This window comes from Cervus elaphus, chromosome 7 (assembly GCF_910594005.1).
Source record: "Cervus elaphus chromosome 7, mCerEla1.1, whole genome shotgun sequence".
Classification (NCBI taxonomy): Eukaryota; Metazoa; Chordata; class Mammalia; order Artiodactyla; family Cervidae; genus Cervus; species Cervus elaphus.
In genome coordinates, this window is record NC_057821.1 from 50,195,492 (window position 1) to 50,455,000 (window position 259,509).

At 54.2% G+C, this 259,509-nt stretch overlaps 5 protein-coding genes and 2 long non-coding RNA genes across 9 annotated transcripts; 3 read left to right on the forward strand and 4 right to left on the reverse strand.

The window, feature by feature from the left end:
• Positions 1 to 36,563: 36,563 nt before the first annotated feature.
• On the reverse strand, positions 36,564 to 39,046 carry LOC122697856. Its single transcript, XR_006342190.1, has 3 exons — positions 38,973 to 39,046; positions 38,147 to 38,238; positions 36,564 to 37,034 (listed from the first exon to the last, which is right to left on the reverse strand). It is a non-coding gene; the product is annotated as an uncharacterized LOC122697856 (long non-coding RNA).
• Positions 39,047 to 61,896: 22,850 nt separating this feature from the next.
• Positions 61,897 to 64,195, reverse strand: LOC122697857. Its single transcript, XR_006342191.1, has 3 exons — positions 63,941 to 64,195; positions 63,687 to 63,795; positions 61,897 to 62,650 (listed from the first exon to the last, which is right to left on the reverse strand). It is a non-coding gene; the product is annotated as an uncharacterized LOC122697857 (long non-coding RNA).
• A 17,094-nt stretch (positions 64,196 to 81,289) lies between these two features.
• Positions 81,290 to 209,714, forward strand: SLC22A23 (solute carrier family 22 member 23). 3 transcript variants are annotated; one of them, XM_043908638.1, is made up of 11 exons: positions 81,299 to 82,037; positions 118,139 to 118,242; positions 123,188 to 123,342; positions 178,536 to 178,704; positions 193,947 to 194,074; positions 198,673 to 198,775; positions 198,980 to 199,212; positions 200,789 to 200,821; positions 200,940 to 200,963; positions 201,856 to 201,979; positions 208,901 to 209,714. In XM_043908638.1, the coding sequence occupies exons 1-11, from the start codon at positions 81,405 to 81,407 to the stop codon at positions 209,256 to 209,258; spliced, it is 2,064 nt and encodes a 687-aa protein (XP_043764573.1). In that variant the 5' UTR covers positions 81,299 to 81,404; the 3' UTR covers positions 209,259 to 209,714. The 3 variants fall into 3 exon arrangements, with proteins under 3 accessions (XP_043764575.1, XP_043764573.1, XP_043764574.1); XM_043908639.1 differs by lacking the exon at positions 200,940 to 200,963 and having other exon boundaries at positions 81,301 to 82,037; XM_043908640.1 differs by lacking the exons at positions 118,139 to 118,242; positions 123,188 to 123,342; positions 193,947 to 194,074; ... (4 more) ...; positions 201,856 to 201,979; positions 208,901 to 209,714 and having other exon boundaries at positions 81,290 to 82,037; positions 178,536 to 178,661.
• LOC122697656 lies at positions 183,099 to 185,100 on the reverse strand. Its single transcript, XM_043908642.1, has 2 exons — positions 184,756 to 185,100; positions 183,099 to 184,719 (listed from the first exon to the last, which is right to left on the reverse strand). Exons 1-2 carry the CDS (start codon positions 184,879 to 184,881, stop codon positions 184,129 to 184,131), a joined length of 717 nt encoding a protein of 238 aa, XP_043764577.1. The 5' UTR covers positions 184,882 to 185,100; the 3' UTR covers positions 183,099 to 184,128.
• A 3,607-nt stretch (positions 209,715 to 213,321) lies between the features above and the next one.
• Positions 213,322 to 217,644, reverse strand: PSMG4 (proteasome assembly chaperone 4). Its single transcript, XM_043908643.1, has 3 exons — positions 217,382 to 217,644; positions 216,145 to 216,220; positions 213,322 to 213,500 (listed from the first exon to the last, which is right to left on the reverse strand). The coding sequence occupies exons 1-3, from the start codon at positions 217,553 to 217,555 to the stop codon at positions 213,379 to 213,381; spliced, it is 372 nt and encodes a 123-aa protein (XP_043764578.1). The 5' UTR covers positions 217,556 to 217,644; the 3' UTR covers positions 213,322 to 213,378.
• Positions 217,645 to 228,996: 11,352 nt separating this feature from the next.
• Positions 228,997 to 230,983, forward strand: LOC122697658 (leydig cell tumor 10 kDa protein homolog). The gene has a single exon (XM_043908645.1). The coding sequence runs from the start codon at positions 230,025 to 230,027 to the stop codon at positions 230,346 to 230,348; it is 324 nt and encodes a 107-aa protein (XP_043764580.1). The 5' UTR covers positions 228,997 to 230,024; the 3' UTR covers positions 230,349 to 230,983.
• A 9,270-nt stretch (positions 230,984 to 240,253) lies between these two features.
• LOC122697655 (tubulin beta-2B chain) lies at positions 240,254 to 243,354 on the forward strand. The gene is made up of 4 exons (XM_043908641.1): positions 240,254 to 240,496; positions 241,224 to 241,332; positions 241,617 to 241,727; positions 242,043 to 243,354. The coding sequence occupies exons 1-4, from the start codon at positions 240,440 to 240,442 to the stop codon at positions 243,101 to 243,103; spliced, it is 1,338 nt and encodes a 445-aa protein (XP_043764576.1). The 5' UTR covers positions 240,254 to 240,439; the 3' UTR covers positions 243,104 to 243,354.
• Positions 243,355 to 259,509: the final 16,155 nt, after the last annotated feature.

The window sequence follows — 259,509 nt, forward strand, 5'->3', positions numbered from 1 at the left end:
TTGACCCAAAAGATCATATGCCTTTCAGAGCTCTGCAAGATCTGCACGTGTTCTATTACTGGAGAGGGAAAGCGTTTTTAGATCTCTCACGGGAGTGGGCGCCCTCCGGGTCTCCTGCCCTACAGACAGGGCGGCCTTCATGGGGGAGGGAGAGGTGCCCCCGGAGGCCGGCGGGCTCTTCCTTCCTCCAAGGAGTTCTCCGGGCCCACCTCCTTCCCCGCAGCCTTGGACTCAAGACCCGGCAAGGGCGCCTCAGCCAGAAGCGCCCTGGGAAGCCTGCCTGCACGTGTGCTGATGAGAAAAGTAAAGACCAGAAAATACGGGGACGGAGACACTCACCCACCCGGCCCCACATGAGATGAGCTTTCCCCAGCAAGCACTGAACTGATTTTCTCTGCCAAGGGATAAGATCAACACGCCTCATGTTTTGCGACCGTTTCTTGGCAAGTCTTACAGGGCTGACCGCAGTCACAGACGGTGTGCGCTGATAAGGAAGAAATCTTCTGTGCGCACACCCTGGGCTCCGGCCAGGGATGCCAGGGTGCCAGGGTGCTTGGGGGGGGCAGTCCATGGAGTGACCTGCCCTGCGTGCAGACTCCGCAGCTGGCGTGTGAGGCATTAAAGCTAACCTCAGCGTGCCGTGCTGAAAAGCTAAAGTCACGTCTCCCCTTCTGCCAGACCGACAGTTTGCTGTGAATTCAGACGAGGCAGAGGAGGCACCCCAGGGAAGGGGTGAGGGGCCCTGTGCCCACCACGCAGTCCTCCTCGCCCCCTGCCCCCAGCCCAGCCGCCCACTCCTAACAACCAACGTTAGTGAAGTGTTTTACCAGCACATTCCTTCATTCTCACTCGAGTTCTGTGGCCACCCCATGTCACCGGGAGGAAAACGGGGCCCGGAGAAGTGGATGGTTTCCCTGCTGGGGGCCACTGCCTGAAGGTCTTGAGCTAGGTGCCCAGTCATGAGCTTTGCAACCTCAGTGGTTTCTTGGCACAGAGAGCCATTTCCTATAAGATGGAAATAGGAAGACTCTAGAGGTACAAACTTACTAGAAGGAATAACAAAAGTATTGAATCTCATATCTGCTTGCCTTTAAGAATCTTTAAGACTCCACCTGCGGATGCAGGAGACACAGGAGATGCCGGTTCTATCCCTGGGTTGGGAAGATCCCCTGGAGAAGGGAATGGCAGCCCACCTCAGTACTTTTCCCTGGGAAACCCCATGGACAGAGGAGCTTGGCAGGCTACAGTCCATGGGGTCGCAAAGAGACAGACACTGCTGAGCATCTGAGGACAGCACAGGGATAGAGTATTAAGGACCCTTGAATTCAGTGGTTGTCTGACTTGAAAGCATCCACCTCTATTTTTGGAACATGATCCAGGGGCAAGGTTCCTTCCACATGTCACTGACATGACGAAATATACAGGGGTTTGTTTTTTTTTTTTTTAAGAAATTTTTTATTTGGACCATTTTCAAAATCTTTGTTGGATTTGTCACAATATTGCTTCTGGTTTCTGTTTTGGTATTTTGGCCTAGAGGCATGTGGGATCTTAGCTTCCTGACCAGGATTCGAACCTGTACCCCTGCATTGGAAGCATAGAGTCTTAACCACTGGACTGCAGGGAAGTCCCTATATGTGGTTTTAAACTCCCATCTTCTCCTAGCTTCAGGCTCCCAAGAGTGCATATTTTACTAATGGGAAATCGATACACACCTAACAGAGTGCAGCAGGTGATGGGTTTTGAGATGTGAAATGTGTGCTTGGCCAACCCATTTAATTAACTGCTTAGTAGAAAAGCAAAGTCCAGGCGCCGTGGTGGCCTGGGGTGTGAGGAAGGAGGAGATGAAACCCCTGCCTGTGGCAAGGATGCCCTCGGAGACCCTGGGCATCTTCTCCAGCGCCCACCTGCAGATCCCCACGCTCACGGGGCTGCAAGCCCCCAGCCACCCCTGTGGGGGGAGTGCCCTGCGACCCTGGGCTTCGCTTGGAGCTGCGAGCATTTCAGACTTTACTCCCCGAGTGACTGGCCAGGGGTCCCCCAAGCTCAGGGAGCGAGGCTCTGCTTTGCTGCCCTCTTAACGTCATGTCTCAGAAGGACCTGGGCCAGAGCCATCAATAGACAAGGTCGGGCCAGGAGAAGACCGCAAGGCACATGGTCCCCCTTACCCTCGGTCACCGCTCAGCGTGGCAGTGACTCAGAAGAGGCTCAAATGCCTCTCTAAGAAGGCTCGATGGAGCTCTGATGGAGCAAACGCATAGTGAAGGGGCACACGGACTCAAGACAGGCCTGGGGGTGCGCTCGTGTGAAATCTGCCCGGGAGGCGACTGGCCCCCTCCATGGCTCATGGAGGCCCGAGGCACATTCGGTCCCTGCCCTCAGCCTCATGCTTACGATGCTCCCCATCTTAACCCTGAAAGAAGGTCGATAAAGCTGACTCCTGGGACGCGGGGCAAATAATCTGGGGTAAAACTGAGAACTAGTCATAGGAATGATGACAATGAACTGTCATGGGCTTCCCCAGTGGCTCAGATGATAAAGAATCTGCCTGCCCATGCAGGAGACCTGGGTTCGATCCCTGGAATGGGAAGATCCCCTGGAGAAGGGAATGGCAGCCCACTCCAGTATTCTTGCCTAGACAATTCCACGGACTGAGGAGCCTGGCAGGCTACAGTCCACGGGCTCTCAAAGAGTCAGATACAGTGAGCAGCTAACACTTTCACTTTCGTATTTGCCAAAACACATTCACAGCCCACGACTCGTCTGACCTTTGCTGGACTGTGAGATGGGGCGGTATCGCCCGGTTACCCTGGTGGGAAGATGGAGCTTAGGGAGGCTCTCGGACCTGAGTTTACAGGCTGTGTTGGGGTGAGCGGGGGTGGGCCGGGGTGTCTGAGGGCGAACCCAGGGCCCCCCGCCCGGAGTGCAGCCGTGTCCCCCGCCCTCCCCTCAGTTATGCATCTCCTTTCTTCCAACTTTGAATCTGCTAACCTCCCCTAAGACACCAACCCATAATTAATACCTCACGGAAGCCGCGCTGGGAGCTGGAAAATTCCAGGTGGTTGAAAACGAGCCACCATATCTCCTTTCCCCCGAGAGACAGTGAATAATTGACCATCTGCCTGCCCCCGGAGCCCCGCTCTGCACCACAGAACCAGCATGTGGCTGCCAAGCATCCCTCTCGGGTATCGGAGGTTCTAACTCAGCGGAAAGGAGGGTCTGTCTTCTGGGGCCGTCCCCGGCCCTGGCATGCCGCCTGGCCGCGCTGCACAGAGCGGCCCTCTGAGGCCCGTGGCGCCTCGTCCTGCCGCCCTGGATGCACGGGGCGGGAGCAGGGAGGGCCCCTCGCCCAGGGCAGCCTGTCGCCCACCTTAGCTGTCTGGGCCCTGGGCCTGGCGACTGGGGCAGACGGTCGTGCCCCTTCCTGGAGGTGTTCGGCAGCCAGCGAGTGTGTTCTGGTTGGTTTGCACATGACAGGATCACTGGCAGGTGGGTTGTTTACTGTCTCAAGGCACCGCTGACCCTGGGAGGGGTGGTCCCTGCAGGGTTATCAGGGTCTCAGAAACCAAAGCATCAATCACATAGGGGATTAAAAGACATGATTAATAAGAGACAGCTGCTGCTTTGTCTGCCCAGGGCTTTCTTCCTTCGAGGAGGGTCTTCCCTTCTCTGTCTTATTACGTGTCTTCTCAGATGATTGTCCCCATGGTTTCAGTCATTGGCTAAGGGGCCTGACCTTAGGTGGGCAAGCTCCGTTTTCAGGATCTTCTAGCAGAGCCGGGGATCCGCTCTTAGGGGGCAGTAGGACAGCATGGGTCTGCAGGTGGAGAGATCGGAGATGTGCAGAGAAGCAGCGAGGGATGGGAAGGACAGAGCCTGGGGCCTGTGAACCCTGAACCATCCATCCCTGAAGCCGACCCCATCTCTGTCCTCCGTTGCAAGAGCCAGTCACTTGCTCTTTCACCCAAATTAGTTTGAATTGTATTCTCTTCATTTGCATTTTGTATTTTTAAAAGAGAAAATATATAGGTTTTCATTTATTCTTGGAACGTTTCTTGCTTCGTTCCTAGTGATGCTTATACCCCCAAGCAGTTCCTCTCATATAAGGTGGCCTTTCAGTGACCTAATAACTAATAGGTTATGTTTTTTTCTGAGGCACCCAGACAGAAATGAAGAGTAAACGTTCAAGGCAAATGATAAAATGGGCAGATTTCGTTGGTTGCAATCATCCCTATTTTAAGAGTTTTTTTAACATAGCATGGGGACTCGTCAGGTATGAATACACACTTGCCAGACGTTGGTGAGACAGGGCACGTTTGCTGAGGTCCTCAGCCATGAAAATAGGTTTCAAGAAAGTGACATAACCAGCAATTAGGCAGATCATCCTCCGCCAAATGCCACTGCCGGGAGCCCTTGGAGGGAGATGGTGTGACAGGAGTCAGTGTGTGCTGTCTGCTGAGGAGGCTGGGAATCGAGACGCGGTGGGGGCCTGGGTGGGGCACGAGGACTCTGCCTGCACTTGAACAGGACAGGCTGGCTCGGCTCGGAGGTTTCCAGTTCAAAGTCCGAGGCTGCAGGCCGGCCCTCCCCAAGCGGCCAGGCCCCACCTTCCCACCGCTTTCGTTTATCTCTCTTCTCATCTCGCTTGCTTAACTTTTGATGCCTCCTCCGCAACTTGACACGTTCAAGATTTTTTAAAAATATGCACACGGAAGGCACTATTGGCCCATGGGCCTCTTTCACAAAGGAACTTAAGCTCTAGATAAAAGGCAGAAGACTGCCCAGCGCCCTGGCCTCTTTGCAAAGAGGAGAACCTCCCCTGCTTCCCTGTGATTCTAACCTGGAGGGAGGGGAGGGTGGGTACCGTCACTCAGCACAAACCGAGCTCTGGGTTCACTATTGACTTTAAAAGCACCAAGCTGAAAATCCTTCTCCAAATATTTCTGGGCTGAAAGAACAGCAGCATCACCAAACCAAGCCTCGTTCTTTTCCTTGTTCTTTTCCTTCTTCGGAATGCCTGGCATTTTCCTGTGGCTTTTTTTCTAACCTCTGACCAAACCCGTCCTCGGAACACAGGTGTGGCCTTGTTCCTATTTACCCTTCTCAACCCACTTCCTGGAGCCCTTCTGGGGAAAAGACAAATATTTAGAAAACTGCCAAGCAAATAAGGATCTCCTTTGATTTCCACATGCGTGTGTCCAACTTGTGCCCCAAACTCTGCCCCTGGGCAGCGGTAGCCGTTTTTATTAACTATCTATTCGTTCCTCCGCTCAGCCACTCTTTCAATGAACGTGTATCAAGCGCCAGTTACCCGTGAGCAGGGCACTGTCCGTGCATTCCTGAGGCTCTTGTCTGTGTCCCCCCGACACGTGAGTTCTAATTGCGGAGACGGCTGTGAGCACGTAGAGTGGGGCCCTGGTGTGCTGACTGTGTCCGGTCACCTCTGCTCATGTGAGGCTGTGAGAACGTCCTCTGCAGGAGGAGCAGACCTCAGGAGCCCCCCTGGTGACAGGCGGTTCACACCCCCCAGCTCGTGGGGTCTCTCAACAAGCTTCTGCGGTGGTGGGGGCTGGCAGGTCCTGACTTCCTCACGAGGACACTGGGCTGATGGGGGCTAAGTCTCCATGCAGGACTGCCTGGGCGGGGCCCAGACCCCTCGTCTACACACACCTTCTCACAGCATCTCCACCCTCTCTAGGTTTGGCAACGTGACCCCACCTTCTCTGGTGTTTTCCTCTGGTTCCTTCCTGGCCCGGAAGGCTGCTCCAAGCCCCTCGGGGGCGTGCCCTTGGGCTGCATCTCAGTTTGTATGTTCTACTGGGTGAAAGACTATAATGCACGTGCTCCAAGAGCGCAAGGCGGAAAGATGGGCTTATTCCCCCTTAATGTTTCTAAATTTGCCTAATGTGTAAACAAGGGCATCATTGTGTCTTACAGAATTTCCAGGCAGAATAGAATCCAACCCACGCTCTAGGCTCCAGACAGCACAAACACAGGGGTAGAGCATTAGCACACGTCGGAAACGCCCACGTTCCGAGAAAAAGGACATCGGCTTTTGCAACGAAAGGCCTAAGTGAATGTTACGCCAGGGGAGAAGAGTCTTTGGCCAGGCCGGGGGTCGGCACAGCCAGCGGGGGACACAACCGTCACAGGCCCACGTCCGAGGTCGCGGAGGGCTCCCCGCACCTCCAGCAAAGGGTCGTTGTGTTATGGTCCACGTACTATTTGGGGCTTAGCTACGTAAGTGTTTGGTCTCCCCTCCTTCAGGGAAGGGACTGGGTTTTTGTTTTGTAACATATTTCTATAAACTCTGCAGTAGCCAGAATCATGTTGTGTATTTTATTTTATTTGTTTTTTTGTGTTGTGTATTTTAAATGACTTGTCTGACCACCCACTCATCTCTTTTGCAAAATATCCCCTAGATCCTCACCTGCCACCCCTTCAGGCAATTTGCGGGGTTTCTCCAATAGCAGGGCGCCCAGGATCCCGCAGGTCAGCCCTGAGATGGAGGTGGCATCTCACGTCGGACGGTAGGAAGCGCCCCAGTTCCCTGACAACCGGCCCCAGACAGCCTGGATCGGGTGCACTGGGTGCGTTCTGGTGTTTCTCCCTGATGACTGGCCCTGGGGACCCCTCAGCTCCCAGGACTTCCCTCCAGCCCCCGAGGGACCCTTCTTCACTTAGGCCAACACAGCAATGAGCTGGCTGAAAGACAGGCATTCTTCACGAGAAACCCCCTTCTCCCCTGCTGAGCTGGCAGCTACCTTTCCGAGGTGGCAGGGGGCCACTCCCTCTCCAGGGCTAGGTACGGGGGGACTTTGTACCAGACTAGAGGGACAGGCAGAAAGTGTCGACCTTCCGGTGTCCCCAGGGTGACCACGGTTCCCAGGGCTCCATTTCTGCCCATTTTTATGGAAGACTGCAGGGTAGGGATGTGAGGGAGCATGGAGGCTGGCCCCAGTTGTGGGTCTGCAGGTAAAATACAGGATGCCCAGGTCGTTCTGAATTTTAGATAAACAGCAAATGCATTTTAGCGTGAGTGTGTCCCCAGGACCGCCTGCGTCCTTGTTGGCTAAGCCCGGCGGCCCTATGTGAGCACCCTGAGCTTCCTGCACCTCTCATCAAGGGGACCACTCCCCTCGCACAGCTTCCCGCAGGGACCCCGCCCCTCTCTAGAGCCTGGGGGCCTGCAGTCAGCCTGGCTCAGCTCCCTCTGCACCTTAAACAAATCTGAGAGCCGCCCAGCCTCTCTCGTTTTCCCCGGGGGGGATTTCGGAGCTGTTTCACTGGCATGGGGTTGTGAAAGTCCTGCGGGTTCCACTGGGAAACCATTTAAATCAGTGCTGCTTGAGTGTGAATCGTATGTGAATCACCTGGGGGCCTGGGCAAAGCCCAGATGCTGAGTCAGTGGTCTCTAGTGGGGCCTGAGGGTCTGCGTCTCTGACAGGCTCCCAGGGGACATCCGCCAGCCGCTTAGAAATGGAGATAAGATGCGGTCAGACCTGGTCTTAGGGGATGGCCGGACTCCGTTTTATCTTGTGGTCCCGGGAGTCTGGAGTCGCTTCAGACTGTGGGTTGTGACCCATCAGTGACTCACGAAATCCGGTTCATAGGTTGTGAGCAGTTTAAATTCCTGGACACTGTTCTTTTAATAACAATCCAGCATTTATTTAGAAGCAGCGGCAATTTTTACAAATAAATACCATATGTTAATAACTTTTATGGCCAAAATAAGGGATTTGTTACATGCACTCATTAGATGTCATTTTCCAAGCCACATGATTTATTGGCACTCATAAGTAAGTTAAACTGCCTAAAATGTGGACAATAAAATAAATCACGTGTTTCAATAAAAAGAAAGAGGCTGTGCTGCCCTTGTCATTTTCATAATTCTCGCTGACTCTTGACTGTTGGCTCACGTGCCTGTTGACTGCCTGATCTCAGAGTCAGGGGCTGGCTGTGCACTCTGGTTTCACCCTAATTACTCAGCAGAGAGAGACTCGGGGGAACCACACCTTGGGAAGGGAGAGGGGCCCGAGGGTCAGCCTGGGGAATGCCCAGAATCCCTGCCTGGCCTTGAGAAGAGCCGGGAGCCCCCGGGGAAGCAAGGACAGTGTCTTGCTCTGTGGGCAACTCTCTCCCACGCACTCGCTTCCGAAGCAATGTGGGTGCCTCCGTGGATGCCAAAGGCCCAGGGGGCCCTGGCCTCTGGCCAAGCCAGCCTGTTCTCCCATCCTGGAGGCTGTCAGAGGGTGGGGAGGTGTGTACTTGCCTGGATTGTGGGTGAATCTCCGTGGATCGTGGCTGCCTCGGCAGCAATGGGCCCAGCATCCATAGCACAGGAGTCCTTGGGGAAAGTGGCGGCTGACGCATGACCCTGTGTCTCCCAGGAAGGCCTTGGCCATCCTGGTGCCTGGAAGCTCCTGGATGGACGGCCCTTGGTTCTGAGTCTGAAGCCATCACAGCAAGGCCTTAGGGTCTCCCCAGAGTGGCCCCTTGAAGATGTCCTTCCCAGGGCCCCCCCACACTGGCCTTGCTCCTTCCTCCTCCAGACGTGATGGGCCGCAGGGAGACCTCGGGGTCCCCGGTGTCAGCAGACATCCAGGCCGGCATCTCTCTCCCCAGCTCGCTCAAAGCTTTCGAACAGTGACCCGAGGCTGAGACCCTACCTCTGTGGTGACGGGTTTGGCGAGAGCAACCCTCTGCGTGTGATAATGAGAGAGCCGTCAGGCTAGAGGCGGTTCTGACAACGAAGGAGGGCTCCCATCTGCTCTTCCATTGGGTTGTTTAAGGGCAAGAAGCCTAAAACTCCGTCTTCTTGTTAAAGCAGACGAGAAGCAGCAGCTTCTCTTTCTTCTTCCTGGACAAGCAGGGACTGAGGGGGAACTTGTGAACTCGCCTCCCTCGAGACCTGCTCGCGTGTGAGAGCAGCGTGCAGACGGTGCACTTCTGCTCGTCGCCACCTGCGTGGTGATCACACACTCGGCGCGCTTGCGGGCCCGCTCTGCAGAGGCTCGGCTTTGTTTTCAGACTTTTTAATTGGAGTGGAGTTGATTTACACCATTGCGTTAGTTTCTGCTGCGCGGCAAAGTGAGTCAGCCATGCACAGACGAACACCCACTCCCTTCTAGACTGCTCCCATGCAGGTCCTGACAGAGCACCAGGGTTCCCCACACTCTGCGGCGTCCCCTCCGACCCTGACTCGTGGGAGGGCAAAACCCGAGAAAAGTAATGCTGAAGGAGCAAGTGTGTGGGAAACGCTTGGGTGAGCAGCGGTGCTGTGCATGGCGTCACCCGCTCCTATCCACAGCTCCCTGTGAATGGCGCCCTCTGAACATCCCTGCCTTCTCAGCGTCCACGTCACAGCAGGACCACGCTGTCCCTGTGTCAGTGACCACTGGACCGAAGCCCCCTCCAGCTGGTAGCCCGGGCTCAGCCCCTTTCCTGGGCCCAGGTCCAGAACCTTCCTCCAGGTGCTCTGAGGCTGGTCGAGCTGGTTTCTCTCTCCAGCTCCTCACAGCCCCGTCTTTTGCTGTAGGGCAGTTTCGCCCACGTATGGTTAATCCGGGTATTTGGGGGAATAGTTCCTGAAGCCAGGCAGTGCTGCGGCTTCACCCCCGTCTACACACCTTGGAATAAGCCTAAAGGCCCTTCCGGTCCTTCGCTTTCTCTCCCTCCTGTCCTCATTGCTGAGCTCCTGCTGTTGCCAGTACTGCATTGGGTGCCGGAGAATCACAGACAAGACAGCTCTGCCCTCAGAGGACCCCCCGGTACCGGGAATGCCATGGACCGGGCCCCCCGCCAGGGCCCTTGGCCCAGCATGAGCTCGCGCCCCACCCTTTAGCCGAGCTCACGCGGGCGGGGCCTCGCAGGGGAGGGCTCCCCTGGGCTTAGTCCGCAGGTGCCCCAGCGGTGGCCGGCTGCACTGGGAGGGACGCTGCTGGCTGGAAGCTGAGGGGTTAACCCGCTCATCCCAGGAGAGCAGCCTGGAGCCTGGGCACCAGGGATTCAGGGTGCCCCCGAGGAAAGGCCGGGGGGCCTGGGAACGCGCCCCTTCTGCGTCTGCCCCCAAGGCCCCGTGGCCACACTGCTGCCGGGCTGGGGGCCAGGGAACCTAGGGAGCTGCCCGGAGGCGCCCCGGGGAGGGACCTGGGGTCCAGGGCCAGGGCTCCGTGGACAGGCCCGCTGAGGGTGTCAAGAATGTTCAGGGAGCTTCCGGCTTTGCCTTCTTTCTCCTCTCTCTTATTTCCCTTTAACATCTCTCCACCCTCATTTTAATCTTATATCAAACTAATTCTCCCCCCCAAAAAATCCACTTTCAGAAAATATTATATGCATATTTTTTCCAAAATATTTTTCCCGCATGTAAATCTTCTTTCCTTTCCCTTTTGCAGCTTCCAGCAAGTTTTTTTTCCTCCCCTCCAGTTCTCCCACAAGAACAAGACAGGGCCTCAACCCTCTTCCCCTAAAACCTGGGACCCTCCCCCCTGCACTTTCCTCACCCAGGAAATGGCAGGCCCCCAGGGCTCGCTGCCCTCCTCCGCAGAGGCTAGGCATCCCCTTCGATGTCCGCTTCCTCTCCGGCCCCAGGGATGGAGCCGAGCCCGGAGCACCTCGGGTGAGGCGGTGGCCCCACAGGTGGACGGGTCTGCCTGGTCCTGGAGAACCAGGCGCGGCAGCCCAGTGGCTCTCAGCTCTTGGAGGCCCTCCCCACCCTCCTCATCTCCCAAGCTTTGGCCGGGCTAAACTGGACACCACGGGCATCATTCACGAAGAAAAGCCGAGAGCTGCGGCGGGAGGGGCTGCCGTCTCCCTGCCTAGAAGGAAGAGGGTGTCAGGGCCAGCTCTTGGTGGGGCTGACTGTGGTCTCTTTGAAGTTCTTTCCTCAAGTGCCCCCCTCAGTCTGGCCCGTGCCTGCCTCCCCACCCCCGCAGCACGTCCTGGGGTGTGGAGACTAAGGACGGGTTTCCCGCATTTCCGGAGCTCCAGGGGTGACCCTAAGTGAGCATCAGAAAGCTCCAAGCCGGAGGGGTTGCAGTACTTTTTAGAAGTGTGTCTGTCATGACTTAAAGCCAGAGGACGCGGGGTGGTGGGGGAACAGATGAAAGTGGAAGGAGGCGCGGGCAGCAGCCCGGAGGGAAGACGTCTGGGCTGGGCGCTCGCTGACCACGCGTGTGCTCACGTGGTGAGTAAGCGCCTGGTTTATGAGAGGCTGCCCAACGGAGCGCGTCTCTGGCTGGAAGTGGTTGAATAAGCGCCCTGATGCACTGGATTGCAGTGTCTCTGCTTTCATCCTGAGGTGATTCACTGACAGTTTACTGCCCGAGCGCTGGCCTGTCCTCTCCTGGAGGTCAGGCCCCAGGGGAGTGACTGTGTAGACACCACCGAGATGGGACCTGCCGATGAGCGGAAGAGCCGGCCTCCCAGCTCAGGGCCCAGTGCGGCCCCCGCAGCCCCCTCCCCTTCCCACGGCCACTCCTGCTGCCACAGCCCGTCTGGGCCCGGGTTCCGACCTGGCCCCCTTCCAGGGCGCTGACTCCAGCCCTGCTCTGAACCGAGCCCCCCCCGGGGCTCAGTGACCCTGCCGGGGGTTCCCCCTGCCCGCTGCCTCTGTCAGCTCCCTCTGTTGCTCCTGCTGGCTCAAGGCCCGGCTTCCTTCCGCCACCGTGGGCCACGCTCCTGGCGGGTGTGAAAGTCAGGTGTCGGCACTCGGCCTCCCCGAGGCTCCCCAAGGACGGGGCAGAAGGCAGGACCAGCACGCCACTCCTCTCGCTCGGAACAGAGGCCAGACCCTGCTGTCCTCGGACTCTGAAGACCCCTCGCTCCAGGCTCAACCTTCCAGGGACAAGAGCGTCTACTAATGACCAGACTGTGGTGTGGTCTCTGGTTCTCTCTGAAAACCAGATACATGTCCCTGATCAAGGAAGATATTGAACCCATGAATGTCAAGTGCTTCTGAAATGGAGTTTTGCAGATTGTTGCCTCTTATTACAAAAGAAGTTCTATGTACGTTATAGAAACATCAGAAAATATAGATGAGCAAATGAACCATATCCAACAGCTATAATTTAAATTATCTAGAAATGATTGCTGGTAACCTCTTGGAGAGTTCATTCTACATCTGTCCACAGACACCCAAACATACACGTACACGGGGTCTCTGGTATGCGTACAAAGATTCGGATGCATGGTACATGCTTCCCTGTGCCTGCAGACATGCACATTCTCTGTGTCTTCCACATGTGTGCAAACGTGTATGTACCTCTGATGGTTCTTTCATATGCTTGCAGGTACACACGTACATTATACATGTCTTTCCCACGTACACAAACACACATGTGCATCACATGTGACTTTTACAAACACTGGCATATAATGTGTTTCTAAAATTTGTGTGCAAGCATATGTGAACAGACTTGCCATCATGTGCACCTTTACGTGTGTGTCTGTTATTTTTCAAAAGCAGACGACGCGTAACTGGCCTCCTGTGACTGACGCTTTCACTCCTTTGTTTCTCACTCTTGGAGGGCTGCACGTCTTTCCACGCCGATAGGTCCCCTTCTGCTGCGGCGGCATCCACAACAGCGGTCTCGTTTAATACTGGGCTGTGCGGGTGATTAGCGGTTTATCTAATTGCTCCCAGAGCCGGACATTCAGGTCGCTCTCTGCACTGTTTCCATGCAGCGCCCTCGGGTTTGCCGTGGTCTCCGTACAGAATTAATTGCTCCCTGTACCAGCCGCTCACGGGAGATTCAGCTGTCATTTCTGTGGCACATTTTGGCCCCAGAGTCTCTTGTGAGCCGTTCTGTCTGCCTTCCCATCTCTGCAGGGACGGGGGTTGCACTCGGGGGGCCGGATATCTGGGCCCCCCTGCCTCCCCTGCCCCACCAGCAGCTCAGACCCTTCAGTTTAACCAGTTTTACTGGGCTTTGTCCCACAGTTTGCACACCGTCAGTTCTCAAGTAAAGTATCGAGTGGAAAGGCTTTTCTACAGATGGAGCCTGGGAGAGAAGCTGGTGGCTACCACCCCCGTATCTGTGTTAGAGGCACCGCAGATGCGGGGTCAAGACACACAAGACTTAAGACCTTGTAACTTAGCTCCTCAGGCCTTTGCCCCCTTGGATGGAGCTTAGGATGGCATCTAATAAAGCATGAAGAAGATTAACCACAAGCCCTTTCCGAGGGGTTGTGAAGACCATCAACCACCGTCAAAGGCCCGGGGCCAGTGCGCCCTCAGCGTCAGCTGTCATTAGTCTTACGGGCTATGGTTTCCTGAATAAAATAAATGAAGGTTTTAATTAAGTGCTAAGCTCTTAGGGGGTACCAAGTTGACTTGAATTAAGCAATTTCTCAGTTAGTATAACACAGAGATAAGCTCCAGTACTTTCACCACCTGATGCGAAGAATTGATTCATTGGAAAAGACCCTGATGCTGGGAAAGATTGAAGGCGGGAGGAGAAGGGGACGACAGAGGATGAGATGGTTGGATGGCATCACCGACTCGATGGACATGAGTTTGAGCAAGATCCAGGAGCTGGTGATGGACAGGGAGGCCTGGCGTGCTGCAGTCCATGGGGTTGCAAAGAGTCAGACATGCCTGAGCAATGGAACTGAACTGAACTGAAGAGAGAGAAAAGAAGAACAAGAATTTCTTACTAATACAGTTTCCTGAGCCTCCTCAGGGCTGGTCCGTCCAAGATCATGGGCCTGGGAGTCTGGTGAGTGAGCCTAAGAAACCTTCCCAGGGCCCGGGCTGTGATGGTGACCCAGGCCTCGCTGACCACACGGTGTGCTGTGTCTGAGGGGCTCGGACTGGGACTGTGTGGCTTGTGAGTGTGACTCTGATTTCCAGACGGAGAAATTGCACCATGTGGAACTGTTAAAAAGCGCTGACTGGGTATTATAGGAGGGACTGTACCCAGCCAGGAGCCAGCCCAGGTCACTCTGGAAAACTAAGGAGGATCCCGCCGGGTCTGCTCAAAGCCACGATCCTTCTCCTCTGGCTGCTGCTACGCCTCCCTGTCCATGCCTGAGCAAGAATGTCTTCTACCTTGGGGCTCCATGCTCCAGAAGCACCTCGGGAGATGTTTAAATGCGTGTTCCCCGGCCCCCCTGACTCCCAGACAGACCTGAGGCACTGCGAACCAGGGATCAGAAGTCTCCCGCTGCCCGGGGGCTTCTGACTTAGCTTTTCACGGAGCACACATTGAGAAGGCATTTCCGTGGGAGCCACACAGGTTCTCCGCGTGAGAGGAGATGCCTCCTGTTCCTTGATTCCAGTCTTTAATCACTGAGATACACCCTCTCTTTAAACTCCACTAATTACATGACTTGAGGACACATCCGAGCTGGGGAAGCCCACGTTTCAATAAAACCGCCCGTCCTGGCTCTAAAAAAGCAACCACTGGCTTCCCTCACTCCCTTTGTTCATCTCAGAGATTTCAGAGCTCTGAAAGATATGCAATTATTTTATTTAAGGCTTCACACTACTCTTGCTGCCAAAATGTTTTGAAAATCGCAAATTGCTGTCTGAGCTCTCAGTGGTGTTGTTGTACTGGATTTCCTGACAATAAAAATAAGGCTTTTCATTTTCATCATTTATAGTAAGTGCAGCTAATATTAAGCATAATAAAAAGGCACTTCATTTCCTCAGAAAGAAAAGTTACTCAAGACCTGCTCAGGGAAGGTGTTGAAAAATAAAAGAACAATGGTTCTCATCATTTGTGTTTGCTATCAATTGCATTTTTCAGCCTGTGACACATTGCTAGTTCTAAGTTCATTTTATTTCCCATGGCTTATCTTGAGCAATTTTTATCAGTTACTTCTAATTAGCGTAGTGAAACTGATTGCCTGTTTTGAATTATTCACCTCATTGAATGAAATGGCTTGTAATCACCTCTCTGCCTTGTGTCAAAGGGTCACAAGGACACCAGGTGCTCCGGGGGCTACGCCTCACTTGCACACAAGTTCTAACACCCGTGCGGACGTGTGTACACACGCGCTCAGGCTCAGAACAAACCAGTGCTGACCCGAACCTTCCAGGATGACCCTTCAGCGCAAGGCCCAGAGCTCTGGGCGTCAGGTCAACGCTGAGCAGAGGACAGAGGGCAGTGGGCTGGAGACTGTCCCAAGGGGAGCAATGAGGCCTGGGGCCCACAGGGTCTCAGAGCAGGCTCAGGGTACCCGGCCGTCCCCCGCCGCCACCCGCAGGACCCAGCTCGCCTGGATCAAGGGTGCAGCTGACTTTATAAGCCAAGGATGTCAAAGAAATGCATGAATAAAAATCCAATATCCTCACAACTTTCCAGGACTGTGTCTCCAGGCAGTGATTAAACTTGGAATTGAAAATCAAAAGAGAAGGCACTTCCATTACTGTCAAACCTGCGTTCTGAATCTCTTTGATGTGAACGCTTGCATTTCCTGTCTCATTCATCACCGTGATGTTTCCTAAGAACTCTGCATGCCACGCAGCCGAAGACAAGATTCTAACGGGACGTGAGGCACCCTCTGGCCTTTTCCCATCAACCGCAGGAATTTCTTAAAGCACATCTTTCAAGTCAGGCACAGTGAAGAGCCAAGCTCTGAGCATCTGTTTCCCCACCTGTGATGATCGGAGCTTGACGGAACAGTGCCTGGTGTCCAAGCCCATGGGTAGGTGCAACCCCAGGCCACAGGCGTGTGAAGTCACCCTCCTTTGTGTGACCACACGGGCGTCTGTGGGCCCGGCCAAGAGGCGTGAGTAAGGCAGGACGTGGAAAGGGCTGCAGCCTCCAGCTACACGGGAAAGACAGCTCCATGAACCTTGGTGCCCACCCCCGTGTCCCCCCCGCCCCGGGTCACGGCGGTGCCGGGCAGCTGTCCCCGAGGCTGACTTCCTGCGGGCGGAGCCCCACCCGCCTGACCCAGCAGGATGCGGCCCGCAGCGTCTGTGTGTTTCAACATCGAGCTTACAGATGACCTCTCTCATGAAAACAGACACTGCCTATTGCGTCTCCGTCTTCAGGACAGATCAGATCCCAGGACCCGACTCTGCCGCACTGAGGTTCCAGGTGATTGGGCGGCCAGGGCGTCTTCCCCCAGGCGTGTCTGCTGGCTTTTCCTGCTTCTCGCTGGTCCTCCTCCACCTCTGTCTCTGCAGATCGGGGCCCGGTCCCCAGTTCCACCACTGTGAGGTGTGGCTGGGGAGGCTGCCCTGGCAGAAACAGCCACCGAGCCTGCAGCAGCCTCTCCTGCCCCCGCTCTGACCTCAGGGAGAGCAGTGCCATCCCCATCACCCCGGCAGCATGGTCATCCGTCCCGGGAGGGCGTGGGTCACCTCAGGAAGGCCGTGTTTCTAAACCCATCACGTGTTAGCAGCTGATGTCAGCAGAGCCGCCAAGAAGGAGAACTTGCAGATGTTTTGCTGAGCAAGAAGCCTCAGCCCAGCGCTGCTGCTGGAGCTGTTCCCTGTGAGTCAGAGGGGAATCCCCTTGGGGACGTCTACTCCCCCCACCCCACTTCAGAAGATCCCACTGGGTCCCTCCTTCAGGTCTGTGTTCAGCACTCTCCACGGAGGGAGGCTGGCCAGACCCCGCAGCCCAGCCTCGTCACACACTCACTGGCCGCCCAGCCCCTCCTCTGCTTCCTCCTTTAGCGCGTTTTTCACCTTAGAAATGTCCTTATTCAACAAAGGCCGATGCTCACCGGCCACCTGGCTCCTGCTGCGGTGGAGTCTGTTTATCCCCTGATGGGTCTGAAGACCCACAGCCACGCCTGCCCCCTGGGAGACGGCCGTGGGCACTGCACGACATTCTCAGACAGACAGAAAGGGAAATGTGATGGATTTTCTTTTCCCCCCAGATTTTTAAAAGATAAAATACCCAAACAGCAGCACAAGTCACATCCCATTTCATCCTCTTTTAATGAACTGTTTACTTATTCAGACTCCATATCATGCAGACGCTATTCTGGACACAAGGGAAAAAAGAGAGGAATGGTGTATATGTGTGTGTGTGGGCGGAGGGGGGGGGAGTGATGAAAGTGAAAAAAGTGAAAGTGTTAGTCTCTCAGTCGTGTCTGACTCTTTGCGGCCCCGCCAGGCTCCTCTGTCCATGGGATTTTCCAGGCAAGAACACTGGAATGGGTTGCCATTCCCTTCTCCAAGGGATCTTCCCCACCCAGGGATTGAACCTGCGTCTCCTGCACTGGCTGGCAGATTCTTTACCAGCTGAGCCCCCAGGGAAGCCCTTGTGGGCAAATCCGGAAGGCAGACCCGTTCCTATGACCCGTGAGTCCAAGGCGGCTCTGTTGGGGTCAGTCCTATCTGTGCTGAGTTGAGGCCCCTTCCCCGTCTACCGACACCCTGAAAGCCCTCCATGGGGTTCTGGAATAGCCCCCGAGCCAGAGTCACCATGTACCACACATTATTTGGTCCATAAAAATAAACTCTCTAGGAGCAGGACACACAGCATGTTTTTCGTCATCTCCGCCTTACAGAAGGTGTCATCATGCCCCGTGTGAGGGGACTCAAGTGAAGTTACAGGTCACAGTGAGAACACGGGAGGGGAGTTTCTCCCTGGCGATACCTTCCTTTCTCATTTTATGAAAGATAAAAAATTTCATCTTATGAAAAAAAGGCCTGTGTGAAGAAATTAAATTATTTTAATGTGCAGTACCTCTTTGGTATATTAAATATCATTTATTTGAATGCTTTTAATTCAAGAAATGTTAAAATGAAATGTGGGACCCCTTGCAAATAAAATTCAGGTGATTAATTCTGACGTTAGCGGAGAAGAACTGCCAGGGAGACGGTGTCATGTAACGCTTTTATCGCAAGAAGGGCAGCAGCTGCAAGGGGAGGCAGGGGGGCTGAGAGAAGGTGGAAGACGGTCGGTGGAGGGGGTGGTCTCTGGGCAGAGAGAAAGCAGGCGGGCAGACCAGAGTGAGGGATACGCTCTGAAGTCCCGCTGGCATCTGAGTGACCCATGGATGAGTCCTGGGCGTGGGAGGCTGCAGGGGACGAGGCTGGATGAGCGGCGAACTGGAGGCTGAGCCGGTCTCCTCTTCCACGGTGCTGCCCCCAAACCCCCCTCCACGCCCAGCCAGACCATCCCGCAAACCCGAATCACATCCCTATGTCCCTCCTCACGTCACGTGGTGGGTGACATCCTCACGAGCTGAACAGCCACTGACATGCTCCAGGCCTCTCTCAGCTCCATCCCCACCCACTGGCTCCTCGGACTGCAGCCGCGCTGGGTTCTCTAAGGACCACGACCGCCACGGGCCCCCTGCCCACAGCCTCCCTGCTCCCCGGTGCCCCCTGCTTCCTGTCTGTCCTCATCCTCCTCCTCCTGCGATTTCAGCTCTGACTCTGCTCCTCCAGACATAACTCCTTCGAGCGGGTCAGCCCCCTGCCCTTGAACCTCAGTCATCATGTCTAGGGGGTGAGGTCCATCTCTGGATCAATGGTGAGCCCCCGAGGGGAGGCACATGCCGTCCGCCAGCTCCCCATCACCCCCGGCATCCAGGCAGAACCTGGGGCCCAGCAGGTTCCCAGGCTGCATTGAAGGAAGGCGGGGAGGGGCAGAGGAAGCCCCCAGGTCCAGCCCCCGTCCCGCGCCCTCCCAGGCCACACCTGCCCGGGACTGCAGCCCCACCTTGAGAGGCAGGTGTCGCCTCCATGATGGACTTGGCTTCTGGCGTCAGAAGCCCCAGATTCAGATATTCTGGTTCCACCTGCTACCAGGTGACCTTGGTCTAGGAACAGAAATCCTTCCAAATTCATCTCACCGTCTGTGAAATGGGATCCCAGCGCCTCCCTCACCCGGGACTCTGTGAAAAGCACTTGGCCACATGGACAAGCAACATGGATGTTTATTGAGAATGCGTTATGTGCCAGGAACAATTGTCGATTTTCTAACGTATCGGCCCATTCAACTCTCACCACAACAACCCCAGTAAGTACCTGTTAAAGGAGCAAGCAGTCAGTCCGAAGCTGCCCAGGTAGCCATTTTTAACCCCGTGGAAGCAATGGGACTGGACGGGGCGCCCGCCCGCCCCTGCCCGAGGACAAGACCTGCATGCGGGTGCCTTTCCTGCTTTTCTTTGCTGGTCCTTCTCCACAGAGTTTACTTGCGATGCATCTTGCCTGACCCAGCGTCATTTGTTAGCCAGATTCTGTGACAGCTGGTCTTACCGGCTTAGTTTATTATGATATTTCAACTCACCAGCCTCAGGCTTATCAAGAGGAGAGTAGGATTTTCTTAAATAAGAATCTGTGTGGCTTAGACCTATCTTTTAAGCTTGTTCTGGGAGGTAAACACATTTCAATTAGAAGAGAGGCCAGCGTGCGGTCATCTTTCCTAAAACATTAAATGGTAAGACTCCATTTACCAAAAGCAATCCTTGAGTACGTAACTGTCAGTCATTTCTCATATCAGGTTTTATTAAGCTCTGTAATTCAGTGCCATTTTCTCCTGAAGGAAGACCTACATTTTGTAGACTGTGATGGATAAGGCAGTGGTTAAGAGACCCAAGCCTCGCACGGTATATTTACAACCTCAGGCAAATTACTTCACCTCCCTTACTCTTGGGTCTGCATCACCATGAAATATGGAATAAAAAAGTGCGTCCACGTCCCAGCACCGTGTCAGGCATGTGAGAAACACACAATAAATGGTACTTGTCATTATTTTAACGTCAGCTTTATTTTTCCATAAATTGGAAAACAGTGGGGAAAATGATGGGGAATTTTTTATATTAGCCTGACCGTGAAAATACTTTGGGTTGTTTTCGTTTCTGGTCTCAGGAATTAAGAACTCACAGAGAACAAAGAAGTTAGGAGAGGAGATAACATTTTCCTTCAAATCTATAAATAAACAAATTCCCAGTAGATGGCTGTTGAAGTTAAGCTTACCATTCTCCCCAAGAAGTTCAGCTTCTGGTTTCTGAGAATGCAAAAGGCAAGGGTTCTGTGTTAATCCACACGGAATGGTATGGGCTGTAACCATGAGGGCGGTCGTTCTCCGATGGGGCCCCGTCCTTCTGCGGGGTTTTGAACAGAATCCGTGTCTGTTATGGTCCTCAGGCAGGAAACAGTCAACTAGAACCCGTCCAGATCCTCCTCAGACACTTAATTCTATTCTATTTGGGCTCAAGCCTAACTTCATTAATACAAACGAAAACAACTGAAAATCAGGGGGAAAAAATTCTGCAGTATTTATTATGCTCATTAGGAAATATTTCTGCTTATGCCTTATCCTCAGGAGTATTTTGATTCCAGCTTCTGTTGCGTGCCCAGCATCTCTTTACCATCCACAGAGCTCTGTGGGTACCTCCCACCCTGCCTAATACGGCCGTGGAAAGACATGCATGACTCGGCCCCTCCGAGGAGGGTTTTGGCTGCCAGCCTCCGAGGAGGCGACCCTCCCTGAGGCCGCTCCAGGTGTCTGCACGCCTGGGTGGTCCTTCCCACTCCAGGCCGGGGCTGGTCTGTGTGACCAAAGGCACAGAAGTGGTGGTGAGTCAGAGGCGGGGCGACTAAAGGCATCGGCTCTGTCTCATGGCTCTCACTTATGGAAGGGGCTGCAGGGTGCCCCGTGGAGACCTCCACATCATCAGGAACGGGGAGGATCTGAGGTCATTGTGTCTCCCGTCACATCCCAGGCACTGCCCTGGGGAGCAGCTTCTCCAGCCCCCGGGGAGCTTTCAGATGATACTGTCTTGCTGACGGCTTGACGGCAACCTCGAGAGAGACCGTGAGCCAGACTCTTTTCAGAGAGAGAGAATGTTGAGTACTAATAATTCTCTTTCCCCAGGGCTGACCCATGGGTTTCTTTTTGCAAATACGTTTTGAGGCATCCTTTTTCTGGCCCTGCCTTCATGACACATAGGGTTACACCATGATTTTAAACAAAAACTATTTACAAACGCATGCTCAAAAGCAGAACGACGTCTGTCCCTCTGCCTGTCCTCACCGGGGAACGAGAGTGGACGCACGGTCACAATAGCAGTTATGGAAACTTTGCTCTTTTACGAAGAGAAAGATGAACTATGGAAAAGAAAATGGAGAACAAATTGCAAATCATCCCAAATTATTAAAGCTATTAACTCTGAGAAATTGAGATTTCTCTTAATTAAAAAGAAAAAAAACCTGCTCAAGGAGGACAATGATGAGCTGCCTTCTCAAGAAATCCAGCCCAAGGCCTAATACTGATCTTCTCCATGTGTGTGTGGTGGCTCAGTCGCTGAATCATGTCCGACTCTTTGCGACCCTTTGAACTGGAATCTGCCAGGCTCCTCTGTCCATGGAACTTTCCAGACAGGAATACTGGAGTGGGTTGCCATTTTCTCCTGTAGGGGATCTTCCTGACCCAGGGATCGAACTCATGTCTCCGGTGTCCCCCGCATTGCAGGCAGATTCCTTACCAGCTGAACCATCAGGGAAGCTCTGACATCCCCAGAGGCCCCTCTAAACAGCAGAGAATGGTAGGTTTTCATGAGCCAACTGTAGCTTGGATGGAGATGGGTGCTGAGTCTACGAGTGTTTCATGGTCCCCGCAGTGGCAAAAGAGCTCTTCCATTGAGAGGCGGGGGTGTTGTAAGGACACCTTCTCGGCCTGCTTGGTGGCGTCACCCCTGCCCCCCATGACTGACAGCTCCTAACCTGTCACGGGAAACGGAAGGACCACGTTTGTAACCAAAATGAGGGCAGGCAGGCTCTGGGTGAGGCCCTCCACTTGTACCGTCAGCCCTCAGAATCCGACGGGATTCCCACTTGTGCTGCCGCGGCCTTGACAACGCCCTTCAGGCAGATGGGCCGTGTGTGTGCAGAGCAGCCGGCCCCCGGGTCCCCAGTCTCCTCTGCCCTGGTGACCCGTCCTCCCCCCACCTGCCCGTCCACCTGCCGTCCGATGCCTGGGGAGGTGACGCTAGGGCTTCAGCCACAGAAGTCTGTTGACATCCTGGCGTCAGCAGTAAGAGCTGGTGAGACTGAAGCCTGCCTCGGCATCACACTTTTGCTTTAAAAAAGCAAAAGTTCACATTCATTCATTTGGCAACTACCTGATGATCCCCCACTGTGTGCAAATCCTTGAAAAGCAGAGATGAAATAAACGTGGAGCCCTTCCCAGGACAATGACGATGGGAACTTAGATACTAGAAGTGAAAACACACGGAGAAGCAGCCAGGGACCCTCCCCGTCACTCGGCCTCGCCCCCACCCCGCGCCGTGGTCTTGGGCCACTCACCCCGACGTGGTGTCTGTGTGTCCAGGGGGCCTCGGTCTCCCCCAAACCCCGCTGCAGGGCTGTGGGCTGGGGAAAGGCACCCCACCCGACTGTCATTCTTTAAGGAACAGGAGTGTCCACTGGCTTCTTTTTCGGACTTCAGGTTTTGTTTTATAAAACACACACGTACGTACACACGCTCGCCACTTCTCTGAATAGCAGCTGAATCTGTTAACCTGCTCCATTTGGGGAAAAAGAGAAAAAAAGCCAGGTTCACTGGAGTCTGCAGGTCACAGAGCCGGGCTAACGGGGCTGCTTTCACCACTAGAGCAAAAATCGAAGGGTCACCAGGGCAGTCCCCGCAGAGGAGGCCTTTAGCTTTCCAGGAGCGCGTGGAGCCCCGCAGCCTCCAGCTTCCTTCAAGGCTGGGAAACATCTCTGAATACAATCACCTGTACTCTGCTGAGCAGTGAAAGGTCACAGACCGCCGGACTGTGAATTCAACATCATCCTTTTAATGATGAGGATAAAGCAGACCATACCGCAGGGAACAGGAGAAGCCTGCAAATTTCAGCGTCGTGGATACTGTTGCTGTTATTCTGTCGCTAAGTTGTGTCCGACTCTGTGTGACCCCATGGACTGCAGCCCACCAGGCTCCTCTGTCCCCTGGATTCTCGAGGCAAGAAAACTGGAGTGGGTTGCCATTTCCTCCTTCAGGGGGTCTTCCTGACACAAGGATCAAATCCACGTCTTCTGCGTTGGCAGGCGGATTCTTTACCACTGAGGCACCAGGAGAGCCCACATGGATATTAGATCCCACAAAAATATAGCAGCTAGAGCATAGTAAGAGGAGATGAGCTTTCTCAAGACCCAAGAAGAGGAGATGGGTTTTGGAATTTGCATGCGTCTTCTTCTCTAGGCCAGTTAACACGATGGAGGGGTTTGTGCAGGAGAACAGGCTCTGGACGCACCAGTGGCGATGGAGATGCAGACTCTGGAGTCTTGCTGACAGGGTGGGGATCCTGACTCCACTCCTTACCAACTGGGTGACATTTAATGTTATGCACTTTGTCCGTGACTCACATTCCCCTGTACAGTGGGCATAACCAGTCATGTTATACAATGGTAGTGTCAGGAGAAGTAAATGATGCCGTTTCTGGCAAGGACAGTGCTCAGTTTTGTCAGCTATGATGGAAGCAGAGTCCTCCCCATTCTCCCAGGCCCTTCCCCTCACCTGGGTTGTATTTCCGAAGACAGCTACACCACATGTCCCCTTCTAAATGCTCTTTTACACTCTAACTACATCGCTAATTATTCCAGAGAACCAAATCATCCTTTCGAAGCATTGTTTAGAAAAGCTATTCTCACTCCAACTTGGGATGCCAGGAATACACTGGCATTATACATCCCAGTGCAGCCTCAGCAATAAATCCAGCACTCCCCACACCTGCTGTTCTCCAGGAACCCAGAGTGGGGGGTGAGGGGGGAGGGGGGTGACCAGGTGTCATAGGAGTTGCAGAGAGGGGAGCGGATTTGCATGCCTTGGACAGCTGTTCCCAGGCGGTAAGAATTTGTCCCAAGTGCCTCCAGAGGATCTGGGGAAGTCAGCTGGTAAACATGGTAACAAAACATAGGGTAGAAAAGCCACAGCAGGAACAATTCTGATGCACGTACCTTAGAGATGGTGTCTGACAGTCCAGGAGGACCATGTCCCGAGTGACACAGCTTATTTCCAACAGTGTCCACGGTGTATCCCAGGAAATGATGATTGCAGGTGTGAAAAGTGAAACCACCTTACTGTGTATTAGTAATGCCAGCCTTGCCCTGGGTGCTCCCTAGACAAGCCAGTGCCTTGACTTGATCACCCTGCCTGCCTGCCTGGGCACGACCCCACCTTGACTGTCCCAAGCTCCACCTGAGATGCAGATGAACCGCTGAGCTGGCTCTGCTTGGAATGATCGCGCCTGTTGCCTAATTAGAAACACATTCAGGTAAACGCTAGCTTCTGAAGGCCATGTGTTACCAGCAGAATCTGCACTGAGATTTTCAGTGGCCATTCCTAACTCAAGAGCCATGGATTGGAAGAGTTATGTAGATGCAGTTGCCAGGTGCAAACAGGTGAGGCTGGGAGAGGAGCCGGCTGCAACTCTCCACCGGCCACAGAGACCGGCTCAGAATTAAGTGCTTTAGAAGAAACTGCAGGCGGGGCTTCGCTGGTGGTGCAGTGGTTAAGAATCTGCCTACCGATGCAGGAGACCTGGGTTTGATCTCTGGTCCAGGAAGATCCCACGTGCTGTGGAGCAACTAAGCCCATGGGCCACAACTACTGAGCCCGAGATCTGGAGCCCGAGAGCCTAAGGACGGAGCCCGGAGCCACAGCTGCTGAAGGCCGTGCGCCCTAGAGCCCCTGCTCCGCAACATGAGACGCCACCACAGTGAGAAGCTCGTCCTCCACGGCTAGAGAGTAGCCCCTGCTCCCCACACCTAGAGAAAAACCCTCGCAGCAAGGAAGACCCGGCACAGCCAAAAATAAGTAAGTAAATAAAAATTAAAAAAAGAATGATTAGATACTGCGTTTATAAAAAGCAGCTGCAGAGACAGAAAAAATGCACAGTGAGCAAGACAGCTATTCAGAAATATAGGAGGATTGACAGTAAAGACTTTTATTTCCTGCTGAGTCGTCCGCACCCAACCCCGAACACGATGCCCCGTGCTCACCAGCCAGAGAGGAGGATCTGGATTACTCATGGGACTTTTCTTCTAATCACCTGGGCTTTCCATCCAGAAGAAGCGTGCCGGGACCGCTCTGATCCGAACACCAGCTCTGTGCCAGGCCCGCCCACTCCTTCCTCGTGAGATGGAGAGAAAACCAGCCCTTGCATGAACCCAGGCTGTAGGCCAGCCCGAGTGCTGAGCAAGCCGCCTGGAGGAGGAAGTCCCCATCCCCCGAGACAAAGAGTGCTCCACCACAGTCCACCACGGGCCGGTCTTCATCGGATGAACAAGTACCTACTGAACGGAACAAAACCCTTATCATCAGTTCGAAGCAGCTGCACTTGGTTTAGCTTCCCCTAATGAGTAGATGCTTTTCTTACACGGCTAAGCACAGCCTCAGTCTCTCAGTCATGTCTGTCCGTGGGATTTCCCGGCAAGAATACTGGAGCGGGTTGCCATTTCCTCCTCCAGGGAATCTTCCCAACCTCGGAATCAAACCCAAGTCTCCTGTGTCTCTTGCATTTCAGGCGGACGTTTTACCCGCTGGGCCATCGGGGAAACCAACATGGCTAGGGGGTTCACTAAAACATACTTTCTGGATAAAGAGCGGCACACACTCCAAAATCCTTTTCTTCCCAATCATAAAACACTGAAACAAATGTAACTGCCCCTCTTCACCATTACATGTAATCTTCACAATTAATGAGTCTTAAACTATTTTTAAAGGAATGAATAAGAGGAGAAATTTGAGGAAAATCCGAGTACTTAACAATAACCAGGTAATAAGAAGGGGGAGAGGGAAGTGAATGCATATCCAAATTCTTGGCGAAGTGAAGGCTGGCAGTTGCGAACAATGTCCAATTCTTCACTTTGATAGAAGAGTGCAGGATAAAATATGTTCGTAATAATTTCAGGGTAACCACTATTGGGATAACATTTAGATGTAATTTTTCATACTCCTGGAGGAGAAAAGAAGACATAAAATGATCAAACAACGAAGAAGCAGGAAAGGTGAAAGGAAGTGGCAAGAAATCACAATGAACATAATGCATAAAATAAGGCAGCAGGAGAAAGACCGAACACACCATTAATCACAGTGTCGAATGTGCACGGATGAAGTGATTCTCCTTGCTATGTCTCACATTTGAGAGGAAAAGAACAGATTAAGTGAAGGAGCAAAAAATCAGCCAGATGCTACTTTTAAGGTACATTCCTGCAACTAATGATAGAGGGAAAAGGTAGAAATACATACTCGAGCCGGAGGAGCTGCCCTGGCGTCCAGTGGTTAAGACTTGGCCTTCCAGGGCAGGGGGTGCAGGTCTGATCCTGGTCGGGGAGCCAAGATCCCACCTGCTTCTCCACCAACAAAGAAACAAACAGGATGAGGGAGAGTCTACCAGGAAAATGCCAACCACGACAGACGGCCAAAGGCCTTTAAAGTCAAGATTTCAAGTAAGGCTCAGAGGAATTTTACTGGAGAAAGATACCATCACTAAACAAATTGCAGCAATCATCAACATTTCCACACAGACTACATTGTGTGGAAATACTTGAAGGAACAACAACAAAAATCTAGGAATTCAAGGTCATTTTCACAAGTTCACAATGAGCCCTAAAAATTTATATTTTTAAATTTAACAAATCCAGTAGAAAAAGAATATGACTACAGTATTCAAATTACACAATAGGCTTTATTTAACACATATACTATTTTTGTATAAAACAAAATCTTTAAAAAATGTCCATGGACTGTTTGTAGAAATTGCTTAATGAATCCGCTGGTGACCTACTGGTCAGGATTCCAGGCTGTCACTGTGGTGGCCCAGGTTCAGTCGCTGGTTGGGGCGCTGAGGGTGACGTGGCCAAGAAAAGAAAAGAGATTATAGACTGTGCCATAAAGCGAATCCTGGCAAACTCACATTCTGTCCCCTTTTCCAAAACCCACACTGACGTCCGAGCACTCAGGACCTCAGAATGTCACTGTGATGGGACACAGAACCTTTAAGAGTTCAAGTTCAAGTTCAAGTCAGGGCGGTTTTTAACCTGTTCTGACTGGTGTCCTTAGAGGAGGACGAGGTTCTGACACCAGAAGGGACTCCAGAGGGACGGGTGTCTGAGGACGGAGAGGCCTCGGATAAACCAGCCCTGTGACACCTCGACCTTGAACGTCCGGCGCCACAGCAGAGTCTTGGGTGGCGTGAGCCTCTCCCCGAACCCGCGGGGCTGATGGAAGGTGCGTGTGGTTCACACAGCTCTGCCCCCACAGAGAGCCAGCCCTCCCCAGCACCCAGGCGGAAGCCCGGACGTGAGACCCGACAACAGAGGATGCGGTGTGTGTGGAGCTCACAGAGCCGGTGCTCTGCTCACGGCGCTCACGGGCCATCTCAGGGGCTTCCCACAGATGGTTTCTCTACATGCGCTTTCAGCCCAACCGGCTGCTTCAGAGCCTCATCTCCAGCTCAGCCGCCACTCGACAGGCGGCCAGGGCGTCAAGCTCAGAGCGGACAGAGAGATGCACCAAAGGTCCCCCAGAAACAGCAATACACGTCAACGTGTGTGCACGCGCGTGCATGGTCGGCGCTCCCAGCCCCCAGCTCGGCCCTCCTACCCGGAGGTTCCTCCCCTCCTCCACCCCCAAATTTACAGCCAACAGCTGAAGAAGCAACCAAGAACTGCCATCACTAACGGAGCAAGAGGGGCTTGGTCCTCCTGCTGGGCAGCCCTCCCGCAGAGCCCACTGCACGGCGTCCACCTCGGCGATGCACAGCGCTGACCCCTGAGGGCCACCTGTGAGCTGTCGCCCCCTCCCCAGGATGCTCACCGACTGTCAGAGTGGAGACAGGGAGCAGAGGGGAGAGGACCGGAGCCCAGGAGGGAAGCGACGGCGGTGCTGGACCTGCAGAGCCCGCCTACAGGGCAGGACGGCTCAGCCAGGGCCTGGCCTGCAAGAGGCTCTTCCGAGGGTTCTCTGCCGCCCTGGGTTCTCTCACTGGTACAGAAGAAGCACCTCTGCTCCCCCATCCACGAGGGCCGTGCCCTGAACTCAGTGGTGAGATGGGTCTGACGTAGGAGAGGAGGGGGAGAGGCGGAGAGGGGACCCCAGGGGTCAGAAGGGCAGGTCTGAGTTTATTTCTCCATCTTGGCTTCGGCCTAGAGAGGAAGGCAGGCCTCGGGTCCAGGCAGGAGCCCAGAGCATGGTGGGCTTTTGCTCCTGCTGCTCTCTCGAACTCTGGAAAGCGCTTAGGGCCTAGCTGCACTGCCAACCTTGGGGAGGCCACATCCGCCCATGGGGCAGCCGGGCACGGCAGAGGTGGCCCTGGGTGGCCCAGTGTCAAAGGGCCACGGACACTGTAAGGCCAGACCCCCCAGGCCAGCCGCAGGCTGGTCACAGCTGCGTGCAGTGACCCGGCCGCAGAGCCCAGCTGAGCTGCTGAGAGCCCCGGGTGCAGAGAGCTCTGGGTCTGCGGACCTGGGGGCAGGCGAGCCTCCTCTGCCAGGCAGACACCAGCGGGAGACCAGACGAGCCTGACCCCATGACAGTGTCCCCTGAGGGCAGCCACAGGCGGGGCGTGGGACAGCCCCTGGCAGATGACACGGTCCGGAAGTGCAAGGTCAACGCCAGCGTCACTGGTGCCCCCACTTTCCACCCGTTAGACAAGAGGAGACGCAGGAAGGAGGAGAGGAGGCAGCCAGTGTCTGGGTGTGTTTGCCCAGAAAAAGAGAATTCTCCCAAGAAATTGTTTACATTTTCAGGTCAAAATCTGAACCACAGTGGACATGAATTTACACTTTTTAATTAAAAATATAGCATAATTAAAAATGCTTCCCCTGATAACCAGTGGGCAGGGCTCAGAAGGAAGACTGAATTAGATGTAGATAAAGCCAAGAACCTAATTTTCTCAGCTCCGCTGAGTTGCAGTACAGCCCCAAGTCCAGTAAGACGCCCAGGCCTTTCCCTCCGGTAAGCAGGCCAGGTCCCAGGGAACAAAGGCCATGTGGGCTGAGGGCTGTTTTCCTTCCTACTTTGAATACCTTATGCTCTTTTTTAAAAAACAATTTATTTTACATGGAAGATAGATGGTTAGACAGCATCACCAACTTAATGCACGTGAATTTGAGCAAACTCCTAGGAGACGGTTACGGACAGAGGAGCCCGGCGTGCTGTAGTCCATGGGGTCACAGAGTCGGACACAACTTAGGGACTAAATGACAACATATCCGATGAACAACACCGAGATGGTTCCAGGTGAACAGGGAAAGAACTCGGCCACACACACACATATATCCAGTCTCCTCCATGCTCCCCTCCCATCCAGGCTGCCACATAGCATTGAGCAGAGTTCCGTGCGCTGTACATGGTCACTCGTTGTGAACATAGCCATCGTACACCATACACTCTTAAAGTAACTGTTCAGATCCGGAGGGCCGTAAGAAGAACCCCTGATGGAGGTTTGGATAGGCAGTCCCACACGTCTCCCGCGTTCCACACTTCCACCAGGTCTCACCAGCGTGTGCCCTTCCACCGGCCTGTGATTACCAACCAACGTCCAGTTCCCAGCTTTTTCTCATTGATCAGTTAGACAAGAGACTGAAATTTTCGTTTTCCTTTCTTTATTTATAAACTTGAATGTCTCCTTACTTTGAAAGTTTAAAAGTTTCTTTGAAAGTTCCTTTTGCACAAGAAACTTCAGTTTTCCACGGCATTTCCTGAGGTCTATCTGCCGTCTTCACTGGCAGCTGGTGACCAAAGGAAAAGCAGGGGAGTATTCCTGGCGGGAGGAGAAGCAGACGACAGAGGATGAGATGGTTGGATGGCATCACCGACTCGATGGACATGGGTTTGGGTGGACTCCGGGAGTTGGTGATGGACAGGGAGGCCTGGCATGCTGTGGTTCATGGGGTCGCAAAGAGTCGGACACGACTGAGCAATTGAACTGAACTGAACTGAACTTATTCCTGTGTTGGCTCCACCTATTTTTCGCCCCTGGCAATTGTTTATGGGGGAGAAAGCTTATTTAAAAGATATTTGGGGTAAAGGACGAAAATGCACAAGCGGGCCTCCCAGGCTCCCTGCCGCCCCACCTCCTGTCCTGGGTTTGGGCTATGAGCCTGTGTCCTGCCCACTCTGGGGCTCCCCGGCAATCATGCAAGTCCGCGTGAGGAGGCTTCACCCCCCACCCTGGCCTTGGGCTCCTGAGGCCACTTGCTGAGAGGAAGGGAGACCAGCTCTTGCGGGACCTCGCCTTCTGTGCCCTGGCAGTCCTGAGTGCCCACGCCCCGCCAGTGCCAGGCTTGCCACATCCTCGGGGCTGCCCCAGGGCTGGGGCCCTTGGTGCGCCCTCAGGTGGGGTCCTGGGGACCCTCTGGAATGTGGGGCTCCCCACTCTTTTCTGGAACCTCATGGACACCCCTGAGGACCATGGCATCCCCTGGCCGTTTCAGGTGGGGCTTTGGGATGATTCCACCTGCGTCTGAATGCCTCACTGATTCATTCATTCATTCACCTAGCATTCTGAACCCTTTATTCATTCAGCACAGATTTATGGAATCCCCAGGACTTCCCTGATGGCTTAGTGGGTAAAGAATCTGCCTGCCAGTGTAGGAAATGAGGGTTCAATCCTTGGGTTGGGAAGATCCTCTGGATGAGGAAGAGCAACCCACCCCAGTATTCTTGCCTGGGAAATCCCATGGACAGAGGAGCCTGGCAGGCAACAGTCCATGGGGTCACAAAGAGTCGGACATGACTGAGCGCACACGCACACACGCACATCACACACCAAGGAGCCCCTCTGGGTATTGTGCTCTGCTCTCCGTACTATTCCAACTCCAAGGGTTAGACGTTAGGAAGATGATGGGACATAGAAAAATATCAAACAACACATTTCCTTGAAGAGGCCAGAGAAGGCTTGTACTGTAAAAATCTGTACTTACCCTGTAGTGAGAATGAGGAGTATTCTTCCTGCTCCTGCCTTTGAAATAAGGACCGCGAAGGAGTGAAGACCAAGACTCCCAGTTAGGACGAGGTTGTCCAGGCCAGCCCCGTGGTCCAGGTGGTGAAGAGCAAGCTCCCCCATGGCCAGGGAGGACATGGGCACTCTGGAGCCCTGGGGCACCCAAAGTGGGCGTCTCCAGCACAGCCCCAGGTCTGACGAGTGTCAGCCTCCGTGGTGACAGGGGGCGCTCAGGAGGCTGCTTTTTACAACAGCTGTAAAAACCTAACTTTGAAAATAAAGAAGGTGATTATCACCACCCTGAGCTCTAGTCGGGATCAGGTGCTGATACCGAAACCAGCTCCCCAGACGCTAGCGTGCTCCCTGTGCCGGGGAGGGGGGGCGGTAACAGCAGCTAACTGTGTGGGATCCGGCCGTGTGCTAGCCCCAGCTTTCCGAGCTGGGAGCCGCTGCTGTCCCCGTGTTAGCCAGGAGGAGCCTGAGGTACAGAGAGGTGCGTTATCTCCCTACGGTCCCACAGCAGGGCCGGGATTCTAACCCACACGGACTGTGTGCCTCCAAGGAAGAAAAAGGAGTGCTCAGTTGCCAGCATTAGGCCCCTCTAAGGTGCTCATGGGCCCCAGTGACCTGTGAGGTTGGGTTAATGGAAGAATAACGGGGCTATTCTGCAAGCCTGAGCAAAGAATTCAGAGTAGTTCTTGAGCGCACCTCCCAGATTTGCACGGAGGGGCCGGTTGGGTTGCAGCCCTGGTAACTCTGGAGGCCTCTAGTAAGACGCGAACCTTAGGAAGGCGGGACAGGGCACAGTGAGTGTTAACGCGCCTCCCATCAGCCAGCTGCCTCCACAAGTCCTCCTGCAACGAGGAGGGTTCAGAGCAGTTGGTACAAAGCCTGGTTACTCCGAACTGAAACAAAATGAAGACTGTAAATTTTGGGTCACCAAGTGTGCTGACTGCTGGTAGAACTGGGACCGCCGGGACAGAAGGTCATAAATCCACCAAGTTCACGGCCATGGAGAGGAACGCAGGGCCGAGAGGGCTGTCCGTGGGCCTCTGCCAGCCTGCTGTCCCTGCAAACATTGCAGATGAAATGAGTTGACTCTGGATGCTCCAAGCCTGTGGCCTCTCCAGAGCCAGGCTGACGTTCAGGTCGTGCCGTGGGAAGAACTGATTCCCAGGCTTCAGAGTCTAACCTTTCTCAACCAAAGCCCCAGAAGACAGAGGCCCTCAGCTGGGTCGCCTCCAGGAACTGCCCACCGCTAAAGAAAGCAGCCTTGACTGAGGTCACACCACGTCCTGGGGCAGCTGTGTGCCACGGCTGGTCTCACCAACAGCTCCCGAGGGCCGTGGGCTCCGGAGTCCCCATGGGGGCTAAGCGTCCTGCAGTAACAGACACTCCTCACCACACCCCGCCAGACTCCTCAGACTGTAGCTCTCTTTGTGACCCCGTGGACTGTAGCCCTCCGGGCTCCTCTGTCCATGGGATTTCCCAGGCAAGAATAACGGGGTGGGTTGCCTTCCCCTTCTCCAGGGTATCATCCTTACCCAGGCGTCAAACCCGGGTTTCCTGCTTTGCAGGCAGATTCTTTACCGTCTGCGCCACCAGGGATGCTTGTCAAGTCTAGCACTTTTCATAGCGACATAATACAGTTTTGGCAGAAGTCAGAACCTCCATCATCCCCGTGTAACTCAGCAGGTGGCCTTCCATCAGGGACAACCTGTGGACAGCCAGTGACAGAAGCAGCCCAGACAGAGGCGTCCTTGGAGGACGGCTACCCTGGGACTCAGATATGCTTGTAAGACAAACCACCGTGGTGTTAAGACTTTTACCACAGCCATCCTTCAATGAATTTCCCTGGCAAAAAAAAAAAAAAGAAAATCTCCGTTTATAATTGCCTTTGAAATTTCCTTGGAACATTGGCAGTGCTATGAAACCATCATTTTTTGAATACGAATTAATTCACTGATCCAGGTCAGTTCTGCAAGTATGGACTGCACACCTCGCATGTTTGGGAACGGCGGGGCCGGAGAGACACCGCTGCGGCAGCTACACCCGGTAGGCCAGTGGGGAAACGACCAGTGGCTGTGGCCAGTGGGTGTGGCTGGCGGGGCGGGGCCAGGAAGAGGGTGTGGCCAGGGAGAGAGGGCGTGGCAGGGAGAGAGGGCGTGGCCAGGGAGAGAGGGCGTGGCCAGGGAGAGAGGGAGGAGAGGGTTGGAGTTTGAAGCCACAAAGCTATTTCCTTAGAAAACGTCATATTAAAATGAGAGACATTCAAACCACATTGTTAAACAGCCTATTCCCTGCCTGAGGGGTCCTGCTCCCCTGGCTTTGGGTGGGTGCCCACCATCTTCCGTGGGTCGGGAAGCTCCCCTGGAGGAGGAAATGGTAACCCACTCCAGTATCCTTGCCTGGGGAGCCTCATGGCCAGAGGAGCCTGGAGGGCTACAGTCCACGGGGTCACAGAGAGTCAGACAGGACTCAGCGCCCACCTGAGCACGGACCACCACCAGGCAGGCCGTGCAGCCCACAGGGGTACGCGATGTCTTGAGACCCTTCCCGTCCCAGGAGGGCCGTCTGCCGCTGAGCTGGTGGAACACGCAATCGTTGGGTGGACGTTGGCCAAGTTCGTGCCTCGGTTTCCCCACGGACGACCCAAAGAGGAGGATAACCCACTTTCTGCTGTGTCATCGGGCCACGTAAGGGTACGGAGGGATGTCAGGTGAGGGCTCTGGGCTCAGAGGTTTGCTGTGATGAATACATCATGGCGAGTGTCGACGCCCTGACGGACGATGGCTGAGCTCGCAGAACTCACCGAACCGCTTTTAAAAAAATATTTCTCCCAGCGAAGGTCACGTTTATTTATTTATTTAAGTTAATCTGTTTGTTTTAAGTTTTTTAAAATATTGCTGCTAGAAGATTTGAAAGTACATTTATAGCTGATTATTTTTATTGGACAGTGCTGGCCTAGATGGTTCCAGTTTTTTTTTTAAACTTTATTTCGTGTTGGGATATAACAGAACCGGACATGACTGAGCACGCATGCGTTGCCCGCATAGCCGATTAACAATGTTGTGATAGTTTCAGGGAAACAGTGAAGGGACTCAGCCACACGTACACACGTGTCCGTTTCCCCCAAACTCCCTCTCAGACAGGCTGCCATGAAATACTGAACAGAGTTCCCTGTGCTGTCCTGTACCGTAGGTCACAGGTCATATTTAGCGTGAGGGAAAGATAAAACTCATAGCGGAATGGGGACACGTGAAGACTACTTCATTAGCATAAACAGAACAGTTTACACAAGCAGGATAACCCAGTGACCTCAGAGCCTGCTGTGGAGGCGGCCCACGGCAGCATGGCAGCCCCTGCTGACCAGGGTCGCTCGGGGAGACCGAGGGAGCGGACTGGCCCGGCTCTCTGCCTCACAGAGGCCCCTGCACCTGGCGAGATCCATAGTCTCATACCTCGGTTCTGGACGCTGTAACCCCGCCCTCTCCCTGGAGGCAGGCAGGCTGAGACCTTCTGAGCTCCAGTCTCCTTGTTCCACGCAATATTTACATAAGAAGGGAGCAGACCGACTCTGAGTTAACTTCCAGCTTAAGCATTCTAAAACGCCAGTCTGAAAGCTCATAGCTCTCACTCGTAATTACCTTCCAGCCTCACGGCCGGCCCGGGCGTTATTCTCTTTTCGTTCCATCTTACAGATGAGGAAACTAAGGCGCAGAGAGGTCAGGGGAGCCCAGAGAAGACCACACAGCGTGTAAAGAGCAGAAACCTTCAAACCTGTGTCTGGTTGCCTCCAGGATCTAAACTCTTGGCTGTTACGCTGAACACTGGCTGTGATGGTTCATCTGATCTGTCAACTGGACTGGGTCACAGGTCGCCCCTGTATCTGGTGAAATGTTACTCTGGGTGTTTCTGTGAAAGTGTTTTCAGGAGAGGCTGGCATTTCAATCCATAAACTGAGTAGAGAAGGCACTCCTCCCACCGTGGTTGGGCTCCATCCAAACCCTGGGAGACCGAAGAGAAAAAAGGGAGAGGGAGGAGGAGGAAGGGGTCTTCTCTCTCTCTCTCTCTGCCTGACTGTTGAGCTGGGACGTGCCTCGTCTCCTGTCCTGGGGCTTGGAATGGGACTCACAGCACTTATTTCTCGCATTCTTAGGTCTTTGAGTTTATAGCACTTTTCCTTCTCCGTCATCAGATGAGCTATTTTTTCATAATAAATCACTCTATAGACGATAGAACAAAAGAAGGAAGGAAAGAGAAAGGAAGGAAGAAAAGAAAGAGGGAAGGAGGGAGGGAGAGAAAGAAAGGTATAGAGAAAGTAGATACAGGTGTAGATTGTATAAAGATATGGACAGAGATACAGATGTTGAACCTGAAACTCTAATAATTTGGCCACCTGATGTGAAGAGCTGACTCATTGGAAAAGACCCTGATGCTGGGATAGATTGAGGGCAGGAGGAGAAGGGGACAACAGAGGATGAGATCATTGGATGGCATCACCGACTCAACTGACAAGAGTTTAAGCAAACTCCGGGTGATGATGAAGGACAAGGAGGCCTAGCGTGCGACAGTCCATGGGGTCGCAAGGAGTTGGACACGACTGAGCAAGTGAACAACGTAGACATAGACAAATAGATATATAGACCCTGTTGGTTCTGTTTCTCCAGAGAGTCCTACGATTCTGCCTCTGAAGCAAAAATCATCCCTGGTGGCCCTTTTCCTCTTTGCCACGTCCCTAGAATAAGGATGATGGGATTGGAAGTCTGAGTAACAGTATCTTCATCCACGTACCCCGCCAACATCTTTACTATTATTATTATATTGCTGCTATTGTATCAAACATCGGTTTAACATAAGTTCACTATTTAAATGAGATGGCCTTCCAGAATTTCCCTTCCCAATTTTCAATAAAAATAAGTGGAAAAAATTTTAACTGGCAAAAAAAAAAAAAAATAGGATTTCCCGACAGCCAGCAAGGAGGAAAAGAATATAACCCAAAAAGATGCATTTAAAAACCAGAAGCCAAAGGCAGGGGGAAGATTCCAGGGCAGAGTCCAGGGCATGGCCAGTCTTTGAGGCCCGGAAGCCACAAGGGAGGGTCCCCCCAGCTGAGATGGGCTGTCTCTCCGCCTGCCTGAGCCTGAGCAAGTGGAATCAGTCCTGAGAAAGGACAGTGGGCGAGGGCTACAGTCAGCCTGCCGGAGGGGAAGGCCCTGAATCCCGGGGTGTTTCCTGCAGGAGCCGGGCACACCTGCCACGAGGCGGGGCAGGTCTTGGTTCATGAAACAAAGTCCAGATGGCGCGACACAAACCCGATCAGGTCAAGCCTTTCCCTCCGCTGGGGCCGTACGCACCAGGAAAACAGACTTGAAGCTGCTTGCAGAGAAAAACAACCCGGTCTCAAGGACGGAAGGCATCATGTCAAGTTACCTCTTTAATTCAGAGCAGAGGGTTTGGAAGGAGCTCCTTAAGCAGGTGTCAGATGTAAAGAAAGGAGTCAGCAGCTAAGCAAGCATCCAGCAGAGTGGGGGTGGGGGAGAGCGAGCCGGTGGGAGGGGGATGGGAAGGGAGCTGGGAGGGGGCTGGACAGGGGAAGGGGGAGGGCAGGGAGGGGGAAGGGGGAGGGGGAGGGAGAGGGGGAAGGGAGGGGGACGGGGAAGTGGGGGCAGGGGAGGAGAGGAGGGGGCGGGGGGCAGGGAGGGGGAGGGCAGGGAGGAGAGGAGGAGGACAGCACCGAGAGTCCGAAGATGAGACGAAATAACCTCTGAGAAAGGAGCGTGTGTGACTAAGGGCACGGGTGGTGAAGAGTGAGTCTGTTTAAAGGTAAAGCGCAGGTCGCACATCAAGAGGAACTGTTGTTGCCCAGGAGACTGTGATTAATGCAAACCTGGACAGCGCACCAGTGACTGCAAGTTCGGCCGGGGCTGCTGTAACAAAGCGCCCCAAACTGGGGACGGCAGAGATTTCTCCTCTTCCAGATCTGGAGGCTGAAGCCCGCAGTCAAGGAGATGGCAGGGTGGGCTCCTTCCGGGGGTTCGCAGGGGGACCTGCTCCAGGCCCTCTCGCAGCTCCGGGGGTCGCCAGCAGCCCAGGGTGTTCCAAGGCTTGTAATGACCATCCCACCCCAGTCTCAGTCTGTGGTCTGTGTCAGACCGTCCGTCGCCCTGTAAGGACAACAATCCCAGTCACCAGTATGGCCTCATTCTAACCTGATTACACCTGCAAAGACCCGGTCTCAGAGGCCCACGGTCACAGGGACCACGGTAGGAACAATCCTTGGGGGAGCTCCATTCAGCCAGCAGTAGTTCAACAACAAAGTGAAGAGGAAGCTGGCAGGAAATGGAAGCAGCCCGAGAACTCCGATATCCCCGTCTTCACTCAGAAGAGACAGTTGATCTGTTCTCAAGTGGAGACAGGCAATATAGACGTGTGTGTGTGTGTGTGTATGTGACTGTAAAATCCCAGCCCACTCATTTTTCTGTAGGGCTTCCCAGGTGGCCCAGTGGTAAAGAATCGTCTGCCAATGCAGGAGACTCATGTTCAATGTCTAGGTGGGGAAGATGCCCTGGAGGAGGGCATGGCAACCCACTCCAGTATTCTTGCCTGGAGAATCCCATGGATGGAGGAGCCTGGCAGGCTACAGTCCATGGGGTCACAAAAAGTCAGACACGACTGAGAGACTAAATAACAATAACTCATTTTTCTGTAATCTCTTACACTAAGAGGAATAATCTCTTTTGTGGTAAAGAGACACTTGTCTCAAGAGTATAAAGTATAAAAATAGAGACACTTTATTTTTATCCTTCTATAAAATAAGTAAATGTTCAATGTAAAGATTCCTGTTCTTTTAAAGACCCTAGTGACAGCTTACAAGGTTGTTCCTTAAGCAGTTCTGATACTAACTTCCTCCCCAACAACCACCAGAACAATCACAAGTGTATGAATAAACCAGCGACCTGGTTATATTGAAAGTCCTGGCAGCCAGCAGCATGCTCACTTCATAGCTGCTGCTTAATGTCAGCGAAATTGGATTATTTTGTTTCTAATTGCGCAGGGTTGTACCAGATAACATACAACCAAGCCGGAGCTGATAAGCCCTCTGGAATCCTGAGCCAAAGGAGGTACATGGTGTCCAGTTTTCAAGGACTGCATCTTTCGTTTCTCTTTCACACCCAGCAGCCTAACTCTGGGAGGTTATTTCCAGACAAAGCTGAGGGGAGGAGGGCACAGCGGTCTGCAGTTGGGCTGACCGTGTAGAGAATGGGAAGATGAGTACCTTCTTTTTCTCTGGAGTGTATTTCATGCCCCTTGATCTAAAGTCACGTTGTCCGGCTACACAGAGATCCCATCCTTGGACCTCAGGATCTGCTGGTGAAAAGCCTTGGGGTTACGACGCCAGCTCTTGGAGCCCAGCCCCTTTCCTGCACACGAGTTGTTACTCCTGGGGCCCGGCTCCTTCCCTGCACACGCGTCTCAGCGGTGAGCGGATGCTGGCTCAGAAAGATGCCGCGGGGCGTGTGGAACATCCACACTCCATCACCCACCGAGAGTCCGCCATCCCCCACCTCCCGCACGACCCCCTCCAGCCTGCTGGGAGGCCACACAGAGGACTTGGGTTTAGCCCAGACCTGGCCTCTGCCATCACTGACAGGCCCTTGGGGAGGCAGCGGGGGCTGCATCCATCCATCCGGGTGGTGGCTCCCTCCCTCCCTCCCTCCGTGCGGTCGGCATTCCGCTCAGTCACAGACCCGGGGTCTCGCAGGGGTGTCCGCTGTCCAGGCCTGTCCTGACCCATCGTGGAGCCAGTCAGGGGCAGAAGCCACCCGCTGGGCCGGCCGGCTCTGGGACCTTGGGCCCCGGCTGCCCAGCTGGGCTGCTCTCAATCTGGGCTGCCAAGAGCTGGGGACAATGGCCTCATGGAACTCGGGTCTAGTCCTCGTACCAGCAGGAACCCAGATGGGCCCCATTCCCCACTGCCGTGGTCTCTGTCAGACATACACAGACACACACACATACTCACACACGGCACAGATGCACACACACACTCCAGTTGCCTTCCAAGCACAGCACCGGAGCAGTCAGCAACGCTGGACCCCACTTACCAGGACTCTGGCCCAGATGGGGGCCCCCTCGCCTCCCACACTCGGTCCCCACGCCCTTGTGCACGTGGCCTCCCCCCCCATGCTGTTCCTTCCAGCTCCGGCCTCTTAGTGCCGCTGGGACCGACTGAGGAAGAGCATCCGTTTCCCGAGCCCCGTTTCCCTCTGTCCCTGACCCGAGCCTTCCTCTGCACCCACAGGATGTATTTCTGCATCCTTCCCAGAGCAGTGATGTCTGTGTACAAACTCCCCCGAACCCCTGGCGGGGTTCTGGAGGCTGCGTTCTCGGCCACTGAAGACAGCTCCCTGGAGGCCTGGTCTGCACTCTGTAAGGCCAGAAGTTATCCAGTCCCCGAGACTGCTGCTGTTTCTGCCAGTTTTACTGTGGCCAGAGGCTGGTGGCCGGCTGGCACCTCACCAGCCCCACGCAAGCAGCACCGGTGTTGCGAGGATGCTGTGGGGAGGAGCCTGAGGACCACGTTCCAGAAGCCGCACCAGCATCGAGTTGTAAGAACAGTACCAAGAACTCCTACCTGTTCTGTACCCAGTTCTCCATTGTTAACAATGACCACATTTACTTTATCACTATTAATAAGTGCATAGGTTTAATGTAATCTCCCCAAATGACCTAAAGAGCTTCCTTCCTTCACAAACAGACAAGCAAATTCACTGAAAATAAGCAAGTAAGCACAGTCCAGCAAGACTCTAAAGCAGAAGAGAAAAAAAAAAGAGAGAGAAAAATAAAGCAGAAGAGAGAAACAAGGAGAGATTGGTCTCCCCGGTTCTTAAAACCCTCACAAGGCCTTGGTGATTAATACAGAATATGAATAGACACACAGCCCACTGGAACAGCAGAGAAAGTCCAGAAATAGCCCTGAGTGCCCATGGGACATTAATATATGACAAATGGGGGCAAAAGAGGATTTTCTGGTAAACATCGTAGGGACCAGTGGCTGGTTGTTGGGGGAAGGGAAGCGGGGACCACCCAGAGTCCATCCAGAGAGACTCCATGGCAAAGTTGTCAATGGGAAAGTAAGCCCCTGCAAGTGTTGCCAGAGGGGTCTGTAAGCGGGCCTGATCTATGCCCCCCGCGTCCACCACACAGAGTTCAGACCCCTTGCTCCCTCATTCTGGGCCCTGGACTGCTGTCCACGGGGACACCACCCACAGCAGGCTTCTCCCAGCGTGGAGCTACGGCCAGACAGGGAGGCGCGAGGAACGTGAGGGTGGGGTGCTCGCTCCTGGTCCCCCCAGACGGGGGCCCCTCTCTAGGCGGCCTGCTCTACACGCTCCCTCCCTGCAGGCTTCATGACTCCTCCATCCCGGGGGGCCCAGGGTGATGGCCTCTCTTGCTGCAGGGCCCCCATTCTCGCCTCTGGGCCCCCCAACACTTGCCCAGGCCCTTGTCATTAGTCGCTTTGTATGCAATCCCCACTTGGGTCACCAGACTTTGAGTGTGCCCTGTAATTCCTGTTGGGACTCTAAATAGAATAACCTTGGAGTTGACAGACATATGGAACTAGGTCTCAAAATCCAGCAGCCAAAACACAGAGGTGAACAGCTGCAAGCATAGAGACTTCCCAGGTGGTCCAGTGGTTAAGACTTCGCCTTCTAATGCTGAAGGTGCCGGCTCGACCCCCAGTCGGGGAGCTGAGACCCCAGGGTGCCTCTCAGCCAAAGAGCCAGGACACAGAAAGAAGCAATGTTGTAACAGATTCAAGAGGGACTTTGAAAATGGCCCCCAGTTTCAAAAAACTGCAAATGTGAGCAGCAGCCACTTCCATACAGAAAACCAAACCAAACCGCAATCCAGAAGGGAAAGCGAAAAGGGCAGAACCTGGGAAACTGACTGCACCTCCCGACACAGAGAAGTGTTTTTCTCCAAAATACATGAAGCGCTCTCAGAGGTGAAAGCAGAGAAGACCACAAGACCAACAGAAAAACAGGCCGAGGTCACAGGCGGTTCACAGAACAAGAAATACACGTGGTTCAAAACACGTGCAAGCCTGACAGTCAGAGACGCCTGCGGTCAGTGCAGCAGGATGCAGGTCTCATCGGCCAGCTGGGAAGGCGGTGGGAGTCTGACCAAGCACTCTGGTGTCGGGGGGCGAGGGTGCCCAGGTGCCCACGCTGTTGTCCTTTCTCAGTAGATGTGCCCGCCTGTCTGTGAGGGGCACGGCCAGCAAGACGTCCAGCGGCCTTTCCCCGACTCCGTGACCTGCTCCTGGGGCTACCCCTGACGCGGGGACACTGACCTCTGACCAGGTGGCTCCCTGTAGGATTGTTTGTGATTCTAAAACACGTGCAACCAGCAAGTGGCCAAACCCGAGCACCTGGCTAGGTAACCCGATGACTTACCAGGGCCTGTCTCTGTGAGGAGAAAGAGGGAGAAAGAGGACACTCCCTTGGAGCTAAAAGCAAAATGTTCCCTGGGCACTTGGCTAGGTGAAAACAGAGTAAGTGCAAAAAGCATGGTGCATTTGGCATGCCAACTCTGGGATAAGAAGGTAGGAAATAAGAACATGCATGTCTTTGGTCTTGAGTTTGCACAGAGAAGGGAGGCCGAAGGTATAAGGAAATTGGGGAGGACGCAGATGCGGGGTGGGGGCCAGGTCGGGTGGGAAGGAGGAGTCTCAGCGCCGACCTTCCTTACTGCTTCAGTCCATGAACGGGTGCTTATGCCCAAGGATGGAGAGTAAAGGAGTCAAGGATGCAGGGGAGATGGAGATATCGACCACGCTGCAGAGTTTGAGAGAACGGTGGCCATCCTCCGTGAGGGTGGCAGGGCCACAGTCTCTGAGGTCAGAGGTGAAGAGTGTGGCACTTGGGATAGAAGGGACCTCAGCTTGGACCTTGCTGTTTCTGCCTTCCTGCTGGACGCTGACCTGATCCCTCTGAGCTCAGAGTGCACGACTGGGCAATGGGCCTCTCAGCCCTGATGTCACAGGGTCCTGAGGATGTCATCGACGTCCTGGCAAAGCGCTGGCTCATAGGAAATACAAGACACTATTGTTTCCATAGCTTTTAGCAGATGTGTTGAAAGGTTAGAGTTTAATTGCCCATGTGAACTCTTTTTACCAAAAATTCTCCCTGGAAAATGAAATTGTTGTCTTCCAAATATACACTGAGGCTTCTGTTTTGAGAAGCGTGGCTGAGGGCTCTTTGCTCACTGTGACTCCAACATTTAACAAGTGCATCCAGCATGGAAGCATATACATGACCACGTGTAAAACAGACAGCCAGTGGGAAGCTGCAGTGTAACACTGGGAGCTCAGGTAAGTGTGGGCTTCCTGATAGCTCAATTGGTAAAGGATCCACCTGCAATGCAGGAGACCCTGGTTTGATTCCTGGGTCGGGAAAATCCACTGGAGACGGGATAGGCTACCCACTCCAGTATTCTTGGGTTTCCCTTGTGGCCTGGCTGGTAAAAGAATCCGCCCACAATACAGGAGACCTGGGTTCGATCCCTGGGTTGGGAAGATCCCCTGGAGAAGGGAAAGGTTACCCACTCCAGTATTCTGGCCTAAAGAATTCCATGGACTCTATAGTCTATGGGGTCACCAAAAGTTGGATACAACTGAGTGACTTTCACGGTTGATTCACATTGTTGCATGGCAGAAATCAACACAACATTGTAAAGCAGTTATCCTCCAATTGAAAATAAAATAATTATTTAAAAAAAACACAAGCATGTCCAGGAGGCAGGAGGGTGCAGGTGGTGCAGGGCTCCCCTCCCCCCACCCCACTCACCCTCCAGGGTCCCCTCTTCGCTTCATCCTTTCCCGTTTCTCCTGTTCCTCCTCCCTCCCTCCTCCCTCCTCCCTCCCCCCTCCCCCGCCACCCCGGCCTCTGCAGCCACAAATGACCTGGCTCATGAGGCCTTCTGGTTGCCCGAGAGGTAGATTTGATTATCTCTGTTTCGCTAATGAGAACTTTTAAGTAACTTCCCTAAGGCTTCCCTGGTGGCTCAGATGGTAACGAATCTGCCTGCAATGAGGGAAGACCTGGGTTTGATCCCTGGGTTGGGAAGATCCCCTGGAGAAGGAAATGACAACCACTCCAGTGTTCTTGCCTGGAGAATCCCATGGACGGAGGAGCCTGGCAGGCTACAGTCAGTGGGGCCACAAAGAGTCAGACGCAACTGAGGACTAGCACCAAGCCCCTGTAACTCTGACTTGAAGCCACTAAGGAGCCATGCCTGACCACAAGGCTACCCTCCTTCTTCATGAGGCTCGAGGGCTTCCCTGGGGACTTACCCCGCGGCAGGGAGGCAAGAAGGAAGAACAGATGGCCAGCTGTTCCCTGGAGACCTCTGTGTGCCTCCGGCAAACCAGGTCTCCAGACTGTCTGCTTTTTATTTTCTCTTTCTCTTCCTTAGGGAGAAGGTGAGTCCTTCGGCTAGATGCAAATAAAAATCCAAGTTTCCTGAGGCCAGAGAACAGCATTTGAAGATCGTTTGGTTCCTCGGTGGAACCCAGTAAAGATGAGTGAGGTGCAGAATGCATCCAGAAGGGGCTGTGAGGGACTTCCTTCTCCCCACGCGGTTCCGAGGTTGTATTTCAACCGCCCCGGGCACATGCTCACAGCCTCAGGGGCAGAGGGTACCCTGCCGGCCCCTTTTCTTTTGAAAAACAGGTTTCTTTCTCTCTCTCTCTCTTTGTTAAATCCTTCAAGTATAGCTGATTTACAGTGCCATGCCAGATTCTGCTCTTCAGCAAAGTGACTCTGTTACACACATACACGCATTCTTTTTTTATATTCTTTTCTATTATGGTTTATCACAGGATGCTGAGTCTCCAATGCAACACAGTTGCACCTAGAGGTCGATCCATTCTGTATGTAACAGTCTGCATCTGTCAACCCCAAACTCCCTGTCTCTCTCTCAATCCGCAACCCCCCGCCCCCCCCCCCCCCCCCCCCCCCACCGTCATCTACCAGTCTGTTCTCTGTGCTGATCGGTCTGTTTCAAAGACAGATTTCTGTGGAAGGTGACCGGGGCTTCCTTCATAGCAACCGAGGTGTAAGAAACAGTCAGCTGGGGCCCTGGGGGTTTTCCCTTCAGACTGGGAATCCTTCCAGTGGACCCCAGCTCACCTGCCCGTTTCTTTCCCAATTCGGCGGTGTGAGGGTGAACAAAGCTTTCCTGTTTCTGCGGTGACGCTAGGCTTCGGTGAAGAGGTCTGCTCACGGCTGGAACAGAATCCTGCAGAGACAGAGGTAAATATTTCCCTGACAGAGACAGTCTTCAGTGGGATTCTCTTTCTGCCATGATGTTTTCTAGCTTAGTGTCCCGGTTTTGCAACATAGTGATTAATATATTAAACCAATCAAGCTCTGAGTAACTGCTCACACTTGTTTGCATATGTATTTTAGAAGCAAACACACAGAATTAGTCTGAACCAAAGGTGTAATTTATTTGTCTGAAATCTGAGTCACTAACTTCCCTCAGGGTATCTTTGAACTTGTTCTATCTCCATGGAGTACTTTTTTTCTTCTTCCAAACAGGTGGTTTCTTGAGACATTGAAAACAAATTCATGGTTACCAAAGGGAAAGGAGGGGAGGGATGAATTAGGAGTTAGGGATGAACAGATTCGCACTCCTATACATAAAATAAATAACACAGTGCTACTGCGTAGTGCAGGGAACTGCATTCAATATCTTGTAATAATCTATCAAGGGGAAGAATCTGTGTGTGTGAGTCACTTAGTCATGTCTGACTCTTTGCAACTCCATGGACTGTAGCCCACCAGGCTCCTCTGTCCATGAAACTGTCCAGGCAAGAAAACTGGAGTGGTTGCCATTTCCTTCTCCAGGGGATCTTCTGAACCCAGGGATTGAACCCAGGTCTCCTGCATTGCAGGCAGATTCTTTACCGTCTGAGCCACCAGGGAAGCCCATATATACAAATATGTGTGTGTGTGTGTGTGTGTTTGTATGTTTTTATAACTGAGTCACTTTGTGGTATACCTGAAATGCTGTAAATTAAATATATTTCAATAAAAAATAAATACATAAATAATTAAAAGATTAAAAAAAACAAACCCCATGTGATTTGTTTAGAAACAGCCTCCCCAGCCCAGAACCCAACCTGTTCTATGTTCTCTGTTTCAGAATTTGCTCACATTACTTAAGAAATACTCAAACCACATGCTCTGTGCCTTTTTGGCTCTGAATCCATGTGCAATGGTGAATATTGTTACCGTGGCTGTTTATCGCAGAAATTGGAAACAACTACCCTCCCTAGACACGGCCTGTCAGTATTGGAGAGTTAGAGCAAGGAGATAAGCATCGTTGGTGGTTCAGATAGTAAAGAATATTCCTGCAATGCAGAGACCCAGGTTCGATCCCTGGGTCAGGAAGATCCCCTGGAGAAGGAAATGGCAACCCACTCCAGTATTCTTGCCTGGAGAATCCCACGGACAGAGGAACCTGGAGGGCTACAGTCCAGGGGGTTGCAGAGAGTCAGAAAAGATGGAGTGACTATTATCTATCTATCTATCTATCTAGAACAAGGCGACATCAGAGACTGTTTCCACACACCTTTCAAATCTCTTCAGCTCTATGTCACTTTCAGCACTGCACGATGTTTTACCTACAACTCAAAAGAAATTTTCCTCCTAAACATTTTACATAGCGTTTAGCCTTGAGCTGAAAGATTTTCAGAGATCTATACAATTATTAGAACCCAGGTACAAGAGTACAATTTTTTTCAGGCCAACGACCCTTCTAGAATATTCGTGAAGGTCTGCGGCATGTGGTCAAGAAGACCACAGAGCCCAAGCTGCAAGTCGGCTGTGTCAACCCCGGGACTGGGGTGAGCTGCCCTCCCTGGGCCTCGGCTTCCGCAGGCGCGACGCGGGGAAGCACCTGGTCGGCCTCAGGAACTCTGTGTTTGCTTTCAGATGATGTCACGCCCCTGGAAGCCCTTTGTGGTGAGTGTGCGAGGCAGCCCTCCCACAGCGCCTCCATCACAGCCCTCGCCTGGTCTCCACGGAGAAGTCTGCGAAGGGACCCGTGGTGGGGCGGGAAGGAAACGAGAGCCCTGGGAGACTTACTCCCCAGCTTTCGTCCCGTTTCTCCTCTGGGTGCATTTGGGGGTGGGGGGCTGTGTGTCTGAGGGGACCCCGGCCGGCGCTGTCCCAGTCACCTTCCGGCGTGACTTCCGTGCCTGGCAGAGGCTGGAAGCCTCCGAACCTGCGCTTCCCAGGTCCCTGGGGCTCGGCTCCCAATGGAGACGCTGTGTATTGATCGCGTTCAAGCTGCTGCCGGCTGGGAGCTGCCATGTCCATCCTGACGCAGGGACCTGGGACGTGCCCGTCACCCCCACCCTCCTCCGTCACCCCCACCCTCCTCCGTCACTCCCACCCCTCCTCTGTCACCCCCTCCCACCGCTGCCAGGGAAACTTCCCACGAGTAGCCAGGCCGCCAGCTGGGGGGACAGCCCCGGATCCCGGGAGAGCAGCCCCTTCGTTGTGCAAAGGGGTCCAGTGAGGAGAGAGGACCAAAGGGCAGTTTGGGACAAGTGATTTTTCATAAAGCCCCTGCACCCACCACCGGACATGGTCATTACTTCTCAAGTCACAGTCCCGCTGAATATTCTGTCACCGGAAGACAGAACGGGAAGGTTGGTCTGTGTGTGAGATAACAGTGGAAAGAGAAGGGAAACGCTCATGTCCGTGTGCATGCAGAACGACACACACATCGGAGCAGGGAGGAGACAGGCCAGGTCCTCAGCCTCCTATGAGTGGCCGGGCGGAGACTTCCTTCCACCCACCACCCACTCCAGGCTCCCGAGCCCCCAATCAGAACGTCCACTGTTATCTGGGTCCTGACCTGGTGAAACTACCCAAACCTTCATGTGCCCAGTGGTCTGAATCCTGAATCATCCGGCCTTTTCCTGTTTTTTTGGTTGCTGTAGTTTTCCATTGACCTTCCTATGAGGCAGGGAATACTCCGACTTACCCTAGGAGCCCCCCAGGTTCCAGACACAGTCCTTGCTGCCCGATTCACAGTCTCCCCTGGGTTACCGGGGTTTGTCACTCCAGCCAGTGGCCTGACCCCTTTTTGTGCCCAGTGGTTCTGAGGCGTCAAGAGCCCAAGAGAGCCAGGTGGCAGGGGCATCTTCCAACTCCATGAGGCCATTGTTTTGCCCGGGGTGGGGAAGGTTGTCCTTGCTAAGATCTCCGGACCAGCGAGTTCGGAGCTGCTGGGACTGAGCGGCAGCTCTGCAAGGGGTTGCTGCTGCTGATGGAGTGGACCCTGCCTGCTGCCACCCCCGGCCTCCCAGATCCGGGGTCCTGGCACAGGAAGGCAGGGGGGAGGCAGGGAGGAGGGAGGAGGCAGGGAGGAGGGAGAGAAGGAGGGAGGAGGGATGGATGGAGAGACGGTGGGAAGGAGGAAAGGATGGAGGGAGGAAGGAAGGAAGGAGGAAAGAAGGAAGGAAGGAAGGAAGGAAAAGGAAACGAAGGAGAGAGAAGAGAAAAAGGAGACAGAAGCCCCTGGCACTAGAGCCCGCCGGGTTTCCAGAGCTGCGCCGCCTCGCCGCCCAGAGCCCCTCCTCTCCCACAAACACAGCCTCCATCCAGGAAGCCTTTCCCAGCAGAGATCTATTGCTCTCAGGCTCACTTTATGTAGAAGCAAGTAATTTAGGGGCACCATAAAAGCTTATTGATTACCAGTGGTCGGCTCTGTGGTAGGTACTTGGCAAGGGGGAAAAGGAAAGATAGAAATAAGCCTCGAGCTTCCTTCTGCAGAAAGAAATAGACCAAACACCAGCATGGCATCCTCCCAGCCCAGGCCATTTCTTGCACTCATTAAAATTCAACATCAGTGACCTGATGTGTCCTGGAGGAGTCGTCCCAGCCTCCCCGGGACCTCTCATACGCCTCTCCACCTCCAGCAAAGGCCTCCGCGGGACGAAGGGACAGGAAGGCGGTGGTTCTCAGGCCTGGGCACCAGAACCCACTGGAGGGGTCCACCCAGAGGGTCTGGGCCAGCTCCCTGCTGGGCCAGGGCCCACTTGCTGAGAACCAGTGGTTTTGAGGTGGTAAAGCAGAGAGGTGAAGAACACAGACTCTGAAAGTCAGACCGCCTGGGTCCAAATGCTGCTGCACCTTCACTGTGGGACCCTGGACGATCACCTACGGGTGCCATCTCTAGAATGGGCATCACAGCACTAGGTGCCCCACAGGGTCATCAGGAGAACTGAGTTAACAAAACAAAGCATTGAGCCCAGCACTCGTCTCAGGCCAAGTATGAGCCGACCCCAGCTGCTAGTTACACGCTTTCTGTCTGGTGACCCGAGCCACGCCCCGAGTGTCCCATCCGTGAGCCCCCCACCGCCGACACCCCTGCTCACAAGTGTCTCCGTTTCCTATCCCATGAGACAGGAGGACTGGCTAGTTGACATTCAAGATTCCTTTTCATAGAAGGACGAAGTGACCTCTGCAGCTCGCAGGAAGCCCTCTGAGTCTCTTCAGGCTGTGACCACTCCCGGCACGTCTTCTGTTTTAATTTTACAGGGTAGCAAGCGTGTGAGCCCCAGCAGCTTGCTGAGTCAGAGCTGACGGTGTGACCTTGCCCTTGTGCGTTTCTTCTGTTTTTGGGCAGCGTTGCCCCCTTCCCCGCTCCGTCAGGGCCAGGCCAGGGGCTGCCCCCTGCTCACTGTGGTCCTCGGGGCGGCCCTGGAGGGCTGTGGGCTTGTCCCAATTTCCAGGCGAGGGAACCAAGCCCAGGGCAGGGATGAAACCTGCCCAAGGTGAGCTACCTGGTGGGAGATGACCCTGGGACCTGAGCCCCGCGCGGAGGCTGCTGTGAGGTGCTGGGGACCGAGGTTGGGGCACGAATAGACAGACCCAGACCAGGGACCCCCAGCCGGAGGGGTCCGAGGAAGCAGAGGGGCTTCTCCAAGTGAAGGGGCTGCCAAGCCGGGACCCAGTCTGCCAGACAGAAGCCCCAGGATCCCCCATCCTGGCTAGGAATGGCAGCCTGTCTCCACCCAAAGCTGCCCGGGAGGGCAGGGTGGCCTGCTGCCCCTCCAAGCTCCTTCACCCGGCCCTGGGCCTGCGGGAGAGCCTGCTCACCGGCCGAGGCCCAGCCCGCACCGCTGCAGGGCTCCTGGGACTCCTGCCCATCCTGCAGTGACCGCCACCCCAGGCCAACAGGTTTCTACCACGGCCTCTGGGGCATGAACGCATCCCTTCACCCCACGACCTGACCCCCTGTTGCAGGCTGAACTATGTCCCCCACACCTGTAGATTCCCATCTTGAAGGGCCAACCCAGGAGGTTAAATGAGGTCATTGGGGTGGGACCTAGTTCAACATGATAGGTATCTTTACTTTTTTATTTTTAAATTTATGAAAGTATAATAATACATGTATGAGACTTGTAAAATACAGAACAAGGTTACATATAGTTCCACTATATATTACAATTATTTTTTAAGTAGATAAATTAAGATTTTTAGTTGGAGTTTCAATACCAAACTCTTAAAAATAGAACAAATAGACAGAAAAGTAGAAGGATACAGTAGACCTGAAAAGCACCATGAACCAAGTCAACATAAAGTTAGTCGCTCAGTCGTGTCCAACTCTTTGCGATCCTATGGGCTGTAGCCCGCCAGACTCCCCTGTCCATGAGATTTTTCAGGTAAGAATACCGGAGTGGGTTGTCATTTCCTCCTCCAGGGGATCTTCCCGACCCAGGGATCAAATCTGTGTCTTCCGCATTGACAGGCAGATTCTTTATTTAGTGCCCCGGCTCAGCACTGAAAAATGCCTTAAAGAGCCCCTCCTGCCATGGGAGGTTGGACACCAGCCCCCAGCGTCACGGTAAGATGAGTCAGAGCAAGACGACTGAGAAAAGGCTTGGCAGTTGGCAAAGGGGAGAGGAGTTAGCAGGTTCCAGTCGGCTGCCTCTGTGGGGGCAACGCAAGCCTCTCCTCCATCCCCAACAGAAGCTTCAGTTTCTCTGTGTCATTCGCGGAGCTCTCCAAGTTGGGTCTGGGTTTGCGGCGGAACAGCCGGGTCTCTGGGTAACTGGCTGGAGAGGCTGGGCTGTGACAGACCCTCCGGAGAGGCGGGCAACCCCACGGGGGTTCCCTGACCATCTCGGGGGGCTCAAGGCAGCGGTTCTCCACCCACCCAGCCGTTAAAACTCCCCAGGGTGCTCGAGAAAGGTCCTCGGGGCCCAGGTGAGCGTCTCCACTTCCGCCATCGGGAATCCTTAGGGTTCTGGAGCCGCATTCCAACAGGTGTAAGAAGCGGCTCAACTGGGAGAATCTCAGCCATCAGTTTCCATGGTGAGAAAGTATTTGTGAACAGAGACGTCTTTCATTCTCTAAATAACAACAGAATGAGGTCGCTTGGGGGCTTTGTAAGATCTTACCAGGAAATGTGTGTGTGGGGCCATGGGCCGGGAGGTCCCTTACGGAGGACAGAGGAATGCTCCAGGTGAACCCCGTCCCACCCCGTGACCCCTGGAGCCCTCAGGGGGCTCGTCAACGGGGCTTCCGCTGAACAGGCCTGTCTGGAGCCGTCCTTCCGCCCCAGTCCTCTGGGTCCACACCCAGCAGGACGTTCCCAAGAGCAAGTGCTTGAGAATCCTCAGGTTCCTCCAGGAGGGAAGCGATCTGCCAGCTCGCGTGTGAGCCCCGAGGGCAAGACGCCTGGGGCCTGCAAAACCGGAAACCGGCCTTCCCACGATTCTACAAAGAGCGCTGCTTTTAAATCATAAAGAACTGGAAAAAGCCCTGTGCCCCCATTAAAGAGGTTCTCTTTCCTCTGCTGAGGTGTAACAGGTGAGCCCCAGGTCCTCAGTACCTTGCTATCCGGGAAGCGCATCGCACACCTTGAGAGTTGTCCTTGCCTACTGACCGCGGTCCCCTCCCCCCACGTGAGCCCCTCCCCCACGTGAGCCCCTCTCCCACGTGAGCCCCTCCCCCACGTGAGCTCTCCCCCCACGTGAGCTCTCCCCCCACGCGGGGCCCCCCCCCAACGCGGGGCCCTCCCCCACGTGAGCCCCTCCCCCCACGTGAGCCCCTCCCCCACGTGAGCCCCTCCCCCACGTGAGCTCTCCCCCCACGCGGGCCCCCCCCAATGCGGGGCCCTCCCCCACGTGAGCCCCTCCCCCCACGTGAGCCCTCCCCCACGTGAGCCCCCCCCCCACGTGAGCTCTCCCCCCACGCGAGGCCCCCCCCCAACGCGGGGCCCTCCCCCACGTGAGCCCCCCCACGCAGGCCCCTCCCCCACGCGGGGCCCTCCCCCACGTGAGCCCTCCCCCACGTGAGCCCCTCCCCCACGTGAGCTCTCCCCCCACGTGAGCCCCTCCCCCACGTGGGCCCTCCCCTGTGCATCAGGGCCCGTCGGGGTCTAGACCAGGCCCCACACACTGCGACATCACGGGTGAGAGACGGCATCAGCCCTGGGAGGGCTGGGAGCCTGGTCCTAGGATTCGCTCTCCGCCAGCACTTGGCACAGAGGGGCTTAAGCACCGGTGATGCAAGAGCTTCAGGGCGGGTGAGGATGGGCAAGTGAGGGGCCCCCCACCAAAGGACAAGCCCATGCCTTTTCGGACTTCCATCCCCCACGACGGGTGCAGCTTTAGTAGGACGGCATGGGGAGGGTGAGGGGAATGAGCAGGGGTGGGAGGGTGGAGAGGCGGGGGCCATGGGAGGCCGGGGCATCTTTGACCTTGACCTTCCCTCCACCCTGGAGACAGGCCGGCCCTGGCAACTCCTGCACCGCCGAGGTCTGAGAGCGGGATTCAAGCTGCCCCCAAGCAGAGGCCGCGTCTCAGAGGTGGCAGGCCTCTCCGCGCGGCACCTCTCCGTCTCACGCCTTTCAGTTCCTTCCCACGCGGTTCCCAGGGGCCCCCAGCTGTGCCCTCAGGTGACCCGGGAGCCTCCTCCTCCCAAACCAGGAGGCCTCGCTCCTCTCTGCCACTGGCAGACACCGCGGGCCAGGACTGCACATCCTAAATAGCTTTAAAATAGCACGGCTGACATCTTGGAGACTGATTAGCAACCTGATGTTTGCTCAGCTCAGCTGCCTGAGTTGAAATCTATTTGGATCGATCGATTGGCGGCGGTGGAACACCTGCTGGGAGCCGATGGCAAAAGCAGCACAGAGCGGTCCTCGCGGGGCGCGGCTTCCTGCCTCCGGGAGTCTCCGGCGATGCTGAGCGCGGCCGCTGGGCCTCTAGGTGTGAGGGGTGCCGAAGGTGCCCCAGCGGGGCGGGAGGATGCCGGGGGCAGCTGTGGGCGGAGGCGGAGGGGCACCGAGCGTGGGGTGACTGGCAGCAGAAGCTGCAGCGGCTGAGGGCCCAGGCAGGGGCCGTGGGCCGGGACCACCGACAGACAGCCACCCAGCGCGGGCCGCGGAGGGAGGCAGGTGATGCAGGGCTCAGCCTATCGCAGGCAGAACAGAACCCAGAGCAGAGGCCGCAGCAACGCCGACCGAGAGGAGTGGGCTGGCCTGGGCGCGCAGGATGCAGTTGGGAGAGGAAGGACAATCCTGGGGAAGACGGGCAGGAGGCGGGGACAGGCGGGAAGCAGAGGGTGAAGAACCGGCCTTTCAGGCCCAGGAGGTGAGAGATATAAAAGGTTCAGGGCACGGGATTCACTGGAGAGCTTTCTTCTTTCTTTTTTTTTTTTTAAAGATATTTTTATTATTAAAAAACAATGTGAAATGTACACAATGAAATGTACCGTTTTGTTGTTTTTTTGTTTGTTTGTTGGAAGATTTTTATTTTTAATTTTTATTTTTTTATTTAATTAATTTTTTTATTAAGTTGGAGGCTTATTACTTTACAATATTGCAGTGGTTTTTGCCATACATTGACATGAATCAGCCATGGATTTACATGTGTTCCCCATCCCGATCCCCCCTCCCGCCTCCCTCCTCACCCCATCCCTCTGGGTCTTCCCAGTGCACCAGCCCTGAGCACCTGTTTCATGCATCCAACCTGGGCTGGTGATCTGTTTCACCCTTGATAATATACATGTTTCGATGCTGTTCTCTCAGAACATCCCACCCTCGCCTTCCCCCACAGAGTCCAAAAGTCTGTTCTGTACATCTGTGTCTCTTTTTCTGTTTTGCATATAGGGTTATCGTTACCATCTTTCTAAATTCCATATATGTGCGTTAGTATACTGTATTGGTCTTTATCTTTCTGGCTTACTTCACTCTGTATAATGGGCTCCAGTTTCATCCATCTCATTAGAACTGATTCAAATGAATTCTTTTTAATGGCTGAGTAATATTCCATGGTGTATATGTACCACAGCTTCCTTATCCATTCGTCTGCTGATGGGCATCTAGGTCACTTCCATGTCCTGGTTATTATAAACAGTGCTGCGATGAACATTGGGGTGCACGTGTCTCTTTCAGATCTGGTTTCCCCGGTGTGTGTGCCCAGGAGTGGGATTGCTGGGTCATATGGCAGTTCTGTTTCCATTTTTTAAAGTTATCTCCACACTGTTCTCCATAGTGGCTGTACTAGTTTGCATTCCCAACAACAGTGTTAAGAGGGTTCCCTTTTCTCCACACCCTCTCCAGCATTTATTGCTTGTAGACTTTTGGATAGCAGCCATCCTGACTGGCATGTAATGGTACCTCATTGTGGTTTTTGATTTGCATTTCTCTGATAATGAGTGATGTTGAGCATCTTTTCATGTGTTTGTTAGCCATCTGTATGTCTTCTTTGGACAAATGCCTTTTTAGTTCTTTGGCCCATTTTTTGATTGGGTCATTTATTTTTCTGGAATTGAGCTGCAGGAGTTGCTTGTATATTTTTGAGATTAATCCTTTGTCTGTTGCTTCATTTGCTATTATTTTCTCTCAATCTGAGGGCTGTCTTTTCACCTTGCTTATAGTTTCCTTTGTTGTGCAAAAGCTTTTAAGTTTCATAAGGTCCCATTTGTTTATTTTTGCTTTTATTTCCAATATTCTGGGAGGTGGGTCATAGAGGATCCTGCTGTGATTTATGTCAGAGAGTGTTTTGCCTATGTTCTCCTCTAGGAGTTTTATAGTTTCTGGTCTTACATTTAGATCTTTAATCCATTTTGAGTTTATTTTTGTGTATGGTGTTAGAAAGTGTTCTAGTTTCATTCTCTTACAAGTGGTTGACCAGTTTTCCCAACACCACTTGTTAAAGAGGTTGTCTTTTTTCCATTGTATATCCTTACCTCCTTTGTCAAAGATAAGGTGTCCATAGGTTTGTGGATTTATCTCTGGGCTTTCTATTCTGTTCCATTGATCTATATTTCTGTCTTTGTGCCAGTACCATACTGTCTTGATGACTGTGGCTTTGTAGTAGAGTCTGAAGTCAGGCAGATTGATTCCTCCAGTTCCATTCTTCTTTCTCAAGATTGCTTTGGCTATTTGAGGTTTTTTGTATTTCCATACAAATTGTGAAATTATTTGTTCTAGTTCTGTGAAGAATACCGTTGATAGCTTGATAGGGATTGCATTGAATCTATAGATTGCTTTGGGTAGTATAGTCATTTTCACAATCTTGATTCTTCCAATCCATGAACATGGTATATTTCTCCATCTGTTTGTGTCCTCTTTGATTTCTTTCATCAGTGTTTTATAGTTTTCTATGTATAGTTCTTTTGTTTCTTTAGGTAGATATACTCCTAAGTATTTTATTCTTTTTGTTGCAATGGTGAATGATATTGTTTCCTTAATTTCTCTTTCTGTTTTCTCATTGTTCGTATATAGGAATGCAAGGAATTTCTGTGTGTTAATTTTATATCCTGCAACTTTACTATATTCATTGATTAGCTCTAGTAATTTTCTGGTAGAGTCTTTAGGGTTTTCTATGTAGAGGATCATGTCATCTGCAAACAGTAAGAGTTTCACTTCTTCTTTTCCTATCTGGATTCCTTTTATTTCTTTTTCTGCTCTGATTGCTGTGGCCAGAACTTCCAACACTATGTTGAATAGTAGTGGTGAGAGTGGGTACCCTTGTCTTGTTCCTGATTTCAGGGGAAATGCTTTCAATTTTTTCACCATTGAGGGTGATGCTTGCTGTGGGTTTGTCATATATAGCTTTTATTATGTTGAGGTATGTTCCTTCTATTCCTGCTTTTTGGAGAGTTTTAATCATAAATGAGTGTTGAATTTTGTCAAAGGCTTTTTCTCCATCTATTGAGATAATCATATGGTTTTTATCTTTCAATTTGTTAGTGTGGTGTATTACATTGATTGATTTGCGGATATTAAAGAATCCTTGCATCCCTGGGATAAAGCCCACTTGGTCATGATGTATGATCTTTTTAATATGTTGTTGGATTCTGTTTGCTAGAATTTTGTTAAGGATTTTTGCATCTATGTTCATCAGTGATATTGGCCTGTAGTTTTCTTTTTTTGTGGCATCTTTGTCTAGTTTTGGAATTAGGGTGATGGTGGCCTCATAGAATGAGTTTGGAAGCTTACCTTCATCTGCAATTTTCTGGAAGAGTTTGAGTAAGATAGGTGTTAGCTCTTCTCTAAATTTTTGGTAGAATTCAGCTGTGAAGCCATCTGGTCCTGGGCTTTTGTTTGCTGGAAGATTTTTGATTACAGTTTCGATTTCCTTGCTTGTGATGGGTCTGTTAAGATCTTCTATTTCTTCCTGGTTCAGTTTTGGAAAGTTATACTTTTCTAAGAATTTGTCCGTTTCTTCCAAGTTGTCCATTTTATTGGCATAGAGCTGCTGGTAGTACTCTCTTATGATCCTTTGTATTTCAGTGTTGTCTGTTGTGATCTCTCCATTTTCATTTCTAGTTTTGTTGATTTGGTTCTTCTCCCTTTGTTTCTTAATGAGTCTTGCTAACAGTTTGTCCATTTTGTTTATTTTTTCAAAAAACCAGCTTTTAGCTTTGTTGATTTTTGCTATGGTCTCTTTAGTTTTTTTGCATTTATTTCTGCCCTGATTTTTAAGATTTCTTTCCTTCTGCTAACCCTGGGGTTCTTCATTTCTTCCTTCTCTAGTTGCTTTAGGTGTAGGGTTAGGTTATTTATTTGACTTTTTTCTTGTTTCTTGAGGCAAGCCTGTAATGCTATGAACCTTCCCCTTAGCACTGCTTTTACAGTGTCCCATAGGTTTTGGGTTGTGTTTTCATTTTCATTCATTTCTATGCATATTTTGATTTCTTTTTTGATTTCTTCTATGATTTGTTGGTTATTCAGAAGCGTGTTATTTAGCCTCCATATGTTGGAATTTTTAATAGTTTTTTTTTCCTGTAATTGAGATCTAATCTTACTGCATTGTGGTCAGGAAAGATGACTGGAATGATTTCAATTTTTTTGAATTTCCCAAGGCTAGATTTATGGCCCAGGATGTGATCTATTCTGGAGAAGGTTCCGTGTGCACTTGAGAAAAAGGTGAAATTGATTGATTGGGGGTGAAATATCCTATGGATATCAGTTAGGTCTAGCTGGTCCATTGTGTCATCTAAAGTTTGTGTTTCCTTGTTAATTTTCTGTTTAGTTAATCTATCCATAGGTGTGAGTGGGGTATTAAAGTCTCCCACTATTATTGTGTTACTATTAATTTCCCCTTTCATACTCATTGGCATTTGCCTTTACATATTGCGGTGCTCCTGTGTTGGGTGCATATATATTTATAATTGTCATATCTTCTTCTTGGATTGATCCTTTGATCATTATGTAGTGTCCTTTTTTGCCTCTTTTCACAGCCTTTATTTTAAAGTCTATTTTATCTGATATGAGTATTGCGACTCCTGCTTTCTTTTGGTCTCCTTTTGCATGAAATATTTTTTCCCAGCCCTTCACTTTCAGTCTGTATGTGTCCCTTGTTTTGAGGTGGGTCTCTTGTAGTCAGCATATATTGGGGTCTTGTTTTTGTATCCATTCAGCCAGTCTTTGTCTTTTGGTTGGGGCATTCAACTCATTTACATTTAAGGTAATTATTGATAGGTACGGTCCCATTGCCATTTACTTTGTTGTTTTGGGTTCACATTTACACAACCTTTCTGTGTTTCCTGTCTAGAGAAGATCCTTTAGCATTTGTTGAAGAGCTGGTTTGGTGGTGCTGAATTCTCTCAGCTTTTGCTTGTCTGTAAAGTTTTTGAATTCTCCTTCATATCTGAATGAGATCCTTGCTGGGTACAGTAATCTGGGTTGTAGGTTATTCTCTTTCATTACTTTAAATATGTCCTGCCATTCCCTTCTGGCCTGAAGAGTTTCTATTGATAGATCAGCTGTTATCCTTATGGGAATCCCTTTGTGTGTTATTTGTTGTTTCTCCCTTGCTGCTTTTAATATTTGTTCTTTGTGTTTGATCTTTGTTAATTTGATTAATATGTGTCTTGGGGTGTTTCGCCTTGGGTTTATCCTGTTTGGGACTCTCTGGGTTTCTTGCCTGTGTGACTATTTCCTTCCCCATTTAGGGAAGTTTTCAGCTATTATCTCCTTGAATATTTTCTCATGGCCTTTCTTTTTGTCTTCTTCTTCTGGGACTCCTATGATTCGAATGTTGGGGCATTTCACATTGTCCCAGAGGTCCCTGAGGTTGTCCTCATTTCTTTTAATTCTTTTTTCCTTTTTCCTCTCTGCTTCATTTATTTCCACCATTTTATCTTCTACCTAACTTATCCTATCTTCTGCCTCCGTTATTCTACTTTTGGTTCCCTCCAGAGTGTTTTTGATCTCATTTATTGCATTATTCATTTTTAATTGACTCTTTTTTTTATTTCTTCTAGGTCCTTGTTAAACATTTCTTGCATCTTCTCAATCCTTGTCTCCAAGCTATTTATCTGTAACTCCATTTTTGTTTTCAAGATTTTGGATCATTTTTGTTATCATTATTCTAAATTCTTTTTCAGGTAGATTCCCTATTTCCTTCTCTTTTGTTTGGCTTGGTGGGCATTTTTCATGTTCCTTTACCTGCTGGGTATTTCTCTGCCTTTTCATCTTGTTTAGATTGCTGTGTCTGGAGTGGCCTTTCTGTATTCTGGTGGTCTGTGGTTCCTTTTTATTGTGGAGGTTTCTCCCAGTGGGTGGGGTTGGATGATTGGCTTGTCAAGGTTTCCTGGTTAGGGAAGCTTGCGTCGGTGTTCTGGTGCGTGGAACTGGATTTCTCTCTGGAGTGCAATGGAGTGTCCAGTAATGACTTTTGAGATGGGTCTATGTGTTAGGTGTGACTTTGGGCAGCCTGTATGTTGACGCTCATGGCTATGTTCCTGCGTTGTTGGAGAATTTGCGTGGTATGTCTTGCTCTGGAACTTACTGGCTCTTGGGTGGTGGTTGGTTTCAGTGTAGGTATGGAGGCTTTTGGATGGTCTCTTATTACTTAATGTTCCCTGTAGTCAGGAGTTTTCTGGTGTTCTCAGGTTTTGGGCTTAAGTCTCCTGCCTCTGGATTTCAGTCTTATTCTTCCAGTAGCCTCAAGACTTCTCCAACTATACAGCACTGATAATAAAACTTATAGGTTAATGGTGAAATGATTCTCCACCATGAGGGACACCCAGAGAGGTTCACAGAGTTACATGAAGAAGAGGAGAGGGAGGAGGCAGATGAGATGAGCAGGAGGAGAAAAGGGGGACTCAAGAGGAGAGAGACAGATCCACGCAGTACTCTGTCCCCTAAGTGTTCTTCGTAGCCCAGACACCCACAGAGATTCACAAAATTGGATTGAGAAGAGAAGGCAGAGGGAGAAAATAGAGGTGATCTGGGGGAGAAAACAGAGTCAAAAGGTGGAGAGAGTGATCATCACACTCCTGAGTAAAAATGGGTACTGAATATTGGATTCTTAAATGTCCAAAATTAATATAAAATACTGAAAAACAAAGATTAAAAATCTAGAGTAGAGGTTAGACTCTTAAAAATACAATATTAAAAACAAAAACACAAAAAATTTAAGAAATATATAAGAAATTTGCTTTAAAAATAGGGTCTTTTTTTTTTCAAGGTTATAGTGAAATGAAAATGAAAATTAAGGAGTAATAGAGGACTTTAAAGGAAAATAAGAGAAAAAAGAAAATAAGAAAAAAAATTTAATTAAAAAAATAGTAAAAATATATGAAAATGAAAGTTAAGGAGTAATAGGGAATTTTAAAAGAAAATAAAAGAGAAAAAAATGAAAAGAAAAGAAAAAAATTTTTTTTTAAATTAAAAAAAAAAAAAAGGTAAAAATATATCTAGGAGTTTCTCTGGAGCCGTTGCGGGCAATGTGGGTTCGGTTCAGTTTCAGATAGCTCCTCGTTCCAGCTTACACTTCTCGATGTCTACAGGCCCCTTCCGGTGTAGTCGGTGTTGTACAGGGATTTTAATCTGTTGCACCGGTCCCTTCTGAAGCGGTTCCCGTTGTTTCTTTGGCTTCTGTTTGCCGGTCTCTTCAGTGTCTAATTTCCGGCCTGACACAGGCGGGCGGAGGTGGTCTCTTGCTGAGGTTCGCTGGTTCAGTCCTGCTGCGGGGAGCGAGGGGCGCTGCAGGCAGATATCGCTGTGTGTGGGGAGCACCCGCAGTGTTCCGGCCACACTGGGTTTGCCCCGCTCGCGGCGTGTGCTCTCCCCGTCTACACTGCTCAGGCTCCCGGCTGCTCTATATGGAGCGGGCCCTGCGTTGCGTGCGGTTCCAGTTTTCTGGTACTCCACAAAAGCGCGGACTCGGTTGGGCCTGCGTTGTGTGCCTTCCCTGCCCGAGCAGCTCCGGCAGCCAGGAGCTTGCCGGGCGCACTCTCCCCGGGTGCGGCGCGCCTTCTCCCCTCCGCGGCCCCAGCCTCAGTTTCCGCGCACGCTGGTTGGGTGCGCCTTCTGTCTGTTCTGGGGGGCTGGTCTCTAGCCGCGACCCTCCCGGCAGATGTCAGCCATCCAGAATCTCAGGAAGTCTTTGGTTAGAAACTGAAGGCCTGTTTGCAGTTTGGTAGGGATGCCCTCTCTGGGGCCGAGTTTGCCCCTTTCCTCTCCCCGCTGCCTCCTGCCTCTGGCAGGGGATGGGCTGGCCCGCAGCCAGCTAGCTCTTCTCTGGGATCGCTCAGTTCTTCCTTTGTTCTGTGAACGGCCGGCAGTATGTTCGGGACAGTTAATTTTCTCTTTCTCTCTCTTGCTATCCCGCAGTTTAAGTTGTTATCTCCCGTTAGCTCCCTCCGATTGTCCTCAGGGCACTCAGGCCCGGTCCTTACCCTAAGCAATGCCGCCCGCTCCTCTCCATTCCGCCCCCACTTGCTGGTGGTGGATGCGGGCGTCTGGGGTACTTTTCTGCTGGGAGTTGCTTTTAGGCACGTAATCTGTGGGTTTTATTTCTTTTTCCTCCCACTTAAGTTGCCCTCTGAGATTCGAAAACTTCCCCCAGACCCGCCAGTAAGAAGGTTTCCTGGTGTTTGGAAACTTCCTCTATTATGACTCCCATCCCGGGACGGGTCTCTGTCCCCAGCTCTTTTGTCTCTCTTTTTATCTTTTATATTTTGTCCTACCCCCTTTCGATGACAATGGGCTGCTTTTCTGGGTGCCTGATGTTCTCTGCTTGCGATCAGAAGTTGTTTTGTGCAGTTTGCTCAGCGTTCAAATGTTCTTTCGATGAATTTGTGGGGGAGAAAGTGGTCTCCCCGTCCTATTCCTCCACCATCTTAGCTCCTCCTCCCCCGAAATGTACCGTTTTAACCATTCATGTCCGGTGCAGAGCGCACATTCACCAGCGCCTCCACAGGGGGGTCTGACGGTCCCCAGCACCCATCTCCCAAAACGAGGCTCCATCCCCGTTAAAGCCCAACTCTGCATTCCCGACCCTCAGCCCCGGGCACCCTCTTTCTGCTTCCTGTCTCTGCTTCGACGGCTCTGGGAACGTGGAGTCGTGCAGTATTTGTTCTTTTGTATCTGGCTTATTTCACCGGGCATCACGTCCAAGGTTCATCCACGCTGTGGCCTGTGTCAGAATTTCCTTCCTTTTGTCGGCTGGACCATACATCACTGTGTGTATGGACCACGTTTGTTTATCCACCGTCCGTCAATGGCCACTTGGGTTACTTCCACCTCTCAGCCACTGTGAAGGATGTTGCTGTGAGCACAGGTGTGCAAATCATTGTTCCGGGCCCTGCTTTTAATTTCTCTCACTCCTCTCTCAGTTTGCACTAAGCAAATCGAGCAGCTCCTTCAAACTTGGCTTAGACATCGCCTCAGCTAAATATCCAAGTTCATCCCACACAAGGCCCACCTTCCACTCAACCCTAGAACATAGTCAAGTTATTGTTTAACCAGGATTGCTTTCCTCCAGTGTCCAGTAACACACGGCTCATTTCCGCATGAGCACCCACATTTCTACCACCTTCCCGAACATACGAAGCTTGTTCCCTGATTCCATCAGCAGCGCGTCCCCCGGCCCGCTGTGTGGGCGGCTGTGATTCCTGGCATGAGAACAGGTCTCTGTCTCCCCACCCGACCCCCAACCTGGCCCTGCCTCCCGGGGAAGCCGTCCAACCACGAGGGTCTCAGTACTGTCGTGGGGGGTGGGGATGGGCACACATGACCTTTCCCCAGGCTCCTCCCAAGGGTTAAACCAGCCACCAGTGTGCAGGCCTTTCAGCACCCTCACACCTAAGGATTTCCCGGTCACAGCTTCCAGGCTCCCACGTGGTCTGACAGTCAAACCCCGAAAGCCCACGTCTGTGTTCATCTGCACTGACCTCTTGCCCGCTTGTAAGTGTGGGAGGCTGACATTCTCTTTCTGGGATGGCAGGCACTTTTAGAACAGAGACATGCGTACTCAGTCACTTGGGTTGTGTCTGACTCTTTGAAACCCCACGGACAGTAGCCCGCCAGGCTCCTCTGTCCATGGGATTCTCCAGGCAAGAATAATGGGGTGGCTTGCATTTTCTCCTCCAGGGGATCTTTCTGACCCGGGGATTGAACCCACGTCTCCTGTGTCTCTTGCATTGCAGGCAGATTCTTTACCCTCCAAGCCACAACCAATGATGGCAAATATTGGGTTCCAAAGGAGTCTCAGCTGTGTCCAGTCTCGGCCAAAGAGGGTGATGGTGTCCACCAAGGGCAGGGGGCAGGCCAGGCTTGAGCCCAGACCCCAGGGGCTCCAGAGACGGTCACCAGACTCTTGTTTTTCAGTTCTCTAGACTCTGAGTAACGCGACCTCCCTCTCCAGTATGTGGACCTGTTATCCAAAGACATGGAGCCAAGACGTCAGAAGGTGGTAAGGACCGTTTAATGGTGAAACCAAACGCCACCACACCGTCAATCCTCAGCATCTGCAGAAACGAGCAGGGACCCCACCCCCCACCCCCAGCAAGTGAGCATTTGACGCGTGAATTCCTGCCCGCATGCAGGAAGCACCTCAGACCTCAGGCCTTTAGCGTTGTGCCCCGAATTACAAAGCAAACAGCACAGGCGTTTGCCACAGCTCAGCCAAGACAAAGGCCACGATAATTAAACCTGCAACCGGTGACCAGCAGGCCTGCCTGTGTCTCCCGAGGCTCACACGCTGTGCTGTCACGGCCCGCCTTCTTCTGCACTGAGCCCTCCCCACGCCATAGTGACATTAATTCTGTCTTCTTCCCTCCCTGGACAGTGAAGTCCTCGGGGCCCAGGTGCCCCGTTAAGTCTGTGTCGCCAAAGCCTGGCGCGTCCTCTGCAGACCTGGGAGATGCGTGTGGTCGAGCCCCCCCAGGCGGAAGGTGCCAGCCGTGTTGTCCTGGTCTCATTCCTTCCTCCCACCTCTCATCACCTGCGGGGACCAAAGCAGGCCTGCTTGATTTATTTTGGTCTCTGTGTCTGCAAACGCATACATTAGCTGGCTTGTGAGAAAGAAGTGGCTCTTCCACAGGCTGGAATTAGACACTGTATTCAAGATTTGCACAGCGACTTGGGGGATTAGAAAAACGCCTTGTCCCAAACAGGAACAGTGATGCTTCCCATTTTTTTTTTTTTTATTGTAAAACATGAAGTAAACATAATTCACAGCGGTTTTCAATGTCCTGGTGCATTCCAGAGACCCATTTCAGATAAATGACTCTCCAGCGCCCAATGAGTCTGGTTTGATGGGCTATAACATGTTCAGATTGTTTTAAACCCAGGCCCTGCTTTGATATTTGTTTCTTGTTGTCACCATGGATGGAAAACAAAGACACCAGGAGCAGAAGCGGGTTCTGCTGGGGGATGAGGGAGAAGCGGGAAGGGAGGGTGTATCTTCAAAAAATCACAAGGCAGATGCGCTGACATCTGTAAAACTGAGGTGGTACCGGCTTATATTATTGCCTGTACTTTTCTGAAAGTTTAAAACATTTCAGAGCGAGAGAGAGACTCCTCCAGGTGTCTGTACCCTGCTGTGAGTCCTGGCCACCCTGAGCTACTCAAGGTGGGGTCGGCCAGCAGCTTCTCGCAAACGCAGCTTCTCAGGCCTGGTCCGCCCTGGAGAATCTGCATTTTAAAGAGCCCCAGATGATTCCCACACATGTGAAACTGGCCTCTTCCCTCCTGAGAAGCAACCCTGCGCATCACCTCCTGAACTCCTAAAGCACAGAAGCAGTTCAAGGATATTTTAAGGTTTCTTTGAGCCCCCATCTGGGTCAGAGAGTTCCCCGATGCCCTGCACATGCTTTTCCCAAAGCACTCTGCGTTATCACCAGATGCCCCCTGGACTGTGAACTCCCCATCGGGGCCTTCAGCCTCTGGGCGATTGTCCTAGCACAGTACATCATGGTACATGGTGTGAGGGTCAATGGATGTTTTAGGCTCAAACAAGAATCCACATTTTTAGATACCTGTCAGGCCACCATTCACACTGACGCTTCATCCAGGGGAGGAAGTGCCTGGTTCTGGAGCACATTAATGCGTGGGATGGCTTTCTCACCGCCTTTTACAGTTCTAGATCTAAAATAAATTAATTCACTGTAAAATTATCCACATTTTTAAAAACAGCATGTTTAAAATGTTGTAGCAAAGTGGGACTGTTAATGGCACATGTCAGTAAATTGACATTAAAAAAATATCCCCACTTCATAAAGCATCTGCCTACCAAATACAGGAGACACGGGTTCGATCCCTGCCTGGGAATACCCCACATGCCTCGGAGCAGCTAAGCCTGTGGACCACAGCTACCGAGCCTGCGCTCTAGAGCCTGGAAGCTCCGACTTCTGAGTCCACGCGCTGCAACTCCTGAAGCCTGCAGCCCTGGAGGCCGTGCTCCACAGCAAGAGAAGCCACGGCAGGGAAGAGCCGTGCCCGACAGCCAGAGCGTGGGCCCACTCACTGCAACTCGCACACAGCCACGAAGACCCAGCACAGCCAAAATAAAGAAAGAAAAAATACACTTTAAAAATGCAGGAATCTAAATTTTCGAGACAACTTGACCCCATATAAAAGCCCAAGGAGAGATGGGAACTTCTCCCCCAGAAAAAGGAACACAATTGGTGTGTAATTCCAGGGGCACAGACCCCAAGCAAAGAGCCTCCACCCTAAGTTGACAAGGCCGTGTATGCTGCCCTCACCCGGCGTTGTCCTGGAGTTTCCCATGATCGTTGGACGCGTCAGTGGACACTCTCCCCACGTGGCACTCGGGGCAGCCACCTCATCTCTCTTACTATAAAAATACCCCCAGCAACACACTGGAAATCATGACCACCTTGAAAACTCCTATCATCATTGGCTGATTAGATGATGTTTTGAAGGGTTTCAAGTTTGCAGTAGGACTTCCCTGGCGGCTCAGTGGTAAAGAATCCGCCTGCAATGCTGGAGACCTGAGTTCGATCCCTGGGTTGGGAAGATCCTCTGGAGAAGGGAATGGCAACCCACTCCAGTGTTCTTGCCTGGAGAATCCCATGGACAGAGGAGCCTGGCGGGCTACAGTCCATGGGGTCACAAAGAGTCGGACACGACTGAGCGACCAAACAAGTTTCCATTAATCCCACCAGTTCTCCTTGTAGGTCTAGGAGGCAGGAAGTGGTCACGGGAATCTACTTACTGGGCAGACGCCGCCTTGGGGACCAGACAGTATTTTATCAAGTGGATTTTTTTTCCCTTTAAGACAGAAAAGGACCTTGGAAGCAGTCAGCAAAGCAGTGGAAATATTTTCCTCTATTCATAAGCACCATCTAACCAGCACATGGTCTATGCGTTCAGAACAAGTAGCGCCTGGAGGAACCAAGATGGGAGGAGCCGTCCGCAGGAGGCCCTGGTGATGTGGGGAGCCCGGATCTCAGGGCTGCCCACTCCACATCATGTGCATTCGCTGTAAAGAAAAGCCCAATGCCCACCCCTCTTAGCAAGAGTCCCTTCAGGAGAAACACCGGCTTTTAGCAGTCATCTCCCCTGACATTCAGTCACTGCACCCGTGAGAATAGCATTAATAGTTTAGTGGGATAATAGCGAGCAATAATTCAGTGATAATTGAATGATAATAAATAAGAATGATAGCGTGCATGGAAAGACCTGGACAAACTTTTTGGCCAACCCAAAAGTAAGATGGGTATTTGCACTGCTTTTAACTTTGCAAAGCTCTTTCACTTTCCATTGGTCCAGTGATTTAATTATGTTGCCAGAAAGAAAGAGGAACTTCCTCCTCTGTTCAGACCATGGCCCCCGATGTGTCCACACACCCCCAAAAGCACCCACAGAAACCACGGAGCCTCAAGGCTGTGAGTGAGTGCTGAACCTCAGAGACTCTTCTTGCCTTATGAGTGTCTGCAATATTTGCAAAATGATTCCCCGTGGACAGAAGTCAGCTCCTCCTGGACTAAGTGCTGAGTAAGAGGTTGATTAAAAAAGACTCAGAAATTTTGAAAAAGGCTCAGAAATCTCAAGGAAGGCAGAGTTCATAAGAGAGGCTGGCCTTCCAGAAGAATCACCTTTCTTTGGGGGCCTCATTTAATTAAGCTCAGGAGATAAAGTGAAGCTTTGGGTGAGTAGCATTTTTATTTTTTATTTCAATTTATTTTAAATATTGCATTGATGTTTTTAAAAGAAGTCAACTTCTTCAAAATAATAGAGGGAAAGATGGTGAAAGTTGCTTAATGGCTGGTTAACCAAACTCATTGGCAGCATCAGAAGTGTCAAAGGGGATTTGGGAGGTGATGTTTTGCCTGGTTTTATTCATCCCTTCATCCCCATTTATTGAGCCCCTACAAGGTTCAAAAGATGAAGGCTATACAGTCATATCTTCAGCGAGCTTCACGCTTAAGAGAGCAACTCAGAAAGAACGTATCTGTTTCCAGAAAACTGAGGTTGGAGGGACGTGAGGGAAAGAGCCTTGTGGACTGTTTGCACGGCTGACCCTGGTCGTCCTCCACAGACACGGTTTCTGGGGAGCCGCACCCAGGGTGTGTTAACTGGGCTCCAGACCTGAGCTCTCGCCCTGGGCTGGCCTCTGATGGAATCTTCCATTTAGGTGGAAGGATTGGATTTCCCTCGCCCTCAGGTTCCTCTCCGAGAAAGCGAGAGGCTGTCAGACAATGAGAGGACCCGCGTAGCTTCCTCGTGTGTTACCATCAAAAACTGCATTCGCCACCCGGGAGAGGGAGAAGTTATTGATTTTTTTGTTGCCTTGGAAGAAAACCGGCCACGACGCCGGAACAAACACACTAACCAGCTCGCCCCAGACTGGCCTCCAGGCCCAGGAGAGACCATCCCTCCTTGCCGGGGGCAGGTGCGGGGGCGGTTGTTTGCAAAGCTTCCGAGAGAGGCCTTAATTAGCGAGTCTGCACTTGGGTTTAAAGCAAAACAGCTTCTCCCGGCAACAGAGAGCTTCAAACGGTGAGCCCCGCGCCAGCGTAGACGCTACGGAGCCGACATGGAGTCCAGAGCCTACGGAGCCTGGTGCCCAGAGGAGGGACCGACGCCACCTGGGCCGTCTGCCCCCCTGGCCCGGCCGGGTGAGCCTGGAGCCACCGCAGGCCTCTCTCCTGCAGACTCGGTGAAGGCGCTGCATGTGGACCTTCCCTCCCAGGCCGGCCGGGTGAGCCTGGGGCCCCTGCAGGCCTCTCTCCTGCAGACTGGATGAAGGCGCTGTGTGTGGACCCTCGCCACGGCGGGACCAGCAGGACCTCACACCCGGAGATCTGATTGGGGGGGAACCGACGGGGGCCCGGCGCATGCATTCTCCTTTGAAAGGGAGAAAACTGAAAATCAGAGAAGACAGACCCCAGAGGAGCCTTTCATCTCACCAGCTGGAAAGCGCAGCTGAGGGGAGCAGCTGAGAAGCCACCTTTCCGTGGACGATGCGGGGGGAGATGAACGTTCTTCTCAGGGCCCCCCGGGGCCTGGACACGTTTGCGCCCTCCTTAAATGGAAATGTGCGGCAAGAACGCTCAGCTGAGATCAGATGGGAGCCTGGTGCTTTCGAGCGAGCTCGGAGCAGACAGGAGCCCAGCCTGTCACTCATTGTCACGGTCGCCAGCGTGAGGCCTTCTCTCCCCACGGCCTCCTGGGCTGCAGAAGAAATTCAGGACCCTCAAAGCCACACAGGACAAGAAACCCACCTCCTTAAGTCATACGCAAGGCCGCTTCAAGTCCCAGGTCATGCTTCTCAGTCGAATCACTCAACTTGGTTTCAATGGACTTTGAGCCTCTGAAAGTCAGGAGTGTAAAAAATTTTTTTCGCAACTGAGGAAATTCAAAGAATCTGCTGCAAACTCCAAATGCAGTTTCGGGAAGCAGGCTGAAAGTTTTGAACCACAGCAGTGCCATCCTCAGGGGTCCTTTGTCCTCTGGGAAGAGGAGGGACTCCTCGGCTCATATTCCCATCACTTAAACATATCTGTTTCTCAGTGGGACGTAACTCATCAAAAGCTTTTGCGCAGCAAAGGAAGCCACAAACAAAACTAAAAGACAACCCATAGAATGGGAGAAATATTTGCTTAGGGTGTGACCTACAAGGGATTAATCTCCAAATTTTCCAAACAGCTCATGCAGCTCTATATCAAAAATAAACAATCAAAAGATGAGCAGAAGACCTAAAGAGGTATTTCTCCCAAAGAAGACATACAGATGGCCAAGAGGTGCATGAAGAGTAAGTGCTCAACATCACTAATTTTTATTTATTTATTTATTTATTTTTTTTTTTTATCACTAATTTTTAGAGAAATGCAAATCAAAACTGGAATGAGGTATCACCTCACATCAGTCAGAATGGCCATCATCAAGAAGCCCACAAACAAGAAATTCTGGAGAGGGAGTGGAGAAAAGGGAAGCCTCCTACACTCCTGGTGGGAATGGAAGCTGGTACAGCCACCGTGGAGAACAGCAGGAGGTTCCTTAAAAAACTGAAAACAGAACCGTCATATGACCCAGCAACCCCACTATTGGGCGTGTACTCGGAGAAAACCAAAATTCAAAAAGACACATGCACCCCAATATTCACAGAAGTACACTTTACAATCGGTCCATAGACAGATGAATAGATAAAATGTAGTACATATTCACAATGAATATTACTCAGCCATTAAAAAAAATGAAATTATGCTATTTGAAGCAACATGAATGGACCTGGAAATTTATCATACTGGGAAGTCAGACACAGAAAGACAAATACACATCTCACTGACACGTGGAATCTAGAAAAATTACACAAGTGAACTTAATTACCAAACAGAAACAGACTCACAGACTTAGAGCATGAACGTGTGGTTACCAGCGGGGAAGGATGGGGGTGAGGACAGATTGTGGGTTTGGGATGGACGTGTGTCCACTACTACTGCATTTAAAATAGATAACTATTAAGGACCTACTGTGGAGCACAGGGAATTCTGCTCAATATTCTGTCATAACCTAAACGGGAAAGGAATCTGAAAAAGAAGTGATGCATGTATATGCATACCTGAATCACTTTGCGGAACACTTGAAACCATCACAACATTAGCAATCAACTATACTCCAAAATAAAATAAAAACTTTTTAAATAAAATTAAAAAATCTATTTCTCTGTGTAAAAGTCTCATCTGATACAAGGCATTAAGGTTTTTTTTCTTTAATGATCTAGGCGAGAAAAAAGGTAAACATGTCAAATAGAATCCTAGACAATGGAGTCTAGATTCTTGCTCTTTGGATCTGTTCTGCAGAAAGCGCCCCCTCACACCAGGGTGATCCCCAGCCCCCATGACCACTCAGACCAGTTCAGGCTTCAGCCCAAGAGGGCCAGTCCCTCCGGGGTTGGGGAGGGACTGAAGTTCCCCTGTGCTTCTCTGTGGTCCCGTGTCCGACAGGAAGACAGAGGGCGAGACACAGAATTTTAGACTCCAGAGCCTTCCTAGTGGGAGAAGAGTCCTGAGTCCAACACAAAGGGCAGTCAAGTCGGGCAGGTTTCCAAGGAGCCTTCCCTGTCTGGGGCTTTATGTTGTTCACTGACCAAGGGATGCAGAGGTGAGTCTCCTGACTAGATAGCGGACTCTGGAGAGCATACGGGCTCAGTGGTGTCCCCGGGAGGGCAGGGGTCACAGAACTGACCTCAGGAGCTGGAGGCGGGCACCTTCCTGTGGGGAAGCCCTCGGGGGTTTCCCAAGGTCTCCAGCGTTGGGGCAGAGAGCCAGGGGCTCCAGGAGCGAGGCATTTTCGGGGTGAAGGAGGCCCCGGCACGACCTTCTGCTGGGATGACGGGGCGGTCAGAGCAGCGTTGCAGGGCAGGCTGGTGTCCTGAGGCCGGCAGGGGACCCGGCCGACGGCCGTCTGCATCCCGGGCCGGCTACCACGCAACCTCGGGCGGGCGAGTCAGCCCCGTCAAAGCTGCTGTCCTCACCTCCGCCATGGCCATCACGGGGTGCAGGCGCTTCAGGGAGTGATGCACCAGGTGGGCGTGGGGACCAGGGATGGCTCTTGAGATGGTCAGGAGCGTGGCCTGTCCCTGGTTCTGCCAAAGACGCGGAGCAATGTTTGCGGCAGGAGGGCAGTCAGAGGGCGGTGGGGTCAGTTCGGCTGTTAGCGCCTCTGGGTATAAAATCAGGGCCGGGACTGCAGGTGTAAAAGCCTGCCCGAGGCTGCTCCAGGGCGGGATTGGGTGGGGTGGACGGGACACTGGCCAGCAGGGTGTGGCAGTCTTGATGATGTGGATTCAGCTCCGTAGATAAGATAGAGGGCTGTCTGGCCTGCCCCTGGGCAAAGAGGCCACAGGGGATTCCGGTCCAAACACAGAGGTCAAGGCCAGAGTCACCGCTCCGAGGAGGTCTGACCACAGGCAGCAGAGTCCAGCTCTGCGTCTGTCGGGCCTGGCTGCGGAATCACTTAGCGGAGCTAACGGAGCGGGACGTCCTGGGATTCCAGCCTCTTTGCTCTGTTTGACTGATGTTGGAAGCCGACCCTGGGTGGTGGGGATGAGGAATGCTTTAAGCTCAGTCTGGGTCTCTCGGGGGGCTGGGGCCGGGACGACCACTCTGACCGCACCTGCACCAGCCTGGGTACTGTACAGTTGTTCACCCGCCCGAGTCCCCAGCCCCCACCATCTCGTGTTCCTCACAGCCACCCCGTGTGACAGGCGGTCGGTGCTAAGGCAGGTGTGAAGATTGTTCCCACTTTACTGATGAGGAAGGGCTCCCCTGGTGGCTCAGTGGTAAAGAATCTGCCTGCCAATGAAGGAGACGCAGGTTCGATCCCGGGGTCGGGAAGATCCCCTGGAGGAGGAAAGGCAACCCTCTCCAATCTTCTTGCCTGGAGAATCCCACGGACAGAGGAGCCTGGTGGGCTGCAGTCCATTGGGTCACAAAGAGTCGGACACGACTTGTCAACCAAACAACGATGACAACTCAAGAGGACAGTAAGGCTCACAGAGGTGAGGGGACCAGTTCAAGGTCACCCAGCCAGAAGCTGTGAGGTCCGGAGAAAGAAATCAGGAAGTCTGACTCTAGACGCTCTGCTCTCGAGATCCTGCCGAGTGTTAGGGGGCTTGAAATACTTTTCCTGGGCTTAGGCTTTGGTGCCTGGAGGCAGACCCTAGAATGAGGAAGCCGGCGAGGGGGCGGGGGCCTCCCTGTCCCAGGTGAAGGGGGCACCGAATCCCAGGGCCGCCTGCTGCCCTGTCCGTGACCTCCCGGAATCCAGCGCTCTGAGGGGACGTCTCCACTGGGGGCTGACGGGGAAAACGCCCTGTGGAGCTGGCCTCCATTCCCCAGCTCCCCGCCCTGGCCTCCCCACAGAGACAGCTGCTCGTGCCCTTCGGGGTGTGGGCAAAGCAGGCCTGCAGCCAGCACGCCTGGAAGGCCTTGCATCTTCCTCTCGGGGTGACGGCCTCATGAGCAGCCCTCCCACCCCTGCTTCGGGGAAACGTGGAGTTCAGTACCTGAGCGTCACCGCTGTTTCATGGGCAGCAAGTCCTTCTCGTGTATTTGCTGAGTTGTCCTGAAAAGTGGAGGATTCCCTCATGACAGCTTGTCACTAATGTCTCATCTGTTTTCTCTCTGAGATGAAGGGCCCTGGGTGACGTTGACATAGGACAGTTTGCACGACGTGTCTAACGAGCACAGAAATGGGCGTCACCGTTTCTGCTTCAGGAACCGCACCAGGGGGCTCTGCTACCCGCCTCCCACCCCACCAGGCTCGTGGTTCAGACCAGCCTCGGGCCCCCTCCCTGCACGTGGCCAGGCCTGGACGCGGCATCACAGCCAGGTGCCCTGGTGACAGGCTCACAAGCGCACGGGGCCCTCCTACCGTCAGAGCCGTGGAAACCGGCTGGGGACGCTGTTGGGACCTTTCGAGAAGAGCTGCTTCTTTCTGTGGGAGCTGCCAGGGTGGATGAGCAGGGGACCCACACGGGAGCCAGAGAACGAGGGCAGAGAAGAGGGCAGCTCCAGGGAGAGACGCCCCAGGCTGCAGCGTGTCCGAAGCCAGCCCACCCCCGCTCTCTTTGGTTACATAAGCTAGGGAAGTCCCTTTTTTGCATAAGTCAGTTTGCCTTAGGTCTATAGTTTCCATATGAAAAAAACACTAACATACTCTCAGTATCGGTAACTTCCTGTTGATGTCTTGCTGTGTCAGCAAGTATGAGACCCTGCTAGGCTGCCTAAAATAAGTCCACCTCCAGATACTGACGTTCCAGTCACTCACGTCAGCTCAGACCACGAACCAGCAAGTTCGGTGCCATCTCCCCACGGTCACTCATGTCCTCAAAGAACACGAGCATTGTCCACATCTCCCGAGAACGCAAGCTGTTCCCCGCCCGCTCGGACGGCGCTCCACCCGGCTGGGGCCCTTTGTTCACACAGTGGCCATTGGGACAGTTTTTTGTGGGTCGGGGACCCAAAAAGTACCGTTTTCAGATAACCCAACTGCTGCTGCCCCTAGACCTTTACCCGAGAGCAAGGAGAGTGTGTGTCTACACAGAAGACGTCTGTATCTGAGGGACCAGAGCAGCTCCATCCCAAGTGGCCCGTGAGCAGGGGGATAGATAACATGTTCACGCAACAGAACACCACTCAGCAATAGGCACAAAAGAGTGAGATGCTGACGCGTGAGAAGATGCGGGGCCTCTCACAGGCTGCTGAACGAAGGCAGACGGACATAGGATTGCAGTGCCTGGTTCCACTTGCATGCTGAGGACAGGAATGACTGACCTGCGGTGAGAGAAACGGGCCACTCGCTGTCCAGGGTGGGTTGGAGGGTGAGAACCGTCTGCAAAGAGGCGCCGCGGAACTTTTCCGGGTGGGGGTGAGGGCTTTGCAGGTGTGTACATCCTTGTTTAAATTTAAAACATGCGCGTATAAAATATACCTCAATAAAGTCACTTTACATTTATTATTGGAGTGTAAAGTCATTTTCTAAAGTGAGGATTTCCCCAGAATTCTCAAAACTCCTAATGTTCATATTTAACACAGTCTTTTGAAGAGTGCACTTTCTCCTTCCCACGTCCCTCTGCCCCTGTGTCTTTCTGACCTGCGGATGGGTCTCCTCCGCTGCTCACGGAAAACACTTCCCTTCTGGTCACCATGTGCGGAGGTCTCTCAGCCCGCGAGTCTCTGGGACACCAGCATGGTGTCCTGAAACTTAATTCAGCTCTGACACTGCTGTCCCGCAGTTACACCAAACCCCACGGATCAGGACTCGGTCGCGGCAAGACTGCCCTCCCCACCCCCTGCAGACGCTTGTTACAGACCCGGCCTCACTGGTGCTTCTGACCCAACAGCTACACAGCAGACGCTGCGATGATGGACTTGAGTGTGAGTCACTTGATAGAGCGGCTCACAGAAGTGGTGGAAATGTCTACTTACCTTTCCCTGTTTATTAAAGAGTGCATTACCAGCCCCTTGCGCCTCTCTAGAGATCTGGGGAGAGAGGGGCTGAAAATTCCGAGCTGCTCACCCTGGCTTGTATTTCGGCCACCAGCCTGCCTCCGGGAGCCACCCAGGCTCACCTGCTTAGAACAAGGGATGCTCCTAGGGCTCTCTGTCTGCTTAGCTTTAAGATTTTTTTTCTTTTTGGATGTGGATCATTTTTAAACTCTTTGTTGAATTTGTTACAATATTATGTTTTGGTGTTTGGGCTATAAAGCATGTGAGATCCCCCACCAGGGATCAAACCCTCACCCCCTGCGTTGGAAGAGATAGTCCTAACCGCTGGACCACCGGGGAAGGCCCACTCCTCATGCTCTTATCACCTGGAAATCTCAAGGGATGTAGGAGTTCTGTGTCAGGAACCAGCAACAGAGACTCACCTATATATTTTTTGTTGATGTTGTTTAGTCGCTTAGCCGTGTCCGACTCTGTGACCCCACGGACTGCAGCCCACCAGGCTCCTCTGTCCATGGGATTTCCCAGGCAAGAACACTGGAGTGGGTTGCCATTTCCTCCTCTAATATGTTTCTTATTATTTCACAACAATGTTATTCTTTACATGCCATAATTAAATCATCATATAGAAATGCCATGAGGTTCCTAAACTTCCACAAATGGTAATTCTCCTTGTACCTCGGGGCCTTCCTTCCGGCTGTTCCTTCTAGTGTTCGCTCTTCTCTTTCTGGCAAAATCCTGCCTACCGCCCCAGCCTTCATGCATTCCAAAAATATTTATTGAGTGCCAGGCAGTGTGGCTACTGAGACATATAACCAGGGCTCTGCTCTGGCCTTCAGAGACGTACACTGGAAACATGGAGTTTCCCTTGAACACCCTTAGATTTATATCCCAGCATTTTCTGGTTGATGAAAAGATTCTGTCAAAGACCATTAACCTGGAGGCTATGGCTGCTCCATCCCATCACCCAACAGCCGCTGCTTACCCCAAAAAGCACATGTGCTTGCCTCCTCCCTGCAGGGTCTGTTAACTCTATAGAAATGCGGTCTTTGAGAAGGTTACCAAAGCAGGAGGAAAAAACTGCCAAAAGGAGGGGAAAACTTGGGACAAGTGCACTTCTGGGTTGCTGATCAGAACACGGCACGAGATGGAACTATAAACAGATGAGACGGGGGAATGTGAAGACTGAGTCTGCCTGACTCTCAGGCTGCCCTGAGGCTCACGCCCCAGCCCCCAGCCTTTCGGACGGACCACAGCCTGGACCGCAGCAGGCAGATTTACTGCTGCGGGGGTCTTTAATATTTTAGAGTAGTTTAAAAAATGTTCCTGGAACAAGCTTTCATTAAAATTTACTTTTCGGGCTTCCCTGGTGGCTCAGTGGTGAAGAATCCACCCACCAATGCAGGGGACCTGGGTTTGATCCCTGGTCTGGGAGGATCCCACAGGCCATGGAGCGAATAACCCGTGCTCCACAGCTAATGAATTTGTGCTCCAGAGCCTGGGAGCCGCAACTACTGAGCTCACAGGCTGCAAGTACTGAAGCCGGTGTGTGCCCTGGTGGCCGTTCTCTGCCAGACTCCACTGCAATAAGGAGCCCTCACGACAAAGAGCAGCCCCCGCTGGCTGCAACCAGAGAGAAGTCTGTGGGGCAGCAAAGACCCAGCACAGCCAAAAGCAAATCAATGAAATTAAAATTTGTTGTCCGAGGTTTTATTTTTTTCTGCTCCCCCATCAGCTCTGAGTTCCAAAACCAAATCTTTACTTGATTAAAAATATCATCACACACTGTAAATCAACTATAGGTGCAATTAAAATTTTTAAAATATACCATTGCAGACATAGAAACTATACAGAGGAAAATCGCTCATTTGGAACTTACAATGAAATAGTGTTTGAAAAAGTGTTAAATCACCTTAAAAAATTTTTTTTTATTTTAGAATATTTTGACACATAGAAAAAATTTCCAAGGATAGTACAGTTTCCATATACCCTACACCTAACGCCGCTGTTATTAACATCTTGTTATTAGCCTGGTATATGAGTCAGAACAAATGAGCCAATATTGGTACATTTTTACTCACTAAAGTCTCTAGTTCACGCAGACGGGAAGTCCTTCTCTTTCAGGACCCCAACAGTTGTCACATCACGCTTGATCCTCACCTCTCCTTGGCTCCTCTGAGCTGTGACATCGTTCACACTTCCCTTGCTTTGGATGAGCCGAGCACTTTTCTGTTCCGGTCATGTATTTTGTAGGATCCCTCAGCCGGGATGAACCTGGTATTTCCCTCCTGGTTAGACAGGTTTGGGGTTTGGGGGAGGAAGATTCCAGAGGTAAGGGCCCTTCTCATCACACCAGGTCAAGGTTCCATGCTCTCTGGCTGACTTTGTCCTTGCTGTTGTTGAAGTGATGACCCTTCCTCTTCAGAAGGAAACGCCGTGGCCAGCCCACGCTCGATGAGTGCTGAGTTACGCTCCACCTTCTCGAGGGCCCTGTACCTACATGCATTGTCTGCAGTTCTCCCACAGGAGGGATTTATCTCTTCTCCATTTCTTTCTTGCTTTATTCAATCATTGTCTATATCACTATGGAACTGGGGATAGTTCTTTGATGTGCTCAGTACTCAGGCGTGTCTGACTCTTTTTCGACCCCACGGACTGTAGCCTGCCTGGTTCCTATGTCAGTGGGGTTTCCCAGGCAAGAATACTGGAGTGGGTTGTCATTTCCTCCTCCAGGGGATCTTCCCAACCCAGGGATGGAACCTGCGTCTCCTGAATCACCTGCCTCAGCAGGTAGATTCTTTACCACTGCGCTATCTGGAAAGCCCATAGTTCTTTTATACTCTGGGTTAGTAACCAACATGACTTTATTTTGTTGCTCAAATCAGGAGCTTGTCTCTTTGACACAGCTCTGCTGCTGTGTGTGTGACAAGGAACATTCTGACATTCCATTTATTTCTTTTAAGTTTTATTGAAGTATAGTTGATTTAAAATGTTTAATTTCTGCTGTAGAGCAAGGTGATTTGTTATACATATATATACATTCTTTTTATATATACATTCTTTTTCATATTCTTTTCCATTGTGGTTTAATCACAGGATATTGAATATAGTTCCCTGTACTATCCAGTAGGACCTTGTTCTTTGTTCATCCCACATGTGATAGTTTTCATCTGCTCATCCCAGACTCCCAATCCTCCCCTCCCCTAACCCCTCCCCACCCCCTTGGCAACCACAAGGGGGTTCTCTGGGTCTGTGAGTCTGTCTTTGTTTTGTAGATATGTTGATTCGTACCATGTATTAGTTTCTACATGTAAGTGACATCACACTTCTTAACCACAAGAAGGCAAACGCAACATCTGTGGGTTTTAGCAAACAAGAGCCAGCCCCCAATTCTAGATCAATTTGTTCTACTAATTGTTTTTAAACTCAATAAGAGTTCAAAATTAAATTTTAACCAAGCGTTTAATTGGGCCCTATCAATGAGATTTATAATTGAATTGCTTTTTGCATAGAAGTCTTATCTTCACTTTGTTACTTCTTTTCACTTCCCTTGATCAGGAACAATGAATTGGCTTGTACTCCTCCAGTTTTTCTCAAGATATTCCCTGTAGGTTTTTTAAAGGATAGATTTTGTGATATTTTGATTACTTCTTCCACAGAACAAAAGTAGTTGTTGCACTTTCATTTATGATATGTTTTGTAAATGTCAGATTCCTTGTTAGTCAAAAGTTAACATTTCAAAAGTCAAAGGATGATGTAAATAAAGTTCAAATGTACACAGTAGACTTTGAAGTAATTTCATATCACTTTCTCCCATCCTCCAAAAATCAAGATAACCTACCTTTCAAATAGCTATTTGAAAGAAAGAATCAGACTGTAGTATAAAAAAAAAAAGGACACGATGTTTTAAAATATATCTTCCTGCATTTCAGGTATAAATAAAAAGCATGAACATACAGGTTCAAAAAAAAATGAAAAGAAAACAATGTGAAGTCCATCTGCTATGATTGCTTTGTACATTTTATTAACCCTGATACCAATTCCTTGAAACTAACTCTTCCAGAATTTTGGAGGATTTAAACTTAGGCTTCTATCAACTTTAGAAGTAAGCTAAATATTTTTTTTTCCTCTTGCTATCTCCAAGGAAATAAAATTGTTCAAGTGTATTGGTGATTTGGTTGTATCTTTTATTTCTTTTCATTATTTTCTCAATTTTAATAAAATTACAAACAGACATTTTTGACATGCTTTCAAAGGAAGAGAAATGGAGATCAGTGAGTTCAGGATACCAACATAAATTTAGGGTCACAATCTCAGACGCTCTCTGGGGCCAGAGACATGCACACACATCCCAGTGTGCCCAGCAGAAACAAGAGAAGCTGAGAACTCCTGTCCATCTTTCCTGTCTTTCATGGAAAGGAGCATCACAAGGGCCAGGGCTTCTGCCATGTACTTAAAAGAATCTCCTGATTTTTAAGTTAGTAGTTATTTTTCTGGATGCATAGTGTGTGGTCTATGAGCTGCTTTTGGCCCACAAATCATGGTCTGCAAAGCCATTTGTTATTGTTTCGTTGCTAAGTCGTGTCCAACTCTTTGTGACCCCATGGGCTTCCCTGTCCTTCACTATCTCCTGAAGTTTGCTTAAACTCATGTCCATCAGGTCGGTGATGCCATCCAACCATCTCATCCTCTGTTGTCCCCTTCTCCTCCCGCCTTCAATCCTTCCCAGCATCAGGGTCTTTTCCAATGAGTCAGCTCTCCGCATCAGGTGGCCAAATTATTAGAGCTTCAGCTTCAGCATCAGTCCTTCCAATGAACATTCAGGACTGATCTCCTTTAGGATGGACTGGTTTGATCTCCTTGCAGTCCAAGGGGCTCTCAAGAGTCTTCTCCAACACCACAGTTTGAAAGCGTCGATTCTTCAGTGCTCAGCTTTCTTTATGGTCCAATTCTCACATCCCTACATGACAACTGGAAAAACCATAGCTTGGACTATACGGACCTTTCTTGGCAAAGTGATGTCTCTGCTTTTTAATACGCCATCTAGGTTTGTCATAGCTTTTCTTCCAAGGAGCAAGCGTCTTTTAGCTGCCCATAAGAACTTTACACTGGGAGCTAACCCACTTAACCACAATAACTTAGAATAAGACATAGAATTGTCAGGACCATTTGAATTCTCCTACTGGCTGATCTGAGCACTATATTTGAGAGATTCAACAAACATGAAAAGGCTGCTGGGTGACTGAAGAATCCGAGTGAACAGAGATGGAGGATCCTAACAGATGATCTCACCAAGCAATGACAACTGGACACACTCATTTATTCAACGATATATACTGTCTTGGGTGTGCCAGGTAGCAAAAACATAGCTGAGGACAGGAACCTTCTGGAGTCAGGAGGCAATAAATAAATAAGCAAACAAGAAAACTAGCCCTTAGTGATAACTACGGTGCAGGAAAGTAGAATTCAGTAATGTGATAGCAGGTGTCTGATAGGCTGCCCTGTACCGGCTAGTGATCCCGGACACTTACCCTGGCGGCCTTCAGTTTCCACTTCTTTCTCCTGACTCATTTTGTTCTAGGTCCCTCTGTGAGGTCACTTGCGATATGCCTTAATAAATTCAAGAGCACTTTGTTACCTTTCAATCTTCTTGACTAGATTTGGGGGCGGGGGGGTAATGTCGATCCAAGACGAATTTAGGAAAACCCTAATCTAATCAGTAACTCAATTACAAGGACCAGGTCAGTGTGGCGCTGGCTAATTCCAAACATCTTAGGTGACTTCCTTTTAGTTTGATTAAAACAATTTTTTAAATTTATTCTTCAATTGAATAACTGCTTTACAGAATTTTGTTGGTTTCTGCCAACCATCAACATGAATCAGCCACAGGTACATATATGTCCCCTCCCTCTTGAATCTCACACCTCTCTCCCCTCTCCTCCTTCCCTCTAGGGTGTTACAGAGCCGGGGGTTTGAGTTCCCAGAGTCATGCAGCAAATTCTCGTTGGCTCTCTATTTTACATACGGCAGTGTAAGTTTCCATGTTATTCTCTCCATAGAGCTTGAATTTTAAGGGCTACCATTTCAAGTATGTCCCCCAATTCTGGGAATGTACCACTTGAGGGTTTTTACCACCATTTGGAAACAAGAGCTAACAAACAGCTTAGCGATGAAACTCCTCCCCAAGGCCAGGGATTCTCCCACTTAAAAATCAGTTCAGTTCAGTCACTCAGCTGTGTCTGACTCTTTGCCACCCCATGCATATTGACAAATATCTTTTAAAACTCTTTCCTATGATTTTTTTTTTTTCTTGATTTTCTTTCTGTTTGCTTTGTCGAGGTTTTGTTGTTTACCCTGCCTGTTGAAATGGAGGAAACCCCAGAGTGTGAAGTCAGAAGATCTGGTTCCAAGCTAGATGTTTGGCTCTGCCTGGCCTGGTATTCACCTAACCCTGCAGCTTCATCTTGAGGACCTACCTCTTGGGGGTCCCAAGAGGAGTATCTGAAAGCCAACACTGCCAGGTTCAGTCTTTACCGAAACACTGAATACTAACGAAGTGCTTCGCGTTTAGATAGGTGCAGAGTTTGAGACCCATTTCTCCGAAGTCTGGCGTTTCCTGCGGGCCCCTTGATTATCTAATCTCCCCTTCTCAGGCTCACAGGAGACTCCAAGAGCTCCCTGCCCCCGAGGCCCCTGGAAGCCTTTGAAGAATTCTCTCTCTCTCCTGCGTGCTAGTATTTTATATAGTAAGTACGTATTGCCCATAACAAAGAGGAAACCCAGGTTAAAAAATGTAAGCAAATAATGGAAATCCAAGAGTACATTGTGTAAGCGCAGCTTCCTTTGGAAAGCAAAAGCATTTCTTCCATTCCCCTCCCCCCCAAACAAGTGTGCAAATGGACTGCTCTATTTAAGACACTCATTAATAAACTTCCCAAAATGTCAAGTCAAGGGTCTCTATCACTGGGCAGGCCGGGTGCAGGAGGAAATGTGCGAATGCGGCCGTTTGCCGCAGGGCGGTGTTCTGTGTACCGCGCTGGCGGCACGGTCGGCCCGGGAGCGCGGGAGGGGAGGGGAGGCCGGGCCGCGGGGCCCCGTGCGCTCCGCCGGGATCCGAGTGCACCTAGGGGAGGGGATGAGGGACGCCAGCACCTTCGCGATCCGGTGTTGGTATTTACATGTAACTCCAGGTTGGCAATATATCCGTCCGGCATCGTGTTTAGACAGGAGTGGGGCGAGAAATGGCGACTTGGGAGTGGGTGCTGCGGTCGGTCTCTGGGGACCTGACGCTGCGGAAGACCCACGACCTGAAATGGGCACACGCGCCCACTCGACTTGTGTCGGCACCTCGAAACAGCGCCGGGGGCGGGGGGTTGCTCCCGAACGCTGGCGACCCTTGGGCTGGGAGCCGGGCGTGGGGTGCAGGTAGCTGGTGGCGGGCACTTGGGAAACGGATAGAGGTCACCGAGAGCCGGCGCCCGCCGGAGCCGATCCCGAGGACCACCCGATCACCCGCCCGGCGCGCGCCGCCCCCTCCGAGCCCCGACCCCACGCGCCCGTGGCGGCGAGCGCCGCCCCCTCGCCCGGTCGGGCGCCGAGAGGATCCGGGCGGGGATCTTCGCACCGGCGGCCGGGCGCCGGAGTCCCCGCCCCTCCGGCGGCGGCGGCGGCGGGCCGGAGGGGGCGCTCGCGCGCAGGAGCGGGCGCAGCAGGTGCCGCGTTACCTCCACCGCGCGGGGGGAGAGGGGGCGGGCCGGGGCTCGGGAGGCGGGGGAAGCCGGGGAGCCGAGCCGGGGAGCGCGGCCGGCGCGGCAGGCTGGCACCGGGCTCGCGGCTTCCGGGAGGCGCCGGGGTCGGATAAATACATCCCGGGCGCGCGGGGATCGCCGAGCCGCCCGCATCGCGCGCCCCGCGCCCCGCAGAGCTCCGCCGGCCGGCCCCGCACCGCGCCGCTCCTCCTCCTCGAGCGCGCCGCGCGCGGAGCCGCGGAGAGCGGCTGGCTCGGCCGCCGGCGCCCGGGCCGCTGAGCAGATGAACGGCGGCGGCTGAGGGCCGCGGCCTCTGCCCGCCCTCCGCCCGGCGCCCGCCGGGGCCGCAGCCGGGGCGCGGGTGGCCGGCCATGGGGGCGCAGTGACGCGCGCGGCGGCCGATCGTCCCTGCGAGCGGCGGGCCCTGCTCGGCGGCGGCGGCGGCGGCGCCGGGCCCGCGCGCTCTGCCCGGGGCCCCGCGGGAGCCTCCGCCGCGCTCTATGCGCCTCTGCGGGCGCCGCGGGCCCGGGCCATGGCGATAGACCGGCGGCGCGAGGCTGCGGGCGGCGGGCCCGGGAGGCTGCCGCCCGCGGCCGAGGAGAACGGCGCCCTGCCGCCCGGGGACGCGGCGGCCTCGGCGCCCCTCGGGGGACGCGCGGGCCCCGGCGGCGGCGGTGACATCCAGCCGCTGCCCGCGCCGCACGCCGCTGGCGGAGCGCACCCGAGCCTCCTGTTGTTGGACTACGACGGGTCGGTGCTGCCCTTCCTCGGGGGCCTGGGCGGCGGCTACCAGAAGACCCTCGTGCTGCTCACCTGGATCCCCGCGCTGTTCATAGGCTTCAGCCAGTTCTCGGACTCCTTCCTCCTGGACCAGCCCAACTTCTGGTGCCGCGGGGCCGGCAAGGGCGCCGAGTCGGCGGGGGTCACGGCCACGGGCCGGTGGGGCGGCGGCGACCTGGCCAACGGGACCAGCCCCCCGACCACCCCCTTCCCCACCTCCGCCTGGGGGACAGCCGGCCCCCTCGGCAACGGCAGCGGGGCGGACAGCGGCGAGACGCCGCCCCTCCCGTCCCCCCCGGACAAGGGAGACAACGCCTCCAACTGCGACTGCCACGCGTGGGACTACGGCATCCGCACAGGCCTGGTGCAAAACGTGGTCAGCAAGGTAAGGCCAGCGACCGCGTCGGCCCCGCGTCCCCATCCCGAGCGCGCTGTGCCCTCCGCGGTCCCTGCGCACTTCCCCGCGCGTTCTGCAGACGGGGTCCTGCGGTGGTGCGCGCTCGCGTGTCCACGGCCTCCCGTGGGCTCGCCCTCCTTGCGTCCCCCAGAGGTGCGGGCCTGGGTGCGCGGCTGGGCTCCCGCAGCCCTTCGCGGCGGCTCTGCCTCCTGACTCCCAGGGGCACCCAAACTCGCGTCCCCGCTGGCACACACAGAAGGGGCGCCCCTCCCGCCGCGAGGGAGCGAGCTTCCCTCCCCCACCCTGGAGCTGTCACTGCGTTCGGGCAGGGGTGGCCCGCGGAGGGCGAGAGGCTGGTCTGTGAGCCGCTGGCCCTGAGGACGCGCCTCTCTCAAGGTCTGCCCGCTGGAGCCAGGCCCCGGGCTTAGCCCTTTGCTGGCCCACTGCCCCCGAGTCTCCCACAGAGAACCAGCCCCTCCAGAATCGCTCCTATACCCAGGCATTCTTCCTGGCAGACCCCAGCCATCCCCCGCTGGCACTGGAAACTGACTAAAGCTGACGGGAGAGCCCAAGTGGTGGCCAGAGTAGCAAATGGTCTTTGAAATCTCCCTTTCCCTGTCCCCAAGCTCAGTCCTTCCCAGAGGCTGGGGTGTTTATTTCCCGGTGGAGTTTGCCACCCCCAGTGTTCCTCAGAAAGTAAACACCTCTGGACTATAGGAAGGGTGCTGAGTTTGTGCTGTTCTGGGACAGCCGGGCTCTCAGACTGCAGCCCTCTGGTCCTGGCGTTGAGATCGGATCCCGGCCAGCCTCAGCTCCACATGGACTTGCTCCAGCCCAGGGGTCCCCTCTAGCCGAGGTCCTGCATCCTGGAAGACAGAACAGGAGTGTTTGCAAGAGATGCGTGGCCTGCAAAAAGACGGAGAATGGGCGCTACTAGGAAATTAACACCCAAGACACCTACATATTGTCTGGATTTCTTAACACGTAAGAGAGGTCATATGCCAGTGTGTCAAACAACTTGTGTTATTTTGCCCCTTCTGTGTTTTAAACAACTAATTTGCCTTTCAAAGTAAATGTAGACCTTTCTCCCGCTTCCATGCAGTTCTGGGCAGAGTTTGAAATGCTTTGTTTAAATGCAACACTGAAATTTGACGGTTTGTAATAGTCCATGGGCATGTATTCCCCCCTCCCCCGAAACATGTGTTGGTAAACAGTTGTGCCTCATGGATGTGTAAGATGAAACTCTTACATCATCATAACCATTGTCTTCAGCTTGTACCAGCCTGCTGAGAAATGATCTGGCCTCTGGGAACTGTTGGATTACCTGTTAATGGGGAGATCCTTCTAGCTTGTTCACCTTGAGCCCCCTGCCCCCAGTCATCCTGTCCTCTGCCAAGGCATTTCTGTGACTGTTTCCCATCCATGGAGGTCAATATCTGTCTTTTGTTTACCAGCAGGAAAAATGAAGAACATTGAGTATCTTAACACTGTTTGTATGTCTGTGAAAGTAAGGGTTTGCAACACTGTCAAATACTTTGAGCCTCTTTGTAGAGTAGGGGAGGAATAATGGAGATCAAAGCAGATGCGTGTACAGGGTGGTCTGTCCCAGGGTGACAGGGGAGGCCAACTTGGAGTTAGGAGGTGGGACAGAGAATCGTTCCCTAGTGGTGCTGTGGATGGTGGGAGGAGACAACTAGAACCATCCTTGAAAGCAGGCTCTGCGGGCACCTGGGAGAGCTGGACAGGTGTTCCAGGTGAGCGATCGAGGGGCTCACGTATGCGCAGCGTGGTTTGGGGTGGCTGCCGTGCAGCTCCGGGCCGCTGACAAGGCAGTCCAGGAGGTGCAGACTTGGGGGCAGTAGGGAGAGACACATTTTCCTGCAAGACCAAGACTAAAAAGGACATATTGATTTTCACGCACAAATAAGATCTAAATAAAGGTCTGTCCTTCCACGGTGTTCTGTTCCATAACTGATGCTCTCAAGAGCCTTTTAAGCACACTCTGGCAGAGCTGAGGCCGGCTGCCGCCTCTGCGGGCCGTGCCCCCTGGATCCTGGATCAGATGCACGGATGCGGAACGTATCCTGGGTGGGTGCCGACTCCTGGGGTCAGGGGCCTGCCAGCGTGGTTTGCCCGAGGGAGTAGAGTTGGCTGCTTCTCCTGTCAGCAGATGGAAGCGCGGGGTCTGAGGAGTGCTCTCTGGTGCCCTCCCCCCCAGCAGAGTGCCCAGGTCTTCCCCACTCAAAGAAGCCCCGTGCAAGGGTTTTGTCACACGGCTTCCTTCAGCGCGCGTGTGCCCCTCCCTGCCACAGAGGCCCTGTCCTCGCCCCGGGTGTTAGGTGGGGAGGGGGCGCCTTGTTCTTCCTTTTATTGTTGTACATAGTGATGTTGTTGTTAATTGCTTGGTCACGTCCGACTCTTTGCGACCCCGTGGACTGCAGCACCCCAGGCTTCCCTGTCCTTCACCATCTCCCGGAGCTTGCTCAAACTCAAGTCCATCGAGTCGGGTGATGCCATCCAACCATCTCATCCTCTGTCGTCCCCTTCTCCTCCTGCCTTCAATCTTTCCCAGCATCAGGGTCTATTCCAATGAATCGGCTCTTCGAATCAGGTGGCCCAAGTATTGGAGCTTCCGTCCTTTCAATGAATATGTCATGTTATATTAAATATATGTTATAGATATATACCATTTATATATATATATATATATCATATATTGTCCTGTTACAGGGGTTCCCCACCTCTGTGCCACAGACCAGTACCTCCTCTGAGATCAGTAGCAGCACTAGATTAGTAATAAAGGGCCCAATCAATGCAATGCACTTGAATCATCCCCAAACCATCCCCCTCACCCCCAGGCTGTGGAAAGTTGTCTTCTACAAAATCCCCAGTGTGAAAAAGGCTGGGGACCACTGGGTTATACAGGCTAGGATAGCCTCTACACATGTGAAACTGTCCGGCCCGTAGAGCTCCAGGCTGTTGGAGTCAGGAGGGGCTTTGGAGCTGACAGACCTCTGTCCCCTTCCGGTGGCGTCCCCAGCACGGCCGTCCCTCGCTGAGAGCCCCGCGAGCTAGCAGCCCACTTCTCAGCAGCTCTTCCAACAGAAAGATGTGCTTTTTGGCGGCGACAACAAGGATCGTCTCATGCCTGTTTGTGCAGCATTCTCCTCCGAACGATTCTTCTTCCTTCGTATCACACCTGCTCCGATATCTGAGGGTACAAGGGCTGGGTTCTTTCCTGGCTAGGAAATCTCCAGCTCCTTCAGTCCTTCCATAAGGAACAGAATTTACCCTTCTGACAGCTTCACACGGTGTGCGTGTCTCTTAAGCAGACCGCCCAGGACACGGCCAGCAGGCACACACACCCTGATCTGTTCTGATCAGAATCTTCCACTCATGAAGTTCACGGTCAGCGCGTGAAGGCTTTCAGTAGACGCATCATCTGTCTACCTTGAGGCCACAGTCCCCAAAGCTCGATGGGATCCTGTTCAGGCAGGGCTTTTTCAGCCGGTGCCCGTGTGTGGCATGCTTGCTAGTTTAGGGTTGCTAGATCTCTCCTGTTAGGATCTTTTTTTATTTCTACTTTATTTCTGTCTTTGTAAATTTCTCTTCTTTGCCTTGGTCCCTGGTGTTTCAGGATCCGCGGTGCCTTCAAAATAATGCTGATGATGCCACTTTCGTGCTGCCCCGTAAAGTCTTCAGGGCATTTTCACATGTTGGTGCCTTTGGTTAAGAATGTTGAGCCATCCAAGACCGCTCTTAACACCGTGTGGTCTTGAGCTTTAAGTCGGTTCACCAGCCTTGAGTGGATCATGAAGTTGGTCCTCAGCTTCCACGTGCTGTTGCTTGCTCTTCCTTTTATCCCCAGCCACGTAGGAAGATTGTCGCGCTTAACACAGCTCTGCTGGGTTTAAAACACTCCTCTCAATAATTTGCATAGTGAACCCTGTATTGTTCAGAGTGAACCCTTGTTGGTTTCTAATGCTCTCCACTTCCTTGAACAACCCTTAGAATTTTGCCTAAAATCAGTGTCAGTAACACTTCCTAACCTGCTCTCTTTCTGTACGTGAAATTTAAGGTGCTTGCTCATCTCCAGTGTCCTGGTGTTTTTTTCTATCTGCCAAGAACTCTCATAGATTGCTGGCTCTTCTCCTGTGTAACCTGGAAGTTGTTTAAATATCCCAGGAAATAACTTGACTTCTTTTTCTGGGGCTCAACACTAGAAGTTGTTTCAAGTGGCTCAGTACAGTTAGGATGGAGAATGATTACAATATCATCACAATAGGAATAGTTTTAGAAAGAACTTACCTGTAGGTCATCCCAGTGTGGTTTTGTTTAGTCTGCCTGCTATATACAACACAGCAGTGAACATGTCTGTGCATGTCTTTTTTTTTTTTTTAAGGAACTGACCATAATAAAAAAAAATGCACCCACATGGGACAGGACATAAAGAATAAAAGCAAGATTTCTCACCATCTCTGCGTCTAAGTCCCCTCTTCAAAAGCAACCATGGTTACAGTTTCTTATGTATCCTTCCAAAAATATTCTATTTTCATCTATCTTCTCTCCTAAACCTCAATATGCCATACGCACTGTCTCATGCTTCTTGATCACCTGTGTGGGGGAAGGGTGTGCACCAGTGCGGGCAGCCTCCTCTCTTGTTTTCTCACCTTCTAAGGGGGCCTTTTGCTTATTATATAACGTACAGTGAAATTCCAGCACACAGGAAACGTAGAAGTGGAGGCTGTATTTTTATATTGATAGATGTTGTCAAAGTGCTCTCCATAGAGATCTTATTACCAATTCACACCTCCATTGATTAGGCGGGAGGCCGGTTCCCACACTACCCCCACCCCCGCCCACCCCTGGAGCATTGTCCCAGTTCTAAATGAGAAATTGTCTGTGGTCATTGCTGTTACTTGCATTGTCTTCTGAGGAGCGAGGTTAAACATCTCTGAAAATTTTCGAGCCATTTTTCTTTCCTTTTCTGTGAACTGCATCTTCACATCCTTTGTGTGTGTATCTTTGGGGGGAGGGCATTATTTTCTTACTGATTTACAGAAGTACATCATGCATAAAGTAAATTAAGTGTTCGGGATGTTTTGTGAATGTTTTCTTCCCCACAGTGTGTTGTTTGTCTTTTGATTTTGCTTGTCGTGTTTTCATCGCGTACAGACTTTTGGTTTGGATAGTGTCAAATGAATTTTTCATGGTTTCTGGGTTTTGTGTTAGATTTAGGGCTTCTACAATCCTGGAATATTAGGGCAAAAACACTGTCTTCTAATATTTTTATGATCTCAGTACTTTTTTGATTTGGTGTTGTAGGGTCAGATTTGCTTCTTTTGAGCTATTAGGGTAAATTACTGGGAAGGAAAACAAATGTTAGGTCAGCAGGTATAGCAGCTTTTCTCAAAGGCTTTGACTTGCTCGTGACGAGCTCCTCTGTGTAGAATCCGGCCTGGTCCTCACTGATGGAGAGACGGGATGTTGCACAGTTTCTAAGCACATCTTTCGTCTTTTGGGGGATGGTGTTTGTCCCAGGTCTCACCTTTCTTTCATCTTCCCGGTTTGGATCAGCTGCACAACCTCTTGTCTTCGGCCTTTTTTACAAGCCTCAGTTCATCTTGGCCTTCAGTCCCAGGTAGTACTGAGTCAACAGTGAATGTCACTTATGGGGTGGGGAGGGGGGTGGGAGGGGGTTCAGGATGGGGGACACATGTACACCCGTGGCTGATTCATGTCAATGTATGGCAAAAACCACCACAGGATTGTAAAGTCATTAGCTTCCAATGAAAATAAATAATTTTAAAACAAAATTTGATGTCATTTAAGAACAGAGGATGAGACGGATGGATAGCATCATGGACTCAGTGGACAGGAATGTGAGCAAACTCCGAGAGGTGGTGAAGGACAGGGAAGCCTGGCGTGCGGCAGTTCATGGGGTCACAGAGTCAGACAGGACTGATTGAACAACAGCAACAGAAGCATGTTGGACACGGCCTGTCCGTCCTGGCTTGGAGCCGGCTGGACCAAATGGTCAGGATGCAGGGCTGGCGGCCGGGAGCGTTTGCCCCGGGCACGTCTGCAAACGCTGCGCACCCGGGTTTCTCGTTCTTCTTTGAAGCCGTTGTTAGGCGATCAGCAGGCCCCTGAGTGTGACCCTGGGCCATTCCTGTCTTTTCTTCCCCTCCCCCATCGCCCCCCTCCTCCCTTCCGCGGACAGGAGTGCGGATCCTGGGCCAGGCGTTGTGGTTTGTGTTGGGGATACAGCGCCAGGCGGAAATAGCGCACATCCCACTGAGCTGATAGACTAACGAGGGAGGTGCACCTTAGCTAATCATCGTGACTTTTTAATTACAAACCGAGTGCACGGAAAGAAAGGGAAATGAGAGAGAGAGAGCAGAGTGCCTGAGTCAGGCGAACCAGTGGCATTGAGACTGAGGCCTGAGATGCCGAGAGAGGGAGGTGGGGCGTGAGTGCTCGGGGGTCTTTCCCTTGGAGAGCTAGCGGCTTCTGCAAGGGCCCTGGGGCCTGCGGGAGCCCGGATCTGCAGGGCGGCCCGGAGCATGGGCCGGGGTGACTCACAGTCACAAGATGAGCTCAGCCGGCCAAGAGAGAGGGGCTGGAAAGGCAGGCGCCCAGGGAGGGCCTGTGGGGTGAGATGGGGGCTGGGGTCGACCCTGCTTGGGGCCCCACGGACAGGCGGCAGGGAGGCCGGGCCTGCTTCTCCTGCCGGAGGGAGGCTGCTGACCCCAAGCGGGGCCTGAAGGGGAGCCATGGAGAAGTCGCCTGGCCAGCAGGTCCACCACAGGCCTTGGACAAGTGGGCCTGACCGGGCCCCAGCACTGTTGATAGGAGAAGCACCGGCCTTGGAGAGTTCCAGCATTTTCTCTTGCTCTCTGGCTCCAAAGGGGAGGCTGCTAAGTAAATTTCCCCAAGGTTGAGGGCCCTGAAACAGGAAGCCTCCAGCTAGTGTGGGGTCCATTCAACCAGCTTCACCTATGCCCAGCGCCCGGCATGGGTGAAAGTCTGTCCCGGGCACGGCTGACTGTGGTGTTATCTACAAGTCCGAAGTTCAGTTCAGGGAGGGGAAGGAGGCGGGCGGTCACTGGCCTGCCCAGAGTTGGAGCTGCAGGCTTAGAATCTCTCACCTGCTCCGCCTGAGGGTGTGCCTGCCTCCGCCCTGGGGCCCCACCTGGAGGACGGGGGTGATGGGGGGTACCCTGCCCTTTATCTGCATCTTTACCAGTCAATCAGAGGTGGGGTCCTGCTGCTGCCAGAGAATGGGCGTGGCTGGGGGCTGTTACTGTGGCTTCCTGCAGTAGGCCATGCAGACCTGGCCGGCAGCTTCCCTGATCTTTGCTCCTTCTGCCTTCTGAGCCCGTTTCCTGGAACGCTTTCCTCCTCCGCCGGCCCGCCGGTCCCTGTTCATCCTTTAGATCCGCCGGGTCTGCACACAATGCCCCCAGCACTGGCTGTGTGTCTGTCCATCTCCCCACTAGACGTGTACCTTTCACCCACTGAGTCCTCACCATACACATCAGCTCGCCTGAACTCATGTCATGAAAAGACTGGTGCTCTCTGGTTTGGCAGGGAGGTTACGACCCATTCATCTATAGGGCCTTCATGGGTAGAGGGGGCTCAGGGCTGCCCCCCGCCCAGCACCGGGGGGAGCAAGAATGGGAACGAGGCCCCCACCCTCCAGGAGGCACCTGGAAATCTCAGATTCCTTTCCTCCTCATCTGTGGGGTGAGGACTGGCTGAGCGAGTCAGGTCAGAAATGCTTAGATGGGGAGGAGCTGATAGACCACACCTGGACGGGCAGTTTATCCTGCAGCCGTTCCAGGGCGTCTCACACCTTCACCCGGAAACTGATGACATGGAAAGCCAGGTGTACCTTTCAGACTGGCTGCCCCAGTCCAGGGGGCTGGAGGGGGCCGGCCAAGAGGGGCCTCCGGGGGGTTTGCCTGAAAGAGCCTTGAAGGCGCTGGGAGGTATTTGTGGTTCTCACATGAAAACAGAGCAGGTCTCTGGCCACAGGGCCCAGGGATCTGATAAAGGAGAGGAGCTTCCTGACCTCCTGGTGGGTGGAAGAGTGGGGAGGCTTCCTTGCCTCCACTGAGGTCCTGGGTCAGAAATCTGAGTCCATGCCCTTTGATGGAAGACAGTGTTCTGAGTTTGGAAGTCTGGTTGGCTGTGCTGGGTGGAAACGGATGGAGAGAAAGTGGAATTTTAAACAGGGGCAGAGGGTAACCTGAGCCCTGACCGCAAGGATCGGGGAGAGGACTTCAGGGCAGGTGCAAGCAGGTGAAAGGGCCAGGCTCCACCTCCGGCGGTGTTCCTGGTTCTGTCTGTGGGAGGCCTTGACCTGACCTTGGTGGTCCACAGACCTGGATCTCTGCTTCTCTCAGTGTTTACCCCTTGCTGGTCACTGTGTAGGAGCTGACCTCCCCCAGACAAGTGACCTGGAGATTCACAAGCCTGTGTTTCTGGGAAAGGGGCAGGCTTATGGGCTGGTTGAAGCGGGTTTCCCCTACAGCAAATCATTGCTGTCCTAGAAAACCACCAGCGGGCTCTTGGGTCCTCATTTGCCCAGATGAAGTGCTGACTGACCCTCTCGTCTCAGGACTCGTCTGGTTGCAAGTAAGGGAACAAGTTTCCAATGACATTAACAAAATAGAGAAGAAATTGGTTGGAAAAATGCAGAAATGGCTGAGGAAACCCAGGGTGGGATCTGAGGCCAGAAAGTGGGGCAGGGGGCTGTTTCAGGGACCCTGCCACCTTCAGCCTTTTGGAAGCCGTGTCAGCTTCTCCTGGAGTTGGCTCCCCTCCACCCCCCCAGACTGGGTTTTGCTCACCCGGTCTTTGGTCAGGCATTGGCCAGTGTGGGCCTCTGTCCAACGCCGGATTCCTGGGTGCAGTTCTTATGTCCACTCAGGGCCAAGGAGGCAGGTTTCAGAACACAGTTCTGAAACTGTGCAGTTACCCAGCGTGGGGGACCCCTCCAGACCTTGTGACAGAAGACAAGAGTGGCTGTTCTTTTTGGGGGTGAAAGGGACTAGACATGGCTCTTTTCGGCAATGAATGGAGAATAAATGAATATGGATGCTTTCATCATTAAATGCTTCAGACAAAGTCATCTTCTTCCCAGAGACTCAGGAGGTAACTTACCTGGCTCCTTAAGCTTGGTGTGGAATTGGCAGGACCATGCTTCCTGAGGCTTTTCTTCTGGAAATAGGTACAGATGGCCTCAGCTGTTAGCTCCAGGGCAGAGGGGGCTTGGAGCAAGCCCCTGAACGGGCACTGAAGCATGGGGCCAAGCGGTGCCCCCACCCCTGCCCTGAAGGCGGGTCTGCAAACTTTTCTTCTACTTAAGACCAGCCACGTAACTTGCAAGATGAAAACGCAGGCCCTCTTGCTCGTATGGTTCCCAAGACGAAGGTGCCAACCATGGAGCCGGAAGCCAAACGCGGCCCTCCTGGGGTGCCCCCGGGGGCCGCGCGCCCATCCCTGTTCACAGAGCCAGGGGTCAGCGCTGCAAAGCCCAGCAAGTGTCCCCCTGCCGTCCCGCCTCTCGCTTCCCAATTTCACATCCTTCTCCTTCTGCTTTTCCTTCCCCGTGTTTGTGTCTCTTTCTCGCTGTCTTGCAGCGAAAGTCTAACTCACTTTTGGGGGGCCTGGGTCTGGGGGCACGGCCCTAACCAGTTGAGCCCTGAGTGTCTCGTTAGGACGGGGCCTGCAGGGCTCCGAGGGGCATGGGAGGCTCCCGGCACTGGAAAGCCTGCTCCTCAGAGAAGTGAGCCAGTTTCCTTATCTGAGCAGCGGACCCCGCGCTGAGTCACAGGAGCCCGCGGGGAGGATGCTGGTTAAGTGTTTGTCAGCTTTTTTTTTTTAAGTGGGGAAGAGGGTCAGTCTTTGTATAACTTGATTCCTGCTGGCTGACGGTCACATTTTACTTCTTAGCATCATTTAAAGAATATGTGCAATGGCAACAGCACTGGTGTAAGCCAGCCACCAGCCTCCCAGGGGTCATATTAAACTATGGATGGTTATGCACTCAGCCCCGTAATTTGCGCTGCAGACTGTTTCCTCCCAGATTAGATTAAAAGCTGCTTTTTCTGTGTGTTTAAAAGATGCTTTACTTTGGGTAGTATAGTCATTTTCACAATAGTGACTCTTCCAGTCCAAGGACATGGTATGTTTCTCTATCTGTTTGTGTTACCTTTGATTTCTTTCATCAGTGTCTGATAGTTCTCTATGTACCGTGTTTTGTCTCTTTAGGTAGGTTTATCCCTAGGTATTTTATTCTTTTCGTTGCAGTGGTGGATGGGATTGTTTCCTTAACTCCTCTTTCTGATTTTTTATTGTTAGTATATAAGAACACAAGGGATGTCTATATGTTAATTTTTATCCTGTGACTTCGCTATATTCATTGATTAGCTCTAGTAATTTTCTGGTGGAATCTTGAGGGTTTTCTATGTATAGTATCATGTCATCTGCAAATAGTGAGAGTTTTATTTCTTCTTTTACAATCTGGATTCCTTTTATTTCTTTTTCTTCTCTGATTGCTGTGGCTAGGAAAATCCCATGGACAGAGGAGCCTGGTAGGCTGCAGTCCATGGGGTCACTAAGAGTCAGACACAACTGAGCGACTTCATTTTCACTTTCCACTTTCATGCATTGGAGAAGGAAATGGCAACCCACTGCAGTGTTCTTGCCTGGAGAATCCCAGGGACGGGAGAGCCTGGTGGGCTGCGGTCTATGGGGTCGCACAGAGTCGGACGTGACTGACGAGACTTAGCAGCAGCAACAGCAGGACTTCCAAAACTATGTTGAATGATAGTAGCAAGAGTGGGCACCCTTGTCTTGTTCCTGATCTTGTAGAAAATGCTTTCAATTTTTCACCATTGAGAATAATGTTTGCTGTGGGTTTGTTGTATAGGGTCTTTATCATATTGAGGTAGGTTCCTTCTTTGCCTGTGCTACCCAAAGCAATCTATAGATTCAATGCAAGCCCTATCAAACTACCAATGGTATTTTTCACAGAACTAAAACAAAAAACTTCACAATTTGTATGGACACACACAGGACCCTGAATAGCCAAAGCAATCTTGTAAAAGAAGAATGGACCTGGAGGAATCAACCTTCCTGACTTCTCTCTATCCTGCAAAGCTACAGTTATTAAGAAAGTATGGTACTGGCACAAAAACAGAAATATAGACCCATGGAACAAGATAGAAAGCCCAGAGATAAACCCACGCACCTATGGGCACCTTATCATTAACAAAGGAGGCAAGAATACACAATGGAGAAAAGACAGCCTCTTCAATAAGTGGCGCCGGGTAAACTGGACAGCTATGCAAAAGAATGGAACTAGAACACTTCCTAACACCACACACAAAGATAAACTCAAATTGGATTAAAGATTTAAATGTAAGGCCAAAAACTATAAAGCTCTTAGAGGAAAACATAGGCGGTACATTCTTTGACATATATCATAGCAAGATCCTCTGTGACCCACCTCCTAGAGTAATGGAAATAAAAACAAAAGTAAACACATGGGACTTAAAAGGTTTTGCACAGCAAAGGAAACAATAAACAAGATGAAAAGACAACCTTCAAAATGGGAGAAAATAACTGTAAATGAAACAACTGACAATTAATCTGCAGAACATACAAGCAGCTTAATACCAAACAAACAACCCAATCAAAAAATGGGCAGAAGACCTAAACAGACATTTCTCCAAAGAAGACAGACAGATGGCCAACAAATACATGAAAGATCCTAAGCACTGATCATTATTAGAGAAACACAAACAAAACTACAATGAGGTATTACTTCACCCTCATCAGAATGACCATCATCAAAAACTCTACAAACAGTAGTGCTGGAGAGGATGTGGAGCAAAGGGAACCCTCGTGCTGTGTTGGTGAGAATGTAACTTGATACGGCCACTATGGGGAGCAGTAGGGACCGTCCTTAAGAAGCTAGAAACAGGAGGACCATGTGACCCAACAACCCCACTGCGGGCATATGCCCTGAGAAAGCCATAATCGGAAGAGAGGCATGTGCCGCGCTGTTTGTTGCAACAGTTTTTACAATAGCTAGGACGTGGAAGCAACCTACATGTCCATCGACAGGTGACTAGATACAGAAATTATGGTCCATGTATACAATGGAACATTACTCAGCCACAAAAAAGGATGCATTTGAGTCAGTCCTAATGAGGCAGATGAACCTAGAGCCTATTATATACAGTGAATAAGTCAGATAGACAAATATTGTGTATATCAACCCATGCATATGGAAACTGGAAAGATGGTATGGATGAACCTATTTGCAGGGCAGTAGTGGAGACACAGACATAGAGAACAGACCTGTGGACACAGCGGGGGAAGGAGAGGGAGGGATGAATTGAGAGTTGCGTGGAAGCACATACATCACCATTTGTGAGGAGCCCGTGGGAATTCGCTGTATGATGCAGGGAGCTCAAGTTAGCGCTCGAGACGAGCTGGAGGGGTGGGATGGGGAGGGCCTGGGAGGCGTTTCAGGAGGAAGGGGACACATGGACACCTGTGTCTGGTTCATGTTGATTGTGGCAGAAACCAGCACAATAATGTAAAGCAATTATCCTCTAAGTGTGAAGGTTGTAAGTATGTATAGTGATCCCGATTATCGGGGTATGCATTTATCAGCAGGGAGATGAATCAAAGTGTCTGCAGAGTGACGTCTGTGTGCGGGGACCATGAATGATCATGGTTTCCCTCTTTTCACCTCTATTAAAAATTATCTGGTCAACAGGGAATATTAAGTGTAGATAATAAAGTGTGTCTGTGTGCCTAAAAAACAAAAAACAAAAAAAGGTGCTTTACAAATTGGCCACTCTTGGTGGCTTCTTCCTGAGGCATTCCACTATTCCCAAATGGACGTACATGAGCGTCTGCAGAAAACACGGAGTCCTTGTCCTACTTTAAAACTTTTTCCACAACTGTGGTGAAATCCTCACAACATAAAGTTGGCCATCTGAACCCTTGGTGAGTGCACAGTGTGACGGCGTTGAGGACAGTCGCCGTGTTGTGCGACCATCGCCTCCGTCCTCCTCCAGAATTTTCTTGTCTTCCCAAACTGGACCCCTGTCCCCATCAAACCCCAGCTCCTGTCCCGCAGCCCCTGGGCGCCACCGTCTACTTTCTGTCTCTGTGAATTGACTGCTCATCACCTCGTGTAAGTGGAAGCATTCTCTGCCCTCACGGGGGTGGGGGGTGGGGAAGCTGACTTAATTTTCAGATGCAGAGGACGTAACTGCAGGTCAGCTCAGGCCTGACTTCCCATTTCCAGGAGCTGCTGAGGACCGTGAAGGGCCATGCGATGCGTCTGAACCAGCGGCTCATCACACTGGGCTTCATCCTGGGCCCTGGGCCCCATCCTGGCTTTAAGCCAGTGTTTTCCAGACCTGCTCGCCACAGTCTTTTCTTCCAATGCAAGGTCCGTGTGGACAGAGTTGCTCTTTCTGGATCTAGGATCGGGGGCGCACCTGGGGAACTTTGGGGAGCATCTGCAGACCCCTGGCATCCGCTGTTGTAAAGGTCCTCGGGTATCTCCAGTGGTCTGTGCTTCCCCTGGGCACACGTGGCTGTCACGTCAGAGGAGGATGGGGTGCTAGAGACTCTCGGGGAGCAGGGAGCAGGGGTGCTGCTCTCTGAGGAGCAGCAAAGGGTGATCCCCCCGATGTCGAGGGTTCAGGTCCAGGCTTGTGTAGACGTCCACCGTGTGGTATAGACGCCCAGCCAACAGACGGCCAGGGGCAGCCCAGCTGAGACCACGGCTCCCCTGGAACGCGGGTCCGCGCTGCAGAGAGGCCGGGAATGGCCATCAGCCCCGTGGAGGGGCATCTGAGGGTCTGAGAGCCTTCCACCAGGGCCGGCCTGCCCTGGGAGGCACATTGTGAAACAGCATCCAGCGGAGTTTACCTGTAAACCAGAGTCACCAACAAGTCTGCCCCTCATTAAACAGGCCCTTTGAACCTCTGCTTAGAATAGTGGTTAATTACTTGTAAAGGAAACATTTATTTGCAAGTGACAGGTATTTATTTTCAAAATGGCCCTAATTCAGACCAGTTTTTTCTGCAGTAATTCCCACTGAGGTGGTTTGATAGTGTTTTCAGCGGCGGGAAAGGAGAGCTGGCCCCTGGGAGCGAGCGCTGGAGGCCAGAACAGCGCAGGAGCACCACTTACAGCATCAGAGCCGCGATCGGGGTGCCCCCCCCCAGCACAGGCCGTGAAGAGCACCGTTCACCTGTCAGAGCCGCCATCAGGGTGCCCCCCGCCCCAGCACAGGCCGTGAAGAGCACCGTTCACCTGTCAGAGCCGCCATCGGGGTGCCCCCCGCCCCAGCACAGGCCGTGAAGAGCACCGTTCACCTGTCAGAGCCGCGATCAGGGTGCCCCCCCCCAGCACAGGCCGTGAAGAGCACCGTTCACCTGTCAGAGCCGCCATCAGGGTGCCCCCCCCCAGCACAGGCCGTGAAGAGCACCGTTCACCTGTCAGAGCCGCCATCAGGGTGCCCCCCGCCCCAGCACAGGCCGTGAAGAGCACCGTTCACCTGTCAGAGCCGCCATCGGGGTGCCCCCCGCCCCAGCACAGGCCGTGAAGAGCACCGTTCACCTGTCAGAGCCGCCATCGGGGTGCCCCCCGCCCCAACAGGCCGTGAAGAGCACCGTTCACCTGTCAGAGCCGCGATCAGGGTGCCCCCCGCCCCAACAGGCCGTGAAGAGCACCGTTCACCTTGTCAGAGCCGCGATCAGGGTGCCCCCCGCCCCAGCACAGGCCGTGAAGAGCACCGTTCACCTGTCAGAGCCGCGATCAGGGTGCCCCCCGCCCCAGCACAGGCCGTGAAGAGCACCATTCACCTTGTCAGAGCCGCGATCAGGGTGCCCCCCGCCCCAGCACAGGCCGTGAAGAGCACCGTTCACCTGTCAGAGCCGCGATCAGGGTGCCCCCCGCCCCAGCACAGGCCGTGAAGAGCACCGTTCACCTTGTCAGAGCCGCGATCAGGGTGCCCCCCGCCCCAGCACAGGCCGTGAAGAGCACCGTTCACCTGTCAGAGCCGCGATCAGGGTGCCCCCCGCCCCAGCACAGGCCGTGAAGAGCACCGTTCACCTGTCAGAGCCGCGATCAGGGTGCCCCCCCCCAGCACAGGCCGTGAAGAGCACCGTTCACCTGTCAGAGCCGCGATCGGGGTGCCCCCCCCCAGCACAGGCCGTGAAGAGCACCGTTCACCTGTCAGAGCCGCCATCGGGGTGCCCCCCGCCCCAGCACAGGCCGTGAAGAGCACCGTTCACCTGTCAGAGCCGCCATCGGGGTGCCCCCCGCCCCAGCACAGGCCGTGAAGAGCACCGTTCACCTGTCAGAGCCGCCATTGGGGTGCCCCCCGCCCCAACAGGCCGTGAAGAGCACCGTTCACCTGTCAGAGCCGCCATCGGGGTGCCCCCCGCCCCAACAGGCCGTGAAGAGCACCGTTCACCTGTCAGAGCCGCGATCAGGGTGCCCCCCGCCCCAGCACAGGCCGTGAAGAGCACCGTTCACCTGTCAGAGCCGCGATCAGGGTGACCCCCGCCCCAGCACAGGCCGTGAAGAGCACCGTTCACCTTGTCAGAGCCGCGATCAGGGTGCCCCCCGCCCCAGCACAGGCCGTGAAGAGCACCGTTCACCTGTCAGAGCCGCGATCAGGGTGACCCCCGCCCCAGCACAGGCCGTGAAGAGCACCGTTCACCTGTCAGAGCCGCGATCAGGGTGACCCCCGCCCCAGCACAGGCCGTGAAGAGCACCGTTCACCTTGTCAGAGCCGCGATCAGGGTGCCCCCCGCCCCAGCACAGGCCGTGAAGAGCACCGTTCACCTTGTCAGAGCCGCGATCAGGGTGCCCCCCGCCCCAGCACAGGCCGTGAAGAGCACCGTTCACAGCGTCAGAGCCGCGATCGGGGAGCCCCCCACCCCACCCCAGCACAGGCAGCGAACCTGCTGTGGTCCAGGTGTGACGTCGCCCACGACACCTGTGCCTCTGACAGTCAGCCTTGGAGGGTCTCCAGAGCTGCTGGCCTGGGGCCCCTCCGCTGACTGGAGCCCGCTGCCCACTTCGGGGAGGCTCGTGCCCAGCTTCCCCAGCCGGTGAGATCTTTCCCTCCTTAGACGCTCACCGTGCCATCCGCCTGTCCCGCTCACTGTCCTTCTGAGGGTCTGTGCTCGGAGTCCTGATAGGAAGGGCTATCCGGGGCTGCGGACGTGGAGGCCTGGCGGAGCATTCCGGGGCTGGGTCGCGTTAGCTGGCTCTTAGAGGTAACTTTCCAGTAGGAAGCAAAGATGCCTCGGTCAGCGGTCACCCAGAGAGAGACAGTACAGAGAGACAGTGGCGCGTCTGGAAGCTTCTGGAGCGGTCGCATGGTGGATGAACTGTAACGTCTTCTAGGCTCCAGGGGAGGGTTTTTTATTATTTCATCGTGATAGAAGTTTTATTTTTAATCCTTTCTCTGGAAAGTCCTAGAAGAAGCCGCTTTTCAAAAACGGGTATCATCAAGGTTATGAGGCTGTTTTGAGGGTTTTTTGGGTTTTGTGTGTCTGCGGATTACAGGTCTGGATTGAATTGTGGTTTAGGCATAAACAGTGATTTCTCTCCTTAATGAGTCTCTCACCTGCCATCTTATTTTTCCCTGTTTGTAACTCTGGTCCTCCGTTGACTGGAGTTTTGACCAGAGTCTCAGAGAAGTGATTCCAGGGAGGCCGGTGAAGAAAGAAACCCTTGAGGCTTGGTTATGGGTCTCAGTCCAGCAGCAATCTGGGGGAAGCTGACGACCTGAGCAGGCGGGAGGGTGGGGGTGACCAGGGTTTAAAGACCATTTATGATACTGAGGGCCTCCCAGGTGGGGCTGGTGGGAAAGAACCCTTCTGCCAGTGCAGGAGACGCAAGAGACGTGGGTTTGATGCCTGGGTCGGGAAGATCCCCTGGAGGAGGACATGGCAACCCACTCCAGTATTCTTGCCTGGAGAATCCCACGGACAGAGGAGCCTTGTGGGCTACAGTCCATGGGGTCGCAAAGAGTTGGACATGATTGAAGGGACTCAGCCCGAACGCCTGATACCAAGAGTAGGTTTTCAGTCTCCAAGAGGCATTTTCCTCGCCAGGTGGGAGGTCGTGGTCCACAGCCGCCTCTCCTTGGCGACCTGGTTGAACCCGTAGGGCAGAGGCAGCAGCTGAACCCCTCAGGTTCCTGTTCACAAGGGGAGAGGACCCCGGGGGCAAAGTGCAGAGGGTGTGACGGTCCTGTTTGCTGGGCGGCTCTGTTTGCTCAGCGCCGTGCTGAGAGCCCGTGAGTCATGCCCCGCGGACGGGGCGGGCTCGGAGACGAGGAGAATGTGAACAGCGTGGGTGGGGGAGCCTGCAAGGGGCGGGGGCAGCAGGAAACAGGAGGAAGCTCTTGTTTCATCCTGGGAGAGAGACGCCCCAGAGTTGTGAAGGTCTGGGCCCTTGCGGGCCAGTAGGGATGCTGTCCGCTCGCTGCCAAGGGCAGAAAACGTCGGGTCACACTGGGTTCTGAGATGGGCAGGAAAATGTCGGGCATCTCTGGAGTCCACAGTCTTTCCTGCATCTCTTCCCCAACTTCCTCAGCAGAGGTTTGCCCTGACTCTGTAGGAAGCTGACACTGCTGGGTCTCGGAGCCCCAGGGGCTGGGGCTGAGAGAGCAGGACCGAGTCCCTCCCAGGCTCAAGGCTGGACTCGGGGTCAAAGGCTGTGCAGGGTGGGTTCTCCCGAGGCCTCTCTCCCTGACTGGTAGGTGCCGCCTCCTCCCTGGGTCCTCAGGTCTCTCCTCTGAGCATCTGTGTCCTGATTTCCTCCTCGGTAAGGACGCCGTGGGACCCCCTCTCCCCAATGACCTCCTCTTGACAGCTTAATCACCTCTTGATGGCTCAGACGGTGAAGAATCTGCCTGCCAATGCAGGAGACGTGGGTTTGACCCCTGAGTCAGGAAGATCGCCTGGAGAAGGAAATGGCAACCCGCTCCAGTATTCTCGGCTGGAGAGTCCCACGGACGGAGGGTCCGTGGGGTCACAAAGAGTCGGACACAACTCAGAGACTAACACTTCCACCTCCTGAAAGCCTCGTGTCCAGATCCCGCCACATCTGACGCGCCGGCGGGAAGGGCTTCTGCAGGTGGATTTTGAGGGGACACGGTTCCATCCTCGTGTTGGCGCAGTGACCCTCCCAACAGCGGCTTTCCCCGCGTGTCTTCACCTCCGCCTCCCTCTGTGTCTCTGTGTCCACGTGTCCCCTTTTCCCGAGGACACCACCCCCGCCACGGGGACCCACCCTGCTGACATCGCCTGACCTTGACCGTCTCTGTGAAGCCCCTTCTCCACGTACGGTCCTGTTCTGAGCCACCAGCTCATGCCCACGACAGGGTGCTCTCAGGGAGACGAGAGCAGGTTCTTACCCCTGCGCTGGGGTGGTTCTGTCCTTCACGTCCGTTTTGCAAGAAGAGAGCTTCTCCAGACGATTCTGTCTGCTGCAGAGTGACGGATCTGCAGGCAGGAGGCCGCAGTGGCGATGGGATGGGGAGGGGGCGGGAGACAGGAGAGGTGGCTGTGGACCCGAGCATCTGGGGGTGCCATTCACGGGGGGTGGGGGAATAAACAGCACCTGCGGGGGTCGCTCGCGCTGTCTTGAGCTCGTGGCCTGGAGGGGGTCTCCTTGAGCAGACGGAAAGTCCAGACTGCCGCCTTCCCTCCTCGAGGTCCGTCCAGCCTGCAGGCTCTTCCGTCGGGGCGGTCACCCCCCACCCCTCACCCCCACCCCGCGTCTCCTCCGCCCCCATCACCAGAGACCTGGGAAGGCGAGGAGAGGGAAGCCCCAGTCAGCTCGGTGTTTCTGCCTCATCTTTGGGGACCCATTTAAGACAATCCTCCCAGGTTTTAAAAAATGGGGGTAAAGCACTGCGATATTTAAAATGGATCACCAACAAGGACCTTGTGTCGCTGTTCGCTGTCTCTCCGTGTTCGCTGAACCAGGGTGGGCCAGGCGCGGGCGGGAAAGCTGGAAGAACTTGTGAGGAGCCGTGGGAACTAGTCTTGATTTGCAGCAGCGGGCCGACCTGCTTAAGTCCCTCATGGCTGACACGGCAGCATCAACGATGACAAAATGCAGCGCGACTCTCCTGGGGCTTCTCAGGCGGTGCTTGCACAGGGCCGCATCCCGGAGTGCCCCAAGTGGTCCCAGGTGCAGGATGTGCATGGAGTGGGCGAGAGAGCCTGGCCACTGCCGCCCTGGCCAACTTGCCCTTTCCCTACAGACCTGCGTATGGCGCCGGGGACTCTGCTCCATGCTGTGTGGCCGCCTGGATGGGAGGGGAGTTTGGGGGAGAAGGGATACATGTATATATACGGCTGAGTCCCTTCACTGTTCAGTTGAAGCTATCACAACATTGTTCATTGGCTGTATTCCAATACAAAATAAAAAGTTTCCAAAAAAAATGTTTAATGGAGGTACAATTAAATACAGTATAAAACAGGAAGAGTTTAAGCATATAGTTCAGTGGGTTTGGACCCATTTACATGCCTTTTAGAAAAAAATCGAAAGTGTTCAGTCACTCAGCCGTGTCTGACTCTTTGCAGCCCCATGGACTGTAGTCCGCCAGGCTCCTCTGTACATGGGATTCTCCAGGCAAGAATACTGGAGTGGGTTGCCATTGCCTTCTCCAGGGGATCTTCCCGACCCAGGGATCGAACCTGGGTTTCCTGCACTGCAGGTGGACTCTTTACCGTCTGAGCCCCCAGGGAAGCCCCCTACACCTCTGAACCTGAATTAAGCCGCAGTGCGCTCCCAGCGCCCAGCTCCGCCACCCCGCCCCGAGCAGGCGTGTCCGCCTCGGGCAGCGCAGCACTGGCCCGCGGCCTCGTGTCCACTGCTCGCCCCTGCGTCTCCCGTGAGCCTCGTCCACGTCCCGCCACGTCGACGGCCGCTCCTGCTCCCACGGCCTCTGACCCGTCTTCCATCGCTCCCCGGCCGTTATGCGCAGGCTCCATGAACGTGAAGTTCAAGAACTTAGTACGGGCTTCCTGGTCCTCCTTACCTTTCAGTTCTGAGGCTTCCACGCTGATTGACAGAATCAGAGCAGCCGGTGGGAGGCCCTGCCTTGCTTGTCATCTGGGTCAGCCTCCCTCTTTCTCTTTTCTTTCTGGGGGTCGAAAGCAGGAGTGAGGGGGTGCTGTCGGGGAGAAGCTGCAGGCTCTGGGATGCAGGAATCTACATAGAGCTTCCCGGGCAAGCGTCCTGGCCCACAGCTGCCCTGCACCCCTCGGGCGATGAGGGAGCCGGGGATGGTGCTGGGGCGGCGGGAGGAGCCCCACGGGGACCCCCTGGTCCCGTGACTGCGGGGCGGGTACCATGTGGTGCTGGGGAGGCCGAAGGAGCCCTGCGAGGACCCTCTGGTCCCCTGACCGCGGGGCAGGTACCACGTGCGGCTGTGGTCGTCCTCCCCACTCCGGGGGCGCTGGGCTGCAGGCTCTCCAGCCACAGGGGAACTGTGCTGGGGACCCCCGTCCCTCCTGGCTTAGGGAGACCTGGGTGAGCCTGCTGCAGGCAGACAGCTCTGGTGTTAAGTTTGGAGCCGGAGACCAAACAAAACAGAGGGGGCATCCGCCGGCCACCAGCCACAGCTGAAGGCAGAGCGGCAGCCCGTGTGTAGGGACGGGCCAGGGAATTCTCTTCCCATGGACGTGCTTGCAAGGTCCTGCTTGTCCCCTTCAGGGCCAGGAGGGGGTTAGAAGAGAGTTTACCAGCAGGGCTGGGGTGTGTGGGAGGCTCAGCCCTCCCGACCTCTCCCCTGCCTGCAGACCCTAAAGGAAGCCACGAAGTGCAGGCAGACACGGTTCCGGCCACATCTGAAGCTCGGGAGCCGTGGCGCTTTCCCTGGGGTTGTCCCGTTTTCAAGGCCCTGGGCCTTTGGTCGGGAAGCGTGTTTGCGTCGGTGCACACGCATCGTCCCCGGTGAACTGGACTCCTGTTGAGGCAGGTGAAGGCACGAGGGGCGCGCTTGTCCTGAGACCCTGGAGTGAGGACGCGGGCACCATGCTCTGCAGGGGGGCTGAGTTCATTCCGACGGTGATGGCGTCTCTGCGCCCGAGAGGAAAGCGTCTCTCCTGCGCTCAGGCGGTGCTCTGAACGACAGTGTGTGCAGCCGCCGGGGGCTTGGTTCCTTCAAGTTTTGTAAAATCAGCCCATGATTTGAAAGAAGACCTTGCGAAACGTGATTTTACGCGTGGCTTGTTCACAGCGTGGCCTTTGCCACACGCATGCGAGGTTGTGAGACCCAGACCTGGTCTGGCAGAGGCGCGGCTCCACGCCTGCCCAGCACCGGGCGAGGGGTGGTCCCCGGATCTTCAGCACCTTTCCGCTCAGCGCTCCGGCTCCTGGAGTTGCCGGGCAGGAAGGGGCTGCCCCATGCTTCCTGCAGCCTCTGTGTGTGAGCTAAGTAGGACGCTGATCAGGCATCTCAGGTTCATCTTTGTTAGAACTGGAACACAATTTTATTTCACTTTTTAAAATTCTGATAATATATATATTAAGTAAAACGTAACCGTGTTAACCATTTTTAGGTACATGGTTCACTAGCATTAAGTACATTCACGATGTTGTACAACCATCACCACCATCATCTGCAGAACATTTTCATCTTCCTAAACTGAGACTGTGTCCCCATTCACCACTCACTCCCCGCATCCCAGCACCCACCCTTTGACTCTCTGCCTCCGTGGATCTGACTCTTAACAACCTCGGATAAGTAGAATCAAACTCTATTTGCCCTTTTGTAACTGACTTATTTCATTGAGTGTAGTGTCCCCAAGGGTCATCCCTGGTGTAGCCTGTGGCAGAATCTCCTCCCTTTGGGGGGCTGAATAATATTCCACTGTGTGTGTGGACATTTTACATATCCATTCATGTGTTTATGGACCCTTGGGTTGCTGCTACTTTTGGGCTGTTGTGTTTTGCACAAAGTGGAACTTTTAGTCACTCGTAGTCTTGTCTCTTTGCAACTCTATGGACTGTAGCCTGACAGGTTCCTCTGTCCGTGTGATTTCCCAGGCGAAAATACTGGAGTGGGTTGCCATTCCCTTCTCTAGGGGATCTACCCGACCCAGGGATCGAACCCGGGTCTCCTTCATTGCAGCAGATTCTTTACTGTCTGAGCCACCTGGGTTGGCACAGGGACATAGAAATACCTGTTTGTGTCCCTGCATTCACTTCTGTTGTTGAGGGAGCTACTCCTTAAGGAATCCGTAAGTGCCACTGGACTTGGCTGGCCGAGCGTCCTCCCGCAAGAGGCGGTGACGTCCACTGGAGGTTCCCGTCCTTTCGAGGAGGCTGAACTGTGTGCGGTGATTGCATTTTGCCATGGTCGACCTTCTGCATGTCTTCTAAGGGTAATGAGTGTTTGTTCATCCATCACCAGTTAGCCTTTATAGTCTTTATAGAGACACAGAACAATGTTATTTTCACTTTCTCTGATCAAATGTAGAAAACATTCCTCTGCTTCCTTTGCCTGTCCTTTGACACATGTGAATGGCAGGCTCCCTCCCTCATGTAGGCGCAGGGGTGACTGAAGTGTTCCACCCCAGGCTCAAAATCCAGAACTGCCATGTTATAATTTGCATTGTGATTGTATATTAGGTCATAAGGCAAACAGAATGTACATGGCAACATCTCTTACTGTGCAGTTTGAAAAATGCCCTTTACAAAGCGTAGGGTGGAGGGTTTCCAAGGCCTTAGGTTTGGGAGGTACAGTCACAGAGACCCTCTCCTGGATCTGTGGTGTGCAGTCTATAAAGGCTCTGAGAAGTCCTGCAGGGCAGACGCCAGCTTCTCTGCGTCACCTGTGGGTGCCCTTTCAAGCACCTTCAGAAAATGCCTCCGCTGCTGACTTAGAAGTGAATGCGTCTTAAAGACGTAGCCCTGCAGGGGAGCACAGTCCAGCTGAAAGTTTCATTTATGGGCCGTTCACTTCTCTTCTGCTTCCTGCGTGCCTCAGACAGAGGGGATAGAGTGCCCAGAGGGTGGCCTTCGTGGCCCTGTGGCAAACTTTGTAAAATCTACTCTCTTGAATCAGTGGTGGATGGAGGGTTTTCATCTGGTCATCTGTGAATTGCATGCTTTTAGAGCATGTCCAAGGCTAGGATGGAATTCAGGTGCCCTGGCTTAGTTAGTTAACAAGGCCATGCCCACCAAGCCCCAACCCTGATGCAGTTAATACTGTTACAAGAAAGAGCCCAGGTTTCCCAAGGTTCCTAAGTGCTGCAATTTCAAATGCATTCCCAGCAGAAGACTCCTGTCAGGAGTCCACCATTCCCAGGCCTGTCCTCAGTAGTAAATAAAGCCCATGTGATTCTGGCCAGCCTGGCAGGGGAGGAGGTGAGCACACCCATGCAGCCTTGGGGACCTGCAAAGGAGGCCACCTGAGGCCCAGCCTGGCCACTCGCAGCCACTCGGGCCTGAGGGGTCTCTGCCCCTGCCTCCCCGCTCTGGCTGACTGCCATCTCCCTCGCCCACCTGGCTAGCCTGCCGTGGGTCCCGGAGGTCTGCCCCTCCGGTTCTCGGCAGTGGGTGGTATTCCTCGGGGAGCTGGTTCTGGGGTTGGTGTAAGTATGCTTTTGCGTTTTATTCGAGGAAGATCTTGGAGAATCGTCTGTTAACTTGGTGCCTCAGTGATCCAGAGGAAGGGGTGTCTTCCAGCCGCATGTCCTGTCTGTACAGCCAGCGCTGGAGACAACACCCCCTGGGAACAGCCGTGTCTGCCGCTGGGGGTGGGGGGTGCAGGTATCAGGCACCGTTCCCCACGGGGGTCCCCCAGCCCGGCGGGATGTGGACGGCGGGGCCCCTCCTGCATCTGTGTCTGCACGTCCTGGGCAGCAGGAGACAAACCACACTGTCACCTCGAGCTGTCACGTTGCCAGTTCAGCTCAGTGTTTTGGAGATATTAACAGTTGGCTCAAGGGGGGAAAATGTAAACACCCTTTTGGGTGTCATAGAGTTGTTAGCTTTTGAGAAGCAGCCTCCTTTTTCTCCTTGGGGTCAGAGAAGCACTGTGTTTATGCCTGTTTGTGGGATGTCTGGTTCGTGTGGCTGGGATGCCGTCCCCGTCTGTGGCTGCTGAAGTGAAGGACATTGCGTCCGAGCTCAGGGGGAGGGTGTGAGGGGCGCAGACCCCGTGGGGCCTGGCGCCCACTGCCCTGCAGACCCTGCCCAGCGGCGGACATGGCTGTGCCCCAGGGGCATCATCTCTGCCCGCCTCGCCCCATCTCTCCTGGTGCCACCGCTCCGCCGGGATCGGTTCGGGTAAGGCCCCATGAACGACCCGGACTCTCAGTACCCGGCCTTTCTGAAAGCAGCTTTATCAGCTCTCCTGCAAGTGTCCCCAGCAGACACAAGCCCTAAAGGGGCTGCGGGCGGAATTAATGAGCGGTGATCACTTGTGCCAGAGACTACACAGGCACATGCTTTATATTAGTTTTGACTCATAACAAACCCATATTACAAGTTTTATGACCTTTATGTCATAGATGTTGCAACCCCGAGAGCTGAGGGAACGCTCCCGGGTCAAGTAACTAGAGCCAAAACTCGGGGAACCTGCACCCTCTCCCGGGCGCCAGCTGCTCCCCGCCCAGCCCGCCCCGCGTCGGTCTCTGAACTCCTGGCCTCCTCCATGCTCTTGTTTATCCAACGGTGCTCTTCCTCGGAGACCCTGGTAAACTGTTGCCCAGCCCAAGTGCAGCAAAGAAAAAGGCCAGATTGGTAAAAATTCCCCAAATCGTGTTGCACTAGAACTTTTGAGAGTTCAGCAGCTGAGGGATCGGTGTAGCTTGTTTAGCAAGTTGGTGTCAGCGGTGCTCGTGGAAAAGGCGATCATCTAGATCCACAACCGCCCTGGTTTCTGATTTGAGTCAGACGAAGCAAATAGCATCCTCGTCTGAAGACGCCTCTTCACCTATCGTTCACGTTCTTTCAAGATGGTTAGACTGATGTTGAAACGGAGAAAACTGGTTTAGCTTCTCCTCTGTTCTGATTCATTTATTGTTTAAAAAATGACTATTTGACAAGAAGCCCAAAAGTTTGTCCCAATTAGAATGTTGAGTCAACTTTTGAAAATCCTTTGGACCAGAGTAAAGGTGATGCAGACAGGTGACCTTGAGGTCAGGAGTTGGACCACATGTCCTCGTCCTGCTCAGCAGTGATGGACCCGGACAGTTTGGATTAGGGTCACCTGTCAGGAAGTGATACCTTCCACGGCAGCCTGGACTGGGGTGACTGCAGTCCAGGAGTCCTGGCCCAGCCACAGGTGACTTGAATAAGTCACTTCACCTCTCTGGGTCTCAGGTTTCTCATTTTCAAAATCAGGATGTTGACCTTGACTTTTCCCAGCATTTTGGTACTAAAATTTTATGAAAAATAAGACACTGGGATATTACTTTTTAATTACTGCCCTTGAGTACATCCTTGCTATTCACAGGGACGTTACCAGCTATTTTTGTTTAGTCATCAAAACAATAAAGTAGCAACAAAACTTGTTCTGCTTCCATGGTTATGCTTTGCTTCCATGTATCTGAAGTCTTCTGAATACCTGGCAAGACAGATGCTGTAACCTATAGCAACATAATATAAGCCAGAGAATTGTTTGTGTTTGCATGAATGAGAGCCGTCTCTTTGAGTTGATGGTTGGGGAAAGAGCATGAGTTTTAATCAGACGCAGATTTATAACCTTGTGAGAAGCCATTTGACTTTGGTCTTGTTGCTTCCCCTCAGCCTCAGTTTCCTCATCTGTAAAGTGGGCTCACTGGTCATAAAGCCTGAGTTGTACGGCTGTTCCAACAGCTGAATGAGACACTTAGTCAAAGCAGCCAACAGGACACCTAGACCATGGCGGGTGCTCAACACATGTTGAGATGATGCTTAATTTACGTAACAGATTTGTTCTATTAAGCAAGAATTGTTCATTGTTTTAACTAAATTTCTCATCCCCAATATTCTATGGGTTGTTATAATAAAACTAGAATTCTCTTTCCCTTGGGGAAAATGACTAATAACAGAAAATGTGGCAGAGCACTTAACTGCCATATTGCCTCTGTGGACGTCATAAACTGTGTGTCCACTGTTTGAATCCTATTGGAAGAAATCCCTGCAGAGAGGAGGAGGGGTGAGAAGATCCCTGGCACAGTGGACACCTGCAGAAACGGACGCATCCACTTCCGGGCGGCAGCTCCAGCTGCTGTCTTGCCCCGTTGAGGACCTTGGCTTGGAGGCTGAAGACGCAGTCCCTTTCTTCCAGGAACTCACAGTCCAGTCCTGGGGTCGGCAGACTCTCCGAGTGCAGGGCTGAATACTAGATGTTCTCTGCTTGGCAGGCCGTGTGGTCTGCGTTGCCACCACACTGCTCTGCGCACACACTTGCACACGAGCAGAATCAGACATGGACCAAGGCGTGCAGCTGGACGCCCATCAGACTACGCGCAGAACAGGAGGCAGGGCCGTGCTGGGGCCATGGGCTGTGGGCTGCCAGCCCCCGAGCTGGAGAAGGAAAGATCTGTAAATCGCAGGCAAGTGAGACACGTTCTGATGAGCGGTCTGGCCATTTACCCTGAGTGCAGGTTGCCATAGGAGTACCAACTGGGGCTCGAGGAAGAGGAGATGGCTCAGTTGTCTTTATTAAATACACAGAAGTGTATTTATTGCATCTTTCTAATTTTTTACCCCTTGTAATTAACTGTGTGCTTACAAAGGTCATATGTGCCCTTTCAAAGGAAAAATGCCACCAGTACAGAAAGACTGCCTTCTACAACCCACAGGTGATGGTCCCTATTAAAGAACTGTGGCTGAAACGAGTTTTATGCTTTGAGTAGGCACTGAGGAAAGATCGGGTGTGCGTGGAGGTGAACGGACGGGTGTGGGGAGCGGGTGGAGCCGGGGCGAGGCTGGGCCCTGGCCGGGCAGGGGCAGGGGCAGCCGTGGGCACAGAGGTGAGGGTGGCTCGGCCTGGAGGCCCCTCACGGGCGGAGAGGGGTCAGGGCACAGCCCGCCGGGCATGCAGCTTCACAGGTGAAATGTTCTCTTCCTTCTGCCTCTGAGTTCTTCCGGGGTTGGTCACCGGGGTCATCACATCCTTCTCATTCCAAGGCTCCTCTGACCCTGCTGTCCAGCAGTCCCAACACTTGGCTCCTTTCCAGAATTAGGGAGGCTGTTTTAAATGACAGAATCCAGTTTTGCTCCTGCTGGGGCTTCCCTGGTGGCTCAGCTGGTAAAGAATCCGCCTGCAGTGCAGGAGACCTGTGGTTTGATCCCTGGGTTGGGAGGATCCCCTGGAGGAGGGAAAGGCTCCCCACTCCAGTGGTCTGGCCTGGAGAATTCCATGGACTGTCCATGGGGTCGCAAAGACTCGGACACGACTAGGCAACTTTCGCTTTCTTTCACTTTCACTTTTGCTCCTGCACTGTATTATACTAAGATCTCTTTTCGTGACACATGAGACAGCTTTTTAATATCTAAGAGTCTTTCAGTCACTAATATCAGTCATGTGTTAGAAGCCGGTATGTTGATTTCATTTAGGCCACGAGTAGTTCCTCGGGTTTAGTACTCTCCGTGGTGGCTTTTTTCCCTCCCTCATTTTCTGGTTTTGCAGTAGCTGTTTTGAGTATGTAGTGGGTACTGTCAATTTCGTTTCTTGGAGGTAGTAAAATATGCACTGCAGCATTTGGAGAGACTCTGAGGTTTTGGCTGATGGAAGGTCATTGCTCATCTGCCATCTCAGCTGCCTGAGGATTGTAGATTCAGCGTCCCCAGTGCCGTCCAGGGCGTGATGGCAGATTAATCAGAACATTCACTAGCATAACCTCTGCTTAGACTGTATACCCCCTTGCTTCCTTTCAGAAAAAGTAAAAGAAAATTGAGTGTTGCTGCCCAGGGATGCTCCTACATCTACTCCTCAGGGCCTGTTTAGGTAGATGATTTTCTGTTTCCTTTTTAAGTTAATTGTTTTTTTTAAGAAATTGAAGTGTAGTTGATTTACAGTGTTGTGCTAGTCTCAGGCGTATAGGAGAGTGATCCAGTCACACATTATATTTGTCGTCGTTGTTCAGTAGCTCAGTCGTGTCCGACTCTTTGTGACCCCATGGACTGTAGCACACCAGGCCTCCCTGTCCATCACCAACTCCCAGAGCTTACTCAAACTCAAGTCCATCAAGTCAGTGATGCCATCCAGCCATCTCATCCTCTGCCGCCCTCTTCTCCTCCCGCCTTCAGTCTTTCCCAGTGAGTCAGTTCTTCACATCAGGTGCCCGAAGTATTGGAGCTTCAGTTGCAGCATCAGTCCTTCCAATGAGTATTCAGGGTTGATTTCTCTTAGGATGGACTGGTTTGATCTCCTTGCTGTCCAAGGAGATCAAATACATATATACATTATATATATTATATCATTATATATTTTTTAAAATTCTTTTACATTATAGTTTATTACAAGATATTGAATATAGTTCCCTGTGCTATGAATACGAGGTTTTATTTTTCCAGACCTTTAAAAAATGGTCAAATTCAGTCAGAAGCAGGAAAGCCCCTGATGGCAACATTTGAAGCCAAAGGGCAGCAGGCTTTGGAGTCAATGGTGGGAGAAAAAAAATAACAGGGACGGATCACTGAGCAAGCGTTACAATGAATCTAAATGACTACATCGGTCCACAGCAGACCACGTGAGGCTGAAGACGTTTACCAGCGTTGGTGCTGCGGTTTTGGAATAGTGCCCCCCAACACACACACACACACACACACATGGGGAATTCAGGCTTGCTGGTCTCTTCCGTGCAGCGCCAGCAGGCTCGCAGTAGATTTTTGGTTCAGAAGTTTCCCTCAGTGTACTGTGTTTGAGTTTGGGGCACCAAGTGAGGGGGAACAGCAATGAATGAAAAACAGAGAAGCAAAACTAAAGAGAAAAAAACAAAAAACCTCCCAGAGTCGCTGGCAAGGTTGTTTGTTATGTCATTCAAGGAAGCTTCTGAGAGTGCCAGCCCTAATTGGCAGCTCTGTTGGCTACTGTCGACAGTAGCCAATCTTCTAAAATTGCAGAATGAGCTTAGAGGCAAAAAGAAGCAGAGAATAGTTTGGGGTTTTCAAAACATGCAGTTTTTCTTGAATTTTGATAGAATCTTTTAGGGAAAAATCCAAATACAGCTAGGTTAAAAAAGAAAGAAAGAAAGAAAGAACCACTGAAAAACACAGACCCGTTGAACAGTTGATCTTAGCGAAAGTGATTCATGGATCCAGTTTACATGACCAGCCTTCCAGGGTGGAGAGTGTGAGTGAGTGTGTGAGTGTGTGTGTGTGTGTGTGTGTGTGTGTGTGAGTGTGTGTGAGTGTGTCTATGTGTGTGTTTGCCATGTCTGTAGTCTCCAGCTGAGAAGCAGGGCGAAGCCTCAGAGTATGAAACGGTGGTTCACGAGGGACCAGTGAGATGCCGCTTCAGGGGAAAAAAAGGTTGCAGAAGAATGCTGACCTTGCGTTTCTCTGAATCCCTACAACTCAGTCAGGAATGCTGTTTTATTCAAGCTTTTGAAATTTTCAGCAGTGTTATCCCCTTTGTAGTCTGAGCAGAAACTCTTCCTTTCATCTCCACTGACTCCTCAGCTCTAGAGGAGTCCTCAGCTCTAGAGCACATGTGTGTGTTAAAAGCCCTTGTGGTTTCTACCGGGGATCTCCAGCTCCAAAGATGAAACTTAGGGGAAATTTTTCATTTAGTTCCCTAAAAAATGTTTTTGGCTTTAGTCAGTGAATGTTAATTAATATCACTTCACCGGTGGCTCAGTGGGAAAGAATCCGCCTACCAGTGCAGGAGACGCGGGTTCGATCCCTACACGGCTGAGCGACTAAACAACAACAACATTAACATCACAGTAATCTTCCAAGTTCCTCAGTTTGTTTCCAGTCACTTTCCTAACCAGCCTGAGTGTTTAGATTGTGTTAAAATGCATATTCCTGAAAAGGTGAAAAGTTTTTGGTTGTTTTTTATTTTTAATGATTTTGTCTCACCCTCATCACCATCATCACTTCCACCTCTGTGGGTGGGAGCTAACATTACCTATATTTGTTGTCCCATTATAAGGCTTATCGATTAATTGTAGAAACTTTGGAGAAGTCAAGAAAAGTATAAAATTGAAAATAAGGCTACAGTCCATGGAGTTGCAAGGAGTCAGACGTGACTGAGTGACTGACACACTTTCGCCCAACACGCCTGTATTCGTGGCCTTTATGCCGAGGCTTTCTCCTAGTGTTGTAGTGGGAGCATCTTTCTGGAGCATCTGCTTTCAGACGCAAACGTTCTCATGCTCTACAGTCTTGCTGGACATCAGGCAGGGTCTCATTTCTCACAGGAGACCAACACTGAGGCTCATTGTACCGGGACATCCGAGGGCTGCCCTCAAGGTCTCCTTGGGGAAAAGTTCCAAGAAAAGCAATTGGTAGGATGGAAGAGTGGTCACGATTTCAAGTCACGAGATACATGCTCCCAGACAGCCTTCCAGAAACTCAGGGCTTTGTTTACATGCCGAGCACATACTCGATCCTATGTTTCTCCTGCATCTTTGGGAAACATAAAAAAAAATCTTTAAAAAAATATTAATAAAGTATTGAGTTTTGATTTTAATTGGGCTTCCTTGGTAGTTCAGTGGTAAAGAATCTGCCTGCCAATGCAGGATACATGGGTTCGATCTCTGGGTAGGGAAGATCCCCTGGAGAAGGAAATGACAACCTACTCCAGTATTCTTGCCTGGGAAATCCCATGGACAGAGGAGCCTGGCGGGCTACAGTCCATGGGGTCCCAAAGAGTTGGACATGACTGAATTGACATAGCACACACACACACACAATTTTTTTTAGTTAATAAAGTATTGAGCTTTGATTTTCATTAGAGGAATGAGGTATTTCCCAGGTGTCCTTTAACCATTTGTTTCATGTTTTGTTAATTTTCTGGATGCTTGACCAGAAACTTAGAGCATTGGTCGATATTGTTATGGAAATACTGACTACAGATAGTAAGTGTTCGCTGCTCAATCATGTCCGACTCTTTGTGACCCCATGGACTTTAGCCCCACAGGCTCCCCTGTCCTTGGAATTCTCCAGGCGAGCGTGTTGGAGTGGATTGCCATTCCGTTCTCCAGAGGATAGTGACCCTTTGGCTATTGTAGGAGGAAATCTCTTCCTTCCATGCTCCTAGGTTCTGTGGCTGGGGCGCTGGCAGCTAGACTGAGGGAAGGCGGCCGAAAAAGAGGGAACCAGGGTTCACTGCCAAGTGCAGCCGGGCACACGGAGCCCTCAGAAGGATGAGCGCTCAGAAGGATGGGCAGGGCTTGGGCTCACGGAGCATCTTGACAAAGGACAACATGTCTGCAGAAAAGGGGGAGAAGAGTTGGGGCTTTTAGGGGCAGCAGACTTGGGAAGTAAATATATCGGAGGGGGGGACTAATGGAAGGTGAGGGTTGTTTCCGTGAGGTTTTTTGAAGTTTTTATTTTATATTGGCGCGTACTTGACTTACAGTGTTGTGTTAGTGTACTGCAAAGTGATTCAGTTACCTTTACACGTATACCTGTTCTCTTTCAAATTCTTTTCCAGTTGAGGTTATTCCAGAATATCGAGTAAAGTCCCCTGTGGTGTGTAGCAGGCCCTTGTTGCTTTACTGTTTTATACACAGTAATGTGTCCACATGTCAGTCCCAGACTCCTACTAATCTGTCAGTGAGGTTGTTTGCAGACACATCTTGGCGCCGACTTTGATTTCACGGCCTCGGGGCTTGCCCGGAGAGGGGGTTTATGGCCCTCTCCACTCCTCCGGAGTTTCTGCTTTTCGGCAGGTGGAGGGGCTCTGAGGAGGCTGCTTTCTGCATCTGCTGATCCTCCTTTGCCTCCAGATGAAGATCGCCCCTGTGCCAAAGTGGCCTTTCTAGGGGCTGGCAGACTCCTATCCCCTTCCAATATATCCTAAAATTTAAGTCTTTATAATATTGCTTATGTTATTTTTGATATGAGGAGATTTTAAATAAGTAAAATGAATAATAACTCAGGAGTAACAGATCCACTTATAAAATCCATCATCTTTTCCTTGGGTAATTTTCCCTCTTTTAGTTTTTATCCGTAGGGAGCCCCTCTTTACGTCAAAATTGGATAAGTAATCTGTTTCCATTCGTCTTTTTTTATGTTCTTGTTTGCATTTCACTTTATCAGAGTTTTCATTATTGCTGAAAATAAGATTCTTTTCCTCCCGTCCCATTTATTTTCCATCTTCTTTAGAAATTTCATTAGTTTCCTCGATGAATATTTCTCTCCTCTGGCAAGTCAAGCAATTAGATTTATTCCTTAGCAAGTAATATCAGTTTTCTTTCTTTCAGCTTATCCTTGAAATGTATAGGTAGGTTAAACAGTCTACCAGACGTTTTGTAACTGCTGCCTTAAAAAAAAAAAAGAAAAAACCATGGGCAGCTAAGATTGAGACCACATTCTGGGTCAGTTCCCTAACTGAGGACCATCCCTGGTCCTGGAACAACAGCAAAGAGAGCAAGCGTCAGACTGGAAAACGGGGCCGTGACGTCTCCACTTCCACGGCCTTGGTAGACTCGCTGCCGGAGTGACGCAGGGCTAAGCTAAAGGGCTGGTCCCGCCCTTGTTGAGGCAGCGAGTGGGTTTGAGGGGTTAATGCGTGGAGACCCCATGTGAGTTCAGGGGTGGGGACCCCAGGGAGACGGGCCGTGGAACCAGCACTCAGAATTCCCGGGCAGCTGAGGGCGGGCTCCCACATTCCCCCACTTCACTCTCTTCCTAGTTCAGTCACCCCGGAAGTCAGCTTCAGGTTACCGCGGAAGGTTATTTTGAGGGGCAGATGACCGGCTGAGCCCCAGCCACGTGGGAAAGCTTAGCAGGAGGGCAGTCCGGAAGCGGCGTTTTCCAGCCCTCCCCGCAGGCCCCCGCCGCAGAAGGGTGGCGCGTGAACCCCTGCAGGTTCCCATGAAACAGGCTGTCTGCAGAGCGGGCGGGGTGGAGCGGGTGCTGGCGCGCTGGGGGCAGGGAGCGCCCTTGGGCATTGGTGATTGATTGGTGATTGGTGTGGGGGCGTGAGAAGAGGGAGGTGGCAGCGGGTGACCTCAAGGGAGGAAACCCATGCCCCTGCGTCCTGGTTTTGCATTTTAGACTTTTTGAACATGCCTTTGCTTGGTGAAATGACTGATTGCTGTACCCTATTTTTTCTCATAATTTTGTCCGTGTTTGTATTTGTCTTTGGCCGTGTTGGGTCTGCACTGCTGCATGCGGACCCTCTCTAGCGGGGTGAGCAGTGGTCTGTCCTTGCACACCGTGGGCTCCAGGACCCGTGGGGCTTCGGTAGTTGGGGCTCATGGCTCAGCACTTGTGGTTCCTGGACTCTAGAGCCCCAGCTCAGTCATTACGGCTCTCGGGCTTAGTGGCATGTGGGGTCTTCCCAGACCAGGGATCGAACCCGTGTCCGCCGCATCGGCAGGGGAAGGCTTTATCGCTGAGGCACCAGGGGAGCCCAGCCATGTCTTATTGGGAATGGGGCAAGTTTTGGAAACTGAGTGAGCTCAAGGCTTCCTTAGACTCCTGAAATCCCTCCCGAGATTGTAGCCCATCTGAGCATACTTTATTCTCATCAGATGTGGAGGTCAGACAGGAGATCCCGGCCCCACCCGCCTGGCTTAGGGAATGTGCCTCCAGGGGGGCCTCCAGGCTTTGGGGGTATCCAGCAGACCCCAGGCGGGGGATCTTTATCTTGAGGAGCTTGCGGGGGTCTGGGGCGGTTTTCTTGTTGACTCAGAGATGCTGTCTGCCCTGGCACCTGGATGAGGGGGTCAGGGCGCCAGGTGGCTGCCTTGCCCTGGATCCCACCCCCGGGGTGCGGGCCGTGGCGTCAGCAGGCCGTGCTGACCGGCCGCCTCTCCCTCCTGGCTGCGGAAGAGGGCCTGTGTCCTCCCCGGGTCAGTTTTCTGCTCCTGCCTTGCTAGTTGACAGAGGTTGCCCTGGACATCTCTGTAGGTAGCAGCCGGATTGGGTGGTGGCTGCCCAGGGCCGGGTCGGGTTGTGGCTCGGAGGCTTGAACGCACAGCGGTGGTGGCATCCCCCCTCCCCCTTCCCGAATGCTTCTGTCCTCTGTTGCCTCTTGGCCAGCTCCTACAAGCAGGGTGTGCTGCGGGCATCACTTGACCTCAGATCAGCTCCCAGTGGGACGTCTGGGTGGAGACCGAGGGCAGAGCGGGCACCTGGTGACCCCACCCTCGCCCTCCCCCAGCAGCACCTGGGACAGGGCGTGCCTTTCCCCTGCCAAGCGTGTGCCCGGCGGAGGTGTGGGGAGCTGCCACGGCGCTGGGCTGCGACGATCACAGGGGCTGTCAGCCTCTCCTCGGCCCGCAGGGCCAGCTGGGCAGGGAGATGCAGCTCGTACCCCGTGGATCGGTTACCTTGTGGGCCACGAGGAGAGAAGGGAAAACAGCAGGAGCAGCCTCAGAAGGCAGACAGCGGGGCGGGGGGTACAGACCGTCCCGGGCTGTGACTCACAGGAGGGCAGAGAGGAGAGAAGACCAACAGCCTCCAGTCGAAACCAGGGGGGCAAAGAGTCGACGCTGCCCTGCTCCTGATGCAGTGACTCAGCAGTGCTTCAGGCTGCGTGTCCCGGGTTAGACATGCAGGGTGCGCCGTGGAAGGTGTTTGTTGTTACAAATACGTTTGCTCCTAGAAACCAGGTCACGTGAGTTTGGTTTTCCAGGCTGGCCTCCAGAAGCCCCCTTAGCTGCCCCTCCAGCCCCGCCCGGTGTGTTCCCTGGAGACTCTGACCACCCCCTGCACTCGGTGGGGGGGGGGGGTTGTTGTTTGAGCCCCAGCCTGGGAAGCTCATTCACCGAATTCGAATGGCCTCTCGGTCACCTGGACGGCTTGTTAAACCGCCTCGCCACGCTTCCTCCAAAACCTCCCATGGGGTCTGGCCTGGGCCCGAGAATGTGCATTTCTGATGCCTTCCCAGGTGACGGTGCTGCTGGGGTCCCTGGGCAGACACGGGAGGACAGCAACCCAGTAGAGAACCCTTGAATCTGAGTCATTAATGATCGACTTGTGCGGCCAGCGGTGCCCGGCCCTGGGTGTGTCCAGGGGACGGCGTCACAGGCGGCTGGTGCCTCCTCCGCAGAGGCCGGTGCAGAGGCGCGGCTCTCCCCCAAGCCCGTTGATGCAGAGACCCCGGTTGTTTGCCCCCTCAGACCCAGACATCAGCTGCCCTTGGACTGAGGGCTGGTCCCCACCTGTGCTCCACGTGGACACACGTCACTCGGAGAGAGTGGACGTGCGTTTTTCTCCCACTTCTGCCAAAGCAGGAGGGAAAGATTGGAGGGCTGTTTTCTATTTTTTTTTTAAATAATAAAGCTTATATGTAAAACTAGTCTAAAAGTTGTGTGCACCAACTGATTGGCTTTCTCTCCAAGTAGAGCAGGTGGCTTTAGCCTGGAATATGGGGAAACGTGTGGCATTGACAAGGAAAATGTAAGACTGCTTCAAGTGGCTATTTCAGCATTGACCGCTAACTGTCTTAACTGTTAGGATGACTTGTGAAGTTTGGGGGGTTTCCGGGCTGGAGACGCAGAGCTCGCACTGTTGTGACCCGCTGTGCAGAAGCCGGCAGGGGCTTCCCACCGCGGGGCGTGTGCTGGCCGTCGGTGCCTGGGGATACCTGGCCCTGCCTCCCCGCGGGATGGAGGGAGAACCCCCCCAGATGTCACGAGGGCACCAGACCCTGCAGACTTCTGTCCTCTGCCCCAGACGAAAGCATCACACCGCCTCCTGTGGCCAGGTGATAGTTCCCGTTGTTGGATTCTCCAAGCCCTGAGAAACCCCCAGTGGTGCGTGTGACGCAGCCTGTGAAGGGCGTCACGACCCCCGCCCACAGAGATGCGTGCTCTGTGATTGATGACGCTGGCTTCTGTGTGCCTTTCTCTCTGACCTGTTTTCTATTTGCCCCTCTCTAGTGGGATCTTGTGTGTGATAATGCCTGGAAGGTCCATGTCGCTAAGTTCTCCTTACTGGTTGGATTAATCTTTGGCTACCTGATAACTGGATGCATTGCTGACTGGTAAGTACCCGCATGCCTGCCACACCACAACCCCCCGGAGCCTCCCGGGGCGTGGTCGGCCTGAGCTCGCCGCGACCGAGGCTCCCCCCGCCAGCCCTGGCACTGGGCCAGAGCTGACGGGGGCAGCCGCCCCCTGCAGAGTTCAGACAGAGAGAGCTGGCCAGTGCCCAGAGCAGACCCTTTTGAAGTAAGGATTTAAATTCATTGCAATTCCCTGGCTGCTAGAATCTAGCTAAACCAGCCTGGAGCCAGCCGCCCATCTCCTGAGAGAGCGAGGTTAGAAAGAGCCTGGGAACGTGGCTTCGAGGCTTTAAGGACTGGGCCCTGGGTAGGCATAGACAGACCAGGGGCCTCAAAAGACAGGGAGAGGACAGACAGACTCCTCACACTCGAGAACTGGACAGATGCGGGCAGATCTCAGAGAGGGACCGTCCCTGTAAGTTGGCTTGGCCAGGAGATGCTTCTGCAGGTCCACGGGGAGCTGGGCTTTGAAAAGTGGACGGCCTGTGGGTGGCGGCTGGGCAGGGCAGGCAGAGGGGTGCGGACGGGAGACAAAAATAAATGTGCTTTCCTTGGGCGGGTGAGGGGCCAGGTGAGGGTTCCGGGGGGAGCGAGAGGGTGGGATGGAGACGCGGGTCGCCGTGGCAGGAGTGACGGCGTTAGCAGCCCGCCCTCACCGACGCCTGTGTGGCCAGGCTCTGTGCTGAGTGTCTCCGTGGATTAAAATAGCCCCTCCGCACAGCTCCCCTGTTTCCCAGTGGAAAACTGGCATCACCCCTATCTCCTGGGGAAAACCAGAGGCACATGCATTTAAGTAAAATCCCCGGATGCCTTTGGGTTGGAGAGCCGGCGTTTGAAACTAAGCTCCTCGCGGCCCCAGAGCCGGACTCCACGGGCATGGACTGAGTCATGGGTCTTGTGTCGGCAGTGGGGACTCGCCCGAATAGCATGGCCGTAGCCCAGTGCTGCTGGGGCTCGCGGGGAACAGGGCTGCCGAAGAGGAGAGGTGCGGGGACCCCTCCCCGCTTGACGTTCTTTCTCTTTAAGGGGCTTTATTTACGAATCAGGGCCTCTTGAATCCCAGACTTAATAAAGCCGGCAGTGATGCGGAGCAGGCTTCTCAAGGCCGAGGTGTGCCCTCTGTCCTGGTCGGCTGAGGCCGCTGGCCGGCACCGTGGGAAGTGCCCGCGGGGGGGAGCCCAGGGAGACCACTTTCAAGTTCTGGAAAGTTCTTCCCGAAAGCTGACATCTAACTGGGTGTTCCCTGCATTAACATGAAGTGCGATTGCCTATGTGTTCAGAATTTGCTGAATCATCATCTGTAAGTGCTTCTTAAGGGCATCCTCCCGGGGCAGGAAGACAGATGCTGGGAGTGACCTGTAGAAACCCACAGACATCCTCACGTGGGGTTTGGTGGTGGGTTTTTTGGGGAGAGGGGAGGGACTGGGATTGGAAAAGGATGAGGATTTCAGTTTTGTTTTTTTTTTCAAACCAAATACTTGAACTTTTAAAGGTTTTCAGAGTGAGCTATACTGACCTAAAAGACACTCCAATCCCAATGTTTTAACCACAAGGAATTTTGTTTCCCAGGAACCTACACTGAAATAGGTTGGGAAGATAAGAGTAATATAACCACCTCACTTCTTCCTAAAATCACGGACTTGACTAAGGTCTTAGCGTCCTGATTCAGTGATTTAATAGGGAAAGTAAATGCAGCTTTCACCAAGAGATCTGCAGTGGTTTTAAGCTGTTTACAGGTGGTTTTGTGGTTTCTTAAGCCTTGCCCATCAGTGGTGTTCCGCCTCCCTGATCACACACTGGCCCCGGGGACCAAGACGGGAGAGTTTGGGGTCTTCCTTGGCAAGCAGCCAGGGGCTGAGCTGAAGCCCCTTCTCCAAGGTCATGGGGGTGGGGGCAGTGGGCCAGGGGTGCCCAGAAGGTGAGGGCAGGCGGCTTGTGCTGCGGCTTTCTGAACATTCTGAGCGGGCCTCAGTTCCAGTTTGAAGGTTTGGTATTTTCCGCCCTTGACTGATTTACTGTTAGCATTTTACTCCCTGCTGGAGCCTTGCTTCAAAGGAGATAAACACATACAGAGGGAAGTCCAGGTTTCACAGCTGCTGGCACCGTTTCACGGCCGTGTCGGGAAGCTGACCAGGTTGTAGGTTATGCCAAGACCCCAGTCAGTGTCTAGTGAAGCTTCAGCTGCGTGGTTTTTTGTTTTTGTTTTTAAAGGTGACTGTTTTGCACACACGTTCAGTCTGGGCTGGACAGCATGTCCTGTCAGGCAACATGTTAGTTTAGGTGGAGGATGGGGACAAGCTCAGTCAGTGGCTGTGGCCAGATGACCTCGCTGCCTCTCTTGCTGGGTCTTTTGCTGGACTCTGCGCGTTTCTCATCCTGCCGGTCCTGGGAGGCGGTGTATAGGCTGCACCGCAGACCCCTTCCCTCTGGCTCTGGGCTGAGCTTGGTCAGTGGCAGGGAAGGAGTTTTTCCCAGCTTCTAGAGACTCTCCCACACTTCCCAGGTGGCTCAGTGGTGAAGAATCCGCCTGCCAATGCAAGAGATGCAAGAGGCGCAGGTTCGACCCCTGGGTCAGGCAGGTCCCCTGGAGGAGGGCATGGCAACCCACTCCAGGATTCTTGCCTGGAGGATCCCATGGAGAGAGGAGCCTGGCGGGCTGCAGTCCACGGGGTCGCAGAGTCGGACACGACTTGACAACTAAACAGCAGCAGAGGCCCACCCGTTCCTTGGCTCCGGCCCCACTTCTAGTTGAGCCCACCGTGGCTGGCCAGGTCCTTCTCGTGAGACCGTCTCCCTGGTTCCATGCAGCCAAGAGCCCTTCACTTTGACCCCATCTGCAGAGTCCCTTGTGCCGTGAGAGGCGGCACAGCCTCTGGGGGTTAGGACGGGGACGCCCCCAAGGCCAATATCCTGCCTGTCAGAGGTCCTGGCTGACCGACGACGCCTCTGCATCGCAGATTTGGGAGTGTGAGTTTACCTGTCATGTGGTGGGAGACCTCTGCTCTGGGGAGAGCTAGGGCCCACTTGAACCCCAGGGGCTTCTAAACTTGTGCACGCATCTACACCCGCTGGCCATTCCCGAAGAGAGCCTGAGGCTCGCGGGACCCAGTGAGTCTTGCTTGGGACCTCCGTCCCCAGGGAGCCTGGGTCGGGGCCAGGGCTCTGACTTTGAACACCATGTTTGCCCCCCATTCCTAATATGAATTTTCACTTAATGATTTTTAGCAGCCACTTGGGAGGGAAAGATTTAGAATTGTTTCTACAAGTTAAACAGAAATCCAGGATCTTCCCTAAAGTGTCAGGACAGACCAGACTGTGTCCAGTGGGCGTCGGGGAGGCCAGACATAGGAAGACCCGCGGCTGCCTGCTGCCCGGTCTGTCGTCCTATTAGTCATCTCGACACTCTGCGATGCAGGACAGATGGGGAAGCAGAGGGAAATAAAGAGGGATAAGTTTGACTTTGGTTTCCTTCATTTTAATAAGTCAGCTGAGCTGTGTTTAAGTTCATTTCTGTAGATGAGTTGGATTTGGACAGAACTTCCTATAGTCGTTCCTGGTAAGGGCTACGTGACCCCAGTACAAGTGAAGGGAAGTAATGGCCAAAATCTCGACAGGAAAATCAACTTAGGTTGCATTGAGCTCACAGCTTTGGCCCCATTTCTCTAACCCAGAGTGACAGACGGGGATGCTCAGAGGCCTAAGGGATCCTGAATGAGATGGTGTCCTGGAGTTCCCGCCCCCAGAGTATGTAGAAATAACATCTGTCTCTTGCACAGGCAAGGCCAGACGCTACCACGTATTGCTTTTCTTAAAAAACAGATTTATTGAGAGATGGTTTACACACCATGGAGCTCACGCATGTTAAGCGCACAGGTCAGTGAGTTTTGGTGTATCTGCAGAGCTAGACATACGGCCACTGGCACACGCTGCCTTTAGAACGTTCCCCTCTTCTGCCCACTCCCAATCTCTGCTGGTCTCGCCCCGACCTCAGGCAACCCCAAACCTCCCGTTTCTGTTCGCCCTGCTGGGTGTCTCCCTTCCAGGAGGATGTCCAGGCATCAGAGGTTCCAGGCCTGGCATTTGTTCCCTTGGCAGATAGAGTCCAGCCTCTCTCAGAGCTCTCCTAGTCCGCGCTGGCTGTGCCACGCTCATCCTCGTGTGGGGGGGGGGGTTGGTCTGGGAGGGGTGGCGAGGGAGGGCCGCCCCAGGCCCGAGTGCCGTCCCCCCACCCCCCGCCATGCCTGGAAGCTCACTGCCTGCTGGTGCTCCCCGAGCTCGCTTGGGCCGGCCCGGTGACCGCTCGCCCAGGGTGCGCTGGCCTTTCCCTAATGGAGAGGACGGGCCCCTGGGGACCTCCCTTCCAGGTCCACATGCATCCTTACAGCTCAGGCCACCCCCGCTCAGTCTGTGCTCCCTGCTGGTCACTCCTCATCGTGGAGCTGAAGCCAGCCGGCCGCCGGCTTGGCCCCTGGCTCACCAGGCCTCGGGTGAGGTCGAGGCTGGGCTTGTTAACAACTCAGAGAAACAGCTGGAAGCCACACACCCTATGTCTGTGTTGACTCTGGAGCCAGTTTCAAAGGTCACAGCCTCCAAGCCATTTTATGCTGGGCATGCCAAGGTTGAGGTTTGGGGAGTTACTATTGGTTCTGTTGAATTACCCCCATAAACTCAGGAGTAGACCGGCCAACAGGAATTGGTTCCCGTCTCACGTCTGTCGTGCAGCGGCTGTTGACCTGTGTTCCCTTATCTACAGGGCGAGGTGTGGGTGTGTGTCCCCTGAGGGCCCCCTCCCCCTGGGCCTCCCCACGAGGGTCCAGGAGGGATGCAGACTCCATGGGGTCCCCACCCAGCAGCTGCTGGCCCCCGGGGAGGCCCGGCCCCGGCCCGCCCGGCGGTGACTAACCGTGCCCCTGTCCGCGTGCAGGTTCGGCCGGCGGCCTGTGCTGCTCTTCTCCATCATCTTCATCCTCATCTTCGGACTGACCGTGGCGCTGTCCGTGAACGTGACCATGTTCAGCACACTCAGGTTCTTCGAGGGGTTCTGCCTGGCGGGAGTGACCCTCACGCTGTATGCGCTGCGTAAGTAGGGGCCTTCGGGGGGCCTTGAGGAGGTGAGGGAGCGTGTGGCCGCCACGTGCAAGGTGCAGGCAGGCGTCCGCGTGCTGAGACTCTGGAGCGCAGACGACGGCATCTTCCTCGGCGAGGACCCTGCTCCCGGGCTGTGCATCTCACCCGCCCTCCAGCCTGAACTCCGGCTCGGGCTCAGGATGTGTCGGAGCCTGTGGGGGGTTGCATCGCCACCTGGAGAAGTGGGGCTCTGCCTGCCTCGGGGGCCGGGGTCCTCCATGTTGACTCGCGTGCTCCTCCAAACCCAGGCGTCCCCACGCTTGGGAAACAGGGAACACAGCAAGTGGCTCATGTTTGGGGTGGGCTCTGTGTTCTGATGGATTTCTTAAGAGTTTTCTTTCTTTGTGTTTTTCACTAAGGCTATGCAGAGTCCAAATGTCCCACATTCCCGTGTGGCCTGAGTGGTCTGGACTTGAACCCCGAGCCCTGGTGCTGGGAGATTTAAGTGGCGATCTTTTCAGGGTGAAGAGACTGTCCTCTGTTGATCCGCCGTGTGGGCGTCTGTGTGGACCCCCCTCTTAGGATGGCCGTCTTGCTTCTTTGGTGTTTTCTAGTGCATGGCCACACACCCACAGGGAGAAGGAAGGTTTTAGGTGTGGATGTTTATTTATTTTCCAGTTTTATATTTTTTAACCATGGTGTGGAAAGAACCATAAGGAATAATATAAGGTTATTCGTAACATACTTTCCTTTTCTTTCCCTTGGACAACATGTTTAGGATCAGAGATTAAGTAGCAATTTCTAGAGGGGTCGATAAGGATAGCTCTGATTATCTTAAGGTGCAGCTACCTTTGTTTAGCGTATGATCCCTTTAAACGACACTGTTAAATAAACTGGATTTTGTTCCCTGTTGTAGAGGATAGAACTATGGTCCGTTACAGCATGGGTGTACAGTCACGGAGAAGAACAGGACTACAGATGTGTTCTCCGGAATCCACAGTCGGCTGTTCTGTTCTCTTCTTCTGACGTTGACTTGAGTTGTGATTTCTTAGACATCGCCGTTTTCAGGTTATTTGCATCTGTCCTGGCAGCCTCGCGCTGGGGGGTCCTTGGGACTGTGCCTGTCCTGGGTCAGCGGGTCGGTGTGACGACCCTGTGGAGGCCTTGTCTCTCTGAACAGAGGTCTTGGGGGTGCGTGTTGAGCCTGAGCGCTTCCATAGGAGCTGCCTGGGCCCTCCTCCCTCCCTGCCCCCATGGTCTGCACAGAGGAGCGGCCCCCCTTTCTGGAGGAGACCCCGGCCCTTGTCTCGGGCCCGCAGGCCCCGGGTGTGTACCAGCGTGTGGGGTCTGCTCTCCAGGGCCCCATCCCCACGGGGCTCCAGTTCTCACGGGAGGGCGCCGTGCTCTGCCCCCTGGAGGGCCCTGTTCTAGGGGCAGCTCTGCAGGCTGGCAGAATGGGACAGTGGGCTTCAGGAACTGAGCAGAGAAACAGCCTCCGTCTCAACAGCCTGGTGCCTGTCAAACTCAAGCGCAGAGGATGTTGGCAGAAAAGAGCCTTAAAACAAAGCTGACGTATCAGCTTTATCTTGCATGCCCACTGCTGCCAGAGACCGCCGGGAGGCTCGGGGGAACCCTTGGGGCTCAGCGGGAGAGGAGCCTGACCTAGTAGCCCTGCCAGCCTCTGATCAGCAGTGGGAGGACCAGCTCTGGCCATCTCTGCAGACTCCCCTGCCTTCACCAGACCTGGAGGAAAACTCCCCCCCACGGCACCCTGTCAGCCTCACTTAGAATCACCATTGGCCCTATAAACCTGTGACTGTGAAAAATGAAGCTAAGGATGTTTTTCAAGAGATTACACGTGAGCTCTTGACAGTGGAAAGTTCTGGTGTACTTCAGAACCATACCGGAAGTGTGCTTATCCCAGGAAAGCTTTGCTGTTATGTCACGGGTGCAGAACCAAGCAACCAGCTGTCTGCAGACTTTCTACAGAGCCAGGTGGTAAATGTTTCATTCCATCACAGGCACTCAGCTCTGCCATGATATCCTATCGTTGTTGCTCAGTCATTAAGTCATGTCTGACTTTTTGCAGCCCCATGGACTTCAGCATACCAGGCTGCTCTGTCCTTCACCGTCTCCCGGAGCTTGCTCAGACTCATGTCCATTGAGTTGGTGATGCCATCCAGTCATCTCGTCCTCTGTCACTGCCTGTCATCCTCCTGTCCTCAGTCTTTCCCAGAATGGGGGACTTTTCCAATGAGTCGGCTCTTCACATCAGGTGGCCAAAGTATTGGAGCTTCAGCATCAGTCCTTCCAATGAATATTCAGGTTGATTTCCTTTAGCATTGACAAACGGTTTCCTCTCCTTGCAGTCCAAGGGACTCTCAAGAGTCTTCTCCAGCACCCAGCAGTAAATGAGATGTAAATGGTTAGGCGTGGCTGTGCTCCAGGAAGACCTTACTCACAGAAGCAGGTGGCGGCTGCTTGACCAGCGGGCTGGCGTATTTCTGCCACCCAAAAGTGCTCCTCTTTCCACTGACTGCTGGGGAGCTTGGAAAACCTCGAATCTCATCTAGCATGTGTGTGGGCTCGGCAAGCTGAGCTTTAAATGCTGGCCCCATTCCTAGTTTTATTTGAAACTTTCTGCTTTCATTTTTTCCTTTGTCCCATTTTTATATTGCCATAAGTTCAGTGTTATATGACTGTATGGATTTGTGTGAGCAGTCTTAAGTTTTCTCTGAAATGACACAGGGCATAAGTAAAGAGTTACATTTTCTTAGATTGGGATTACAAATCAGACGTCACGGCAGATACCACTGTGGTGAGAATTTCCAAGTGTCCACTAGTGGCCCACTAGGTTGATGTGATATGTGATATAGCAAAATTAACATAAAGCAGAAGAGTAATTATCTGGAGTTCACTGAGATAGTATTCAAACAGCGTAAATCAGGGGATTGACTGAGAGACGGGAGGAGAACCAAGTTTGGGAAGAGAGGCTCAAAAAAGGAAAGTTCTAAGTGGACAGCATCGGGGCGGGCGTGCTGTGTGCCGGGCGGGGGCAGCCCCTCCCCCGGCGGTCTTGGAGGAAACGGAGGCTGGGGTGGGAACTGAGGATCCCAGCCCTCGGTCCACGGGGCTGGTGACGCTGAACTTCCTAACCAGTGTGCTTGCTTCGTATACCAGTCGTACCTGGGCTGAGTGAATGCTTGGCAATTTGTTTCGCTTAAAGGAATTTCTTGCTAACCCTGGTCACAGGGTTAAAATATTTCTCGACTGAAGCTCTCACTCCGGAGGCGCTGATTATTTGGGAGATAAATGTTAGACGGCCCTGACGCTCTGTCCCCGCCACTGGCAGGCTTTTATCTCACTTCGTGCATCTGCTGGAAAGGTCTGAACTTTCTCAGAAGAGACAGGATGTGCTTCTCTTTTGCGTCTTGCAGGTGCCTGGCCTTGCAAGTGGGGAGAGTCTTGGTTTTGGCAGGTCGCGTGGCTTGCGGAGCTCATTGTGAAGGTGGGCTCTGTGTCTGAGACGTGCTGCTGATGTGGGAAACTGTGCTTTTACGTGCGGAGTTGCTTAAGGCTTTTTCGGCTTTGGAATTTTTCTACGGTACATTCCAGTTAAACACTCCTTCCTTTAAACTGTAGTTTCCTTAAATTCACCAAAGGGAGACGAGGTTGCGTAATTAGGACATAAACCAGAGACCGTTGGCATCTTCCCCAGGAGCCTGTACCTGGAAGCCCGTTGGCAGGAGCCAGAGACGGAGCGATGCTGAACTGCGATTGGTGGCTGCAGGCGGGGTCCGGCCGCCTCTGAGGCTGCGCGAGACACTCAAGTAATTTAACCCGCCTGGCCGCCCTGGTGGCCTCCTTGTATCTCTTAGCTCTGACGAAGAAGAGAAAAGAGAAAATCTTGACCTAGCCAGGCCAGGGGCAGGGAAGCACAGACCAAGGAAAGAGGCGAGCATCCTGTTTCCTTATCTGTTCGTGAAAATAAAGACTTGCCAGACATGAAAGTCTTGCCCATGTGCTTCTCAACAAGGGCAGCCACGACCTGTCGCGTGAATTCTTTCCCCAGGGATGGTTCACCTCACAGACAAGGTGATGCTGCTTTTGCTGGGATGTGTCCTTGTTGAAAAGAAAAGCAGAGAGAAAACAGCTCTTGGAGCTGACTTGCTGTCCATGTGCTGAGTCCTGCGGGAGAGGAATGGTTTTCTTACGTTCTCTGAATCGGTCCTCATTGGATCTCTGTCTCTCTGTCCCCATTGGGGCAACCTCCCCCTCCCCAAGTGGAAGTGATGAAGCCTGCCTCTTGATGGCAGAGACCACACCTTAGTGACGGTGAGTGAATGAACACTCCTTGTTTTTGTTTTTAGGCCTAACAGCAACGAGCCGTTTCCTTGAAAACTTCTCTCAAAGGCTTGGCGTTCTCATTATAATAACCCTCCTCAAACCCAGACAGCTTAAATAATTGGACAAATTTTACGCATAATCAAAGGGTGACCAGAAACTTCACAGGTGACTGAGTTACTGATTACTTTGCAAAGTGTGAAGCCGAGTCTTAACTGGTAAATAATCTCGGGAGAGCCTTGAATTTGCTCTGAGCGGGGTGATGTCGCTCACGAGATGATGGTCTTGGCCTCCGGCTGAGTCATTTCCAGTGTGCTGGGTGATGTTCCTTCTTGCTATTGTGTGTCTTTCTTTTCTTGTTCAAATCTGGGACTTTGGTGCTCCAGGGTTCCTTATCTGTTTTTTTTTTTTTTAATACAGTTTCTTTCTTTTATTTATTTTTGACTGCGCCGGATCTTCATTGCTTTTGCGAAGCCTGTCTCTAGTTGGGGGGAGCAGGGACTGCTCTTGGTTGCAGCACACACCGCTCCTTTCGGTGGCTTCTCTTAGCGCGGAGCACGGGCTCCAGGCGCACAGACTCAGAAGTGTGGCTCATGGGCTATAGTTGCTCTGTGCTTCGTGGAATCTTCTCAAACCAGGGGTAGAACTGGTGTTCGCTGTTTGGACTGGCAGAGATTGGCAGGCAGATTCTCATCCACCAGGGAAGTCCTCTGTGTATTTCTGTAATTTAATGTTTTTCTGAATACTCCTTGGGGTGTATTTCAGTTGCCAGGATTGTTGAGCGTCAGAGCCGCCGTGCTTATAATAAGAAAACAGTCCACTGAACCATAGTTCCAGGTGGCGGGCTGTTGGGCTGTGGGGTCAGGTGTAGTGACTTCAGCTGGCTAGAGCGCTAATATGTGCATCGCATTTGGGTGAAGGAACAGTTTCTCGAGAACATGCTCTGGGCACCATGACCCATCGCCTGTCTTCACTCCGCACCCCCGTCTTCAGCCGCCCCTCTTCTCAGCAGCTGCCCTGGGAGCCCCAGCCCTGCACTTCTGGTGGGACCAGACCTGCCAACAGGCTTTGTCAGCCAAGGCAGTGAGTCAGAGTTTACCCAAAGCCTTTAGCAAGCATTTTTTTTTTTTTAAATTTCAGAAGAGTTTTTGTCTGATGCAGGTTCCAAATGATACAGTTGGGAAATCAGAATGGACTTAGGTTCTCATCTGGCCTTCCCTTCTCTGGACACACTCTGCTAACCCGGCAGACAGACTGTGACAAGTGAAGAGCTCATATAGAAGAGGAAGGTGGCCAGGCCTCTGTGCCCCCGCTGCCCACTCACCACCCCAGAGCCCCGGCGCCGGTGCCTCCTCGGGGTGCAGGAGAGGGCAGGGGCGCCCGGGCCCCTCCCCCGAGGGGCTGGCCTGAGGCTGGAGGGGTGAGCCGTCCGTGGGGAGCCGGGAAGTACCCCCGAGGACCGATTTTTCTCAGAGTGGTGCCGGTTCTTCAAATGAAAATGGTGACCCCTCTCTCCCCCTTCTTACCTGTTAGCCGCGGTGCGGATTTACATGGAGACTTCACTCCGAAGAAAGTGCAAACGTCTGTGTGTCTGTGTTGCACAAGAAGGTGCACTGTGTCTGTCCACATCAAAGGTGGAAAGACGAGGGCAGAGGAGGGGGTCTGCGCCTGGTGGGCTCACTGAGGCCCAGACTCCGTCTTCTGCCGGAGGTTAGGGCAGCGTGTCTGTGTGTGGGGGGGTGCTTCAGAGTGCCTGTTTCTTTGGGTGTTTCGAACTTGGTGAGAAGATAGTCTGTCTCAAAACTGGCAGAAAAGAATAGAAATATTTAGCTATCTAGCATTCTAAAATCACAGTCTCTGGATGCCTTGTCCAGCATGCATGCGTGCTTAGTCGCTCAGTCGTGTCTGACTCCCTGTGACCCCAGGGGCTGCAGCCCAGCAGGCACCTCTGCCCGTGGGATTTCCCAGAGAAGAATACTGGATTGTGTTGCCATTCCCTTCTCCACGGGATCTTCCTGGCCCAGGGATGGAAGCCTTGTCTCCTGCATTGCAGGCGGATTCTATACCTCAGAGCCTCCAGGGAAGCCCCGCCCCCACTTTTTTTTTTTAAGAATGGAGGATAATATTAATATTAACACCATGTCTGTCCTTAAGGACTAGGCGTTTCCAGACACATAGTGATTTTAGCGGTGGGATGGTAGTGGTGGCCGAGAGCTTCATTTGAAACAAGGTATTCACGCACCAAGAGGGAAGCAGGACGATCTGGAAATCTGGAGACCCAGGTGTAGTGAGAGGCTCCGTGGTGGACCCAGACCTTATCTCCCCGCCTCTGTCTCCATCTCTCTGAAGTCAGGGCACAGGTGTTCGATGTGTCCCGTGGAATCACGGAACTATGGAGTCACTTCTGGAACCATCGGTGGAGAAAATGAGTAGAAAACAAAAATGAACGGACTCCAGGTGTGGACACTGAATACCGCGGTCCAAATAAGAAAACAGCAAAACCAGGTGGAAACCCCCGCTGCCTGCCGCCTTCTCCCTTTGGAACTCTAAGCTTAACCAGGAGCTCCTCCACGTTGAGGGGGTCACCAGGAACCAGGGATGCTGGGCTCTGAGCGGCGTCCCCGTCCAGCCCAGGTGGGCAGCTGGGGTCATTGCCGTCCAGAGGCTGCCGCGCGTGGGGACTGGAGTCCAAGGTGACGACGTGGGAGGAGGTGAGCGAGCGGCCGGATTAACCTTCCCGGCTTCCCGGCCCCCGGGGGCCAGGCCCTGCCCTCCCCCCACAGCCCCGTCCCCGCACCCCGACCCTCCTGGGAGAGCCTGCCTTGCTCTCTGCACCCTCCTGTCTTGCCGCACGCTTGCCAGGTGGACCCACAGGCCTGTTCTGGGAATCCCGTAGGATGCTACCGGAGTTTCTTCTCTCATCTGGAAAGATAGGAAGAGACACAGGGCTGGAAGCCGGCTGACTGGGAGAGGGGCTGAGGAGAAGTAAGAGAGGCACTAGGCTGACTGTTTTTCATTCTTGAAACAGAAGAGAGAGGAAATGAATGTCACCTTGGGAGCAGGTGGAGACCAGGCTTCTTCAAAGACATCCAAATGGATCTGGTGGGAGGTGAAGTCATGAGTGGTTTGCCGAGACTTCTATTGCCCAAAACAAAACGAAACAAAACACAACTTTGGCAGTGAGACCAGAGAGAAATGTGACTCCCGAGATGAGGAGCCATAACGCTTGCTGTCAGCACCGGTGTGACTGCATCACGCCAGAGAAGCTGGGCTTCAGAGAGTCTCGGTTTCGCTTGGGGCAGCCTGTGAAAGCAGGATGGCTTTCTTCCTCACTCAGCAAGTGTCTGAGGGCTTCCTGGGTACCAGGGGGCCATGATGAACTTGAGTACTTGCTGTGTGCTCTTAGGGGCCAAGCATGCAAAGGCAACATGCCTTTCTGCACATCAACAGATGACTGGCTTCAGAAGACGTGGTGTGTGTGTACAACGGAACATTACTCGGCCTTAAAAAGAATGAAGCAGTGCCCTTTGCGGCAACATGGATGGACCTGCTCATAGTGAAGTCAGTCAGACCAGACAGATATCATGATGTCACTTACGTGTGGAATCTAAAAAATAATACAGAGGAGTTTATTTACGAAACAGAAACAGACTCTCAGACATAGGAAGCAAACTGTGTGTACAAGAGGGAGAAAAGAATGGGGGAGGGATAGACTAGGAGGTTGGGATCAACAGATACATACTGCTGTATATAAAATAAACAACATGCTCCTGCCATATAGCACAGAGAACTAGAGTCAGTATCTCGTAACAACCTAGAGTGGAAAAAATACTGAAAAAAAATATAACCGAATCACTTTGCTGTACGCCTGAGACGACACCAACACTGCACGTCAGCTGCGCGGTTTAAAAAGCCGTCATCTGTGTGACAGAAACCACTACAGTGTTGTAGAGTAATCAGCCTCCAACTAATACAAATAAATGGGGGGAAGAAAGCTATCATCACGTCCTCCTCAGTCTCTCCTTTCTACTCCTTAACATCAAAACACTGCTCAGCACCATGCCACACACACACACTCACACACAGACACGCACAGGCGTGTGCACACACACACACACAGACACGCATAGGCGTGTGCACACACACACACAGACACACACAGACACGCACAGGGGTGTGCACACACACAGACATGCACAGGCGTGTGCACACACACTCACACAGACATGCATAGACGTGTGCACACACACACACAGACACTCACACACAGACACGCACAGGGGTGTGCACACACATGCACAGGCGTGTGCACACACACTCACACAGACACGCATAGGCATGTGCACTCACACACACACAGACACGCACAGGTGTGTGCACACTCACACACAGACACGCACAGGGGTGTGCACACACACAGACACGCACAGGCGTGTGCACTCACACACACACAGACACGCACAGGCGTGTGCACACACACACAGACACGCACAGGGGTGTGCGCACACACAGAGACACGCACAGGTGTGTGCACACTCACACAGACACGCACAGGCATGTGCACACTCACACACAGACACACAGGCGTGTGCACACACACACTCACACAGACACGCATAGGCATGTGCACTCACACACACACAGACACGCACAGGCGTGTGCACACACACACAGACACACACAGGGGTGTGCGCACACACAGAGACACGCACAGGTGTGTGCACACTCACTCACACAGACACGCACAGGCGTGTGCACACTCACACACACACAGACACGCACAGGCATGTGCACACTCACTCACACAGACACGCACAGGTGTGTGCACACACACAGAGACACGCACAGGCATGTGCACACTCACACAGACATGCACAGGCGTGTGCACACACACAGAGACACGCACAGGCGTGTGCACACACACACACACAGACACACAGGCGTGTGCACACTCACACACACACCCTGCCTTCAGCGTGAGCAACGTCACACCCCTCGAAGGACACAGCTGCCCCCCCAGCTCTGCTGCGGTTCTGAGTTCCCAGCTGTCGAGCCAAGACAATGCGCTGTTTTAGGCGACTTCAAGGAAAAAAATCTCATTACCGTCTTGCCTTCTAACTCAGTTTTTCCTGTCCAGTGACAAGGAAAATTTACCACTGTTATTTTCTTGCGCAACAACGCAGATGCCCTTAAGCCCCTAACTTCCTCACTTAAAAATGATGGCAATGGTAAATTTTATATTATATACATTTTACCAAAATTTTTTCGAAAAGTTATTTTCTTCCTAAAATACCTGACATGAAGACAAGGTGGTATTTTTCTGGGGAACACAGGAATTAAAAGCAATGCTTGAAACAATTTAGATCACATTGGTCACTGTATGGAAGTTGCTTTTGCCCCAGTTACCTCTTACCTACTGGGCAACCATTGCTCCATCCACGGTCTGCATTTCTCAATCCTCGGCCTGCGTTACTGGCCACTCTCACTGGCCCTTTCTTCGCACCCTGGTTATCAGGCTGTCCTGACTTCCCACTGGTCTCTCAGGTTACCGCTTCCTGCCTCCCTCCACCCACTTACTTCTCCTGTCAGTCGGGTTCTCAGCACACTCAGCTCTTCGGAGCCTGTGACTGCCTCCGAACTTCTGGACAGACGACTGCCTGCTAAGTCAGCCCTCTTGGGTGCCCCTAAGGCACCATCCGCTCGTCATGTCTGAACGTGAAGCTGCCTGTCATCACCCCCAGCAACCCTGCCGGAGGAGGGAGAGGCCACTGGCTTCAAAATCTATAGGGTTTGGAATCAAAATCCTGGGCTGCCTCCCTCACTCCACCGTGTGGAGGAGAATCAGTCCAGGTGCCCCAGCTGGTCGCCCGGTCCTGCCCCCACCCCATCCGCTCTCAGTCACCTGGGACTCGTCCCGCCTCCTCAGAGCCTCTCCTTCCCCGTGGCCAAGGCCTTCACACAGGCTCTCCTTCCTCTCCCAGATGCCGCAACGGCCTGCAGCTTTCAGCGTGGCCTGAGCTCTCCACTGCCCCAGCCTGACCAGCCCCCCTGAAATGTGCATCTAAAACTCTACCTTTCTTCTTCGAAACCTACAGGAGCCTGGCCTGTCCCATGGTCACGGAAGACAGAATCTCTGTGCATTGTCCTAGCCTCCTTCCCAGGCTTCCCGCCTCATGATTCTGGTCTCTACCCAGCCCCCAGCCACTCTCATTACCCAGGATGCTCTAGGCTCCACCTGGGTCCTAACCACTCTCATTACCCAGGGTGCTCTAGGCTCCACCTGGGTCCTAACCACTCTCATTACCCAGGATGCTCTAGGCTCCAGCTGGGTCCTAACCTGTCTCATTACCCAGGATGCTCTAGGCTCCAGCTGGGTCCTAACCTGTCTCATTACCCAGGATGCTCTAGGCTCCAGCTGGGTCCTAACCTGTCTCATTACCCAGGATGCTCTAGGCTCCAGCTGGGTCCTAACCACTCTCATTACCCAGGATGCTCTAGGCTCCAGCTGGGTCCTAACCACTCTCATTACCCAGGATGCTCTAGGCTCCAACTGGGTCCTAACCACTCTCATTACCCAGGGTGCTCTAGGCTCTGGCCGGTCCCTAACCACTTTACCCAGGATGCTCTAGGCTCCCCTGACCACTCACATTACCCAGTATGCACTAGGCTCAAGCTGGTCCCTTATCACCCACAGGACCCAGAGTGCGCTGAACTCCTCTGGCCTCTGAGCATCCAGTGCAAATAGCAAATACCTACCCTTTTGACCCTACCAAACCCACAGTTCATGGTGCTCCGGTGGCCTTTCCATGGCCGGCTTCAGCCTGGTCACGTCCTGGACTGCTGTCTATATGTGTGGAGACTCTGTTCTCCTGCTACTGTGTTCAAACCATTATTTAGCCTGAATCTGTGCCGCCGGTCGGGGTGACCTTTGGTCTTTGTGAGTGTAAATTCAGACACAAACATGGGCCTGAAGTCCTAGCTCCACGCTGGGTTCCTGGCTGCTCACCCAGACAATCAGGGTGATGCTTATGTTAACGTATCAATAGATGAGTTTTCACTGACATGAGAACATAAAATGTACGAGTTTCTGCAGACTGCTTGGAATGTGTCCGCAGGTGGCCGCAGGCCTCTCCCCAACTCAGGAACCATGTTCTAAAGTCCGGAGTCCAGCCCCACCGCGGGGCCCTCTCCCTGGCCCCATTCCCACCACCCTCAGCTCCCCCTCCCCCGTACCCAGGTTGATGGCTTCTCCTGCCTCAACCCCCCTCCCTTTCCAGGGTCTGCTTCCTCTCTGGCCTCCTCCAGCTGATGACCAGGCACCTTCCCACGATGCTCCTCCCTCTCACCCAGGAGCCTGGCCAGCAGGTGTGACTCTCCAGGGAGTCTCCGTGGGGGAAGAAGAAGGTTTCCCCAGAGGACTGGGGCTCCCCGGGTCGTGGATGCCGGGTGAGGTGTCCGGGCTTCACTCTGGAGGCCGAGGACGGCCATCACCGCCTCTGTGAGAAAGCATTTGCTCCATTCTGTGTTTCGGGGAGGTGGTGCTGGGGGTCCTGTCCTCTCATCCTGTGGTGACTGTGCTGTTCTAGTTCTCCCTGGTTCTGACCGGTTTGAACCAACTGTCCTCTGTCACAGAAGGCGTCCCCGGACGTGGTTCAGTGGGGAACGAGTGATTCAGATCTCTGGTTCTCAAGGATGAAGTTTACCCCAGCCTTCCTTCTCTTGGCAGTTTTGTCACAGACAAGAGGGTCTCCTCCAGAATCACCCTTCGGCGGCTATCCTGGTGTTTGCACAGCTCTTGGAGGGCAGGGATGTTGCTGGAACCTGGGTGTCAGCCTGGAGCTTGTTGGATATCAACTTGCTCCAGGGTACTCAGATCTTATTCTTTAAGAGGGTGAGACTGAATCACTTGCTTCCCGGGTGGCTCAATGGTAAAGAATCTGCCTGCCAATGCAGGAGATGTGGGTTCAATCCCTGGGTCGGGAAGATCCCCTGGAGAAGGGCATGGCAACCCACTCCAGTATTCTTGCCTGGAGAATCCCATGAACAGAGGAGCCTGGCAGGCTACAGTCCATGGGGTCTCAAAAAAGTTGGATACGACTGAGCGACTGAACAAGTGACACAGAGGTCGCCACCCAGTGGAGGTGGGTTTGCAGGGTGCCCGGGAGGAGTGTCGCGGAGCCCAGACCTTGCTTTTCGTTTGTGATCGTTGCCCGGAAACCCTCCTGGTCTCTGACCCGCTCGTTTGTGGGGGTGTTTGTTTTCTGCTTCTTTGTGGGGTCACTGTAGGGTCTCATTTCATGTTCTCTGCAGGGATGATTGCTCTTTTGGTGCTCTTCCAGCCTCTCCTGTCTGGCAGTCTCCCCGTCCGCCTTGTGACCGTAGAAGCGAACGTTTGCACGGCTGGCTTTTCTGTCGCTTCACCGCTGCTTGGTGTCCGTGTAGGGCTGGGACGAGGGCGCAGGAGGCGTCTGCCTTCAGCTGATGCAAGAGCGTCTCTTAGGCTCCCATCCTCTCTCAGGGTTGAGAAGGCAACCCCAAGTAAAAGAACAGTTGGGACCTCAGGCTGGTTACCTTCTGAACAGTCATGCAGACCTCTGCCCTCTGTGAATATTGGGAATTGTTGTGAGCAGTGGATAGACATGAACCTGAAGCATTTGGGCAAGGGCGTGAGAACAGTGGTGGTTTGCGGTCCACTTTACAGAAGAAGAAATAAAATAAAACAAATGATTTTCTTTCCCACTCTTGCACCTCAGCTTGTGAGACAAAGCAAATCCATCGTAATAAACCGTCTCTAAAGAGGCGTAGACCAGAGCGGTCGCAGAGACCTTCGGCTGTGCTGAGAGTGGGCTGTCTACACTGCCCAGGGCTCTGACGTCACCACAGGCCGTTGAGCAGGGCAGCGTGGCTGTAACGTTAATGAAGTTTAATGAATTAAAGTCTGTGTTGGTTGGCGCTGCTGGAACCACACGCCATGTTGTTTAGTCACACAATCCTGTCTGACTGTTTTGCGACCGCATACACTGTAGCCCGCCAGGCTCCTGTGTCCATGGGATTTCCCAGGCAGGAATACTGGGGTGGGTTGCCGTTTCCTCCTCCAGAGAATCTTCCCGACCCAGGTTGCCATTGGCAGGCGGGTTCTTTACTGCTGACCCGCCTGGGAAGCCTGTGCTGCTGGAAATGTGGTGTTAAATCATCTGGGGGTGAGTTATTTCACCAGCTCTTACTTCCCTACTGAGTTCTACCCCTCCGCCCCGCGGCCCGGAGGGTATTCAGCTTGGCTGTTGGAGGCCTTTCAGGTGCCTGCTTCAGGGCTGAAGCAGAGCCCTCATCACCCCGCCAGCCTCCCGGCCTCACCCCCTCATCCTGCCAGCCTCAGTCGAGAACCACCATCCGCACCGGGGCTCCAGCTGGGCCTGAGCCACTGTCTTCTTGATCATCAAGTCCTACAGATCACTTGCCCAGCTACTGCCCCTGAAGCAAAGCCTTTCCATTTCTTGCCCGAATAACCACAACAGCTTCCTGAACCATCTTCCTGGTCGAGCCGTGCAACTGATTCTTCTCTTACAACCATGGCAATATTTATACGGCGTGAGCCAGAACTTGTACCCATCCACTTCAGACCCTCGGGGTTAGTCAGCAGCGGCTTCACTGTGACAGCAGGAAAACCCCAAACGACAGGGATCTACACAAAGTATCTGGTAATGTCTGTCCTCACTGGAGTCGTCCAGGGCTGGTACGGACAGTCTCCTGACTCTGGGGCCCGGACTCTCTCTGTCTGCTAATTCTGCACTCACGTCCGCATTCCGGCCAGCACAGAGGTGGGAGGGAGGATGCAGGGATGCTGTTCCCATGAAGGTCACCTCTCAGAGGTTGAGGGTACCACATCTTACCTCCCCTTAGTGTCCTGCCCACAGCCGGTTGCTGGGGACAGGGGGTGGGGCTGGGCAATATTGCTTCGTCTTGAACATCCACCAGCCCGCAGGAGACGGGGCAAAGGGTGTGGGGAGTGACCCGTGGTCATCGCCTCACGCTCCAGCAGCTTTCATGGTGCAGCCCCAGCTCCTCATCACGGCCTGTGAGGTCCTGCGAGGCCTGCCTCCCGCTGACCTCACTCTGTTTTCCAGCCAAACTGAACTTTCCGTCCTCTGTGTGCTGGGCTCCCCCTGCTTCCTTGGGTCATCCGTGCTGGCCTTGCCCTCTGCCTGAAACGCCACGTCCTAGGCCTCTGCAGGCTGGGCCACGTCTTGTCACTGTGATTCTGCTCACATCACGTCGGTGGTTATCACCCACATTATTCCTTTAGGACTGTCTGCCTTTTTCCCAGCATCCACCACTCCCTGGAGATTTACTGATTTACCTGCGTCTCCATCAGTACCACCCCCTGCTCTGGAGCAGGACCTCTCATCCTTCTTTCCCCCTGTATCTCTGGTACCCAGAGCTGTGCCTGGCACAGAAAGGGTGTCTAAATATGAGTTGGGTGAATGAAGGAATTCATGGCACTGTCAGAGTAGGAGTGTGTGTGTGGAGCTGGAAAGGCTGGAGTTCTCTTGGTCCATTTCTCATCTATGAAGGATGAGGGGAAGGGCTCGTGGTGGTGTCACGTAGGTGGTTATGAATGGTAGCGGTAATTAGCTGAGATTTCTCATGAAAGCCTCGTGGACTAGACAGATTCGGACCGGAAGCCAAGAGGATTGGCTGGATTTGGAACTGATCGCTCACCCCCCTGCTTCCACGACTGATCGACAATCTGGGGGCAGCGGACGAAAGATGCCCACGAGCTCGGTCTAGACGTCATCTTGCGCTCCACCTTCGGGCCCTCCTCAGAGAGTCTTCCCTGGCTGCTCACACAGAATTCGCCGGCTTATTTCTCTTACTACACGCTGATCCTCTGCGTGCACTTTTAAAGCATTGTCTAATTGTGGCATAAAGCTCTAACAGAAAGCTCCCCATCGTTTCCCTCTCTAAGTGGTTGTGCCGTGTTAAGGACATTCACTTTGTTGTGCAGTTGTCACCACCGTCCGTCTCCCACTGAAACTGTGCCCCGTGACACGCTGGCCTCCCCTCCCCCTCGCCAGCCCCCACTACCCACGTTCTACTTTCTGTCTGCATCTGAGTCCTCTGGGGACCTCACGCCAGTGGCATCACGCAGTATTTGTCCTTTTGCGCTGGTTTATTTGAGTTATAATGTCTTCAAGGCTCACCTATGTTGTAAAGCGTGGCCAGGCTTCTGTTTTAAGCCTGAGTAGTATTCCAGTGTCTGTCTAGACCGTGTGTAGTTTATCTGTCCTTCCACCCCTGGACAGAAGGTGGGTTGCGCCCACCTTCTGGCTGATGAAGGGAGCAGGGGTGAGACCTTGCTTCCAGTTCTTTGGGGTATATACCCAGAAGTGGGATTGCTGGATTATAAAGGACTCACTTTTTCCATCTGATGCAAGTGTTGGCCCTGGGCCCCGGCTGTCTCCAGCATGGCGTGGCCTGGCCGCTGGGGAGCAGGGCCCGCAGGGCGGCTGCGGCCAGAGGTGCCAGTCTCCTCCGGGCACCAAGAACAAGGCTGTCTCAGAAGAACCGGGAACCTCCCGCGGCCGCTTTATTTGGAGCCCCTCCCCCGACTTCACAAAGGAGCGGAATCGTTAAGGAGGACGGTGCCCCTCCCGAGTGCACGGCTGGGGCTGCGGCTGTGGTCTCTGTGCAGCAAGCGAGTCTCCCTCCTTCCTGTCCAGCGCTGAGGCCTGTCTGCCCCCCTGCAGGGCTCCCTTGGGGCCGTGTCCCAAGGGTCCCGTCCTGCCCCCTCTTGTCTTCCCTCGGGCCCATTTCTAAACTCCTGGGGAACTTTCTGAGCCGGGGCGGCATCACTGGTGTGTTTCTAGCTCGTGGCGACCCAGGTCGTATAATAAATGCATGTGCAGGTAATTAAAGACCTGGGAGGAGCGTGTGAAGATGCTGTTTTTAAGCCCTCTGAGACCTCCTCTTCGTGTCCAGCAGGGACTGAGGTGTTTAAATGGGGAGATGGGGAGCTGTGTTGTTTTGAGTGCAGTGCGTCTGATTTGGCAGCGTCCGGCTTGAGTTCAGAGCCGAGGCACTTGCCGAGGGATCTTAGTGCCTAAGGGGTCACTCTGTGGGTGTTCTTGGAGAGGTGAGCTGAGAAACACTCGGAGCCCGGATCTGCCCTGCCGACGTGCGGCTGATAGACTCCTCCCCGTTCTGGTGGCAGAGGCCTCTGAGGATGGTTTGTTGTGAGAACAGGGGTGGTGTTTGGGGGCCAGAAGCAGGTACTTGTGTTTGTTCCCACAGCGGGGAGGACGCAGATGTCCTTGTCTCCGGTCAGTCTTCAGAGGACATCCCTGAGGAGCCCAGAGACCTTTAAGGAACCTGGGCCATCGGGGCCGCAGGGAGGGACAAGGTGAGTCCATCTATAACAAATCACCAGTTGTGCGGCTCGATCAAGATATCTAGGTTTGGGACCTTTGTGTTTCATTGGGTAAAATATACATAACGTTAGGGGCTTCCCAGGCGGCACTAGTGGTAAGGAACCCTCCTGCCAATGCAGCAGATGTAAGAGGCCTGGGTTCCATCCCTGGAGAAGGGAATGGCCACCCACTCCAGTATCCTTTCCTGGAGAATCCTACTGACAAAGGAGCCTGTCAGGCTACAGCCCATGGGGTTGCAAAGAGTCGGACACGACTGAAGTGACTTAGCACGCACACACACATACATAACGTGAAATGATGTCAACCCTTCCTAAGTGTGCGACTCAGTGGCATTAAGTGTATTGCTGTTATTAGTGTCACCACCGTCCATCTTGGAATATTTTTCGTCTTGCAGAACTGAAACTCTGTCCCCAGTAAACCACACCTCCCCACGCCCTCCTCCCAGACCCTCACACCCACGTTCTCCCTCCCTGTCTCTATGAATCCGATGACTCTGGGACCTTGTGTAAGTGGGATCACCAAGGATTTGTCTTTCGGCTTTGTTCACTGAGCGGAATGCTGTCGGGGTTCATCCATGCCGTGACCTGGGTGAGAACCCCCTTCCTTTCTGAGGCTGAGCCGTGTTCCACGCTGTGGGTGTGGCACACCCCGGTCATCCGTCATCGGTCACCTGGGAGGATTCCTCTTCTGAACGGTTGTGAGCGGCGCTGCGTGGACAGGTGTGCACAGCGGTCCGTCCACGTCCCTGCTTCCAGCTCCTTTAGGGCACATGCTCTGAGGAGGAGTTGCTGGGTCATAGAGTTTCGAAGACTTTTGAAGTCACTGTGTTCTTTGGAGATGATTTGATCTAACTTTCTACAGCAGAATAAGAGTTAATGTTGACTTTTCTTTTTTCAAATAGAATGAAAAGGAGGCAAAAAATACAGTCATTATTTACTAATCAAATTGCAGGTTTGAACTAGGTGATGTGATGATGAAACCAGAGGCAGTGCTGTTTTTCTGTTTTGTTGTCTTTGTACCTTTTTATATAATAATAATAATTATTATTATTATATATGCATGTTTCTTCCTGCCTCTAGAGACATATCCTTTTAAACTGATTTTCCTACTGATATGATTTTAAAATGCTTACAGCATTCATACTTTTCACTTGTCTATACTTTCAAAGAACAAAGGCGCATTTAGATGGAATGCTTGTTTAAAATGGGTCTGATGGATTAAAACCTTTCATTGTAAAGTCGGTTTGTGGGAGGAGATTGTTTTAGAAAAGGAGCATCTGCTTTACAAAGATTCACAATTGGAATGTCTTTATAGGTGTAACCTCTCCCAGTGCACTGATATTTAAGTCAGTGTGCAAAAAAACATTGGTTTGCACAAACTGTTTGTGTTCCTGCTCATAAGAGTCCATAGTCAATACCCGTCAGCTGTGGGAACAAAGGGCCTTGCGGCTGTGGCCTGACACCTTGGCGGTGTTTGTGGAACTGGTGGTGCGTGTCAGGGGCCAGCATTGCTCTCAGGCCTGCAGAACCCCGAGGGGGAACGTCCGCACAGCAGAATAAGCTCACGTTGCCGCAGCAAGAAGAGTCTTTTTAGAAGATGACTGACCGTGTCTGTTTACCCAACGGCTTCAGTCTTTCAATGGCTCACGCTGCCTCTCAGGGCGGCCAGGGGACCTTCCAGCCCTCCTTTCCCACTGCCCCCTCCCCTGCCCGTTCAGGCCCTCGGAAACTTTGCCTCTGTGGCACCTGGATTCTGCACGGCGCTCTTTGCTGGAACACTCTCCCCCAACGTTTGCTCAGGTCCTCAAAGGACAGGTGTGCCGTTTTTTCCAGTGGCTTTTCTCCTGGCATCACCCACCCCCCAGCCCATCTGAGCTGGGGGCGTCCTCACTCATCACAGTGACTGCTTTCAAACTTGAGTTTGATTAGACAGTGAATAGGGACAAGAGTATAAGAAGTCAGATGTGAAGGATCCCAACAGGACACACAGGGGAGGAATCCAGCTGTTTCTTGACATCCCCATGCGTCGCCCCCACCAGCCACTGTGTCGCCCCGCCCTTCTGCCCCCTCCCCTCCTTCGGTCTCTGCGAGCCTGGCTTTTGCCTTTCCCCTTCCCTTGCTCTTCTTTACACTTTCGCTGTGTCCGCAGGATTTGCAGGATCTGTAGACGATATGTCCACTAGCTCGCATGTCTTGAACGTCGAGGTCAGGATCGCACACCTGTCCTGGTCGTGATGGTTTTCCCCCGGCGTGTGCCCCAGGTCCGTCTGTGTTGACCTTGGCAGGCAGAACGCCCTCTCTTCACTGCTGTGTGAACGGCCCGCCGCTCTTTGACCCCTGATGGATTTTTCACATCTCTCTACGCCTCTCTCCCTTCTGCCCCATCTTCATCCCAACACAGAACTTTAAGCTCCCACAGGGCGTTCATCTTGCCATCATCATGTCCCAGCTCCCAGCACGTAAGGAGGTGTTGAGTAAAGGAAGCCGTGCGCTCGATCTGCGGGTCTGTGTGTGATGGTCACTGCCCAGGACAGCATCCTTGTGAGGCCACCGCTCTGTCCCCCCGGCCCTTCCCTGCCGCAAGCCCCCGACCACGGCTCAGCACGCTTTCTGTAAGGGCCAGATGGAGAGTGTCTCCAGCTCTCTGGGCTGAAGGGTTTCTCTCGCAGCTACTCTGCCATCCTGGCATAAAGCAGCCACAGATGATCTGTCTACAGAGGAGTGCACCAATAAAACTTTATTTGCAAAACTAGCCGTTGGGCCAAATGGGCCCATCAGCTGTGTTTGCCAGCGTCTGCTCCGGAGGACTTTCCAGAGGGGAAGCCCTGACTGCACCGTGCCTCCAGACGAGGGCAGGCAGGGTGGGCCGTGGCGCCTGTGAAGCCAGAGGCAAGCTGAGTGGCTCCATCCAGGTGGGAAGGTAGCGGTTTCCAGACCAGGACCCCAGCTCACCTTCCGGCGGCCTGCTGTGCGTGCGTGTGGAGCCGTGAAGGAAGATGCCTCCGGGGCCTGAGGTGCAGCAGGGACGGGGTTTGGACGGCCACCTCGCCATCCTTCCCCCGGCCCTTGCTTCCTGATTCCCCGCCAGCCCCTGCAATGGGAGCCTGGCTGGCCGTGTGTGCAGACGACGGAGGGTCAAACACGCAGGGTGTGTTCGGGGGCTGGGGGGCAGGGGGCGGGCAGAAACATGGCCTGATATTTTAGGGAATTGGGCAGAGCAGCTTCTTTGAAGAGTTCCAGGTACGAGTGAGGGAATCGACCTTTGCAAGCTGTTTTCCTGACCCTTGTGTGTGGTTCTCACGGTAACAGGGCAAGCTCGGGAGAAGATTTCAGGAAAGAGGGAAGCCTCGGACAGTTGGAGGCGAACGCTGGATCAGTCTTAGTCTTTCTCTGGTTTAATGGGGATGCTTACCTCCCAGGATCCCAGAGGGATGCGACTTGCTCTTTGTGGAACCAAGTCATTTGAAACAAATGTGGCCAAAGAGAGGTCCAGGATGAGTGGCTCCGATGCTGTGAGGCTGGCCTGCACCCCTCACTGACGGCACAGTGCCCCGGGGGACAGGGCTGCCCCCCACACCACCGTGAGGGGAGGACCGACGCCGAGACGCAGGCCGCCTGGCTGGGAGCCGCCGCTCACGGCCACAGGACGGATTCCTTGGATTGGCTGCTCCTCTCTGCTGAGGAGCTGGGCAGTGGTCCTGAAACCTTCGGTCCGCCTGTCTGCTCTTCCACCTTCCAGGGTGCCCGACCTTTGGAGGAAGAGACATAAGCCGCACTCGTGAGAGTCACCAAGGAAGAGGAGGGTGTGAAGTTGGAGGGGCTGAGCCCGCACTGAGGTCTGGGGGCCGAAGTCCGGGTGCTGAGCTGCTTCCCGGGATGCTGTGCTGCGTGGCAGGTGGAGACGACCCCGGCGGGGCCCTGAGTCAGTCTCGGGGACAGGCCTGCGCTCTGCAGGGGGATGATGGGGCTGGGGGCCTAGAGACATCTCAGGACACAGAGCTTCCAGGAAGTCGGGGCCGCCTCTTCATGCGTGATGTGTGTTTGAAGCATTTTTGAACAATCAACTCCCTGTAACAAGGTGTGAATGCCACTCGTGCCTTTAACCAGTATTTCCCTCGACCTTGGGCAGGTCCCCGTGTCTGGCCCGGACCCATGAGCTGTGAACAGAAGTGACACGTCCCTCCTGGGCCAGAGCATTGAATTATTGGCGAGGGACCTGGGGACCTTAACACATAACCATTCTCTCCGCCTGACCCTCAAGTGGCAGTGATAATCAGAGACCCAGCCAGCCTGCATGGGGCATGTGGTGTGATCAAGAAGTGACGTTCTGGTGTTCTGAGCATCTGACATTACAGTTTTTGGTTCCTGCAGCATGACGTGGCCCCACGACTAACACACAAGCCGGTGCGGGCTTCTCTCTGTGCGGACCCTGCTTGCACCATCTTTTAATGTCAGACAAACAGGAAAGAAGGTTAGTGCTGACTTTGGATAGAGTTTTATAAAGAATAAATAAGTTGCAAAAATAGGGTCCACTGCCATAGGACTTTGGACGTGATGATGAATCTACTAAGAGTTCGGGGGTCGTGATGATGTCAGCAAGTGTTGCTTCCTGGGTCAGGCTGTTGTTAGGAGCCCAGATGGACAGAAATACCCTTCGCTGATGCAGCCAGACCGGCCGCTCCCCCGAGTCCTCTTCTCATCGGTGCTCGTGACTGTGGCTGGGACTTGTTCACCGGAAGAGCCTCCCCTCACATCTCACCCAGGATGTCGGACGTTCCAGGAGGACAAGCCGGACGGGCATCGGGTCCAACAGCGTCCTCCCCAGGCACGCACACAGATGCCCACCCACCTGACACGCTCGTCCAAGCGTCTCCAACACCTGTTTCACCCGCTGAGTCTGGGCAACTCGTTCAGCCGGCGGGCCTGTGTGCTGCGCGTGTGTTCTCCGCACGTCAGGCCCTGCTCCGGCCCTGGACGTGTTTCCTGCTGAGCGTCCTCCGTGGTCGTCATTTTGGGGTTCCTCCTCTCTCTCCTCTCCCACACCATGCCCTTCATGTCTTCTCTTGCTCACATGTAGGTGCTCCCCCCTCTCTGTCTCTCCCCCGACGCCCCAAAGATTTAAATCGATGCTGCTCTGAGATTCCTGACTCTGAGAAAATGCACCTTTTTCATCATCCCTTGTGAACAGAACTGCAGGACACCTAGGCAACCCCCCAGCCGGGCCTGAGGGGCTCGGGCAAGCAGGGCCGGGCCCTGAGCCCACCCGGCCGCAGCCTTCAGTCTGAGTCCTGTAGTTTCTGCCTTAAGCTCCAGGGGCGTCGGTTTTCAGCTTGTGTTGAGGGTGACGTGGAGCAGGGGTAGAGTTAGTGGGAGAAACCTAGCCCCGAGGGAAAGGAAAGGTGGCCGAATTCCCGGCCCACAGGTGTGCTGTTCCAGTGTCACATATGCTGAAATTCCCGGCCAAGTGGAGACGCTGTGCACCCTCGCCCCTGGGCCCTGCAGCGGCGATGCCGTGGATTTGCTCCCTCCCGTTCACAGACAGCGACCCACAGCGTGAGAAGTCTCATCTTTGACAGTGAACTTTCTCGGGGAACATTTGGTAGCTTTTAATATTTATAGTTGTGTCTGACTCTTTGTGACCCCATGGACCATAGCCTGCCAAGCTCCTCTGTCCATGGCATTTCCCAGGCAAGAATACTGGAGTGGGTTGCCATTTCCTCCTCCAGGAGATCTTCCTGACCCAGGGATTGAACCCGGGTCTTCTGCACTGCAGGCGGATTCTTCACCGTCTGAACCACTCGGGAAGCCCCAAAGTTTATGGATTATCATTAGGGTGGGCCTTTCTCTCAGGGAGCTTCCCACCATCTTGGCTGTAAGACTTTTGGACGGGGAGGGCCCATCTATTCTGAAGCCCCCACCCAGCGTTACTTCCGCCTCCTTACGGTCAGCGTCCTTCTCTCTCCTGCTGGCCCACACGGTACCTGTGTGTCCTGCTGGGTTTTGTCCGAATGGCCCCATACCGTGTGTGTGTCGGGACCTGCGTTTGCATGCTCTGAGCTGTATCCCACAGATGCTAAGATGTTAGTGATGCAAGTGAATCAATGAAGGATGGGTGTGGGTGGCTGGAAGTCACCGGAAATTCAGGAGAGAGCCGTGTGCATGTTGAAGAGACAGACCTTCCTGTGGGAGGGGGCCTGAGATGGAACGTTTCCTGCCAGGGAGTCAAGAGGGCACATTCTGTAGTGAGAGGAAGTGGCGGGGGGCGGGGGGTCCCTGCAAGGGATGGGGGCTGCACGGAGGGTGGTGGGGCCAGGAGGGGCTCTTACTGATGTTTAGTCGCTGAGTCGTGTCTGACTCTTTGCATGGACTGTGGTCCCCAGGCTCCTCTGTCCGTGGGATTTCCCAGGTAAGAATACTGGAGTGAGTGGCCATTCCCTTCTCCAGGGGATCTTCCTGACCCAGGGATGGAACCCTCGTTTCCTGCATTGGCAAGCAGGTTCTTTACCACGGAGGGGGAGGCTCTAACCTGGCCTGAAAGGTGGGCTTCAGGGGAGAGAAGAGGGAGGGCTGACTTTGCACCCTGGTTTGCTCCTGGCACAGTCGTGGTTAAGGGGCTTGCTCAAATCCGTCGGTGAAATCAGTGACGAGGGGAGGAGGGGCCAAGTCCAGCCGCTGGTCCAGCCTCTCCCGCGCAGCGCCCCTCTGAGATGCTGGCACAATGGGCGTTTGTGCCCTGAAGCCAGCATTAGCATTTACTGCTCGCACTCACTGGCACGATTGTTTAATAAAATCTGCAGGATCTTTATTACCCCAAATGCCGCATGTTTTCCAGAGAATTGTTTGTGGCCATAAAACATTCAGGGGTGGAATGTAGAGGAGGCTTCCTAGCGCCCACTAGAATGGGAACAGAAATAGACATGGCCCCAAATGAATTTATTTCTACTATTAAAATTCCTAGTGTATCAGCTACTTAAAAGGCAAGTCCGAGTGAACAGAGGAGGTGTGTGGTTTCCTCTAAGGGGAATATTTTAATGAGAAGAGAGACAGCTGCTAGACGTTTGCATCTGCATCCCTTCTATCTGCCCCACTGAGCCAGAAATTGGTCTTTGCCGGGTAGTGACCTAGTGTATATGCACGTGCTCACTCACTGAGTGAGTCTGATTCTTGTGACCCCATGGACTGTAGCCCGCCAGGCTCCTCTGTCCATGGGGTTCTCCAGGCAAACATACTGGAGTGGGTTGCCATTTCCTCCTCCAGGGGCTCTTCCTGACCCAGGGATAGAACCTGAGTCTTCTGAGTCTCCTATATTGGCAGGCTCTTTACCACTGAGCCACCTGGGAAGTCCTGTGTACGTGTACAAGGCGCGATAATTGATTAGAAGGAGCCAGCTGCAGAACTGCCTGGATACTCTATATGCACGCATGTAGCACTCACATCAGGGGATGAAGTCTCCCTCTCTGGAGAGCGGGACTGTGCATGGAGCAGGAAGCAGCCTCCGAGGCATGACTGAGCAGCTTCTGCTGAGGACTGCTCCGTCCACCCAGGGTCGTGGCCTTGGCACTTGCCGTGGGCCCACGTTGGTCCCCGGGCAGAGAGCTCGCTACGGGGTGCGGCCACCTGGGAGATGAATGGTTTCATCGGATGCCTGACTATGCTTGAAAATGGAAAAGCAGTTAGCTTCCTGAGGGTCAGTGGCTGGTCCTCCTTCAAAACACAGAATGTGCTGGGATACAATCCTGAGACTTATTCGGCTTCGACTGCAGCTGTCCAGAAATGTTCTGACAGGGGTGGTTTGTCTGAAGCTACGGAGCTGGCGAGTTAACTGGTGGGTGACCAGGCTGGAGGAAGCAGCCACCAGCGAGCCTGTCTTCTCTTGGGCTTGCTTTTCATTTTTTCCTACTTTTTTCCGTGTAGCTTATTGTTGTTGAGAGCCTCCCTTCTTGTCGCTGCTAAGGTTGTCTTTTCCTTTAAATATGTTTTTCTGTGTGACGCGATGGATGTCATTGACTTTCTGCCCTGACTCCCTTACCCCCATCAGTATCACCGTCATGGCTGCAGTTCTCCGCGCTTGCTCTTGGGGCCATCGTGAACACCCCGCCGCTGCTAGGGAGATGCTGGAGGCCGTCAGTCCTTTCTTTAGAGGTGGTTCTTAAGCCCACGGCTGCCAGCAGTTCCAGCCCAAGTATGTCAGGATCCTCAAAGGTTAGACTGGGGAAGGCTGAGACCGTCAGCACCACCGTCAGCTCAGAGAGGTGGCGCCGGCCGGCGTCTCACAGGAGTCCGGCCGTGGATCCCAGCTCGCTCTAGCCTCTGCCTGCGTGCCGCACGGGTTCACGTCATGCTGAGACTCCATCAGCATCTTCTCAGCTCCTCCCCATCCCCAGGGCTCTGGCCCACGCCTCCCTCTGCCCCCGATAACTCTTAGCAAACCATCGCTTCCTCCCTGGCCACACTGCACTGTTAGATTCAAGCTTTCCACGGAGGAGCCGTCAGTTTGACTTCTCTGCAGGTGGGCCCATGACTCCGCCGGCTGTCTCTCAGGCCTCTCCGCTTCTCACGGTCGTACCCAGGTCCACCTCTTCCCCGTGGGCTGCTCGCTTTCCCTTCTGACTCTTGGGAACTTACCTCTGAGATCCCCGCCGTGTCCACACGCTCCCCAAGACTGGATCACAGTTATAGTCTGTGCTGACCCCCCCAGTCCCGAACGGTGACCCCTTCCCATCTGTCTGCTCTGAGTGTGTGGTACAAAGCATGGTACCCGGGGGGGAGCCCAGAGTCCACACTGTCCGCACCGCTCAGAGGGTGATGCGCACATACGCGTCCTGCTGAGGCTGGCATGGAACCCGCGCTGTGTCTCCTCAAGGGAAGGGTGGCACTGGGCCTGTTGAGACAAGTGCAGATTTCTTCTGTCTGTGTCCAGAGAGGGACAGTTGGGTGCGGTGGTGAGAACTTGGAGTCTAAAGCCAAGGGATGTGTCCCCGAACCAGTGTGTGACGGCGGGCGGCTCTTAGCCGTTTTGTGATCCGCGTCCTCATCGCAAGATGGAGCCAACAACAGCGCCCGCCTGCCAGGGTGGCTGAGGGTGAGCTGATGCGGGACGTGCCCCTGGTGCACGACAGGTCCCAGAAAGCATGAGCCGTCGTCACCTCTATCGTCACCGACACCATCTCCTGCCACCATCTGTCTTCCACTCAAAGGACAGAAATCACGAGGTCACCTCTCCCAGCAGAGTGTGGACGGGGCGGCCCGCCCCCGAGCGGGACAGAGATCCTCCCCTGGCTTCTCGCGACCTCCACTCCAGGGCCAGCGCAGACAGGGCCTCCATCTAGCACCCGGCTCAGCGCCATCTCTTGAGGACGATGCCCTGAGACAAAACGGCTGAGCGTGGCTGTGTTGGAGCCCCCAGCCCACCCCGGGACTGAGGTTCTCAGGACTCAGCATGTCAGCCTCTGGTTCAGCTGTGATTTATCACAGGAAAGGAAACAGAACAAGCTCAGCGCAGGGAGAAGCCCGCAGGGGGCCAGGCCTGACTTCAGCGTCCACTCCCGGCGAGTCCCACAGAGGGGCACTTCATTCCCCAGCTACGGGCTGCAAACGCATGTGGGAGACAGTGTCGCCAGGAGCTCATCGGAGACTCACCACCCGGGGATTTGACCAGGACTGAGCACACCGGCCCCCTCTGCCCAGCTCGGACCAGACTCCAGGCTCTCAGAAGGAAGCAGGTGCCTGGCGTGAACCACCCTGACCACGCAGTGTAGGTCCCCAGGCCCGTGCTCGTTGGCCAGGGCACCAAGGGACGCATCCTGAAGTCCCGGGTCCTGGACGTCACGTCACGTCCGCTCAGCATCTCGGTCCACCTCCCTGAGCTGGACAGGATTCCCCATGCGGCCATCCGGGGGCCCTGCAGGTGAGATGCTGGTACAGCTGCTGTTTTTATCCTGCATCTGAGACTCGAGTTTCCTGTTACTTCCTTCTGCAATCACATCCTGCCCGGAAGCACCCGGGGGACACGACTGGCTGGCCTGGGTGTGTCCTCTCTGACTGAGGACAGGGCCCCTCTGTGCCCGACTCCTGGACTTTGCCATTTCCTACTCAGAGGTCCAGCTGTTTCAGCTTCCACCAGGCGTTCATGCCTGAGGGTCTGAGCTCAGACTCCTGACTCTGCTGCCCATGCTGGACCCCAGCCATCTGAGCATGCTCGGGCCGCTCCTCGGTTTCCTCTTCTGTAAAGTGGGGACAGGAGTGCCCACCTCCTAGGATGCTCGCGGACTTCAAGGAGACACCGTTTTTCGTCGGTTCTAAAGTGCAGTCCTCCCTGCCCTGTACGCGCACACGTATTTTAGCATCTGTGAAATCAGGATGAATCTAGTGATCGATGCTGTGTCAGAGGTTAACTGGCAGCTTTCTCTGTCTTGGTGATCCATTCAGTAACGTTGCGTCTTAAAATCAATGGCCTCGGAAATTAGGTAAGATGCTATAAACAGCACGCAGCGCTCAACTCCATGCTGGCAGGAGGCAAGTGTTCGGGAAGCTTAGCTGTTACTGCCGTGACCAGCGAGGCCGCCCCCCCAGGAAGACCAGCTGGCATTCATCTAGTGCCGTCTATGTTTAGGTGCCTCATCGTTCGAACCCACGAAACAATGATTCGCCTCCTCATTTTACAGATGAGGCAAGCAGGGTTCGGGACGTCCAGGCAGCTCACCCACACCCAGCGAGGAAGGGGCAGACTCAGGAGTCTGCAGGCCACGGCCCCCGGCCATGCTCGGCCAGCTGCCCATGCTGTGTGGTCACTGAGCTGTGAGTGGTTTTTATGCTCTTTTACGATTCGTGAAACATCAGAAGGAGATGAGTGTTTAGTGATGTGTGGAAACTGTAAGAAATCGGAGTTTCCGTGTCCATCAGAGCCGTTCTCTGGAGCCGGCCCTGCCCTGGCAGTTCTGTGCCGGCTGGCGGCTTCTGCGCTGAGGTGCCAGCATCGGTCGGTCCCGACAGAAAGCCCGTGGCCCGAAGCACCAGCACCTTCACCGTTTGGCTTTCGATGGGAGAAGCTGCCGACGCATAGCCTGGGTCTTGTGTCCTGTGTCCGCTGGAGGAGAATCTTGTTCATTTTTGTCTCCCAGGCTTGGCAGCCAGCCAGCCAGCGGCGGCTATTTCAAATTTCTGAAATCGCTCCTGAGTCTGAACAGCAGATCTCAAGTCCTGCTGGTAACCCGGGTGCCAGACAAACGCCAAAATAAAAACGCTCATCGAGGAGGGGACCCTAGTTGGGGAGCCTCTCCAAGGCGCTTTTCCAAATCAGTTCATATTTGTGTTACAGCCTCTCTTAAAGAGTAAATAAAATATAAAGTGGTTCCCTTAGAACGAGACCACACTCCCAGGAGCTGTGGAATTTGTTAAAAAAATAAAAAAGCCTGAGGTAGGAGCTGTTTTAAGGAAACGAACAGTTGACCCTGTGGCAGGGCTCGGCAGATAGGAGACCCTTCGGCCGGGGGGGCAGAGACGTGAGTCCCTGATGCCCTGCTTTGAAGGCCTGCAGGTTTCAAGAGGTCAGGCGAGTTATTGACACATGACCAGGATCGAGGTTCCCTCCCCATTAAATGTGTACAAGGCAGGCAGACGGAGGCACCAGCAAGGTCACGGGGAACTTGCTCAACCTGGAGTTTGAGCGGGCAGTCGGGCAGGTGGGCCCACGGCCCAGTGAGCAAGGAGCTCTGCGGCCTCAGATCCCATTGAACCAGCACCGCTGACCGGTGCCCTGGGCAGCCTGCCCACCCCGATGAGGCTTTCTCCCAAGTCAGGGTCCTGGGGAGAGTCCACTCTTCACACCTGTGCAGAGAGCGCTTCGTGGAGTCAGAATCAAGAGCGGGCCCCCTGCCCTCGGGGGTCCACACCCACCACCTCTGCCGGAGACTCCAAGTTCCTCGAGGACCCACTTGGGATTCTTCCACATGTGTTTAAGCATTTAAATCGTCTTGCTAAATAATTTCCATGTAAGTCACTTCCCAAAAAAGCTTAATTTTAAAAAGACTTCTTGCATCCCTGCATGTGGTTAACCAACCTTAGTTTTGCAAAGAAAATCAGCGGAAAAGTTTAGGGGAAAGAATTCCCAACCAAGGCATCCTTAAAAGTGGAAGCATGAAAAAAAAAAGCATGGATCCCACCCAGTGACGTTCAGTGGTGCTCACGAGTCCACACTGAAATGTCATCCTCATCAGCTGGCGCTGTTTCCTTACAGTTTGCCTCTTCATCCTAAAACAAAGCTGTGATGTTAACAAATAATAATTAGTGGTTACCATGGAGTGAGTTCTTCTTTTTCCTCTTGAATTTGGAGGTGTACCTGTATGTAACGCAAATTTTCACAAGAAAAATGTTGCACTTAAAATATATTAAAAACCACTTGTGATATCAAAGCAGTGTTGTTTCCGCACACATTTTAAATATGAAGCATTTCAGCAGTCTTTGGGTTAAAATGGTTTGTGTAGGCTGGGTCAGGGCCCCTAAAAATTGTGATCTTGAATTGAGAATCTAAACGTATGTTCATACCATTATTTCTTTTTTTTAATTGAAGTGCAGTTGAAGTTATGTTGTGCTAATCTCTCCTGTAGAACAGAGTGATTCAGTTATACATGTGTATGTTTTTTCTCATGTTCTTTTCCGTTGCGGTTTATCACGGGGTTTTGATGATAGTTCGCTGTGTTGTGCAGTGGGACCTTGAGCTTATCCATCCTTATATATAATAGTTCGCGTCTGCTAACCCCAAACGCCCCTCCCTCCCTCCCCACGCCTCTCCCCTGGGCCACCACGTCTGTTCTCTGTCTGCGAGTCTCCTTCTGTTTCATAGAAGGTTCCTTTGTTTACGCCATTATTTCTAATAAGCAATTTATGCATGAACTTTCTGGAAATGCTCATAAAATAGACCTATCACTTTGAACCCGGGGCTGCAGGAGAATTACCAGGAGGTGATGGTGATGTTCAAAGCTCTCAGACTACAGTCCTTTAGTCTTTTTGTTGTGGTGGTTCTTTTATTTTTAATTAGGGCCCCTGCAGGGTGAGAGGCAGAGATTCACATGGTTTTTCAGTCCCTTCTGCCCGGAACGTCCCCATCTGTCTTCAGAAAAAGTGCTTGAAGGAGACGGGAGGAATTGTCAGCAAGGCTAAATTATTCATGGGAATATTAAAAAGGAAAAGGTATTTTCTTACCGAAAAGCAATGTAAACCTCACCCTTTGTGACAGTCGGAATTGGGTTAAAAATAGAACATCTCAAAAAAAAAAAAAAATAGAGCATCTCTGGGAAAGACCACAGAATTTTAATCAGCGCGTCTCTCCGAGCAGTTCTGACGTGTCCGCAGGTTGTCCCGGGGGTGGTGTCGGGGGGTGGGGGGGTGGCCAGGACTTCTGCACTGCACGCACGCTTTCCAGTTGTTTAAATAAAAACAGGAACCTGTGTGCCGGCTAAGCCAGCTGCCTGTGGCAGCCACCTCAGGGCGGACAGGAGGGCCCTGCGTCCACTTGGGGCTTCCGACGGCTCTTTCTCCTTCCTGACCCTGACCCCCCCTTCCATAGCCATCACCTCACCCCCCACCCCGTTCTGTCGCAGTCCTTTCCCATATCATATCCCGTCGCAGGACCTGTTTTAATTTCCCTGAAACCTTACAGATGCAATTGCCCATCCTTGACTTCTTTCCACTTCTGATCGCTCTGACCCACTTTATGTTGAAATATGGCCAATTTGACAGAAATGAAAGAGCCTTTTAAACTGGTGCTTCCGAGTCATCTGAATCTTTTTTTGGGTCAGAGACCCCTGCAAGAATTTGACAAAAACTATGGGTTCTTCCGCTGGAAAATGCATATTTTACACCCATGCAGTCGTATGTAAAACTACAGGAAATTCATGGCTCCCCCCAGACACGCCTGTGCATCCCAGCTGATGACTCCCCGGCTGTGGGTGGGCGTGGGGGGCGGGGGTCCCGGAGCAGCCTGACTTGTGGTGTCAGCGCTGGGACTGTGTGGAAGGCGTTCAGGAGGGGAGGGGCCGGCAGGGAGTGTGTTCACTAAGGCGTGGGTCTAGCAAGCACTGCGTCAGAGAGAACCAAGGATTCAGGTTTGGGCCCAAACGCCCTGTTCCCAGAAAACATTAATGCTTTTCGTCCAAACGGGAGGAGGGTAAGGGGTTTGACTCCCTCCCCCAGGAGGCCTCCTGGTGGCACTAATGACAGTGTAATAAGTTATTTGTTGAGGCAGGAACCCTACTGGACAGCTGACACATATTAACCCGGCCCCCCACGCCGGGTTAATGGCCTGGAGTGACTCCCTCCCCTGCCATCCCTTCCCGTGTGAGCAGCACAGGCTGACCTCGAGGTGCGGCGGTGGGACCACCTCCTGACCCCTGCCTCATCTGTGCCCTACGGTGTGAGCAGGGCCGGGACGGGTGTGACCTCGCCCCGCAGGGCCTCTCCAGCTTGGTCCCGACCACTCGTAAAGAAGGGGATGAATGAGGGCCATCCCCAGCCCGGGAGCCTGGAGTCTGGTCCAGCGGTGAGCACTTTGTCAGCCACGCAGCGTATGGCCAGAATTAGCCTGTCCTGCCTTCCGCAGGCTCTGGGGTCAAGTGCAGGAAAGGAGGCTCTGAGCCGTAAACCCCGAGCAGGCAGTCAGTGGCACCGTCCGGTCACGGGAGTTCATTTCCAACGGGCCCCTCTTGTGGTTTGTGTGCGGGCTGGGCAGAGAGCCTTCTGTGTGTGCCCAGGGGACCCCTCCCAGCGGGGTTCGGGGCGGGGCCCGGGGGAGGGGGATCAGGGCGGGGCCCCGGGGGAGGGGCTGGGGAGGGGCCCCAGGGGAGCCGGGGTGTCGCGCCTGCCTCGCTGCGTGTGGGACGCCAGACATGGCCCAGGGCAGGCAGAGCCGCGCCGCCCGGCCGCTGGCGAGAGCAGGCCTGTGGCCTCGAGTCTGAGCGTGTCCTCGGGCTGTGCCTGCAGGTGGCCGCCGCCTCGTGGGGCCAGCCGTCCCCTGGCTCTGCCCCAGGCCCCTGTGTCCTCTGGGAGGTGTGAAGCTGAGGCCCCCGCGGCGCCAGGACAGGGGGGCGGGCGGTGGTGGCCCCATCTCAGCCAGGAGACCCGGGCGGCCAGCCGCACGCAGGGCAGAGCCCGCAGCCGCGACCCTGCCCCTTCCTATGCGCTCCCGCCCCCTGTCCTGTCCGTGAACCATGCACACGTGGGACGCGGGATGCTCCCGAGGCCTGGACGGAGGGTCCCCCAGCCCCCCGCGGCTCTGCTGTCCCCCTGAGCTCCCGCTGGCCTGCCCGCTGTGTCCGCCCACACCTGGCCCAGGACGCCCCCCTCCCCCGGGAAGCCTGTGGTGGACGCGCCTCGTGGGGTTGTCGGCCCCTCTGCCCGGCGTCGTCACACAGGCCTCGGCTCGCTCCTCGGGAACTGGGGCGGCATCCGAGCGTCGGTGGGGGTGGACATGGGAGTGAGTGCAAACGTGGGGATGGGCGTGCGTCCGGAGAGGCCGGGTGACCTCAGGAGCTGAGAAGGCCCTGAAGTGATCTCTCCCTGCTGCCGGGCAGGTGCCTGACGTCTGACCGTCAGGATGAAAGTCTCTATTTTAAGCCACACAGGTCCTTGCCCTGAGGATGGAACACAACACGCTCCGGGAGTCAGTTCCGTGTCATGGTGACCGAGTTTATCTGGTCCCCCGACGGGAAAGGGGACCTAAGGACCTTGGTGGGTGGGGCAGGTGGGCACAGGCAGGTCAGGGCTCCAGAGGCAATTATGCCCACTTTCCGTTGAGTTTTTGCTGTAGTAAAAGACACATGAGGCAAAATTTACCCTTCTAACTATTTTCAAGTGTGTAATTCAGCAGCATTACCTACGTTTACATTGTCGTACTGTCCATTTCCAGAACTTTTTCATCTTGCAGAACTGAAATTCTATCCCGTTAAGCACAACGTCCCATCCCCTTGTCTCCAGCCTCTGGCAACTACCCCTGTACTCTCTTTGTCTCTGAATTTGAAGCCTCCAGGGGCCTCATAGGCGTGGAATCAAACACAGCTGCCTGTTGGCTGTCTGTAGATCTTCCTTGGTTTCCGTTTTGCTTTAAACTTGCACTCATGATCCTTGTCCGAGTGGAAGTCTATGCATGGGGGCTGAGAAGACCATTTGGTGACGAGGGCCAGCCCCCGCCCGCTGGCTCACCACCATCTGTGTCTGCCGGGTGGCGGCGAGGCCTCCGGGAGGTGGGCCTTCCAGCCCGTCCCCGAGTCAGCCAGGCCTCAGGTGGCGCCTTCCCGCCTCCCCTTCCCGGCGCCCGTACTTTGCTCTGCTGAGATGATCGTGGCTCTGGGTACAGCCTGTCCGGTCGCTGACCCGTCTCTGCGGCACTGAAGGAATAAGACCTTCCCTCTCGGCGCGCCCCGTCTTCCCGTCCTGTTAAATCACCGAGACCCACAGGGGTGGGGCCCGGGGGAGCGCAGGCCTGATGTGAAAGCAGGCAGGTGGTGGAGGCCTGGTTCAGAGGCACTGGGGTGCAGAGAGCGGAGGCTGCCCAGGCCGTGGCCCGAGCGCCTGTGAACCCGTAGTGTCCCCACCCCAGCCCGCCTCCCCCCTGCAGCCCCTCCTCACCGGCCCATGGCCACTTCTGGTGCTGTCCATGGTGATGAAGCAGACCCTCCCAGGGGGCTCTGGGTCCCGGCGACCATGCCAGCTCGCGACCTCTCTTCCTGGGCGTGAGCTGAGCCCTGCCCTTAGCCCCTCCTCCCCGTCCCCCACAGGGCGGTTTCAGACACCCCTTCCTCTGCAGAGTCCTCCCCAGGGTCACCTCCCTCCTCCCACTCCCAGGGGTCTGACCTCAGAGCCCCGTGCCTCCTCCATCAGACCATCGTACCCCTGAGGCCGGCAGGCTGCTTGCTCATCCTGGTACCTGCCCCAGCAGAGCGCCTCTGCACAGTCCCTGCTGAATAAGCAGACTGGATGTGTTCATGGTGCATGATCAGCCTTCTATTTTCCACGATTCACCGTTACCCAGTGTTTCCTCTGGGTCAAAACCTAGACATGGGACTTTGAATAGAAACTCAGCCCCTAAACTCAAGGAGCTTTTAATCTGGTCACCAGAAAGGTCGAGTCTGGATTTTTATTTATGATAATGTGTGTAGATGTCTCTTTGATACTCTCTGGTGGCTCAGACAGTAAAGAATCCGCCTGCAATGCAGGAGACCCGGGTTCCGTCCCCAGGACGGGAAGATTCCCCTGGAGAAGGGAATGGCACCACACTGCAGTATTCTTGCCTGGAGAATCCCATGGACAGAGGAGCCTGGCGGGCTACAGGCCATGGGGTCGCAAAGACTCAGACACAATTAAGCGACTAACACCTCCACTTTCTTGATCCTTGGAAAGGGGTGAACAGCATGATGTGTGGGGCTCGGTTTCTGAGGCAGTTAAGCTCTGGCTAATGCAGAGCGTGGGGAGCGGGGACACACACCCCCTGTGTGGGCATCGCCTCTTCCTGCTGCTGGTAAGGGGTTGGTCCCCATGCTGTCGCCGGGCTGCCCTCCTGCCTGGCCAAAGAGAGCCATCTTGATGATTGTTAGCACAGGCTTTCCGGAGGCCAAGGCATGTTCTCCAGCCGGTTGTTTGCCCTGGGAGTTAGCCTGTGCTTTCGACCTTTGCTTTTAAGGTAAGGGAGGGTTTGTTTGGCAAAAACAATGATAAATACTCCCCTGGCCTTTGCGTGCCGCTGGACTTCTGAGACCCGGGGAGTGTGGTGTGGGCTCCACAGGAGGTGTTAACGTCTCGTACAGACCTTCCTCGTGTCTGGTTTTTATGCTGCTGTGACTGTCTCTACCAGGCTGGCTTGTCTGCTTAAAGAGGAGTCTTTGAGCTGCCTGCAGTGGGCGATCTAGAAGCCCGGGTCTCTGGTGCATCCCCGTGTCAATGAACCGGCCTTTGAAGGTGTCGTTTCTCATCTTAGAAATGGGCATGATACCTGATATCCTTATTTATAGGATTTACTGAGGCCTTACGAGGTCATGAGTCTAAAAACGCTCCGAAGGGCCCGGGTGTAACTCTGCGTCTTCCTCTGTTGACATCACAGGCCTGATTTCAACACTCGGCGGTCCAAGCCAGCAGTCCTCACTGCCCAGCGGAGGATGGAGTCATCAGTTACAGCCCCGCTCCACACTGGGGGAAAGACACCCTGTGCGGATGGGGTCCTGGCCAGCGGGTTCAGTTCTAAAATAAACACCCTTCCCCTTGGCTGAGATCTGCCCAGTGAAACGGAGACGCTGACCGAGGGCAGAGCGTGGTGGCTCAGTTTAGGGTCAGCTGTATTTTCAGCAGCAGATGAGGAAGTGAGAGGCTGCCAAGGTCACTCCTTGGAGGTGTCTCTTCCTGAGACAGCCACTGCCGTCTCCAAGACAGAGGCATGGCCCTTGACCCCTCCGCAGGTCAGCTGGATTTCGTGCCCTGCTTTAGGGCCCAGCTCCGTCAGCTGTTGGCTTGCTCACCATTTCCTTCCAAACGTGCCAGGAGCCTCTAGTCCAGCTCCTAAGAATGGGCCGGCACAGGGGAGCCGCTCAGGGGAGCGCGTGGACTTTGATTTCTTTCATCCACGGTCACTAGGAAACATTCCTGATGTCACCCAGTGATGCACCCCCTCCCCAGACTCAGAGACAAAGGATTATTGTGCAAAGTAGTATATATAGGATGGACGGACAACAAGGTCCTACTGTAGACCACAGGGAACTATATTCAGTGTCTGTGATAAACCCGAATGGAAAAGAAGCTGAAAAAGTATATATGTGTGTATAACTGAGTCACTCTCCGGTGCAGCAGAAATTAACACAACATTCAGAATCAACCGCACATCAACAGAAGTTCTTTTTAAAAGAATGGTCGGGGGTTCCTACCCCTCAGCTTCTTCCTCCCCACTTGTCTGGACCTCCCGCTGCTTTGTCGCCCCATGCATTTCCTTTCGTCGTAGCCCATCTGTCCTTGTCCCCAGGCCGTCTCTAGAACACTATGTGGTACTGGGCTGTGTGCTAAGTCGCTTCAGCCACGTCCGACTCTCTGTGACCCCGTGGACGGTAGCCCCCAGGCTCCTCTGTCCATGGGATTCTCCAGGCAGGAACACTGGAGTGGGTTGCCATTCCCTCCTCCAGGGGATCTTCCTGACCCAGAGATCAAACCCACATCTCTTCCATCTCTTGCATTGGCAGGTAGGTTCTTACCACTAGTTCCGCCTGGCCCCTATATGGTACTGGTTTGCCTTTAAAAAAAGCTTTAAGTGGTATCCTGTGTATTTGTATTTGGAATAGGAAATGGCAACCCACTCCAGTATTCTTGCCTGGAAAATCCCATGGACAGAGGAGCCTGGTGAGCTACAGTCCATGGGGTAGCAAAGAGTCAGACACGACTTAGCGACTAAACAGCCACAAATGTATTTGCTCTCCTGAACTTCCTTTTTTTCTTTTCGAAAACTCAGCACTGTGTTTGGGAGGCGCCTCCGCATAGACCAGGGTGGAAGGGATGAACTAGAGCCGAGTCAGCTTTGACGGTTACGTTTGCTCAGGACTGAACTTGGGCCTTGACTTAAGAAATAGCAAACATACAGTGGAGGAGGCAGAAAATCACGTGCTTCTGTTTCCTCCGTGCTGAAACTGAATTTTGGAAGGCGCAGGATGGTGGGCAGGGCAGGTGGAGACTGAGCCTGCAGCCTGGGAGCGTGGTGACGGGGACGTGGGGCGCGATGGGCCCAGATCACACCCTGTTTTTCCCGTCACAGGTGTAACTCGCTGGGACTCTTCCTGCCCTTGGCTGTGGCCCTGGCCCCCTTTCTTTCCGTGGTACAAACAGAAGGAAAGATGGTCATGTTGCCAAGAATAGGGCACGAGGAATCAGTGAGCAGGAAACTGGGTTTCCTCTTACTATTTTTTTAAGTTCAAAGGCTTCTTACCAGACCCAGTCAGTTCATCTCTTTTCTCTGATACTCTTATTTCTGATTTTCAGCCTGAAGATGGGGAAACTGATGGTAGCAGGGCCTCTGATCATCCTCTTTTATTTCCACAATATAAAGGTGCAGAGACGCTGGTTTGGAGGGATGTCCCTTTTGCTTTGACTGGTGAGGGCGGCAATCATACAGGGAGGGTGGAGGACCGGAACCGCAGACAGGGGTGTGGATGCTGTAACGCACTAGAGGTGGGGCGCTGTTCTCATTTCTTGCTGTCAGCTTAGGTTTGCCAACTCAGTCTTTCCCGTTTCCCGTTTGAAAGGAGAAGAGGGAGCACGCACACATCCAGATCCGTGACGCTTTTGGGGGCAGAACTAGAGCTGTAACCTCTGACCCTCAGATCACCACTCTCCCCGGGAACTGACGCAGCCACCTGCCACAGGGGGACACATGCTGATGAAGGTGATGTTGAGTTACGACTCTCAGCGGCCACGGCCACTTGGCCCAGGGCAGCTCCTCCCCGCTGCGGACGGTCACTGATGACTCGATGGACTGGTGGGAAGTTAGCAGCCCACTCCAGTGTTCCTGCCTGGAGAATCCCATGGACGGAGGAGCCTGGGGGGCTACAGTTCATGGGGTCACAAAGAGTCGGACGCGACTGAAGCGACTTAGCACTAGCAGAGTGCGGATAACTGAAACCTGGGCAGCGCCCCCCCCTCCGCTCCCCGACTCCCACCGACACTCGTGAGGGGTCATCTGCTGAGAGGCCGAGCTTCCCTTCTTCCCCTGCCGAGTGGCCAATCCATCACTTGCTGACGGACGGCCCGACACCGGTTCAGGGTCTTGGGGTGACCAGGGGGTCTGGCCACACGGGGGACTCACGTGATGAGGCACAGGCCGGGTGCAGTGGGGTGCGGGACTGACGGACTCCCAGCCTTTCTGGAATCCTCTGACCCTCCCTCACGTGAAGGCCGGAGAACCCGGGTCTCAGGGCCTCACTTATCAGTTTCAGGGCAAATATGTGTCTCCTGCTGAATCTCCCACGGAGGGTCTTGAGGGCAGGGCGTGTCTCTGGGGGAGGGTCCGGTCCGTCCACCTGCTGAGCCGTCTGTGAGTCTCTGGCCTGGACTCTCACGCGGCTCCCCTTGGCCGCGCCGACTCGAAGGGGAAATGCCTGAGATCGTGGGAAGCCCCGCAAGCCCCTCAGGTGCCCAGGAGCATCACCTCGTGGGAAGGTGGTTTCGCCACCAGTCTCCCTGGAGAACTTAGCCCAGCCCGGGAACGGGGATCCCCCAGCGGCTCCCTCAGAAAAGCCAAGCGGCCTGCCTGTAAGAGACGGAGAAAATCCAGGGCCTGCCCTTGTCATGGTCGGGGTTGAGCTGGGGTCCTCAGGGACGTCCCCCGGGGAGGAGAGGGAAGGACAGAGACCCACCTGCGTCAGACGTCAGTGAAGAAGACATCGCACAGCCTCCCCCCAGCCCCGTCCCACCCCGGGAAAGACGCACGTGGCCGCTCTGGTGATTTGAGGACAAAAGTCCCAATCACTCTGTCTTCACTCAGTCACAGAACTGTCAGTCACTCAGTCTTCTGTGTTCAGTTGAACCTTTCTCCTGATGTTTAACTCTATGATCTTTTAAAGGGTTGTAAACTCCTGATCTGGCTCAGAGGTAAAGAATCCACCAGCCGATGCAGGAGATGCGGCTTCAATCCCTGGGTCAGGAAGACCCCCTGGAGCAGGAAATGGCAACCCACTCCAGTACTCTTGCCTGGAGAATCCCATGGACAGAGGAGCCTGGGGGCTGCAGTCCACGGGGGTCTCAAGAGTCAGACACGACTTAGGGACCAAGCAAGAACAACGGAGCGCACTGATCGTTCTCAGGACACAAAACACGTGTGGCTTAGACGCGGAAGTTCTCACCTGATGTGAGAATATGATGGAAGGACCCAGGGGATTCTGTCTTCTGGGACTCAGGGGAGTGTCAATAGAGGTTTCTTATTAAAGGTGGGAAAACGAGCCTGAGACGGAGGCAGAGGTCAGAGCCTCTGGAAACCAGCCCCTCGGGGCGGCTGCTCTCCCCTGCTGTTGCTGACCGTTGTTGCAGCTGAAGCCCGCTGCTCCCGCCCCGTGCGTGCAGAGTGTGCCTGGTGTGCGTGCGTGCACGTGTGTGTGGCGGGTGCTGGAGTGTGTGCGTGACTTCCACGCTGCCCGTCCCAAACGCCCCTTCGCCAGGGTCCCCGCGGCCTGGCCGGGGGCCCTATGCCTGGCCGCCCACAGGCCCGCGGCCCTGCCCAGTGCAGGGAGGCCGTGCCTTTCCAGGACTCGAGATCGGAGTCGAGTGCTGCCAGCTGGGCGCTGGGCACCGGAGCCTCGAGCTGTGTCCTCCCTGCCCTTCTGCTGGCCCTGCCGTCGTGGGGCGTGGGTGGGCCTTGGCCCCTTGGCTCTGGGCCCTCCCGGCAGGGGCGTGTATGTGTGTGTGTGTGTGTGTGTCGGGACCAATGAGGTCCTTTGAGCCTGGGTCTCTGGCCCACTTTGCAAGGAAGCACGGAGTCCCCTTGGGCACCATTTTGGTTCCGAATGACAGAAGGGTGGCCTCCCCGGGTCTGGTTACTGTGGGCACTGGGGGTGGGGTAGGCCAGGGGGCCAAGAGGGGCTGTGAGCCATCTAAGTGGCCCAAGGCCAAGGCCAGGAGGGGCAAAGCGGGGGCCTGCTGAAGCTGCTGGGGCTTGGGGGCTGGAGAGGGGCACCAGAAGGCCCTTTATTTGGCCGCCTCTGACTGTGCACACAGGCTGAGGGTACCCGCGGACACACCCTCAGACAGAGCCTGGGGTGCAGCTAACTGCCCCCAGCCCCCCCGCCACGACTCAGCCATGGTCAGGTTCCTCCCCCTCCCACTGTTCCTTCCCCCTCCTTTGTCCACCCCAGAGGCCGACCCCAGGCGTCTACGCGTCCCCAGATGACACTGCACCAAGGCCCACAGGCGGCAGGACAGGTGGGAGCCTTCTCTCCTCTCCCGGGCGGGCCTCAGAAGCCACGCCGCCCCCAGCCCGCGCTCTCACTTTCCTGCATGCCCGGCCTCTGCACGCCGGCCTCTGCACGCCGGCCTCTGCACGCCCGGCCTCGGCACGCCCGGCCTCTGCATGCCTGGCCTCAGCCGCAGCAGGCCTTTGTTTGCAGCCATTCTGATGACTTGAATGTTAAAAGAAATTTGGTCTAATCAGCCTGGTGTTCCCTCATGTGGAGAAAATGCAAGCTTGTAATTATAAGTTCTGAAAGGGATGGTTTTTAACACCATCCTTTTCTTCCACCACAAATTAAATGCCCCCATAAAAGAAGAGCATTAAAAATTAAACCGCCCTTGGATGACAAGCTCACTGCCCTTGGAATCCACGGTGCGGGGCCCTCCCACACCCGAGAAACTCCAAGGAATCTGTTCTCATAATAAAAATCACCTTGCTCTTCAAGCGATCTTACTGGTCATTCTGTTACAAACGAAAGTGAAACGGAAATATCCTGACTCTGGGACTTCCCTGGCGGTCCACGGGTTAGGGCTGCACGCTCCCACCGCAGGGGAGGCAGGTTTGATCCCTGGTCGGGGAACTACGAGCCTGCATGCTGCACGGACCGTAAACGTACATGTCTCCTAACTCTGGCTCCCCACTTGCCTGATTGACCAGGTGGTCCAGTCTGCACCTATTAGAGCTTCGCAGCACTCAGCAAAGTTTTTCTGTAAAGGGCCAGACGTTCTGTCTTTCAGGTCCTGTAGGCCATCGGTCTGTACCCTGGTGTGAGAATAACTCAGCCAGGCTGGGAGTGAGCGAGTGTGGCTGTGTTCCAGCAAGACACTGTTGGCTGACTCTCAAATTCAAATTTCACATACATTCCACACAAGAGGCATTATTCTTCCTGTGATTGTTGGGAGCCCTTTGAAAATGTAAAAAGCATTGGTAGTTCGTGGACCGAATACAAATAGGTGGCAGGTTTTAGAAAAGCAGGCTGGACGGGCCGGGGTCCCAGTTCTCAGAGGCCCCTGTACATGTGCTTCTAAAGTGACCTGAACCCTCCCCTGAAGCAGTTACCCTGAACCCTACCCTTAAAACTGCAGTTTGTAATACTTCAGGGGGTTACCAAGTCCATTTGGGGGACTCCTTCTTGGCATTTTAAAAGGAAAAAATAGAATTTAGTGCCAACACATAATATGGCTTAAGTACTATGTCCTGAGGGCTTCCTAGGTGGTTCGGTGGTAAAGAATTCACCTGCCAATGCAGGAGGCATGGGTGTGATCCCTGGGTCAGAAAGATCCCCTGGAGGAGGAAGTGGCAACCCACTCCAGTATTCTTGCGTAGAGAATCCCATGCACAGAGGAGTCTGGCAGGTTATAGTCCATGAGATCACAGAGTCGGACACGACTTAGCGACTCAACAACAACTATGTCGTGAACCCTTGTGTGTGTACTGGGTGTGTATGATGCTGTCAAGTACTTGGACAGAATTTTATATCAGCATGGCCCTCTCCACCCCCCCCCAGACTTTTGTGTACCCCAAGAGATGCAAGGACTCTAAATTGTTGGAGCGCTGAGGTCAGGCAGCAAAGGGGACCAGGGTGTGTGGTTCCCCTCTTTCCTGTACCCCAGGAATCAGGATGCTTAGCATTCATCTGTCTCCTGGATCAAAGCCTGAGAGACAGAAGTAAGGAGCAAACATCCGTCCTTATAATACTAGGTGGTCTGGGGCACGCCCGCGAAGCATGAATGTCCTGCCTTTGTGTTGAGCTCATTTCTGCGTAGCTCCAAGGATCTGTCTTCATCTCTCCGCTGTCTCCCCAGACTGAGTGATATTTAAAGCGTTGGTCGGGTATTCACTGTCCTTCGCCAACAGAAACGCAATCCTGCGTGGGAAGAGGGATGATACAGTTTAATCTGATAAAAACAAGGCATGCCAAGTGTGGCTGTTTGCCAGGCCATGAGGAACTGGAGGCGGAGGAAGGACTATTTGGTGCTGTAATGATTCAGGGCCCATGGGGATGCCCTGGGGGTGATCCACAACCTGGAGAAGGTTCCAGAGACCCCAGGGCTCCCCTGGGCCTTCTACTGCGTGTGCTGGTGGTCGGAGTCAGTGGGGCCGAAGTGCCTTCCAGGAGGTGTTGATAGTGACAGGCGCGGGGTGGACGGAGGGAGAGACAGCGCCTTAGGTTCCTGCCTTGGACTGTTGGGGTGGGGCGGGGGAGGGGAGATGGGGCTGGAAAGAGGTCAAGTTCCCGTGGAGCAGCCCCGTGCCTCCTGGCAGTGGAGGGCTGGGGTCTCTGGACTCGGAGGCCTTGGGGCGCCCCTGGCCCCATGAGCGGGGCACTCCTGCTCGGAGCTGCCAGGAGAAAGGCCTGCTGCCAGGCTCCCTTGTTCTCCTGCTCAGATGGTGCCCGACTTGTTTACCCAGAGGGAGAAACGTTTACTTTGCTGACGAGATAATGGAAAATTAGCTTCCATTTCCAGGGTGGTGCTGGCAGCGGAGACGAGGTGGGGAGGCAAGGGGGCTCGGTCACTTCCTCCCCAGAGCGGAGTGTGCATTTCACAGGCATCCCCAGTCCAGGCCTGGCCCCCGGGGACGGCTCGGGGAGGTCGGCCAGTGCTCCCCTCGGGCTGTGTACAGATGAGAGGTCTCAGCCAGATTGTCGCTGCACGGTCCTCTGGGGGTCTGAGTGAGTGACTGTGGCCGTGGGGAGTGCCCAGCTCAGTGTCCAGAACGGGGTGGACACCCAGCGATGGCCGGGTCACTCAGGGCAGGACGGCAGATGCGGCATCCCGTCCCTAGGGCCCACGTCCACACGTGCATGCAGAGGTGCATAAGTGGAACCAGGGCCCAGACGGCGGCCTCCCTGAGTGACGGACCCGCGCGTCTGGTCCGGAGCCCAGGGTGCTCACCACCTGGTTGCCAGGCACCATCACCAGCTTCCTTTGAACTTTCAGTAAGGCTTTCACTGGGCTTGTTGACGGGGTCCCCTGGGGCTCTCACTGAATCTCTTGTATTTTCTTATCTTCACCAAAGAAAGAAGTGGGGGAGTATGGTAAACATAAAGATTTGACCAAGCCGAGTGTGGGCACACAAATATTTTCTATTACTTCTTATACTTTTCCACTGTATACTTGAAATATTCTACAATTTAAAGACCATCTCTTAAGTTGTCTCCCCCTCCTTCCTACTTACATATTCTTGAGAATGTTGAAATATCTTTATTTCAACACTGACATCAGATTCTAGATCAGCGCTGTCCAATAGAACATGTGAAATGTGGCTAGCCCAATTCAGCAACTGAATTTTTTATTTTATTTAACTTCACTTAAATTTAAATTTTAAAAGTCCTAGTTGGTCATCATATTGGACATGTGCAATTCTGGAAGGAAAAGCTGTGGAAACCAGCATATTCCTCTGGGGCTGTCAGAGACAGCGCTGAACACTCTAATCTGTGTTCTCAGAGAGCCTCAGAGTTAGTTGCTCAGTTGTGTCTGACTCTCTGCAACCCCACGGACCGTAGCCCACCAGGCTCCTCTGTCCATGGGGTTTCCCAGGCAAAGAACACTGGAGTGGGTTGCCATGGCCTTCTCCAGGGGATCTTCCCAACTCAGGGATCGAACCTAAATCGCCTACATTTTGAGCAGATTCTTTACCATCTGAGCCACCAGGGAAGCCCAATTTGTGTTCTATACCTGAGCAAAAATCCTCTTTAACAGTCTTAGGAATTAATGAGCCAAGTGTAAGATTTTCTGAAGGAAGTGACATCCTCAGTGTCTATGTAGGACGTAGATTCCTCCTTCTGCAGCCTTCTGGCTTCCACTTGTCCTTTTCCAAATAAGACGTGCCCTTCCTCCTCGCGTGTGAGAGCCGCCCCCTGGCTGGCACTGTTGTCCGACAATTATTAGCTCTTCTCTAGGCCAGACTCCACCCAGTCCCTGAGGTCATCAGTCAGTGTCTCTCTGTTTGGAAGCAGATGGACAATTCAGGAGCCAGCGATGGGCCCTTAGACATTTGGCTGGTTGCTGAGTGTTTAATTATGTCTCCGCAGACACAGGAGGGAGCCCTCATGGATACGTTTAGCTTTTTAAGGGCTGGTCTTGTTAATGGCCCTGATGATAAATTGAGTCAGTCTTATTGGAAGGAGACGATTAACAGGAAAACAGAGTGTCTAAATGGGATCCGAGTTTGTTTGGAGGGCGGCATTCTTTGCTTTGTTCTCAGAGGACGCATCTGCTGTTTAAAATCTAAAGGTCCGGGCTCAAGTTCTAGGTGCTGAAACCCAGGGAGCCTGCCTGGCCTCCTGCGTCTGGGGGCCACCCTGTGCAGTGGGGAGGGCGCTTGCTTGCAGGACACGCATGTGGTTGGGAACAGAGGTGGTGATGCAGGCCACTGCGTCTGCCCCAGCAGGGTCCAGGAGCTGCCATGGTCGCATAAGGGTTACTGGGAGCCAGAGACGCGTGCGAGTCGACAGGTGCGGGAAGAGGTGTTCTCTGCACTCCCCTTACTGCCCAAAGGGAGACTTTTCTAAAAGAATTCAACTTCCATAAATCCCCCTTTATGGGAAGCTTAGAGGGGGAGCGGGGCACGTCAGGAAGAATAGCTCCTGTCACCTGAGATGAGAAATTGCACAGACTTTAATGCAGCAGAACTTACGTTCCAGCAGTTTCTTTCATCTACATTTGTGGCGTTCGTTCCTCCCTGCTTACTGTTCCTTGAAATCCTAACTCTTTCCTCACGTGAAGACGGTGTATAAGCCCCACATTCTGTATAAACCGCAGATATTTCTGGGAGGTCTGACAGTTGTCTAACTAAAAATGAGCTTCGAGCGTGCCCTCAAAGCTTCACCTTGAAACAGCCTCTTGCCCCATATAAACAGTTGTTGTGGTTCAGTCGCTGTCATGTCTGACTCTGCAAACCCATGGACTGTAGCCCATCAGGCTTCCCTGTCCTTTTCTGTCTCCCGGAGCTTGCTCAAACCCATGTCCATCGAGTCGGTGATGCCATCCAACCGTCTCATCTTCTGTTGTCCCTTCTCCTCCTGCCCTCAATCTTTCCCACCATCAGGGTGTTTTGCAGTGAGCCAGCTCTTCACATCAGGTAGTCAAAGTATTAGAGTTTCAGCTTCAACATCCGTCTTTCCAATGAATATTCAGGACTGATTTCCTCTAGGATGGACTGGTTGGATCTTCTTGCAGTATAAACAGTAGGCTTTTGGAAGAAAATCTTTTAAACAAACAAACAGAAAAGCTGTAACTCGATGGCAGAACTTTCCCAAACTTTCGATCTCTGTCCTATACCTGACCTGTCCTCTCAGCCCGAGAGGAGGGCTGCTCTCTGGGAATCTCTGGGAATTCCCGCTGCAGCTCACAGAGGCACCTGGACGGTGGGCCTGCCTGGGTCCTCGACATGGGGTCTCACTCTTTACAAAGTGCTGGAGCTCGCGGGCGCCATATGACCCCTGACTGCACAGCAGGCTGTTTTGAAGGGTATGAAATGGTCAGAAGTGGTGTGTGTGTGTCTGTGTGTGTGTGTGTGTGTGTGTGAGATGAGAAGCCCTGTGCTCACAGAGAGAGTGAAAGATGGGGCTCCCAGCCATTCACTGTTGACCTTGAAGAAGGAACATGGTCTGAAGACGCTGCTCTGTTAAGTAGGATTGCTGAGAATCAGGCTCCCCTGGTGGTCCAGTGGTTTAGAATCTGCCCTGCGCTGCAGGGGAGATGGGTTCGATCTCCGAGCTGGGAAGACCCCACCCCCTGCGGAGCACCTAGCCCGGAGCTGCTGAAGCCCTCGGGACCTGAGCTTAGGCTCCAGGAGAACCCTCGCACGGCAGCTAGAGGGGACCCCCGCTCGCCGCCGCTGGAGAAAGCCCACGTGTAGCAGCAAAGACCCAGAAACAAAACCTTTTATTAAACTTAAAAAAAAAATACATACAATCTACAGTGCCTCCCCGCTGCCTTTAAAAATACTAAATGTGTCCCTTCCAGGTGGATCCCATCAAACCCAGACAGGCCCCCGGGACCTCGCCCACCTTCCCAGCCTGGGGCCGTCCTTTCCCCGAGGCCCGTCTGTGTCCACAGGTCGCATCTGCCGTGAGAGGTGCCTCTTCCCTTTTCACATGGGCCCTGGGAAACCTTCCTCAACCTTTAAACAATGGATCACTAGAAAGGCCCTTCCTCATGCTGCAGGTAGAATTCTCGGCTCTTGAGAAGTTGCCGTTCTTTGAAAAGTCCCCAGCTTTCACAAGAGGTAGAAGCTTTTTCAGAGGTTGGTTTGTTTCACAGTTACCTGGAACTAAAGGTGTGTTTGGGAGCGGCCCCCGCCGCCCCGGGGTTGTTGGGCCGCATCCCTGAGTCGCTGTTACTTGGAGGCGCTACGCCGGGCGCTGGGGAAGGCGCTGGGAGCCCGCCTCGGTCACCAGGCTGGCCAGAGCATCCTGCGCCCTCGCATGGGTAGCGTGAGTGTGTTGGCCACCAGGCTGGTCTGGAGGGTGGAGAGTCCACCCATGTCCTCGCTTGTTCCCCCCACTGCTGCCTCTCCTGGACAACGCTGTTCCCGTGGGGAAGGGGCAGCCAGCAGGTGGACTCAAAGATACAAGCCTGGGTAACCTCAGGCCTGCAGACAGGGGCTGGCCTCGGGGCGGGTGTCCCCCAAGGTCCTGAGCTGGAAAAGCTGAGGCTTGGCCCCAGAGGACTGGGGCTGGGGCTTGGGAAGCCGGTGCAGCTGGCAAGGGACGGTCAGCATCTCCCCATCAGGGGCCTGGTCCACACGTCGGGGAGAGGAGGGCAGGGGAAGGAACGCTGGTTTCATTTTTATAAAATCGGGGCAGGAGCTAAAGGACACGGACCCTGGTTGTAGGAGGCTGACTTGGGTTTTAGTCGTGGTGGGAAAGAGGGCCACACAGCTGTCCTGGCACCTTGGGGTGACTGGACACTCTGTCCCGTGAGCCTTCCAGCCCCTCTGCGGGCATGCTGGCGGGGCAGGCCTGGGTCGGCGGTAAACGCTGCCCTCCACATCCTGGCCGCAGCCCCTGAAGGCGCTGCCTTGGGTAGCAGATGCCCAGTGGGAGCCGTGGGGGTGGCTAGGGGGCAGCCGTGATGAGTAGGCTGCCAGCTCCCCTGTGGTCGGGGGTCCTTGCATCTAGAGGACCCTCCCGCCCATGTGGGAAGGGGCTCAGTAGACACTGCAGGCCCTGGCATACCAGCTCTTGGGCTCCCGGGGAAACATGCGCCTCCTTCGTTTTGTGGTTTTATCTCAGCGTTTGCTGAGCACCTGCTCAGTGCCGGATGCAGTGCTGGACGTGAAGAGGGGCCAGAGGGGTGCGGGCTGGCTGCTCCCACGACCTCTGCGACCTGACTTTCCCCGTGAGCGATTCCAGCCGGCCGGCAGCACGCGGCAGACCTGGCCCAGCTGTGTTCCCGGTGACCCAGACAGGGATTTATTTCCTAATTGAATTTAAAGGCCTTTGAACAGAGCGGGCAAGCTGCGATCTGCCACAGGCCCACCCTCCCACCAGGCCAGCTTGGCACGCTTCTTACCTGCCTGGCATTCGACTCCGCCTGCCCTGCTGGGTGTTCTCTGAGCTTCCTTTCATCTGAAATAGGCTGACGGTTGAACTTCTTTGCAACTGCAGGTCTTTATGCCTCTGCCTGCCTTGCCTTTGGGATACTGGGAGAACTCTTCTTCAATGGGAAAAAAAAAAATCACATGTATGGTGATGGGAACAAGCAAGCATCCAGTCTCCCCAAGGCCTGCAGGCCAACTGGCGCTGTAAGCTGTGCGGCCTTGATCTGTGTTATTTTCAATACGCCAGCGTGGCAGTTTTGTTGTTGGTTGGTGTTCAGTCACTAAGTCATGTCCAGCTCTTTGCAGCCCCATGGACTGCAGCACACCAGGCTTCCCTGTCCTTCACCGTCTCCTCGAGTTTGCTCAAACTCACATTCATTGAGTAGTGATGCCATCTAGTCTCATCCTCTGTCGTCCCCTTCTCCTCTTGCCCTCAATTTTTCCCAGCTTGAAGCCTTTTCTAGTAAGTCAGCTCTTCGCATCAGGTAGCCAAAATATTGGAGCTTCAGCTTCAGCATCAGTCCTTCCAATGAATATTCAGGACTGATCTCCTTTAGGATGGACTGGTTTGATTTCCTTGCAGTTCAGGGGACTCTCAAGAGTCTTCTCCAGCATCACAATTCAAAAGCATCAATTCTTCGACGCTCAGCCTTCTTTATGATCCAACTCTCACATCTGTACATGACTACTAGAAGAACCACAGCTTTAAATAACCATGCAGACCTTTGTCGGCAAAGTGATGTCTCTGCTTTTTAGTATGCTCTCCAGGTTTGTCGTAGCTTTCCTTCCAAGAAGCAAGTGTCTTTTAATTTCGTGGCTGCAGTCACCATCTGTGGTGATTTTGGAGTCCAGGAAAAGAAAATCTCTCTGTTTTCACTTTTTCCCCATGTATTTGCCATGAAGGGATGGGACTGGATGGCATGATCTTAGTTTTTCGAATCCTGAGTTTCAAGCCAGCTTTTTCACTCTCCTCTTTCACCCTTATCAAGAGGCTCCTTAGTTCCTCTTTGCTTTCTGCCATTAGAGTGGTATCATTTGCATGTCTGAGGTTGTTGATATTTCTCCCAGCAAAATGCTGCAAAGGGGACCTTACTTAATCTCAGGGTTAAGATGTGTAAACCTCTCCCTCCAGTGTTCAGAACGCTTGGTTCAGAATGCTGAGTGTGGTCCCTGAGTCAGCAGCGCCTGCATCACCTGGAAACATGTTAGAAACACAATATTGAATATTAAATATATTCAATAAATTCAATAAAGACTTTAAAAATGGTCTACATTAAAAAATTGTTTAAAAAATGTAGACATAAGAGAAATGGGAAGGTAAGAAGAAGAGAAAAATAAAGAAGGAAGACCTTGTTTAGAAAGACTACCTTGCTAAGAATTCCTCCCTATTTAGGAAAATTATGCCAAAGACTAGAGGATGTTCACTGTTACCAGGTATTATACAGTAATGATACTGTGACCTCAAGTTGAGATATATTTACCATAAACCCAACCCCCTAATTTCCTGATTGCTTGTCACGCTTGTAAAGTAGCAAGGCCAACAATGCCAATGCAGAGAAATAAAAGCTGGGTGATCCTCCCGGAGGGCTGTGTGCCCCTGATGTGGGGCACGGTTGGACGTTTTAACTTAGGCCTCCTCTCTTCGGCCACATTCCTCTGAGGTTCCAAATCTGACGCCTCTGGGGCCTCTGTTTGCTTGAGTGTCTCGTCTAATTATGGAAACATGTGGCTTAGACCCATGGAATGGATGGTACCAAACAGCACGAGCATTGAGGATGTCACTTTGGAACCAGCAGCTGGAAACCTGGGTGACGATTCCTAAACTCTGTTCTGGACGTGAAAATCGCTCCCTCTGTTTCTGCTCCTTCACTCGGCTTGAAAACACTCAGCAGACCCGAAATGCCAGGATTTCAGTGGACTTGAGCCCGTTCTGATGTTGCCAGTGACTTCTCGGGTTTTTCTCCTCCTATTAAATAACTGGTGAAAGTGAAGTCACTCAGTCGTGTCTGACTCTTTGTGATCCCACGGACTGCAGTCTACCAGGCTTCTCTGTCCATGAGATTTTCCAGGCAAGGGTACCGGAGTGGGTTGCCGTTTCCTTCTCCAGGGGATCTTCCCAACCCAGGGATCGAACCCAGGCCTCCCACATTGCAGGCAGATGCTTTACCGTCTGGGCCACCAGGGCAGTACGGTATTAATAACTGGTGGTACGGTATTAATTGAAATGCTTAAGCGTGTACTGCTGAACATCAGCCACAGGTTTTAAACAGAAGCATTCCCTGAGCAGACTAGTGAACACTTAAATCCTTCTCCCTCCTTTTGAGTAATTGCAATGTTCATTCAACGCAGCACAGGGTGGTGGAAAGAATCCATTATCTGGGAAGGACACTGGGCTGTGTGCCTCGTGCCTCGCAGCTGGCTGGGCGGCGGTGTCTCCCCCACCTGTTATCAGCATGTGGCTCTGTGAGCCACGTGAGATCCCGTGTGAGACTGGCTTCTGCAGGTTTACTGACGCGGCTCAGCCCCCGTGACCCTGACGGGCTCCGTCGCGGGGCTCTAAGGCACGCGGAGCGCAGGCATGCCGCTGGACCCGCCAGGAAGAGCCTGCCATGCCGTCCTCACGTGACTGACGCCCGAGCCCCGTGCCGGCTTTGTCCCAGGCTCTGAGCAAGGGCCGTGGGCATCTTCAGGTGGGCCCGGCCCCAGGAGCTGAGATCCCGGCGGGTCCCGCTGAGAGGCCAGAGCCACCGGGTTGGGGGGGGGGGGAGAGGCTCTGCTTGGAGGCCTTCCTGCAGCAGAGAGTAGGGGCGGACACACGGGGGCGGGGGCACGCGGCTGCAAGTCCTGCTTTGTTCCCTCCTTAGCTGTGTGATCTTGGACAAGCCACTTCATCACTCTGGGCTTTAGGGTCCTCTTGTGTAAAGTGAAAGTCGCTCAGTCATGTCCGACTCTTTGCCACCCCATGGACTATCCAATCCATGGAATTCTCCAGGCCAGAATACTGGAGCGGGTAGCCTTTCCCTTCTCCAGGAGATCTTCCCAACCCAGGGATCGAACTCAGGTCTCCCGTATTACAGGTGGATTCTTTACCAGCTGAGCCACAAGGGAAGCCCAAAAAGACTGGAGTGGGTGGCTTATCCCTTCCCCAGCAGATCTTCCCAACCCAGGGATAGAAAAATGAATATTAAAAACAGCACTTAAACTAGTACATGCTGGGTCACATATATGTCTCTCTGTGACCCCATGAATTATAGCCCTCCAGGCTCCTCTGTCCATGGAATTTTTCAGGCAAGAATACTGGAGAGGGTTGCCATTTCCTTCTCCAGGGGATCTTCCTGACCCAGGGATTGAACCCACATCTCTTACATCTCCTGCGTTGGCAGGAGGGTTCTTTACTACTAGCACCAGCTGGGAAGCCCACTTAACGCTAGACTCCAACATAAACTAAAAAGTTTTTAAAAAACAAACTTCATTGGTGATATTACATCAGGAATGTGTGTTATAATTGATGTAGTTTCATGTTCTTTGTCACTGAATATTTGATGACAGTCCAAATAGCAAACACTTAATTGAATTTAAGGAACAAATCATTGTGTACTGACTATAACAATTTTGTGGCTTGATAAAAATAATTTACTGAATTGCTATCTTTTAAAGGACAGTGTCTGTAAGATACTGTGCTGGACACCATAAAATTGACAAACCAAGTGTTCTTCTGAAAAACAGAGCAAAATCAGTACCTCCATCAGAGAGTTGAGCAGATGAGCGAGTTTCATACGTGAAAAATGCCCACCGTCGCGTTCAGCCCCAGGGAGGGAGAGCCTGCCTCAGCCCAGCGCTGCAGATCCGGCGGGCGGCCTGGCTAGTGAGCGGCGCGGATCTTCCGCATTTGAGCATTAAACGTCTGCTTCAGCGCGTCTGGCAGACACTGGAACGTGATTTGTAGGAAATATTGATGTTTCTATATTTTTTATTTTCTTTTCCTCTAAGTGGAGGCAGTTTTAACTATTCCCCTGGGTTGGCAGGTCCTAAATTGAGAGGAAAAGGAAGTTTTCCGGGGGCAGGGAAGATAATCGCAGCCTTCTGCACTCACGCCCTCGAGTGCTATTTGAGTCCCCATGACTGGCGATTTCGGACGCTCCTGCTATAATAAGGAATTCCACAATGACATGTGGCAGGTCTGTCTTCCGGGGCTCTGGGGCCCCCGTGTCCTCAGCCCGGATGGTAATTAGTGAGGGGAGTGTCCCCTTCTGGGCCAGCGCGGTGAGCGGCAGGAAGCAAGTGAGAGGAGAGGGGCTCGCAGGTGTCGGGGGGCAGCGGCCAGGGAGCTACCCCCTTGGTGGGGGGGCGGGGGAGGAGCCCAGGCCCAGGGGAGCAGCAGCACCCCCAGGTCGGGGGCGGGGAGGGGGCCGCTGTCCTCCTCCGGCAGTTTATCTGCAGCAGCTCCTGAGCTGCTGGGCTGGTGACAGAGGCGGCTGGAGGACGGGGGGCAGGGTCAGGGTGGAGGACGCGGCGTAGGGTGGAGGACGGAGCGCAGGGTGGAGGGTGGAGGACGGAGCACAGGGTGGAGGACGCGGCGCAGGCTCAGGGTGGAGGACGGGGCGCAGGGTGGAGGACGGGGCGCAGGCGCGGGGTGGAGGACGGGGCGCAGGGTGGAGGATGGGGCACAGAGTGGAGGATGGGGCGCAGGCGCAGTGTGGAGGACGGGGCGCAGGGTGGAGAATGGGGCGCAGGCGCGGGGTGGAGGACGCGCGTCTGCACGCGTGGCCTCTGAGCGGCTGCACCAGGCCCGGTGGCCCTTGGCCGGCGCACCCCTCCGTGGGGAGGGCCGAGTGCCCCGCAGTGCCCTGTGCTTTGACGGACTTCTCGTTCCGCGCCCGGCCTGGGCCCGAGGTGGGCAGGGATGACAGCCTGGTGCGGCACTTAGACGTGCGTCGCTGTCCGGCCGATCGATGTCACTGACTTCGTGGGCCAGGAGAGGTAGGGCGGAGAGTGGGCTGTATGGGGCCCCGCCTCCCCCGCCCGGCCCACGGCCTCCTCCTCTTGCGCAGGCGCACTCCTGCGTTACTGCAGACCCCCGCCCGGAAAAACCCCAGAGATTCCGAGACCCGGGAACACCATGTGATCTCAAGAAAACGTCGACCCCCGCCTTCCTGCAGCAAGTGCACGGGAAGTCTATTTATACTACATTTAAGAGAGAATGAGGGTCGGGAGCGCCCGTGTGCAGCCCTGCGCCAAGCCTCTCTCTGGAGAACCGTCCGCCTGAAGTCCCCACCCCACCCCCCCCACCGGCTGCGGGGACTCGGGACTCACACTCTGCAGTTCGCCTTCCTCTCCTCACCTCAGAAAAGCTGATTTCTCATCGTCCAAAAGGAACATGTGATTTATGGCAAACCCGAAGTGCCTGCAGTTCTTTGATAATTGCTTTTTTTTTTTTTTTTTGCTTTAAACATCTTTACAGCCACTCTTCAGCGCACAGTTGCTTTCAGGCAGCTTGGAACGAAGTCCTGGTGAGTCAAGGCAGAAGGTCGTTGTCTGCAAGTGTCATCTGTGTGCCCTTACATCAGATCGCTGTGTTTTTCCACTGCCCCAGCAGGAAGGCTGAAATACGAGGATCTGCTGGAATGCTCTACGTTTTGCTACCTGAGAGAAAGTAACACCTCTGCTAGCATTCCTGGCGAAACAGCAGCCCTGGAGAGGTCCAGAAATGATGTTACTTATTCAGCTCTGGTAGCTGTGTGTCCGGGAGGCAAAAACATTTCTCCTGCTGGGGGTGATGCTTAACGGTTTCGGGGACACAGCGAGCCAGCGCGTCTCCGCGAGGCATCTGGGGATCTCGTTACAATGCAGACGTGATCCTGTGGGTCTGGGCGGAGCCCCAGGCTCTGTGTCTCTAACGAGCTCCCTGGTGGCGCTGCTGCTTCCGGCCGGGTAGCCAGGAGTTAGAGACTCGCTCGGGCCGCTCAGGGAGAGCAAGGAGAGACCCTCCAGAAGGCGCACCCTGGCGGTGTAACCCTAACAGATGCGCTGGTCACAGCGAGGAGAGAGGGAGGAGTCAGGCTGTGGAATTACACACGTGGAGGGGCAAAGCGCCTTTGTCATCCACAAACCTCGACCCAGGTTCCGGAAGTTACCTGTGACCCTAGGTGTGTAAGCATGTAACGTAGATTGATATGTGGGATCAGACGTCCCCGAGGGATCCGGGGGAACCACGGCAGCTGCAGATGTTTGCTTACTGCATCATGAAATTAAAGAGCCAGGCAGGGAAGAGGAAAACTGCCAGCCGTGTGCAGGGCCCGAGGACGTGAAGCCGTGGTTACTTCTCTGGCTTTGTTTGCAGGTTCCCCGGGTGGCTGGGTGCTGGATGTTCTCATCTGATCTTAGCCAGTGCGGAGCCTCAGAGCATCACACTTGCCCTGGCTGATGCTGAGTTCTGGTTTCCATAGCAACACATCCTCTGCTCTTGCTTAATACATGAAAACTAGAACTTGCCACTGTCAGTCTTTTCTAAAAAGACCCTGATCTCCTTCTTATTTTTAAGCGCAGAAATGCCAGATCTGGGGTGAGTACCCAAGCCACGCTAGGAAGTAATCCTTTACTGAACCTGACCCCGGCCCTGAAAGTTTACAGCATCACAGTAAACGGCCAGGAGAGGGCTGTTTGGTCCCGTTTTCTTCATTAAATGGCAAAGGTTCTTTATCAGCAAGGCCGGGTCTCTCTCACCCACGGACAGCTGTCAGGGTGACCTGTCCATCTGCGGCGGGGCGGAGGTGGAGACTGATGACTCTTGTTTCTTCCGTGTGTGAGCTGGCGGAGGTGTTGGCTGGCACAGCGCGTGATCCTTGTTAGCGCCGATTCTGTCCTTGTGACCAAATGTGATTCGCCTGCGCCCCCCTCATCTGCTTTCCTTCTTACTGCCTTTTTCCCTCTGACCTCCACTCTGACCTCTGGACAACCAGCAGGGGGTCTGTAGCCACTGACCTACCGTCTCTGGGGACAGAGGCGTGAGGAGGAGTATCTCCTGAGGGTCTTTCTTCTGCTTTTTTACAAATTCATTTTAACTACACTTTAAAAAAAAAAAAAAGCAAACTTTAGGGACTCCTGCAAATTGTTGAAGAAGAATAGCAAACAGACTCCATGCTCTATAGGGGGGAACATGTATCAAACCCAGCTGGGTGTTCTAGTACTGGTGACCTTTATTACAGGAGTTCATGCAGTGGGTGGACACCGGTTGTCACTTGGATGCTACAGTTCAAGGTTTGGGGACCATCTTCCTTACTCAAGTTCAGATTAAGAGCATAGATTCTTGTAAACAGGAGGGACTGTGATGACCTTGACATTTATTGAAGGCAGGCACTGTGTTTTTGGAGCTTCACAGGTGAAGCAGACCTGCCCCTGCTGGCAGAGCCCTCATCTGAGAGGGCTGCGTGGGAAGCCCAGGGCGGGGGTGGGGGGGCCTCAGTGAGTCCCGCCCTAGGAGATGCAGTCTGCTTTATGGTTTGCTTCCTGTCTGGTTCAGAAGAAAGGCCGGATGTGGCTGGTCTGATTTGGGCTCACGTGTGAGCGGGTTGCCTGGAACTCAAAGTCCAGCGGGAACTGGGACACACTGCGGGCGGTGAGGTGGGGGTCTGGAGGACTTCTGAGCGGAGGTGGGGAGGGTGCAGGGCAGAGGCAGAGGAAAGGGCAGCAGAAGGCTGGGGGCCGCGAGTGATGTTGCACTCAGTCTTCATCTGAAGCAGCAGCAGCATCTCCTATCCCGGGGCCGGCCGCTCTCCATCCCTACGTTCTTCTGCCAAGACTTGCCCTGCGACCCTTCACGCTGGGGACCCAAGCTCATCCAGCTGTTAAAAAACAAGCGTCTGAGCCCGAAGGGGAGAGGGCAGGCCGGGCGCTCATGGCTCTCTCGTCCCTTCTGTGTTCCAGGAATAGAGCTGTGCCCCCCGGGGAAGCGATTCATGATCACGATGGTGGCGAGCTTCGTGACCACGGCGGGGCAGTTCCTCATGCCCGGGCTGGCCGCCCTGTGCCGCGACTGGCAGGTGCTACAGGCGCTCATCATCTGCCCCTTCCTGCTCATGCTGCTCTACTGGTCGTGAGTACCCGCCGCCCGCCCGCCCCGGGCCCAGCCGGCCCCCAGAGTCCCCGCCCGCCCGCCCGCCCCGGGCCCAGACGGCCCCCAGGTCCAGCTTGTGGTTTTTAATGAGGGGATTTCTCTCCTTTTTTAAAAAAATTTCCTCTTCTAACTGTTTCATCTTGGAAAACATTCTAACATACACAAAAGCAGACGGAGGAGCAGGACGAGCCCCGGGCACCCCCTCTGGCCCCATCGTCTGGCCGGGCTTCCCCGATGCTGGGTGTTCTGACATGGCTTTCCCGAATGGGCTTCCGAAGGGCAGGGTCCCGTGTTGGGAGGAGGAAACCTGTTTGACGATGTCCAGGAGAGATTTAGCAGAGCCCCTCCCCATCTCCTCTGGGTGAGGGCTGGGCGGACTCCGGCCCACTGTCTGTGTCTGTAAATAAAGTTTTATTGGAACACGGGCCATGCTCACATGTTTCCACCTCTGTCATCCATGACCACTCTCACGCCATGCTGGCAGAGTTGAACAGGTATGACCGAGACGATGTGGCAAAGTCAGGCGCATTTACTGTCTGGTCTCCTGCAGGGGTTTGACCGCCCCCTGTCCTGGACAAGTCCACTGGGGCTTTTAGAACCGTGTGTCACTTTTAGTGTTTGGCTTCCTGACTTTAGGGGAAAAAAACAACTGAACACACTGGCCTCGGGGTATGACTTGGTCTACTAGAGGCTTTTAAGCTCCCCAGGGGATTAATGTTTAGCCAAAGTTGAGAAAACACTGCCCTTCGATAGAGATGTTTACACAGAAAGGGAGTGTTGTACCTGTTCCGGAAAAGCCTCTTTTCTCTCTTTCCTTCCCTCCCATCCCGCTTCTGTGCCAAACTCCACCCCCGCCCCAGTCCAGAGTTTGAGACATCAGAGAGATTTTTACCAGCTCCTGTGTATCTGTTATTTAGTTACTAATGAAAACTAGTTTCTAGCCAGAAGTCAATTGTGTCTTTGCTTTAAGTGTTCACTGTGGCCGAGACAGCTATTAATTGGGCTTCCTTTTCGAAGATGCCAGAAAGGGGAAGAAAGCGGCAAACTTTCAGCTTAGTAGGCTGGCCCATCTTCACCTGGCAGGAGAGCCCCCAGCAGAGCAGTGCTGTGACCTGGACTCAGGTGGCTTTCCTCAAGAGCCGGGTTCCCGCTCAGGGTGTCCGCAGAGTCGGGCAGCGGTGGGGAGGAGGCCAGATGAGGGAAGGGCCACCCACCAGGAGGCCGCCCTCGGGCCAAGGCCAGCCTCCCCCGCCGGCCCCGGGCTGGACGGCTCTGCTCCCGCAGGAGCCTGCGCGTCTCAGGACCTCCTGCTCTTTCCGGCAGGGCTGTAAGAGGCGAAGAAAGAAACCGTTCCCCAAGGCAGGATGGAGTGGGCAGCCCCCTTTGTATCACCTGAGGAGGCCTTTCCTGGTCACTCTCTTGCTGCTCTCCAGGGCTTGGCTTCCACTTGGCTTAGAATTTCAGGACGTTTCCTTATTTAACACTTGTTCGCCTAGCACTCGTGCCAACACAAATGGCAAGCTCTGTACAGATAGTAGATGTGTCAGGCTGGGCATTTCATGGCCCCATTGAACAGAAGGCAAAACTGAGGACACCCGCGGGCCCTCGAGCCAAGGGTGCTATCTACTGCCCTCAGCCTCGGTGCCTCATCCCTGACCTCCTCACCACTGAGAGGAGCCCGCTGCCGCGGCACATCCACTCTGCAGTCAGGAATCCGCCCCCCCCCCCACCCCATGGAGGCTTCCCTGCCTTCATGGCGCCCAGGGGCAGTGGTGCTATCTGCCAGCCCTGGGGGTTGGAGACCTGGGCATCCACACGGCCTCTCGGAGACTCAGACGCCCGTGAGGACAGGCAGCGGCGTCTCCATCGCCGCCAGGCTCCGAGGCTCCGAGGCTCCGGCCAGGCGCTGCTCCCACCTGTCACAGGTAGGAGGACACACCTGATGGGGAGAACTGGCCGAGAAGGGTTTCCTGGAGCCGGTCTGGGGGCCCGGCTCCCGGGCCAAATGCTAAAGGGTTTATCTTATTTTTTATTTTCAATTTTAAAAATACATGAGAATTTAATGACAGGCAAGGTTAAAAAAAGTTCATTTATGTGAATACATAATATTACATAAATATTCTGTGAATATTTATATGAAAATTCACATGAAAATACATGGAAAACTCAGCAGTGGCCACAGGACAGGAAAAGGTCCGTTTTCATTCTAATCCCAAAGAAAGGCAGTGCCAAAGAATGCTCAAACTACCACACAATTGCATTCATCTCACACGCTAGTAAAGTAATGCTCAAAATTCTCCAAGCCAGGTTTCAGCAGTATGTGAACCGTGAACTTCCAGAAGTTCAAACTGGTTTTAGAAAAGGCAGAGGAACCAGAGATCAAATTGCCAACATCTGCTGGATCATCGAAAAAGCAAGAGAATTCCAGAAAAACATCTATTTCTGCTTTATTGACTATGCCAAAGCCTTTGACAGTGTGGATCACAACAAACTGTGGAAAATGCTGAAAGAGATGGGAATACCAGACCACCTGACCTACCTCTTGAGAAACCTGTATGCAGGTCAGGAAGCAACAGTTAGAATTGGACATGGAACAACAGACTGGTTCCAAATAGGAAAAGGAGTACTTCAAGGCTGTATATTGTCACCCTGCTTATTTAACTTATATGCAGAGTACATCTTGAGAAACGCTGGGCTGGAGGAAGCACAAGCTGGAATCAAGATTGCCAGGAGAAATATCAATAACCTCAGATATGCAGATGACACCACCCTTATGGCAGAAAGTGAAGAGGAACTAAAGAACCTCTTGATGAAAGTGAAAGAGGAGAGTGAAAAAGTTGGCTTAAAGCTCAACATTCAGAAAACTAAGATCATGGCATCCAGTCCCATCACTTCATAGATGGAAAAACAGTGGAAACAGTGGCTGACTTTATTTTTCTGGGCTCCAAAATCACTGCAGATGGTGATTGCAGCCATGAAATTAAAAGATGCTTACTCCTTGGAAGAAAAGTTATGACCAACCTAGACAGCATATTAAAAAGCAGAGACATTACTTTGCCAACAAAGGTCCGTCTAATCAAGGCTATGGTTTTTCCAGTGGTCATGTATGGATGTGAGAGTTGGACTGTGAAGAAAGCTGAGTGCCAAAGAATTGATGCTTTTGAACTGTGGTGTCTGAGAAGACTCTTGGAGTCCCTTGGACTGCAAGGAGATCCAACCAGTCCATCCTAAAGGAGCTCAGTCCTGGGTGTTCATTGGAAGGACTGATGCTGAAGCTGAAACTCCAGTACTTTGGCCACCTGATGTGAAGCGCTGACTCATTAGAAAAGACCCTGATGTTGGGAAAGACTGAGGGCAGGAGGAGAAGGGGATGACAGAGGATGAGATGGCTGGATGGCATCACCGACTCAATGGACATGGGTTTGGGTGGACTCTGGGAGTTGGTGATGGACAGGGAGGCCTGGCGCGCTGCGGTTTATGGGGTCTCAAAGAGTCGGACACTACTGAGCGACTGAACTGAACTGACGTGAATACGTTAGAAAACCTAAAAATGTTCTTTGAAACATGCAAATGTAAAAACAAAACTTGATGGTGCAAAGGGCACCCAGGGTGCTTTGATAAGTGAGGAGTGTGTGCAGACAGACAGACGGGTAGTGTCCGGATGTACGGACGCCGTGTGGTTCCTGCCCAGGCACCCCGGCTTTGAGGTGGACCCGCTCCACCCCGGGTCAGCTGCTGTCATGGAGGTCAGGGCCCCCGAGGCACCTGGTGCGCGTCTGGCCTGAGCGGCGCTGGCAGATCGCAGCTGCTGCTGTTACCGTTGCCACACCGTGCTTCCAGGGGTGCAGGCCTGCGACTGTCCAGGGGACAGTCGAGGGAACCACGGTCCACCTCTGCCCACAGCCCTCCGCGGATCTGGAGGCGTCACTGGCTTTTAAAGGCCACTGAAGGGCGCCCTCATTTTTGTCCCCTGACGACCACCCTTCCGCCCCTCTGCTGCCGGAGGAGCTTCGTCACTCCTGAAGCATGAACTCGCCTCTGGGGGAGGGCAGGAGCTGCAGCCAGCCCCAGGTGACAAAAATAATGAAAGTCACTCTTTAATTTAAGAACCAGTATTTGTATACAGTCTGGGCGCCTGGCAGCGTGCCTGGTGCTTTGGAGCAACTCCGAGGAGCAGAGGCCGTAAACCAGAGTCCATCCTGAAGGAAATCCACTGAATGTTCATTGGAAGGACTGATGCTGAAGCTGAACCTCCGATACTCTGGCCACCTGATGTGAAGAACTGACTCACTGGAAAAGACCCTGATGCTGGGAAAGACTGAAGGCGGGAGGAGAAGGGGACGACAGAGGATGAGATGGTTGGATGGCATCACCCGACTCGATGGACTTGAGTTTGAGCAAGTTCCGGGAGATGGTGAAGGACAGGGAAGCCTCGAGTGCTGCAGTCCTTGGGGTCCCAAAGAGTCGGACACGACTGAGCGACTAAACCACAGCAAAAGCAGAGCACATGATCCCGAGTGCCCAGGACTCAGGCTGGGTGCGGATCGCGGAGGAAATAAAGGTGCAGATGAAGGTCCAGTCCAGACGGAGGCTGGGGGCTTCCAAACACACACAGGTAAGAGGCTGCATCAACTATTACGGACACAATGCTGACCTCCAGGGCAGGAAAAAGGGCACCGGGGACAGCATTCAAGCCAGAGTGACACAGAGGCCACCGCAGGGCATCTGAGCCAGGAAGGGGCCCGGGGCTCTGGGTGAGCCCCGCACGGGGCTGAGGTCTCAGGCCCTGTCTGAACTTAGAACTGAGTTCCCAGGAGGAAGCCGGACCTCGGAGCGTCAGTGATGACAGGACCAGAAGGTCTCCGCGCTGCGCAGGGCCTAGGCTTATGCCTCGCCGACTGGGCCAGGCCCTGGGCAGGGAGGATTCACCCTTAAGACGCTGGTGCCTGGAAGTCTGCACCACAGGGGCCGGAGTGTCCCTCCAAATTCCTATCAGTGTCCACGGCTGGAAGCTGTTGGAGAAACTAGGGATGCTCACTGGACTCTCCGGGTCAGAAAGGAAAGTTCTTTGGGGAATCGCTGGGTCTGAGACCCACGTGGAAGGAAATTCTCACCAAGGGGATCCATCTCCAAGGCCAAACAGTATCATCAGGGAATCTGTGTCTCGGGAAGTCTGTGCAACAGAGCACTCTGACCAGGAAGTGAATTCCCCTCCTGTGTTAACTGGTCACCCTTCCCTACCCCGAACGCGGTTCCAGGCCCGAGGGCCTCTGAGTCCAGCCTGTGCTCATGCTTGTGGGGGGTGAGGAGGGCCACGGCCCGAAAAGCAGTAAACGAGCCAGTGATGCGCTGCCCAATAAGCAGCACGAGGAGAAGTGGGTCGAAGCCACAGGAAGAAGGAACTCAGGGTAGCCTCTCTGAGGAAATGAGCCTTGCTGAGATTAAGTGATCAGAAAGAGGAGATCGGACCAGGTTCTGGGCGGAGACGTGTTCCCGGCAGACGAGGAGAGCTGGGCGGAAGCTGGCTCTGTGCGGCGGGCAGGGCTGCAGCCTCTGGGTGTGCAGGTCGTGTGAGAGGGTCTGAGGGCTGAGCGTGCTCCGGGGGGCGGCTGTATTTGGGGGTCCAGGTGTGCGCTCACTGAGCTCATCGGGGAGAGTGCGGGGTGCAGGACCAGGAAGGTGTGCACGATCAGGAAGGTGTGCACGATCGGGAAGGTGTGCGCGATCGGGAAGGTGTACACTACCAGGAAGGTGGTGCGCGGTCAGGAAGGTGTGCACGACCAGGAGGGTGTGCGCGACCGGGAAGGTGTGCACAGCTGGGAAGGTGTGCGCGGTCAGGAAGGTGTGCACGACCAGGAGGGTGTGCGCGACCGGGAAGGTGTGCACAGCCGGGAAGGTGTGCGCGGTCAGGAAGGTGTGCACAGCCGGGAAGGTGTGCGCGGTCAGGAAGGTGTGCACGACCAGGAGGGTGTGCGCGACCGGGAAGGTGTGCACAGCCAGGAAGGTGTGCGCGGTCAGGAAGGTGTGCACGACCAGGAGGGTGTGCACGACCAGGAGGGTGTGCGCAGAGACACGGCCTTGGCTGGCCCCGGGGGGTCTCCCTGCAGAGAGTGACCGGGGCCGCGGAGGTGCTAGCGATGGCCGGCTGCGCGGCATCTGACCGCAGGGCTGGGGGGAGATCCAGGAGGAAGGGTTCCCAGAGATGGTGGAGATGCTCCGTCATGCTCCCCAAATGTCGCTGCTCGCTGTCGCCCCCTGAAGAGCATCTCTGCAGGAGCCAAGCCCCCGGGGTAGTTTGTGAGCAGGAGTGTGCGCACGTCTGCCCGGGGTGCGCTGGGGGTGCTGTGTGTGTGTCCATCGCTCAGTTGTGTCTGACTCTGCACAACCCCTGGACTGTAGCCCGCCAGGCTCCTGTGTCCATGGGAGTTTCCAGGCAAGAATACTGGAGTGGGCTGCCATTTCCTTCCCCAGGGGATCTTCTCCACCCAGAGGTCAAACCCGAGTCTCTTGCATCTCCTGCATTGGCAGGCGGATTCTTTACCACTAGCGCAGCAATTCAGCAAGGTCCCCGGCGAGGCCGCTGGTGAGTCAGCGCACCCAGGCTTCTTCAGGGAGCACGCCACTGTATGCACACACACACTCTCCCGCCGCGTGGAAAAGCAGCTTGTCGTGGAGGGGAGCCTCAGGTGCCTCCCGCGAGGAAGGTGCACCATCAGGTGTGGCGACTTGAACGTGTCTTCAAATTTTCAGGAAGCGCTTTTCCCGAGATCAGTCCTAGGCTCCTGTATGCAAGGCTGTGTTAACCTGATATTCTCGGATTAGGTCCAAGATGGTGGTTAGTGGGATCATCCCTGGTTTTAGCTGGAGAGACCAGGGCATCAAAAAGCTTCTGTAAAAACACTCACAAGTATAGAGAGCCATTAAAAGCTGGTTTTCGAGCGTCAGTGGTTCTCAGAGGGCAGGCTGGGCCAGCACCACCACGGGGCCTCACCCCAGACCGCCTGGGTCCGGATGTCCAAGGGTGGTTCAGGAAGCCTTCCAGGGAGGCTGTCGGCTCGAGTCCCGGGGGCTGCTGCACGCAGGGCTGCCCCGTGAGAAGGAGCACCCAGCCGTCCGCTCACAGGACGAGGGGCCTGGTCCAACGAAGATGCTGACAAGGTGTGAAAGGGGACACGTGTCGGCTGAGGACAGCACACCCTTCTTGCAGGAAGGGGTTCTTGGTTCTGCCGGGCGTGAAGCAGGTGCCATCCATGAGGGTCTGCAAGATGCCACGCGGGACCTGCTGCCCAGCACAGTCCCTGTGGGTCATCTCAGACGGCGGAAGTCGTAGGCATTCCTGGAACCGATAGAAGACACAAAAGCCTCAGCAGCGAATCCAGCGATTTTATCTGCGCTGTGAGAACGTGCCCCCACACTCAGGGACATCTGGGAGTTTCCAGCTGTGGCCCCTGGTGGCAGCTGCTGGGACGGCAAGGTCCCACCTTGCTCACCTGCCCTGGCACCCGTGTGTCCCTCACCCCGCAGGAAACCTGGGCGTGGCCTCCGTTCACAACCCCCAGGCTCCCAGCCAAGCCCCTGCATCGAGCGGCGTCTCCCCGAGACTCGCCTGATGGACACGTGCCGTGAGCTGCCTTGAGAAGGTTCAAGACGCGTGAAGGTACGGGATCATCGACTGAGCACTGCGCAGTCAGCGAGACCGCGGGACGCGTCCAGAGAGCAGGAAGGGAGTCAACCCCGCGGGAACATGGAGGCCTGAGAGGAGGCTCTCCCCGCCCTGGAGCAGCGAGAACAAGCAGTCTGTCCATTCCTCAGAGGGAAGATGAACCTTGACACCACGGCCATCCAAGCAGGTTGGCCTGGGGACTCGCTGCGGGAGGAGAAGCACTTAAACCCCTTGGGCACATGGTATGTGCTAAAAGCAATCTTAATTTTTAAAAATTTCAAGAAAAAACCCTTGTAAAACATTTGAAGGGCCTCATGTTCGATAAATATCCCGAAAAAAATTATTAACAATTCCAATAGATAAGCGCTCCTAAATATTATTTGGCTCTTTTAAATACCGTCGGAACTATTCTGACCAGAATAATACTGATTTTTAACATTTCTTGAGGGTCTGCTCTGAGTCAGATGCTGCCCGGCACTTTCTATGACTCAGACCCTCCGGAGGAGGTTCCAGGGCAGATGGAGAAACTGAGGCAGAGAGCGATTGGCCCAGCTCTGGTCTGTCGGCTGAGGTCAAGGCCCGAAGTGACTCCCGAGCCGGCGTGAGGACCGTACGTGAGCATCCCAGCATTTGTTCGTCTTGCCCACTCACACCAGGGGGACAGAACACCTTCCTGCATCAAGAGAAAGTTTATTCCAGTGTGATTGTGTGTCTGTGTGTTAGTTGCTCAGTCGTGACTGACTCTTCGTGACCCCCATGGACTGTCGCCCACCAGACTTCTCTGTCCATGGGATTCTCCAGGCAGGAATACTGGAGTGGATTGTCATTCCCTTCTCCAGAGGATCTTCCCAACCCAGGAATAGAACCCTGGTCTCCTGCACTGCAGGCAGATTCTTTACAACAGGGGGTCAAAATAACACTATGCAGACGTAAAACAAGGGCCTCAGGACGCCCTGTGCACCAGGACAGAAACCCAGTTCAGCTACAGCGTCCCCGGAGGTCAAGCCCCACAGGACAACGTTTTCCTCCCAGGAAAGTGGAAGAAGTGAGTCATAAAAGACCCATCGCCTCTGGGAGCTTGATTGACTCTGCAGTGATTATTTGTACAGGTTGTCAGATAGTTAATTTAAGGAGAGTTTCAGGAAACTTGCAACAGCAACAAAAAATGTTTTAGTCATATCCTATGTGTGTGCTCAGCCATGTCTGACTCTTTTGACCCCATGGACTGTAGCCCCCCAAGCTCCTCTGTCCATGGGATTTCCCAGGCAAGAACACTGGAGTGGGTTGCCATTTCCTTCTCAAGGAAATCATCCTGGCCCAGGGACTGAACCCACTGCATCTCTTGCATCTCCTGCATTATTGGCAGGTGGATTCTTTACCACTGTGCCACCTGGGAGACCCATCAAATCCTATGTATGTGTGTGAAAGTCACTCTGTCGTGTCTGACTCTTTGCTACCCCATGGACTATACAGTCCATGGAATTCTCCAGGTCAGAATACTGGAGTAGGCAGCTGTTCCTTTCTCCAGGGAATCTTCCCAATCCAGAGATCGAACCCAGGTCTCCCACGTTGCAGGCAGATTCTTTACCGTCTGAGCCACCAGGGAAGTCCCACAAAATCCTGGTTGTCTGTAAATTGTCGGGATGGGGAAGGTTAGGTAATATTGACAAAGGTGAACAGAGAAACAAAAGCGGTAGCCCGATGTCAGTCGTAAGCACCTGATGAACAGATCAGAATGCTCTCTAAATTGGGGTTTGGGGGATTTGCTGATGGGTGGAATTTTCAGGAGCCCTCAGGCTAGAGGCAGCCCCATTTTTGCCTTCTGAGTAGGCAGAGATTATGTAAAATAATAGGAAGCCCTGCAGTCAACTGAAACGTTTCCAAGTAGATGTGGAGAGAAGCTGCCAGTCCGAAGCGAGGCACCGCCGCAGGGTCTGACCCCAGAGCCACACCGCGGCCCAGGGCCTGGCCTCTGCTCCAGTATTCCGCCCCGATACCCTGCCCACCGCGGGGAAGCCAGGGGTCGCTTAAGACCAGCTTGAGAATCTCGGAGCCTGGAGGCCAGGCCGCGCTCAGGCCGTGTGCATGCACACGTGTGTGTTGTATGCAGGTATGTGTGTGTGTTGTGTGTCGTGTGCACATGGGTGTCGTGGGAGTGGCAGGGTGGAGCTGTTGGTGGCGGCAGAAATTAGGGAAGTGGCCTGGTGACAGGTGTGCAGGGAGAACTGCTAAGTGCCTGCCCGACTGGCAACTGGCAAGAGTCCCCGGAAGGACAGAGTGGCCGGGTCCCAGCCTCCATCGGTCACTGAAGGCCCTCTGGCAAAGCCCACAACAGCCCCACACGAGGGGGCAGTCCTGGCAGGAGACGGGAGGCCTCACTGGTCCTTCTGGCTGCTCTTTGGGGTCGGCCGAGGTGTGACACAACGGGCCGCCTCCCAGAGCTGGGTCTGAGGTCACGGCGAACCATCAGGGTTCCATTTGTGGCCTCGATGATCATCCCAAGGGGTTCGAGACTGCAGCCACAGGCCGGAGCGGGGGGCATGAGGGGCTGCTCCCCGGGGGTCCGAGAAGCTCCCTGTAACAGGCGGCTGGTTCAGAGGAGCCGATGGAATTCCAGGTAGAAAAAGAAGCGCACGGAGGCTCTGCTGCTTCTGCCCGCTCACCTCCTCACGTCGTTTCTCAGCATCACATTTTATTTTTATCGTTGGCAAAAATTCCAGATTAATTCCCCTACAATATTACATTTGAATGCCCACGTGTCCTATCGCTTTCTGCAGCCTGATCACCTCTCCCGTGAATCAATTGGTAAAAGGAGCTGAAAGAAGGGAGTCCAAGGAAGTGGAGGAAATGAGCCCAGATGAATTCCAAGTAACCCCTGTCTCGAGCGGGAACTGAGGAACATTTTAAATGTATCCCAGCCGTTCCACGCTGCGGTCCATTCAGAGCTGCCGAACCTTTAAAAAGCCAGCTGCGAAGGCGTCTTAGGGACTGACTCCACCAGTCCTGGCGGAACCTAAAGCAGCATTGGAGCATGGGTTCCCTGCACTGTGTGAGCAGCACCTTTTTTAACTTTCAGAAAGAGGCAACAGTCGCCACGAGCCCCCTTGAAATACATTAGAATGTTGGGGCCGGGGGAGCCTTGGTGTCATGACACACCCCACCCCATTCCACAGATGGGGAAACAGGCCGGGGGCGAGGTGACTTTGCCCAAGGTCACAAAACTGGTCTGTGAGCCTGCACCTCCTGATAAATCCCCCCCACAATTTTGCCGAAGTGAAGGAATTCTGGAGCTTAGGTGTCCATCATGTTGCAAACCAATAAAGGTGCTGCGTTCCAAATTTTTGTAACCTATCAGCTCGCGGGATGCAATTTAATTATGAAAGAATTCCTTGTGCTACAGAAATTTACAGGAAGGGTTCATTTGCCTTAGGGAGACTTTGGGGCTTAACCATCCTGAGAGCCAAATTTTCTTTAATTTTGTACTTGTCCCTTCTCCCTAATTTACTAAATTTAGCTGAAATCATGAACTTAACTTTTTTTTTTAAAAAAGAGCTAATTCATATCCATTTGCTCTGCCCTGACTTGAGCCTCCTTACCTAATTTTTTCAATGCCAAACAGAACGAAAGTTTAAAAAAAATTCAGGTGAAAGCTTATCTACTGGAACCAAGTGTATATTTTTATAAGAGCTTTGACTCAAAGGCTTAGAATATCCTTCCAACTGGTGTTTAATTCAATTCTAGTCTTTGATTTTTTTTTTCCATTTTGAGAGCGTTTTCAGAATGTCATACGTGTGATGCTTGGTGATACTCCAGAGCTAGAATCACCTCTCTAAATCAAAGCACCCTTAGAACAACCATCTACGACCCTTTTCTCAGCCACGTTCAGGGAAACTCCATCCTCAAAGCCTTTCACGGCTCTGCCCCTCCATCCTCACTGGCTTACATGTTCCTCCCTGTGGCCGGTTGATCGTGTTCAGGTCACGTTTCCCCCAGAGTGTGGTGACGTCGCTGTCAGCAGGCCTGTCACCCAAAACTAAGTGCCTCGGAGTCACAGACAGAACAACTCGAGGAGGGAGTTAATTTTACAGAGTGTCAGCAATCAGCCTTACGTCCATACTTTCTTTGTGAGTAAATGTTCCAGTTCAGCGATTTGAGGAGAGACGAGCTTTAGATGCAGACCCTTGCCAGGACCAGGTGTCACGTGGCTGAGCAGGAAGGCAATGTGCGTGGTGTCCAGTGGGACAGAAGCAGTACTTGGCCTTATTGTGAAACGTTAAGGAGAAAATGCCAGCGTCATGGTATTACGAAAGGATCACAGTGTCAGGTTTTAATTTCTGAGGGATTTTTCAGGTGATGGGGACGCAGCACAGACCATGAGTGCGAGTCTGACTTGCTGCCCGTCTTGTCTGGGGGCTCAGTCCCGTCTGACTCTTCTGCGGCCCCACGGACTGTAGCCACCCGTCCTCTGTCCGTGGGGCCCTCCAGGCAGGAACGCTGGAGTGGTTGCCGTTTTAGCACTGGCCCCACGTGTGAGTCCCGCAGCAGACGTGGGCTCCAGCCGCCCACTACGCTCTTAAATTTCTGTTGAAAATGATGGATATTCCTGAGGCTCAGCTACATTCCTGCCAGACCCTGGGCCACTGGCCGGCTTTTTAATTTCCATGGTGTTATTACATTATGTACTTGTCGGGAGACATTTCATTAAGTTCCCATAATGTGGCCGCACCGCACATCACCCAGGTTGGAGCGGCCGTCCTGGGCTTTCTCACCAGCGACAGCTCAGCTTTATGACCACAGCAGATTAAAACACCCAGGAGGGGGTGGGCACTGCGGCATCTGGAGGGCCCAAGGGGGCGTCGCTGGACCAGTGTCTGCCTCCCATCCCCCATCATCGGAGCACCGTCCCCACACTCGGGCTGGGCGTCTTTGCTGTGACCCCCGAGGTTCTGGTCACGGGTCCTGGGTCGGGGTGCCTGGGCTCTGATTCAGCTCTGCCTTTTACCCCCTGGAATCTGGACGATGTCCCTGAACTTTGTTCACCTGAGTCTTCCCATCTGTGCAGTAGGGAGAATGTTACTTCTACATAACAAGCTTGAAAGGCTTAAACTCATGGGAAACGTGTGGCAGCAGGCCTAGTGAGTGTAGACCCAGTCGTGGGGAGGTGGTTTGCAGTGCTGTCTGCCACCAGTCGTGGGGGTGTGGTTTGCAATATTGTCTGCCCCTGGAGACGGGTCATGTGGCTAACAGTCTGCCTGTCACCTGTGCCCAGGTCTCCTGGGAGAGCAGTTTCTTACTTGGGTTCACTCTGGTCCGAGGGCCGCTGCTCCCCCATAACCTCAGGGGCCCCCCTTCCTGGGCCCTGCCTCTCTCCTCTCCTCATCTCTCCTCTTGGTTCTGGTTGTGCCAGCTTGCAGGAACACAGACTGTTTTCTCAAAGTGATTTTAAAAAATTAAGAATCAATGTAACAAGACTGCAGCTCTACCACTACCCTCCTCTCAAACCCTATGTGTTTGTAAATGTGTATATATATGTAATATGCACATGTTTATATATACATATATATGTAACATTTGCATTTGTAAAATATATACAAGGTTTGTCATAGGTAAGGAAAAATCCTGAGAGAGTCACAAAATATTTAGAATCAAATCTCAGCAAGAACTCCTTATCAAAAGTTGTAAAGTGTAGCTAAAATGGTAGGTGGAATTTTGAAGTCCAAAATGCACATATTAGAAAAGAAGAATTAAAGTTAATGATCTATGTGTCTCTCTCAAGAAATAAGAACGTGACGCTAAACTCAAATAAATCAGAAAGATGGATGGGAAAGAGTATTGAGAGCTATAAGAGTGGGCATTTGTATCAGGCTATTTCATTACAAAGAAAAGCTCTGATAAAATATGGCAAGATGTTAATGTCTATGTAATATGATTCTGAGTGTTTCTGTTTGCTGGACATACATTATTCAAAGTTAATTTGTAAAAAGTAAAAGCCAGTAAAACATTAACTTTTATTATTTTTAAAAAAAACCTGTACCTCCAGTTTGGAACCTGTGTTTTATCAGCTTTCTGGGGGGCTCCCAGGGGAAAAGACGTGGGGCTCCCCGAGCCCAGCTTCTGGCTCGAACCATGCCTTCCTGGGGAGGACCCTCCTGCAGCCTGCTGGGAGGGGGGCTCTTTGACTCTTGGTGACAACCCAGGTCGCCCAGCTCAGATTAACACTCACAGAGCAGCCCAGTGTACCCAATGTACCGCTGATGTCAGCTCTTCCTGCAGAATACATCATGAACATTTAGAAACTTGATTTTTGTTCAAACAAGCAAGGGGATGACAGCTGTTGCATCATGAGTGATGTGACTCTGTCCGAGTCAGCTTTTCTGGCTTCTGGCTGACTCTAACTGGAGTCTCCCCAGAGCTGGCAGGGCAGGTGCCAGGCAGCAGCAAAGATAACTTCTTATCAGCATTGGTCACGCTTCCTGGACACGCTGCAAGTGACAGGGGACACGGGGACACCCGGAGCATGGGCCGCAGGGGCTGTGCTGTCGTCCCCAGCCCCGACTCCCAGCTTCGGCGTCCCCCACCCAGGGGCGCCGCCAGCCTCAGAGTCAAGTCCTGGGGACACAGCCTGCCCCTAAGGAAGGGGCAGTGGCTGGTTTATGAAGAGACCTCGCGGCCCGCAGGCAAAGTCTAAAATATTGGCTGTTTGGGCTTTTACAGAAAAAGCATGCTGACCCCTGCTCCACACAGGCACGTTGTTCTCTTCGGCCGACTTGCAAATGTCGTTATAAATGTAAAGTTACAAAATGCACTGAGAATAAGACACGACTTTGGGAGGTTTTTTCTTCCCACTGGGAATCCTCATCAGATTTCATCCTAAACAGTAACCAGCAAGGAGTCTGTTGCCAATAACCCTTGAAAACCATCCTCTCAGGGAGCAGTTCCGGGCATTAGCAGCAAGGTGAAAACAGTTCTGCGGGGGAGGCCCGGGAAAGTGCCTGTCAGGTTGCTAGGATGGGGGCATTTTTTAAAACTTAAAACCATTCTGTGAACATTTGTTTTTTGAAACAGATCTGTCCATAGGATTTCCCAGGCAAGAATGCTGGAGTGGGTGGCCATTTCCTCCTCCAGGGGATCTTCCCGACCCAGGGAGCAAACCCGTCTCCTGCATTCTTTACCGTCTGAGCCACCAGGGAAGCCCCGGTTTTGAGACAAACAATCATGAAAGCAGCCCGTCCGCAAGTTGCCAGAACGGGCTTTAGAGGCACAGCGTTGTGCTCAACAGCCTACATGGGTTTCTTGACACAGCTGGGAGGAGGATGCTCCTTTCTGCCATATTTTAAAAATTGCAACGTTTACACTTTCTAAAGAAAACTACGAACATCCAGGGCCACAGTCTTCTTTTGGCCGGCGGCACTACCCGAGTCCTGAGCACCCACTGGCCTCCCCAGCTCACGGACAGAAACCCAGACGGACCTGCCTGGACACTCCCAGCCCCCGACAGAGCGTCTCCTCACCCCACACGATGCAAAGACCCTCACCCGCTCCCCCCGTCTCTCTGCAGGATCTTCCCCGAGTCCCTTCGGTGGCTCATGGCCACCCACCAGTTTGAGTCGGCAAAGAAGCTGATCCTGCACTTCACGCAGAAGAACCGCATGAGTCCCGAGAGTGACATCAAAGGCGTGATGCCCGGTAAGCATGTCTTCCCTTCAGCCCCGAGGCCCCACCAGGCGTGGGGGACCCGCCAGCCACCCCTCCAGGACAGGGAATCACCCCACAACACGCCCTGCATGGGCCCCACTCTGCCAGGCAGTGGCCCCACCCAGCGGTCTCACTTCCTGTGATGGTCAGTCCCCAGCTCAACGAGGAACGTGTTCGGGTCCAAGTCTGGAGGGAGGCGTGACCTTCCGTGCCCCTGCTCCTCGGGGGAAACGCGAGGCTTAGCCGGCGCCTGGCACTCAGCCTTGCCTGCCTGCCTGCAGGGTGTGGTGCCAGCAGACGCTGGCCTAGGGGTGGCCCTGGTCCCCGAGCCACCTCTCCCAAGCAGGACCTTCAGGCAGCTACCCCGTTTCCTGTATCTGTTAGGACCTATTGACTGGGCGTCGGAAGAAGCAGGAAAGTTCAGACCGTAGAATTTATCAGGACTGTCAGCACAGGCTGGACCAGACGCGTGGCGTCACCAGGAGGTGTTGGAGCCCAGACTCCTGGGCCCCTCCCGGCAGGCAGCCCGAGCTCTGGTCCAGTAGATCTTGGAACGAACCCTGAACGCTGTGTGTTCAGCAAGCCCTAGAAGTGAGCGGGCGTGCTGAGACTTTCCACAGCAGCTCTGTACAGGGTGCTGTGACTGCCTGTTCGCAGGTGAGGGGGCCGAGGCACAGAGAGGTTGAGCGTCTTGCCGGGGGTCACACAGCTAGTGAGCAGTAGCCCTGGGACGTGGGCCCTGCAAGCCCAGCGGCAGCGGCTTCGGTGCTGCCACAGGAGAGGGGGGTGGACGCAGGCCCGGCGGGTTGGCGGGGCGGAGGGCCGCGTCTGCTACTTGCGGACGGTCCGGCCCTCCTCCCCAGTCTTGCCCAAGCCCAGCCATTAGCACGTCAGCGCTCTTAAGTCAAAGTGCCTTGTTTCTGGCGTTTCCCCACTTACGTCGCCTCCTCTGCTGCTTCCGGGTTAGAACCCGTCTGGGAGGAGCTTGTTGTCTGCATCCTCATTGCACGGATTCATTTCCCTCCTGTTTTTGGAAGGCGGTGCTCAGTCTTTTCCCGATTCCCTGCCCGGGAGTTGGTGGTGCTGGGTTCAGCCCAGGACCCCGGGGCACGCGGTTGTCCCCGCCCCTGGGTCTCCCTCCGCGGCAGCACCCAGGCAAAGTCAGGGGACGGCGGCTGTCCGAGCTCCAGACCCGCGCCCTGCACTGCCTGGGTGGACGCTCCTCCCCGGCATCTAATCCAGGCCCCTCCCGGCTTCTCTCCAGCCCTGACTCCACCCCCGCCAGGCGGGGCTGAGCCGCTCTTCGCGCGTTTGACCCCACTCAGAACCTGTTCTGTCAATCAGATCGTCCCCCTCTACCTCTGGGGAAGGGGCCCCAAGAGGCTGGGGCTGGGGCAGGGCTCCCCACCCCCAGCGTTCCCTCCTTGGAAGGAGCCCCCCTGGCCTCCTCCGCGTGAGCCGGGTCAGGGCAGTCCTGTCCCCCTGCATCAGACCCTCTCTGGGCAGCCTGACGCTGAGGGGAGCGTCCTGGCCCAGGTCGTTTCGGTGAGGCTCTGAGGTTCGAGGGTCCCCACATCAGGCCAGGGGGCTTTGCCTGAGCCCTGCTCGGTAACAGAGCGTAGACCCGGCCCCGTGTGGCTCGCTCTGTCTTGTCCGTCTGTCCTGGGCCCCGGGTGAGGAGCAGGTCCCCGTGTCAGGCCCCCTCCTTGCCCCCAGCGACCCGCCTCTGACCCTCTGTATAAGCTTCCTGCTCCTGTGGGGTCCTCGGGCTGGCTGGAGCCTCGCGGGCCGAGAGGCCACCTCAGGGGTCAGCGGGGGTCCCCCAGGCCCAGGAAGGAGTCCCCGCGCTGGCTGGGGAGAAACCAGGATGGTCTGAGTCAGCCGAGCCCAGGGCCAGGGAGGCGGCTGCACCCGGGGGCCAGGCAGCCCCACGACTTCTGTCTGGTCGTTAATCCGTCCCTTCATCAGACGGGAAGCCTCAGCCCGAGGGTGAGAGCTGGGGTTCCGTCAGGCCCCTCGCCCCCCAGGTGAGGACAGCTGTCACCTGCCCGGCCAGGGCTGGCTCCCCGGTGGCCCTCGCGGGGAGCAGGGCAGAGAGGGGGCGCGGGCGGAGCAGGGGAGGCCTGGAGCCCCAGAGGCCCGACTTAGCCTTCGTCTTGGAATCTCAAGTCTGGCTCCAAGAGGTTGGAAGAGGCGCGGGGAGAGGGGAGGCGTCTCCCCGTCAACTCAAGGGTGCTCAGAGCCTGTTCTTCATGCCCCTTGTCCCTCCTGTTCCCCCACGTGAGGACCTCAGGGAGCCCCGAGATTTCTGGAGAGACCGAAAGGCCTCTGGTGTCCATCCCGAGGGCCTCCCCGCTGGGTTTCCTCCCAGAACAGACCTGGGAAGTTCTGCGTTGTTGTTGACAGGCCAGGGACACACAAGACACCAGCGGCCCCGACGGGTCAATGGGATTCCACCCAGAATAACGCAGCTACCTCTGCAGACTACAGTCAACTTGGGCTCCAGAGTTTAATGCTTAAAAAAGAAAAAAAAAACTCAGGTCATAATTACAATTGCTACAGCTTCTTAACAACCTCTATTTCATACACCAGAAAGTATCAGGAATTCAGTTTGGGCCACAGTACAAAAAAAATTTAAATCTATACAGCTGTCCTAATGGACTTCTAGTTTTTCTTCTTGGAAGGTTTCCACGGTGAGCGAGTGTGGAACCTGTGATAGCAGGGTCATGAGCAGTTTTACAACAGCGAGGATACCCGTATCGTTGGATCGGCGTTATGTGTTCGGAGCACATTTCCATGCTCTTTAAAATCTTCTAGTGTCGTGACTGTGGGGAAAGTGTGTCTGTAACGCCCATGAGCCTGTTTCTGCAGAGGGGACGATAAAGGTCAGGAGGACCTGTGGATGGACGGGTGGATGCCCAGCTGTCCCCGCTGGGGCACAGGCCACCAGGCCTGGGCCTGAACAGTGAGAAGGAAGAAGGTTCTGGAGACTCAGGGGGCTGATCCCTCGGATGTAGGCGCGGTCCCCCTTCTCCCTTCCGGGCCCCAGTTGGTGGTGCTGATCCGGACTTTTTTCTTTTTTGGCTGCACTGGGTCTCCCGTGCAGGGTGGGGTTTTCAGCAGCTGTGGGACGCCGGCTTCATTGCCCCGTAGCCTGTGGGCTCTTGGTTCCTCAACCAGGGATGGAACCCACGTCCCCTGCGTTGGAAGGCATATTCCTAACCACTGGGTCACCAGGGAAGTCCCCATTTTTAAAAGAGAAAACCTCCTAAGCCCTTGTGGTTAAGCAGCCTGTTTTTCCCCCCAGCTGTCACTAGTGAGGTGGTGACCCTCTCCCGTGGGATGGCAGGGAGGGGGCAGGGCGTCCCGGGGTCGGAGTGGGCCTAGGACGTTCGGGAGGGGCACACGCCCCCAAGACCCCGTCTCCCGAGAGAGCTGCCACTCCCAGGCCCCTCCAGAGACGACCCCGCTTCCCCCAGGCCTTCACACCCACCACGGGCTTTATTTTTAGTGCACTTGTTTAGGATTCATCTCAAGTTTATGGTAAAGCTGCAGAGACAGAATTCTGAAACCTCCCCATCAGTCTCCCGGTTGTAACGTCCCACGTCCCCTGACTGTGTCATGACTGGGAAACCGCACAGCTGTTCTGCGGGCAGCCCAGCTGCAGCCCTGACCCGACATCCCCACCGAGGGCTGCCCAGGACCCCACCAGGGCTGCCCAGTCCTCAGGCCCCCAGCCGCCTCTGGTCGGCGCACTTTCAGTCTTTACTCACTTCCCCAGCTTCAGCAGTCCTGCTTGCTTAAGTCTCCTTTTCCTTTTCTGGCCCCTGAAAAGGGTGTCGTCGTCGTGGCTGTTCAGTCGCTCAGTCGAGTCAGACTCTGCGACCCCATGGACGCACACCAGGCCTCCCTGTCCATCACCAACTCCCAGAGCTTGCTCAAACTCAAGTCCATCGTGTTGGTGATGCCATCCAACCATCTCATCCTGTCGTCCCCTTCTCCCGCCTTCCATCTTTCCCAGCATCAGGATCTTTTCCAATGAGTCAGGTCTTCACAGCAGGTAGCCAAGTATTGGAGTTTCAGCTTCAGCATCAGTCCTTCCAATGAATATTTAGGACTGATTTCCTTTAGGATGGACTGGTTGGATCTCCTGGTCCATTTGGCCACTTCTCTTTCTAAGATGCAGGCACTGTACCTGCCCAGTTTGTTGTGCCCACAGGGGTGGTCTGGGGACCAGGGCAGCGCGTGTGTCTCCCAGTCCTTAAGCAGAGGGAGATGCAGACCGGTCAGACTCCGCAAGGAGGAGAACCGCTGCCTGAGCCTAACCAGGGCCTCAGCGCCCGCCAGCAGCGCCTGCAGACAGAGCCCACTCGGGTGACTGCTTCGTGCATCCTGCTGTCTCTGGAAAAGGCCCGGTTCCCTGCAGCCCCTGAGGCACCTGCAAAGTCAGTGTTCTGCCCCGAGAGCCAGGCCCTCCCCCGCCTTAGCGGAAACCGCTCTCCTCCTGACGCCGCAGTTGACGCCCGGCCTGTCGGTGGGGCCCCCTGCCGGCCGGCCGGCCAGTGTGACTCACCAGCCGTTCCCCGCAGAGCTGGAGAAGGAGCTGTCCCGGAGGCCCAGGAAGGTCTGCATCGTGAAGGTGGTGGGGACCCGGAACCTGTGGAAGAACATCGTGGTGCTGTGTGTGAACTCGTGAGTGCGGGGGCCGGGCGGCGGCGGGCGGGGCGCCCAGGAGCGGCGCGGGGCCGGTGAGCCGAGGAGCTGCCCGAGCGTCTGGAGGGAACCGTGCTGACGGACACGGACCCCCAGCCTCGGGAAAACGGGGCGCACCGGGAGCACCCCCGCGCGGCGGCCCCGCCCCCAGGACCCCGGGGCCCACGCGCTGTGTGCCCGCAGGCTGACCGGCTTCGGGATCCACCACTGCTTCGCCCGCAGCATGATGGGCCACGAGGTGAAGGTGCCGCTGCTCGAGGACTTCTACGCCGACTACTACGCGGCGGCCGGCATCGCGCTGGCGTCCTGCCTGGCCATGTGCCTGGCGGTGCGCGTCCTGGGCCGCCGGGGCGGCCTGCTGCTGTTCATGATCCTCACCGCCCTGGCCTCGCTCCTGCAGCTCGGGCTGCTCAACCGTGAGTGGGCCGGGCCGGGGGCGGGCGACGGGCGGGACCAGGGGCACGGGGGTGGGGTGGGGCAATAGCCAGGGGCCCCGCTGTTCTCCCAGAACCCCTGCACTGAGCGGCTGCAGGATGAGCTTCCCTTAGAACCAGCGGTCACTGCCCCTAGGGTGTGGGGTCTCCCCTCCTGACCCAAGGGTATGTGGTCTCTTCTCCTCCTGCCCTGACCCTGAGCCTCCCCACTGCCCCAAGGGTATGGGGTCTCTTCTCCTCCCGCTCTGACCCCAGCGCTCCCGGGGCTCCCGGGCACCGAGGCCTCTGCAGTCCTGGCGGCCATGACCCCCTGGTGGCCACACGGCCCCTTTGTGATCCATCATCACCTGAGAAGGAAGGAAGGACTTTTCTCTCGTGTGACATCAAGGGAAAGATAAACACTCGGTGACACCCTTGCCCTGGGACACTGCTTTTCAGTACGTGTTCCCGAGTTTATTAGCTGCTCTTGGGGCCGGAGAACTTCTAAGTAAACGTTAAAAATCATTTAAAGAAAAGCTAGACCATCTGTGTAGCTCGTTCGGCTCTAAGAGTCAAGCTCAGTGCGGCTCTGGTGAACTGAAGCTGCTCCCACGCCGGGACGAGGCTCAGAGCGTCTGATCACCCGAAGCGAGGTGGGAGCCGGGCACCCGAGCCCCCTCCACCCAGGACCGTCCCCACGACGGCCTCGGGCACTGCGGCAACCAGATGCCTCTGATGGCTGCCCCCTCCCTCCCGAGGTGTCGGGAGTTAGGCCAGAGCTGCTAAGAAAGCCAAACACCTCCTAGTATCCCAGGTCTGTGTGACGTCCAGGTGGGGAGCGCGTGTCCAGAACAAAGAGAAGGAAAAGACTGAGGACTTCCTCAGCCTTGTTGTGCAAACTGGATTCTAGAACAGCCAGTGTTGGACTCAGTTTTCCGACTTGGGCAAGTTTGCATGCGTTCAGCATCTTGCCGGGAGACTGGTCTTGTTTTCAGCTGTGGCCACATGGGGTCCGTCCCCTGCTGGGGCCTCCCGAGTTGCCCTTGGGGGAGTCTTCCTCGGTGCCCCTGGGTTGGGGGGACGTGCAGGCAAGCGGCAGCCCAGGCTCACAGCCGCCACCTTGGTCCCTGAGCTGGGGTGCCCAGGGGACCAGGCTTCACAGGCACATGATGCCATCTGGTCTAACCTGAGCCTGGTGCCCCAGCACAGGCTGCAGGGACCTGAGTGGCGCTGGACACAGTGAAAGTCACCCTTTGGCTTGAGGGGGTGCGGGTGCTGTGCCTGGACCCCTCCTCTCAGAGCTGCACCCCCCTCAGGCTCCACAGCCAGAGGGGCCCCAGACCTCCCTTCTGAACAGGAGGTGCTCCATTTGGTGAAACGCCCACCCGGAGGCCCTGGGCTCTCCCGCTCTCTGGCCGCTGGCAGTGTCAACCATGCTGCCCACCTGAGCCTGGCAGGCGGGCAGAGAGGCCGCCCCGCTGCCCCTGGATACAGGAGGTCGTAACAGCCGCCCTGACCTGCTCTCTTTCTCCCCTCTCTGCCCGCCTTCGTCCCCTTCCACTGCGGTTCCACGGCCCAGTGATCGGGAAATACAGCCAGCATCCAGACTCAGGTGAGCCCCGAAGTGTGTGGTGACGCTGTCTTTTTATTGCACCTGAAGGACGTTTTCAGAGCGACTCACAGACCTGTGGTTTCCCTTTCCTCTCTCCCCCCACCCCTTTCGCCCCAAGAGTTGCAGCTGAAGTTGGCCGTAGGTTGGACACCACACGCATCCACTTGTCCTCTGTCCCTCCCGCCTCTAGAAAGCCTGGCTGCCCCCCTCCCGTTTGCGTCCGGCTTGCAGGCTGCCCTCGCCCCTTCCCCTGGCAGCAGCCGGCAGCGTAGCCCGGCCCAGCCACGCCTGCTGGGATGCAGGGCCTCGGGGACGCGGCCCCGGAGCGTTGGAGGTCTGGCTGACCGCCGCCAGGGGAAGCCGCCCACCCCGCATGTGAACCCCCGCAAGCCCGCCGCCCTGGCCGCGGGGACTGCTGGACCACTGCCCCTGCACGCAACACGGCTGCGCGCACGCACGAGCCACGGATGCGCGTGACACGGCTGCGCGCACGCACCAGCCCGGCCTACAGAGCCGAGCCCCCTGGGCTCCCGACCAGCCTCGCTGGGAACGGGCCGCACCCCGCTTCCGACCCTCAGCAGCTTGTCTGCCGCCCCGCGCCTGCCCCCGCCTAGGTGTGAGGTCAGACCCCGAGCCACGGCCAAGATGCCTGACTCGGTCCGGCACGTTCCCTCCAGGCCCCCGGTCCTCTCTCGGGGTTATCTGAGCTTTTGTTCTGCTAAATCAAGCTCGGGGCTCCTGTCCCTCGTCTTGGTCAGGCCTGAGGCCAGGGAGCCCCCCAGCCTCTGTCCCTGCCGGTCGCTCCCGTCCTCAGCTTCCGGCAGAGTCAGCCTGGGCCCCGCGCTCCAAACCCCCGGGGCCTCGGGGGAACCTGCCAGGAGGGCTCTGACCTCCCACGCCTGGACTGGCTGCTCGTCTCCCGGGTCTGCGCCTCACCCCGGGCAGAGGGGAGGAGGGGAGAGCGCCATCAGGCCCCCTCCCCCTGCCCCCTCCCCCGCGCCCTCCAGCCCCTCACCGCCCCGGTTCTCCCCCAGGAATGAGCGACAGCGTCAAGGACAAGTTCTCCATCACCTTCTCCATCGTGGGCATGTTCGCCTCCCACGCAGTGGGGAGCCTCAGCGTGTTCTTCTGTGCAGAGATCACGCCCACGGTCATCAGGTGCGTGCGGGCAGTCCGCGGGGCGGGTGGGGGTCTCCCAAGGACACTGGGGTTGGGGTGGGCGCTGCCTGCCAAAGCTGCTGGTGAGTGAGCCACCAGCTCTAGCCCGGGCCTCTGGACAAGGTGCGGGCTGCACTGGGCGTCCACTTGGGATGGACTGCTGTTCCACCCTGACCCCCAGGGATGCCCCAATCAGGGGAGAACTGAGCCCTGGGTCCCGTCCAGGCAGCTGGAGGGACGGGGAACAGAGGGATTTGGGGGTACAAGCCACACAAGAGGCCCTGGTAAAGGGGGGTGTCGGGGTCCCTGGATATATGCCTGTGCTTCAGCCCCACCAAGTGCTGCCCACTCTCCTAGGAGGATTCAGTGACAAGTCGGTCTCAGAAAGTAGAGTAGAAAGGGCCTTGATCTTCTGCTGGCTGATAAGCCGGTGTCTCCAGTCCAAAGAAAGGCCTCATGGAGAGAAAGCCCAGCCGGTTACGTCACTGATTTGTCTGACAAACACTTGTTGGGAACCACCCCACCCCCGTGTGCCTGCCCGGCAGAGGCCGCGTGCAAAGACCGAGTGGCGGCCTGTTTTCTGCAACGGCGGGGGGACCTGCCCTGTCCTTGGGGGCGGGGGGCGCGTGCACAGGCTCTGGTGCTGAGGTTGTAGCAACACGGAGGGGTGTCCTGCTGTCCGGATGTCACTTGGGTTCAGTGAAGCGGCGACTTTCGGTCGAGCTCCTGAACTTGGTGTGTGAATGTCATTAACTTTCTAAGCATGTGCTTTGTTAATTGAGTGTGTGGCAGTTATTCGGCCGTGAGATAGAGCCCAGGCCGCCAGCACGCAATACCCTGCCAGCCTCCCTTTCCCACGTGAGAGACACATGCGGCCAGTCCTGTTCAAGGCAGAGTGCCCAGGACGGACCGTCTTGCCCCTGGGCTCTGGGCAGAGGCAGGCAGGCCTGCGGGACTGCCTGATTTCTGATTCCTCCTTCTGATTTCTGATTCCTCCTTCTGGGTTCTCACACGCGCGCCAAGCCTGAAGGCTGCCCCATCCTGGAATACGACGCCAGGAGCTTATTTCAGGCGAGACTCCGCACAGTGCCCAGGCAGACAGCAGCCCTCGGCGTCTCTGTGCGGGTTAAACGCCCTCCTTTCACAAAGGCGCCCCGCAGGAGGGCTCCTTCAGAGGGCAGGAATCATGGTCAGACCTGTGTGTGGTTGTCTCTCCGGGGCGGGCCACCCTTCACCCTGGCGGTCCGCAGACTGCATTCATCATGGTTAGGTTCTGCTGAACAAGCTGAACTGAAGGAAACGCAGCCATCCTTTTCCTCCGAGGCAGACCCGGCAAGATTATTGGGGACGGAAATTCAGCGAATGTTCTCGGGGTCAGCTTGTCGGGATGACAAACTAGACAGAATACTTGACCTGGGCGATGCATTTGTAGTTGCAGAGGAAGGAGGTGAGGTCGGGGGCCTCCCAGTGAGGACACTCCCCGTGGGACACCCCGCATCCCGGCCCTTCCTGGCGTGTCCCCTCGGGGGCAGTCCCAGTGCTGCTGGGGGGAAAAGGGCTTCCTGCCCCTCCCATCTCACAGCTGAACCCCGGAGCAGCTGGGAGGGACCGCTCGGGCCTGCAAGCTTCATGTTTGCTAATACAGAATTAGCCTTCTGTTCAGCACTGTTAGGAACACACCCTCTGAACACGCACAGCTGCGAAGGTCAGGGACCGACTATCCAGAGGCCGCCAGAAGGCTCCAGGGCGCCGGCTGTTGCGTCCGCGGGTGACGGGTGCACTCCAGGGCCCCCAGGTGCAGCAGGGACTTCCCTTGGGCTTCGGCAGGATTGGGGGATCTGGCTGAAGAGGCGGCGGTGGCTTTGGTATGACAGGCCCCGTGACACTGCAAGCTGCAGGCAGGCGCCCTCACAGACTGGACGGGGAGGAGGCAGGCGCTGGGGGCAGGGGCGAGCCACTTCAGCTCCCAACTTCCTGGCTGCCTGCGCCAGGGCCTGGCTGCGGGGCTTTACTTTTCTTTATGGACAGTCTACGCACAATGTAAGTTTCAGGTGTGCCGCAGTGATTGAGTGTTTGAAGGTTACTGTATGTTAATTGAAAGGTAAATTATAAAGTACTGGCTCTATTCCCCGTGCTGTAGTGTACATCCTTGTGGCATATTTTACACCGGCTGGTTTGTACCTCTTACCCCCCACCCTACCGTGCCCCCCGACTCTCCCCCCACTGGGAGCCACTAACTAGTCTTTCCCATATCTGTGAATCTGCTTCCTTTCTGCTACATTCCCTAGTTTCTTCTACTTTTTAGATTACACTTACAAGTGATACCATACAGGATTTGTCTTTCTCTGACTTACTTCACTTAGCATGACACCCTCCAAATCTATCCATGTTGCAAATGGCACAGTCTTGCTCTTTTTCATGGCTGACGTTCCATCTCATGTATACACCACGTCTTTTTGATCTGTCCGCGGACACTTGGGATGCTTCCATGTTTTGGCTGCTGTAAATAATGCCGCTCTGAACGCTGAGGAGCATGTCTGGTCTTGGTGTTTTGGGTTTTCCTTGGACCCAGAAGTGGAATCTGGATCATGTAGTAGCTCCAGTGTTGGTTTGCTGAGAAACCTCCATCGTGGTCTCCGTGGTGGCTGCAGCACTTCCCACCAGCAGGGCACAAAGGTTCGCTTCTCCACGTCCTCATCAGCGTGGGGGTTGGGGAGGAGGTTGTGTTCTTTTCGATGATGGCCATTTTGGCAGGGGTGAGGAGGTACCTTGCTGTGGTTCTGATCTGCTTTTCCTGATGACCGGTGATGCGGAGCGTGTTTTCCCATGCCTCTCGGCCATCTGCACTTCTTTGGAAAAATGCATATTCGGTTCTGCCGATGTTTCAGTCAGGGTCTTCTGTTTTTGACGTTGAGTTATATCAGCTGTTTGTGTATTTTGGATGTTAACTGCTTATTGGTCATACCACTTGCAAATACTGTCTCCCATTCAGTAGGTTGGCTTTTCGTTTTGTTGACAGTTTCCTTTACTGTGCAAAACCTTTAACTTCAGACCATTTAATTAGGTCCCGTCTATTTTTGCTTGTGTTTCCTTCACCTGAGGTGAGCAGCGTCACCTGCCGACACCTCCTCACAGGCTCTGGGGGGCGCCGGTGCCTGCTTCCCCCCTCCCCGTCCCCCAGCACCTTACACTCTCTGACCGGCTTCTCCCCGGCCCCACTCCCGCCAGATGGAACCCACCTGCGTCACTGCTCCAGGCAGCCCTCACGAGCAGGCACCAGCCTGCACGTTCGAGACACGCAGGGCGGCCGCTTACGTTGTATATAAATGTCTACAGCACAGGCTCCCCTGGGAAGTGACCCAAGACTCGGGCCCTTTGCCGCAAGGGGGGGGAGCTCACCTCTGCCCCGAGAAAGACTCATCCTGATGGCCCCGTGTCGGGGACAGGTGGGGACAGAGAGCACGCGCAGGGTCTGATCCCAGGGACATGGTGTTATCAGCGATGCCTACCTGAGTGTTTCTGGCAGTGATATGCAGAGATTGGCAGAAATATTTGTTCATCTCTGGCTTCACAGAAAGGCAGTAAAAATAAGTAACACAACGAAGGAATCGAAAAACAGGAGGCTTGTTTTCTGTGTTCGAGATGCTGGGTTCATGTCTTTTAAAAGATAATTTGAAGATTCTTTGTTTTTGCTTTTTCTTTTTTTTCCCCCAAAGATCCCAGAAAACTTAATTCAAGCTTGCTGCTTGTAAGAAATCTGCCTGCATGCCAACCTTTTTATCGTTAAAGTAATTTAGGTGTTATTACTAGTAAAAAATAAGGGCCCTTTGGCGCAGATGGTAAGAATCTGCCTGCAATGCAGAAGACCTGGGTTTGATCCCTGGGTCGGGAAGATTCCCCTGGAGAAGGGAAGGGCTGCCCACTCCAGTATTCTTGCTTGGAGACGTCCATGGACAGAGGAGCCTGGTGGGCTGCAGTCCTTGGGGTCGCAGAGTCAGACACGACTGAGGGACTAACGCATCACCATCACATCATCACTAGTAAATCAGGTATCCAGTGCATACTAAACCTTTGTGCTCCTGAAGCCAGAGGAGGCAACCTGCCCTGGGTCCTCCTTTCTCTGTAAATCTACTGCTTAAACACGAGCAGGTGCTGCCCTCTCCTGACAAGCTAGAGAAAAGCAAAAAATGTACAAAGTCAGCATTCCGGGATGGTGGGGGCGGGGTAGAGCCCATTCTCTGAACTGAGATTTCTGAAACACAAGAGCCAAAAATGGAATATCAGATTCTGCCACAGCTGTTCCTGATCTTACTAATTCCAAGGGATCCTTAATAGGAAATCAACAGAAAACTGCTTTTGTGGGGAAAACTATATAAAGACATATTGCATAGTACATATGCATGCACACATGTATTGCATTTTATATGTATGCATTTGTAGACACAGAGGCACTTTTTAAAAACCAGTCCAAAGTTCTACCGTAAATCAAACACATTTCATTTGATAGACCTCCCAGGTGGCGCTAGTGGTAAAGAACCCGCCTGCCAGTGGAAGCTCAGGTGATAAAAGAATCCACCTGCAATGTGGGAGACCTGGCTTCAATCCCTGGTTTGGGAAGATCCCCTGGAGAAGGGACAGTCTACCCACTCCAGTATTCTGGCCTGGAGAATCCCATGGAGAGAGGAGCCTGGCAGGCTACAGTCCATAGGGTTGCAGAGTCAGACACGACTGAAGCGACTTAGCACGCAGAGTAACCTAATACCTTACATGTCAAGTTCACCTGGACTCTGAGGGGAGCCCAGCCCCTTGACCAGGACCCCCTTGGGGGCTGTGTACCCACCTCCCTGTGGGCCCACCTCCCTCGGCACCACCCAGACTCAGGCACGGGAAGGTCACCCAGGTGGTCTTGGAGAAAATGACGGCTCACTGGTATCAAAAGCCTGAGAACAAGCGCTTCAGCCCCAGCACCCCACACGCCCCCTGCAGCGCCCTGCAGCTTCCTGGAGTGAGCAGACTCATGAGGACCAAACGGTTGTTTCAGGTTCTGGTTTATCCAACTTCAGGTGGCCCAGTCACACCGCTCTTTGCAGGGTCGTCATATTCACTCTGCTGCATTCACTCGACCAGTGGCCCTCCTGCCGAGGACCAGGGTGATCTGATCTGCAGCGTCCCAACGGTTACGAAGCAGGGTGTCTGCAGTGGACGTTCCAGAAGAGAATGCTTGACTGTCTTTTCCCCACTGCACATTCTTGCCACCTCTGTCACAGGTTAACTGACCATAAGCTTGCGGGTTTCTTTCTGGGCTTTCTGTTCTGTTCCGTTGGTCTGCGTGTCGCTTTCTGTGCCAGCACCATGCTGTTTTGATCACTGTAGCTTTGTAGTGTAGTCTGGAGTCAGGGAGCTTGATTCCTGCAGCTCCGTTCTTCTTTCTCAAGATTGTTTTGGCTATTACAGGTCTTCTGTGTCTCCATAAATTTCTAAAATGTTTGTTGTAGTTCTGTGAAAAACGTCATGGGTATTCTGATAAGGACTGCACTCAATCTGTAGATTGCCTTCTGTGGTGGTGATTTTAAGGACATTGATTCTCCCAATCCAAAAACAGTGTATATTCCTATTTGTTTTTGTCATCTTCTATTTCTTTCATCAGCATCATAGCTTTCAGAATACAAGTCTTTTACCTCCTTAGGTAGGTTTATTCCTACGTATTTTATTCTCTTTGATGTGATGGTAAATGAGATTGTTTCCTTAATTTCTCTTACTGATAGTTTGTTGTTAGTGTACAGAAATGCAACAGACTTGTTTATTAATTTCTTATCTTGCAGTTTTACCGAATTCACTGATGAGCGCCAGCAGTTTTCTGGTGGCATCTTTAGGATTTTTTATATATAGCATCACGTCATCTGCAAACAGTGACAGTTTTACTTCTTTCCAATTTAGATTCTTCTTCTCTGATTGCTGTGGCTAGGATTTTTATTCAAAACTACATTGAGTAAAAACGGTGAGAGTGCACACCTTGTTCTTGTTCCTGATCGCAGAGGAGATGCTTTTAGCTTTTCACCGAGTATGTTAGCTCTGGGCCTGTGACCATGCTCATGCTCAGCCGCTAAGTCATGTCCGAGTCTCTGTGACCCTGTGGACTGTGGTCCCCCAGGCTCCTCTGTCCATGGAATTTCCCAGGCGAGAATACTGGAGTGGGCTGCCGTCTTCTCCCCCAGGGGCTCTTCCCTGGAGGGGAATCAAACCTGAGTCTCCTGCACTGACAGGCAGATTCTTTACCACTGTGCCACCAGGCAGCCTGGGTTTGCATGTATGGCCTTTATTGTATTGCGGTGTGTTTCTTCCTGGTGCAGGACCCCCAAGCTGGGGAGCCCGACTTGGGGCTCAGAACTCACTTCTGCGGGAGATCCTCTGGAATATATTCTCCAGCATGTGGGTCAGTGGTCTGGTGGGAGTCATGAGACTTTATATTGTGCTTCTGGTCCTCCTACCCATCTTGTCATGGTTCCTTCTTTACATCTTTAGTTGTGGATCTATTTGACACCAATGGTTGTTCCACAGACAGCTCTGATTCTGGTGGGCCCTTGCAGGGAGGCGAGCTCAGGGCCTTTATGCTCCACTGTCTTGGCAGCTTTCCTCTTGATGTGTTTTTAATGCCTTCGTTAATCCGTGGCCACCCTCCTCTCTTCTAAGCGGAAAGCAAGCCTCGGGACAACAGCGTAATCTAGTAATACTTGGTTTCTCAACACTGTCTATCATGTAGGGCAGGTGAGGCTGGTTTTCCCCCTTAGGGTGGTGGTTATTATAGAGTCACCTTTGAAAGTGAAGGAAGGAAGAAGCCTGGGCTGACGCAGGGAACGCGGGCCGGCCGGGGCAGGGGTGGAGCCCGGCCCGGCCGGCCCGCTGACCCGTGCGCCCTCGTAGGTGCGGCGGGCTGGGGCTGGTGCTGGCCAGCGCGGGCTTCGGCATGCTGACGGCGCCCATCATCGAGCTGCACAACCAGAAGGGCTACTTCCTGCACCACGTCATCTTCGCCTGCTGTACGCTCATCTGCATCATCTGCCTCCTGCTGCTGCCCGAGAGCCGGGGCCAGAGCCTGCCCGAGAGCATCCCCGACGGCGAGCACTACACGCGCCAGCCGCTCCTGCCGCCCCGGCGCGGCGAGCAGCCCCTGCTGCCCACCCACGCGGAGCTCAAGGACTACTCGGGGCTGCACGACGCGGCCGCCGCGGGCGACGGGCTGCCCGACGGGGCCACGGCCAACGGTGGGCGGCCCATGTAGCCGGGCGCGGCTGCGGGAGACCCCACTCCGCGGAGGCTGGGGACCCCAGGTGGGGCGGGGACCCTGCAAAGCTCTCGAGGAGCGCACGCGTCTGAGGAAGCGGACCTAGCAGACGACCCTTCGGAGACTTTCTTTTCTGCCATGAAATGTTTGTATTTATTTTGGTCATTTTTACAAGAAGCACTTTATTCCCTTCCCTTCACTGATCTCAAAACCGAGCCCCCTCCCCGGGAAGGACACGCCGCCGCTGGACCTGACCGTGCAGCCCGGCTCCCTGGGGTCCCCCGCCCCCGAGCATTCCCAGGGCTGCGCTCTCCTCAGACTGAGATGTGAATGGTTAGGGTTTTGCTGGAGTCTCTGTGATGGTTTGTACAGGTCTTTTCTGTAAGGGAAGAGCTTCCGCTCTGTGTTAGGGAAAAGCAGCTCACAATATCATTAAAACCAGCTTCGTCTCTCCTTCGAGATCATCCTTTTATACTTGATCCGGAAGCTCTTTCGGGGGAAAAGCGTCACCATTTCACCGGAAATCATAAATGATGAGTGGCGGCCTCGCCACGGTCTTCCAGCGCAGGTCTGCCCGCTGCGCTCCCCAGCAGCCAGCGCCTCGCGTCCACGACGAGTCACTGCTGTCGCCGCCCTCCCGGGTGTCGCCCGCCTCCCGGTTCAGCTCCCGCAGGAAAGGCCCTCCCCGCCCCGCCTCGCAGTCAGCGTTTCTGCAGCACGACTTCACTACCGGCTCCTTCCTGAACTAAACCCAAGGGAAACATGACCGCGGCAGCCCTCCGGGAGGGACGGGCACTCTCGCAGGCGTGGCCCAGGTAGGCCGTGTCCTGAGCACACACCGCGGAAATCACCAGCCTGGAGGCCCCGGGGAGCCTGCGAGGGACCGGCCTTGCCCCCTGCTTCCCCCGGCGAGGAGCGGGCCCGGGGCGGGGCCTGACCGCAGCCTCGGCGGGCATCGAGGCGAGCGAGAAGCAATAACCCGAGCCCCCCCCCGCCCCGCCGCGCGAGGGCGCGCGTCCTCGACCCGTGCTCCCGCCCCGTTCTCGTCTGTCCTCCCGCCTGTCCGGGTCAGGCCTTCGGTTCCCAGTCTGTGGCTGTTTCAGAGGCGGCACGGGGGAGGCCAAGAAGCTACCCTCGCCGGCCAGGCGACCCCGTCCTGTCGCAGCACCGGCACCCGTCTGGGGGCAGCCTGGGCTCTCTCTGGAAGGCCCGGCCCCGGCTCTGGGGCACGTCTTTGCCGTGGGCTCTTCTTCCAGGGGCAGCGTGGCCCCGAGTCTGTGTGACCCAGCAAGGCGACCTCCCGCCCCTGACCGAGCCCCCACAAGCTGGCCGACCTGGGAGGAGCCGCGGGCTCCGGAGAACTTTGTGGGGAAGCGAGCAAACTCGCAGGCCTGTGGCCCAGCTCCTCCTGGCTCTCCGTCTCTCGAGTCACTTCTGTTCTCTGTTTCCACGGGCGGGTCCCACTCACCTTAACCTCCAGGCCTATCTCCCAAACCAGGAGGTGCCTCAGCCCTTCTCACATGCTGGGCGCGGGCCCCCCGGTCCAGGACAGGCCTGCAGTGTGGGGGCCGGGGCAGCAAGCAGGGTCCCCGGGCCCCACCTGCCAGGCGTGCCTGCACCTGTGACCCCAGACCAGCCCACTCACCAGACCCTAGGCGCTGCGCGGCCTCCCGCTGGCGGTGTAGACCTCTAGGGAACGCATGAAGCCGCAGGGTGTGGCCTGCACCTCCAGGAAGACTGTCCGTCTTAGGTGACCACGGTAGACGCCGGTCATGTGGGGTCAGCACTGTCCCGTCATGGTCAGGCCCGGCTCCTGGACTAGACGAGACGCTGGCCGAGGCTGGGCTCCTGCGGGCATGAGCAGCACTGCCCGGCAGCCCGGGCTCACGGCTTCCGTGAGCAACGGTTGAGAATCAGGGCCAAAGCAGAAAAGCCTCCCGCAGGCCAAGCCCACAAGCCCCCACCCGCATGGGCGAGGCGGCAGGGCCCCGCCTGCTTGGCCAGGCCCCAGTCATGCATGGACCCCCGGCCCGTGTCCTCCACGCTCAGCAGGGAGACGCTGCTCAGGCACCTGACCGCCCACCTGGGGGGACCCGCGCCACCCTGCACCCCGTCCCGACCCCAGGGAGCCGGGACCACCCCCCTTCCAACAAGTCAGGCACACAAGCGACCCTTCTGCTTTCTGTTCTTTTCCAGAAACCAGTAACAACTCACCTAATATCCCTCATATTAGCACCCGAAACAGAGAGTAAAACGGTTTAAATATCTCATTTTCTAAGATGGTAATCACTGGTGACTAGGGAGAAGGGGCTGGTGAGCTGGTCTGACCACAGAACAGCAAGAATGAGGCCTCGAAGAGTAAGTACTGCCCCTGGTACCACCTCCTAGAGCCAAACAGGGGGGCCGACGGGCCACAAGACCGTGGGGACCCTGGCCAGGACGCAGCCCCCGGGCCAGGGGGACGCAGCTCGCCGGCCTGAGGGGCCCTCCCTGCCCCGTGGCCGCAACCCGGAAGCTTCCGGACAGGACCCCTGGAGTGCCTGCCGGCGGCACAGAGCTGCGCCCGGCCCCGACCCGGCCTTCCGTGCCGCCTGCATGCCGTCACGGCTGTTGTACCCTGGGGGAGATGTGTGTGTAAATGTACAGAAATAAAGATGTTGCCCCATTAACAAACCTCCTCTGGAATGTCTTCCCTACCTCATCCGATGGGATCCCCTGCAGGGCATTTCACAACCACTGGCTACAAGGAATAAACTCTGTGGGTTCAGGTCTCACTGTGTCCCTGCTTCAGCGACCGCGTGACCCCAGCCCCCACCCTGCCCCAGGCTGGGGGGCTCCTGGCCAGCAGGTCCTCGTCTTCCGGGCGGGCGGAGGCAGCGTGGGGTGACCGCCCACCACCTGCTCAGTGCCCCGCTCAGACCCCCGAGGAGGGGCGGCAGGTTTCCGAGCTCACCCTGCTCGTGTGTGGCTGTCCTGCTGACCTCACCCGGGGCCTGGAGCCTCCCAGGGAGGGAACGATTCTCACACTGTGACTGTCGGAAGACTGAGCGCCCAGGGCTCTCTTTAATGTAGTGTTTTTTTTAACAAGAAAACTATTTCTTTAATAAAGTATTTATACCAAACTCTCCTCTCCATAGCCCTGATTTTGTTACCTATTCCTCCCTCCTAGAGAGGTGCCCTCCGTACCTCCAAGCTGTGATGGGCCAGGGCTCACAGGTTAGCGGCTTAGCCCAGGACCCAGTTCCCGGAAGGGCCTTTCATCCTGGCTGAGCGTCCCAGCCCAGCTGCAGGCACTGGCCCAACGTGACACCTGCCACCACGTGAAACGTGCTCCAGGGTCCCGAACCACTGCCTCCCCGGACAAAAGGGGCCCATGTGGACCCCAAGCGTCAGAGTCCTGTCCCCGCCTTGGCTGTGCTGAGAAGCACGTGGGGCGCTCTCCGGCCCCACAAAGCAGGGAAGCAGGGGCCGCCCAACTTTGGGGAGGAAGCTATAAAAACTCCCCAGGGACGCGACTGGAAGCCAAGTGAGGAGCCGCTGACCCAGGAACGCAGCTTCCGGAAAGCAGCACGTGTCCCAGAGAGACTGATGCCACCGCGAGCGGCAGGAAAAGGCTGAGGGTTAAGACGCGGGCAGGAGGAGCCCGGGGCATGGAGGAGAGAGGAGACAGAAGGAAAGACGGGGTGGCGGGAAGCATGGGAGGGGCTGACACTGGGATCTGTTCAGCGAAGCAGGTAAACCCGGGACCCAGTTCCTAGGGGCACCGGCATCCAGGGTTTGCAGAGCGTTTCTGGTGATAACCCAGCCCGGGGAGACGGTTCCCACCTCCCAGGTGAGGGAACAGGGCCCAGTGGAGCGAGACCTTGGGGATGGAGCTGGCAGGACAGCCTGACACAGTCGTGGCCCACGCCCTCTCGGGGACCAGGGCAGCCTCCCCATCCTCACACGTCCTGCTGGACCCCTCCTCCCAGGACCCTCAGGTGCAGCCCTGAGACCCTACCCCGGCGACTGAAGGGAGGAGACCGGCCCTTTAGGAACAAACGCGAACACATAAACCTGCTGCAGGGTGGGATCCAGTCCGTTTATTCAAGCGTCCCCTGTGCCTGAGTCTCTCCGGCTAGAACTTCTCCGGAAAGGCCTGCATCTCCTCCTTGATCCGGTTTTCTACCAGCAACTCGAAGCTGCTGCTGGTGTTTGGAAGGTTATAGCTGACGAAGACCTGCTTGCTGGTCTTCCTGGCTGGAAGAGAGAGACCGCAGGGACGCGTGTGACCCCATGCCTGCCCACATCGGAGAAAGGCCTGGAAAAGGCAGGCTTTTTGAGAGCGAAGAAAGTTCTGACTCCAACAACATCACAGGCAGCTGCTGCCAAGCAGACCAGTCGCTGGACCCGCCGCTCATCCGGAAGAGCAGTTCTGAGAGCCACGGCACCAGGACCTGGTGAGCTGCACCCCCAGACCCCCCGAGTCTGTTCACAGATCCCGGTGTCTGCGACCCCCCACGCTACACACAGGGCTGGCTGGTTGCTGCGCTTCTTCAAACCACAGATGATGTCCACAGACTTAAAGTATTAAGGTTCTCCAGTACCAACCTCTCCCCCAACCCCACCACCCTCCTCCCAGAGGAGCTGACACTCCTACATGAATGTATGTGCAGGTGCACACGCACACACGAGGTGTGGTTTTCAACTGCATGCTGAATACACGACTGAGCCCCTTTCTACAGAACCACCTAGGGCTGGTGGGAGCGGCTCCAACCGGGAAAACCGACTCAGCTGCACACCCAGCACCTGAAGGCAGGACAGGTCCTGAGGACAAGCGGGCGGTACCAGCCCCCTCACCCGGTCCCACCGCCCAGGGGCAGGGGCAAAGCGCTCCTCCCTGCAGGCCACAGAGACGGGCGAGTCCCACCGTCAGGCAAAGAGTAGGCGGCGGGGGAAGCTGGGCCCCTCGCATCACAGTGGCTCCGTGTTCAGTGGCAGAAAGTCCCCGACTCCATGGGCCGCTGACCCCCATCCCTCCACGAGCCAAGACCCAAGCCCACCTGCTCGTCCGCCCAGCAGCCCCTCTGCCCTCCAGAACCGCACGGAGCAAGGGGTCCCCGTCCACGGGAAGCCCCCAGGGCGCTCAGCTCTCCCACACGAGACGGTCTCGGGACACCTGTCTCTTCAGCACCGTCCAGACAACCAACAGTTAATAACACAACTTCCACTGCAGAGTCCAGACCCCAGGTCCAGGGGATGACGCAGCAGGGCATCACAGGCCGGCCCGCCGCGATCTCAGCAGCCATGTGACCCGCTCCGGGGGGCGGGGGGCAGTGCTGGCATCTCACCACGCATGCCCGACCCTGCTGGGTGGTGGCCGACAGCCACCAGGTTTGCAGACATGGGCAGGTGGGAGCCTCCATCACATGCGACCTCAGTTACAGGGGATGTCTGTGTTCTGTTTCAGATTGCGTAGTTTGTAAACTGATGTAAACCAGGTGAAAGAAAAATGCTAATTTTAAAAAGCCCCAACATTTGCACAAAATGCAAAAAAGAAATAAAAAGAACCCCGGTTTTTGCTTACAGACTGCTTCCAGGCCTCACCCCGAGGACACTGGGAGCCGGCCTCCCTTCACTGAAGAGCCAGCTCATTCATTCTCCTCAAACGAGCTCCCGCCGCCTCCTCTCCCAGACTCTGTCCACACTCGGGGACCCCCCAGTCCCAGCTCCACACACCAGCAGGCTCCCGCCCTCCTCCCCCAGGCCCGTCACATGGGGTCTGCCTGCTGGGGTGAGGCGGTTACCCTGAAACGCAGGCAAACACACAGTGAAACAAAAGGGCGTCAGTCTTCCAACCTATTTCCACTAAAAACCACCACTCTAGCAAAGGCAGAGAAGGAATGGCGGCACCTGGGAACCCGGGTGAAAAAAGCTGAACAGGAAGACTTTCTCTCTTTCTTGCTGCTTTTCTGTAGAATCAAAATTGCTTCCTAATAAGAGATTACCAAGCTAACTTACCACTCAGATTCCTGTAACTTCAGGCTAAAGCACAAGTGTGGTGGACGCTCCTGAGACGTGGCCGCTGGCCCTGTGGTCTCCACCCCATCTGGTGCGGCCCGTGGGCCCCATGACACCCCGAACCCCTAGAAAGCCGGCGGTGCCCGGAATCCGTGTGACCGTGGGGCGTCCCAGAGCAACCACCACAGACATGCCCACTCCCCAGGGACCAGGCTGACAGAACTGTGAACACAACCACAGAGAGCGCCTCAAAACCATGGCAGGGGCCCCACCACCGCACCCCGGCCAGGACGCCAGGCTCCGCACATGGCCGGGACACTCAGGCCAGACGGGGGCGAGGCTGCTCTGCCCATCGAGGTGCCCAGGCACCGGGGACCACTGGGCAGTCACACACGCCAGCCACAGGCATCCTCACCTGGACCGGTGAGGCATCTGCGGGACGGGTGCTCGGGGTGCAGTGGAGGCTGCAGCCCCTAACCTCGGCCCCTGCTTGACTACCCCTCCACACCACCCTCAGGCTAGGCCATCTCCCTTCCAGCTCTGAGCAGCATCACGTGCAATGAAGGGCAGGCCCCGGATGCTACCTGGAACCACTGCCACTGGGCACCGAGGGCGTTACTCACCCTCGCCTCCCAAGAGGACAAGGAGCAAAATCACCTCTCACTCACTGGCTTGGAGGCAGCCAAGGCCTCCCCGTGGGGAGCAGGCCCCCAGAGAGGGTGCTGGTACCACCTCCTGAGACCAGTGCGCAAGGCCTGGGCTTCCTGCAGTGACCAGGGGATTCACCTCCCAGATGGAGACCCTCCCTCCTACACTGACTCACCTCCCCGCTTCACTGAACAGCCCCACCCGGGCGCTCCGGCAGCTGAGCTGCGGAACCTACCTAAGCGCTGGGCAAGGCCGGTGGACATGGTGTCAGACGCGTCCCCGAGGAGGGCAGTGGACAGGGGGATGGAGTCCTGCAAGGAAAACATAGAGTGGTACTGGTTCTTCTGCGAGGTCTAGCCTCCTGGATCACCTGGGCACCCAGGGTCCCACAGCCCCCCTTCTGGTCGCAGGCCAGCCTCTCCTGCGATGGGCCTGTGTCACCCAGTTCTGCAGCCTCTTCCGGGAGCAAACGGGCCTGCCCCGTGAAGGGCTGGAGCAGCCCAGAGGGGCAAGTGGGTGCAAAGTCAGAGGGGCGGGGGCGCCCCAGCCGTTACAGGGCCTGGAGGTCCATGCAGGCTCTGAACTCTTGAGGGTCTGAGTGCAGGGATGACAAGGCTGATGTTGTCAGCACCAGGCTGAGCCACGTCCTCCAAGAGGAATGTCCAGGTCCTAGCGTCCTGACCCCAGCACCTGCGAAGGTGACTTTATTTGGAGACATGGTCTCTGCACATGTAGTTGAGACATAAGCAAAGTGAGGCGGACCCTTCCGCTAATAGGACTGGTGTTTGGGGAAGAAGGGGACAGACTGAGATGCACAGAGGAGGTGACACTGGAGCAGGACTGGGGTGACGAGGCTGCCAGACAAGGGGCCCCGAGGTGTCAGCAGCACCGCAAGCCCGGAGACGGGAGGAAGCAACCCGCGGATGCCTCAATTCCGCCCTCTCTGCTGTTCTCAGCCCCCCAGTCTGTGGCCCTTGGATACAGCGGCTCTGACACACCCCATAGGTGGCAAAGGGGACCTCGGCCGGGGGAGCGATGGCGCGGGGCCCAGGTGACAGGTGAGGGAGGTGAGAAGTGGCTGGATTCCGCGGGAGGGGCGGCCCTGGAGGAGCGGTCGGGGGTCTGGAGAGCCCGATAGGACACCAAGTACACCCGCGATGGGACAGCAGAGCGAAAGAGCGGGAGACAGGTCCGTGCGGGAAACGTAAACAAACGCGGTCAGCGAGGAACCCGCAGGAAAAAGGCAGGGACACGCCACCCCCGGCCCAGGGAGGGTGAGAGCGGACAGCAGAGGTCCCGCGGGGACCCCGACACTCCAACCAGAGACCGGGGACGGGGGGGGGGGACCAGCCGTGCGGCGGGACAGAGACCCCCGGGTGGGCGGCGCAGCCCCCAGCAGACCCGGCCCCCCCCGCCCCTCCCCCCCCCTTCCTCATCCCCTCCCTCCCCCTCCCAGCCCCTCGCCCACTCACGTAGCGCGTGCACATGGCCACGGCGAGGTTGCGCAGGTGCGGCGTGGCCCCCACCCAGAGGAAGAGCGAGTCCGTCAGCCGCATCACGTGGAAGTGAACGAGCTGCTCCCACAGCCTCGCGCTGAAGTTGTGCAGGGACACGTCCCCGGCCGCGGCGGCCGCCGGCCGCTCCATCCGCCCGGAGCCCGTCCGCGCCCGTCAGCCCGCCGCCGCAACGAGACGCGAGCAGGAAAGCGCCGAGAGGCCGAGTGGGCGGGGCCTTCCGGGGGAGGCGGGGCCTGAGTGGGAAGTTGAGGGGCGGGGCCCGGGAGTGGGCGGGGCGGGGCCTTCCGGAGGGCGGGCCCGGGAGGGGCGGGCCTTTCGGGGAAGGCGGAGCCTAGGTGGGACGTTGAGGGGCGGGCCCGGGAGTGGGCGGGGCGGCGTCCCCATTGGGCGAAGTGTAGACTCGCAGGAGCACCTTCCCGGGTGTAGACGCGTGGTCCCGCGCTGTTTAGTCGGTGCCACAAGCGCTCAGCGCGGCCGCCTGTGTCCCGCGAGCGGGGTTACACTTTCTAGAACCCTCCTGCTGCCAGCAGCCCCGTACCTGCTGGAGGCCCGTGAGAATGGCAGTGATGTCGGGGGGCTCTCAGAAGAGCTGCGTGGGTTGAGTTAGGGGCGTGTGCTGGCGCGCCTTTGGTCCAAGACCCCAGAGCTGGTCGCTGTACAAGCGTGGGCCTCGGCTAACGGTTCAGCCCCTGAGACTCAGTCTCCCCGTCTGCCGCTCAGAGACGGGGGCCACTGTCAGCCCTGCTGGGGAGCTTGACTTGAGTCACTCTGGGACCTCCAGAGCTGACACGGGGACCCTGCAGTGGTTGAGAGTGTCTTTGTAGTAAAAACACACAGGGCCCACTCTTGTCAGATTCTGTTGCAACTATCTTGGGTTTAAGGACAGAGCTATCAGTTCTGCCTTTTAAATCTCTAATAGGTCTAAATTAAACTGACAGTTAAGAAGGTAAGTATTGTGAATAAGTTTGCTCAGTTCGCTAATTAATGATTCAATTTATAATTTTCAGGTCATTATAATAGATTAACAGCTTTATTAAGAAAGAAACTACAGTAACTGCACTGATCAAAGTATGCAGACTGAAGCTGTGACATGTGTAACTCATAAAATCATCACCACAGTCAAGAGGGTACATGTCCATCACCCCCAGAGGCTTCCTCAAGCACCTGGGAACCCTTCCTCCCTCCCCGACCCCAGGCACTGTGCTGCACTCAGTCACAGAGTAGTTTGCATTTCTAGAGTTTTATGTAAATGGAAAGTATAGTGTGTACAACTTTTTGTCTGCCTTTTCTCTCCTCACAGTTATATTGAGATTCACGCAGGTTGTTGCATGAGTCAGTTGTTCCTTCCTTTGTGTTGATGATCAGGGCTCCACTGGCTGGACACATCGCTGTGTGTTTAGCCCTCACGCAGTGGTGTCCACTGGGGTGGTTTTCAGTTTGGGGATATTGCAGTCAAGCTGCTGCAAACACGTGTGAATAAGTAAGTCTCTGTGTGAACATGTGCTTTCATTTCCTGTAGTTAAAGACCTGGAGCAGAATGGTTGTACCATGTGTAGCTTCTTAAGAACCTGACAAGCTGTTTCCACAGTGACTGTACCACTGTATGTTCCCAGTCTTTTTTATTTAGCCATCCTAAGGAGTATCTTAGGATACTCCTTAAAACCACAAAGGAGTGGTTTTAATTGGCATTTCCTTAATTATTAATGAACTTCAATTTACACTCTACATCATACACAAAGTGAAGTCAAAATGGTTCAGAGACATAAGTGGGAACCCTAAAACTGTCAAACTTGCAGAAGACAGAGGAGAAAGTCTGTGACCTTTAATCAAACCAAGATTTCACAACAAAATACCAAGTGTGATCCATGAAAAAATAAATCAATAAACTGGACTGACACAGCAGGTGATGTCAGCCACACATTAACTCCTAATACCCTCTTAATGCCTAGTCCCTTAGAAGACAAACGCCATTTTCAAATCAAGAGTTTCTCTCTAAAGAATCCTGAAGAGCTGTCTGGGAACCTAAGGCAACTAGCTAAGTCCCTGTTGCGCGCCTCTTCCCCAGTCCAGCCCCAGCACAGGTGGGAGATTGCTCTTCTCTGCTCCTCCCACTGGGCTCAGATAACCACCATGTGGGAAGTCACATGACCCAGCAGGCAGGGCTTACGACCTCTAGCCACCCCATCAGCAGCTGCCCCTCAACACACTGCCCTGCGGCCCCCGGGATTGCACCCTCTCATTTACCTTGAGGACTCTTCCCCTCAAGCCCTAACCCCACTAAGCCCAAGTTCAGCAGATGACCCAGCTTCTGCACTTAGAAAGAAAATCGAGGTTGTCAGGCTCAATTTCCCCAACACCTTGTCTCTCTACTCAAACCCATACCTTTGTGTGGCCTCATTCTTACCTCCTTCTCCCCCCTCATTGAGCAGAAATGCCCCCTCCCTGTGTCCAAGGTTGATCTCTCCCCCTGTGCTCTGACCCTGTCCTCCTCCACGTCCTCAGGAACCCACCCCATCAACCATGCCAGCTCTGCAAATGCTGTGGTGGCCTCTGAGATGTGCCGCCCAGACCCCCTTCAAGAAAGGACTGGCTGTCCCAGCTGCTGGAACTGCCCAGCGCAGACAGCCTCCCGCTATGCCTCCTTCCGGGTCTGCACCCCCTCCCCAGGCAGCCCACATCCAGTGACTGACAGAAGCAGCTGCGGAAAGGCCAGGCCATTTCAGCCCAACGCAGAACAACTGCGGGGGCCATTTTCATTCCTGAGCGATGCTCGGCTGACGCTGAGCTCCACGAGGAGGCCCGCCCCCGCCCCCACGGTCTGCCCTGTGCACCCCTGCCCTCCCTGCCTTCCCCACAGGAGAAACCCAGGTCCGGAGGTTTGCCCCGACTCTGCCCACAGAAGTGGGGAGACTCTCCTGGCCTGCCTTTATACCTCACACAGAGCAATCGTTGGCACAATGGCCTTTTTCCTGCCCACCTTCCTTCTCGGGAAGCTCCTCGGGGCAGCTCTGGGGCCCCTCACCTTGGGGCCCTGCACGTCAGAGGCACAGGGAAGATGGGCTGAGTGGTGGGGGTAGTGAGGGAGCTGGAGGAACAGATGGGGACTTCCCAGGGCTGCAGGCTCCTGGCCTGGCTCAGCTCTCACTAGCGCTGTATCCCTGCGCTGGGCTTCTGTTACCTTAGCTGGAAATGAGAAGACGGGCTTAGGTCATCTGCAAGGCGCCTTCCAGGGCTAGAACCCTGTGAAGATCAGATAAGCATGCAGACTGGTAACAGGATCCTTCCACTCCAGGACAGGCAGGAGCCTGTAATTCCGCAGGGGGCCGCGGGGTGGCAGGTGGGAAGGAGGCGGGCTCCGTGCAGAGCCGCCTTGGCTTTGCAGAGTGGAGCGAGGGCCTGGATCCTACCCTCAACTCAGGGTCAGCCTTTTCTCTAAACTGTGCAATTTTAGAACACTCAGGTGAAAGAGCAGGTCCGGGTTCCCAGCCTGCAAAGGCAGCAGTAGGAGGCTTCAGGAGAGATCAGCCTGCCAGCTGTGGGCTTGAAGAGGGGACAGCCCGGTGTTTCAAATCATCCCTCTCCTCTCTCTGCCACCCGTCTGGGTTGTGAGCCTCGGTCTGGTGTGAATTTCATTAGGAACCAAGAACTACAGGCTTTAGAAGATGGAAAAGAGAACCGCCCACGGGGAGGACACCTATCAGCTTCCTCCCAGATGAGGAAAGATGAGTCCCAGGTTCATGATGGGCCCCACCTGGAGATGCAGCTGCCCCCCAGGCACGTTTGCGGCGTGTTCACGGCACAGTCAGTGAGCCACAAGAACGTCCAGGATGTCTGCAGCATCACCAGAGTTTCTCACAAGATCCTTGGGCCTTTAATCCAAAGTCAAACCCAAACTCTGCTTTATGCCCTGGTTGGTCAGGTGGTATCGGGTTAGTAATACACCAGGTTACATGATGGTAATGTTTTAACCCTGAAACGGCAGTGCTGTGAGGGAACCAACTCTTGTCTTCAGCTCATGATGTATTTCTAGCTTGGACAGGCGGGTAGGAGGTGGGGCGGTGGGGGTACTGGGCTCCAGGTGCCACCTCGGGTCACAGCTGCAGTGCTGGGTCCAGCCCTTCAGTGCCCCGACCCAGAAGTGACGCATCACACCCTCTTATAGCCCATTCGCCGCAGATAGCCACCCGTCACTGTGACTGGGCGTGGAGGGGTTCCAGGATGGGGGGCAGATGGGAGTGTTGGATGGGCACCACTGTTCCTTCCGCCGCAACAGAATGGCACGATTTACCAAGAGTGACCACAACCGACGTTGTCCAGATTTTCCAGGGCCCTGGGTCAGGAGGCGTGGCCCAAATGGCTAAACCATTCGTTTTCTAACCCAAAGAGTATTCAATAATCCATGCCCTGCCCCAGATCTGTCCCGAGCCCCGCCCAACCCAACCTGAGAAACCTTCTCCAATTGAACCATTACATCCACTTCCATCCTGGGATCAAGTCCACTCCCTCACTCACGGGCCCAGTCTCATGTCCAGGGCAGCGCCCATCAGTCGTACCTCTCTCCTGCATCTTCAATCCGCCCCTCCGTATTAGCCTACTCCTGTCGGCATACAGATGCACCTTTAAACAGATCTGTCTCCCCATTGACTCTGAGCAGCCCCCACGACATGTGTGCCGTTCCTCACCCTTTCCGTCCTGAACTCACTCCATGCGGCTGCCTGCCCGCGCCTGAGCGGGTCCCACCGACACCAGCAAAGACTTCAGGAGTCAGAGCCGTAGCCTGATACAGCCTCTCCCCACCTGCGGCTGCTGCAGCTTCCAGAATGTCTCCTCCCTCCCGCCCCTTCTCGGGGTCCCCCCAGGTTCTGGGTCATGGTGGTCCCAGGCTCCCCAGCTCCAGGGCCCACTTGCTCCCCGAGCTGCTCTCCCTTCCAGGTGACCCCATGCCACAGCCCACACTGACCTCCCCCAAATTTGTGTCTCTGGACGCAGCCCCTTTCCTGAGCTTCCACCCTATAAGGTCGGCTACCCACCCAGCATTTCCATCTGAACGTGCCTAGAAACCTCTCATTTTCCAGGGGTCCGCCGGCAAGCTGGCCCCTCCAGTCTCCCAGTTCAGAACGTGGCCCCTGATTCTTAGGCATTCAGGCATCTCCCTGCTGCCTCCGCCCATCGCCCCCATCTGGCTGCAGACACTAACCTAAATGGCTCCCCCACCCCACGGCCTCCACCCTCATCTCAGCCCCTGGCCAGATATCTATTCTCAGAATAGCAGAGTGAATCCTTTAAGCAGCTCTCATCTTCCCTCATTTTTAAATTAAGAGGATTAGATGCTCCAACCAAAATTACCTAATGTGAGGAGTCTGTTTTCAGGGAAGACTTCTAAAATGTCCATCTTCCTTGGGGCTATCAGAGCTATTCCTAATTTTTTTTTAATTTCCCATCAGTCCTTGTGTGTATGTGTGTGTTAGTTGCTCAGTCGTGCCCAAGTCTTTTTGAACCCCACGGACAGTAGCCCTCCAGGCTCCTCTGTCCATGGGATTCTCCAGGCAAGAATACCGGAATGGGTTACTATTTCCTTCTCCAAGGGATCTTCCCGACCCAGGGACTGAACCCGAGTCTCCTGCATTGCAGACAGACTCTGCCACCAGAGCCACCAGGGAAGCCCCCATCAGTCCTTGAAGCCCCCAAAGGCTAGCATTCCCAGTGCATCCAACTCTCCCCTGCTCCGCACGCCAGCTCCCCCACTCTCTCTCCACAAGTGCAGACAAAATATTTTTGCTGGCACCAACTGTCCCAGAGCGTTCCTTAGCACTGGCACAAGAGAAAAGCCCTGCCCAGGTTCTGACGTCATCAGACTCTGGCAAGAAAGGAAAACAAGATGACCCTACTAGCGTGCTCCAGAGGAAGACAAACCTTTGAGTGGGCAGAAGCAAGCTGAGCCGTCCCTGTTACCACGGAAAGAACCATCCACCGTGAGATTTTTCTGTAACTGCTTTTAAAATGTTTGTTCAGTTTCTTTACCAATTACACTTCAACCCAGCCCCACCCTACGCAGAGGTTAACCTGCTCAGCCTCTGCTGCAGACCGCCGCCCCAGTCACTTCGCCTACACCCCGGGCCCAGCAGGAGCCCCAGTTCCACCCTTGCATGGAGCAGGCCTTGTTCCTGCCTCTGGACGAACCATGAGTGATGAACAGAAAGGTTCCCCCAGTCTGGCTGGCCAGGGGAGCAGCCACATGCATGCCCACCCACAGTCCCAGGGCAGGGTGGACACAAGCCCAGGATTCAGGGGAGCAAAGCAGGAAACGGAGTTCCAACACGGGCAATGGCCAGGTGTCCTCACCCTGCTGACCCCTGCAGCTTCTAGGACTCACTGAGCTCTGGGCGGGAGGATGGCGTCTGCCCCCCCAGGCAGGGACCAGCCGAGAATTAACAATGGAGGCAGGACGGGGCCACATGGGAGAGACCCTCACAAGGATCCTGTGAGGTGGCTGTTAGGGAGTTTTCAAACAAGGAAATGAAGAAGGAGGGACAAGGGACCCCGAAGACCCTTGGTCACTACCGGCAGGGCTGGGCCTCTACTTACACAATGGGGCCTCTTCTCCCATCACCAGGGAGGGGGCGCTGAATGCCAGCCAGGGAACCAGGATGCAGGGGGTGCAGGGCGGGGGTGTGGGCGGGGAGCCTGTTCCACATGGCATCCCTCCTCAGCCTCCACGGCTGGACATCCGCCACGGCCCTGAAGGTGGGCGGAGACTCGGGCCGGGTCACCAAAGCCAGTGGGACATGTATTCGTCCTCACCCAGACCTCAGAATTTCCCTTTCGGTGATGTTGCTCTCAATGCGGTTGTTTTGTAACTCAGTACTTTCAGATGAGCAGACGCACCTGGAGGGGGCCCACCTCACGGATGGGGCGCACCCCTTGGGGTGGGGACACGTGGCCGTCGTCGGTGTGTCGCTGCTGGGGAGGGCCCCCCTGAAGGCGCTGGGGCGCACGTCGGGTGGCAGACACGAGGAGACGCGGGAGGAAACGGAGACACAGCTGCCGGTTGAGGCTGGAGGAGCCGGGGCGGCTCCGGGCGCGGCCCCCCAGGCTTTGTCAGAATCCTGGCAGCCCTCGGAGCCGAGGACCCCCCCAGGAGGGGACAAGGAGGACGGGGAACAAAAGCGGCTTCTCCTGCACGCGGTGCGGCTCCTGGGGAAGGGTCACGTGACGCAGAGGAGCGCTCAGTCTGCAAGGCTCGGCGGGGGAGGGGGCGGGGAGGAGAGGGAGGGAGGGGAGAGGAGGGGAGGGAGGGGGGAGGGGAGAGGTGGGGAGGGGGAGGGGAGGCGGGGCAGGGGAGGGGATCGGGGGCTCAGAGCACCTGAGGGGGGCGGCGGAGGGGTCTCTTCCACAACGTCACAGCCCCTTGCCTGCCTGGGTGCCAGCCCGGCCCCTCGGCCCCGAGCCCCTCCCGGAGCGTAGACCTGCAGTGCCCAGACTAAGGCTGCCGGGCGGGTCCCTTCCTGCTGTTTTCTTCCCGGCCCTGAAGACGAGTCCACCGGCCCAAGAACGAAGGACTCGGCCCATGAAAGCAGCTGTTATTTCAAGGAGAGCGGGGAGCAAGCCAAGGGAAAAATGAAAAGATCCAGCGACAAAACGCCCATTCATGGGCTCACTCGGCAAACATTTACTGAGGCCATCTGTGCTCCAGGCCCGCCCCGAGTGCTGGGGGCACAAAGATGCCCTTGAGCGGGCGCCCCGCCCCCGGCTGCCCAGCCTGTCCGCCCGGAGCGCGGGGAGGGCGGCACCCCTCCACCCGCGAGGCTCAGCTTCCGGAGCGCGGCCGTGTGCACGCGCCTCGTGCCCGGGTGAATGGACCTGCTCACATTGCGGGGCGCAGGTGCATCGGTGCTGCCGGATACCTGGTTACTCTCCCGGGCAGGAGATGAAGACCACCAAGGGGTCCAGGAAGGCGTGCAGCGCCCACCGGGAGAGGTGAAGCTGTCCCTGTAATCTGAGCACATTCTGAATCGATCCTGGAATAGCCTAAGAGTCTATGTGTCTATACAGGTATTTATAGACATGTCTGTATAGACTCAGAGAGCAGGAGGCCTTCCAGGGCATCTTTTCTGCTGCCTCTGCCCAGAACCAGATCTAAACAGTACTGGCCCCTCCCCTATTTGCCCCAAACTTGATCACATCTCCACCAAAAAGGTCTCTATCTCAGTCCATAAAATGCAATAATTAAGTCCATTGATCCTAATGATGGTGCCTGGTTTATACCGAAGATGAGTTCCCAGTTTTTCACTTACCCACACATATGTTTATCCTACAAATTATTGAGTGACAACTGTGTACCAGGCACCAGGGGAACAAAAGAAAATGAAGACAAAGCTCTTTTTAACGAAAGGAATGGAAAAGCAAATCACTACAGTGCAGCACAGTAATGGCTGGGCTAGAAGTAAAGTGAGTTGGGTGTTTTGGTCCAGCGCAGATGGAGCCCTCAGGAGGACTTCCTGGAAGAGGCACCGCCATGCAGAAGGATGAGGAGGCGTCAGATGGACCAGGTGGGAGGCCTGGGCAGGGGTAGGGGAACGTGCCGGGTGATGAGAAGTTGGGGTCCACCTGGAGAACACAGCTGGGGACACAGGGCAGAGAAGGTTCAGAGGCTGGTACACAGACAGGGAGAGAGACAAGCTGACAATGAAAGGGGAGATGAAAGGGGAGGACTACAGTCCGGCCGACCTGGTTCCATGAAAAACCCTCATCTAAACATCTGGGAACCCACTCAGAGTGGGGACTCTGCCTTAGAAATGGAGGAAATTCCGCCACAGGCTGCAACGTGAGGAACCTGAGGACACTGTGCTCAATGAGATAAGCCAGACACAAAAGGACAGATACCAGATGATCCCACTCACAAGAGGGCCCTCGGGGTGCAGAAAGTAGACGAGTGGGGGCCAGGGACCGGGGGGCGGAACGGGGGAGTTAGTGTCTGATGGGGCAGAGTTTCAGATTCGCAAGATGAGGAGTCCTGTGGATGGACAGTGTGATGGCTACAGAACAGTGAGAATGGACGTGATGCCACAGACCTTATACTTCAGAATGGATAAAAGGGAAACTGAATGTGTTTTACCATAATGTTGTGTTTGTTTTTTTAGAAAAAGAAAGGTGACTTTAGCTTGGAAGGTCAACTACATTCATAATGTATTTAACCAGACCCCCTAAGAAGGCTTCCCTGGTGGCTCAGACGGTAAAGCGTCTGCCTGCAATGCAGGAGACCCAAGTTCGAGCCCTGGGTGGGGGAGACCCCCTGGAGAAGGAAATGGCAACCCACTCCAGTATTCTTGCCTGGAAGATCACATGGACAGAGGAGCCTGGCGGGCAACATCCCATGGGGTCGCAAAGAGTTGGACACGACTGAGCGACCAACACACACACACATCACCTAGGAAGCCTCCACGCACTCTGCTGTCCAAACTATGCCAGGTCCTTCAGACAGGCTGGGCCCTGGGACCTGCTGCAGCAGTGCTCGCACCCGGACAAACACCTCCAGCAAGAAAATACAGATACTGAAAGGCCGGGACTGAAAATAACTGCAGGCACGCCCAGCTGAGCAGATTATGAACAAGATACAAAAAGGCCACTTCTGAGGTGCCGGGAGCAAAGGCAGGGTCCCTGCACACTGTACCAGCGAGGGGCGGGCAGACCGCCTGAGCCACCGTCCAGTCTGCCCCCACGCTCGCCGCATTAAGGGGCCAGCCCGCCCTCCCCGGGGAGCTCCCAGGGCACTTGTTTCTTGCCTTGGCTGCCGAGCCCCAGTGAAGCTTTGCCTGGATTTCTCCTCCAGCCTCCTATCCACTTCTATTGAACAAGAGTCCAAGGACCCGGGCGGGGAACACCCTCCGAGAACTCAGAACAAATCCCGAATTGTTACTGGTGTTGCAAAGGTCCTGGTCTACAGTTCTCCTGTAAATTTCCGGATCAGCTTCATTTCCAAGAGTCCCTCTGGGTCAGTCGTCCCCTTTCTGGACACTCCTCTCTGGAAGCTGTGGCTAAAAGCCCACCACAGCTTCCGGGCCCCAAAGAACCGCCGTGCAGACCCTGCCCGCCACTTGCCCAGCCCGGCTCCACAGCAGGCCCCCGAGGGAGGGGGCAGGGCCTCTCCACCTGGTCGCAGAGGCTGAAACTGAGCAGTCGCCTCCTTGCCCACAGGCCCTGGGTGCTGTGCTGAGGCGAGGAGCCAGCATTTCAGGCATGCAGTCTGTGCATCGCCCCTCACACCCCCTAACTCCTTGCACTTTCCTTCCAGTTGCAGCACGGAAGTGCAGACTCCGGGGCCCAGCTCTGACGCCTGGGTTTTTCCCACCCACTTCAGCACCAGACCCTGAACCCTTCCGTGCCCTCAGCTAGCAGTGAGGATGCCGGTTACCCGTCTGGGTGCCCGCCTCAAGCAGGGAGCTGCTGCCACGTCCTCATGTCCGCTCAGCCACGACCCGGGGAGGCGTCTGCGCGCTTTCGTTTCCCCGTTTAGGTCGCGGTTTGTGTCCAGATTGGGTGTTCTTCCCTCTCTGCTTGCTCACTTGGTCTGGGCGACCTGGACTCCCCTTGGAAGTGTCTTTAAGGCCTCACTCCGGGTTCAGAGGACATCCCCACCCGTCTGTGTCCCTGACTCATCGGCTTGGGCGTCTCCCGTACCCCAGCCCTTCCGGTCCAACCACAGCAGCGAGCACTGCACCCCCCGGCCTGGGGTTTGGGGGGGGGGGGAGTGGGCAGCGCTCTAGAGCCGCTCAGACGCTGCCAGGCCTGCAGGGTGGACCTGAGGCTGCGGGACCAGCGCCCGGCGGGCCACCGCCCTCCTGCATAGCGCCTTCAGCGGCTCCTCTTTCATCTCGAATCTGCGTGGCTGGGTGGGGCTCGGGGCAGAGAGAACAGAGCTCACCTGCTGGCCTCACGGGGCCCCGAGGGTTCTAGAAACGTGCACGGCGGCTGAAGGCCAGAGGTGCGGAGGCCGCGGCCAGCGGCGCAGTTGGGTCACTGTCTTCTCCTGGCTAAAATGAAACCCCCCAGGGGGCCACAGGCCCAACTACTCTCCCCCAGCACCCCGCCCCGCCGCCCCTCTGCACATGCTCCCCCCACAGGCTTCTCCCTGGACCCTCGCGTCACCGCCGCGGGCTCCTGGGGGCGCTCACCTCGTGGACACTGTGTCCAGGGCCACAGACGCCCTTCCTGGGCAGGCGAATGGGGGCCCGGAGAGAGTTCAGCCTCCCTGTCTGGGTGGCTGGTCTGGAGCAAAGAGGGCCTCACAGTGACCATGGCAAACAGGTTCACCTCTCTCTGCGATGACCCTGTAATTACTAAAGACACCAGTATTTAAGCTGAGGGTTTGCTTTTTCTTTTCAAGTGAAATCCCAGAATCAATCACTTGTCTCCCACACCAGGTACTCTGTAAACATTCAGAGAGAGACAGAGGAAGAGATGGAAGGAGGGGGAGATGAGAGGGGGAGATGGGAGGGTGAGATGGATGGGGGAGATGGGAGGGTGACTCACCTTGACCGCACCTCTTCCGCAAGCCACCCAGACTCACCCCAGCTTCTGCAGCCCTTAATTACTTGTCTGACCACACGCTCGATTTAGCAAAGAACCAAAAGGTTTGGAGGAGCGTAAGAACGGGCTAAACAAAACCAATGAGGGGAAGCAAATGAGGACGAAGAAAACATCAAAAACCCCAGGAACGGGGCTTCTCTAACCTGACCGCCTGGGCTGCCGCTCAGCTCCAGGAGGACCGGGGTCCCACCCGATGCGTTCGCTTGTCTTTCTAGGCCTAGAACAGCGCCCGACACCGCAGACGTTTGCGGGGTGAACGCGGTGGCCTCTCATACCACTCTGAAGGATGACGCGGGGTGTGCTGGCTGGAAGATAACACTTCCAGGGGCCCCGAGGGACCCACAGCGGGGCCCAGCCTGCTGTCCTGGGAAGGACCCCAGGCCCCTTTCTCTGCCCTCCCGGGGAAAGGCCAGGACCAGGGCTGTTTGGGAAGCGAGCTCTGTTTTCTCACCCTCACCCTCCGCTGTGACCCCTCTCTCTGGGTCCTTCTAATCATGAGGACAGCTGGGCCTGCCCCGCTCAGGCACACACCCGATTTCACTCAGTTTCCAGGATGAAGGCAGCAACTAGGACAAAGGATCAGGCCCCCTGCGGTCGTTCCAGACCATCTGATTCCTGACTGAGGGAATCACTATCGTGCAGAGGTGGACACCACCTTTCTACGCTTCAGATTTGTTGTTGTTTAGTCACTCAGTCGTGTCTGACTCTTTTCAACCCCCATGGACTGTAGCCCGCCAGGCTCCTCTGTCCACAGGATTCTCCAGGCAAGGATACTGCAGTGGATTGCCATGCCCTCCTCCAGCGGATCTTGCCCACCCAGGGATCGAACTCGAGTCTCCCATCGCTCCTGCTTGGCTGGCGAATTCTTTACCGCTGAGCCATCAGGGAAGTCCTGCTCTTCAAATTACAGCGAGGTTTTTTCTTTTTCCATCTTAAAGTACCTTGACAACATTTTTAAACTTTACAAATAGTTTTTAAGGGTAGGTCATTTTCATAATGTTTAAAATTTATAATGTTTAGCTCTTCCGATGCGTGCCTGATCATGGCGCAGGGGCAGTGCAAGTTCCAGGCGCAGAAGCCAGCGAAGAGCAAGGCGGCGGCGGCGGCGGCCTCGGCGCGGAACCGGCCCGAGGAAGGGCGTTATCGCGTTATCGCACCCAAGAAGGCACGCACCGTGCAGCAGCAGCTCAAGAAGAACCTGGAGGTTGGAATCCGGGAGAAGACTGAACATGACGTGGTGATTAAAGCCAGCACCAGCCTGCCCAAAAAGCTGGCGCTTTTGAAGGCCAGCACCAAGAAGAAGGAGGCCTCTTCCTCCACCAAGATGCCTGCCTAAGGATGCGCCCCAGCAGGGACCACCACTGCAGACCCCTCCTCTGTGCTCAGGCCTGTGCGGTTAACCCCACAGGAAAGAGGAACTGTGCTCTCCAAAGACTTGAATTGCACCTCGAACCTGACCGGGGATCTGGCCCGTGAGCCAGTGAGTAGCAGGTCAAAAGCACACGGACTGGCTGGCTTTCTAGGTGCCGAGGTCTCAGCACAGGCCAAGGCCAGGGGGATGTCTTCACCGACTTCCTGTGTCCCCACTACCCCCTCCCACATCCCGTCTGGATAACTTGGAGCGAGGCACCTGACTTTGTCCTTCCTCCCAGGGTCACATGCTCCTGTGAGCAGGCCGTGCTGGAGCGTCGGGCCAGGTGCCCAGACCACCCGGCCAGCCCAGTTTACACATGAGCCACATGCCCAGGGACGGATGAACAAGCTCCTGCACCTCCAGCCTGGGGGCTGGGGGAGAGTCTTTTCTTTCTCCCTACCTGGGGTGACTCGCCTGCTTGCCCTCCACGGATATCCCTGTGTCTTCCCGTCTGCCGGAGACAAGCCAGAGAGCCTAGGGAGCCACTTTCCCATCCGCAGGACAGACAGTGACACCACCTTGTAGAGTCAAAATGCTGATTAAACCAGAAGCGCTTTCCAAAAAAAAAAAAAATGTATAATGTTTAAAATTTCATAATGTTTAAAATAATTTACTTGGATTAGAGTAACAAAATAAAGCAGGTAATGCCATGGACAGCTGCATCTGCAGGGTCTCCTCCGTCTGGGGCTCAGCCTGGGTGAACAAGAGTCAGTACGAGAGAACAACAGAAGTGGAGCCCAACCAGCGGCCCGTTCATTGTCATGAGCCTGGTCAGGGAGAGGCCTGAGAGCTGTCCTGTGAGCCGCCAAGGCTCAGCTGTGGAGCCTGAAGACATTCCCGAATCTTGCAAAAGGTGGTGGCAAACAGTCCCCTGCTCTGGGGTGGGAGGAGGACAGGGAGGTCACCGAGGTCAGAGCAGAGTCCCGGGATTCTAGAGGGGGGTTCTCTGCCAGGCTTCCCACCACGCGGGCGGATGCTCTGAGGGGGCAGTGCTCCCTAGGCCTGGAGGGCGAGCCCAGCAAGGGTGGGAGACAGTGAAGAGGCCCAGAGCCCACCCCCTGCGAGGAGGTGTCCAAGCGGACCCTGTGGGCACCCTCTGTCGTCCTCCCGAAAGACCGATTTCTCAGATCAGCATCACCCGGGACATTCATCATTGCCGGAAGGGTGAGGTCTCTGCATTTAGTGATGACAGCTCCTGGAGCCCAGCACCCAGGCACATTTTGTTCCAGAAACCTTTGGGCCTATCTCTTCCCTAAGAGCTGTGAGTACCGCGTCCTCCTGGGTGTGAGCACGGCTGCGTGGAGAAGCCATGGGTTTGGCTGCCTTGGTTTCTGTCCCGGGCTGGCATACGTCACCCTCGGCTCCGGTGAGTGCAGCGGGCCAGCTGTCACGAGCCCCCAGGGGACAGCCTGGGGTTTTGTGAGCTGTCTCTGCTGCCGTCCTGCACCAGGGGTGTCTTCCTTCTGCCCGGGGGTTCTCACTTCCTCTGCAGCTGCCGGCCTCTGGGCTTCTTCTCCCACTTACACGCGCTGTGGATCAGCTGCTTTTCCAGAACCCTGTGTCTCGAGAGAGAGGTCATCACCGGTCTCGGCTTTGTGCTGCTAGGTTTTTTCTTTCGTTTCCCAAGCAGAATTTTTTGGGCAAATGTCACGCCCAACTGACCTCTCAGCCCTCAGCTTAAGCTGGAAACAAAGGATTGAGCAACGGTTTGTGAAACCTGCATCTTCCTCCTCTTTAAAATACTCTTGCTGCAGGGCCTGGCCTCCAGGTCAGCTGCAAATGCAGTGATTCAAAACTTTGATTTCCTTCTCTCTGTGAGCAAGGCGCCTCACACATCTTTCTAAGGGTTTCTACATAATTTTGTTACTTCACGGAGCTCAGAGCGTTTCTAATTCCTCCATCACTGCTCCACGCTCCTCTTAAATCTGGTCATGTTCCTCATAAGCCTGATGGAGTTTAGACCTCATCTTTTCTTTACTAATTTAGTTTTATTACAGCTTTTTAAAATTTTTCTTTCTGCCTCTGTGAGTTTTTACAGAATTCCTTATAAAACACGTGACATTTCCATAGAGTTTTGGCTTCCCCGTAGCTTGGCCTGTTTCTTTCCACGGCATTTATCCTTCGTCATCAAAGTAAGAAGCAGATTTTCTACTGCAGTCTGGCTCATTTCTTCAAGCCCCCGACAATGTGTCTTGAAGCCCACTCACCTCCTCAGGCACACTCTTACTTTGCATCCTGACATCTAATGTGGCCTTTGTTGCTTTGACGTCTGCCTAAAATCTTAGGATTTGTTGAGAATTTTATATTTTCATGGGACATTTTAAAACGTCTGTGCATCTGTTTTTCCATCATTTGAAATCGTCTACTCTTTGTAGCAGAGAAGTTTCCAGAATAAACTGGCAAACAACCAATTCCCCATAAGGAGGTAATAATTCCAATTTCAGGGAACTTGATGACGATCTGGCAGCCTCAGGTCCTCGGCCAGCACCTGAAAAAAGCATTTCCAGCATCCTTCACGAAGGACCAATTGAAGGACTTCTGTGTCTGTCTCTAGGCTGTGTTTGGAGGTACCTTTATCCCTTAGGTCATGTGCTGTCAAACAACCAACCTTTCTAAGATCTATTTCACATTCTCTGAGATTCTTTTTCTTTTTTTTTTTTCCAAAATGACTCACAGAAGCTACATTTCCTCAGTTCTTTTATGTTCAAAAATACCTATTACCTTTAAAATTAAAAGTAAATGTAACTGGGCATGCAAATATTAAGGCATATTTTCCTTGAAATTTTTATAGGAATTGTTCTATCATGTTCTAGCATTGACTATTGCTTTATAAAATTCTGGATAGCTGAGTTTTTCCACCTTTATAAATGACCTGGTCTTTTTTTCTGTTTCTAACCTGCTTCTGAGTGTGTTGGAAATAGTTGGGTTCTCTAGTCGCTGTATATTCGAGATATTTTATTTACTAGAGAAATATTTATTGTTTTCCTGCACTTAGTTCCAGCAATGTGGGAGATATAAAGGCTAATAAGACATGGTTCCTGCCATCAAGGGGTCAAAAACCAGCAGGAAACAGAGGCCTCAATGGAATGAACCCTAACCTCACGAAGAAATCTAGTCTGGAGGTGGGGCCGGCGGAAACGGCCTTTGCAGTGTGGGAAGAAACTGTGAGAATTCCTATTTATGCTTATTTCCTTTAGCTCCTCCATCCACGGGATTCTCCAGACAAGAGTCCTCAAGCAGGCTGCCATGCCCTTCCCCGGGATCGAACCTGCATCTGCTACGGCTCCTGCATTGCAGGTAGACTCTTTACCACTGGGCCACAGGGGAAGCCCTACCATAAAAATAAAGAAATTAATGTAACAGTTAATGTTAAGTAGCTGATGTTCCCAGTGATGCTGGGGCCTCACAGGGTGCTGTGCATTGCGGTCACACATTGTGAATCGTTCCCTGGAAAGGAGGAAGCGATGACGGTTGGCCACCACGTCATCGAGATTTTGCTCCACGGATCCTCACAGCTGGGCTTCAAACACTGCAGAAAAGAAACTGCAAAGTGAAGATATTAGTGATGCAAACACATAAGAAAAATAAGGAGATGGCAGAGCTTACACTCTGCTCCTTCCACAGGCTCTTAGTCAAGTCCATTGACAGGTAAGAAAACCATGAGTAGCCCAAGTCTGGTGAGACGTTGGCCAAAATAAAAGTGAGACAGTGGTGAGATGGTGACTACCTTCTGATGTCACTCAGGATACAACTCACACTAAATATACGGTACCTTGAGATACAGGCTTGTAAAAATAAATGTGTACAATTTATGGATAAATACCTTGGGCACAAATAAATAATAAGTATGTTGGGCTTGTGGGGGCTTTCCCAGATGGTGCTAGTGGTAAAGAATCTGCCTGCCAATGCAGGAGATGTAAAAGGTGCAGGTTTGACCCCTGGGTCAGGAAGATCTCCTAGAGAAGGGAATGGCTACCCACTTTAGTACTCTTGCCTGGGAAATCCCGTGGACAGAGGAGCCTGATGGGCTACAGTCCATGGGGTCACAAAGAGTCGGACAGGACTGAAGCGACTGAGTACATACTGGGCATGTATTCTCAACTTTTTTTTTAATGGGTAGAGGTGTGCAATGAACAAGCTGGGTGATCACTGCTTTTAGGCAATAAATGTAAATCTGACGCTAACCGGAGAAGAAGCCTGTGGGATCAGAGCATCAGCAACTCATGGTTCCAGGTGACCTGCTGGGGTGGGGGTGGGGAGGGTCGCAGGTAGTTACGATGCAGCAGGAAGAACAATGGAAATGTCACCAGTAAAGAAGAGGAGAGGTTTCTCCATTCGATGGAGCAGAATGAGAGTCAGAGACTCGAGAACACATCCTCAAAGGAACTCGGCAGGCAGGTTCAAGTCTCCTGGGATGCACTGTGGAGGCAGAGAGGGGGCGGGTAGCACTGGGAAAGTAGACCACCCGAGTTGGAGTGGCCACAGTGCTGTGCTAAGAATTTGGACCAGAGACTCTGAACCACAGGGCATCCGCGGAGATGTAAGAACAAGGACAGCCATCAGCCAGTCGGTGCCGAGATGCCTCTGACACCTTTGGTGCAGAATAAGGGGCAATAAATGATGAAATTGATGTTAGTATTTAAAGTATCTATCTACTGTCTCTGTGCCTATCACCTACCTATCTATCTATCCACCACTGAGAAACTTGGGGCACCATATTAGCATCAAGACAAAAAAATGCCTCTATATATTTCACAGAGAGTAACAAGCTATTTTTAATTGTGGTAAAATGCGCACAAACATAAAAGCTGCCCTCTCAATCGTTTTTACAATTACATCTCATTGGCATTAAGCACATTCACACTGTGGTACGGCCACCACCGCCAGCCTCTCCAGGACTCTTCCTCTTGGAAAACTGAAAGTCTGTCCTCAGTAAATACTCGCTCCCCCCCCCACCCCGGCCCTGGGCACCCGCCCTCACCCTCTCCGCCTCTGCAAACTTGGCTACTCTAGGTGCCTTGTATATGTTAAATCATACAATTTTTGTCTTCTCACAACTGGCTTCTTTCACCAAGCACAATATCAAGGTTCGTCCATGTTCCAGCTGGTGTCAAAACATCCTTCCTTTTTAAGGCTGAATAGTATTCCATGTGTGTGTGTGGACCACACTTGATTTGTATGAATACATCCGTCTATCACTGGACACTTAGGTGGCTTCCACTTTGGGTATGGTGAATTATGCTGCTATGAACATGAGTGTGTATGCAAATATCTCTATGAAATTCTTTCAGTTCTTTTGAGTATATGTGAGAAACCAAATGTTTTGATAAACTGTCTCTCTAGAGACTAATTTGGAAGAGCAAAATTCTCCCCGAGGTTCTCTTAAGGAATTGTTTTCTTGAAAATGGACGGTGAATGTATGGTGGCTAGTGACAAGAAGGCTGGGCAGGTCAAGCCAAGAGTCCCTGCTCAGAGGGTGACCTGCTTCTGCAGTTAAGACATCGGTGACCAGGTTAATGGTGACCAGGCATCTAAATGCCAGAGGCAAAGGGTAGAGAGTCACAAATGCTCTGTGGACGTGTGTGCCTCTGTCTGCCTGAATACACAGGTTTAATTTTATTTAAGTGGCAGGCAAAGGTCTGGGGCTGATCTAGAAGAAAAGCGGTGAGCTGCCTGGATATCCATGTGCCCAGAGGCTGGAGGACCGGTTTCTACTGAGGGGGGTGGGGGCAGCCCCGCAATCACAACTATACTACACTGCTACGGCGGCGGCGGCATGAAACTTAAAATGCACCCCTCAAACCTTCCTGAGAGTAGCATTCATTTCATAAATTTATTTCTACCTTTGTGACTTCACGGATTGCACCTGCCGGTCTTAGCATTCCGGAAGGCTCCCATTCAAGGGTATTTTCTACCCTCTGCTTGCCTTTTCCGCACAATCTGGCTCGGTCACGAGCTGTCCTTCACCAAGGATTCACAGAGTCCGCATCCTCTGGCCTGCCCTCCCCCAGCCCGAGAATCTTAGGGTCTCCGACGGTGTGGGGGAGGGGCGCGCATAAAAAGGGTTCCGGAGAGCGGGGTCCGACTCCCCCTGCCGACCTGCAGGACAAAGAAGGCAAGGCTCCGCGCGGAGAGCCCAGAGCTCTCAGGCTGGCCTGAGGCCACTCTCACCCCAGTTCGGAGGCCGGCCGTGGGAAAACCGCCAGCTTGACGGAGGAACAAAAGGAGAGGTCGCCGCCCCCTCCGCCACCCGCACGCCCGGCCTCAGCGTCGTCCCGCTCCGTCCCATCCTTTGTTACCTGGGCCGGCTGCTCCCACAGGGCCCCGCGGCCGCGGAAGACGGGGCTCGAGCCTCCCACCCGGCCCTTTGATTAGAGGGCCCGGGGCAGCCCTGCGGGAGCGGCTGGCTTCCCGGGGTGGGCGGGGCGGGGGGGGGGGGGAGGAAAGGGGACCATCCGCAGGGGCCCTGGCAGCTGAGAAAGCTCCCGTCCCGGCGGGTCCCAGGACCCCCACCCCCCGCAGTCACAGTGTGGGGCTGGACCCCGTCCTAGTCCCGGTTCTGTGGCCATTGACTCCTTTACATAGATGTTAGGGCTGGTAGCTTTCCAATATTTCTAGCTGGAGCGCATTGAGACGAGTGAAAAAGGAAATAATGATGGATTTGCAGTCGCTTTCTTTCAATTCCGCTTCATTCATTGGCTAAGTGTCGGTTACCCAGGAAACCGCGGGCATCTCCACGGCAGAGTTGTCTGTCAGGCTACCAGCGGCGCGAGCTGGGTATTAAGTAGTGATTGCAGGCAGGCAGTGGGAAAACCGGAAAGCTCTAAGCCTTGCAATTTCAGTCTATGCAAAAGCACACACCTTGGTTTAAGAAAATAATGCTTTAACAATTCACTACCCATTCGGCTATGCAATGCCCCCACTCAATCAGACTTCTTCAGTTAATTAACACAATGACTCTCTGTGTTACAGATGAATGCAAACTCACTTGAGAATTTGTCCTTGAAAATACTCTGCAAAGTGTGAGAGCAAATAGAATTTTAGTAGCTTAAGGGGTATCTTACTCGCCTTGGCCTCATACTGTTATGCATAAAATTAAGGTGGGATTTTATTTTGCAGTGTTATTTCTACAATGGTCGAGGGAGGGGGAAAATTTAGAAATGTTAATGCATCATTAAAATTAATAGCTTGTAAAAGACGATAAAATATATTGCTGTAACACCTTCACGTCTGATACACAGTGACCCAGATGGAGAGGAATTGTGTGTAATAAACAGGCAAAAAGAAATGCTGTGATGCTGGGAGAGGGAACTGAGATTAATTTTTTTTTTTTTTTTTTTGCTTTGAAAGCCCCTCACCAGCCTCTTCTCTGGGAGCTACCCCAATAAAGGTGACAACGGTTGGCAGACAAACTGAAAACTTCAGGGGAAGGGCTGGCTGTCTTCAGCACTCTTCCTTGCCAGGCAAAACCAGCTCCTTGTGAAAATTAAGATGAGGAGTCTCATGCTTCCAAACTGAGGAGGGGGCGTGGAACGGCTACCGAGGCTGGCAGCTCAGTGGAGGCGGGGGCGCGGGACGGTGCCGGCAAACGGAAGGAAACAAAAGTGGATCTGGGGCCCAAAATGCTGCGTCCCCGAGGGCATCCGGGCTTTCCGACGAACGAGTTCCAGCCCCACCCCGTCCTAAGCCCCTTTCCTGAGAGAAAGCCCAGGGAAAGGGCGTTTTCCCTCATCTTCGTGGACCCGAGTGTCCACCTCCGGCCCTCCGCGGAGACTAGGCCGTGAGACAGGGGCCGGCGGGGCTCAGCCGCCGGGCGTGGGGCGGATCCCGGCGGGCGGCGGCGCTCGGCCCCGGCCCGCTCGAACCGCGCCGCGCGCTTCCGCTCTGGCTGCGCGGGTGTGGCCCTCGCTCGCCTCCTTCCCGCGCGGTTCGGTGCCGCCCGAGCCGTCACCCCGGGCCCAGCCACAACCCTTTCTGCCTGGACACGATCCCTCTCCTGAGGGCTGGGCGCCGGGACGCGAGATTCCAGCCTGAGCCCTGACTGACTGGCTGCGTGGCCGGGGGCGTCCTTTTCCCTGGACGCTTTTGCCTCTGCAGGAGTGAGTAGCACCAAGTCGGGGTCAGGACCCGGTCCTTGGGGCCCCGCAAGCGGGCACGTGAGCGACCTTCCGCCGCTCTGCCCCTCGGCCGGCGCCTCCCCACCCGGACTCCCACAGCCGCGTCTTGGGACCGCCGTCGGAGCTGGGGGTGTCTGGGGGCGCCGAGCTTTTGTTCTCTCTGCCTCTCTTTGTGCGCTGGAATTGGGCTGAAAGCCCCCCTTCCGCCCACAGCGGGAAGGGAGGGGATGACAGCTTGCTGATACTTCAGGGGGTGGAGGGCGGGTCTCACTCGACAGCTGCGGGCTGTTCTCCGCCGGGGGAACCTGGGTCATTCGGCCCCTCTGGCCTGAAGATGAAAAGGGGTCACGTCACCTCGCAGACGACCTGTCAAGGGTCGGGGTGGAGGACAGGAAGCTTCGCCCACGGAATTGCGGGGACCAGGTTCCAGTGCGCTCTCTCTCATATACACACACACACACACGCACGCACGAAAAGTAACAAAGAGATCAGCTCCTTCTTGGACTCCCTAGAAATTGTAGGTTTGAAGGCGTGTCGGGGCCGCGTCCGCGCACGCGCGCCGTGGGCCGTCAGGTTCGCGCGCGGCCCCCGCCCGCCCGTGCTGCAGTCTCCAGGCGGGCCCCTCGCCCGCATCGGCAGCACCAAGGTTGGGGACCTCGTGGCCGCCTCGGCTTCCGGCGCCTGGTGGATGATGAGAATGTCAGCGGTGGGGCAGGCGGCGAGCTCCCTGGGGACCTGTCCCCTTAGTGGACAAAAGATGAACCGAACCCAGTGTGACTGTCAAACGCTTGGTCGTGGGAGGTGGCCCACGCGTTTTCCAGCTCTTTGTTCTGCCGCAGCCCCGCCCCCGAACCCCACCCTCTTCTGATCGCTGGACAGTCCACCCTGCCACACCCACCCCGCAGGCTCCCAAGGAACAAAAGCCGCCGGGTGGAGGAGTCCTGGGTACCAGCCGGGGAGCTGTGACTCTTGGAGAGAGTCGGGCAGGGCGGTGCAGGCCCCGAGGTGGCCCGGTCCCCGGATGCCGCATCCACAGAGAAAGGGCCCTTGGCAGAGACAAAAGAGGGGACGCACGGACCCCGGGGGCGGGGCGGAGGGCATCCTGAGGCCGTTGGGCCGTAAGTGTCTAGGGCCACGGCCCTTCGGCCCCAACAAGCTGTCACAAGGACTTCCTCCCGGGGCCGAGGTTCGGCCGCTGCACCGCCGTTGGACTGGGGAAAGGGGCAGGAGTCTCCCCGGGAGGGTGGCTTAGGGGGCCCCGGCCGAGGGTGGAAGAGGTGCCGCAGTCCGCGGTGGTGGCGAAACACAGGCCACCAGCGCTACCACCGGCCGGCGCCCCAGCACGCGAGCGCGCTCCTTTCCGGAGCACCTGGCGGCCCCTCCACCTGTTCCAGTCACCCACCCACCCGGTGCCCGCTCTCCCCCCACACCCGGCCTGCCACGCCGGTCACCCTCGCGTCTCCACCCTCCCGCGCTCGGTTCCTTCACCCACCCCCCGGTTCTCGGTGCCCAGCTTCTCCACATCCCCCCCAGTCCTAGACAATGCGCACGCCCCCCACCCGGCTCTGCTCAGCCCCGGGGCCGCGCCCGGCCCTCAAGCCTCTGCTGATTGGCCGCGGGCCCGTGGTCCAGCCCCCTGGACGGTCCCTGGGGCCCTGAGCATTACGTCAGCGGGGCCTGGAGAGCGCTAGCGCGAAGGGGACTGGGGGGCTCAGGCTGGGGGCGCGGCCTGCGCGGGCCGCCCCACCCTTCTCATATAAAAGGCCGAACCCGCCGGGCCGGCGCTCTCAGCCGGCTGGTTCCCGAGCGCGTTCCCGGTGACCCCGCAGTGGGTGTGCAGGGGGACCGACAGACCGACCAGACGCCGACCCGGGCCAGAAGCAGCGAGCCGGCACCATGCGCGAGATCGTGCATATCCAGGCGGGCCAGTGCGGCAACCAGATCGGCGCCAAGGTGGGCGCGGCGCCCGGGCGGGGCCGGGTGGGGACGGGGGCCCAGCCTGACGCCCCTCGGGGCTCCGGGCGCGACCGTCGTCCTGAGTGCGGACCTTCCCCCGGCTCTGTACTGCGGAGCCGGGCGTGCCCCCGCGGCGACTTTCAGCGGGAGTGGGGGGAACCCCTCAGCTCGAGGCTGTGACTCGTGTGGCCTCTCGGTCCCCGGCCGCCCCTCCCTTCTCTTCTCTAAACCTCGTACGCTGTCCCGGAGCGCGCGCGGGGGTGTCCGCGGCTGTGCGCCACTCTGCGGGCGGCGCCGGGACGCCGGGAGAATCGGTTTTACTCGCTCGAACTCTAGTCGAGTGGCGGGGGGAGGGGCGGAGGACGAGCGTCTCGTGGTCCCTGGACGTGCCTTGAATCTAACCACCCCCGTCCTTCAGCCCCTCCGGTCCCTGACCCCCCTCCCACCCGCTCCGCGCCGCTGGGCGCCCCGCGCGCCCGCCATCCATTTGCTAGTCCCTCCTCTCCCCGCCGAGACCCCCGCCTCCCTCCTCGAGCAGCTGTTCGCCCAGGAAACGCCCAGTTTCAACTCCGTGACCCTGCAAAATGCAAGCCCTGCCGCGGTGCGGGCGTGACTGCCCTAAAGCTGCGGAGACGCTGGGCTGTCGGAACCGAGCCTTTTCATTGTGTGTCGCGGGCCTCTCGGCGGTGGGGCGTGGTCTAATGCAGGTTTTTCTGTGTCTCAGTTTTGGGAAGTCATCAGCGATGAGCACGGCATCGACCCCACTGGCAGTTACCATGGAGACAGTGACTTGCAGCTGGAGAGAATCAATGTGTACTACAACGAGGCCACCGGTAATCGCCTTTACCTTACCCTGCCCCCCTCCCCAAGGGACTGACCCCAGAAGTGTGGCCCCAGGGGAGGGTGGTCTAGCGGATTTAGCATTCCTATCTTTCCCTGGGGTTTTTTTTTTTTTTTTTTTGGGGGGGGGGGAGTGCTCCTTTGAGAATCTTGAGAGAATCCTGTCCTGTGTCCTCTCTTGGGGCTAGGAGCAGCTTCTGTAAGGAAGGAAGCTGGTACCAGGGCACCTTTTCTGAGCGCTCTGCCTGCAGGTCTGAGTCCTGCTCTGTCCCCGCAGGTAACAAGTATGTGCCTCGGGCCATCCTCGTGGACCTGGAGCCGGGCACCATGGACTCTGTCAGGTCTGGACCCTTCGGCCAGATCTTCAGGCCCGACAACTTCGTGTTTGGTGAGTGACTGGCATGGCTGATGGCCTGGACAGCTCAGAGTGGAGGGGTGTGGCTGCCTTAGAGAAAGCATGGAGCTGTGTACTCATTTTGTCTTAATATATAACCTAAAACAAAAGGTCTTTCAACCTCTAAGGTCCCTAACCTTCCTTATTTATAATTATGTCCATGACCAAATATTTTAATGTTTGGTCCTTTTAATGATAACCTGAAATCTGATCTGAACTCTGACTCACTGAGCTCTATTAAAGGGTTTAAGGTGAAAAGGAATTTAATGCAATCATCAGTGACTTATGAAGACTCTCTCCCTCTGGCAGGCCAGAGCGGCGCCGGGAACAACTGGGCCAAGGGCCACTACACAGAAGGCGCCGAGCTGGTGGACTCCGTCCTGGACGTGGTCAGGAAGGAGTCCGAGAGCTGTGACTGTCTGCAGGGCTTCCAGCTGACCCACTCGCTGGGGGGCGGCACGGGGTCTGGGATGGGGACCCTCCTCATTAGTAAGATCCGCGAGGAGTACCCCGACCGCATCATGAACACCTTCAGCGTCATGCCCTCGCCCAAGGTGTCGGACACGGTGGTCGAGCCCTACAATGCCACCCTGTCCGTGCACCAGCTGGTGGAAAACACGGATGAGACCTACTGCATCGACAACGAGGCGCTGTACGACATCTGCTTCCGCACCCTGAAACTGACCACCCCCACCTACGGGGACCTCAACCACCTGGTGTCGGCAACCATGAGCGGGGTCACCACCTGCCTGCGCTTCCCGGGCCAGCTCAACGCCGACCTGCGCAAGCTGGCCGTGAACATGGTCCCCTTCCCGCGCCTGCACTTCTTCATGCCCGGCTTCGCCCCGCTCACCAGCCGGGGCAGCCAGCAGTACCGGGCGCTGACGGTGCCCGAGCTGACCCAGCAGATGTTCGACTCCAAGAACATGATGGCCGCCTGCGACCCGCGCCACGGCCGCTACCTGACCGTGGCCGCCATCTTCCGGGGCCGCATGTCCATGAAGGAGGTGGACGAGCAGATGCTCAACGTGCAGAACAAGAACAGCAGCTACTTCGTGGAGTGGATCCCCAACAACGTGAAGACGGCCGTGTGCGACATCCCGCCCCGCGGCCTGAAGATGTCGGCCACCTTCATCGGCAACAGCACGGCCATCCAGGAGCTGTTCAAGCGCATCTCGGAGCAGTTCACGGCCATGTTCCGGCGCAAGGCCTTCCTGCACTGGTACACGGGCGAGGGCATGGACGAGATGGAGTTCACCGAGGCCGAGAGCAACATGAACGACCTGGTGTCCGAGTACCAGCAGTACCAGGACGCCACGGCCGACGAGCAGGGCGAGTTCGAGGAGGAGGAGGGCGAGGATGAGGCCTGAGCCGGCCGGAGGCGCCGCGGAGGCCGGGTAGGGAGGCCGGGCGGCGGCCGAGGGGAGGGGGGCTCGCGGAAGGAGACGAGGAGGGCCCGGGGTCCCGCGAGGTGGGCGCTGGGGCTCTGGTGCTCTTCACTGTTGCCTGTCCCTTTTTTTTTTCTTTTTGTAATATTGATGACTTCCATGTAACATTTGAGGTCTTTCTGAACTACTGTTGTAATGGCTAAAATCACATAAACGTTTGTGTCCTAACGGTGTCCTCTTTTCTGTCTCCTCCTCTTTATTATCAATTTAAATGTCACTTTCAGAACACATTCTACTGAATCCTTCCTTCAGCAAGCGAAGGGATGGGTAAAGGCTCAGATGAATGTACTCTTCGGCTTCAGAAGGATAAAATCAAACCAACCACAGGCGTACCCAGTTTAGGAAGGGCGATCAATCTGACTTTTAAGATGCCTTTTTTTTTTTTTTTCGCTGCGAGGTGGGGCTAGTGGGGAATTCCCCCCAGCAGGGGTGGAACCCTGTCCCACTGCCCAAGTGGAAGTGGAGGGGCAGAGTCCTAACCACGGGACTACCAGGGAATTCCCTTAAGATGCCTTTAAGTAAATATTTTATTAGCTGAGAGATGCCTGCTTGAAAGCCCAGACTCTTATGGAGAAATCCTACTCCACCTTTATCTCCTCTACAAAAAAAAAAAGAGAGAGAGAGAGAAACTGGGGATAGTTACTATATGCACACAGCACCTAATTCCAAGCACAGAGTGGAAAACCAGCCTGTCTTCCTTCTGTGCCTCTTGGTCCCTTCCCTCCCCTGGAGGGCAGGCATTCTTCTACTGTGTTTCTCGCATCTTTGCAGGGGTATTCTGTCTTCATACCTATGTGGATTATTCCCCATTTTCTTTTTTCATAACTTATGGTACTAGTTCTGTCCTCTGCCTGTTTTTTCAGTAAACAGTGTATCTTTAAAATACAGAGATCGGCCTCCTTTAAATGGATGCATAGTATCCATTCTGTAGTTGTGCTGTATTTTATTTAACCAATTCCCACACATGCAGGTTGTTTATATTTCTATCTTATAGTGCCTCAGTGAATAATTTTGTGTGAATTTCCCTAAGTGGAATTTTCTGTCAAAGGGTATGTGATACTGTGACATCTTAAGGTAATGAAATCCCCTGTACTTAGGACTAGCCATAGATTTATACATCATTAATACACTAAAATTCTCAGGCAACTTTTCCTTTCAGCAGTTATGTTTATACATGTTAACTGCCTTTGAATTTATATGAAATTATAAACCCTGGATTTTTGGAGAATTTTACTTTAAATAGGTAAGCCACTGTAATTTTCAGTTTTTTGTGTTCTTACCATGCAGATTTGGAATTTGAACCCAAGCCTGCCTCTAGACTTACCTCAATCACTAAAGAAGCTGTGGCTTTTTAACATGTGATTTTCAGTCATGATTTATATGGTTCTATAGGATCAATTATACTTTGTCAAAAAGGTGCCGATGCTCTGCCTTAAGGCAGAGTCAATTAAGCTGGGCTAGTCAGTTTCATATTTTGGGAAAAGGAGTGAAGAATAAGTAATAAATGAATTTGTAAAACATTTACATACCACTCTAGGAAGAAAAAAAACACCAAGGAAACTAGATTTATGATTTTTTTTTTGTAATTTTTAGACAAATTGAAAATTAGAGGAAATATTACTTTAAATCTGACCCTGTATTTATTTGATTCTACTTGGTTCTACTCTTACTTAAGTGTGTGTGCGTTTAAAGAAGAAGAGGGAGGAGGGGAGGGGCACGAGGATGAGAAGGAGAAAGATGAAGGGTGGATAAAGGATTCACAGATTAAAGAGGCTGAAGCATGAAGACAGTTTCAAAGAAAAGGTGTGAGCAGTGTCATTCTAAGTAGTATGAAAATAAGTTCATTTACCAGATGCCCCCCCGCATGGAAATGAGCAGCCGTTCACTTTATGAACATTACACATCCTAAAACCCAGGCCCGTGCTGAGGATTGTCAAACAGGTGAGGAGCCAATGGCTTCTGCTTTCATTTTCTACATTTAACAGCGAACCCGGCAGGTGTGAAAGCCTCCAACTGAGCTGAGCTGGTGGAAAGCCTCCAACTACCTTACCAAAGGGGAACGTTGGACCGAAGCGCCCGGAGCACTTGGGCAGCTGCCAGGGCCCCCAGGTCTGCCCTTGGTCATGCCTTCCCACAGCCAGTCAGAGCTCCGGAGGTGGGGGGGAATCCTGCTGGTGCCCCTCGGTACCCTGGAAGAGCCCTGCTTCTCCTTCCACTCGGGAGAAAGCAGTGGACGGGAGGCCCCCAGCAGGCAGGCTGCTAGCCTGTCGCAGACCCGCGTGGGCACCGCGAGGGCTCACTTCAGCAGGATTACAAGGGGGGTGCCAGGCTGAGCGTCAAGCTGACGCTCCAGGGCAAAGCTTTAAAAGCCCAGTTGTATAAAGGGGCTTGAAACGCTGCTTAGGAAAACACTTGGGAAGTAGGGGCATGCACGGACTAACACCTGATTACCAGACACTTTCTGAAGCCGCTAGTGCCTTTGTCACATTAGCGTTGTGTGATGGGATTTGTTAGTGGGGGTGACGGTATGTGTTTCCAGCACCATTTCCACAAAGGAATGATTCCATCCCTCCCCCCGACCCCGAGATTCCTCCAGGAGGACATTTCACTTCTGGGCAGGCGTGGGACCTGAATGACAAGACCCGCTGAGATATGACGTGGGATTCTGGGATTAGGGCTGGGGGGGCTGGAGTCACCCCAGGAGTCTGAGAAGGAACGGGAACCCCAGCATGCTGCAGTTTCCTGCATCTCTGCATCGGCCCCAGAGGTGACCAGAGACGAGCTCCCATTTCGTCACTAACCGTGTGAGACTAATAGGACCTTGGGCTAAAAGTAACCTGAAAAGGTCAGCTGGTCAGACCTCCTCATCCTGTAACTGAGGAGATGGAGGGTCACAGAACTTTGTCTCAGCTCACAGGACTCTCTATGCAAATCCGATTTTGGACTCTGATCTTTTCCCCACAGCTGCACCTCTCAGGTCCTATTGTTACAAGGCCACACGAGAATTGTGAAGACAGGAGAGAGGCGCATCCTGGCTTCAAGGAAAAACCCAAAGCTACCCCTGGGTCCCCACTCTGCCCGCCCGCGTGGGCTGGGCACCGGACCGAGCGTTCTGGCTCTGCCCAGGTCGTGGTCAGGAGATGCGGAATCTCCTGGGTATATCACCACACGCCAGTCCTAATACAATTCTGGTTGCAAGAAGAATTTTCCACTGGGGTTACTTCTTGTGAAAACGAGTGGGAAGTTCATGAGTATCCTTTTATACTCACCCATTTTAGTTGTGACTTATGTCCTGTAGAACAGAACTTGACAGCTACTATCTGCTGATTTCTTTCCAGTGTGTAAGAGAAATTCTCTTACAAGTTCATGCTTTTATCAAACACGAATGTTTGATATTCACTTGAATATTCAGACATTCACTTGAAAACAGACTCACTCGTTCCTTTGTTTCTTAAAGGCTTTTGCCCCCCACCTCCCCCACCCTTCATGCTTTTCTTAAGGCTTGCTTGCGGGCCCGGGAAGACACTAGCAGACTCCAGGGACTCACGCAAGTCATCAGTGGGCTGGAGGGCCAGCGGGGCAGGGAAGCTGCGGGGTGGCCCCTTCCACATGCAGCTGAGACCCTGGGGGTACCACTGAGAAGGGGCAGCCTTCAGAGGCTAAGACAGGAAGAGTCAAGCCTTGACTCTAAACAATTATAGTTTAAAGAGATTAAAAGCTAAGAAAACCAGATATATCCTCAATGTTTACCAATTCAGGTTACTTCCCTCTTTATGGGTGGATCACTTTTCCTTCTGCCTGAAAAACTGCCTTTAACATTTCTTATAGGACAGATCTGCTGGCCATAACTCTCTCAGCTTTTGTTTGTCTGAAAAAAGTATTTTGCCTCATTTTTGAAAGATATTTTCCCTGGATGTAGAATTCTCGGTGGACAACTTGTTTTCTGTCAGCACTTTAAAGACATAATTCTCCGGTCTCCTGACTTGTGCTATGTGAGACATCACCAGTATTTATCAGCTTATTTTCCCTCTATGTTTTTCTGTCCAATTACTTCTAAGATGATCTGCTCAGGATAATCACTGTTTTCCTGTTTTAATCTGATGTCCCTTGGGGTGGTTTCCTCTTTTTTTTATTCTACTTGGGGTTCCTTGAACTTATAGTTTCATCAAATTCATAAGAATTTCCACCATAATTTATTCAATTATTTTTCTATCCTCCCCATTTTATTCTGGGATTCCAATTATGTGCATTTTAGACTTCTTGACAGGGTTTCACAGTTTACTGAAACCTTTTTTTTTTTCAAGTCTTTTTTCTGGGCCTCGGGTTTTAACTGCTGCACCTCCAATTCATGTCCTCTGCAGTGTCTAACCTGCTGTTATTCTCATACAAGTATTTTTTCATCTCAGATGTTATATCAATATATTTAATTTTTAGCAGTTCTGTTTGTGTCTTCTGAAAATTTTCCATTTCTCTCCTTTTCATGTTCATGCTTTCCTCTAGTTTCTTGAATACATAGATCATGTACGAGCTACTTTACAACCCTTGTCTGTCATTTCACCCTCTTTGTCATTTACAGGTCTATGGCTATAACTGATCTTTTTCATGGACATGAATTTGAATAAACTCCGGGAGACAGTGAAGGACAGGGAAGCCTAGGATGCTGCAGTCCGTAGGGTCGCAAAGAGTCGGACATGACTTAGCAACTGAACAATAACAATGGTTTTGGATCATATTTTCCTACTTCTTTGTATCTTTTTTTTAAAGATTTTATTTTTTTTTTGATGTGGACCACTAAAAAAAATTCTTTATAGCTCCCTCACCACGGATTGAACCCACACCCTTAGCACTGGAAGGGGAAGTCCTAACCACGGGACCACCGGGGCAGGCCCTTTTTTGTATAATTTGCCAGACACTGCGAGTTTTATGTTGCTGACTTCCCATTTTGTTCAGTTCAGTTCAGTCGCTCAGTCATGTCCGACTCTGCGACCCCATGAATCGCAGCACGCCAGGCCTCCCTGTCCATCACCAACTCCTGGAGTTTACCCAAACTCATGTCCATCGAGTCGGTGACGCCATCCAGCCATCTCATTCTCTGTCATCCCCTTCTCCTCCTGCCCCCAATCCCTCCCAGAATCAGGGTCTTTTCCAATGAGTCAGCTCTTCACATCAGGTGGCCAAAGTACTGGAGTTTCAGCTTCAGCATCAGTCCTTCCAATGAATATTCAGGACTGACTTCCTTTAGGATGGACTGGTTGGATCTCCTTGTAGTCCAAGGCACTCTCAAGAGTCTTCCCCAACACCACAGTTCAAAAGCATCAATTCTTTGGCACTCAGCTTTCTTCACAGTCCAACTCTCATATTCATACATGACCACTGAAAAAACCATAGCCTTGACAAGATGGACCTTTGTTGGCAAAGTAATGTCTCTGCTTTTAAATATGCTGTCTAGGTAGGTCATAACTTTCCTTCCAAGGAGTAAGCATCTTTTAATTTCATGGCTGCAATCACCATCTGCAGTGATTTTGGAGCCCAAATAAATAAAGTCTGACACTGTTTCTACTGTTTCCCCATCTATTTCCCATGAAGTGATGGGACCAGATGCCATGATCTTAGTTTTCTGAATGTTGAGCTTTAAGCCAACTTTTTCCCTTTCCTCTGTCAAGAGGCTTTTTAGTTCCTCTTCACTTTCTGCCATAAGGGTGGTGTCATCTGCATATCTGAGGTTATTGATATTTCTCCTGGCAATCTTGATTCCAGCTTGTGCTTCTTCCAGTCTAGCATTTGTCATGATGTACTCTGCATATAAGTTAAATAAGCAGGGTGACAATATACAGCCTTAACGTACTCCTTTTCCTATTTGGAACCAGTCTGTTGTTCCATGTTCAGTTCTAACTGTTGCTTCCTGACCTGCATACAGATTTCTCAAGAGGCAGGTCAGGTGGTCTGGTCTACAAATAGCTGTGAAAAGAAGAGACACGAAAAGCAAAGGAGAAAGATATTCCCATTTGAATGCAGAGTTCGAAAGAATAGCAAGGAGAGATAAGAAAGCCTTCCTCAGTGATCAATGCAAAGAAATAGAGAAAAACAACAGAATGGGAAGGCCAGAAATGGACCCATTTTGTTACAGTCCTTTAAAAGCCACAGGACCTTGTTCTGACCCACAGTTAAGATTACTCGGAACTAGAAGGACCTTTTGAAACGTGCTCCTCGGCTTTACTAGGGTGAGTCCAAGGTTAGCCTTTGACCCAGGGATAATCTCATCCCACTAAGGTAAAGAACCCACCTGCCAATGCAGGAGAGCTGGATTCCATCCCTGGGTTGGGAAGGTCCCCTGGAGGAGGGCATGGCAACCCACTCAAGTACTCTTGCCTGGGAAATCCCACGGACAGAGCAGCCTGGCGGGCTACAGTCCATGGGGTCGCAGAGAGTCGGACACGGCTGAGCCCACATCACAGCCACGCCTGTGCAGGAGGAGCGCGTCCGTTCTGTCTAACAGGAACATGGGTCATCCCCAGGCCCGGGTGAGCTCTGGGGCTTGTTTGGTTGCCTGCTTTCCAGTAGCTTTCCCCCATTCTTTTAAAAATATTTATCTATTTACTTGTTTTGGGTGTGCCAGGTCTTCGTCACTGCGCACGGGCTTTCTCTGGTTGCAGCCAGGGGCGTTCCTCTCCGTTGAGGCTCGCGGGCTTCTCATCTCGGTGGCCTCTCTTGTCGCAGAGCGGAGGCTCTGGGTACGTGGCCTTCAGCAGTGGTAGCTCGCGGGCTCCAGAACTCAGGCTCAGCAGATGTGGGGCGCGGGCTTAGGGGCCCCTCTGCTCGTGGGAGCTTCCCAGACCAGCGATCAGGCCGTGGCCCCTGCACTGGCAGGAGGGTTTTAGCCGCTGGGCCAGCAGGGAAGGCCTCTCCTGCGCTCGAGCAGTATTCTTTCCTTCTCCTTGACTTTTGCCGCAGTGTCGCTGACTTACAGCAGTCTCTGACCTTGTCTGGGCACACGGTTCTCTGCCAAGGACCCGAGAGGATGCTCTGTGACGCTCCTTCCTCTTCCGTGGTCTGCCCTGTCCCTCCCTCTCCCGACTTGGGCCCTCTGAGTCCTGACGTCTCGCTCTGACTCGCTGAGACCCCCGAACCCTGTGTGGGCTCCACCCCCCGCCCCGCTCCACTGCGGCCTGGAAACTGCTCCCCAATGGCTGGCTGGGGCATCACGCGCTAACTTCCTTTCCCTTTCCTCAGCGGCGGTCACTCATCGCCTGGTGGCCAGGACCTTGAGAATCGTTATTTCATGCATCTTACTCAGTTTTATATTTGTTTCACTCAGAAGGGTGAATCTAATTCTTATTGGCCCATCTTGGCTGAAAGTAGAATTCCTCTCTTCATTTCCTTTTGATTAAAATGGTTTTTTTGCCCTTCCACCTACTAAGAATCTACAGCACTACCTGTCCTGTGTATTTGCTCTTGTATTCCATTTAGTTTGGACTTCATTTATGCTTTTCCTTTCTTCTCACCTCTTTTTCTTACTTCTTTCACCTTGTTGTAGCCACACATTCTGGGAAACAAACTCACTCAGAACAGACAATGCAGTTTATTACACCGGCAGGCCCAAGGCAGAGTCTCCTCTTAGCCAAGGACCCTGACCAGTTTCTGTGAAAACCTTACATACCCTAAGTGTACATACCCAAACCCACCTCCCCAAATTCCCTGAAACTAGTCTGAACAAAGGAAAAAGAAAGATACAAAGTTAACCCGTGATTCATATGCCTTAAGCCAAGGTAGTTAACAGTGGACAATTATCAGTAGGCCTGTGGTCATACCCCAATAAGCATAATAGAATGTATGATTCTATTCGGTTACACAGATAATTAGGCTATTGTTTTAGGCGATGGATAGTCTAGGTACGAGCCCTGGGGCTCTTCCTTCTGGGGGCCTGGTTTTCCAGTTGGTTGTAGTTTCCATAGATCCTGCGCATAGAGCTCAAAGTCCACAGTCCAGCCCTAGACGGAGTCCTGCTTTCAAGATAGAGCCTGTTCTGTCTCCTCCTTCAATCTATTTACAAATCCCCTCCCCCCCTCCCAATCTCATTTTATAGTTTTTCTAATTTTAATGTATTTTTCTTTCCGGTCTGTTATATTTTGATTTTTTTATTTTTTCAGATATTTTGAAATTTTAGGTTACAGTTTTCATCCATTTGGGTCTGTTTTCTTTTTGCCCTGCTTCCTTAATCTGCAGAGACGTTATTGTGTTCTTACTTTTATGGATAATGCTGTGTGGGATTTGATCATGATCTTTTCCTGTTGCTCTTTTTAAAGCAAAACGACTTTTCCTGTAGTCTTAGGAGTAACAGAAAGGCCAGGGTGGTTTTCAGAGCTGCATGTCTCTATAGCTCCCCACCTCATTGCTCTCCCAAAGTGATTTTTTTAATGGCTTACTTGCTGAGGTCTGCTTCAGTCCATCTCCCTACCCCATTTTCACCCGGACCTTCTTGTTCCTTTGCTGCCGTCAATCCCGTATTCCATACTTTGGATTCCAAAACGGAGTTTGGTTTGCTTTGTTTTGGCCACGTGGTGTAGCATGTGGGATCTTAGCTCCCGACCAGGGATGGAACCCAGGGCCCTGCAGTGGGAGCTCAGAGACCTGACCACTGGACCCGCAAGGAAGTGCGTGAGCGGGAGTTTTGACTTTTCAGTTTGATAGGGTTAGTTTCTTGGCCTGTTTTTTGGGGGGTGGGGGTGGGGGCGAGAGGAAGATGATTGAGGGAGACTCAGGGCTGTGGTCCCACCGCCCCTACCTTCCAAGGATCCTGGAACCAGTCACTTCAAACATCTCAGTCTTCACGCTTCAGGCTCACTATCTGTTTACGTCAGAAAGTATTCATCAGGCACCTGCCCCGTCCGTGACACTGTGCTGAGAATGCAAACAGGAGCGAACACACCCCAGCCTTCAAGGAGCTTCCGCGCCGGGGTGGGGCTGGGAGTCTGGGCGGAGATAAACGGCAACACAGCCAAGTGCCCAGGCTGCGGGAGATGCCATGGAGACAGTCACGCTGCCTCCCTGGTTTGAAATCAGGCCAGCTTCCCCAGAACAGCAGCATGCTCATCCCCTAGACAGGAAGGTCTGCTGTGATTCACGTATTAACGAGAACCAGCGTTCTCGGAGGAGGACGATGGTCTGCTTTGAACAATAGCTCTTCAAACAGCCACGCTGTTATTACGGGAGAGGCGGCTGTGTAATTATCGCGCCCCCTCCATGGAGCTGGGTGCCGCTCTCCATCCCCGTCAGCTGGGTCTCCTTTGTCTTGATCTGTTTTCCTCTCCCCACTGGCAATCCTGACAGGTCTCTGGGAGGAGGCAGGACAGCTGGGCCTGCTGCGGATTCTAGCTCCTTCTCTTCGGGGGAGACACCCCCACTGCAGTTTTCCGTCCCTCCGCAGAAGGAGCTGCACTGCGCTCTCTGCACTCCTGCCCTGTGACGCTCCTCCTGCCGGCAGTTTGCACCGTCGTGCCCCTTCGTCTGGACGTCCCCCCAGAAAGGCCAGCGGGTGGTGTGTGCTGCCTGGGGCGAGGGCAGAGGCTGCCTTCCGCCTGGCCTCGCCCAGAGCCGCCTCGTGGGCAGCACCACGTTCGTTCCTTGCTCAGAAGAGTGAACTTTTGTTTCCTTGAGTAGAATCCAACATTCAGCTGTGCAAAGCTTACGTTAGAGACTGTAAAGAGACGTGGAAGGCGTGGGCATCCCTGGGGACAGGTGGCCTCTCCTCGGTCCATCTGTGATGTCTCCCTACAGATCCAGGGGCTCGGAAGGGAGTCCTGAACCCGGGAGGCCAGAGGAAGATGGTGTGAGCGAGGCCCACCCTGCGTCAGCCCCGCAACTGCCCCGGGGGAGCCCGCCCGCAGCGGGCACAGCGCGATGCTGCCGAGCAGAGGAGGGGCGGGCAGGGGCCAGGAGTGCCGGCTGTCTCTGCTGCCCCTGAAGAGGGCACAGGCCTCACACCCGCGCCGAGGGCACCTGCAGACGCAGACCCAGAACAGCGCCTGGGCTCCACAGCGCCCGGTAGCAAGACCAGTGGCTGTCGTCATCGTTGACGACACCCGAGGCAGGGAGAACCGTCACCTCCCGAACACGGCGCCCCTCGAGGGAAGCCCCCGTCCCCCTCTCCTCAGGAGGCACAGCCAGTGCCCAGGTCAGCGAGCAGGCGCTGGCGACTCCTCGGAGACTGAGGAGGGGGCTGTGGACACCCTCTGGACCCCCTCCCGAACTGTGAGCCTGCAGCCCGTGAAATGACTGGGGTCTGGAGAGAAAACCCCAGATTCTGGGTGACGTGGCCTCGACTCTGTCCCCAGGCAGCGGGGTCTCAGGCTGCTGGCTTCCCTCCCAGGTCCTCCTGACAGCCCAGCACAGGGACCAGGGGCGCTCTGACCTCACCCCGCCTGCTCCACCCCGGGGACCTCGGGAAAGGCCGGCTGTGACTCAGGCCAGCTGGGGTGGGGCCGGAAGTCCGACCTTTCTAGCCGGCGCCCAGGGATGTGCTGCTTAGCCGCTGGTCCAGCAGGGGTAGGCATGCGGGGCCATGCCGGTGGGCTTGAGGTCTAGCTCCCGAGGGCCCGGAGTAAAGGTTTTCCTTGTGGCATCAGCATATGAAACACAAGGTAAAACAAGGGGGCCGTGGAGCCTCTGACACCCGAGCGGCGTTCCCACAGCCCCCCTGCCTGGAGGCTTCGTAGCCTGCCCTTATCGCTGCCAGCCCACGAAGCCTGCTCGAAATGATGCTTTCCTGGACTTCCTTGGCGATGATCCAGTGGTTAAGACTCTGTGCTCCCAATGCAGGGGACACCAGTTCAAGCCCTGCTCAAGGAACTGAGATCCTGCATGCTGCACGGTACGGCCTTAAAAAAAAAGTTCTATTTAATATAAATTTTTTTTTAAATAATGCTTTTCTTCCCTGTCTTCATTCACTGAACAGATGCTAAGCGGCTCCACGGAAAGAGGCTGGGTGCCGAGTGTGGGAAAACGTCGTTGGCCGTCAACGCCTTTTTGCTGAGCCGGGTTTGGGCGTGAGCTCTCCGGAACCTGGCAGGGACTGCTGCCTGTGGAGATGCCCGTGGAGGTGCCCTGCTGCCAGGCCCTTTGTCCTGGCCGTCCTGCCCTGGCTAGAGACGGCTGAGGACTGGGAATGCTCCAGGGGCCCGGGCGTCAACCAGGGAGGTGACCTTGCCCAGCCCAGCTGTCGGGACAAGGACGCCGGGCAGGCAGAGGTGGGGATGGGACCTCGCCCCACACGCACAGAGGCAGCCAGCCAGGACCTCAGATCCGCTTCTTCCTGGAAGCCCTCAGCTTTGGGCTGGTGAGGTGAAAAGGCAGTTCAGATGCTCCGGGGCCTCTGAAACAAGTTCTGTCTTGCTTCATCTCCTGTCTGGAGCAGCTGATACTTCCTCATTTGGCAGCTTGGTAACCATTTCACTTTTGCCATTAAATTGCTAAAAAAAAAAAAGAAAAGAAAAGAAAAATCCCTTCTTTCTATGGGAAAAGGGTTTTGGAAAATATTTTATTTTCTTGCACTTTTCTTGAAATCCTCCCTTCACACCCTCCTGTTCAGATAACTGGGGATATTTTTCTTTGACAGTACACCAAAAACTTAATAGTTGGTAGTTCTTCAAAGGTTATTTCTGATGTAGAATCTAAGATTATCTCCAAAAATGTTTTATGCTCTATTAAAGGGGCAGATGGGCTTCCCAGGTGGCGCTAGTGGTAAAGAACCTGCCTGCCAATGCAGGAGACAGATGCAGGTTTGATTCTTGGGTCGGGAAGATCCCCTCGAGGAGGAAACGGCAACCCACTCCGGTATTTTTGCCTGGGAAACCCCATGGACAGAGCCTGGGGAGGGGCTACAGTCCACAGGGTCACAGAGTCAGACACGGCTGGAATGACTTAGCACAGCACCGAGGGCCAGAGAGCAGATGTTTTCCCGTTTGCAGGCCGTGCAGTTTCTGTCACAACCGCTCAGCTCTGCCAGGGCGTCACAGAAGCAGCAAAAGACACAAACAAGTGCGGCTGTGTGCCTGTCAAAAATTGACAGAAACTTTTTTTTTTTTTTTAGAAACTTTTTTGTAATAAACTTTTTGTAAGTAACTGCTGACTTCTGCTCCACTACATGACAATCCTGCTGGGCTGTCTTGCACTTGGAATGAATGATTTTGACCATGCAGATGCCCTGGAGGGGTTTCAGGGACCCCCGGGGCTCACTAGACCACACGTGGAGAACCGCTGCTCCAATATTCTTGTCCTACAAGGTAATAAGCCTCTTAACAGGAGAGCTACTTTCAGTTCATGTTTGTTTCTTACAGCCAAAAGCATCTTAGCTGATGAACTCCTGGGTGTCTTCTCAAGTCAGAAGTCAATACCAGCTTCTCTCTTGGGCCCTGGGAAGTTGCGGATTGACCATATTCCCTCCACCAGTTTACATGCCAGCAGGAGAGGAGAAATAGCAGACTCATGTCCAGACCTGAGAGCCTCCGAGAATCCCCAACAACCTCACTGGGCCCCAGAACCTTGTAAGACAGCTTCAGGAAGTGTCCATGTTTGCCCTGGGAAGGGCAGGGTCAGCGGGGAGAGGGCCAGGAGAACTGAAGAGATGTTGTTTAGACAACAGGTGTATTACTGGGCGTCCTCCAGAGAAACAGAACCAATAAGGAGATTTGTCACCAGGAATTGGGAGCTGGGGAAGCTGCACCACCCTCCATCCTCAAGCTCCGGGAGCAGGGGAGCCGCTGAGGCGGCTGCGGTCTGAGCCCCAAGCCTGAGAATCTGGAGAGACGATGGTGCAAGTCCCAGGCTGCGGGCGGAAGACTGAGGTTCCAGCTCAAACAGTCGGACAGAGATATCATCTTTCTGTTCTACTCGGACCTCGATGCATCTGGGGATGCCCAGCACACTGGGAAAAGCAACCCACTTCACTGGGTTTGCTGATTCAAGTGCCGACCTCACCCAGGATCTCAATTACAGACCCTCCTGGCATCACGTCTAACCAGCGATCTGGGCCTGCCATGGTCCAGACAAGGGGACCCATACAGTGCACACACAGGTAACTATCACAACGGGACCAGGCAGGATAAGTCAGCACCAACCCTCTCCTGGGAGACAACAGGGGACGTGGGTACCGAGAGGTGTGAGCTCCAGTGGATGATGGTGAAGCGGGTAAGAGCCCCCGCTCTGGGATGCTCTGGTATCACATTCACCGCCTCTAACTTAGAACCAGCCTCAGGGAGGAGAGGGGAGGGTGAAACCCCGAGCTGACAGATGGTCTTCTGAATTGACAAAGATGAACCCACACTGACTAAGTTGAGGTGGTTGTTCCAGCCAACAGAACAGGGGGCTCTTGAGACAGAATTTAAGGTTGATTTTAGAAAACTTAGGACATTTTAAAAATTTTTAATAAATGTACATTTTAAATTTATGTGCTAAAAATTAATCTTCTCTAACAATGGACAAATTCAAAAATTTTGCCACCCTGAAGAAAAATGACGTATCATGATCATTTTACTTATATTTCCTAATTATCACTGAGGATAGATATCATTTGTATGTTACCGGGAGCATTATTTTCACATCCACCACAGTGCTTTTGAATTATGTGCCATTAACGTTCACAAAATAGGACACTGTAGGGTCTGAAGAGGAACCCATGGCCCAGAAGTGGGCGCCACTGTTTTTACCCTTCAGCTGAGATTTATAGTTTGTCCAGCACCAAAGAGATCCAGCTGAGGCGTGAACACCTCTCGTTCACGCTGCCCTTCTGCCCTTTCACGCGTGCGCTGTTTGCCGTGCACACCCTTCTGCCTTTTCACGCGTGTGCACTGTTCACACGGACGCTGCACTCTGCTCTCACGCGCACACCTTCCTGCTCGTCCCGTCCACCAGCGGCTGCTGGAGCCAAGGCCAGGCGTCAGGCTGACTGCGCTCAGACTCTGGACTTCCGGCCTCTCCTCTCTCCGATATTCTCATAAGGTCAACAGGCACATCTTAGGAGCTAGAGGCCACACGGGCCAAGGCTCGTAGTTCTCCACGTGCTATTTCTTTTCTATGTTAAACAGCTTCGGTTTGCACGCCTGCGGGGGTCATCAGCATTTATACCTCACTTTTTTTAAAAACAAGATGGAACACGGGATAAAGAAGGCTGCCTCAAATCTCACCACGCTAAAGCAAGAGCGTCCTCCTCTTTTTTCTTCTGAGTATCTGATCCTTCCTCAACAACACAGACTCACGTACTGACAGTGCTGTATCATTACCTAAGCTCCTCCCCTGTGAGCACGGCGCATCCGTCTGCTACAAACATGATAAATCAGGAAAACAAAGGTGTTACGGATTTGCATGACCCTTGGCTGTTGTAGAATTCAGATAGCATCATACCTCTTTCTCCTTTTTTCATTTCTTTATTCATTTATTTATCGGTGAATATTTAGGTGCTGGGCAGTGGGGTCCACACATTAATAACACAGACACAGTCCTGCCCTTACGAACCTCACAGTCCAGGAGGAGAGGCAGATCCATTGTGCATTTACCCGTCTGAGCCAGGCACTCATCTCTGCATGAGCATCAAAATAGAGAAAACTTGCTTTTTAAAATGGTTCACGAGCTACATGCAAGGGGCCAGCTGTGTGGCGGTTCCGCCCGTGTTTCGGCTGATGGAGTTGTTTCCTCGAGGCGGTACAAGCAGAACCACGAGGAGGACCAGAAGACTCGCCCTCCATTTCCGGGGCTCCGTCTCCAGACACCACTCCCCACTCTGCCTGCCGCAGGACAGCCAGCGGATACAAATGCTCTTTTGAAAGAAGAAAACAATTAAGCATTGAAAATGTGAGGACAAGAAAGCGCAAGATAAAAATAGAACTCCCCAGCCTGCTCTGAGAGCCGCATTTCTCACAGCTGGGTTTGAAGGCAGCGTTCTCACCAGAGTCCATCCTGTCTGTACTCTTCTTCCTTAATAAGGAGGAAGTCACCAAAACAGTAAGAAATCACCGCTTTTCCAAGGGTGTCCCTCTAGGCCTGTTACAAGGAAATTTGTTTCATGTTTCACTGTTGTTTAGCTGCTCAGTCGTTTCCAACTCTTTTGCTCCCCCACGGATTGTAGCCTGCCAGGCTCCTCTGTCCATGGGATTTTGCAGGCAAGAATACTGGAGTGGGTGGCCATTCCGTTCTCCAGGGGATCTTCCCAACCCAGGGAGCGAACCCACGTCTCCTGTGCAAGAGGCATCTCCTGAATTGCAGGTAGATTCTTTATCACTGAGCCACCAGGGAAGCCCCAGAACTAATCATTGGTCCTTAAAGTAATTTATTTATAAAATAAAACTTGAAACCTACAAGTTGAAAGAATATCATCCAGCATGTCTTCCTCAAATTTCAACAGCCATTGATGTTTTGCCCATCGTGCAGCCCTGGCGTGTGTGTGTGTGTGTGTGTGTGTGTGTGTGTGTGTGTTTGCTGAATTATTTGAACATAGACCACGGATGTCACAATACTGAGTCAGAGCACAGCTTCTGAGGACAAAGACACCCTCTCCCAGGGCCGCAAAGCTGCTTCCACACCCAGGAGGCGTGTCGTTAATGCACAGGACCCCCCAGCATCCCGCTGCACCACCCAGGGGTTGTATGCCAGCTGGACCTGGTGCCAGCTTGGCTGCCGGGCACCGAGCCCTGCCCCCACTCTGCCCCCTGCCATCCAGGGCGAAAAGCCTGACTCGGGGATGACACGGTCCAGAGAAGCACCAGGCACCTTCGCCTGGCAGCTCAGACCCCTGATGCCGACATCTTCTCACAGAGGCCACGGCCCTGAGCTTGCAGACCGCCCAGGGCCAGGCTGACGCCTGCCCGTCCCGCCCGGGGCCCAGCTGCGGCTGTGGGTGTTTCCAATAGCTGGTGAAGATGTCGATCGAGCATCACGGGACTGGACCCAGGCGTTCTGACTCATTCCTGCACAAGACCCTGCCAAGAAAAATGGCTCTCAGCAGCAAGGCGCGGGAGCGTGCCTTTCATTAAAATTTATGTCAGAAGAGAGGTGCTCGTAACAGCAAATGCACTTCAGCTTCTCAGAAAAGCGCAGGAGATGCTCTGGAGGCAGCGAGATCAGACCATCGCAGGTGGGGAGGAGGCACTGCTCTGGCTCCTGCCCTTCCTCCAAGCCCTCCACCCCAAGCCTGCCTCGGGGTCAGGGCAGGGGTCAGACTCCTGAGGTCCCCGCAGCCGCCTGCAGGGACCACCATGGGGCAGACGATGACGAAGACAGAGCCCCAGGGTGGCCAGGCCCCACGGCACAGACGCTCGCTGGCCCTGGACCCTGTTGCAGCC

What these genes read in the sequence shown, in the direction of transcription:
- SLC22A23 (XM_043908638.1), top strand. Translation starts at nt 81,405, where the DNA reads ATGGCGATAGACCGGCGGCGCGAGGCTGCGGGCGGCGGGCCCGGGAGG. An exon ending in GTGGTGCTGTGTGTGAACTC is followed by an intron (nt 198,776 to 198,979) that starts GTGAGTGCGGGG and finishes GTGTGCCCGCAG; the next exon opens with GCTGACCGGCTTCGGGATCC. An exon ending in GCAGCTCGGGCTGCTCAACC is followed by an intron (nt 199,213 to 200,788) that starts GTGAGTGGGCCG and finishes TCCACGGCCCAG; the next exon opens with TGATCGGGAAATACAGCCAG.
- LOC122697656 (XM_043908642.1), bottom strand. Translation starts at nt 184,881, where the DNA reads ATGCCGCGCAGCCGGCCATCGCTAGCACCTCCGCGGCCCCGGTCACTC. An exon ending in TCGTGCACACCCTCCTGGTC is followed by an intron (nt 184,720 to 184,755) that starts GTGCACACCTTC and finishes ACCTTCCTGGCT; the next exon opens with GTGCACACCTTCCCGGTCGC.
- LOC122697655 (XM_043908641.1), top strand. Translation starts at nt 240,440, where the DNA reads ATGCGCGAGATCGTGCATATCCAGGCGGGCCAGTGCGGCAACCAGATC. An exon ending in GTACTACAACGAGGCCACCG is followed by an intron (nt 241,333 to 241,616) that starts GTAATCGCCTTT and finishes CTGTCCCCGCAG; the next exon opens with GTAACAAGTATGTGCCTCGG. An exon ending in GCCCGACAACTTCGTGTTTG is followed by an intron (nt 241,728 to 242,042) that starts GTGAGTGACTGG and finishes TCCCTCTGGCAG; the next exon opens with GCCAGAGCGGCGCCGGGAAC.
- PSMG4 (XM_043908643.1), bottom strand. Translation starts at nt 217,555, where the DNA reads ATGGAGCGGCCGGCGGCCGCCGCGGCCGGGGACGTGTCCCTGCACAAC. An exon ending in TGGCCATGTGCACGCGCTAC is followed by an intron (nt 216,221 to 217,381) that starts GTGAGTGGGCGA and finishes TTTTCCTTGCAG; the next exon opens with GACTCCATCCCCCTGTCCAC. An exon ending in CGGCCTTGCCCAGCGCTTAG is followed by an intron (nt 213,501 to 216,144) that starts GTAGGTTCCGCA and finishes TCTCTCTTCCAG; the next exon opens with CCAGGAAGACCAGCAAGCAG.
- LOC122697658 (XM_043908645.1), top strand. Translation starts at nt 230,025, where the DNA reads ATGTTTAGCTCTTCCGATGCGTGCCTGATCATGGCGCAGGGGCAGTGC.